Consider the following 287,704-nt stretch of genomic DNA (forward strand, 5'->3'; position numbering starts at 1 on the left):
CAGCAACAAATCTTATTTTGTATTAACAAAAGACAGAGTGGTTCATGTAATGTGCTCAGAAATATTGTCCAGGAATATGTTCCAGGGGAAATGGCCAATGACACAGGGTCAGATTCATGATTCCAAAGAGATCCAGGTTCTCGCACTCTTTCTGCTTTTCCTTCTACTCCAAGAGGACCAGTGAGTTCTTGCTATGGACTCACTCTGAGCAGTTTTCATTCAGTGGCTGATTTGTCTCACCAGCCTAAACAATAACAAATTCCATGTCCAAGCCCAGTGCATTGCTATCCAAAAGCATTGGCCAGACACTGAACAATTTCATGGCCCTGGATGTATCCCAACATCTTTCTGTGATCAGATTTATTCTGCTTGCAAAGCTTTTACACTTTTATACAACCTTCCTGCATTTCGGTCCACATCAGAAAACTCAAGTTCTCTCAGTTGCTACAAAAATTAGGAGTTAGCACTTGTGGAAGTTACTTTTCCCTTTATATTTTATAAAAGGTCTGTGCATAGCTGAGATGATGATGCAGATATTTTGAACAAGTTGCTGTTATCAGGTTTGTAAGTCAGGCTAACAAGAAAGAAGCAGCAATGAAGGAACAAGAATCCACCATCTCAATTTGGCTTTCTTCTCTTAAGAATTCAAGAGCCAAACAACTCAGAGGCCTTGAAACAATGACCTCAAAACACTTCAGCTGAAAATCTTGGCAGTATTAAAATTTTTTATTTTTTAATACATTCCTGAATAAAAGTACTAAACTTTGGAGAGATTATTTTATAAAAATCTCTATAATCATCAGATACATTTCATTTTCAAACTTGCTCTGGTTTTTGCCTTTTTTTTAACATATTTGAGACTGAAGCAAAGGAATGCTTTGTCTCCATTTCGAGTTCCCTTTTCCTTTTCATATTGGCCTGACACGGTGCTTTGTTGTAGAGTGACTTTTCTTGCTTATTCACCGCTCTTCTCCAAACTCCCACTGCCTTTGTCTTGGTTACAAACATAAGGATGTAAGCCTGAAAACTCCTGCTGCTCTCTATTGGGTCATGGTTTTGCTCCAAGTTTCACAGTTCTTGGATTTGGCAGCCTGGAAGTGCAAATATTCCAGGTATTGATTAGCTTCTCGGAAAGTGGTTGTAGAACAAAAAAAAAAAAAAAAAAAAAAAGAAAATGGAAGTGATTATAGATAGAAATGTGTCCTTTTTAACAAGGAACTATGGTGAAAAAGGGCCAGTTAATTTTTTTTTAATGGTAGATAGAAAGGTTTAAAAATAGGAATTAATAATGCAAAGTTATAGAATATTACTATATTCAGTAATATTCTAATTGTGTTTCTTGGGATTAAAAAAAGGTCACCTTGTAATATAGATTTAGTATTAGTTTATATAAATGCACAGGGAATTATGCACTAGAAAAATAGTCCTGTGGCAAATGAGTTTATATTTATAGAAAAAAGGTATAAACATGTTTACAGTCAAGCCTACTTTTTTACTTAAAGAAAAAAAATCCATTCTAGGTCTACATTCTAAGAAAAATATGTTTCTAGCTCTCTAATTCCTGCTACAGTTTTGCAGCTCATTTCTACAGCTCAAATAAAACAGACCATCTAGTTGACTCATGATGTTTTTTAGAGCATGGTCTCGGTGAGAACTGGTTTACAGCCAAGGAAGAGGAAAGTGGAGAATTATTTTAAACACAATTCAGAATCACTAGCCTGATTGCAGGACAGGGAAAAAAAATACCCTCTTTGGGTTGTGTCAGCATCAGCTTAAATTGACACTGCAAAGCTGAGGAGCCATCTGGAAGATGGAAAAATGAGTGTCAGCAGTCCCTTCTGCCTGGACAGGAGCAGGAAGTGCCTGGAGAGGAATGGCTGATCCTGACACACCCATTGCAAGCCCCTTTTAGGAAAGGATGAAAAATCCATCTTTCGTGATTAAATCCTTGATATCTTCTCTGGGTGGAGGGATAGTTACCCCATTATATCCTTGTGATAAGATGGGAAAGTGAAGTAAAAATGCGTTTCCCCTGGCAACAGGCAGAGCTGGCCAGGGCTGATTTACACAGAAAAGATTAAATGAGAGCAGCCCCCACCCCAGCAGAATTTTCTGTATGTGTGGTGGCTGTACAAACAAGCCCTATTTATAATCAGCGGGTCACTGATGAATAGAGGTACTTGGTTTTGCTTACAACTTATAATTAACATTTTATCATCTCCTATCAGCTTCTTATGCTCAAAGGTGCTATCATGGGCATTTAAACGATGATGTTAGTTTGTCATAGTCCCTGCAGCCATGAACCATTTTAATTGTTGATGCATGTGGAGAGATGATTGATGTGAAAAGGAATTCAGAGCAGTAAACTATTGCACCTCAAACATCTCCTTCCCATATATCACTCTACACACAAAAGCTCACCAGATTAGCCTTGTTTAAATATTATTTGCATTTAAATTGCAGGATAGGTTATAGACTGTGTATTTTATGAAGGAGGCTAAGTGATGAAGCCAGCAGTTACATATTCCTCTAAACACTGAGATTCACAGGTGCACTTTGAAGGCTGAGCTCTAAGCAGACTGCAGAGCCAAGGACATGAGAGGAAAATCTCATTTGACTGCTGTAAAGTTGAGGGCTGGGAGATGGAGCAGGAATGCACCCATTCTGTGTTCTGAACTGTGAACAAAGGGAAATATTCCTTGTTCTCAGGAGTGCCTCTGTAAACACATCTTCATTCAAGTATTGTACAGCCTTAATAGATTTTTTTATGCACTGAATTGTTCTGTTCTTTAGCAGTTAACTTCAAAATGCTGTGCAGAAGGGGACTATGCTGATAGACTGCTACCAAGTCACTTCTATGCAGAGTTTCAGTAATGAAGCCTCTAACTGTATATTGATGCTAAATGCCATTGTTAGGAAGCCCAATTATATTTTTTCCATGCTCACTGGGAAGAAGTGCAGTAGGTCACTCATTCTGAATAACAAATCAGCTTCTTAGCCTTCCTCAGAAATAATTCATTATTCAAAAAATCCATTTTTTTATTTTCATTTTTTTCTAAAGGTTGTTGTAAGCTTTCTAAAAGCACGCTTTTCTTTTCCAAGGCCTTGCTAAATTCAGTGCCAAGTGCTTCAAATGTGCATTACCCTTGTAAAAGAAAATAATTTCCATGCAAAAGGCTACAAAATGAAAAACAGAATTTAAATTTCTCTGTGTGAGTTGAAATCTGGAGGGTTTCACTTTGTTGTGCTAACAAAGGACAATGTATCATAAAATGACTCTTGAAATATGTTAGGGAAGGGTATGGGAATGCTCTTGGAAGAATCATAGTATCAAACACCTCCTTTGGAATCATGTCTGCTAATTCAGAGTTTTATTGATGAGACCCTGGAAAACCCTGGCTGACAAAGAATCTGGTCCTAATCCAGAAAATAATGAAAGAATGGAGTATCTGTGGGGGCGCAAAAAGTGCCTACTGGCAAAGGTGATTATTGAAAGACTTCATCAAAAGAATGAGGCTGTGTCACTGGCATGCTGGCTGTGACTTGCAGGGCATCAGGAACAGAGCTTGGGAAATGGTTCATGATGAAGGAAGAGCTCATTTAAGAAAGATGAGATCTTTTTTCCATGAAGTTAGAGAATCACTTATTGGAAACGTTCAGCTACAAAATTGTAATAACTCACAAGCAGCTCAAGGGAACTTCTTCTGCTCCATCAGCCACTAAAGGTGTATGGTGTCTGAGGCAGAGGGTTTGTGGTGTGTTTGCTCAGGCCATGGGGCTGCTGCAGCTGCTCACAGCCTCCTCTCAGGATCTCTGCTGGTCACAGTGACTCTGAGATACATGCAAGCCTCTTTTCCCAGCCCAGCAGCTGAATCAGAACTCTTGTATTCTTGTCCTCAAGGTTGTTTATTGTTTCTTATCTATAAAATTCTTTCTCTGACCCACCAAGGTCTGTCTGGCAGGTTGGGTTGAGGCACACTGCCCATCCTTGGGGCAGTGTTATCTTTGTATACTAAAAAATGCGTGTACACTATTTACCATAACTTCCCAATACCTATCACCTATGTTAGACAGTGAGCTTGTACTCTAAACCAATCTAAAAGTGCCAACATCACCCAGAAGATGGAGGTTAGGAAGAAGAAAGAAGGACAGGGCATGCCCCAATTCCTCCATCTTGCCCCCTGAACCCCCATTCTAAAACCCCAAAAATCCATTTTTCATCCCATGACAAATTCACTATCATTCTGCTTAACCTGTCTTGACTTGTAATTCCTCATATAAAGGTGGTAATTGTTTTTTCATGGGCCAAGATCAAAGGCACAGGAGTCCTGGGTTCTGTTCCAAGGTCTCTGAGCCCCTTGGCAGGGTCTCGAGTCCTCCAGGGTAGCCAGAGGAATTTCCTGGGTTTCCTGCCTCCAAGACAAAGTGCTAAACAAAGAAAACCAGAGCAGCACCAATGACACCTCTCTGTGCAACATGCACAGTAGCTCCAGTGGACTGTGGCATAATTAACAGGGAAATATTTCCATGGTCTCCTATTTTTCCCTTGTCATTCCTCTGTCTGTTACCTTCCAATTTATCTAGGGGCTGAGCCTCTCACTCTTCCCACACCTGATGCTGGTGAGTTTCTGGTCACTGCTGGAATGAATTCTAACCATTCTGGGCACTTTGAGGGTGTGGGGAAGGGCCCAGAGCTGGACTGAAGACATGCTGAGAGATTGAAGGAATCAGCATTCCTACATCTGAGGTTGTTCTCCCCAGCTTCTTCCTTCCCTTCACTCCACGCCCATCCCACTCCTTTTAGCAGCTCAGAATCCCAGGCAGAGTATCTGGAACAGGCTCTGCTCCCCCAAGAAAGCTGCACACACCAAAGTTGGTATGACCTAGCAAATATGATTTGTGATTTCACGTCTGTGTTTACAGAAGGTGGGGGGAATACTTTGAGCAATACATGTGAGATGTTTGTATAACTGTTGAGACTAGTAAATGATCATTCATCCTGGTAGCGTTTCCAAAAAAGCGTCTGCTATTTATTTGCATCTCAGAGTTGCTTCCCAAAATAATAGGCAGCACATAAAGTCAAGGGCACTGGGTTCACTGATGCACCAGCTGCTCTCCCAAGTGGAATTTGTTACAAACAGCCAATAATATGCTCTGTACTGAGAAGTTTAAAGCATTTTTTTATTAAACTAGGAGTGCTAGAATTGTGTATATCTCCTGGTATTTCATTAAGGTTACTGGCCTTGTGTCCAGGGGGATAATAAGATGCCAGAAGGCTGCAAGAAATGCAAATAAAAATGATACGTAGTCCTGGGAGTGTTATTTGCAATACTGCAGTATTTTAATTCTCCAGCACTAGCCTTGGCTTGAGAATAGAAGGCTAAAGCTGAGAGTTCCTGATGTACATCCTCAGCCTCAGGGAGAAGATTTTTTTGTGTGCTCTTTAACCCATTTGCCTAGTGCTCTATACCAGGATGGTTTGGAGTAGAATTTCATGTTGCCAGAACCCAGTTAGGAAAGCCAGCATGTTAAAAGACGCAAGTTAAACCTGCTCTAGTTTACTCTGTGGGGAAACTTGTCTTCTGTTCCCACAAGAAGAAAGCAGTTTCTGGATATTTAAAATTGGGAATAATTTCCTGTTTCTCCCATTAATGGTTTTAAATCTTTGGAACCCTAGACTTTGCCTTTTGTGTGATGTATTTAAGTGGCAGCTTCTGTTTGCCATGAGAGCAAGACTACAATGATTGTTATAAGTCAATTCCAGCACAGCATTTGTTCAAGGACTGGCCCATTTTACAGTACTGGGAACAGAAAACTGATTATTTTAACCCAGAGTAATTGTGAAGTGCTTTTGGGGGCTGTGGCAGAGGGTAAGAACTTGTAAGATTCTAAATGTGCCAAGCATGGAGCCTTCTCCTGACAAATAAATCTGCCAGGTTAAATCTAATCTGCCAGCTCAGACAGCTCTCTGCTGCACAGAGCACTGGCAATCCCTTTGTCAGGCTGCAGAAATCACCTACAAATTTAACTTAATCTCTACTCTCAGTATTGTTTAAAATAATAATTATCATATATAGCTGATTTGGTTATAATACCATCCAGAAGCAAATAAAAATCTTTCAAATGTCTTTTATGGAAACCATGTAGGTTGCAGACTGCAAGGCACATTTCCCCTTCTTTGGCTAAATTTTCATCTTAAGGGAGATGTCGTGGTGTTCAAGTGCTAAGAGTTGTGTTTGTTATAGAAGAGAATTTGAAAATTGTGCCTGGAATCAGTTACAAGGAAGCACAACCATTGTCAGAGAATCCCTCTGGAGGTTTATCAGGTAGACTATTAGGTAGAATATAAGTAATCAAAATTATTTTCATTTTCAAATAGAAGTATTATTTTTGACTGGATAAATAGTCTAGAAAGGCAGCACAGAGGAAAATCTAAAGGAAAATTCCTTAAAATCAGTATATGGTCTGGGAAGGCTTTGCCAGCCTTAATGATTCTATGATTCTCTGAAATCCTATTTCATATTTTCACAGCATCCACTACATATTATTCCCACTTTATTGTGAGGCCTTTGGATCTTACAGGGTTGAAATGTTTACTGATAATAAGTCTTGCAGCAATTGTAAGCAACTATATCTCATAGGGTCCATCCAACAGGAGAATAGTCTTCTGTTTAGCATCATCAGGGAAAAGAGAAAGTTAATTTCATGAGCTACTCAGATATAGTAAAATTAGCAGAAATGAGGGGAAAGTTCAATTTCACTTGTAAGGCCTTGAGAATGACAGAGTCCTGCTGACCAAAAAGGCCATGAGGCCAAGAACAAAGGGCTGCCCCTGTCAGGGAAGGATGTTTTCTTGTGAAGCCTGCCCTACTCACAGGGATTTTTATTTTTTCCCCCAGATTACTGGAAGATATAGGCTGCTGTAGCCAAAGGCCACTTTCAGGCACCTGAGACTGCCCAGCTCTGCTCAGCTGGATCACAGAGTTGGATCCACAGGCAACACCCCAGCCTGCCTTCAGCTCAGCCCCTCTCAGCAGCACCAGTGGGATCTGGGCATAAATCACAGAATCCCAAGCTGCTCTAGGTTGGATGGAACCTTAAATCTCATCCAGTGCCACCCCTGCCATGGGCAGGGACACCTTCCACTATCCCAGGTTGCTCCAAGCCCTGTCCAGCCTGGCCTGGGACACTGCCAGGGATCCAGGGGCGCCACAGCTTCTGTGGGCACCCTGTGCAGGGCCTCCTCACCCTCACAGAGAAGGATTCCCTCCTAATATCCCATCTAACCCTGCTCTCTTTCAGCTTTAAGCCATTCCCCTTGTCCTGTCACTCCAGGCCCTTGTAAAGAGTCTCTCTCCATCTTCCTTGTCTGCTCCTTCACCTGCTGGCTGTCCCACTTCATTTCAATCATCCCAGTTCAGAAGCACCAGTGGGACTGGGACATAAAGTCCCATTCATTTAGAAAGCTGACAGCTCTATTCCATATTTGGGACTGGTAAGGCAAGGTTTAATTGGCAGCTATTCCCATGGCCTCTCTGGCCACCAGCCTGTGTGTCCATGTGTGCTCCACACAAACAGCTGGGAACGTGTCACCACCAACCCTTCAGAGGGCACAGATTTCAATCTCAGCACCTAATTAAAGTCTGTTCACAGGGTTTGATATCAAAGACCAGCACTATTTGATGTAGGCAGTTTTTCCTCTGTGCTGCTCTGATCACCCTCCTCCCAATTGCTTTAGTTGTTAGCTTTTTAATTTTTTTAATAGAGCTACGACCTTGCAAGCTCTTGTGTGAGTTCTGATGACACCACCAGAATCAGCTTTCTCTGGTCATTGCCCACCAGCCCAGATATGCAGCTCAGTCATGTTTAATTCAGGAATATATGAGAATATCTCCTGCCATGAGGCAGTGCAGACCCCCCAAATGTGCCCACCTCTAATTGGTCACTGGGACAAGTGGTCTGCACACACAGACTCAGCAAACATTGCTTATGGCATGAAAATGGGTTATTTTAGCTTTACAGATCAGTGGGGGAATGAAAGGTCACATCAGCTGATATGTAAAATCCTATCTGGTGGTATGCACCAGCTAGTTAAAAAATAAGGGTCACATTAAATATTTATATTAAATGTAAGCCTTAGCATAATGGTTTGTGTTTCTAATTTACATTGAATTAAATGAAGAAAACTTATAAAAGTATTTCTAAATTGCATTTGCAAGAATAGACAGGTAAAAACTTAATATAGTTATGTAATATAATGCATTCATTTTACATATTATTACATATTATTAAATGTTAGAAAAGGGAAAAAAAAAACCTAAAAGAAAAACTGTATTTAACCATCCTGTCCCATAATGGGAAAACTTCTGAAGGACTCCCTGTAGAACCCTTTCTAGGTTTCATTCTTCCACACATTCCCATGAAACTGATGCAATGCAAAATGAAGTAAAAAGGATTAAACTTCATTTTAGGTGCCTAAAGAGATAATCAGCTGAAAAATTGCATTCTGGATTTAGAATTCACAGGCCACAGAGAGATGTGCGAGCATGAAAGTTTCAATAATCTGAATGTGTTATTTTTTTACATTTCCATGTTCAAGCATCACACAGTATTTGTTGCCCTAGAAGAAAACCCATTCCTTCCAAATTTAGCCTGTTTGTTGCTTGCTGGCACTTTTTTAATATAAAACAAGCATGTTGTCACTTTGGTAATATAAAACAAGTTGCACCAAACCCAAATGCCCCATTACATATCACATTCATTAAAACAAGTGACTTATATAGATATATGTGGATTTAATTTATAATCTGCTTAAAAATGAATGCCAAGTCACTCAAAAAATAATTCTGGTTTTTATGAGATCTGTGCCTACTGCTTCATCCTCCCTCTTCAAATAGAGAATTCCCAGGAATTTTGGGGTTCTAACCTTGATCAGACAACTCATTTCCAGGATCTATCTTGACAAAATACATTTGCAGAGCAAGCATGGTTGAAAATGTTTTCTAATTACTGTAGTTTCTGTCCCATTTTTGTGTGACTTTCTTAGATAAGTTTTTTCCCTACTTGTAAATTTTATTTCAGTGCTTCACTGGTGTGTTCTTGGCTTTCTGCTGTTGCTGAGGACCAATATTTTCTCCAGCACAGTTACTGATCCTTCTTTTGGTTTTAGTATTCTTTCTTGAGAAGAAATAAGCTTAGCAGGATATCAGAGCCCTCAGCAAATCCAACTCTCCAGCTACCAGGATGATGACTTTTCTGCCTACACATATCTGAACAACAATATTTCTGCATTTTCCTTGCTCATACAAATCACCAGAAAGTTTTAAGCAGTGTATTTTTTTTCACTGCTTTTGAGAGAGGGATAGAATTGAATCTGCCAAGATTTTAAAAAGTTTTTAAAGGGCCCTACCAGTTCACAATGGGAAATAAGTTGGTTTATTACTGTTGTCATTTCTATAACAGTTTTGGTCTTATTATTTTGGGTGTTTTCCATGCATAGAAGTAAAACCACCATCTGTGTACTCATTACTCTTTGTAGTGTCTACCGTTTTTTTAAAATTCCAGTATTTAAGGAGGTGGGAAAAGCAGAATTAGTGCCTCTCTAACCCCCTAGAAAACCTAGGTACCCTAGGAAAAAGGCATGGGTTTTGTTCCACAATTTTATTCTAAGCTGGTCAATTTTGTTTACAGATCTAATTTTCTTCATTAAGAAATGGAAATTATTTTCCTATTCTTTTTCTAAACTCAGAAGCTGTGTAAGAGGGAATAGATCATCAGAAATTTGGCAAATGGCTCATCAGACAATACAAGATATCAAGTTAAGCAGGACAGGCCTTTCACAGCAAAAGACTGACATTGATAAGGTTAAAAAAGTGTCCTCATCTGCCATGGTCAAGATTGCTGAACCTTTCTTAATATGGACCTGAACATTTTCCTTTATGTCATTAGCTCCATCCTGAACGATATGTTCTGTGTGAGTAACTACCACAGAAAACAGCTCCATGAAATGCCTTGTTTTAATGTGTTTCTTTAATTTGTTAAAATTACCCTTCAATGTCATGTTGCTTTTAAGCTAAAAACACAAAAAGAGTAGGTCATGACCAGCTTTGTCTTAAATAAAATCTATTGAGTATCTTGCAAATTCTTCCAAGCTTCCTTTGTCTCATGTGTGATATTAGAGGAGGCAGATGGGATTAAGGAGTTCCCTGTGTCACTGCAAAGGAAGAGAAGTGGAGGGTTAGTAAAGACACCCAAATCCTTCCTTCCTTCCTTCCTTCCTTCCTTCCTTCCTTCCTTCCTTCCTTCCTTCCTTCCTTCCTTCCTTCCTTCCTTCCTTCCTTCCTTCCTTCCTTCCTTCCTTCCTTCCTTCCTTCCTTCCTTCCTCATTAGGGACAGAAGAAATTTCATTGTTTCTATTTCATCCATAGAGAAATTAAAAATTTGGTTTACATGGATTATGAATATGATTATGGAAGAGACGAGAAATGAATCTAGAAATATTCCTGGTTTTAATGATGGTGTATTTTTTCCCCTTTTCCTGTCAAAGGAAAACCCTATCATACTTTCACATTCCTATTTCCTTCCTGCTTCTTGTTGTGTAAAAAAACATAGAATATTGGTGATTTTAAACCCCCACACTGGGTTGAATGACACAACTCTGGTTCAGCAGCCTCTTCTAGATGTTTATTTCTAGATGTATAGAATAAATCATAAATATCTAAACCCCACTAAAAACATAATAGAAAGCCTAAATAAAGTAATAAATTGCTGACCAACAGCTTTTTGTAAAGCTCCAAACCTTTCCACTGGGACAAATCTTCAGGATCTAAAAAAACCCAGGGGTTATTGCTTACAGAGCTCTGGAATCCTTCTGCTGACGATGTGTTCAGCATTCATTTGAAAAGCAAGCCAAACTACATCATAAATTTTTCAAGAAAACAATGGAAACATGGGATTTATGATCATTGACTCTTGCTGAAGGCTGATCCTGTAGATCTGTATTTGTCATTTCGATTGCACAAAATCATTTTTCAGTTTTTCATGGCTGGCTGAAGGGCTAGAGTGCCAATGGAAACATCACGTTGAAATAACAGATGTCAGAAATATTGCACCAGGAACCAGGAGCTACTTTAACAGACCTTGTAAAATATTGCTCCTTCTTATACTGAACATAGGGGTAAGAGCATTTTTTATTTGCTTTTTAAGTCAATTGGCACTTTGTCTCAACTGGAAGCATAGGCTGAGGTTTTGAGGGAATTTCAGTTTGAGCCAGTGCATGTGAAGTTTTGTTTTCAAGGCAGTGAACTACTGGCACCAGCCTTTGCTGAACAATAAATAAATTGGCTATTTAAAGGTCTTTGAATAGTAGAAAAGTATTGTATAGCTGTTTCACTGAAAAAATATTAAATTCTTGTCCTCTCTTGCATTCATCTAAAGAAAGGTTATTAATTTTCTATCCAGTTGTGCTTTGTTCAGGCAATATTCTCCAGTGCCTTTCTGGCTTGAGCTATATTTGAAGGTTTTCCCAGCATAAGTATGTCAAACAAGAGAGTGAAAAATCATTTCCTTGTCAAGTGCATCTTTGCAAGACAATAATGGTAGGAATAAAGAATGTAGCTTGGAAAGGATGAATTGTTAATGGTTAACCAATTTAATGCAGCTTCTTGGTTTATAGGTGTTCCATTTGATGAAAATATAATTGAATTTTATTTAGGGTAAGAGATCAATATTTGCCTGGTCCTGCATTAGAAAATGCAATTGTACATCTATTTATCAAGGAAAGTGCTATCACTGTTAACAGTGATCCAGGCAAGAACTTTTTTTGTTATTATTTTTTCCCCTATAAGAAAATTTTATTCAGACTTTGTTTGGTATGGTTTTCATGTAGATCCTGATTTTGAAGGGAAAAAAAAAGCAGACTGGTACTACAATGAGAGAAACTGAGAAAGTAAAGTTAAAATTCTGCAAAACAGATTCAAGTTCCTCTTAGCAGAACAAGTATGAAATCAGGAATGGAACTCAAATGCTTAACCTCAAAAACTTCCTGGCATTTTAAACATTTATTTGTTGATCATTTTGAATAAGGCCTGTACACTCTTGTTATATAAATATTAAATATTGTAACAAGCCAAAGGCGTTGCTCCTACAAAAAGAAGCAATATTTCATGTGGTGGTTTAACCTGCAGGGAGCTAAACCCCACAGAGCTGTTCATTCATCTGTTTATTCATTCCCCCAGTGGGGTCAGGGAGAGAATCAGAAAAAAAGGTTAAACTCCTGGGCTGAGATAAAGAAGGTTTAGAGGAAGAGGAAGGGGAAGAGGGGAAGGGGAAGAGGAAGAGGGGAAGGGGAAAAAGGGAAGGGGAAGGGAAAGACAGGAAGGGGAAGGGGGGAATGGGGAAGGGAAAGAGGGGAAGGAAAAGGGAAAGGGAGAAGGAGAAGGAGAAGGAGAAGGAGAAGGAGAAGGAAAAGGAAAAGGAAAAGGAAAAGGAAAAGGAAAAGGAAAAGGAAAAGGAAAAGGAAAAGGAAAAAGGAAAAAAAAGGAAAAGGAAAAAGGAAAAAGGAAAAGGAAAAAAGGAAAAGGAAAAAGGAAAAGGAAAAGGAAAAAGGAAAAGGAAAAGGAAAAAGGAAAAAGGAAAAAAAAGAAAAAGGAAAAAAGGAAAAAAGGAAAAGGAAAAGGAAAAAAGGAAAAAAAAAAAAAAAGGAAAAAAAAAAAAAAGGAAAAAAAGGAAAAAAGGAAAAAGAAAAAAGGAAAAGGAAAAAGGAAAAGGAAAAGGAAAAGGAAAAGGAAAAGGAAAAGGAAAAGGAAAAGGAAAAGGAAAAGGAAAAGGAAAAGGAAAAGGAAAAGGAAAAGGAAAAGGAAAAGGACTTCCTTCACAGCTGACAGAAGTCACCTCCAGAGGCTGTACCTTGTGCTCCTTCCCAATCCCTTGGTCATTGCCCCATTCCCTAGAAAGTGATCCCAGCTCCTTGGTTCCCTACCCTGCAACTGCAGGCTGTTGTCCCACATGGATTACAGATGAAATCTTTTTTCCTGTCCACAGTTCACTGAAGGATGAGGATCAGGTGTACAGAATCAGGAATCACAGCAATAGGAATATGCTGGTTCAACATCCCAAGTATATCCAAAATTTTCAAGAGCCATTGTAGCTGGCTTGGAGCAGAAGGGAAAGGTGAAAGGGTAGAAGGAATTGTCCTCCCTTGACTCCCCCATGGATTGGCTCTGAAGAGAAAAGGTAAAGAGAGAAACTATTAATAGTTTCCAAGAGATATTTCCTGGTGGTAATGCTGAGTACAAATACCAGATTAGCGTCACAACCAGTAAATTTATCATATCATGAGCTAGTGTTACACAGCACAGAAAAATAACAACCTTAATCCAGCCCCCAGAGGTGCCAAACAGCACAACAGGGAACATCACAGGAGGTGCTACGTACCACAACTCTGGGAATGAGCACAGCAAGTCTGAGATCAAATAAATAAAGATTGTGACCAGCAACTATTAAAATGATATAATGAATTATTATAAAAATGTGGTTTTGTGGTCAGATTTATCATTATCTCAACACTTCATCCCCATATTGGGTGTTGTGGTTTAACCTGGCAGGCAGCTAAACATGACAGCCACTCACTCATTCCCACAACAAGGAGGCTGCAAAGAAGCACCATGAGCCAATAGTGGGAGTGTGGGGCATCCCAGCCCACCCCAGATCAATTCCTTGATCACAAATTACTGCTGCTGCTGCTGGTTGAATGTCCCCTTCAACATAAAGACCTAAAAAAAAAAAAGAAAAATAATGTAGAACTTTAAAAATCCTCATATTCCTTACAAGAATAATTTTATATTTTATTCTGCAGTTAATTATTCTGCCATTGGTTTCCTTTCTTAACAAGATAACTTTGCACAGTTAATAAATAATTGCACATCATAGGAATATATTGAATATATTAATAGGTAATAGATAATAGATAATTAATAGATATTATGATATTCATTATTATAAATAGAGAATTAATGACATTCCCAGGTTGGAAATGACAACACTCTCAGGTACAGGGTGGGATTGTTGAGGTGTCTGTGCAGGGGCAGGGGTTAGACCTGATGATCCTGGTGGGTTCCTTAAAACTCAGGATATTCTGTGTTTCTGTGATATTAATTTTCAACATTTTTCAGTTCACAACAAGTTTCTGTTAGCTATTATGCAGCCTCCATTATTCTTTCTTTACCCTTATCAGGCTTCTAAACCAGGAAAGCAAGAGTGTGAAGTTTTCTGTCTTTGAATTACTCATAAATCATAGGACATTATTTATAAAGTGAAGAAAAATAAAAATAATGGAAAAAAAATATACCAGTCATGCATCAGCAAATATCCCAATGAAACCTTGAGGAATGGAAGGCAAACAGTAGAGTTAGGGTGCAATGATGGGACACAGGGAAATGAACAGAAAAATACAGTGAGTGAAAATTATCTAGTAATAAAAAAAAAAAAAACCAAAACAAAAACAATGAGCATATTCAATTCAAGGTCCGTTACTTTTGCCTGGTGGGTGTTACAACCCCACTTACAGTCAATGAAATAACTCCTATTGACTTGGAAGTATTTTCAATCAGGCCTAAAGCATAATACCTGTACCACTTGTTAATCTAGATGTGCACCACTTAATAAAGTTGAAAGGTTCTCTGTTAACCAAGAAACCCAAAAGTTCTGAATGCATTTTCATATATTTGGGGATGTGTCTAACCCAAAACATAGAGCAGCAGCTCTGCAAAACAATGCCCTGAGGCAGACTGAATGCCAGCACACAAAACTCAGCAGCTCCTGTAGATCACTTGTGCATAGGAATTACAGACACTGCTCAGAATGTAATTTCCTCTGAATTCTCACTGGAAAATAAATTACTTCAGATAGGATGAAAGATCTTGCTAAAATAGTCTTTTGCAAAATGAAACTCCCATGGCTAGACAGCTCTGAATAAGTTCTGGTTGAAAATAGGGTATTTTTTATAGTATTCTGTAATTTAACTAATTTTTATTTTTTTTTTTACAGTGAGTGATAATATAGTATCTGTGCATACTGAGACTTAATGACAAAGTATGATACAGAGAGTCAATTTATATATTCTTTAAATAGCAAAAAATTGCTCCTGCACTGACAAGAGCATCTTTTTGTATCTATGTTCATCTGAAATACACAATATATTCAACATGTCACAGTCTGAGCCATTCATTCGAGCACTGTTACTACATTATTCTGATATATCATTTTTACTATCATGCTACTTGCTGAACAATCAGGATGGAACATAAAATGTATATGCAAGTTCACAATACTTTCCTAAACATTTTTCTAAAGCCATTGCTTAAATCAGTTGAAAATGAAATGCCACTTGTTAAAATAATATTTTCCTCCAATGACAGCTTTTGGCAATTTGATGGCGCACGAAAAATTACGTCTTTCAGTTCTGCAGGAATATCTTCTCACAGCACTCAGACATTTTTTCATCAGACTCTTTTTAGAAGAGGAGAGAGATTTCCAGCAAATATACATTTGCTTTCAAAGGGGATTTCAATGGGGATTTTTAACATGAATTTGTTATTTCTTTAGTAAACAGAGAACTTCTGTTCACAAGGAACTGTGGAAGCTCCTGATTAGAACTGGTAGCCACCAACTTTTAGGGAAGTCACGACCTCTGTTAATTTGATGTTTACTTTGACCCAGACCTACAATGTTTTTTAGACAGAAATAATTCAGGAAGAATTTGAACCATCAGGCAGAGATTTACACATTTGTAGAAGGGTTACTAACCCTACTACCTGAATGGCTTTTAGTAGGCTAGTACTGGAGACTGAGAACTTTATTTTTTCATCTGAACTGTTAATAAACACATTTAATGTGCACATTTCTGAAGAGAATTGGCAGGAAAAAAATACCTTATGATTACTGATGTTACTTTTTTAGAAGATGAAATGACTTGTATGAAGGAAAATCACCACCATTTTCCTTGCAGAGAGGAATGGGGTATCAGTGAGGGTTTACTTTTGTGCTGGTAATGTTTCTGCAAACTCGTGCTGATTCACAAAGGTCAGCTCTAGTTGAGCTGGGTAATAAACTAAAATTGGGATTTATTCAGCCAGAACAATGCTCTTGATTAATCTAAATTGTAGCTGTGCCTCACATTTTCAGAAGACTTGGCAAATTTTTTTCAGTATTTTTGGCTCCTTTCCTTCCTTTTCACACCCAATGATGGAAATTCAATCACTACTCTTAGCCTGAATGTTGTCTGTTTTATCCAGCAGAAAATTTAACTCACCTGAAACTGAAGAAGAAATGTAATTCTTTAGCTTCATTACTTTTTTGGTCTCTCTTTAGTCATCTTTTTTCATGTATTAGAGGAAAAGTTGCATAGCTAAAGCAAAAAAAAAAAAAAGAGCTTTTGTCAATTATACAGCACTTAGTACAAGTACTTCAATTAACAGTGAACACAGAATAATTAAAAGTATTATTAGCGTAAATTTCTCCTAAATATTTTTTTTCATGTCAGAAGTATGTACATTTACATAAAAAAGGCAATGCACCCTCTCAATTCAAATACTATAAAATGAATATGCCTATTCTGGCTACTACAAGAAAACCAGCAGCCTGCATTGCTTCCACGTTTATCTGTATATTTAATCTTTTCTCCAAGTTAGAAAAGCCAAATGCAAAATCATTCCACTCCCAGCGCCATGCTGCTCTAGCCTTATTTTAGGTTCCCATTTTTTGGTGCGAGCAGAGCATTCATCCTGCCCATAATTTGAGTAATTACAACTCCAGGGAGTTGCATCACATCACTCCTTCCACAACCTGAATTAAAGAAAAGTTTTAGAATCATAGGACAGAATCACAGAATATTCCAAGCTGGAAGGGACCCACCAGGATGATGGAGATCAACCCCACTCCCTGCCCAGACACCCCAAAAATCCCACCCTGGGCATCCCTGGGAGTGTTTTCCAAACCCTCCTGGAGCTCTGGCAGCCTTGGGGTCACTTCAGCCTCCTCTTTCCCATTCTGCCCCCAATTTTCCTTGCTAAAGCTGACCACACACAAAATGAAGAATTCCTAAAGAAATCAAGCTCAGAACACTGAAACCGGCCATGGGGCTAAGACAAAAAAGGAGTGGTAGCCTGCACTAGGTGCAAATCATTCCAGATCTTGCAGTGTGAGAAAAAAGCACATTTTTAGCCGCAAGTTAAGGAAATCTGCCTCAACTAACTGTGATCAATGAATTATTACACCTGCAGAGCACCTTTGTTTTGGCTTTTGTGAGGCCTTTTAAATGTTCCTCTAGCTATTCTTTGGTGATCAAACACTGAAGGTGCAGGCACAGTTTTTCTCCAGGCGTGTCAAGGTTCCCTTCTGTTGTTGGGAGCCATTTCTTATGAACAATTTTTAATTAGAGAAAATCCAATAATTAATGTAGTGAGAGCTACCTGGATTATTTCAAAGTCCTTCGAGGGACTACAAGATCATTAATTCTCTGTAATTTCTCCTGCATATTTACTCTGGAAGGAAAACCATGGTCTCTGTAACAAACTTCAAAGGGAAAGGAAATTATTCATTTTCCTGTCCATTGTGAAGAAAGAAGAAACCTGTGGCTTAAACCATAATCTTTTTGTGACAGAACTCGATATTAAAACCATGTTTAGTTAATGTAATAGTTGGGAAGCACTGGAATAAATTATACAGGAGGCTTCAGGCCCTGAAGTTCTGTGAGAACAAAGCAGACTGACCAACCTGTGCCAGCAACTGCATTTGGATAGTTAGTGCTGCCTTGCTGGAAGAAAATGGGATAATTGGTGTTCCAGCAGCCCCATTTTCTGTCACTCTGGATGTGCTGGGCTTTATGACCTTCCACAATGCACAAAAATGGACAAGCAGGGAGATAAATCTTTGGAGACAACATACAGCAAGCCAAAAAAAGTATTGTTTACCCCTCCATGCATTTCATTAGAATAGTGCCATGCCCTGCTGGCAATGGCAGGCTCTGTGGGACAGTTAATGCATGTTTGTTGGCAGATTTGGATGAGCCTTATCTCTCCCAAGAGGTCTCAATAATTCATTTATTTGGCAGGGGGGTACATTGCAGTGGGTTTTGTTTAATGTTGCATGAGGTACTGTGTATATTTAGAGAGTGTGAATCACCAAATTATTCTTAAGCTTTCAAATCACCAAATCTTTCCCTTTTACCTGTGATTAAGTATGCTTGGTATTTAACTGTCAATATTTTTATTTAATTCTGCATTTGCGTGTGTACGATGGGATCTGATGGGTTTCTATTGTCATAAAACAGAGACAACTTGAAAGCTTATTGGTTCTTGAAGATTTTTTTCCTTGGTTGATTGAAGTAACCCAAATTTTTAAGTACTGCACTGTCCTGGTTTTATCCTTCTTAATGTTTTTTTGTTTTTCATCCAGCTCTGCTGAAACAGTTCATTTCCTTGTGTTTTAGGGCATCATTTTTGCTTTGGTTATTGCTAAAATTTATTAGCCTTCCCTCATCGAGCAGTGATAATGTTGTTACTTGGAAGAGTTATAATTTATAAGGTGTTTTGGAGGAAACATTTATTGCCTTGTAGGCTGCAAACTACAACAGAGCTACCTCATAACTGAGTTTTCCACAAGTGCCTGTGACCAAATTCTGGCATCAGTGGCAGCAGCAGAAAAGTGAAGAAATTCTGCTGGCCTGATGTGGATTCTGAGTGTGAAGCTGCTGTGCGACTGAGCTGAATTCCAGCCTAGGTTGCACAAATATTGGCATTGGGTGAGGAAGATGCAGATAATTCCTCCTCCCCTCACTGGATTCTGAAAGTTAATAATATGAACTGCAGGTACCAATTGATTGATTTCATCTCAAATCTTCCATGTCCAGCAAGTGCTTTCTGTTAATTATTCATGAGATACTTTCATCAGTTGGATACAAAAAGAGAGAAAAAAAATCTGTCCAGTGAAGACAGGCAGGGGTAGGTGCTGAGTGACTATTTAACACCCTAGGAAGTTCCAGATGTATTTTTAAGACTCTGTAATAAAACTGATGGCTTCCTTTAATTTTTTGGGGGTTTTCTATTGATCATTAGGGTAGGTTTAGGGTTGTGTCTCACCCTGATTGACAGGAGCAACAAAATGTCTTTTAGACATAGCAATGTTGCCAGTCCCAACATTCTGTTTTCTTAGTGATTTGCCAAATTTTGCTAAGGTTAAATTAGAAAAATATATAAGACTACCTCAGAAATGCACAAAATACTCAATCTGGGCCATAAGCAATGATAGACATTTTTTCTATATTTCAAATACTATTCCTTATTGTTAATTAAATATCTGAGGTTGCTCCTAACTCTGCTCAGATTCCCGTTAGGATGAGTCTGAACTCAGGCACTTCATGTACAGAATTCATAAATGAATTCAGAATGTTCATAAACATCAGAGCCTTGAACAGAAGTTGGCACTCCCTCATCCCCAAACCAGCTTTCATGAACTGTTGTTTGTATAAATGTCTCTCTATGTCACCACTTCAAAAATATAGTTGACCATTCTGACAGAGACTCTGAGGTTGTCAGCTGGAAAATGCGATGGCCCAGAGCTGCTCTAGAAGTCCATAGTCCTGAAAGGAAACCTTGGTTTAGTTTTGGTCCTTAGTAAAACTTCCTGTGCCCAGGGAAATGCTTCATGCAAAATAATTCTCTTTACTAATTTCTGAGTGTGTTCTGTATGATCCCCCATCAACCATTGGCATGCAAGGCTTTGCTAGCTACTCCAAAAAGCTGTAGAAGGGAAATTAATCTTAACAAGAATATGCTGCCTATGTGCTATTCTTACAGTGGTGGATTCTGGTACCTTCTGAATGTTTTGTTGGGGTTTTTTCAGATTATATCAAATAATTTCCCTGGATTTTTTTTTTGTTTTTTGGGGTTTTTTTGTTTGTTTGTTTTTGTTGTTGTTGTTGTTGTTGTTGCTTTTTTGTGGTTTTTTTTTGTTTTTTGGAAATGTTTTTGTTTTTGTTTTGGTGGGTTTTTTGTTTTTATTTTGTTTTGTTTTGTTTTTGTTTTTTTAATATAAATATCTGAGAAAACAACCATTTTGTTTGTAATGGTTTTAGGCCCAGAGCAATGAGAGGCTGAGAAACTCTGAGGGATGCTATAGCACTGAAATCACTTGTGACTTCTTCAGAAATACATAAGATCTCAAAAAATGAACTCTGAATACTTTAAAAAATGTACAATGCTCTGATGTTAATGAACAGCCTTCATTATGAATCAATATGAAATTGCAGGGACGTTCTTCCACTCCAGCTCCATTTGCCTCCTTTGTGGTGGCTTTACAATGGCTTGTATTGAATTTCTGAGCCCCAGCAGCTGCCAGGACTGAATTGCACAGTGGCAGGCCCAGTGTGCTGCTTGCAGGCAGCACGTGGAGTGGTTTTGCTGTGACAGGGGGCTGTGCTGGAGCCACGGGGACACTTGTGACACTCAGCCACTCACTCGGACTCCTGCAAGGCTTTGTTACTAAACAGTGAATGAGGTAATGAGGTGCCCTCCTGCTATTTGGCATAACAGGACAGCAGAGAGAATCAAATATGTTTAATAGCACAGGAAAAAAAAAAAGAGTTAATGAGATACTTAGTTGTTAGCAAGTGAGAGCTCTGTATTGACAAAACCACAATCAGGCATCAGGCAAACAATCATTGCATTCCTGTGTTCACAATGGAAGAAATCACCAAGTAATAGCAGTGCTTCCAACAATGCTGGAAGAAAAGCTCCCTCTCCATCCTCTCCAGCCCTTTTATAATCTCCTGACTCCTACAAAAACAACTGCAGGACAGGGAGGCCAGAGCTGGAACGGGCTGGTGGAAGGTGTCCCTGCCCATGGCAGGGGTGGCACTGGATGGGCTTTGAGGTCCCTTCCAACCCAAACCATTCCAGAGTTCCATTATTTCATTATAGCTTTGATTATACAGCTCACAAGGCCCAGGCTTTTGCAGACACCATCATGGACTTGGACATATCCAGAAGTGCTCAACAATTCTCCGTCTCTCCAACTGATTTGGATGCTTGATGCCACTCCAAATATTCCCAACCTTGACAGCAGATCAGCTGGAGAGTTCCAACAAATCCACCATTCACCAAGGGCAGTGACTACTTTTAGGCTGAATTTGCAGCAAATTTTTGTGCTGCTGGTGGTACCACAGTGAAGGCACACAATATTTTCCTTTGCTTTTCTGCCTGGTTGCAAAAGAGAATAAAGAAAGACTGCTCTTTTCACTACTCTTTCCCATCATCAAACTGGCTTAGGGTGGTGCTTGTCCTACCCAAATCCTCCTGCAGTCGTGTAATTCAAATTAGAGAAGCGCAGTTTTTCTCACCCTATTTAAATAGCACAAAATGGGTCCATTACGTACCCCTCTGGACTTCCTGGAAATGAAGCAGGCATTAATTCTGAGAGATTAATTGAAACATTACCTCTGGCACCACTGCAGGTGCTTCAGCTCTTTATTGATTCGAGTTTGGCATTGACACCCAGATTCCATTTCAGGTGATGATGTAGAGCCTGGTGAGAGAATAAGAAATTCTTGTTACTACAAGAACAAGGAGTTACTGAGGGGAATATACATGTGACAGATACACTCTCCTAAATCTCCCCACATAAGAGACCCATCACAGTTGTTATCATTCACCAAGGCTAGTCAGAAAAAAAAAAAGTGGTTTGCAGTAGAAAAATCCATTTCATTGAAAGCTAAATATCTCATGGAGTTCTGTCTGTTTTGACAGCCTTTCTCACTGAAAGTTTTATGAGGTCCTTGTAATAGTACTGGTAAAAACAACTGGTGGTGGAGAAGATGAAATGAAAACCAAACCTCTCCCAGCAAAAGCTAGGTTTCACAAAATTATGTAGGGGGTTAAGACTTTTAAGGTTTAAATTCTTCTCCAAATTAGAATGAAAAAGAATTGAAGACATCCCTAAAAGTTGTTTCTGGTCTCAGTTAACCATCTCTGTTATTCACATAGCTGTCGAATGGCATCTTCCTTCAGTCCTCTGCTAATTGTTCAGATGTGAAAATAAGAATTAGTACAGATGATTTAATCTCATACAGTTGAGAAATAAAAAAATATTAAAAAAAGAAGAGAGAATGAAAAATAGGACATTTATCTAAAGGAAAAAAGTAGAATATTTGTGTGAGACTGAAGTACTCACCGCACCTGAACTCAAGGCTAAGGCAGTCTAACTCCAGGTTTAAGAATAGAATCAGGGAAATGGAAAAGCTCTAGAGGTGTTTGGAAGCTAATGATGCAGCATGGTAGTAAAGCCCAAATTAAATTCTCAGTTTTCTCAATAGAAGCACATTAAAACAAAAGTACTTTCAGAATAACGGTGTCTTATGCTGCTTTGCTGTTGCTCCCTGTGAATGGGTTTTCTTTCTGGTTTTGCTGCCAAGCAATGGCATATGGGGGGTTTCCTGTTCATACTTCTATGTGAAGAATTTTTAGGACAAAAATAAGGGATAGAGTAGCAGAAAATATATAAAGCAAGTACAGAAACTGATAGAAACTTAAATGTGTCAAATGATGTACTCTGGCTGCTGGACATTACTGCCAGCAAAAGGAAAAAGGGTAATTGGTCTCATATAAGTTTCCTTCCTTGTCCCAGTTGCTCTTGACAGTGGGATTGCTCTGTAACTCTCATCTCTGCATCATTCTTTAGGAAGTTAAATGTAGACATCAAAGCAGTTTGGGTCTCTGGAAGTTCTACTGGGTTATCCTTATTGTACAGGATGTTTAGGACAGAGATTTAAGGTCTGAAAATGTAAAAAATGATCCTGTTTTTTTCCCATATCTGTGACTGTACACATGCAGATGAGTAGAGGAGGAGAAAATTAATACGCCCTGTTTGCTTTAAAAGAGCTTTCTTTGATTTCCTTCCTTCCTTCCTTCCTTCCTTCCTTCCTTCCTTCCTTCCTTCCTTCCTTCCTTCCTTCCTTCCTTCCTTCCATTTTCTCTCACTTAATGACTCAGGTTTTATTGTGTAAATGAAGCAATTTACATTAAATTGTGTTTATGGTTGTGGTTTCTACTCTTTAGACTCTGAAACTTTTTACTTCTCTAACAATCTTTGTTTCCTCTTTTTCAGAGGTGTTTGTTCAGGGATTGGGTTTTTTTTCCCCCTCAGGCAATAATTACTCTTCTTCGGTTATATTGATAGAGTTTTGGGTGTTATTATTTGAAAATTGGGAGAGTTTAATATTTTTTTAATGAGAAAGAGATGGTAAAAGACAATTTGTTTTGTAGCTTTCCAAATTCTCTTTTCACAGACTTAGATTACTAAAGAAATAATAAAAAATAACTAAATAATGTCTCCATCAGAAATAATTTTCAGAGGAAGTATGTTGGTAGTTCCAAACAAACCTTTGCAATATTTCTGTAGAGAGGAAAACTACAGACAGCCAGGGAAATTAAGAACATTTTGACAAGTGGATCACAATACCTATCAAGAGGAAAACCAGAGAAGCAGTATAGACCTTCTCTCCTTTGAGCAGCCTAAAATCTGGTATCTATAACTCCACCCTGGCCCCTATTTATAAGGACAGGATTTCCTTGGCAAGGAAATAAGGATGGTGTGTTCAGGATTGAGGAGGGGAGGGAGAGGAGGTTTGTTCTCAGCAGCTGGTCACAGAGAAAGGTTGTTTTCTTGGGAAGGAGAAAAAAAAACTCCATTTGACAGCCGAGCTGAAAAGGTGGTCACAAAATAAACAGGGCTGCCAACAGGAGCTGTCACCATATTTAAGGCTGATGAGTAGTAATTAATGCAGATTCTTTCAAGCAAGACTTGCAGGCTCAAACGGAGCTCAGTGATTCACAGAGGAAGAGGAAAGCGAGAGGCTCTTCCTTGGAATTTGAATTCAGTGCCTGTGAAAGCCTGGAAGTGCTGGTGTGCAGGTCCCCCAGCCTCCAGCTGCAGCAGAGGAGTTCTGTGTGCTTGTTCCAACTGCAGCAGCCTTAAAAACAGCAACATTCACAAGCAGAGGTGTCTCTCGTCCATTCTGACCCTCTCACACACCTTCAGCACAATTTGGAACCTGGTGGAAACTTCCAGTTCATTCCTGGGTGTTCATAGTCCTAAGGTAAAGATCCCAACTGGTTTGGGAGCTCAAAATGTCCATCTAAAAATGCCTGGGAAAAAGTCAACAAGGATGAAGAGGTAATAATTTAATACTTGCTGTTTAGCTCTAGTGTCACCTACTTGGAAATGTGTTCATAACTGTAGGATGTACATGATAGGAGACATATGCATATTTTAGGTATAAAACCCATGTATCTCCTGCCTTATGTAACTTTCAAATTATGTCATTCTTGAATTTTCAGGTGGAGGTGCACTGTGTAAACTGGTTTTTGTGTTTCCAAACAATGCCATGCTGCAGGAATGCTTATGAGCCCAGCAGTACAATGCAAAAGACAACCAAAGTCTGTGTTTCTGATTGTAGGGTTGATCAACTGTGGCTTGTTACATGTAGAAACCAAAAACAAAAAAAATTTAATATGACAAATGGGCTTTGCAGTCTTGATACCCAAATGCATGTGTATCATAAGGGGTTAAATTCAGTCCCTGTGATGTCAGGGGAGGAGGTAAGAGCAGAGCTCTGCCCAGTTTCTTATTTAGCTTCTGTCAAGCCACCCCTACTCCAAGTACAACTTGTTAGCAGTGATGGTTAAGAGCCATGTAAGCAACTGCTTCAGCACAGGGCTCAACAGAATGCCAAGTGCTCATGAGAGTTCTGCCCTGAGGTTCTGTGAACATGTCAGGAAAATTAATCCACAAACACCAGAGGTTTATGTCCAGGAAGGAGACAGAGGAGTCCTTTTACTTCACTGGAATAAAGGGAGAGGCCATGGGGCATTGCCCTGGGGTCTCTCAAATTTTTGGAGGACACAGCCTCCTTTTTATCCTAATTTCCCTCATTTCCCTCTCTCTTTCCCCATTGGCTGAGGTACTTGAGATGTTCAGACTTCCTGCAATGCCTGATACCAAGGATTTCCCTCTAATACATAACCCTCCCTTTTAATTTTTAATTCCTATGGAATTTATGGGTTTTCCCAATTGTTTCTTTCATCTTTCAATGTCCAATTTCATTTATCAGCCAACCTACAGTTTGTTTGTAAAGGCAAATATCTGTTTTCCATTCATGAACCAGTGGAATCCTCCCCATTGCTGGGGAGTTGTTCTGTTTGGTGCAGATTCGGTGCTCAGTTGATACAATAATTAATTCAAATTAAGGTTCTGTTCCAATTAGCACAAAGCACAAATGAACTAAGACAAAAATGGTGGATATGTTGAGTGAAGAGTTTACTCTTTTCCAAAACAGGTGTCTTCTCAAAGAGCCAAGATGTTGTAGCAGATACAGCTTTTTGAGTTCAAAAATTAAAGTTCAGCCAAGGATAGCAGTAGCTCTTTGATTAGTTGTAAGCTTCCAAGTTAAAAAACCACCAGTAATCAGGAATTTATATTAGCATAAATTACACATAATAAGAATGATAAGAAAAACAACAATCTGGCTTGAAACAACAATCTTGGAATCTTAAAAAGCATGAGATTGCATTGTAATTTAGTGTTTGTTTAAGTTAGTGTATTGTTTTTCATTTTTCCAGGCAAGGACTTTCACCCACAGATGTCAGTTTTACCCTGAGCAAGGACAGTGAGAAGATTTTTGATTCTGGAGAAGACAAAAACTGGAGGTTTTATTTATCAGAAACTGAAGGTTTTATTTATCAGAAACTTTTATATATCAGATGGCTTTGGCAGCTTAAAAATCTTTGGATTTTTCTTTCAGCTCAAGCCGGGTATGGGACATGCCACCTGGAAAGCTATTCCCCACAATATTCCCATTATATCACCAATTATTTCTAGCCTTGAGGATATCAGGTTTTTTGTGTGCACATAATGAAGACTCACACCATGACAGCTTTCCAGGACCTGGACTTTAAAACAAATCTGGCATCATCAGCCTTACAGTAAAATCCCTGAGCTGGCAAAACAACAGAACTTTCTAAAGGAGTCAGTGCAGCCTGTCTCTAACAGGGAAAATAGACATTTGCTACAAGGAAATTTTAAAAAATAAAAAAAAAAAAGAGAAAAAATGGCTAATCAAAACAATGATTTATTTTTACTTGTATGATTCATTCCCTTAAATAAACAGCAAGTAAAAATCAGCCTCCCTCTAGCTACAAATTGGCCAAAGCATGCACAGATCAATCTTGATCACTCTTGATAATGGGTTTTTTCCACCGAGTCCATTTCACCCAGTGTGCAAAGTGCAGCTCCTTACTCTCAGCTTAATGCATTTAATAAAACTTAATTAAACATTTGTAAGCCTAATGAAGCACTCTGGAAATGAAAACAAAGGCAAGCCAACATCCTTCTAAATGGAAACTTGGCCATCAGAAAAAAAAAAAACCAACCTGAAACTGTGTGCTGAGCTTTTAATGTGGGGTTAACAGGGTAGATCAGGGTGGCATTGAAAGTCCTGTTAAAGTATCTTATTTATTTATTTTTATTAGCATGTCAGACACATATAGGTGCTTTATGTTGTGCTGTGTGTCCCAAGTGGAGCTGGACAAAATCAATTTAGAGGTAACAAAGAGAACAAATATCAAATATTTAATTTATGCAAAACACACCACATGCAGTGAATTCATTTATGGTGGGTACCTTCACACCAATGAAGGAAGATAAAAGTGGATAAAATTGTTGGAAAACACGTGAAAATACCAAGCCTGTCCCTGGGGGCTGGTGGGGAATGTGTGGGAAATCACATCCCGTTTCTCCAGCAAAGGAAATGGGATGCTGAAGTTTTTTAAGGAAAAACTGTTTAATTAAGAAATGATACTTAAATTGTTTTTATTTCTAACTTAATAATTAACTACTTGTAGTTAATTGTAATGTGGATTTTTTATTTAATTATATAATACTGTATAAACTTATGAAGAGGAAGGTGAAGAAGAAGAATTAGACTTTGTTTTATATTTATTGTAAATATATTATTAATATATTAATATATTATTAATATATTTATATTAATACATTAATATAATATATAAATTATATATTATATAAATTTATATTGCTATATTAATATAATATATAAAATATGTTATTAATAATATATTTTGTTTTATAAATATATTATTATATTTTAAAACTTTACATTTTCTACTATGTGATTTTACACATTTTTATTTAAACTACACACTCATCTTAGTTTTACTATTTGAATTTAACCCGAAACCATAGAGAAAGCTTCCAAATTTAGTGTTCTCTTCGCGGTCAGTGCTTGTCAGAAAGTCTAAAATTTTCAGCAGCCAGGGTTCCAACAGTTGTTGTTGCTATTATCTTTTGTGTAATGGTATTCTACTTTTTATTTTTGTTCTAATAATTTGATCTGAACCAATATTACTTCTCTGATTATTCTGGTAAGATTTTGAGCACGCTGATAAGTAATTCTTTGCTTTGATGTGTGTTTTATCGTTGTTTGATTTTTGAATGATAATGGGCTGTTTTTCCCTGACCCTTTCCTGAGGAGAGGTGTGACACATGAAGTCCTTTGGAGGAACTCCCCTTTAGGCTCTGGGAGGGGTTCTGGGGTCTCTCTGGAGCCCTCTCACAGCCCCAGCTCCCCCAGGCTGTCTCTCACCCTTTAACTCTTGCACAGTCTTACAACTGTGAATTAGTGACATTTTGTACAGAGCAAGAAGGTGTTGTTCTTATCCCAGCAATAAATTTCCCAGGCTGAAGGGGCTTCATCCACAGAAGCACAGAGTCCTTAGGGTTGGGAGGCTCAGGTTTGTTGTGGTTGAAATGGCTCCCGAGGTATTAGAAAGTCTTTTTTCCCAGCCATGTAACTGAAGAAGAAGTTGAGATTCCTCAGCTCTGCTTTTCAAGGTTGTTTATGTTCTCGTATCTATTACATTCTTTCTCTGACCTGCTGAGATCTGTCCAGCAGGTCGGGTTGTGGCACAGTCCCTGCCCTTGGGGTGGTGTTGGCTTTTTATAATATGAACTACATGGACTTTATTGACAATAATTTTCCAATAGCTATCACCTATGTTAGACAGTCTGTCTCTACTCTAAACCAATCCACAAGTGCCACCATCACAGCAGAAGATGGAGACAAGAAGAAGGAGTTCAGAACACACCCAGATTTCTCCATCTTGCCTCTTGAACCCCCATTCTAGTACCTCAAAAATTCCACTTTTTCACCCTGTGACAAATTAACTATCATTCTACTCAAACTCCTGTGGCTTGTAAATCCTCACACAAAGTTGGTAATTGTTTCCATGGGCTAAAATCAAAGGCACAGGTGTTTTTGACTCCATGCCAAGGTCTCTGAGCCCCTGCCAGGGTCTTGAGTCCTCCAGGGCAGCCAGAGAAATGTCCTGGGCTCTAACAGGGAGGGAGCTCTGGAGATCCTCTGTCCCACCCCTTGCCAGGGTCACCTGGAGACACAGGGGCATGCCCAGGTGGGTTTGGGATGTTTCCAGAGTGGGAAACTCCAACCCTTCCCTGGGCAGCTGCTCCAGTGCTCTGTCACCCTCCATGGAAAGAGGTTCCTCATGCTGAATGAGAACTTGTTGGGCTTGGCCAGTTCATGGTCATCTCTTCTTGTCCTGTCTCTGGGCATCTCTGAACAGAGTTTGGCACCATCCCCTTGGCCCCTGCCCTTGGGATTTTTTATAGATTGATTAAATCCCTTCTAAACCTTCTCCAAACTAATGTGACCCATCTCCCACAGTCTCTCCTCATCAGAGAGATGCTCCAAACCCCTTCTCACCTTTGTGATAACCCCACTGCATTCCTGTATAGTTCCCTCCTCCTTCCTGAGAGCACAGACATTGGAGAAGGAGATATGCAAGACTTGACATTCATTTGAATGTTTTCAGATTCAAATTCTCCAAAATTCTCTGAGCAGAAAGCTTTTCATTGCTGTGAATAAGATCCAATGGGGCTGGAGCTATACATGTGGACACTTCATCCAGCATTCTACAAAACCAAGTCTCATTTGTAGTTGTCTAAGAAAGGCATAAAAACTGCCTATTCACAGTTTTATCCAGGCCTAACAGGCTCATTTTATGTCATCAAATTTATTGTCACACTTCCTGACTTGGACGTGCATCACTTGAAGCATTCCTAGTTTAGACAGGTGATTTATGAGGCCAGCTGAGCTCCCTGAGTTTAATTTGATTTAGGGAAATTTCCCAGAACTTACCAGGGGAAACTCAGTTATAAATCCAAACATCATATTTCATAAGGAGATTTTACATTTTTCTCCTAATGTGTTAAAAATATTTCCTTGAGGTGTGACTGTGCTGCAGCTGCTGAATTTCAGTGCGTTCGGGAGCATTTCTGCACAGTTCTGTCCCACAGGCAGTGGGACCAAGGCACCCTCAGCACATTCCCTCTGCTCTGGGAGCCCCTGGAGCTCTGTGCCCAGCCCTGGTGTCTCCAACATAAGGACAAGGAAATGTTGGAGCTGGTCCAGAGGAGGCCATGAAGGGCTCTGGAGCACCTCCCCTGTGGAGCCAGGCTGGCAGAGCTGGGAATGTTCAGCCTGGAGAGGAGAAGGTTGCGTGGAGACCTCACAGAACCTTCCAGGCTCTGCAGGGGCTCCAGGGAACTGGAGAGGGACAACTCATCAGGAACTGGAGGGACAGGGCAAGGGAGAATGGCTTCAAACTGACAGAGGGCAGGGTTAGTTGGGATATTGGGAAGGAATTGTTCCCTGTGAGGGTGGGCAGGCCCTGGCACAGGGTGCCCAGAGAAGCTGTGGCTGCCCTGGATCCCTGTAATTGTCCAAGGCCAGGCTGGATGGGGCTTGGAGCAGCCTGGGACAGTGGAAGGTGTCCCTGCCCATGGCAGGGGTGGCACTGGATGATCTGGAAAGTCCTTCCAACTCAAACCATTGTGGGATTCCAAACCATTTTGGGATTCCACTATTCTATGCAGTGGCTAAATGTGGGCCTTAATCAATCCTTACTTTTGTTTTTTAATTGTTTTTTTAATAACTCCTTTTTTTTATATATCTATGACTGGTGGTATTACTCTTCTTTTCAGTTTTTGTTCTTTCTTGCTCTTTGTCTCTTACATAAATTGCAGTTTGTTCCATAGAAAATGGGCCTAGGCTCAATAGAATTCTCAATAAAGGCCTTAGTAGCTCTGGGCTGATTATTCACATTGCCCATCATTACACATTTAATCTAGGCTAGGAACCTTGGACCTTTGGATTGCTGAGGGACTAATGGACTAATGAGATGTCCAAATTGCCCTTCCGAGCTTTATTGCAAATAGAAGAGGCTCCTGTCTGAAAGCCTTCATCACAGATGCTGCAGGTTTGACCAGCTGGATGCCTCCACGTGGGCAGGGATGGGTTCAGCCCCCAGAAAAATCTGTCACCTTCAGCAGTGTGACAAAAGCTTTGCTTACAGAGCAACTTCACCTGCTCAAGAATTGCCTGCTCCCCCAGGGCTCAGGTGGGAATGACATCTATTAACCTGAAGGTCAAATATCTGCACTTGCAGGGGGATTACTGCCCAGAGTGTCCCAGTTCTTTAGAGAATAGCTTCTCCCAACTCTAGCAATGACATTAAAAGTTGTCTCTTAAGGAAAAAAGTAACCAGGCAGTTCAATGGCTGTGTGTGCATAGAATCCAGCTGCTTTAGTAAATATTCACACCAAAAAATTCATATATATCTGGGCTGAAGTGGAGGAATGTAGTCACTCCAATTTATTTTAAGAGAATATGACAGAATATTGCCTTTCCAATGAAGGGGAAAAAAATTATCCTCAATGTATTCCATTCTACCAAAGGCATATTAGAAATAGCACCAATGTTTTCAATCTCAGTCACTTCATGTGTTCATTTTGCTCTCTGAGTCTGTTAAAGCTGGGAAATAATGTATGAAAATAAATGCTTGGTACTTTTACATGACTAAATCCTGATTGACTCGAGGCTTTAATGTTTGGAGTCCAGATAAAATTCATAGCTAAGAATTTCCATTTTCTATTTTGTGATGACAAGTCAGCATTTTTAAAATGCTTAGCAGCACAGTCCTCATCTTAACTTTATGCATCTAAATATTAAAAAGGCAGCTGTGATGCTCTCTGATGTCCTGCTGTTAAACAAGAACTTTCACATCTCAAGCTGTCAAACTAGTCCCTTCAGAAATACAGATTCTGGGAAGGAAATCTTAGACACTGGACAGCAAGAGAGGAATTAAATTCATAGAAAGAGAGAGGGGTACAAAACCAGTTTAAAAAAATAAAATTAAAAGATTCATAGAGCTGACTCATGGTAGAATTACTGTCTAATCTTGTAGAAATTGTCTATTATTTTGTGGAGGTGGAGTTTGGTTTGGTTTTGTTTGTTTGATGCTGAGGAAGGACTTAGCTGGAAAATTTATAATGATATGCAAGACATAGGATTATTTAAAATTATTTGGAGATCTTACACAGCCATAAAGTTCTCTCATGTTGTGATGCCTTAATTTTGTAGGCAAAGGAGTTATGCCTTAATACACAACTGGTAAACTGAATAACTGAGGGGAACATGCAGGGCCCCAATGAAAAGGGCACATGAAAGAAGCTCTACACATTTATAGCATGAATTATCTTTTGTCATTCCCCTATTCCTGTTTAATGCTTAAAGTTTCTTTTTCATCTTTCCCTCACTCACTTCTGAGAGTGAGGGAAAGATGTAAGAGGAAAATTTGTGTGTTCAAAACCAGTGATGGTTGATTTTCTTCTGTCAGGCTCATGTTCAAGTGATTGTACATGGTCCTTGTATTTTTGGTTTTCTGTTATCCCTGTGGTACCTCAGTGTTTTTGGAGTGACTTACACAGCTGTGATGGGATCTCAAAGCTCTTCAAAGGCTCTTTGTTCTCCCCTCTCTCCCCACCGAAGAATTGTGGCTTGATATGTACACACCTCACTTTGTTTGACTCCTCCTCTTCTCTCTTCCCTGTTAGCTGAGAATTGGCAAAAAGCCCTTTTTTCTGAAAAGAGAAAGCTCTTGGAATGTGCTGAAAGGTGCTCACGCTCTGGATTAGTCCCTCTTAGGGGAGCATTGTTTTCAGAGCAAAGCTATCTCTGCCTCCCAGGTGGTTTTAAGCTCTTTTCTGTCTGCTGTGTGCTGAGAGCAGATCATAGGCAGGCAAACAATGCCTGCTGCAGGTGTGACCAGAGGCTGGGCAATCCTGCAGCACCCATTGCTGCTAACATTGGCATTTCTTGTGTTTCCCTTTCATACCTGCACGTGCCACTGAATGTTCCCTCAGCCAGAGGAATGTGTGAGTGTGTTGACAAGACATGCCGGTATTTTTAGATGCACATTGCCATCCAAGGAGAAATCTGCAGGGAAGGAAAATTTCACTATTTCTGGGAGGTAAAACTGTTTCTTCGGTCGTAATTCACACCTTACTGTTGTTGGCTTGCCAGGGAAAAAAGGAATTTATGGCCCTGCACTCCCACGTGCACTCACTCCCAGAGCAGTGGTATCTCTGGTGTGACCACACTGCCAAATTTGTGAAAATTAATGTCAGAAATCCATACACTGCTCCGCCCTGTGGGTAAGCTGACATTTTATCCCCTGTGAACCCTGTGGGTTGTTTAATTGGTGATCTGTGTATGCAGAAAATGTTGGGTATCTGCTGCTTCTGGAGTAGATTTGGTGCTTAGAGAATGAAGCAGAGTGAATAGAATGAAGCTGAGTGGATAGACCCCAAAGTCAGCCCTGCAGTCCCACAGACTGCCCTTGCTCTGGTGTTGAGATGTCCCAGCATTGACTCTCACTAAAATTCTTCGTTTCCAAACCTCATCCATACCCAGGGAGATCTTGCCCTCTGCTTTTAGCTGCAATGAGGCATACAGGCTCTCTTCCTTGTTTAAAACCCTACTCAAATGAGATCTTGGTTCCTTTCCTCTCTACTTTTCCCTGGATTCCTCCTTGCACTCCAATCACCTTGGCAGGATCCCTGGCTGCAGCACCCAGAGGATGATCCCATTCCCAAGGGTGGCACAGCAGCTCAGATTCTGTCCCCTCCCTGCCAAAAAAACTGTGGCTGATGCACTGTAAAACACTGATCCTTCCCCATATCCCCTTTTCCTTTTCCAGCAGAGAGGAAGGTGTGGATCACTTTTCTTCCCCATGACATTTTTTTGTCCCTGGAAAACGCGCTGCATTTTCAGTGTAAAGACCTTCAGGCAGTTGTAGCCCCTCCTGCATTCTCCATCCTCCTTCCTGCACAAACTGCTTGCTCAGCCTGGGAAAACTGACTTTTTTTGGTTTTTGTCTCTTTGCTGACTTGAGGTGTCTGCCAAATAAGCACTTTCACAAGAAATGCAGTCAGCATATGCATACCTTTGGAAACAAAGGCTCTCCCTCAAATTTTGGGAAGAAACACCCTGAAATGTGACGACACCTCTCTCTACCTTCAGCCACTAGAATATGAATGCATTTTCTTCCTGCCTATATTTTTTCAGCAAGCAATGAGAGAAATGAGAGTTCATTCATGTTCACTATGTTTGAATATGATTCAGTTCAGCCTCTGTATTCCCAAACAAGTGTGGATTTCCATGATTCTGTGATTCTCTATTACCATCTTTTCCATGCTTTGTTGTTTTTGGCGGGTTTTTTTTCCCCATTTATGATGGCAGGAAATAACAGCATTGGTGAATTCCAGCAGAAAGCACCTGGATCTGATCCCTCCAAATATCAGCAATGCCCAGATGGAAATGAGTGCACATGCATGTAGCCACAGCTCTTTCTTCTCCACCCTTGGGTTCATATCTTATTACAAAACATTCTTATGGATCAAGTTGTTTGCTGATTTGACTCATCTAGAGTAATCTTTTTCTAAAAAACATTCTGAAGTTCTTTTTTGAAAACATAGAAAGTTTCCAACTGGAAAAAATGTCAAGAGGGAAATATTATTGTCTCATTTGAGAACCAGATAAACCTGTGCCTTTTTTTCTCACTATATACTTGCAGGGTTTTTTCCCCTACCATATTTATTTTTATAGAATCCAGTTCTGGTAAAATAAAAACTCTCCCTGTTCCATGAGCCTACAGGTTCCAAAATCCAAAATTAGTCCATGAGTAGTGGGCTAGGAAATCTGGCACAAAGCTGGTGAGTAATGACAGGAGTTTTCCACTACTCCAGTCCAACACAATGAATATATTGTGTAATAATTAAATTATGATCCACTTTTGGGGCTTCTTCTGATCTGTATCTCCTATTACAGATATCATTCTGCACAGTGAAGAACTTTAATTCTTGGCAGAGAAAGATATGTAAAAACAAAAAAAAAACCAATTCAGCCAAGAAAGAAAAAATAGTCATGGGGAAAAATCTTAAGGAGGATTCACTTGTTTGAAAAGACTACACAAGGTACTGAGTAGTAAAATCCAACTATCTAATTTTGCAAGTTGTAATAGTTGCCAAAGACATAACAAAAGAGCAAAAGAAAGACTTGAAGATGAAAACAGGAATACTGAAAATTTTAACTGGGGAGATCTTTCTAATGCAAGAGCAAGCCAAAATCTGGACACATAGAAGAGAGGCTCAGATACATTATTTATCAGCAAAAGAAAGCTGTAAGTTGAAGAAAAACAGGAATTCATGCAGAGGTTAATTCCTCCAGCAACAAAGAAAAGAAAACAACAAAAAAAAAAAAAAAAAAAAAAAAAAAAAAAAAAAAAAAAAAAAAATAAACAGGGGGAAAAATAGCTGTGAATTTTAGTTCTGAGTGACTTCTTAGCATAGAAGGTCTGAGAAATTATCCAAATGGGTGGCAATGAAACAGTAAAGCAGATAAATATTCATAGAGGTCAGGAGAGAGAGGAATCACTAAGGAAAAGATTTCCCTTGGCTGTGGGCTTTCTGAAGAGTTTCTGCCCTGGTATTTTAGCTTGTCTACATTCACTTACAAGGTGTTTTCTCCCCTGTGCTGCTGGGATCTTGCTGGAAGTGAGTGTGTCTTAGATTAGGCTAAATTCAAATGACTCTGTAATACAACAAATTGAAATGAATAAAGTGAATTTCATTGGAGTCCTGCTGAATTAAAATTGTGTATGAATGAAATGGCGGTTTTTGCTTTCTGTGCTTGCCCGTTCTTTATGCAATTATTTCCCATTTAAAAAATACAAATTGACTTTTAAATCCGTGACACAGATTCAGAATGAATGCAAGGAGGTACTACTAAACCATTTTGTATCAGTTTCCTTCATTTTACCCTGCATTTACTAATGGGCACTTCTGACAATCCAGCCATTTGTTCTGTTCTCTTGCAAGAGGCAGCAAAAGCTTCAGTTCTAGGTTCTGCTGTCTCAGATGTGCTTTTTATCTGCTAGGATGTGTCAAACAGCAAAGAACCTAATTCTGATCCACAGACATTCACATTTAATTAATTTCAGTAATTGACAATGTTTAATTAATGACTTGCACTGTCAGCTTTATAAACTGGGTTTCTTGTATCTGTAAAAGGGGATATTTTTCAAAAAACTGAAAATTCTTGCATTGAATAGAATGGAAAAAACACCCATCCACTAAACAATTGCATTGGCAGGGAATTTTTTAACTTTAATTAATTTTTTAACTTTAACTAATTTTAACTAATAACAAATTTTAACTTTAATTAATTTTTTAATTAACTTGAATCTAAGCAGCATGGCTGTATTTGGGTGAGCAGTCCAAAATAGAGAATTCTGAACATTACAGTGTGTGCATTTGGGAGGAGGCAATGTATGCATATGCTTGATTATTTTGGTAAATATGCAAAGCAAAGGATCAGGGGCATTGAAAAGCATTTTGGTCATTTGCAGACAGCCTCTCACCCGTCTCCTCTAGAGCTAATGCAGGCTTCCACTGCTGTGCATCCCACAGCTCCAACCTCCTGCCCATCCTAAAACACTCCCTGGGATCACCCTGGTGTCACATTGAGCACCTTGGAAAGGACCAGCCTCAGGTGGAGCATCACTACACTGGCATGAACTCCTAGATCCACATCCTGAAATTAAAATATCCTATGGCTTTGACTTTTTGACAGTTTCTCTTAAAATCTGGAGTCAATCTCTTCTCTTTGCCTACCCCTCCTGAGTTTAACACACACAAAAGTGCATCAAAGTTACTACTTTTGTGTAAGAAAAAAGAATCCCACAGCATTTCTTTGTAATAACTGTTCAGCTACAAAATTTTATTGGTCTCCTTCTATGTTCCCTCTAGAGGATGTAATGCACAAAAGCATTGCCACGGAACATATAAAATTACAAATGAAATTTATTGTAAAAAGTAGAATGTCTTCTAGACTGGTGTCAGTATTTATTTCATTCATAAACCAAAACTGCAGGTATAATATATTCATTGTCAGCAAGTTCATGTGTGTAAATTGCCATCCAACAGTATTGACTGATATAAGACAGATATTGAAAAGACAATTTAAATTTACTCTTCCAAACATAAACTGTTCCACAAAAGCACTGTAAAAACTCCTTCAAAGTTTTGTGTTGTGCTTCACATTTATGGTTAACTACATAATTTGGTTGTGTCATAATCCACTGTGTTTGGCAATTTGGCATTAAAGGCCTGCAAAGCAGATTGGATCCTCACCACTTCACTGGTAGACAGTTTGAGTCTATGACGGAGCAAGCAAGAGAAGAGGTCCAGGCGACGTTGGCCGGGTGGAGAGAGTTTATTTACACGATCCCGAATCTCCAACAGCTGCAAAAGTGCTGAGTCCTGTGAGCCCTGAGTGTAGGGGTAGTCCAGCTGCAAAATCAAGTCTCGAATTGCTTCTGGGTCGAAGTGCATGCTGTAGCCAAACACTTGGATGTTGTTGATTTTCATGTAGCCCAGATTTCTGGAGGGATCAATAAATTCCAGGGGTTCATAGTAGATGCTCTCGTTGCCGTTTGGGCCGTTCGACTTTATTCGACTCCTCAAATAGATGTGCACAGTTTCAAAAAATGTCTTCCACTTGTTGCCCAGAGTCAGCGTCCAGTTATAGCACTGAAGGGGTAAGTCCAGTTTAGTCCGCTCCCAGTCTGGGAAATTATTTTCGTTCACAGGCATAAACCAGCTCTCAGAGTGGCTGCCCCCAAAAGGGTTGATATAAACAGCAAGGACGGGCTCCAAGGTGCTGTTCTTAGTCAGGCAAATCTGCAGAGAGAGGCCCAGTATCATATGCACCAGGCTGGACTTGTACTTGTTGCTCTTGAGGGTGAGGAGCATGCGCTTCCTCCAGGAGGGGTCGAACCAGCTGTTGAGGCGCATGTCGTTGCTGATGAAGATGGCGTGCACCTCGATCCTCCTGTCCGTCTTCTGCAGCAAGTACCTCATCTCCAGGTCCTGCAGGTCCGTCTCGAAGCCGATGTAGTGCTCAGTGGAGTCGGCCACCTCGGGCTTGCAGAGGCCCTGGCTGAGCATGTAGCCGGCGTTGCAGGCGCCGCAGCGCGTGCGGTTGTCGGGCGCGCAGCTGAGGCAGGCGGGGCCGTCGCCCAGCGTGCAGGGCAGCGGCGCCTGGCACGCCACCTGGTCGTTGGGGCACGCGCGCGTGTGTGCGTCTCCTCCGAGAAGCTGCCCAGCAGCCCGTTCTCGTTGCAGTACAGCAGCGACTGGATGCGGTTCAGCCAGTAGTTGGAAGACCTGCAAGCGCAGAAATAAGTTGGTTTTAATGAGGACTTTAGCAAATACGACTTTGTGATATTTTATCAATTTTAAATATAGTATATTTATAAGATATATATAATGTAATGTAATATAACATATAAATAAAATAATAAAAATATGTTATATTTTATAGACCTTTATAGACTTTTATAGACTTTTAATATATAAAAATATATATTTATATGTATTATATATAAATATAATATAGAAATATATATTTTTATATATTATATAAACTTTGTTATATTTAATAAACTTTTTATAGACTTTTTATATTTTATATAATATATATAGTATAATATAATATTACAATATATATAAATACACATAAACTTTGTTATATTTTAAAGACTTTTTATCAATAATATAGTATTATATATGATATATATAATATATATCATATATACAATATATATAATATATATTATAGATAATATATATTATATATATTATATATTATATATTATATATATTATATTATAATATATATAATATAATCTACAAAAATACATAAAAACTTTGCTATATTTTATAGACTTTTTATAGACTTTGTTATATTTTATAGACTTTTTATACACTTTTTATAAATAATATAAGATATAATATAATGTATATATTATATATAATATAATATATAATACATATACAATATAATATATATAAATATATTATATAAACTTTGTTATATTTAATAGACTTTTTATAGACTTTGCTATATTTTATGAATTATATATCTAATAAATATAATATATTATATAATAAATAATATAATATATAACACATAGAAAAATAATATTAAATTACATTTAAATTCTTTATAATTTATCAATTTTATAGAAAGAGGAAAATAAAGCTGGTTTTAGTGTCAGGTTAAGGCACAATAGCATCTGCTGTCAGATAGATACAAGTATTAATTTCCTCTTAACAATGCAAAATCACAAAAGAGAAGTTTCCTTATAAACCCACAGGCATGACAGGAACATATAGTTCAGGTATTTCCTTTCTCTGTGGCTCTGTCAAGGAAGCCTGACAAAGAACCATTTTTGTAACTGTCTTCAGATTAACATCTTGAAATCCTGCGCAGTTGAGATTATTTTTGTGCATTCTATTTGACCAAAGAAGAGCTTAGTGTGTATCTAAGTATCTACAACTCTACTGTCCCTCTATGCTATTATGAAGATTTTTTTTAAACTAGCTGGAGCTGCATTGATTTACAGACAGCGAGCCAAAATTCTTTCCTAGAATAGCAACAGATCCCCACTCCCCACCTAGCGAGATTCTTTAGACAACTTCCAGCACTACAGAATCTCTACAGGAAGCCAAGCATGAGCATGTTGTGTTTACTTTTCATCTTTGGGGACAAAATTAAAAGATCACTTTAATGTTCTTCTTGTCATCTCATTTTGGTTTCACTAGGAGGAACAGTTAATGTCCTACATCACACTGAGAAAACATTCTGAAAGCAACAGTTCAGGCTGATGAGGCACAGCCACTAAGAGAATGACAATGGGAAGAGCAGAGCTACATGGAAAGAGTCAGAAAATTATTTTCTTTGCATTTTTCAAGTCCTATTATTCCCAGCAATGCACAGTTTAAAGAATTTGTTTTGTCTGCTGCAATCAGATCTGTTGTTGCCACATGAATGATGATGGTTGTGCAGTTTCTTCCCCTTTCATTACATTGTTTTGTAGAGAAAATACAAGACCTTCATTTATTCCTGACTGGCTTTTAAGTCACATCTGAATTTGCCTCAAGGAGAAATCCATGGCATCTCAAATTATGGTATTTAAGAAACATGAAAATAAAGTTCAGTAAAAAAATTCTGATGACTTTTAATATCTTTTTTTTTCCTTTTTTAGGGCAGGAATCTTGGTTGTTCAGGGCTGGGGGTTTATATGCCTATAGCTCTAGGTATTTTCTGGAAGGATAAGTAAATATAATCACATGCACAACATGAACATACCTTATCATTATTCTTCCTGGTGCTTATTTGAAAGTCAGCATTAAGCAAAAATATTCTGGGTGAGCCAACCATATTCTGGGTATTCCAACCACATGGTGTATAAAATATTGGTTTTTCCTTTATTAATGATGCAATCTACTATTTCAAGGCTTATGAGAATCAAAATCTCTAAAGTCACTTCTTTTTTGTTCACTTTATTTTTAATGAGCCTACCTTCCTACTTCTATTTTGTTAGGGAATGTAAGCAGCAATTTAAAAATCTGCATGAAGTTACAAGCTGCAAAATAAAATAAGTTTCTTTCTATAACTTAGTAATGTTGTTTGTAATTTAGTATTATCTAGCTTATTTGAGCTGCTATGTCTTTGATGATTAGCAGTTGCAAAGAGGTCAACAGCTTTAGAGGGAAAGAGGTTATCTCCTTATTCCAATGAAGTTCAAAACAATAACATTCTAATATTATTGCCTTCCTTTGATTTCTCTTTACCTGATTTTAAGCAGATTTCAAGAAGAATCTGCTTATACTTGTCTTTGATTATTTAACAAATACAATCTATTTTAAAAAAATAAAATCTACTTCCTTACTTAACTGCTTGTTTTAAAATTAGTCATTAAGGAATACTGTTACTCTTTTTAAATTTATTGCTTTCAGTGGAGCAAATTAAATAAATTATGCAAAAGTACATAAAATGTGGGTGATACCTACTTTATTTAAGCCACTCATCCTTAATTGGGTAAACTCACACTGGCACGTCATTACAAAATCCTTCTTTTTCTCCTAGAAATTCAAGATCAGATAAATTCTGGAGCCTGCAGCCAAGGGACAGGTTTGATTGGGAGCAGATGTGTCCTGCAGGTCACATCTGGCTGAACAGCTGGTGCAGCTGAGGCTGCCACAGCCCCTCTGGGGACGGTGGCACCTGGGGACAGAGGGGTTTCAGAGAAGGTGAGAGGTGACAGCTCAGGTGCCAGACCTGCTAACCCTGTGCCAAGGGCTTCAAGCGTTGCTAGCTTGGGGCTGGAAAATAAAGCATCCAGGGAGAGAGGCTTTCCAGGGCGGTTTGGAACCCCATAATCCAGCTGGAACTGGATGATCTTCAAGGTCCTTTCCAGCCCAAAATGTTCTGTGATTCATTCTGTGCAGAAGGTGGTGCACCCAGGGGATCTTCTCTGTGCCTGGACATGGATGTGTGTGGGAAACAGGCAGATTTGGACATGCTTCCAGTTCTGTGACTTCCCCAACATCACAGAGGTGTGGTGGATGGACAGAGACTCCTTGGAGAAATCGGGTAGAAGGAGAACACTTGCACTCCCCAAAAATATAAGACTACAGAACTAAAACCTCACTAGAGAACAAGGAACGGACTGGTTGGCATCTCCAGGGCAGGGGTGAGAGCAGAGGACAGTGAGAGGGGCACTGTCAGAACCTTTACACACCCCAAGATAAAAGGAAATGGGTGAGGCCTCCCTGAATTCACAGAATCACCAGGTTGGAAGAGACCTTCAGGATCATCAAGTCCAACCCAGCCCCAACACCTCAACTAGACCATGGCACATCCAGTCTTTTCTTAAACACATCCAAAGATGGTGACTCCACCACTTCCTTGGAAAGGCCATTCCAGAACTTTATCACTCAGAACCAACTGGAGAAAGCAACATGACCACAGGTGCCCTGAGCAAGGCTCAAAAAAGCTCTTCAATTATTCTTTTAACAAAAAAAAAATATATTATTATTTGATTTGGGAAATTACACATGCTGGCCTGACGAGTTAGTTTTCCAAACACTGGGATGTAGAACCACCTTCCAAAGTTAATGCAACCAGCAAGAATAGTCCTGGTCACTCCACTGAGCTTCAAATAAAAATGAAGTGCTTGAAATACCTCTGTCTTCCTCATCCTGCAAAGTTATGTGATAATTTATAATCAAAAGCTATTTCTGGCTATTCACACACTTGAAATCACAACTTTACTGTAAAGTTGTAGTAAAGTAAAGTAAATTTTTAGTTTAATTAAATATGACACTTTGTGAGTACAGGATACTTGTCAAATTGTATAATGAATTACATCTTCCTAGAAATTGTTTGGAATTTTTTTAAACTTCTTTTGTTTATTAATGTAAAGTCATTGAAATCAATGTTTAAAAACCAGCACAAAAGTACAAAATAAGTGCTAAATCTGGGCAGAATTTTTATGGAAACATGAATATTGATTGTCCTGTTAGTAGAAAACCTGTTGTCTCTAGAGACAAGAAGAGAATCTAAGAAGAGAATCAGTGCTCTGACTTATGAACATAGAGACAAGCAACCCTTCCAAATCCCAAACTCCTGCCTTTTAGTTAAGACCCCAAAACTGGGTCTCCATTATTCTGGGGTTTGAATCTCACCAGGTTCTGCAAAGCACTCCTGCTCACACAAATCACACCTTTAGGGGAGAATAATTCCTCCCTCATTAATAATAATAAGAAGAATCATTTCTCCCTCCTTATTCCTCCTCGTCTGATCAAATATGTCAATGTGAAAATACCTGGAGGTGCATGACAATATTCCACAAATTTTCTCAGTTCTTAAAATTTACTTGGAAGCAGATTTGTAACTAATTCTGCTTCAATGACAACTTCAGCTCCAAGTTCTACTCATTTCCTACTGTGCTGCAAGCTCAGGCTACTGTTGCAGGATGAAGAGACTCTTGTGGTTAAATCTGCTGCCCCATAAACTGCACCAGCTTTCAGCTGGAATGCTTGCAGGGGAAAGAAAGCCTGCCAGATAATCTCACTTTTACACAAGCATGCTAAAAAATACGATAATCCTAGGGAAGTTAATGCAGCAATTAACACCAGCCAAGTTTCTGATGAGAATCTTAATGGCACACATAAATCATAACTCTGAAGTGCATTTAAAATATTTTGCAATTCTTTTTCTTACTGTGAAAAAAAAAAAAAACTTTGCTTAAAAACAGGATTATTTTTACTTGAGGAATTGCAAGCTTAATCCAAACCACGTGCTATTCCTGTTCAGCACACTGTAACATTAAATGTAAGAACAAAGCACTATGGTCACCCTATAGAATAGCTGGAGCAAGTATTTAATCATGATATGACACTTTTACCTCCTTCTCTGCCTCACTAAGTGCTTAACATCTGTTGTACATCAGATGGCTCAGTAGCAGATGATGAGTACTCAGTGAGGCAGATGCTAAGTAAAAAAATGAAGACAATTTAACAAGAAGAGGAGAGGCAGTAAAATACCCATTACTTACTTTCCCCTTCTTTGGAGGCCAAGTCCTGTATAAATCTGTGAGACAGCAACATCAGCACCAAATGCACTTACAGCCATCTCTACAACACCCTACTCTGGATCAGGTGGATTTACATCTTGGGAAGGACAAAGCAGACTCCAAGTGCTTTGTTTCTGTGCTGTGATTCAAAACAGCAGTAATGGCTGCTTAATTTGATAATGGTCTTTTATGAGAGTGTTGTTTTCTTCTAGGAATCAGGGTAAAAGTGCCAACTGCACAGTGGCCAGGAGAGCAGTGAGTGATTGTAGAATCACAGAACCACAGAATGGTTTGGGTTGGGAGGGACCTCAAAGCCCATGCAGTGCCACCCCTGCCATGGGCAGGGACACCTTCCACCATCCCAGGTTCCTCCAAGCCCTGTCCAGCCTGGCCTTGGACACTGCCAGGGATCCAGAGGCAGCCACAGCTTCTCTGGGCACCCTGTGCCAGGGCCTGCCCACCCTCACAGGAAACAATTCCTTCCTAATATTTAATTTTGCCTGTCCTCTGGCAGTAGGAAACGATTCTCCCTTTTCCTGTCACTCCATCCCTTTTAAACAGTCTCCCTCTTTCTTTCCTGTAGGCTCCCTTCAGGCACAATTTGGTCACCCCAAAGCTTCTCCTGGTGAAAAATCCCAGCTCTGCCAGCCTTTCCTCCCAGCAGAGCTGCTCCATCCCTCTGCCCATCCTGGTGCCTGCCCTGGGCTCTCTGCAGCAGCTCCAGCTCCTCCCTGTGCTGGGGCAGCTCTGCAGGTGGGGTCTCACCTGAGCTCAGGGGCACAATCCCAATCCCTCCCCTGCTGCCCAGGCTGGGGCTCAGCCCAGGGCAGGGGGTTCAGGGTGGGGGCAGCTCCAGCTCTCACCCCCAGCACCCCAAGTCCTTCTCCCAGGGCTGCTCCAGCTGCTCCTCCCAGCCTGGACTGACCCCAGGGGTTGCCCTGAGCAGCCCTGGTTAAACCTCCTGGGGTTGCCATGGGCCACTCCTGGAGCCTGTCCAGGGCCCTCTGGTGTCACCCTGTCCTTCAGGGCTGTCACTGAACCCTCAGCAAACCTGCTGAGGATGGCCTCCATCCCTCTGTCATTAGAAGATTGAACGCTTTTAGTTAATTCAGCCTCACAAAATTACCCACCACTGAAATAAATGTGCCTGAAATCATTTTCCTGTGGCTCAGGTTACAGGTGCGGCAGTGATTCTCTGGGTGACACTGCAAATCCCACTGCCAAGGATGGCACAGAGGAGCAGTGCAGCTGCTCTGCATTCACATCTCACAATTTCACTGCTGCTCTCTCTACCTGAACCAGGAACTTTCAGGCTGACCCAAAGGTCTGGGTGATGTGGGCCATGGTGAACACAAAGAGTGGCGTAAAGTAGGGAAGTGTCACAGACATCTTGTCATGAAAAATCCTTTCCTTAGGATTTTTCCTCCTGGGAAGCTGAGAGGCCTCAGGAGCAAAATGTAAACAATGATTATCTGCTGCTGTGGAATGCAACAGGTGCATCTGTGATTGGTCTCATAGAGTTGTTTCTAATTAATGGGCAATCACAGTCAGCTGGCTCAGACTCTTTGTCCAAGACACAAGCTTTATTATCATTCTTTTAGATTTGATTTTTAGCTTAGCTAGCCTTCTGATGAAACCTTTTCTTCTATTCTTTTAGTATATTTTTAATATAATATATATCATAAAATAATAAATCAAGCCTTCTGAAACATGGAGTCAGATCCTCATCTCTTCCCTCATCCAAGAACCCCTGTGAACACCATCACAGGGAAGGACTACGATGCTTTTCTAAATGTATGTAAAGGAAAGTGAAACCTCTACCTAAGGAATGCCTGCTAGCACACACAGAAAGGATATTAATTAGCTATGGAATTTTAATGGAAATTTTGTCTCCATGTGCTGAAATTGCTTCCAGCATTGAAGGGGATGAAGTATCTAAAGAAGTCTGTCCAGTGTGTGGATGCTCTGTGGTGACTGGATGAACGTGGAGCATGCTGCTGGATTATGTTGCTGGGGCTGTACACAATCTAAACTGAATCTACTTTGAATTATGGAGCCAAAATACCTTGTTTTCCCTGTTAATCACATTTAAGGAGAGTCTTTCCAGATCCCCTAACCCTCGTGCCACCATCCTGCAGCTGTTGCCTGGGCCCCTCAGGGCTGGTACAAAATCAATAATACATGTTCTTCCTTTTAAATTCCACATAGTCTTTATATCATGAGAAGTAGAGGAATTAAATCCCTGCATTAAGTGAAACCTTTTGTATCTCAAAGACAAAACTGCCATGGGTTTAACAATATTTCAAGCTAAACAATATTTTGGGACTAAAGCATGTCATATTTCAGAGGATGTTTCTGCTTGGTCTGTTATGAATTGATTTACAAAGCTTTGTAGTTTTAACTACCTTGATGTTATACCTTTATAATTCTCATAGTAAAATTTTTCTAATAATAAACATTTCTGCCACACACCCCCAAAAGGATAATTATTAAGAAGAAAAAAATTAAGATAGTATATCCAGAACTCTTTTGACACAGCCCTAATCATAATGACCATTGTGGTACTTTTAATTGGGAATCAAACTGCTTTGAAGCACCAAATATTTATGTAAAGGGAGACAAATCAGAGACAAGCTTTGGAAGCTTTTACTAAATAATGATCCAAAGTGCAGCAGGGACAAAGGAAATACACAGGAAATTAATTAATGGAGTCAATTATAGAATGAAAGGAATCAGAGCTGTTAGGAAAATGCAGAGTTTCCATGTAAAGGAGAAAGAAACATGCACAAAATCCAACCAAAACACTCCAGCCAAAAACCTCCACACCACCCAACCATTGTGTGCCTCTTGGAGCCACTCACCTGCTGGGTGTCAATGTCTATCTGTTCTTGTGTTTGTGGTGCTAGGTCTGTGAAAAACTGCCCTTGGCTCACAAATTAACCACTCATTTTGTGGAATTTTTGGTGGAATTTTCCAGATGTGTCTTAAAGTATTAATGTAAAAAAGAATTATGGAGTTATTATAAGGCTTAACTAGATGCCTCTGTGACACTCAGGTTAATAAACCCCTTTAGGGGACTAGAAAAGTAACAGCCAAATTTACTGCAATGTAATAATCTTTTTTTTTTTCCTGTATATGAAGGAAAACTGGGGAAACATCACAATATTGAGCAAACTAAAAGCAAACACTGAAATGTCTTTACTTTTACAGGGAGATGAGGGTGTGATAAAATGCTGTGTGCATTTCTGTACACAATCCTGGAACAGTTTAGGTTGGAAGGGACCTTTCAGATAATCCAATCCAATCCTCCCCCATGGGCAGGGACACCTTCCACTATCCCAGGTTGTTCCAAGCCCTGTCCAGCCTGGACTTGGACATTTCCAGGGATCCAGGGGCAGCCACAGCTTCTCTGGGCACTCTGTGCCAGGGCCTGCCCACCCTCATCCCAAAAGGAATTTTCCTTATGCCCAGTCTAAATCTACCTTCTCTTATTTTAGAACCACTGTCCTTTATCCCCTCACTACAGACCTTCTTTAAAAGTCTCTCTGCATATTTCATATAAATCCATAAAATCTCACTCCATATAAATCTCACTCTGTATTGGTGTTGCCCAGTGTATTTTCCCTGCATTTCTGCCAGACTTTCCCTCCCAGCTGGATTAATTAGCCCCAAAAGATGCTCACATTAATGTAGAGCAAGGGCAGCTCTTTGCTGGTTTCAGCAGACCATAAGATAGAGGTAAAAAAGAAAGAGGTGAAGGAACCCCCCAAGCTGTGAAAAGGAGAAAAATTAAATAGGATTTTGAAATTAAAATTCCTTTCACTGAATAATTTAAGATGGAAGTGTAAATGTAGCTAATTCAGGGGTTTCTTTGAATTTTAATATGTATGTATAAACCTAATTTCAGTATTTAATCTCTAGGAGGAAGGGAGCCAGTAGCAGCTACCAAGACCAACTGGATTCCCTTGTCAAGATCTTGGGGCCAAGTGCACAATAATAGTCTAAGTTGTTTGTGTGAGCTGTACTGGCAACAATAACAAGAGGTACCAGCAGCTCTAGTAGGCAGTAGAAATTCTGGAATTAATAAAAAAAGTAGCCTTGACTGAAAGCTCTTTGTATACAATGCAGAAGATCACAAAAATCTATTGAAGATGAGAACAGAGTGCTGTGTGTTTTAACTTCAGATAGGAGGAAGCAGCATCCACTGTTTTTGGAGTATTTTCTTCAAAACAGGAGTAAAATAGAAAGTTCAGAGACTGGAGATAAATTCTGAGCTAAAGCCTTTCAATATATTGTAGGATAATCAAAAATCAAGCAAAAGGGCAATTGGTAGGGTTACTGAACCATAGCAGACCCACAAAAACCCCACTGCTGACAAAAGCATCCAAAGTTTTAATCATGGTAAGGGGTAAATCTGGATATGATGAAAAGATATTTAGCACCAGAAAAAGCAGCCATCAATTCCAGACTTTCTGGAATTAAACCTCATTATTCCAGGTAAAATCAGAGCCTCATTAACAGCCAGTAGCAGAGAGGCAAGTCCATGATTACATCTGTGAAGCTGATACAAGACCATTCCATCTTCTCATTTTCCTATTGATTTTGAGACAGGACCTTTAGTCCTGTTTTAGGCATCCTTATTCTAGATACAAATAACTGAAACAAAATAAAACAAGCAAGCAAACAAATAAATAAATGAAAATCTGTTTCTGCAAACTTTGTGGCAGCTATAAATGTGGAGCTGGGGAAAATCTGCTTTTATTTCTGTGTGATGATGGCTATGGACCAGTCACTTGCTCTTTCCTTTGATAATGATCCTTATTTTTTCCCTGCTGTTTCCTATTTGGATTATAAATGTAGTTATCCCTAAAAGCTACTGGAATATAAACAGCAACAATCTGTCATTTTCTTCCATTGTGCAGAACCAGAAGGATTACAGCAAAGCAAGAATCTCCCAGACAAGAGTAATGGTCTTAATTAAAGAATACAAAACTCAGCTCTGTGTTCATACCTCGCTTGTCATGTTATTAAACAAAATAAACTAAAAGAAGATTGTGAGATCAGTGTGCTTTTTTTCTCCAATTTTGTAATAACTGAAAATAACTATAATTTTGAGCAAACCCTTAGAATTTTAATACAGGCACAAAACACATTGCAAAAGAGAGGTTTGGTTTTCTGCCATGGTATGTTCAAATAAATTGCAATGACACCCTTAAATTTCTAAAGGAAAATTAAAGGCTGTCCAGAAAAGTTGGATCCTGCTGTTTTAAAAACAACATGTATTTCACTTCACTTAAAATTGTATAACACTTGTAATAATATGTCACTTATGTAACAGTCATAAACAGAGAAATTATTAAAATAAATGGCCAAACATTGCATGTCTACAGTATCAATTAGGAGACAGACTTGCTATAATGCTTATGACAAGTATCAAGTGATTGTATCTCCTAGAACATTTTTGCATTCCTTAAACAATCAAACCCACAGCCTGAAATCGAATCTAGAAGGTGATAGAAAGGGTGAAAAAAGAGCAGTTTTCTACATGTTAATAGAAAAATGAGTGCAGATAACAGAGTGAGAGGCCAAAGTCCCACCTTGGAAAATATGGAATTGTGATGTGCACCATTAGAGGAACTCTGCATCACACCCTGAAGCAGTGACAACTCTTACTGCAAACAAAGACCATGTTGCTCCTGAAATGCTATTTTTCTACATAGGTAATCTCCTTCTGATGAGTTCATCCCCTATTGGTATTGTCTGCCTTTAAATGCCATCATATTCGAGGTGGAAAGAAAATCTCCCCATGCAGAACAGCTTCATTGATACCTTGACATTTGTACTTAAGGGAATATAATTAAAAACACACACACAAGCCCATCCAAAACAACAACAAAAAGCTGACAAAATACCCAACATGTTGGTCCTCTTTAAATTCCTCCTTTTTAAAATTAACCGGCTGGTACAGAAAGAATTAATTTAAGGACCTTGTCTTTCACAAAGAATTCCTAAGTATTCACATCAATAACCAAAAGTGGACTGCAGCAGACAAGATTTCCTTGCAGGAGAAGAAAAAAAAGATCTGTTGGAGAATCTGTTTTTCTGACATGTGATGTATAACATTTCAGAGCCTCCAAAGGCATGGGTTTTAAGGCCTATTTAGCATTCTTAACAGAGGCATTCCAAGAATCTTGAATTTTTATCACAGTGGGACGCTAAAGGCTCTGGAGGAATTCTATCATTAATAAAGTCTCTAGTATGATTTATATAAATACATATATATATATATATAAAATATATATTTTTATATATATTTTATATATTATATATAAAATATATATTATATATATATATGTAATATATAAAAATATATATATGTACACATACACACATATATATATACACAAAGCTTTCCTCCTTAATACCCCAGGCACTCTCAGAAAGGGTTATCTGTCCCTTCCAGGAAAACCAGATGAAAATCAGGGGAAAATCAAAAAGCAAAGCTACAAAAATCCCCTGAAAAAAAAAAAAGTCCTCCTCCCAAACACACACTCAGGGGCTCTAAATGAACCAAGGGAACAAGGGTCATGACGGCATGAGGGGAATGGTGATGATACTAATTAATGGAAATGAATGATGAAGAGATAAAATTGAATTTTTTACTGAGGATAGAGAAATGGCAAAGAGCTCATTTTCTTTACCACTTTGTACAGAATTCTACACCTCCTGCAGTTCAGTATCTTTGCACTTTAAGCTCTTGAAGCTCATGAAGGTTGGTTGAATTTTAGGATTGTGAATGAGGTCATGAAACACGAAGGATATCATAGTGTTAGCTTTTAAATGTTTAATTACAGGGGTAAAAGCACTGCCAAAATGTACCCAAAAGGATTCCACACATTCTTGATATTGCAAATTATCTTGATATTTCACCTTCTATTGTATTTATAGTAGAAGTGACAACAAAAGCCTGGAGACAAGATCCATATTGAAAACACCAACCTGCCTCAAGAGTCTTTGCCTTGAGGAGATCCCAATCTAAGTGCAAACCAGACCAAATAAATAGAAATGAGCTGTAGGATGTTCCCACAGAGGTTTTAGAGCTGCAGTGAGGGATGGGGAGGACTGGAGGAGGAGAACTGCAGAGCCATGAGCTGAAATACAAGTCTGGATCTTTAACAGCCCCTCTGTCATGCAGAAGATTTCCTGCTGTGCACAGTGAGTACCACTGAATAACAAGGAATAGCCACAAAAATAGCACTGATGTCCTCAGGCAAACATATCAGCCATGATTTCTCCTGTTTGTCCCACACATGGGGTTTGGAAATGGATCTTTGACATGGATTCTAGTGGATAAGGTGGTTCAGCATTTATATTACAGGGGAGTTTGCAGATTTTGATGGGGTTTCTTTCAGCCTGCACCTTCTCCAATCGTTGATGACTTTTCCCTCTTCCCAAGCTGTGGTGCTCCTGATGGACAGCAAAGGTAAGAGGGTTTGTCACAGGCAGGTAAACAGGGCTGCAGCACAAACACCCTCACCTTGGTGAGTAATTACACTGCCTCTGCCACACCATCCATCTCCAGGGCCAAAAGGACTGAGGAGCCCAAATCCACGCACAGCCCTGTGGTTTTCACAAGGCTGTTTACAGCCAGGATCAACATGCCCAGCAAGTCAGAGAAAAATTGGCTCTGCTCAAATCCTTTCTTGGATTTTGAAGTTTACTCTTAAAAGCCAAACACTCCTTCTCCAAACCCCACTCTGTCCATGATACAAGGAGAGCAAATTAATATTGGCTCTACATCTGGCAGGAGTTTTACAATCAGTGCTGTTTATTGCAATAAACCAATTACTAGTCAAGCATTACTATTATCTGAATCCCTATTACTCCTTTAATCTATCTAATTCACCTCACTATGGGCTTGTTCCAAAAAAAATTATGGCACTAGTAAAAAGGACCCCTTTAACTTGAGAGCATTCCTGATCAATCACTTACATAGTCCTAATATTTTTAACACCAGCCTGTAGCTCTGTGAGAAACCACAGGAGCTCCTGCTCAGTGATGTAATTTTAAAAGTAATTTTAAGAGTACCACCTGTCCTTGTAACCAGCAGTATATTCCCAGTGATCCTTATTTACTCAAATAAAACTTGACTGAATTCTTTTAAAACTCTACAGCAGTTTGCACTGGCTGTCTTTAGTTTCCTTGGAAACACATTCAATTATTATTTTGTCACACAGGACTGAATTGCTGCACAGACTCCCCACCACAAATGGGCACTTGAACTCTTGAATATCTCTACCCTCAGCTCCAGAAATAAAGGTTTGTTGGGTACTCAACGACCATTTAGCTTCCCAGCATGAAATTATTGTGATGGAGGAGAATATTTGAATTGTCCCAGCATAATCTTTAATGCATCCTACAAAATCCTGCAGCTTGAGGATCTCAATGATTTCCCATCTTCTAGTTGAGGACGATATTAAGGTAAAAATAACCATTATAAAGAGGAAGATAGGGTTGCTGTGGGAGAAAGCCTCATTGTCTTGCTAAAGGAGTCATTGTTTTCTTACTGATCTTCTACTTAAAATATTCTGCTGAAGCTGAGCATGGTTGTTGAGGTTGTTTCACAGACCTTTTAAACTTTGACCTCTTTAATAGAGTTTCTATGTTCCTCTTTTATCGTTGGCAGGTAATGCTGTTTAGCATGTAAAACACAAACCCATACACATGAACATGTTAGATGGAGTGCAAAACATCATCTGTAGTGCCAAAGTATTATCCCCCACCCCCAAATCTTGGTGTTGATCCTCCAGGTAATCCTGAAGTCAAGCCCAGTCCTCACGTACTGTTGCTGTGATATTTTATGAAAATCCCTTTGCTAGGATTTTTCTCCTGAGAAGCCCCAGAAAAGAAATGTAAACAATAATTATCTGATTGCTTGGAATGTGGTTTGGAGGTTGCTTACCAACAGGTGCATCTTTGATTGGTTCCATGTGAATTGTTTTTAATTAATGACCAATCCCAATCCAGCTGTGTCAGGACTCTGGTCAGTCACAGGTTTTTTATTATCATTCTGGTTTAGCCTTCTGATGTCTCCTTTCTCTTTTCTTTATTTTAGTTTTAGTATATCATTTTCTTTTAATATAATATATATCATAATATAATAAATCAGCCTTCTGAGAACTTGGAGTCAATTCTCATCTCTCACCTCATCCTCGGGACCCTCACAACACCACAACAATTAATAACCACAATGTACAGGAACAGAAGGAGGGGAGCTGTAAGATTGGCTGAATTCTACCTGGAGACCCTGCAGAGATAATTCCTGTGGCCTTTCCTAAAGCATGAATCATGACTTGGAGTCAGGACTCAGCTTAGAGACAGAACCAAACAGGACTTCAGATAAAACAGACACAAAGTGAAGAGGAGATGACAAAAGTGCAAAAGCCTGCTGCAGAAACCTGGCTTTAGCATTGTGGCAGTCAAAAGAAAAATAACCTTTCTCAACTCTCATACTGTTTGCAGTGAAATTACATTTATTTTAATGTTGGAAATCATTTTTTAAAATCTTCTTCTTGACTAATTTTCATTTTTGTTTTAGGGGTGGTTTGTTTTGTTTTTTAAAAAATATTCATTGATTCATTTTTCTTTATATAAAATCTCTTTGGAGCACAGAGGGGCAGTATCTTCCATAAACAAACTGCTAATTATGAACACCTTGAACATAACACCGACCAGGTTTTCCTCTAAATATCACAAGGAGATTTATTACTACTACGTGAAAGATGGTCTACACATTTTTTCTAGGCAAACTTAGCAAATATTGAGGAAAATACATAACAACCATTGTGCTGGGAATTGCCTTACTCTGGTTCCAGACACAGAGCAGTTAGGGAGCAGCTCTCTTATTTGGGAGGAGGGTGGAAGCAGCACGTTGTGCCCACATCAGATAGATGGCAATGGATCCTTCTTTTACCAGTGGCTGATTCATAGTGGACATAGCTGCAATTCTGTTCCTCCTTGAGCAGAGATCTTTCTCAGAAGGGATTGATGGATGAGACTTTCTGCTCACAAAGGACACCATGTCAAGGACAAGGAGACCCAAAAGGGTCATATGAGGTCACATTACAGTGAACTCAGAACTTGCACTCCATTACACCTCCTTTCCTTTCCTTTCCTTTCCTTTCCTTTCCTTTCCTTTCCTTTCCTTTCCTTTCCTTTCCTTTCCTTTCCTTTCCTTTCCTTTCCTTTCCTTTCCTTTCCTTTCCTTTCCTTTCCTTTCCTTTCCTTTCCTTTCCTTTCCTTCCCTTCCTTCCCTTCCCTTCCCTTCCCTTCCCTTCCCTTCCCTTCCCTTCCCTTCCCTTCCCATCCTTTCCCAGAATTTATTTCCCTTTCCCTTTCCCTTTCCCTTTCCCTTTCCCTTTTCCCTTTCCCTTTCCCTTTCCCTTTCCCTTTTTTCCTTTTCATTTTCCTTTTTCCTTTCCCTTTTCATTTTCATTTTCCTTCCCCTTTCCTTTATCAAATACCAACCCTAAAACAGCCACAAAACCAAGAAGAGAAATCCTCCAAAGTTACAAGTGCAAATATTTGGGCTCACCCCTAAAACCAGAATATCCCTGTATTCTATGCAGATACCCCCAGTCTCTCATTTATTTGTCCTTTTAATTCTCTTACACTGAAAATGGCTCATGAATTTCCCATGTCTCAGTTCAGTTGCCAGAGACCTGCAGCCCATTCCAGTGTGTTGAAGGCACCAGTCACCTGTGTGTGACATTTTCAGAGCCTTGGAGCAGCAGGGACTGAGCTGAGCTGTGAAAAAAAAAAATCATCTTCTCTCCTCAGGCTCCACTACAAGGTAAAGGATTGGTGGAGATGCTGTTCCAGACACCACTCATGATTCTCCTGGTTTGCTGCTACAGGAGTGGAGTCACTGAGCAGTGAATTTAATTTAGTGCATGAGCAGCACTCATGTTCTGCATGACAATAACTTGCAAATACTTTCTTAGGCACTACATTTTCAGGCTCAGGGAGCCCTCTCCAATTAAAAACAGATTGTCCTTAATAGAATCTATAAATGTGAACTGGAGTGTCTGTCCTATTTTCTTTTGCTTGATTTTTTTCCCTTTGTAACAAGTTTAACCCAACTGTTTTCAGCTTTATTGTCCTGATAAGACAGCAAATTCCATTTCCTGCCATCTGTTGCTAAATTTGCAATTTTCCACAAGATCACTAGGTATGTAGTGGGGGGAATTTCTGTTTGTTACTTTGGAGAACTTATTATAGATAGGCAAAATGATTCTCACATTTTTGACTTGCCAAACCCTACCCTGATGGGTATTTAATACAAATATTAAAGAAAAAGACATTGAAGATTCTGCTCCTACATTCTCTTCTCAGTTTCATCTGTTTCTTCAATTTTACAGTTTATTTTCTTGGATGTGATGGTTTTTTAAGCTTGTTTTTTAAGCTTATTCAAGTGGTCTTTTGCATTTCCTATCAACTGCTTATGTTATCCATCTGATTTTGATGGATCCTTCCTTTCAATACCCAGGAATTTGCAGAGATGAGTAGCTTTGCTGTAGCACTGTTCCAGTTACTCTCACGTGGAGATCAATTTGCTCTTTCTGTTTACTTTCAAATCTACACATAATTGCTTGTCAAACTCACATCTCCTCGGTGTTCTTCAAAAGCTGGAAATGAGAATCCATCCATGAGGATGGTGCTGATAATTAAGAGATATCTTAAAGTAAATGGAAAAAACACCAAATAGATGTTCATAAATTATTTGAAACTGAGGGAATTTTAGGAAAAAATGTGGTCATATATGAACAGAGAGTTCTCAAATGTGTAGGTACAAAGGAGATACTCACTTAGTATCTCCTGGTTTCTGGTTCTGAGACTACCAATAACCTCACTGCCATTTAAGTGTTCTCATTTGGGACCCCAAAGGAACCTTGTTTGGCTTGTTTTGGTTTAATGTTGCATGTGTTCCCACTTGGATTCTGAGGGGAAAAAGGTTTATTTAGCAGTATTGTCTGTCAGTGCTGCCTACCATTCCTCTGCTATTTCTGCCAACAGGATCTGGAAGTGTTCAGGTAATATCTAAAAAATTTGGAAAGGGTCAGAATTATCAAGAGCATTGAGTTTCTCCATGTTTTATGAAAATATTAAGACAGTCCATAGAATGGAGAAACGTTAATTTGTAATGTGAGCCCAAATAATCCATAGATTCAGATGGGAATTCAGCAATGAGAGGCAAATTTATAGGGAAGCAGGACTTGATAATTTCAGCATTTACAGAACTGTTTTCTCCTTGAATAATTTTTCCCCATTTTAATTTTTTTTTAAAAACAAAGATTCCTGAAAAAAACCTCAAACTATTATTTCAACATATTTTTAAAAGCCTAAAGAATCAGATATGCTTTAACCATAGACAACAATATGTTAATATGCATTTACATTATTTATCATTCAAAGTGTTTTGCTAAGGTTGCTATATTTGCATTATTCCTACTTGTTTTGAGGCAAAGCAATGTCACCTGTTATTATTCATTTCTTGCTGACCTCCTAAGTATTCTTTATTAAATTTATGCTTCTCCTAGTGGGATCTATCCTTTTAAGAACTTAAGGAGCACAGAAGTGGCACTGCAGTAATGCATGGAAAATAGTTCAGTGTTTAGCTTTAGTTAAGTACACCATCATTGCCTCGTAAATGTGTGCAATACCATATGCTTGCAAATAAACAGAAGAAAAAATGGAGATTTTCCACAGAAAATTAGGGGGGGTGGTTAAAATACAGTTAATATTTTCTCTTATTCATTCACTAAAAGTGTAACATATCCATGACAAAATAAATATTATTACAGGAAAGATGGTACTGAGGCTATATCAGGAGCTGATCTGCTCCTTAACACACATTCTGAAGAACACAGAGTACAGAAAAGTGGAAATAATGAGTATTTATTCTTCTATTAAAAGTATTTTTTTAAATAGCTAAAATCCTACTCATTAAATTTTATTTGTGAAAAGAAACTTTAGAAAAATTTTAATTATTTATGGTTAATATTCTTTGTACTGTGTCTCTTTGATATCTGCCAGACTGAGAGCAAGATTTTCTGCAGATCAATACAGCTCCTGCTGCAGAATCAACCTGAATCCTTTTAGATATCTATACAGTTACAATTAATGAAATTAAAGTATTAATATTTAATTACTGATACATTTATATTGTCTCACAAATAACAGCAAAAAGGAATGGGGAAAAGCTTAAGCAATAAGAAATTTCTCTTCTTGTGACTCAATTCCTCACAAGTAATAGAATCAAATACAACGAATCAAGGAAAATTTGATTTTTTATAAAAAAGCATTTTAATTTAGAGAGTCACCATAAAGGAGAGCCATGATTCTTTTGCCATGAGATCAGCGGGCATCTTCCAGCTGATGCCAACAGCCCATTAAAAAAATCTTCTTTTATGATAGGGTTTTCACATGACACATGGCAGCAATTCTAATTCCAGCTGGGCTTCACCAGAGTTTAGATGGCTGCAAATTTTAATCTTGTAATTAGTGGGCAATGAGAACCATAAGTCAAATACCCTTTTATGCAGAACTGTTCACAGCTCCATTAATACATTTCTCCTCTGTATCTATATAACCTCTGTACCTCTCACCTCTCTCTGGCTGCTCAGGTCATCCAGGTGCTGGTGTACAGTTTCCAACATGGATGCACTACCAGGACACTCTGGGGCAAATCTTTAGGCTCAAAAACCTAATGCCCTTTTTTGCAGAGCTGTTAACAGCTCTAATATCTATATATAATAATATATTTCTCCTCTTTATATAGTATGTATATATATATATAAATAATATATTTCTCCTCTATATCTATATAACCTCTGTACCTCTAACCTCTTTCTTGCTGCTCAGGTCATCCAGGTGCTTGTGTACAGTTTCCAACATGGATGCACTACCAGGACACTCTGGGGCAAATCTTTAGGCTCAAAAACCTAATGCCCTTTTTTGCAGAGCTGTTCATATCTCTATTAATATACTTCTCCTCTATATCTATATCTAACTTCTGTACCTCTCACCTGTCTCTTGCTGCTCAGGTCATCCAGGTGCTTGTGTACAATTCCCAACACGGATGCACTACCAGGACACCCTGGGGCGAATCTTTAGGCTCAGATGTTCTCCTTGAAACCTTTTTCCCTCTCTCATCCTGGCTTTGGGGCTCAGGGAACAGTGACAGCTGTAACTTTGGTGCTCAGGTCACCTGTGCTCAGCCCCAGCCATGCCCATCACACCTGCACAGCCCACCTGAGCCACAGGAGCTCAGCAAAGATCTCTTCATGCTCAGCCAAGTATTTACACCTCTTCCAATATTTTAATGATGACCCCAATGTCCCCCAAACAGCTTTCCAGGTTTTTTTATGTTCCTCATCCTCCTTGAAGGGTGAATTCCACAGGGGAGGACTGAGCTTCTAGGAGTACATTTCCTTTTGTAAGAACACGGGAGCTGTTAAGGCTCCAGTCATCATGTAGCTATTCACAAGTGCTATGCTACAATAATCCACTTTTATGGGAGTTTGGAAGATGAATATAAAATAACATAATCCCCAGCTGTGCTGTTATGTGCAAAGCCATCCCATTAATCACACTCAGTTTTACTTTACAGCTTAAAGGTATGCAAAGTGTTGCTGCCATTCAGGTGCCTTAGTACTGGCAGTTGCACACCCTAACTGCATTTTAAAAGCTATCTTCTCAAGAAATTAAGCACTCAATCTTTTCCTTTCCTCCAGTGGAAATGGTAATTCAGCACCTTCTGATGTCAACAACATATGCAGAGCAGCCAAAAGCTCTAGGTGAGCAAATGAAACCTCAGCACTGTGACAGCCTCCAGACCTGAATATAACACGTTAAACCCTTAAGAAAAACCCAAAAGTAGTTCAATAATTCTGTGTCTTTATGGGTTATCTGAACTGATTTCAGATCTGCACTTTTCATGAGGCTACCGAGCACAAATGGCAAACCCACATCATTATGGGTACAAGAGAGGAGATCATTTGGGTTTCACAAGCATGAATTCATGCTAGACTGATATTGCCAATAAAGACATTAAATTCTTCTTAGGGCTTGTGGGAGCTTGCAGACCTAAGAGTGAAAACAGGTGATACTTAGAACTGCTCACTTCCTTCCTGAAGGCATTGATGGGATGGTTGGATTTGACTGGTGAGCAAGAAACTGAGTTTAGATCTTAAGAAAAAAAGGATATGAATTAGATTAGGCATTGGGAAAAAAATTCTTCCCTGTGTGGGTGCTGAGGCCCTGGCACAGGGTGCCCAGAGCAGCTGTGGCTGTCCCTGGATCCCTGAAAGTGTCCAAGGCCAGGTTGGACAGGGCTTGGAGCAACCTGGGATAGTGGAAGCTGTCCCTGCCATGGCAGGGGGTGGCATTGGATGGGCTTTGAGGTCCTTTTCAACCCAAACCATTGCATGATTCTATATGACAAGGTCAGGAAGAGAGGAAACAAGTGGCTTCTGGCTTTTATCTGGTTACTACTTTTTTATCTGATAGTTGCATATCCAACTTTCTACTAAATTATCAGGGCAACACCTCAGACCAGACCCTTGGAAATGATGTGAACCAGCCTTTTCTTCCAAAGTGTGGCAAGATTCGTGGCTCAGAGGGATCAACCTGTGATGTACCCCCTTAAATTGAAGATTCTCAGAGAGTAACAGCAGAAATCACAAGTGAGAACAGTTTTATAAAACTCCTGAGAATGGATTTGAGAAAGCCTTTTGTATTTTAAGAGGCAAACTTCGTGCAACATAATTTGTATGCTCAAGAAGTTTTTATTTGACAATTCTGAAGGAAAATTGCATACTTTTGTTAAATAAAGAGTTCTTCAAATGTTCTTTTATCATAGGTAAACATGAATATGATTTTGTGTGTGCAGTGTTGTATATTTTATATCAGTTTTTAAGGATTATGATCTGCAAAGGAATTTCTGGTTGTGTTTACTATTAGGGTTAGGTATTTAAACCAGGAATTGCATACAAATTTTGTGAATTTCATAGACACAGGATATCAGTTCTATTTCAGTTTCACTGTCATACACAGGGTAACAAGAACATAGTGAATACTCTTGCAAACTTCAAAGGTGAAATAGATTAAATAAGTTTTTTGTGAAACAAATTTGAAAGTTCGGGTGAGATGTGTGATCCCCTAGATTGTGAGCCTTGCTATGTCATGGATTTCACAAATGCATGGCACTATTCATCTGAATTTCTCTATAGAGCTCTATAACCAGATGTCTGTCTGCTATTCAGCTAAAAAAGAAGAAACAGGCTCTGGAGTCATTATTAGCCAAGATTCACAGGTGCCTCGTGTAGAAACCCTCTTTATAAAGCTTCACTGCTCTGTGTCAGGACACTAATCTCTATTCAGCGCAGAGAAATTCTGCTTTTCACAGACAGAGGGTCTATTTTTGTCTTTGAAGTTAATCCAACCCTAAGTTGCAGCAACACTTGGAAACCCAGATGCAGAAATTCTGTATGGACTTCCTTTTAAATATTCATGGTTGGAAACCTGTTTCTCTACTTCTGTCATTTCAAGCTGAGGATTCTGGCTCTTATGGACTTTTGCTCATCTCTTAATCCACAAGTAAAACGTTTTCTCTCCCCCACAGTTGATGTTATATCCAAATGTGGATATACGTAGAGGAGTAAGTCAGAATATGCAGCAGATGGTCAGCAGAAGAAATAAAAATCACTTAATGTCCAACAACCAAGTGGGAAGACTCATTTAAACCATGGGCTGGACTCAGCAAGACAGAAACTGCTGCTCAAGGGTTTTGTGAGGTATCGAGGGCTAAACTGATGAAACAGAAAGTCTGCATGCTGCCCTGGGATTTGCTACATTGGTCTCTGCTCAGAGCTTATTTAACTGAAGTTTTGTCAAGGAAGGCTGGGCCAGCCCTGTCAGCAGCTCAGCTTTCCATTTCCCAGTGCCTTGCTCCCATCTTGGCCACATTTGCCAACTGTCTGGTTTATATTTATACTCCTTCTCAGCCATCACTCCAGGAATGATCCAACCCAGTAGTGCTTGCTGCAGATAATGCACTGATGAAGCAATCTACACAGATGGTAAGCTATCAACTTACATTAAAAAAATCATCAGTTATTGTTCCTAATTTTTTCCAAAATTAAGGCAGCTTTGTTCAAAAATCTGTGGAAAAATATATGCACAGTTTCAAGGACACAATGCCTTTGGGCTCTTCTAAGGCCAATTAAAAAATTGTTTAGGATTTCATCTTCACCACCATCAACCAGCGTCTTAAATTTGGAAGATTTTTTAAAAACCCACAACAAATTAATAAAAGTTTAAGGAAATGATCCTAATCAGATCCTGTTATAAATATCACTGTTTAGAATAAGGAATATATAATCAAATATAACAAAGAAATATAACAGAGTCTAACACATGTTGATAGAGATTTCTAATTGCTTTTTAAAAGGAAATGCCTTTCAAAAAGTTAAATTCATTCCAAATTTCTTTCTTAACACAAAGACATACATTAATTTCAATTAATTCAACAAATGCTGAAGTTTGCTGTACTTTTATGTAACAGGAGAGGTTTGGAGGCATGTTGAAGTTTTTCCTGTCATACGGGTAGGGCAGGAACTAATTAGCTAAGAATCTGAATGACTAAAAAGCAACATAGGAAAATAATTTAAAAAATTTAAAACTTCATGATTTTTATAACAAAAACCTGGAGAAAGTAAATTTTGTGGTCGATATGGTGGCAGCTTCACAATGGGGGAAAAAAGCTTGCATTTCTGTAAAAGTTGTAATTACATTTATAATATCTTGAGTTTTAAGCAAATAGATTCATTGCAAAGAGAAGGTGATTCTGGGTGGAATTCAGAGAAGGCTTTAGTTTGGTTTGGGTCATCTCCTTACTTTAATACCTCAACAGTTGAGATAAGGAGGTTATTAAAGACAATACAATATAAATATGTTAGAAAATTAGCAAGTGTCCCCTTTTGTCTGGAGTGCCATTAGTTCTGCTCCTTGGAATAGCTAAGTCCTTTGTTTTATACTCCCCATCACCCATCATTTCAAAGATCAGTTTCTAGAAATCAGATATAATTCTGACTGGGATAAATTCCTTACCAATTAATTGGAATTAATGCCTTCTGCAGCTGTGCTGTGTCATCTGCTGCTTGAGGAGAATTTTGTAGTGGTGTGTGCTTATCCATTTTAAACTATTGCACTAATTGTGTCTTGTTAATGTGTCCCAGAGTCCAAAACCAGGGGTAAACAGACTCTATGCTCTGAGTCAGCATTGCCTGCCTGGGATAGATCCCATGGGATGAGATTTCCATGAGCTCCTCATATGAATTTTGATGCCCTGCGGAAAAAACCCTTCCTGCCATTTCTTGCAGGGTTGAAGCCATGGGACTCAGATGTCTTGGAAATTTGATTTGCTCTTTGTCATTGGTGATTATGCAGATTTAGGATAAGGAGAAAACTGTTTCATTCCAAAACACTGGTCAGGATGTAGTGTTGAGACAGGAACTTGATAGCAAGGCAATTTCATCTTCATTTCAAAAGTTGCTTTAAGGCCCTGATCTCCTTCACTTGCTGGTGCAATAAAATTCATCTGCATCCTCTCAGCCTGAAGCATTTTTGTTTCCTGCCTAAAAATTACTCTAAAATTCAGAGGTGTTTTTTTTTTTTTTTAATTACTGATAACACAGTGCTTTTTGTTCATTTTCTGAAGTATATTCGTGGCACTTTCTCCAAAATGATAAAAACATGGGAAATTTGCATCAGTGTAGGTCTGTGCCTTTTCTACAATAACAAAGGACAGGGAGGATGGAGCTAGAAGGTGCTTGGAGCAACCTGGACTGGTGGAAGACATCCTCTTCCCATGGCAGGGCATGGAACTGGATGAGCTTTAGGTCCTTTCCCAGCCAAACAACCCAGGACTGAGGGATTCCTGTTTGTCAGGATCTCTGGGGGCACTGAGGGGCTACACTGGGTTTGTAAAAAACCTGTCAGGGACATAAATGTTCTGGCAACACAAACATGAGGTGAATGCCTCAAGGGCAAAGCTTGTGTGCACACAGGACATGTCACACAATGAAACAACTCTGGGTTTATTGTTTCTCATGGACTTGCTCTCACCCCTCCAGCTGGGATCCTTCCCAAGGAAAGGTGACATTTGCTGGCAAGGCAGCGCAAGCCTGGACCTGCTGCTGATTCCTGTCCCTCCAGGAGCACAGAGGGCTGCATGCTCCTGGGCTGTCTGCCTGGCTCCTCTCTGGGGGGATAAATTCCTTCCAAAACAGAAGTCTTTGCCAATCAGGATATAGCTACATACATGAGACACCAGTAATGAATTCTTAATTTTAATTTTAATTTTTCAGAGGCTTCTTTATGTGTCTAAAAACAATAACTAGTTTTGTATATGTTTTTTCTAATGTTTTTTCATAAATTACACTTGAAAGTATCCATAGTAATTATTCACAAACTGAATTCTTATCTAACAGCTCAATCAGAAAAAATTGAATATTTCCTGACACTTCACCCTTCCACTTCTTTCTATCCACTTATTTCCCTCTTATCAAGATCATATGAGAGAATAAAGAGAATACATTACACCAAAAATTAACAAAATTTCAGTTTATAGAAGACACAATAGATTGTAAATAAGAAAGAGTTATTAAGTTTTGATAATTATGAAGCTGACATATACAAGTTATTTCTTTCTTTGTGTTGCAAATGGAAAAACAGCCTAACAGGAATCAGTCCTATGAAACTTTGCATAAATCCTTTCATAAACTCATGGAATGGTTTGGGCTGGAAGGAAATTTAAACTATATCCAGTGCCACCCCCTGCTATGGGCAGGGACACCTTCCACTATCCCAGGCTGCTCCAAGCCCCATCCAACCTGGCCTTGGACACTGCCAGGGATCCAGGGGCAGCCACAGCTTCTGTGGGCACCCTGTGCCAGGGCCTGCCCACCCTCAAAGGGAAGAATTTATTTATTTTATCTAATCTTCCTACATACTAGCCAGATAGAGAGCTTGTTCCCAGAAATATGGCTTTTGGAAGTCAAACAATGGGGTTTGTGCATTCTGCATGTTAGAAGCCAAGGATTGATTTATAAATTTATAAGGAATGAAAGAGTAGACACTGCATATTATGAACAAGTCAGATACACATTTACCGTACTTTACAAAATATTTTTAAAAGTCAAAGGCTTGAAATTCCCATCATCTGCAGGACTGAAACTATGCAATCTTCAAACTTATCTATTCAAAGCAACTGTATGTCCTCCTCTAAGATGATGTGGGGCACAACCCTGAAGTTTAAATAATGGTGTTTGATGGCCCCTCGAGGAGCTGGCACCTCACCTTGTGAGCAATCTCACAAAGTAAATTTAGTGTGACTTAAGCCATGTGAGGAATATCAGACACTCACTAGTGTCTGTCCATTTCCATGTCAGTGCATGTCTCACAGTTCTTCCACTTGTTTAAGATTTTTTTTCTGATTCTGATCATGAAAAGCTCATTTTCAATGTTGACAGAGCTGACCTGACACGCAGAGAGCTCATTGTCAAATTGAGGCATCGGAGCTATGAAAGGCTTTGCCTGAAATATGGATATGCCTGCAAATATCCCCCACCCCACAAACCCAGCCTTCATCCCCCCTTTTCCTCTGCACTCGTGTCAAAGCTTTCCAGTGCTGTGCATTAGCACCATCTCCCCACAGAGGAGAGGTATTTTTCCTTCAAACAGCACAGCCCAGAGAAATGTTTGTGTTCCAGCAGCTGATGGCAGCCTGGGCTGGGAGCCCTCTGTGACAAACACCCTGGCTGTCCCCGTGAAGGGACACAAGGGAAATAGAGAATGAGGGGGATCAGATCTAGGCCAGGATGGGAGACTGCGCTGGCTCTGGTGGCTCCACAGAGGATTCCTGACCACAGAATCACAGAAAAAGTTGAGTTGGAAGGGATCCAAAGGGGTCAAGTCCAACCCCTGTCCCTGCCCAGACACCCCAGAAATCCCACCCTGTGCATCCCTGGGAGCTTTGTCCAAACCCTCCTGGAGCTCTGGCAGCCTTGGGGCTGTGCCCATTCCCTGGGGAGCCTGGGCAGTGCCCAGCACCCTCTGGGGAAGAACCTTTCCCTGAGCTCCAGCCTCACCCTGCCCTGGAACAGCTCCAGCCATTCTCTGGGTGCTGTACCTGGTCACAGAGAGCAGAGATCAGTGTCTGTCCCTCCTGTCCCATTCCCAAGGAAGCTGGAACTGCACTGAGGTCTCCCCTCAGTCTCCTCCTCCCCAGGCTGAGCAGACCAAGTGCCCTCAGCTGCTCCTAACATGGCTTCACCTTGAGGCCTTTCACCATCCTTTCTTTGGATGGTTCCTAAAGCTCTGCAACAGCTTTATATCTTTCTTATATTGTAGTGATGCTGAGGACAAAGCTCATTTTCACTTAGTTTCTACATGTCTCTCTTAATAACTCATAAATGATAAAAGATATGCCCTTATGGTAGGTTTTGTAACCTCTCTGTTCAAACATGCTGTTATTATACAGCAAATCTGGACAATACTAAAACTTTCTGGACTTGGGACAGCCTGAAGCCCAGGGTGCTCCAAAATCCACTCTCTCCCTCTGGTGTCCTTCCCTGACTTCCAGCTGCATTTACAGAGTGCATTATCATGCTGAAGGTGCTGGGGCGCTGTCCAGAGAGGCTCATGGCCACCGTGTCACATGTCATGGCTGCAAACACAGATGGTCACCAGGCCAGGGGCAAACAGGAGCTGCCAAGCCCAGAAATGTGTGCCAGGATCCATTCACATGTCAGGTAATTATTTTAAAGCGTAGACTTCCAAGCCTTGTGAGTCACCGCAGTGCTGGCTCTGATGTTGTCTCTGCGAGTGATTCATGTGCACAGGCGATTAAGATGTCTTTAAATCTGGCCTCAGGAAAAGTCCTTTACAGCAGTTTGGCCACAGTTAAAGCCAAAAGGCCAAAAGCAAGATCTTCAGTACTGTGCATCTACACTGGGTATTAAATGTGCTGAATGTTTTATAGCTGAAATTCTTCAGCAGCTTTTTCTTAACCCATGTTTTTCTTTATTAACACCATATATCTATAAAATAAAACATTATTTTAAGCACCTTGTGTTTAATTTTTTTTCAACTTTTCAGGTTGGTTGGATCAATTTAATTACAAAATTTGCCTGGGGGGGAAAAAAAAGAAAGTTTGGACCTTTGGGTTAGAAACAAGAGATGTTTTGTTAGATGGAAGGGACAGAGGCAATTTGAAGTGGTAGCAAATTAGTGTCAGCAGATCTGAAAGAAATGAACATTCTAGAAACTGGTTCATGAGGGAGAAAAGGAAACCAAGCCCAGCTTTCCACTTTCTCAGAACTGGACTGTATAGACTGAATATAATTTCATATTCAGAGTATGTGATTTCTGTTCTTACCACCCTGTCACTCATAGAAGTGAGCCCACAAGGAAGCCACTCTCCTTGAACAAATTATTTCCTTCAGTCATGTTCTGCTGCTGCACCTCTGAATAGTGACTCCTTTGAAATGTTGTCTGAAAATCCAGCAGTCACAGCTAACGTGTGGACTTGTGATAGCAAGCCACATCTGTTATGTCCTTTTAAAGGATGGGCTGTTTGCCATGTGGTCAGTGATTCAGTAATCATATTTTAGTGTTGCAAGTCTCAGAACAAGGTGTAACTCAACACCCTGCAATATTAAATCAGTATCATATCATTTATCATGTCTTCAATATCATTAAATCATGTATCTTCTTGCATTGGTGTAACCAGATGAATCTTTACATTCTCTGACAAAATGTAAACTATGCCAAAACACTGCTTTTAGGGGACAGTAGCACTGGTAAGTTCTTTTTAGTTGAAAAGGACAAAACATTGGTGTGGAAATGTGATTTCATTGCACATATGGTGTTTCCAAAGCAGGAATATTCCTGCCCTGTGATATTAATATAAACCCTCTACTCATTTCACTGTATGACATGGTGAAATTACTTCATTCTGATGTTGCTATTCATCAAAAATACCAAAAGTGGAGCTGAGGGGCAGCTGGAAAAATTTTTCCTGGGTAGCAGGTGGTCAAGAGCAGCCCCTATGAATGTGCAATAAAGAGCTGCTCCATTAGAACCCCAGATCTCCTTGAGAGAAAAGGTGTTCCAAGGACAGGTACCCTGTGTATATAGAGCTCCTATACCATGTGTGAAAACACATCTGTACACAAGAGTTTATCTCTGCTTCTCCTTGTTATCACACCTATTATTTGCAGGGCTCCAGATCATATTTTCATGTCTGTCACGTTTGTTTTAAATAACTCTAATCCCCAATCCAATTAAAGGTATCACCTCCAAGCAGATCATTTTATTTCCTTTGAGAACAGATGCAGACTTAGTATTCGGGTTAGTAAAGCAGCCACTACCAAACTGACCTTCCTTTTATCTCTCACACTTCATCTCATCACCTTCCTTGTCTGTGGCATGTGACTTTCAGATGTGCACTTGGCGTGTCGCATCCAATCTAAATTTCCACTGGACAGGCATTCCTTTACATTAAAATTCGTAAATCCATTTTTGACTCCCATTAGAATTTGTGAAATTAAAACATTAGAATTTGTAAATTGTTTTAAAAACATTGAAATTTGTAAACATTAACATTAAGACTTGTAAATCCATTTTTACATCCATTTGACTAAAATGCAATATCTTAATTGAAGCAGATAAAATGAAAATCTTTTCTTCTTTTCTTTTTTTTTTAATATGCTAATAATGACAACACATTTTTCTTGGAGCCACTTTTGTTTAGAAACATCTCTGAGATCCTTGTCCGCTATTAAAGAAGATGTTCTGAAAGCAGACAAAATACTGTTTATTTAGCACTTCATGTTCAGAAGAATAATTTATGTTAGACCCAGCCCATCCAGAGGAACTTTTGCTGTCTTACATTGCCTTTCTAAGACATCATTTTTCTCTAGACTCACTGCTCACCTTCACTCCAGCAGCCTGTTAAGTGATGGATAATTAGATTTTTTTTCCCCTTACATCTAGTGCCACAAATGCTCTTTGAGATGAAAAGTCTCTGTGTGATGCACAGAGAAACTTTCCTATCTTGAACTCTGTGGCTTCCTTGGTGGAATATTTTATTCCTTAGTAATGTTGTGCCCATGAATCAATTGCACTTACAGCAAAGCAATCTAGAGTAGCTGATAAACAACTTTGGGATGTAAGGAACTAATCCTGCATTACATCCTGAGGGAATTGGATTAACCTGCACTACCCTCTTTATTTCTTATGTATTTCATTCTGGACAGTTCTGAAGGAAACAGATTTCCAGGCCTCAGTGTTCTGATGGTGTAACAAAAAGTTATCTATTTTAAATCTGTTTTCCTGCCTATGGACTGAAGAGAAGACCAAAACAAAAATCCCCTTCTCTGAAGTGTTTTTAGAGTATTCAGACCTTGTTGTGTTTCTAGGCCATGCGGATATTTTGCCAAGTGAAATTAAAAAATAATAGAGAAACAAGAAAATGCAAATTCGTGGCTCTTCCTTCTTTCATAGCTGCATGTGGTGCATTTTGTGGGAAATTCTAGAAAAAAATCTGATTTTTAAAACCACAATTCTTCTGGAAACTCTTCTGTTTGATGTAACTATTCACTGCCTCTAGTGATGAACACCTTCTAAGTCTACATTAGCTTCAGAGTATGCTTCTTTAAAAAAATAACTTTCATGGAGATAAGGATATGCTTCAAACATAAAGCTGCCAGGAATTACTTTCCTTCCAGAAATAGGCAGTTTTATATGTTAAAATATATTTTTTAAGTTATTAGGAAGTTTCATTTGTATTTGTCTTCAGTTTCTGTTACTAGAATAAGATCCTTTTAAAAAGTGTCTGAACTACTGATATAATTATCACCTTCACTTTAAATTATATGGTAATATTAAGCATCCAGTCTTTCCCAAAATTCAAATACTAACATTCTATTCAAAACTCCATGCTTTTGTTTGTACATGCCATACCTTGGTGTTCTAAGATTGAAATTCTTATTTACTTGAGATGCTGATAATCTTCATTTGCAGCTTATTGCACCAGGTTTCCATTTAGTTATTATGCAAGGAAGATGCAATTTTTTCCCACTGACTTATTACTGTATTTACATTACCTCTCTCCTTTTAATATTTTTGTTTATATCTCTATTAAATCACAGATGGTGCTGATTAAATTAGACCTTAAGTGATGCTTTTTCATTATGAAATTATTTAAAGTGCATACAGATAAGGTTCATACCTACAATAATGTCCTGTACTGAGTGTACTCACTTAAAAGGATGATTAGTGAAGGAACCCATTTGAATGTCACAAAAGGAATGAAACCAAGTTATAAACTGGCACTTCTGAAGGAAGAAATGAAAGCTTCCCCTCTCTTCCATCTCTTTCACAAGTGGTTGGATATTAAAGCAAATCAGAGGAAATCATTGCTGTCCTTCTTTGAAAGTATTTGGGAAAGGGAAGATTCTTCTTCTCCACCCAGCCAGTTAATAGTTCTTTTAATGCTCCCAAGCACAGAGGTTCCAGTCCTCGCCTTTTGGTTCCATAATTTGGGTGGATGTGAGTGCCAGCACGCCCCTAGCTCTGGTTCACACCAGGGGTTTCACTGGCAGCAGTTCAAAGGTAGAATCGGGTCTCCTGTTCCTGGGATTTTCAGTTTCTCAGCACAGTCATTGCATTGGAAATTAAGCCTTACTGCTGTGTCCACCACAACAGAAAGAAAACCCATTTTCCCTCCCCAGAACACAACTGTATGACCACACCTTTGCTTGCTCCCTCACCTCTTTTATGTGAGCTGCAGTGGCCATGTGCAGTACAGCTGATATTTACTAATTCCCTCCACTTATTTTTTTCTATGGGAAATTAAAAAGTTCATATGAAGAGGCTCAGCCTGAAGGTGATGTTAGAGTGAGAGATGGCTCACAGGTGTCACCCTCCAGTGGGGGTGTAAGCCAGCAGGCTCAGCCTAAGCCTGTGAGGAAACTTGCTGTCACCCCTAAGTAGGACATCAGTTTCTGTTCTCATCTTGAGGAAGATGCTGCTGGAATCAGAGCTTGAACTAAATGCCCAGTTTAGTCCTTTTCTCAGGGTGGATGCACACCACAACAAATCCTCTCCAAAGATTAACCACTGCTCCTCACAGCTCATGGTCCTAACACAGAAATGCACCAGATGAGCTCAGGGCACACACGTGTTTTACACCTCAGCTTGATTCCTGCAAACCAAATGTGCTGCTCCTTGCGCTGTTCAACCATCCTCCCATCTGTATTTTACACCTCCTGCTGATTCCTGCAAAGCAAAATGTTCTGTGCCATCTCTCAACCACATCCTGGCAAAGCAAAATGTTCTGTGCCATCTCTCAACCACATCCCTGCAAAGCAAAATGTTCTGTGCCATCTCTCAACACATCCCTCCAAAGCAAAATGTACTGTGCCATCTCTCACTGCAAAGTGTCTGTGCCATCCCCCTTCAGGTGCGCAGGAGGCGGGCCTGTAGGATAATAATTGCTGCATGCAGGGGACTCTGCCCAAGAGAACACAAGAATACTCCCTGTTTTTAAGGCTGATGTGTCAATGCAATGAGAACATACTGGAAATAATCACTTCAGCCTCTTGAGGCAGCAGAGCCTGAAATTCATGGAGGCAGAAGCTCACCTGATAGTACCACTCTGCAGAACACATTTCTTTTTGAGAGTGCATTGTTTTTTAATCTTGTTTTTCTCTTTATCTCTTGAAATTGAATGTTTTATTAGCCCATCCTTTATACAGAACATGGGAGCAGATTACCTACACAGAAACTTCTCTGGCTTTGAATTTTGGTTTTTGGTTTTTTTTTTTTTTTTTTTGCTGAACTCAGACAATCAGTAAATACTTCACTGATTACAGACTGATTGATTAATTGAGGTGAATTTTAAAAGTTACACTCAGCAGTGCCACAATCTAAGGATGAAATCTAAGGGTGTTTGATGTACCTTGGCATGATCTGACTTTCAGGAAAAGGACCAAAACTCTGTTTCATGCTAATGAAAGCAAGTTTAAAAGCTGGGCAGAAAATCTGGAACTTGAAAAGATTTGTAGTGAACAGAATAAAATAAAAGTTGTAATCCTGAGCCCACCCCCACTGTATGCAAAAGTGCTGCAGTAAATTGTTCTGACCCTGAGTGCAAACTGAAAGAAAACTATTTGTACTTTATTCTAGCTGAAGAATATAAACCATATCCAAAAAGGAGACATAGAAATTTAGTTTCTTTAACCTGCAAGTTAATTGAGTCTTTTTTTGCTGTGAACAATGACGTCAGAAGAGGATTCAATGGTATTTTGGTTTCAGGATTAGAAAATTAAAATACTAATGTAATTTAGTATTATGATTACTAAGTGGCTTGGTCTTCAAGAAATATGAAAGAAATTGCAAGCAATTCTGTGTAACTCATTAATTAAGTCCCATTTAAAACAATCAGGGAACAATTTGTTTCATGTTCAGGAAAAAAATTTTGTAGCCAGAGAAAAGAGAAGATTTTTTTCAGTAATTAATGATAACCTTGACCGTATGCAGGAGCTCCTTCAGGCGTGACCAAATGATTTCTGGCAGACTGCATAGATAAATCCCTATAAAACTCCAGTCTCAGAGAAAGTTTTCATGAATTACATTAAACTTTGAGGACATACCTCTTTGTTTCATGAAAAACCAACCCTCACTCTTGAGATATCTCTTTAAAAATCTTTATACATATATTCTATTGGTTAGTGAAATTCGTTGTAAAATTAAACATTAGCAGAGCTGGTTTTACTCACTGCCAACACCATGACCTTTATTAAAAGTTGAAGCATTGCCTCTTTAATCTGTACCTGAGAGGACACCTGCCCAAAACCATTAGAAATAGTATTTATATCTTCATTAACTCAATCTAATTTCTCTTTCCAAAGTAAAATTCGCCCAATAGCAGAGCCCAAACACTAACTGAAGGAGGTGTTTAGAAAGCCCTGGAAAAAATGACATTTTGTTCCAATTTTCCTTCTTGTTTGTTTGAAACCTAGACTGTGCATAGCACACGAAGTCATAGACTGGCTTAGGCTGGAAGGGACCTTAAAGATCACAAAGATGTTTTTTCTGCTTTTATTTCTGTCTTCTCCTGAACACAAAAAAAAAGTGTACTGGGGTTTGGTTCTCTTATTTCACTCAGTGTTTGCTGAAATGTTTGATGTTACAGCCTGAGCAACGGTCCCTGTTTCTCCATGGCATTACTCAGCTATTCTTTCTACATTCACTTACCTGTTGGCAGGTATCAAAATTCAGTATTTCATCTGGATTAGATACATTCTCATCATGAGGAATATTGGAAAACTATTCTGTCAAGGTCCTGTTTTCTTTCTCACTATTGGTCTTTTCACCACTGATATTCCTTTATCCAGTACTTTATTTTGATCTATCAGATTTTTTTTTTAATGGGCTTGGACATTAAGCCAGTTTTTTTTTTTTTGACCTTTTTCCCCTTACTTCTTATTTTAAAGCTCTACTTATCAGCCTTAAAAGCCTGGATGTCAGAAGGCAATTTTCCCAGATAGTCAGATGGAATCCAACCTTTAAAAATTGTCTCTTTTAGCAAATGTATCCTACTGGCAAAGTATTCCCAAGCCTGCTTTAACACTGATATTTGAGTCATCTGTTGCTCATCACTACATCATACGCCCTATCTCCCTCTGTAGTGACAAGAAAAAATTTCAGAGTAGTCACTAAAATGAGACATAATTAACTCAAAAGTAAGTGATGGTATTTCTGAGTTTGAGATGCACTGCAAAATCAAACTGCTGTGAAAGTTTGGTGCAACTCCCTGTAGAACAGGCAGACTCATTGCTGATAACATTTACTGTCAAAGAACCATGGAATACCTTCAGGTTGGAGGGGATCTCAAGGATCATTTGGTCCAACATTTTTGGCAAAAGCATGGCCTTGAAAAGATGGCCCAGCACCCTGTCCTGCTGCATCTTAAAATTCTCCAGCACTGGGGACTTCACTGTTTCCCTGAGAGGTCATTCCAGTGACTGACTGCTCTCATTGTGAAACATTTTCCTCTTGTGTCCACTCAGAATCTCCCCAGCAGTACCTTGCACCATTTCCTCTTGTCTTTTCCATGTAAAAAAGGAGTCTCCATCTTCTTTGTGTCACCCTTTAAATATGGAACATGGAAATAAGGGCTCTCCTCAGCCTTCTTTTCTCACAGTCTCTCAGCCTTTCCTAATGGGGCAGCTTCCTGTTTTGGGGTCATCTTTATGGCCCTTGTCTGGACATTACCTGCCTGTCCACATCTCTTTGGCATAGTGTCACATCTTTATATTGAAAAATAAATCATGAAGTTGCAAGTTCTGCACTGAAATAAAAAAAAAATCCTTTATGTGACAAGAGAGCTGTGTTTTGATCAATCCTTGCAAATTTACATATCTCACTTCATCACTGCCATTGTCTATGGCAACCAAACGTTGCTCCAAAGCCCTACCAAGGTTATTTTTGAAGACCTGATTATTTTAAATTATTTGAAATCTATTATATTCAGTTTTGGCGAGGGCAAAAGTGAGTCTGGACTGTTTCTTGTGTTTTAAGAAGCTCTGGGCTCCTGCAGAAGTCACTCATGGTGAATTATCTCTTTGCAGGATGCTCATTCAGGTCATGGCCAAGACACACCCGCGAGGATACGAGGCTCTGCAGTGATTACATAACCTCTCTTGGCAGAATGTTTTCTAATCATGAAATGACCCCACGAGTGAATTTTTGGTTTCAACTAACAGATCACAGCACAAAGCACAATATGTAGAAGAAAGGGAGCATGAAAGCTACAAGCACAGCCTCCTGAAAGAAGGGGGAGGGCTACTGATGGGCAAAGAGGAATTGATGGTGCTCGAGCTTGCAACAGCAGAGTGGAAAGCAGGGGAGTGTAAAGTATCCCTGGCAGTTCTGGAACACTGAACCTAAACTAGATTTCTTTAAAATCAATGGAGAAACGTGCTAAATGCCAGAGTCACTGGACTGTCCCACAATGCTTGTGCTCAGAAGAACAATGTCCTTAAAAGCACATTCATTTCAGATTTACTGTAGTGTCATTCACTAATTTCAACACAGCAATTTTCGACCAGGAATCAAATATACCCATTTTATGCTAATGTAGATTTGATTAGCTGGCTTTCAGGATCTCTCTCTGTTTCTAGGAAGGACTGAAGCTCTTCTATTTCCTTTCCTCAGGCATCCTTTGCAATTTAATTCATATTTGACAAACGAGACGAGAAATCAATTGTGTGTAGTATACATTGTATAATGACCCACAAAGTTCCTAAAACAGTTGTGCCTGCTCCAGAGCAGTTATTCAGGATTCTGTACACAACTCTTTGGCACTGTTACACCTGGCCAAGTGCCACGGAAAACATGGCTCTGTAAAACAGGCAAACCAAATGGGATGATGAATCTGTGCTCGTGTCACATCTAAGTTGCCTCCTATCCTACACAGCCACAAACTAATCAGGATTTATTCTGACCTTTCCCATTGTATTTAGGAAAACAGGAACGGAGAGATACTGCAAGCTGGGACTGTTCAACTCCTACAAAGACAAAGACTATACCCTGTGCCTGTACCATTCTCACATGCACAGTCTTGAGGAGATTTTAGTGCCATGTTTGGATTTCTCAGGATTTCATAGAGTGTTCCTTACTGTCTCAGGTTTAGCTGGGAGTGTATTCTATCCCCATCTGTCAGAGGTGGGGCAGTTCTCCTCTGTTCATTGGGCAGTTTTCTTTATCTCTTCCGCAGCCAATCCTCCCTCCAGGAGATCTCTGCTGTCCATGGGCCATCAATTATTAATTATCTTCTGTCCATGGCCAGTGAGTGTCCCTGCAGGGCTGATCCAATTCCATCACCCCATGGGGAGATGCTCCGCCCAGGGGAGGAGCCAAGCATTCCTACCTGGATACAATCTGAGTTTTGGAACAGCACAGCAGCCTTTGCCCACTGCATTGCCAGAGGAGCAGCTTTCTGCTGCCCTGCATTCCCAGAGGGAGCCCAGGCCCATCTGCAGCAGCCCTGGAGCTGCAGAGGAAAACTCCCCCCTTGTGCAGGATCCCTGCTCCAGCAGCAGCACAGCTGGCACTGCAGGAGGGCTGAGCCACCATGGGATGGGACTTGTGATAGATGAGTAATGCGACAATTGACTCTTACAATTAATGGACAAATATCATGTATATAGATCAAGAAAAGTTTATAGGTTTATAGTTATGTTGGTTATCAAGGGACAAGGGGAGTTGGGACATCTGGGAGTGCTGGCTTGTCACTGTGGTGACATCTGACTGCCAATGAGGATTTGAGGAGGAGATCTCCACCACTGGACAGCAAAGAAGAGGTTGATGGGCAGAACTTTGGGAGGGGTTAAAGGGTTAAAAAGGGGAAAACCTCCATTGTGAGGGGGCTGAGCACATGGCAGGGAGCATCTTTTTGCTCCCAGCTCCATAACCTTTTTTCTTTATTCAGTCTTCTGTTGTATTTTTGATGAGGCTTAATAAACCTTCCTCAACTATGAAAAGTGAGTAGCTGTTTCTCACAGACTGCTGCCACCACCCTGACCCACAGGGTGTCAGGTCCTATTCTGACTCTGCCAGTGGTTTGGTTTTTTGTTTGTACTATTGCATTTTGTTTGTACCATTGCATTTTGTTTGTACTATTGCATTTGTATTTTTAATTTTCCTAGTACAGAACTGCTATTCCCATATCATTGCCTGAGATCCTTTTAATTTCAAAATTATAATAATTCGGAGGGAGTGGGTTTACATTCTCCATTTCAGGGGAGGCTCCTGCCTTCCTTAGCAGTCACCTCTCTTTTCAAACAAGGCACTTACCTCTGCCTTGGCATGCGGATGAGGGGCTGCTTGTGGCACCTCTTGCTGAGGCTGAAGAGTTTGTGCACCGTTCTCTGGGCCTTGAGGAAGAGTTGCTTCATGCTGCTCTCCAGCTGCTCGTAGCGGCGTTGGAAATTAGAATCCATTGTCCACAAATGCATCACAGCAGATGTGTTCAGGAAATAATTCATAGGCAGCCTCTTCATAAATAATTTGAATTCGTCTGAAAAAAAAACATAATAATCAATAGTCTTTAATTATGTGGCTATGGTTATTCTTGCAGCAGAAATTAACTTCTAATTTGTTTTTTTCTCGAAACAGTTTTTATAAACTCAATCTTTTGAAATTCTAAAATTGAGCATTTTAACTATTTCAAACTGGAAAGGTGACTATGTTTTTTTTGTAATATTAGAATAAAGCCAGCAAAATCCAATATTTATGTAATTTTTAAATTAATATTAAAGCAAATACAAGCTTTGTCCTCATTTCTCAACCTGGGTAATATGAAGATTAAATAAGAATCAGAGTTTCTTACCTTCAAATCTGGGATCTGAAAGCAAATGTGCATTTAATGATCAATGTTTATTGACTCATTTGAAGAACATCAGAAACTGTCTTAAAAGAAGTATATTCCAATACTTAGGACGTGCAAGTAAATGTGATTTTACAGGCCATTGCTCTTATATATATGTTATTTCACCCGACACAGGCCATTAAATTAGACTTTCATAAGTATTTACAATTAAAATGGAGCCTTTCAAAGCATTTTATGGTACTTCAAAATTTTATGACACTTCAAAAATGTTCCCATAACTTCTTTTTTGTCTCTAAAGTGGTGGAAAGAAGTTCTTCAATCACAAGGTCACATTGTTACTGTGAACATGCCATGCTTTGTGACTTGTTCTGGTAGCTCAGTCCACACAAGATATGTAGACAGAATCTTATTAACAGAATTTTATGAATCAGGGAGTCTGTTTCCATAAGTAGAATGATGTATAACTCCTGAACCTAAATAAACTACCATTAAAAGGGCTCCAAATACTGGGGAAATATGTGAGAGTGAGTGGCACACTTGAATGCACATGTTTATCCTTTATCTTTCTTGTTTTTGTGTATCAGTACGTTTCCCTGCCTGCCCTTCTGCCTGCTGCTATCCTCCCACCCTTCACAATCCCTTTTTTTCTTTCAGCTTGTTCCTGCAATGAAGTCACTCATCCCACAGTTTGGCTTTCACCCTGCCAGATGCTCCTTTTGGATGGTTTATATTTCAGCAGACTATGTGAAAGCAAAGATCCTGCTGCCTGAAGTACCCTCCCTCTTCAAACAAAAATAATCATAATATTTAACATTGGTGTCCTTTTAGGTTGCTCATGGAAGATTGGGGAAAACGTCCACTCACATCAAAGAATACTTCATTAACATCCCTGTTATTAAGTCTTTTGGTTTACATTTAGTTTAGGCTTTTTAACATTTTTACACAAAGCAGGCAAAAATATTTTCTTTTTTATGGATGGAGAAAAAAAGATCTTTTGTAAATAAGCTGTAGTGACCTTTGACCACATCCTGAAGGACACAGGGCAGTGATGGAATACAACAGTCCCACTTCAGCAGAGTATTTTCGTATTTTCTGTGATGGGTGATGACTCATAACAAAACAAAACACATTGAAAGGTCCTCTTGAAGGTAGAAAATTAAAATCAAGGGAAAATTATGATGATTTTATGTTTAACAAAGTTTTTTAATAATTCCTCTGGGAATGTGTTGTTCATTTTGCCCTCATGCCTTTGTTTTTGCACAGCCCCTGTGCTGTCCTTAGGGCCTGAGGGAAAGGAACTGTTTCTATGTCTTATCAACTATTGGAGCCTTTTATCTTTTGCTTTTTCCCTTCCTTTATTTTGTCTGAGTTGGTTTTTATCCTCTGTCCAGCAAGAATGTCCATTCCTGGGAGTACAGCTAGCAATTTGAATTAACGGGAATATTTAATAAATTCTACATTACCACATGAGCATCTCTGTGAATCCTAGTGTAGTTTTGGGATAGCCAGTTCTGTTTTCTCCTTCCCAAGTGATAATCATTCCTTCCTTAGAATTAGGGAATAATTTGGGTCAGAAAGGACATTTATAGTCCAACCCCCACTGCAATGAGCAGATATCCTCTCTAGATTAGGTTTCTCAGAGCCCAGTCCAACTTTACCAACCTCTGATTCCTTGTTGGAAATGCCATAACTTTCTTTTTATTTTTAAACAACTTTAGTCGTGGGTTTGTTCCCCTTTGCCAAGGGGGAGGGGAGCTGGGCTCTGCTGTTGGTTTAATCTTTAAACCAACAAGGTTTTGAATCAGGCTGGGCGGGGCCTGATAAGCTTCAACGAACAAAAAGGAACTTTTGGAGGTGTGGGATTTTAAAATTTACACTTTGGGAATCTAGAAGGTATGGAGGAGGTAATCAGACATTAATCTGATGATTATCTGCCTGGCAAAGTTGGAGACAGCTTCTCTGAGAGAAGAATGCTAAGAGAACCACAGAGCTGGGCCAAATAAGCACGAAAGGCAAAGGGATCAATATCCAATAGAAGATCACACACTAACTAATGAAAAGAATTGTGCAGAACCAAAGAATTCTTTGTTTTCTATAAGTTTATAGAATGTGCAGAGTCTCATAATGGACATGTGTAGTTGGAATGATTTCCAGTGCACGTCCTGGCCAGAATAGAGGAATGTCTGACTTACTGGAGCTCAAAGACAGTGCCAGGGAGTTTTGTTCCTTCCTGAGCTCAGTGACATCCTCACACTGCCCTTCCCAGCCCTCAGTCCCTCCCAGGGCTGCACAGAAGGTGTGACAGAAGGTTATGTCTGCCTTGTCCCATTGGCTTGGTAAAGCCTTCCAAGTCTAAAGAATTCCAAATATTAAAAATGGTCATTTAAACAAACAAAAAAAAAAGTAATAGAAGGTAAGGTTAACTGAGCTGATACAAAGTCCTTTTGCAGCTTGTAAAAACCAAATGAATTCTACCAGATTTAGAGAACTGAACTATATTTATTTATTTATGTATGTATTTATATACTCTATGTGAAAAAAAAAAATATATGCATATTTATATATACTATATGTATATAAATATATACTCTGACACCTTTTGTGGGGGGATGAGATCCCAAAGCCACATTCCTTATTACCTACTTAATTCCTTAGGTCTCTTTTTCCTTTCTGTTCCTCTGAGGCACTGGTAAAGCTCCTTAACATGAGCTTCATGAAGCCAAAACAAAGGCAACTCCCTCAGGAAACAACAGGCTCAGAGGATGCTTTTCAGCCCTCACATTGCTCTAACCATGTATTTAAGGAACCTTGTCACTTTGCTGTCCTCTGCTCGATGGCACTAATCTCTACAGCTAACAACTGCTCCATGCAGTGTTTAGAAGTGATAAGGAAGGTTTACACTCCTCAACTTGCAATGCAACAGCATTTCCAATCAGAAAATGGGTTTTTTCTCCCTGTAATAAACATCATCTCTGACTACCCTTGTGCCCTGTCTGATCCTGCTAATGAGCTCCATAATGCAGGTGAAGGAGAGAGAGAGATAAAATGAGCATGGTTACACAGTGCCTGCTGCATTAAAAAAAAATAAAAAAATAAAAGAAGATAATGTGCTCATATCTTAAACAGACACATTTCATGATCTGTGAAACTACAACATGAACTCCTAACACTGAGAGATGATTAAACTATTACACTCTAATCAACACATGGTGCCAGCCATTCCTGAGGATTAACAGCCAGTATTACAGCCCCAGGGGACATAGAAATTGATACTTTAATTCATAAAATCAGGGAATATCCTGAGCTGGGAAGGACCCACAAGGATCATTGAGTCCAACCCCTGGCCCTGCACAGGACAACCCAAAAAACCAGACTATGATTCTTGATATCACATAAAATCTGATTACAGCATTTTCTTTTTTATTTTTACATGGGTAGCACATACAATATGATTTTATATATTCTTAACTAACTGCAAGTAAGGTAAAAAAGGTAAAACATTATATGTAGTGGTGGGTCAAACAAGTTCATTTTCTGGCTGTTTCTCTTTTCACTTCTCCTTTCTGCCAGTAAATCTTCCTTGTGTCAACAGTGCCTGGAGATGGAAACAGCATCCCATATTTTAGTGGGAAAGCATAAATGAAAAATATCATAATGGGAGCAAACAGTCCTGCTGAAATCAGGTGAATATCAGACATATTTAGGCTGTGGGAAACACCGAGAGCTGCAGAGATGTAAATTGGATCCTCAGTGTTGTTTGGTGTCAGAGCAGGGCTCAGTGGTTACCACTCTGCAGACAGAGCTGGCAAAGGCCAAAAAAATCCAGGAAACCTCACCCAAGGACCTGACAGTGCTCTGCTACAAGGGAAAAAGGTGCCATGATTTATGCCTGATTTAGTTTTGAAGGAGTTTTGAATGAGTTGGAGATGGGGCTTCTGAGTTGTTTTTGATGATGCAGTTTATTTTCTTATTTTCTACTTTATTAGGAAGGGTAAGTTTGGCTCACATCATTACAGCATGGTTCAGAAGGTCACAAGACTCCTAGTTACAAGACTGTTGACTAATAAAACAGTGCCAGCAAGGATATTTACATTTTTGACTTAATCTTTAAATATTTCCTCTTATGGATTTATGTTACAGTGTAAGCTTTCATAGATAATTATGTTATGACACACAAAGCTACAGTACTGCATTCTAAACTCCTTGTTTACCTTTGTAACTACTTTTATTTCTATATCTTAAACTCTAAAACTCTAAACTTTATTTAGCTTAACATGTCTCTGCTTTAAACTATAAATCCACATTCTCATTTCTAGCACCTCAGTTTGGAAGCCTTTTCCAAGGTCTCATATCAAATCCTGTGTTTAATTCTAAGCTTTGGCTTAAAGGCCCAAAGTTCTGAGAGTTCCTTGCATTTCAGGTTCCAGCACCTGCTCTCTGCTGGAAAAGAACAGGAGCCCTGATCTCTCTGCTGTGAATATTTTGATTTTCCATGGTATTTTGCTACAAGATTGTCCCACCTACACAGCACACTTCTGGTTTGGTTTGTTTGAGTGGCTTGTGGAGCTTCTCCTGGCTGCCAAAATGTCTTGGGTTGCCTTGTTTCCTAAGATCCCTTGTGAAGGGACCCTTGGAAGTCAATGGATTTAGAACACCAGGTTATTAAAGGTGCTGCAGGCTGACATCTGACAGCAATGTCACACTGGAAATACAAAAATACCAAATTTTACCGCTGCAATTTTGTCTCCTTTTCCTTTAGAGCAAAAAGCAAGACCAGGACTGAGCTTTCAAACTGTCATTCCTGAAATTTCCTTTTAAATCATATAGGCACTGTTTCCCCAGCCAGTGTAACAGGGATTAGCTCAGGACTAAGGACCTTCTTATTATGGCTGAAATCGATGACAACACACATGTGACAATAACTGAGGTGAAAACCTACATGCAATTTAGGTGAACATAAAGCACAGTGTGAAAAGAATCTGCATTTGGTGATCTGCTAAGGAAAAAATTCTTTCATTGCAAAATAAGCCACAAGAAATTTCAGCCACCTTCTCTCAGTCTCCAGAAATGGCAGTTTCTGCAGAGATGACATTCCATCAAGCATTATTCTGTTGTTTAATTTAATGTCGTATTTTCTGATGGGCCATTTTACCCCCAAATGAAATAATACAATCTTATGGAAACAAAACTTTTAGCATTGGAAATTACAGCATGGTGCTTCAGTAAATATATAATCTTGTCTAATTGTGGATTACATTGTCTACCCAAAATCAATTTTAATTTTTTTAACAATATTCAGACCCTAAAAAAGTAATTATGTTTTCTGGGCAAAAGCAGCCTGACAATAACTGAAAAAATGTAAGAATCCTTTGTTGACTGAAACATACTATTCACAATTTTATAAAGTCTGTGTATTTTCTAATATTAATAAGGATTTGGATTTTAGAGGTTTTTTCATTTACTAAAATTCAGTAAAAATATGCATCAGAGAAAACCCCTTTTTTGTCATTATCATGCCAAAATCTACCATTAGAGAGCAATTGTAATGGGCTGTTTTGTCATTTCTCTAAATGAGGCTCTAAGGAAATGTTTTTCTCCCTTAAAAGTCTTTACATCAGTTATTTGTACACACATCCTCTTTTTTAATCAAGTTCTTTGACTTGCTCTAGAGGTGTCAAAATTCTGCCATCACAGTCTAGAAGTGAGTAATACCTCATGCAAAAACTGTTCTGCTTTGGCTCGGACAAAATGTTACAGTGGAATTAAGGCAAATTTACAAAAACCAAGTGGTTTTTAGCATGTGAGGGTGTGATGTGTCTGAGCAAGCAATGATATGGACTGATGTGCTGCTCCAAGCCAGAGTGCTTCAGACAGCTTCAAAATTAGCTCAAGTAAATTCTTGTTCTCCACTGAATTTCCTCTTTTCTCACTCTCACGATGAGAATTGCAAATGATCACTCCTCTGCACAAAGCACTGCTTCTTTTGGAAGCCAGTTCCCTTCTTAAACCAGAGTTCTGGGATCAGGTGTTAAGTCAGACTTGTTATTTCCTTGGGCAGTCTGTAGTCCAAGGAGAGATGCTCTTGTGCTTCAAGCATGTCAACTCTGACATCAGATTAACTTGCTCAGAGCCTGGTCCTGTCAGGATTTGGAATCTGCTGCAGTCAAGGCTCAAGTGCCCTCACAGAGAATAAATTTCTCCATATCCCCAGTGTGAATCTCTCTCATTTCACTTGATTCCTGTTGTCTCTGCCCTGATTCCTGTTGTCTCTGCCCACAGAGCCTGGCTCTCTTTCCCCTCCCTGCAGACAGGGTGGCTGCTCTGAGTTCTCTGAGGCCTCCATGCCCAAGGCTGACCAACCCCTCCTGGGCCGCTCCTCTCAGGGCAGCTTCTCCAGCTCCCACCTCTCTGAGGACAACCCAATCTTTCCTATACTGTGGAGCCCCAAACTGGGTGCAGCAACTGAATGTGGTCCTAAAAGCACAGAAACTAATCCCTTCCTTGATCTCCTGGTCCCTCCTCTGTAGTGCCCACAATGTAGCCTTGGTACTGCCAGGCCACTTCATCCTCTGCCCCAGGAACCTTCCTGCAGAGCTGTTCTGGCCAGGCAGATCCAGCCCCAGCTGATGGATGCACTGACTTCCAAAGCAGGATTTTTCTTTGTCTTGTTGAACTTCACCAGGTCCTTGTTGTCCTGATCCACCAGCTTGTCCAGCCCTGACCTTGAAGATTTCTGTCTCACTCCTTCAAACTGGCAACATTTGCAAACCTGATGAGAGGGCCTCTCCTCTCAGGGCAGCTTCTCCAGCCCCCATCTCTCTGAGGACACCCCTGACCACACTCCAGCTTCCTTATGTCTTTCCTGTACTGTAGGCCCCAAACTGGGTGCAGCACCTGAATGTGGTCCGAAAAGCACTGAGGCTAATCCCCTCCTTGATGTCCTGGTCCCTCCTCTGTAGCACCCACAATGTGGCCTTGGTACTGCCAGGTCACTTCATTCTCTGCCCCAGGAACCTTCCTGCAGAGCTGTTCCTGGCCAGGCAGATCCAGTCTCAGCTGATGCTCTGCCTGTCCAGAACAGGATTTTTCTTTTTCTTGTTGAACTTCACCAGGTCCTTGTTGTCCTGATCCACCAGCTTGTCCAGCCCTGATCTTGAAGATTTCTGTCTCACTCCTTCAAACTGGCAACACCTGCAAACTCAATGCAAGTCATTGCTGAAGAAAGTAAAGAGGACAAGTCCTGGGACAGACCCTGGCTGCATTGAACTTGCCACCAGTTTTCAGACAGGATTTTTCTCTTTTCCTCACAGGCTGAACCCTCTGTGACTCCTGATGCATTCCAGCTGTGCCATTCCCCCTCTGAACAAAATCCCATCCATGAGATGATATTCCAGAGGCATGTGCCTTTCCAGATTACTGCCCAGCAGACAAAAATCTACTTAAGGAACTCAAAACTTCACATTAAATTTAAAAAAAAAATCAGCTGCAGTTTTAATTCATTCCTGTGGTGTTTTTCCTTCAAAGTAATCTGTCCCCTTGTCTCTGCTAATCATTCGCCTACACCTGGTTTTAATGGGACTCCAGCCTTCCTTTGGCACAATTCCTTCTAACAGCAAGCCAAAATAAACAGATAATATTGCATGAGGGAAAGCAGTGACAATCAGAACCAACAAGAATATTCAGACCAGAAGCTCTCCTTGAAAAAAAAAAAAACCTTAGGAAATATCTCTAGCTGCTCCAGAAGTTTATTTCCCTACAGAAAAGGTGACACAGAGCAGCAAAGTCAGCCAGCCCTGCTGTGTGTCCATTGCAGGGCTGATTGTCTGCTGGTGCTGTAAACAAGACTATTATTTAATATAAACGGTATAATATATTTATATATATTTATATATATATCAATAACTGGCTGGTTTTTCTTCCAGGTTAAGAGTTGGAAAGGAGACTGCCAGTTCATCACACACAACAGCCAAGGAAAACTGCTAAAGCTACTCATGTCCCCACCAAGAGGGCTCTTAAGTAGAACTGTGCAAAGAAAAGAAAAGGGGAAAGGATTTTTAAAATTCCAAAGTTATCTTAAATTTTTATAAATTTTTATAAATTTTCCAAATGCCTCTAATTTCTCTGAAATCCTGTAAAAGGAATATTGCAAAGTTTTGTCTTTTGCCTTGCTTTGAATTGCCTTGACCTTGATGGAATAGAAATTTTCTTGTTGTTGTCAACTTCATCTTGGTGTTGTTGTTGTTGTTGTTATGTCAAGTTTCAAGTGCTTGTCATTAGGTCAAGTTTCATATTATAACATCAAAGTTATGAAGTAAAACATTTTAAAAATTAATAAACATTTCAAAATGAAGGTTAAGTGCTTTACTGCATTCCTAAATATATACACCAAAACCAAACAAAAAACCCAACAAAAAAGCAAACAAAAACCAAACAAATAAACAAAAACAACAACAAAAACCAAACAAAACCAAAAAAAATCAAAACCAAAGGAAAAAAAACCATAATTTTGCAGTTACTGAAAGATTATTCCTGCTTGGTTTATTCAAAGTAGCTGTCTTTATATTTTGTAGCATCCTATATATAAATATTAAACTCTGCTACACTTCAACATTTTCTGTTTAGACTGCAAGCTCTTCAGAGAGGCCTGGCTCTTATTATATCTTTATAGGGCAGTCAGCACAACAGACCCCAGATTTAATTGTTGCTATTTATTACAAATAATAAAAATAATTTTGCCTATTGCTCCAGACAACTGCATCTTCCTTGGAGTGCTCAGTGGGAGCTGCAATTCATATAAAGGGTTCTGGAAGGAAAGATCTCCTAATTCCCATTTTATCACACATTTTACTGTATTGTTTGTGCAAACCTGTTGCTGCTCCAACAATGTGACCACCATGTTATCAATCCTATTCAATAACAATATTTTTTTTAATTTTAATCAGGGCAATAAATATGATGGCAAGTCAAATACCATTGTCAGCTGTAAATCAGGACCTGAAAGCGCAAAGCTGGAAGTCTGAGAGGATATAAACCATGAGACCCACATTTCAAATGGTTGGATGTGATTGCTGTTCATTAAAGTGCTGCCTCAATATTGTGTAGATGTTATTAAAGAGATTTATAAAAGATAGATGTTTTTTAAAATATCCCACCATGATGCAGAAGCCTGGAGAAAACAAAGTGCTAAAAATGAACATATATTTGTTTTTATGCTGCCATGAATTTTAGTTCTTCGTGATGCATTACTCAATTTGTCAAAGAAGTAGCAGCTGTGTTCCAAGAAATATATGTTTGAAAATAATCCAATTCAAAGAAGCAGAAGACTGCAGCTGGAAACAACCTTATTTCTTCAGAGAAGAGACAGTAAATCTGAATTTTCCTTCCCCTTCTCCCTCCAATTTAGGCTAAATCAGCCAGCTCTCCTGATAATTAAAATATTTCCTTCTCCAAAGCACAAGATTTCTCCTTTAAACTTTCTGAAGGACAAAGGGAAGGGAGGAAATTTGTATTTTCTGCAAGACATGGTGTCTGCTTCTCAAGGAGGAAAGGAGGTCCACACTTCCTTTTGGACAGACTATTTGGAGTGGAACAATCCAGCTGCTACAGAAACCTCAGGAAAGCAAATTTGGATGATTCTGGCAGTGGGGGGGATTTGGAGAGGTGGGGGCAGTGGTTTGGTTGGTTTCTTTTTGAAGTGAGGAATGCTGCAAGGACAGCTCCTCTCATTCCTGTGCTCTGCAAGAAGGAAAGAACTGGGATTAAGTGTCAGTGTGGAGGTGGAATTGGTGAGGAACAGAGATTCTCTGGTCAGTCACTTACACACATAATTCTGAGGAACCTCATGTAAATGTTAGAAGCGATGAGAGGAAATGGCCTCAGGCTGCACCAGAGAAGATTTAGATTGGATATTAAGGAAAATTTCTTCATGGAAAAGGTTGTCAAGTATTGAACAGGCTTCCCAGGGCAGTGGTGGATTCACCAGTCCTGGAGGTGTTTTAAAAATGTTTGGACATTTTGAATGTTTGAACAGGGTGGTGGTGCTGGTTGATGGTTGGGCTTGATCATATTAAAGGTCTTTTCCAACCTTACTAATTCTGTGGTTCTGTGACAGATGTTAGATATATGTATAAATATGCAAATGCACATGTATATATGCATATACATGTGTGTTTGTATATTTGTACACATATCTAACATCTACCATAGAATCACAGAATACATCAGAATCACGTAACATACAACATACATGTATGTTGTGGAGTTAATGCTACTAATGACAGCCAGTCATAGGAAAACAAAACGAAAAATCCTCCTCTCACAAGCCTGGAAAGTCTCCTGATGCCACATAAAGGTGAAATAATTTCAGTCCAAATCAATAGTGGAACCAGAATATCATCCTATAAAATGTGGATTAATTTGGAATTTTTGCTGGGCAGGAGATAACCTTGCCTGGAAGGGCTCACATTTCCTACAATGAAGCAACATGTTTTTTATTGCAATCTAAATATGACCTTGAGAGCAAGTTGCCTTTTCAGAAACCAAAAACCCAGACTCCACAGCTGTCTCTGCAAGTCCCAGCATTTGAAGGGCATTCCCTTCATCCTGTCAGGTTTGATTTTGGTTCATTATTCCTTAAAATGTTTCTATCTCTGCCCTTCAAAGGGATGCTCCTTGGAAGCCACAGTAAGCTTTCAAGAAAAATGTCTCAAAAATTTATCTACAGGTTATTTTGGATTTTTTTTTTTTTTTGGTAGACATTTTTATGACTTCAACGTGGTTTAGAAGTAGTCCTGCAACATGGATGTCCCATAGTCCTTTATTATCTTTCTACAGAGCTATAAATTCATTTAATGCATAAGACATATTCCTTTTGGGCAGATATAGACATAACCTCTGTCAGTCCAAAATTTGTCTCAGTTGAACATGCTGGCAACTCCTGGAGTTTGAAAACTGTGTAGGGTAAATAAACATGTAATGATTCACAGGAGGATAAAGGAGGGAAGAGAATGAGTGAAACTGAAAAATGTTCTTGGAAAACACATTGAAATAAATAAGCAGTGTTAAGCTGTTCCAGAAGAAGATTTAAGAAGCTATGAATCAGAACAGACAACACTGCCCTAGAAGAAAAGAGAGGCCACAGAGTGACATCACTCTTAATAAAGCAAGCCCAAAGCTGCCAAGGCAGATTGGAATTCCACCAAGAACGAGGGGATTTTGTCACTAGCTTTGAAGGGAATTACATTATGTCCTGTACATGGTGGACATAAGTAGAATTATATTAGATCAAGCCTTCTGCTCCTCCTCTTATTACAATGTCATCACAGTGTTTGAAGCATCTCAGAGTGCAGTGCCACAGGAAACTTTAATAAGTTGATTTGCCAGGTGCAGCAGGAGTTGGATAATGCTTTTAGTTTTGGAATGGGGGCAATTATATCAGCTGCACCATCATTTCTGAAGTAGGACAGGAACAATTTAGACACTGACCCTCCAAAGACATTATGCACATCCCACCTGTTCATTTTATTAAAACAGAGACACCTCCACAGGGGTGGAAGAGCTGGGAGGGGAGCCTTGGTCACAGAAGGAACGGCAGCTTGGTGTATCTGCTCGTGTTATTGATTAAACTTCCTGACAACCACAGAGGGAAGTTAATTACTGGGAGGCAAATTAACACCCCTGCAAGATAATGGAGAAAACAATAATTGTATTAAGAACTCAGGGGGCTAAGTTTTCCTGGCCCTGAGCCTGAGGCTGTGAGCAGTGCATGAAAGCAAACCACCGCTCCACTGCTCAGGGGCAAATAGTTTGAACCATATTGATTGAAGTCTTTATTCTCAGTGATTAAAAAGCACCTTCAGCTGCCAGTGAGTCAGTTCAGACTGTTCACAAGGAGTCTTTCAATTAAGGTTTCAAATGGGACTCACTTTGCATGGCAATGGCTCTGTCCTGGTCAGCAGAGAGAGACAGACTGTGCACTGTCACCCAGGCACATCAGGGATGGGCTCTGTGCAAGGACCCTTGCCCCAAACCCACCAAAACAAAGCTTTTCAGACAGCAAGCTTACATTTGTAGCTTCTATAAATTGAAGAAATCCTCCAGCATTCCATTTGTATTCCAAGTTTCATTTTTAGTCTCATTTTACCTGCATTTTAATTGAATCACTGCAGCTGGAAAAGCAGGAATATGTCACTGGACTAAGAGAGGACTTCCAGTGCAAACTGCCTTCACTGCAAATGATGGCGTGAATTTAGAGTCTCTCTGTGAAACCTTGTCATCTTGTGACATTATTTAGGATTTGAAATCTCAACACTCAGTCTGAAAATCAGTCTGGGCATCTTTTTTCCATTATAAATGCAATGAGTTTCTTCTGATCAGAGTGTACAATACAACATCTCTGTTAAAACTGACATTTCCAAATTATGCCTGCAGTTACCTTCTGCCCTTTTATTTCCTTTTAGTAATTTGAAGCAGATATAAATGAGACATTTGGTACATCTGTCTCAGGATGTAGTTTCTCTTTGAGGGATTTTTGCTGGCCTTTTTTGGGGGGCAGCTTTTCTGGGCTTTTTTGGGAGGGCAGGGTGTGGTTGCTTTCTCTCCTCCTGTAGCAGAACCACCATAGCAAACACTACAAATGCCAAGATAATTTTTAGCTAGAGATTAAATGACAGCCTGAATTTTTTTAAGACACCATCACTGTATTTTACACAAGAGTTATTGAGGGCATTTTTTAGCTGTTAGGGTTGTCATTATCACTGCTGGTAAGAAGGGAGAAGTCTGGGACCCAGGTCAGAGTCTCCATGATGTCAATCCACAAGCTTGGCTGCTGGGAAGAATTACCTTTTTTACTTGTCAACCAGGTGACTTTGATTTGGATGCAGAGAGAGGCAATAAAAAAGGAATCCCACAGTGTCCTCTTCTACTAAAGCAGTTTTAAGAAAGGATTTGTGCCACAGGAATAGCAAAAATCTGCACCTTATTGAGGTGGCAAACAAAATTACACTTGATTTTTCTGACTAGATAGAGGGATTTTAAAGATTAAATTTCACAGGCTGAATGCAGAATTGCCGCAGCTTTTCTGGAGTTGTCCATCAGGGAGAACATGACAGCAAAAGCTTAAAATGCTTGTCTGATGGAGAGGAGGAGAAAGACTGTTCCACTGGTTGCATTCCTTAATGCACTGCCAGGAAATATTATATTATTATAATAATATAATATATATAAAATATATTATTAATCCCTAATTGAGATGATTCCAGAACAATGGTGTATGAAGTGGTGAAAAAGCTACTACTTATCTGATGGTGCAGACTTCTTGCCCCCTGTGCCTTTATGTTGTGATTCACATTTCATCTTGAAGATTGGAATTTGTCTTTGGCTCTCCTCACAATGTATTCTGTGCATCACAGAAAGCTTCTGTCTTCAGCACAGGACAATCTATTCAAATTTATTTACATTACTTTTTTTTCTAGCTTGAAATTTGGTCTATTCAAATCTAAGTTAAAGATACAACTTTATGTTTTGTTTAACTGCCTGGCTTTGCACCTGCTTTCTCAAAGCATCAATATATTTTTAGCAAATTAAGTAAGTCCAGCTGTAGCTGTTATTTTTTGATTGCTACCAAAAAATGGATGAAAAAGTAACTCAACAGATGTATCACTCTTTATTGCTATGTGCTCAGCATCTAGGAGCATCTACATGCAAGAATTATGACTATAATTCTCTTTTCTAAGAAGTACTGAGAGATTTGTGTAGATTTTGAGATCAAATATGACCACTTGCTATGGCTGGGTGTATTGATTGACTGTTGGACTGTCTCTGATGTTGGGACAGTCTCTGAATTTCTATTTTGCAGCTTCTTTACAGCCTCAGCAATCACAAAGGCAGTGCTGTCCATCTGTAACAAACACATGAGGCTGGCAGGGAGTGTAAGGGATTCTCCCCTGTGTGGTATTCTTGGGGTCCTCAGGACAAAGGAGGAATTGAGAATCTGACTCTATGTTTTTAGAAGGTTAAATTATTATTATATTATATTATATTATATTATATTATATTATATTATATTATATTATATTATATTATATTATATTATATTATATTATATTATATTATATTATATTATATTATATTATATTATATTATATTATATTATATTATATTATATTATATTATATTATATTATATTATAGAATGCTATACTAAAGCTATACCAAAGAATAGTGAAAAGATACTTACAGAAGGTTTAACAAGATACTCACTAAAAACTCATGGCTGCTTCCAGAGTCTCGACACAACTAGACAGTAATTGGTTATTAAGGAAAAACAATTCACGTGAAACTAATTAAACAACTGCTTGTTGGATAAACAATCTCCAACCACATTCCAAAGCAACAGAACACAAGAGAAGCAATCAGATAATTCTCTGAGGCTTCTCAGCGTCCCAAAAGAAAAAATCCTAGCAAAAGGGTTTTTCAGAAAATATAACAGTAACACCCCCAAGCACCTGCAATGTTCATTTCCAGCTTTGATTTTGCTGTATTTTACAACAGTTTGCAGCCTGGCTGTTGGAAGCAACTTTCAGTGTGAAAACTGGGATCAGAACACTCCACAAATGGAAAGTTTTGAAGCCAGGAGTGAGGACAGGGTCCTGTTTTGTACAGACAAAGGGTTGGTCAATCTTCTGTTGTGCTTGCCTTTCCTAAAGCAGTGCTTTGTGGAAAGAGCCTTTCTTGTTCCCAATTTGGTATTTTACAGCATGGGCTTACTTCATTGGGAAAATATGATCTGAAGGAGAAGTGAGAGTTAGGAAAGTGTATCAGCAAAATATGGTGATTTTCCACATCTTGCAGTTTTGAAAATGGAGATATAAATACCTGGCACTATTAAATGGATAATTCTCTAAATCTCACTGCAGATTATGGAGTGCTGGAGATGATCTTTCCTATTACTTTCTGTAGGTTTTGCATAAAAGTAATTATATAGGATGCAAATGCTACCCCCCAAAAAAATAATGAAATGGTTGGACTTCCCCATCTTCAGTATTACTGATTTTTAATTCAGTAATAAGCTTAGCATCTCCTCTATTAGAATCCACTTTCTCCAGCCCTTTAAATCCAATTCTTTTATACAAGGGATTTTGGGAACATCATTAATTCAATCACTGTAAAGAAAGGGGAAAATATAATTGAACAGAGGAACAGGACTCCAAAGTCTCCAAAGCAATCTCTGCTGAGCAAACAAAAAAACTTTGTTAACATCTATGCAGTGCTATGTATTAACTGAGGTTCAGACCTCATTTTCAGGTGAACCTTTCCAAACTGTGCATTTTTTCAGATGATTTTAAGTCTGTACATGTAAAGGGTAACCAATGCTCAATAGCAAGACATCCCAGAGTTATTAGGGAATTATGGAATGCATTAGACATGAAATCCAAATCCAATGAAGCCAGGGATTTAAGAATAGCTTGCACCAGCAATTCATTTCTGTTAGTACTTTGCAATCAAAGCAGTGATGGTGGATGGATGGACAATGAAAAATAGTTTCAGCAAATATTCATGTGAAAGTTAATATCAATTTACTTTGGCTGCACTTTCATCACTTGCACTTTCTGTGATACTGAAATTTACCTTTTGAATTATCTCTGTAAAGCAGATACAGAAGTGACTGAAAAAAAATCAAACTCGACATTTTGAGAAGTTGTTTGTCATTTGAAGCTGTGGGTGGATGCGCTTCAAAATATTTGCAAGGTGACTTTTGATTAATTCTGTCTGTGTCCGACGTGTCTGTTGGAGTGAGCAGTGTTTGTGTTCTGTGGTCAAACCCTTCAGGGGCCTCCGTGGCTCTGGCTCTGCTCCTCTAAAGCTTCTGCTGGACATTCAAGTCAAATCCTTGAAGTTAATGGACTACAGATTGTTTAAAAAATGTTATCTGCACTTCCTCAAACACTTCAAATGATTCACACAGGCACATATTTCAGTGCTTCACTGAATCACCTTTGAGCCCAGCTGTCCAATTTGTGGTGGGTGTGCTCTTTCCTTCCATCCTAGCTGGTATTTAAACTAAATGTTTAACAGAATGAGTTTGTTGTTTCAAAGCTACTTTGAAATTATGTATCATAATATTTATTATACATCTCCTGATGCCGTGCTTTCCAAGGAAATATTCCAAAAGAGATTTTGTTGCCTTCAAGGAGGGAAAAAATCCACTGCTCAGCATATTGTGAAATATGCAGAGAGAAGGCAACAAGCTGCCATTGCATGTCAGATATGTGAAAAGAAATGCTTGATGGAAGATTTTACTTTCATATTTCCAGGAGATCTCATAAATGCTAGTGATAAAAAAAGAAATTGTGAAAACACAATTTTGCCATTTTCTGTTTTTTGAGCAACAGTATCATCCATGTCCCTATTTATTTTGATAGCCTTTTTAATTCTGAAAGATGAAATTACACTACAGGAACTGCTACAAATTTTTTTCTCAATGTCAACGACCAGATCACCTTAAAAGAAAATTGCTGTCATATAAATTGTTTAAATGGAGTGTTTAGATTTCCAAAGATGCTCAGCAGCCAACCACACCAAGATTATGGCACAGGCAATGTGTGATCATATTCTTATCCTGGTTGTCAGAATCCAGAGCCTGTGGATGGTTCTGGGGATCTTCTTGACTTTTCTGTGTTTTAGAGCAGATCATGATCTCTGGAACATGCTAAATTGCCATTCAGTGTTGTATGTCAGAATTAGTTTCTTTGTATATTAACTCTTTAACACTGTCAAAATCTTCCCAAACCAGTGATGTGTAACACAGCAAATTTTTCATCTGTATCATCCTCAACACTGCTCCAACCATAATCTGTGGAAGTCCCACCTACTTCCAAAATGTGAGAATTTTTCAGAGAATATTTGACACTCTTTATTGAGAGAAAGAAATTACATCCAAGTGCTTAGGTCAAACCTTTTTCCTGCAATAGAAAGGTGGAGTTCACTGAGGTGAAGTAGGAGAAACACCTGGACAAGAAGGTGCTTCTGTATTGGGGCAGAAGGGGAACAAGAAAATTGTCAATATTAAATAACAATTGAACACTGAAAAGGTGAGGAGGGCTGCAGGGACACTCGAAAAGATTGCACAGCTTTAATCTAACATGGATGGACTCCACAGCCTGGAATCTCAGGGAAACTGAGTGACCTGTGAAAGCAGCAGGTCAAACTGCATCACCAGTTTGTTGGTTTTTGTTGTCTTTTCAGGCTACAAAGGCTACCTCCATGCACATCAGGAAAGGAAAATTGAGCCCTGCTTGATTCCATTAGATATTTTTAGTGTTAGTGGTAAGAACACAGCTTCTTGGAATGATGGTCTCAGGGAGCACTTTGCTTACACAGTAATTCAGCCAAACTCCTCAAGAAGCTAATGAAATTTGTTAATAAAGGTTGAACAGCTTTCGTATGGATTTTTGATAAAGAAACAGCTGCTCATTTTCTTGGGTAGTAGTAGAGTCTGGAGGCCACAAGATCTGATAAAGGATAAGCAGATGGTTCAGAGTAAACAATTTGAAGGAAGCTCTTGTAATTTTTTTAAGATCTTGGTACATAATCTGACACTAAGAGGTTATACAAAGCTCATTGAGCTAATAGTGATCAAATATTTATTGCTAGAGGGCAGCTAGAGAAATGAAAAAGGCAGCCAAATTTACTGAGAGATAAATAACATACTGCTGCACATCTTCCAAAATGGGATTTGAGTAGTTAAAAAGTGCCAGAAGAGCCTGAGTGAAATGCAGTCTGCACATGAGGATAAACAGCACTTTCTGAGCTGGGATGTGCTGGGTCGTGTAACCTGCAACAGCCAGAGGGGCTCAAAGAGAATTGTCACTACCAGCAGGCCCAGAGTGCAGACCAGTGTGTGGAAATCAGGACAATTCTTTGATCAAACAATGGCTGAGATGGGGAAGAACCCCTGGTCCAAAGCCCTGCTGAGGCAGGGCCACCTAGACCCAGCTGCCCAGGACCATGGCCAGTCAACCTTCAGAGAAGTCCAAGAATGGAGGCTCCACAACCTCCCTATGCCAGCACTGGGTCACCCTCAGTGAAAAACTCTTTCCTGGTGATCAGAGGGAACCTCCTGTCTTCCACTTTCTGCCCATTTCCCCTTCTCCTGTTGCTGGGCACCACTGAAAAGAGCTTTGCTCTGTCCTCTTGTCACCCTCCCTTCAGGTATTTATATTTTGTCCCTGAGCCTTCTCTTCTCCAGGCTGAACAACCCCAGCCCTCTCATCCTTTCTTCAAAAAAAAAAAAACATTCCTCAGTTGTTTTATCTTGAACAGACAGGAGGAGAGATAACACAGAGAATAAACAAACCCTCTTAAATAGAATATTTACATCTTCCCCTTTAAACTCAATCCTGCCCACAGTGAATGGCCTCAAGTGACCCCAGTAAGTTTTACATGTCGGTATTAGGGGACAAGATTTGTTTCTGGAGACTATTTTGTAACACCTAGGCTGAGAAAGGGTTTGGAAGCAGAAAAGATAAAAAAATTAATTCTCTTGTATTTCCCTTTAGTTGACTCTGGAGTTCACAGTGTCATGGAAGGGAATTCATGAGTTCATTAATTCCTCTGCCATTGATAGTAGCTATTTGGGCCAGCAGTGACTGCTCTGGATTATTTTGCCCCTTGCTGCTCAGACTGAAATTACTACATAATCTGGCCTCCCTTCCAGTAAATTTATTTTTTATTATAAATAGATTAGAATAAAGCAACATACTGTTATCTAAGGAGCTGACTTCCACTGATTTAGACAAAGACTTAGCAGTTTTCTAGCATTCCTTAATAAAGGTCACTTTTGTTGCCAGAACGTGCTGCTAACATGGATCAGATCACACTGATATTTGTTAATAATTTTTCATTATGGAAATATTGCTCAAGCTCCAAATGTTTCAGAATATGTCTCAATGGTTATAAATATATATATATATAGATCAGTGTGGCTGGAAATGCTTACAGATCATGTGTGACAGCCCTGGAAGAGCTGCTCAGTGGTAATATATGATTTATATGAGGTTGGCTGCTCAATGACTAAGTTATCAATCAAAAATTCCCATGCCAACTTTTTTCCAAGTGCAGGCCCATACAAGGTTACCTATCTCATCTTTCCACGACCATCTTTATGCAAAACACTTCATGAGATAAAAGCAGAAATATTAGAAGCTACCTCTGAGTTGTGGAAGTCATGCTTGGTATATTTGTTAGATTAAAAATGATTTAAATATTTCAAGGGCTAAAGAGGGGAGCGTGGCATATGTCTTAATGATGTTAATAACCTAAATTTCACACTTCTTAGTAACCACACCTACTAGCAATTACCAAATTGACAGATATATGTGAAGTTGGCATTTTAGTGATTCACCCAGCAGAGCTAAAGAGTCTTTTAAAAGCCCAGAATTTAACTCTTACCAATTTTCCCCTGACATTCATGTCACAGACCTGAGCATAGGACTAGAAATGTAGCTGACAATGATTCAAACTCATAATTAACTTGATGTCCATTATACAGCTCGCTGTAAGAACCCTCCACAGACCCAGATGTGTGTGTTCTCCCAGCTTGACTAAAATTGCTGTTAAGTAGGTGCCTGCAAAGGACATTTTTCAGGCACTGAACAATGTCACAGCCCATTCAGATAAGACAAAATACGACAAAATATGTGCCCCTCTGAAGAGTCAATATATTTGCCCTAGCTTGAAAAGTAGTAGATGATAGCATGGCTCCAGAAATAATTAAAAGTGTCCAAATAGCCATTGGGAAAATGCACTCAAATGTACACAAAACCATGACATCAATTCATGCTTTTACAGTCAGAGATGTCTGTGGTCCTCCAAGGAGAAATATTGTAAATGCTGATGTCCTCCTGCTAAATGTGAGAATGGGGATAGAAAAAGGGCCTCAGATCTTCTAAACAGACTCAGATAAAAACAGCATCAGGTTAAAAATTGCAACAAATGACATTTTAACTGATACAGGGTCTCTTGAAATTACCAGCTCTCTTGAGCTGAGGAATCAGTCTTTAACAATAAAACAAGAAATATAAAAATGGATGTGTATAAAGTACTGTTCACTCACACTCTTTTACTGATATTTATTCTACCCTTCCTTTGACCACTGTATGACCTTCCTCCTTTCCTCTTCTACTGATTTATTCTCTTTCTCCAACACAACTCATTACAACCTGTGATTTTTGTATTTTTTCTGACTTTTCCTTATCTCCCTCAATTCCGTTTTTTTTCCTCAACAATTTTTCCCAGGTCTGCTGAGCTCTCCTTACTTTTCCCACCATCTGGCCAGACAGCTGTTTGTGATAGCACTGAACTAGTGAGTTGTGAAAACACTTGTACATAAGCTGATTTTACCTGTAGCTCCCATTCTCTGTGGGGCAGGAAGTTCTGATGATCAGGAGAGGTGAAATGATGTATGAAACTGTGAATTTTTGGGTTTTTTTTTTTTTTTTTTTGTTAAGGTTGGGATTCAATTCATGAGATGGTATTTTTGGTTTGGATCTAGATGCTTATTTGTTTTTATTTATATTATAGTTATAGTTTTATTATTATATATATTATAGTTATTTATATAGAACTCAAAAGTTGTGAGTCCTATAGTATTTTATTTTAATAAACTAAAAATGGAGTTGTATTTTTCTTTGTATAAATGGAGAAAAGTTTTTAAGGATAAACTGTTTTTAAGAAATAATACTTAAATTATTTTTACTTTTAACTCAATAACTAATTACTCATGGTTTGTAATGTGGATTCTTTTTATTTAGTTATACAATGCTGCTTAAATTCATGAAGAAGAAGGTGAAGAAGGACCAGTTACTGTTTTAAAAACAGTATATTCTAAAACTTTAAACTCTGATTTTTTTACTATGTGACATTATATACTTCTATTTAAAATATACACTAATTACTGATTTAAACCTTCTATATTGTTATATATATTACTATATTCTAAAACTTTAAGCTCTAATTTTTTTACTATGTGATACTCTATACTTCTGTTTAAACTATACACTTAAAATTTTAGTTCTATTATTTAATTTTGGAAGTTTTCTTTACGGTCTCAGGTTAAATGTAGTGTTTTCTTGGGGTTTTTGTTGTTTTTTTTTTTGTCAGTATAGAAAGTCTAAAATTTTTAGTATTCAGGATTCTAACATGAAACAAACCTTGATGCATTAAGGAAAAACTAATGTGGTGTCACTGTCATATTTTCTGAAAAATCCTCTTTGCCCAGGATTCTTCTCCTGGGAAGCTGAGAAGCCTCAGAGAAAAAGGAAAGCAATATTATCTCATTTGCTTCTCCTGTGTTTTGCTGCTTTGGAATGTGGTTTGGAGATGGTTTATCCAACAGGTGGTTGTTTAATTGGTCATTAAGTAAAAATAATTCACATGTTGGATAAACCGTCTCCAGATCACATTCCAAAGCAGCAAAACACAGGAGAAGCAAATGAGATAATATTGCTTTCCTTTTTCTCTGAGGCTTCTCAGCTTCCCAGGAGAAGAATCCTGGGCAAAGAGGATTTTTCAGAAAATATGACGGGGACAACGTGGCATGAGCGAGTTGTAAAAACATGGATGGGACAAATTGAAACCCAAACCATTCTATGAGATACAGCCAAAGAGGGGGTAAAAATGAATTTGAAAAAAAAAGAAAACCTCACCAGATTCTTCAAATTCACTGTTGTATGCATTCCAGGTCTCACTTATGCGGAGCAGGTTCTCTTCCATGGCTTGAATGTCCATGTAGGGACAGTTGCACTCAGGGAATTTGGGGCCACACTGGCACCAGCAGTCATTGTCCTTGCAGATGAACTCCCCCTCTGAATTGCAGGCAATGTAGCTCAGAGCTGCCTGCACAAAGTGCTCCTGCAGGTACTCAGGAAGGATGACCTGAAGACCTGTAGGAAATGGAGGAAATATTTTGGTGTTAAACACAAAGTTCTGGAGCTGAGCAGCTTCACCAGCTCACACAGCAAACAAACAAACAGTTATGAAAAACAAAAATATATGGGGTTTTTAGGACAATTTGCACATCTGTCCAGCATTTGTACTATGTCATGTATTTCCTTTCTTAATAATTATTTTCAGACATATTCCTCACATTTCCCTCTCAACATGGAACATCCATCCACTAATGAGTAACCTGTATTCCTCAGACAGAGAGTTTATTGTTTTAATTTTCCTAGGGGGCTAGGGTAACATGAACTTCTCCCTGGTGAGTGAACAGCAGCCAGAGCCTTGCAGCAGGAAATCACACAGCTGAATTATAATCCTGGTGCCAGCAATAATGCAGATTCTGAAAATGCTGATGAAGGGAAAGCAGCCCTGAGAGACAGAGTGAAGAGACAGCATAATCAGGAAAAGAGGTGTAAACATTTCCATCCAAAATTGGGCTTGTTTTCCATGCTTCTTTTGGCACAACAAGATGTAGCTTGTCTAAACAACTCATTATCTCCTGTGATTCTGCAGGGGTAAACTAAGAAGGTAGGGCAAAATTAGGTTGGAAGAAATCTTTGAAAAATAAAATTTGGCTGATTATTTTTCTAGCATTGGTAGCAAATTGCTGTGGGACAGTCAATTGGATGTGATGGGTAAGGCTACAAAACCTTGAGTAAGAACATTTATTCTTAAATCTACTTGAGTTTTAGCATGGAAAGTGTGCAAAGCCCAGCACCTGTGGGGCTTCAAAAAACTCCTGCTACACGTGTTCCAAGTAATTTCTTATCATATGAATTGGGTAATTGGTGATATAAGTTTATTCTCCATAGGCACTTGGATGATTTCACAGAGATTTATTCCTTATTTTTAAGTATATACAAAACTATAGCTATAACAAGAATTTCAGAACCCTTCCAACTGCTGAAACCTGGTCTGGCTGTGCTTCCTTCTGTCTCGTGTCAAAATTTGGAAAACTCTGATGCTCTCTTGTGAAAAAAACATTCTTTTTTCAACCATAGAGGCTGTGAAAGGAAAAAAAAAACCCAGTTCAATCCTTCCATTAAAGAATTTACACAGTTCTGATAATACATTTCTCCACAGTCTGAGAGATGCAAAGATTATTTTCCAGATTTTAACTGACAAACATCATGAATATGCTGGAAACCCTCCAAAACTTATGTTTTCTAGAAATATTCATGGCATCCCAGTAGAAATGACAAGTTTTTTGTAAAAAAAATTCTGTCTGGGAAATAATTTTATTTTCTTATGGATTTAACTGATTCTGGAAAGAATGGAAAGAGAGAAAAGACTTATGGATATTTTAAGGGAGAATATCCTGAGACTGAAGGGACCACAGGGATCATCATCCCTGAGAGCTGTTCTTAATATCACCAACACCTCACACTGTTTGAGTGATTTACAAACTCATATAAAAAATGTTAAATCTTGAAAATAATTGTATATCTACCTTCAACTGCAAATTAAGAATTGTATGGCTCTCTCATGGCATAGAGTCAGAGGTGTGCACAAATATACACATTAAAGAGAATTTAGTGGGTGTTTTCATAGTCATAATTTGCTCATGCTTTATTTTTGTAACTGCAAATAAAAATTATTAATGGCCTAATACCATAAAGGATGACTTTTCAAAAATTTTTATGTCTTAATATGCAGGTCAGGAAATGCTTCTGCTGAAATTTTGAAAAGAATGTTATTTAGAAATGATGACTCTCTTCTTCCTTTTGCTTCCTCTTTCTGCTTCTTTCTATTTTTCATTTTTATTTATACACAATTACTACCATTTTCCTAATGAGTGAGATTTTAACCTTCCAAGTTGTTTTTTTTTTGTTTGTCTGTTTGGGGTTTTTTTGGTTTTTTTTTTTTTAATTTCCAAGAGGAGGAGACCTTTAACTCCTCCTGATTTAGAGCATTTGAAAATGTACATCCTGTTTTTCTGGTGACTCTATTAATTCTGGTGCAACAAGTGCAGGGGGTGTCAGCTACTGCTCAGCCTGTGCAAAGCAGGCTGGGCACACCAAATGTCACCCCCAGCTTGGCGGAATCTCTGGGAATTCAGGCTCTTTAAGAAATGTGCCAGTGGATGCTAAACAGGGATGCAAAATGTTAACAGGGCTATTCAAATTATTTTCTGATGGGTGCAGAAATTGTTTCCATTTGAAAGGCACCACGAGGTACTGACATTTCCTCCACTTTGGCCGCAATGCACTCATTGCACACACGCACAAAAAAAAAAAAAAATTAGGAAAATGACCTTTTATGAGGTGGAAGAAAGAAAAAAAAACAAATAGCGTGATAAATGTGACCCCGTTCCAAAAACAAATTAATGAAATTGCACCTACATACCTTGCAACTGAATCTTATTTTCAGGACTCTGAACCAGAACAGAGCTGACAGAATCTAGGTTGTCATAGTTACTGCAGCCGAGGGGACCCGTCCGTGTCTCTGTCACCTGGTGGGAAGGGAGAAGCACTCACTGAAATATCCAAAGCAGACTGAGCAGCTCAGAAGGATTTTTCATAAAGTTTCCCCCTATTTCAGCCAGAAATACATCAGACTTAATTATGGTAACATAAATATGTGAATATACATAATTAATAAATAACAATTTAAGTGCCAAAAGGGTGAGTGCAAATGTTTTAGCAGCAGGGAGTGCTGTTTGTACCACAGAGAACCCTTATAAACACCTCAGCATTACAATACTACACCAATACTACAGTAGTATAATGCTAGAGTGGTGTAATGCCACACCAACAGCCTAAAGACAATTTGTTTTCCATAGCTGTGGGAATTACAATGAGTTTGCTAAATTCACAGTTTATAAAATAAAATAAAAATAAAAAATATCCATAAATAAAATAATAAGAAATATTATAAATATATATAAATATAAAAATACATTTTATATCATATCCTCTAATATAATTTTATACAATTATTAATATAATATATTATCTATATTTCTATATCTTCTTAATTATAATTATATATTATTAATTATAATTATAATTACTTATATAATATATCTTATTATATATTATATATTATATTAATAATTAAATAATTGAGAATATAATATATTATATAATTATTTATATAACATATTATATAATGCATATAATAAAATAACAATAATAAAGTAATAGTAATAAAATAAAATACAAATACTAAGTTTATAAAAATGAGGACTCTGATTTTTCCCTCTTGAAAGCTCTGCACATGAAAAGTTTTGCTTGAAGTAATGGAAAAAGCTCTGACTTTTCCAATAAAGAAGATCAGGATTTGGAATCCAAAACCCCTTATGAGCTGTATTTATAATGGTGGTAATGGTGGGGTGGTTTTTTTCATAAGAGAAGGGCGTAAGGTAAGTTTAGGCACAAAATTCTGGATATTCTCTCTGTTGTAATCACCAAATCCATGGCCACAGAACCAAAATACAGCTAATTTATCAAAGCAGGACCTCCACAAGCAGAGCTCTGGCTTAACAGTAAGGGTTTGAATTTGGGAAGGAACAGTTATTTATATCAAAGAGTCACTAGGGTTGGAAAAGCCCTTTCAGACCTCCAAGTCCAAACATTAACTCATGTCCCAAGCACCACATCATGGTTTTTTAACACTTCCAGGAATGGGGCTTCCACCACTCTCCTGGGGACAACCTGCACCAGTGACTTGCCACCCTTTCAGTGAATAAATTTTTCCTAATATCCATTCTAAATGTGTGTCCCTGGTGCAACTTGGTGAGTAAACACATTTAAATAAATGGAAAAAAAAAAGTTAGTAATTTATATGCTTCCTGGAATATTATATATAATTCTAAAGTGTCAACAATTTCTTTCTAAAATGAGAAGTACAACCAATCCCTCTGTCATGCAGCTCCCAAACTGTTCTCAGGCACTCTCCTGGAATTTCCTACTTCTCTTCCTTTGCTTGTTTCAGAAATTGTGGCCAGATTTACCCTTATTTTGTACCTGTCCCAGTGTTGAATACAACCACTTCTGTTTTCTGTTACATCAGGTACCATATTTAGCTCTGCATCTCCTGGAGAATCAGCCTAAATTACAGGGTGAGGGAGCAGATTTCCAAAATGCAGACATGCACTGAGCAAGTGCCAGCCATGCAACCAGAGAACCAATGTGAATTGTAAAGAACAGAAGGGAGAGGGCTCTTTAAAAAGTCTGATTTGATGGGAATATGAAGGTTTTCTGACATAAACCCTGATTTTTCATGTTTCTGGCTCACCCACAGCCTGTGAGTGGCTGCAGCTGGGCTGTGATGTCCTTGAAACCTTCTGAGTTGATGTTCTTCTGAGATTTCACACTCTTCTTGCCCTTTTGCAAAGAATGTATGAGCTTTCCTGTCATTCCAAACTCCTGGCACCTTTCCATCACTTGGAGGGTGGACAGCCCATGGAGAGGACACAGAACTGGCCCACACCAAACTTGTGAGCAGAGCTTAAGATGCATGAGGTAAAGGGACCAAGCCAGGTTGTGTCCTCTCTGCACATGTTTGACAATTTTTAATATTTATGATAGCAGCAGATTTGCCATGGTTTTTGCTTAATCATCCTGAATCAGCACAAAGACTCTTGCAGGAGGATAAGGTTTGGATTGGACATGGCTGGAATGAAAATTGGGATTCGATCCTTCAGTCCTCTGCCAACAAGTAGTCTAAAATTCCATTCTAAAATATGATTTTTTTTTGGAAGTACCTCCAGTCCATAAATAGAATCCTAATCTCTTTATACAATAAAAAATAGCGTTACCTAGATTAAATAAGAGAAATAGCCAAAAGACAAAAAAAAAGGACAGGAAAATGTTGCAAGGAATTTTATCCTTACTCTGACATATTATGCTCATCATTCACCTATGCAATTCTTTATTTAAAGATCCATTTTTTTTAATGTTGTTTTCGTTTGCACAATATTATTATGGTTTTCAAGCATTTCTCTATAAGGCAATGCAGCTTCATAAAGTTATATGGAATGTATAAACTATAAAGCAAATATTGCAATTCCTATCCATTCCTATTACTCTTTTATGCTCCCTGAAATTACAAAATAAGGAAGGGTGGTAAGTAGCTTTGTAGTTATTGTGCCCCTTTTTGTTCATATTTCTTCACTCTTATCTGAATTACGCCAGACATGGGTAGAGACTGCCACTGTTTTGAGAGATAACATTTATAAATACATTGATTCAGAAGAAAATTATATAGGGCAGTTTTGATATGAATTACAGACAATCATTGCAGTGAGGTAGTTAAAAATTGTAGTAGTAATAATAATAATAATAATAATAATAATAATAATAGACAATGCTCTGTAAATACATCAATAAATAAGGACCTTTTTTAAATGTTCACTTTTCATTCCAATCTATATATTATAGTATTAATTCTTTTACTTTTCCAGGTGCCTTCACACCCTCTGTCAGCTGCCTTGCTCTGGCACTCTTATCTTCTACATAGAAAATACATTGCAACAAGAAATTCAAAATGAATAGTCTCAGTATGTTAAAAAAGAAATGCTAAAGAACATAGAAATCATCCAACCTTCACCTTTTGATAGATGACAATTCTAGTCAGAGGTCAGAGCTATGCAGTTATATATGGTTTTGTATACTCTACACAAATCCTACTCCACAAAGATTGCAAATGAGAAAAAATTGTGAGTGATTGACCAATGAAAGCCTCAAATTTCTATCAGATTTTCAGACCAGATGAAAGGATTTGCTTTTCCTAAATTATACAGGTACAGACTGGTTTGGGTTGGAAGGGGCTTTAAAGAATATCAAGTTCCAACCCCTGCCACAGGGATATTTCCACTAGACTGAGTTAATCCAAGCTCCATCCAACCTGGTCTTGGACATTTTGGGGTAACTTTGGTGATAAAAAGGCAGACTAGAGAAGAAGAAAAAAATCTTTGAAAGGATAAAAATACATTAATTCTGATTTGAGCCAAGTGTTACTGATGATTTTACATTTTTTGTTTCTGCAACAATAGGAATGAAATTAGAAAGGCAATGGCACGTCTTTAATTATCTTCCAAGCAGAGAAGTGTGACTATGTTCAGTCCCAAGATCACAGCTGAAAACTGTTCTATCAGAATGTGTATGAAAAAAAGATGGACCAAAAAGGGGAGAGGGACAGGTAATAAAATAGAAATTCAGATTATTCTGGGATGTAGCATGGTCCAGAAGTGACTGACGTTGTCCAAAAGCATCAGAACCAATATTTGTTTTGCATGACCTGCAACCCACAAAGAACATTAACTCACAAAGCAAAGCATCACAGAACAAAGTTATTCAATGACCAAAACCCTCTAAGAACCAGTAAAAAGCACCTGTGAAATCACCTGACACGAAGCAGGCAGGATGTTCTCCAGTGCCTTGTTTTCAGAGATTATCACAGAGCAGGTGTCCCTGGGCAGCAGAGTTTTCAGTTCCCAGAAATAAACTCTAACATTTGGCATTAATGAGACAAATGCCTACAGTTTTCAGTCAGTTAAATCTCATAACCATGGTGATAATGACCCGATTATGAGTTCACTGAGAACATACCTCCTAGCACTTAAGCAGGGCTGAATTCTTGTGATATCAGTGGGTAGTATTTCCCTGGGAAACAGCCTGCTTTTTTTTTTTGTCCATGATAATTAAGCCAACAGAAGACTTTCCTAATAAAAGGGAAATACATTTTTGCAGAGATTTTGCTCCTGGTGAGTCCTTTTAAGCACATGTAGCTAATATTCCTAACGAAGTGCCCATGCAGAGGTGGTGTGTGCCTTGCATAAAGGACTGTCCTCTTCAGCAGGACTCCTTAAAAACGGGTTTGGCTTCTGAGGATGAGCACTGAGCCAGCACAAAGGAGGATGAGGCAATGCTGGTCACTGCAGAAATAGGCAGCTGTGCTCACATTCACATAAACCTCTTTTATGCTTCAAACATTCAAATAAGGATTTAGAGCACACTCCTCATATCTGCATGAGGGAGTGGGGTCTGTTCTGAGTGGCTGTGCTGACAGAGATGGGGCAAAAGTCTGGAATGGGGAGAAATTGGGATTCTCCTGAATGACACCATGGTGGTGCTGGGCTGATGGCTGTTCCTGGTGTTCTTCAAGGTCTTTTCCAACCGTGATAGTCCTGATTCCATCACCCTCCTACCAACCTCACCTTCAGCCCATGCTCCCACCCCCTGCAGTCCCTGCCCATACTCCAATCTATGCTCATTTCACCTTGAAAAAGAGTTGATCAAATAAACAGGCACTAAATGTACTTTCTATTTAGATGTGCATCTCCTGCCAACTCTTTTCTTTCTTTTCCCCCAGGCTTGACAGTTTTTCACAAAAGCACCTTTATGCCAGCACTTCCCTTTGCCACACAATAGTTGCTGCTCCAGTGCCCTATTTTTTGTCATTGAACATATAAAAAAACTCCTGCTAATGAGTGTGCAATTAAAATAAATCAAATTTTCTGAGTGTTCCAAGCACTGGTACTTCTCATTTAGGGGCTAGATGAACATTTCTGAAGGAGGCACAGACAAAACAGAAGCATTCACAATGTCAGAGGTTGGATTCATGTTTTCAATATGATTTTTTTAATTGCCAGGAATCTAAAACAATACCTCAAAGGCATGACATATTTTGAACAGATTTTCCAGCAGCATAGGGCTGACACTTTAATTTGAAGAGCCCCCTAACTTGGGAGACCTGGAAACACTCCCATCCTATTTTTCTGTCATCTGTAAAATGGAAGAGGAACAGTAAACTTGATCTTTCTGCAAAAGAGATAATTGCAAAATTTCCATTAACTTCATTAGAAGGGAAATAGGGACTTCTTTCAAGTTTCTGGGCAAGGAGACGACTTTAAATTTTACTGAATGCAGCACTAAAGCTTCCCAAGAGATCAGTCTAATCCTTCCATTCTGCACTGCTTTGTTTCTACACTCCCAGGAATTTGCTGTGAACCAGATTGTTACCTTAAAATAACAAGGAAATTGAAATGCATTCTTCTTACATAAAGCACTAAATACCTCAGAAACCAGAATATTTCAGGAACTGGAAATGAGCTCACACTATTTGAATTCTGCTCTATTGCAGCTGCTGAAAATGCTATGATTTTTTTTAAGGTTGCTCTGTCTGATGGGGAACAATCCCCTTTCTGCTCAAGTCTATTCCCCACTATCTCAGGGAGCAATATATTGTCTGTAAATTCCAGGAGAATCCACAATACTGGAACAAGTCTGGCAGCACTGACAGCTCTGGCATCACAGCCACGATTTTCCCTTTTCAAGGACATTTTCAATCCACTGCCTGTCAGGTGCCACATTCCCATGCAGCCTTCTGGATTGCAACGGGGAAGTTTGCAGGAAATGAGGCTGCTGGAAAACCAGGCAGGGCAGCCCTGCCAGAGCCTTTATTTCCTGCACTTTCAGAAATCAAAGGTGCATCAGCCTCATACAGAGAATAAGGATAGGCTTTATCTCCAAAAGAACGGGTTATCTCTTTTAATTAATCTTGAAGAGATGACAGTGAAGTTCTCTTACAGAGAAATAATAGAGTTAGCAAAAATTTAATAAAAACGGAGGATTTTGTTTCAGTCTCCATTTAGCTACTTCTGCTAGCCCATATCTTACTTAAATTAACACTAATATTATTTTTTTTCTCAGCTTTTATTGCCTAAAGAGACAGCTGAGCAACAAACAGCAAATGAAATCTATATATTTGCTTTAAAAGCTAAAATTAGAAACAGAGAGAACAGCGCAGACACAAATTAAAATAATATTTCACGTTCATAAAAATCTCAAGGTGTCTGCAGAAAGCAAGAACAAAGATGCCTGCTTAAGAAAAACCCATTTCCCAACTTTATATCCTTTTCCAAACAAAATTGCATTACTACATGGAGGACAAAAAGCTTCAAAGAATTTTGGGGGCTCACACTGAACAGGTTAAATGTGTTCTTACATTTACCCCAACTGCCAAATCCCATGGAAGGACTTCCCAAGAGTTTTGGGTACAGGATTTGTATCTTCATGGGCCAGCTACAACAGGCAGTGCTGGGATTTTTCACTGTGTCCCCATTAGTTTCAAGAAGACAGAATGATTTGCCTATTTATAAGACTCACAGATATTATTAGTCATAATAATGCTGCAGGTGAATGGAATTTTTTTTATGTTGGGAAAGTATGAATAAAAAAACCAGACCATCCTAAATCAGGACTAAAAGTTAAAATGATCCTTTTCTTTTTGAGGTGTCAGGAAAAAGATCCTCTTAGTAAATATAAAAATTATCTTTGGACCATTTGGCAACATTATGCCTTTAATGTGATCAGTTTTTAAAATCATGTATGAACTATTTTTAAGAGAAAAATAAAACTAAAAAACCTCAAACTTGTGCCAAAGAAACATTGTGATGAGTTAAAATTAAGTCGTAAAAAGAACATGCAAGGCATTTAAAGTCTTGAAGCTTAAAAATTAAAATTATAAGGGCAGGTTAATTAAGAATTTAATTTTCCACAGAGAGAATCTAGAGAATTTTACATTTGATTGTACATTTGATTGTGCAATTCTAGAACTTGGCTGCAATATTCTTTTCAGCAACATCTCTGACAATTCACTAATTTAGGCTGTTTCCAGGTGTTAGATTTGCTGCCCAGAAACTCCTGAGTTATTTGTGCTGCCCGTGACACTCCAGCACACCCTGCCCTCCCTGGCAGTCACATCTGCAGCAGGACATTTCTCATGTCCATTTTATTTTGCCATCAAACTCCCCCTCCTGGGGTTGTCATCCCAAGCTCTCACAAGGAATCACATTAGTGTCCATAACAGGGGTGTCTGCCTGGCTCACAGAGATGTGTGCAGGGATTTATTTTTAGGTTATATCCTCATTACTTCCCACCCATTTATTCCCTCTGGTAAATGATTGTAACACATTTGCCCTTTCTGTCTCATTGGTATGGCCAGCTCTCAATTTAGAGTTTTGCTGAACTCTTGCTTTTATGCAACTTGGTTTTTAGAGTGTTTTCCTGCATCTTTGCAGACCTACTACAGACCAGGCAGCTACAACTGATCTGTAATTTAATCATTAAATCCCTATCAGTTGTTCAAGCTAAATGGAACTTAGCTTTGCTAAATTTGTGTTAGAGAAGAAAAGCAACTTAATACTGAAGCTTTAAACTTCATTTCATATGGCTGCTTCATTCATATGGAAAGTTCTGTCAGAGAACCCAGTGACTCTCAATACTGTTATTTCATGAACAAAACTAGAAGAGATATTTTAATGTACAGAAGGCTGCTCTTAGAATTAGGCTCTGAGGGTAATGTTACCCAGGCTGACTGCTGAGCCCAGCTGGAAAATCCTTCACATCATCCTGATTCATGGGAACAGAAAGACCTATCAAATACCAAGACCTGTTCATTAAAACATACATGAATGTGTCCTACTATGGGTAAAAAAAAAAATTTTAGAATATAGAATATAGGATCATATCCAAGGGGTTTTATTCATTCTTTTCTCGTCCTCACACAGATGAGCCAATGGCAAGGGCAAAGAATGATGTATCATAAGGGCAGGTGCATTTCTTCCATCAAAAAACCAGAAAAAGAGAGACCCAGAGTTCCTATGAGCACAAGAATCTAGGGAAGGAGGGAAGTTCAGAAGGGAAAAGAGGAAACCTATGAAAAAAAAAAGCAGCAGTTATTATCAGGACTGTGGAGCCCTGGGGAAGTGAAAGGAGTTTGTTCTGCTCAGAATTGAAAGCAACCCCACCACCTGCAGGTTTTGCTTTGTTTCTATGCAGATGACCATGTGAGGTGGCACATTCCTGGATATCCAGCTCCTTTCACAGTACTGTAGCTGAAAACCCTTTTGACAAGAGTTGTTTTCTCAATTAAAGGTCTTGCACCTGTAAATATCTGGATTAAAGTCATATATGCCTCTGTTTATTTTCTTTATGACCTTTTGCTATCAGAATGTTTATCTTGTATGTATGCACAGTTATTTCCAAGGCATTGCACAGTGGTATCAGGGTAGAACTCTCAGGTCACACACTACAGCCTTGTCAGTTTGGGATATCAAGGAAGGACAGATCCTCCCCAGTGTAAACCAATACCACAGTAAGAAAAGCAGACCAACACATTTTATTTTTTATGCCTGAAGGAACATTGGCTATTTATTTTATTATGGGCTCAGTATTCTTGTGAATGCTGTGTTTCAAACAGGGAATTGGAGTAAGAGCAAACTCTGCTTAAGTAGACTAAAACATGACAGGAAAAATATTTTAATGGTCCTCTTCAAACCATTTTCTCTATTATCATCAAGATTTTATCATCACCTAATTTTACACATCACCTAATTTTACACATTGAGGATTTCATGAAAAGCTGAAGAGAAAGCATGGAATGATTTTTCATTTACCAGGCTCTAGATACACTTGGAGAAGATAAAATTAGGTTTCCTTGTAAATTTACATATTATTTGTGAGACACCCATATCCTCCATTTGGTGGAATTATTGTAAGTGTTGGAAAACTCTGAACTATTATAACCATGACAAAAAAGGGCCTTTTATTATTTCTTTTTATATTACTTTCAATCAAATTCAAAGGAAGAATGCCCAAAGCCCATGAAATGCAGCAGCTATTCCCTGGGAATTAAAGGGTTAAATTGGGCTGTTGGGGAGAGAGGATGAACACAGTTTAATAAATTGGGAAGATGGTAGTTGAGGCTGGCTTGTGGAAACCCTGATCTCAGTGATACCAACATGAATGAGCAGCAACTTCCTTGACTCACTGCCGTTTATTCCTTGCATAAGGTCAGAACCTCACCATGAAAACATGAAAAATTAGAACCATTTTTTAAATTTTGCTCACTGGATTCTGCTACAAAGCCTGCAGAGCAGCTTCCAACCTTTCAGGCATTAAAGATCTGAAAATAATGATCACTCCACAGCGTAGAAAGTCTCCTGGATGAATAATAAAACCTTTCTTAAACCCAGCTCTGCTTCAGCATGTAGAGGCGTTATGTGCATTATCTTGTAAGGGATTAAATTATAGTTTTGCTGTCAGACATGCAAATTCTGCTGGAGCTCTGTGAGAAGGTTTACAAGGTAAAAATAACAGTGAAGTGCAGAAGACAGCAATGATATAACTCTCAGTGCCAGTTAGCTGTGAAGGATTCCCACACAAGGGGTAATTTTTCACACTAAATGAATAGATCAAAGGGGATGATTGCAGATTGAATCATAAACCATAATAACAAAACATGCAAAAATGTATTATAGCCGAAAAATTCTCATGGAAAAAATAATATGAATAATGAAAACTTTCCACAGCCTTTTATTATCCTCTAAGCTGATTTGTTCTAATGCAGAGTCTCTATTGGTCTGAGATATTCTTCCTAATCTGACCTCTGTGCTCATACAAGCTGTTGAAACATGCTATCTCCTATTTCTGAGAGCTCAGAGGCAGGGAAATGTTCTGTGAATTTTACAGTCCTTGCTTGACATTCTCTGACCTGCTGGCAAGCAGTAGCTGCCAATTAGAGGGTGGAGGACAGGCAGAGTGCTGAGGTTTCCCAACCCATACACAAGCCAGCCAGAATAAAGATCAAATTGAAATCTGTACAAACCTCCAAATTCCTGCTGGAATGCTCTGTCTAACTGCACTGTTCAATATGTTCACTGTGGAGCTCTCAATACCAAAACCCTTCTCCATCTTCTGGGTTTATTTACTTTAGTTTCAGTTTTTTAAGGAGCGGGGGAAAAAGAGAGAGAGTATGGAACATTTAAGGAACTGTAGTGTGAATTGTTTATAGGTTTTTGACAACTGTGATGGCAAGTGTTGTGTGAGTGCTGTTAAGGTTTCTCCTTTACATATGTATATTTATAGCCTGCTCAGGGTTTGGCAGTCTTCATCTCCTTGGGTTTTTTTTACTCCTCTCTCTTGACTAAACTCATAACTGATAGAAGAGCCCTTCAATTTGTTTTGTTCTATCACGTAATCTATTCTATCCTATTCTGTTATTTGGGTATCTTTTCTTAAGTGGAGAACAATTACCCAAAATCTTTCCAAAATGCTTATCCAAGCATCTCTATTATGAGCCATTTTATTGTTCTGAAAGCATCTCATGCTGCATTGCCAACGAGCTGGAGATGCTGTAACTTCTTGCACTCGTGACTCCTCTGCACACTCTGCTGCAAAGGTGACAGAGTACAGCTGCTGCTGGAGGCTGCTCAGGGTCTTAGGATGGATTGGAGGTGTGTGTTCTATCCCCATCTGTCAGAGGTGGGGCAGTTCTCCTCTGTTCATTGGGCAGTTTTCTTTATCTCTTCCACAGCCAATCCTCCCTCCAGGAGATCTCTTCTGTTCATGGGCCATTAATTATTAATTATCTTCTGTCCATGGCCACTGAGGGTCCCTGCAGGGCTGATCCAATTCCATCATCCCATGGGGAGGTGCTGTGCCCAGGGGAGGAGCCAAGCATTCCTACCTGGATACAATCTGAGCTTTGGGACAGCACAGCAGCCTTTGCCCACTGCATTGCCAGAGGAGCAGCTTTCTGCTGCCCTGCAATCCCAGAGGAGCAGCTTTCTGCTGCCCTGCATTCCCAGAGGGAGCCCAGGCCCATCTGCAGCAGCCCTGGAGCTGCAGAGGAAAACTCCCCCCTTGTGCAGGATCCCTGCTCCAGCAGCAGCACAGCTGGCACTGCAGGAGGGCTGAGCCCCCATGGGATGGGAAATGGGGCTGTGCCACCCCCTGACACACAGGGGGGCAGCTCCTGCTCTGACTCTGGCAGTGTTTCTTTGTATTCTTGCATTTTAATATTATTTTTATTTTTTCCCTAATAAAGAACTGTTATTCCTACTCCCATATCTTTGCCTGAGAGCCCTTTAATTTCAAAATTATAACAATTTGGAGGCAGGAGGTTTACATTTTCCACTTCAGGGGAGGCTCCTGTCTTCCTTAGCAGGCATTTTTCAAACCAAGACACTAAGACACATCTCTAATGAGTGTCTGGTGAAATTTATATTTCATTTCTTAAATGAAATCAATGAAAACCTGCTGTCAAAGGACTTCTTCAAAACAATGTTTCCAAATGTGATTTTATACTTTAGAGCTGTTGCTGGGCAAAATTTTTTCCCAGTGTTTGGTCCTTTACAAGGTTTGACAGCTGTATAGTCTTAAATCCTACCCACAAACTGAATGGATAAAGTGAGGGCAAGAAGGGTTCGAGAACTGGATTTCAAAAGCTTCCCAAAAATTGGCTGTTTATACAAAACTGTGCAACCTGTTGAGATTGAGAACTTGCCAGAAATCTGACAAAAGCTAAAGGCTTTATAGTATTTCAGCATTTCTACTTTCGATTACAGCAATTACTTGGATTCACAGAAAAACAGATGCAAATGGGAGGTATAAAGGAAAAAAAATTGAACCAAGCAAGCTTTTTCAGACAAAAAAAAAAAGAAACAGAAAAAATAAAAGTCTGTATTTCAGTCTGAGTTTTGGGGGAGAAATTAATTTCATTACACTTAAGTTTCCTCTCTAACAGCCCACCATGAGTCATTCACAGGTTAATTATAGATAATCAGAGATAGTTACCACCACAACAGAGCCCTGTTCTTTGTAATCTAAACTTCTCAGATAAAACCAAATGCTTAAATCTCTCATAGCAAAAAAAAAAGTGGTTTGGGGAAAGTAAAAAGCAAATTGCACAATAAAATTTAATTGGAATTACAGGGCACGTTCTCAAGGATGTTTATTCTTTCTCACTCAGATGGAATAAATGGGCTGTAAATAGCTGTAAATAGCTGGTGGAAAATTCAATTTATGCATCTGTTCTTCTGTTGCCTCCTGTTCCTTTGTTGCACTGTGGCTGTCCCAGAACTATTTGGACTCTACAATAACACCTCTGCTGTACTCACCTGGCCCAGCTCCCACAGAAGGAGGTGTATTCTGGGATGGAAGACAATATCCTCCAAGAGACACCTATGGAACAGCCTCACTTCATTAATGGCAATGCTCTAACATAACTGTGTTTATAATTTTGCGGAATGCAGTGAGACTATTCAGTAATATTTAATTTACCGTGCAGGCAAGGTGGTTTTTGTGCTTTAATATTTTTGTGTTTTTATGTTTAGGTTCTGCACAACTGTTTGGACTCATCGCAGAAGTTTGTTAGGGACAGTGCTGGAATTACAGTCTGTAGCAAACTGGAATTTGGGTCATCAGGAAGCAGGGTGAAATCTAGATGTGCAGAAATCCAGATGTTGGTGGCACAGCCCTCTGCCACCCACCCACAACCACAAAATCTCAAATGTGATGGTAGGAATGCGGCCACACCACCCAGGCCAGGGTCGTTCTGCCAGCAGGCAGTGACAGGACATGGGGGAAAATGCTGCCTTTATCATCGGTAAAACAACCCCTTTATCTGTATTCTGCTGCCTTTATCATCTGCATTCGGCTGCCTTTATTTGCATTCTGCTCCCACAGCTGGGCAGGGTTTTATTAGACAAGGGCCCCATCACCCTAATAGGTTGTTAATAAGGAGAACCAACAGCCATCCGTGCAGCTGAAGAGAGGTTTTGGTAGGAAAATGCCTCCAAAATTAGCGTGCCAAGGAAGCGATGTTGGACGTGTCATATTTCAAACACAACAGGCTGTATGTTCATGTAAATGTTATGCAAATGAGACGCAGCCCTCAGGCACCTGGTGAGCTTCCAGAGAGGCCCTGGAGGCTCCAAACTGTTGATTTAGCACATGAGCCTTAGCACTTGCACTGAAATGCATGTGCTAAAATCATATTGAAAGAATGTATGTGTCAGGGACTTTGGAATATATTAAATATTGATACAAGCTATGGGTTCTTCCCATGGACATTTTGACTTCCAGTCAGAAAATGTTGCCATGGGATGATGTTACCTCTTGTAATGTGGAATAAACAGTGGATTGTCTGCATGATTAATGCAAAGCCTCCATCAGCAGCAGCCTCAATCCTACTTTTAAGGATAATTATTTCACAAGTAGCAGGAGAAACAAAAGAAAAATACAAGAAAGGACACAGAATTAATGTAGTCATTTGTTAAGAAGATACATCACATGTAGATAAAAATGATCACTTTTTTAGGAGAAAATATGCAAAATTTTTTCATAGAAATAGAAAGAAAAAGAAGTGTGAGAATGATGTGGTCTAACCTCAAAAGGGATGCTTATACCAATCTGGGGGAGAAAAGAAGGATCACATATTGGCTTTGTTTGTGGGGGGTTGTGTGGTTTTGGAGGAAAGAAATTGTATTTGTAATTTCTCTTCTCAAATAATATTTTAGAGGTGTCCCAGCCATCAAGAGAGCAGTCTCTGACCATTACAATCAGAAAACATGTAGGTATGCAAGCAGCTGTGCTATTTTTTCCTAACTCCTGCTGCAGTTTCAGATTGCCCATCATCACAGGAAATGTGACAAACAATAAGTCAAATAGCAAAGCAAATTATTTCTGTTCCTTTAGAAGCCCCAAATTCCAGGAATTTGAGTGGCAGATTTCATTTGTGCACCAGAGTGCTCTGATTTAACTGCAAATGTCAGGGCTTCTGATTTATGTTTCAAGTCTTTTCTGTTCCAGATAATATTTTTGTTTGGTTGGTTTATTCAGATATGCATTCCCAACAGGGTAGTTATGTTCTTCCTAGTAAGACCATGAGTTATATGAAACATTTTTGATACTCTGAGCTCTCTCTTCCTAAAATATAAACAACTCTTGTTAGTATGGTAGAGTCTAGAATACTGCATATGAAAAAGCCACCCAAAATGAACAAAAAATTACAGTATCAAACACTAACTAGGTCCTGAACGTGATTTTTTGTGGTTGTTGTTGCTAACTAGCCAGTAATCAAAAATGATTCCTGGGAAAACTTCTAATATTACTTCAGAACTTTAGGGATTTCTCAACCTGTTGCAATACCTTTATCTTGGATTTCTTTGATGCTGGTGAAAGGGAATCATGCCAAGCTGTGAGACCTTTCCTTGGGCTCCTTTGGCAAATGCATCCAAAAGAGGGAGGTTTTGAGCAGAGCTGTGGTGAGCACACCAGACAGAGGAAGTGCTGGTGTTGGAAATAATACAACTTTTAAAATTTTTAACTAATTCTGGTCCACAGGGTTGTTTGTCTTTGCCCAGGGGAATGGAATTAAAGTTTATTTTCAAAAGACTCTGTTTCCTGGGCGAGTCCTGATGATTTTACATCTACAGCCTGGGAGCAACACATGAGGATCTAATTAGTATTGAAGGCGATGGGATCAATACCCACAGGAACCCAAATATTGAGAATTGTGTAATCTGGGACCAATGAACATCAAATCAATGAATTTCCCTGGGTTTTGTGTGTATAAGTGTGTGAAAAGTCTAGCAAAGAGCCATGTGTGATGGAATGATTTACTCTGCAACACGTGGATGCAATTATTTCTGTTCCACATCCCGTCCAGAATAAAGTAATGCCTTGATTCTCTAACACTAAAACTGATGCTGGAGAGTTTTTGTTTTTCCCACAGTTTTGGTGACACTGGGATTTTAAAAGCTGCTCAGGAATCTGTGGTGTAACAAGCACTGGGGTCGCTCCTCCCTGCAGCAGCACAGGAGGAGAGGCTCTGATGGTCACCCTGGTCCCCAGGTCCTTCAGGGTGTCACTTCTCCCAAACCAACCCTCAAGCTGGGACAGAGATCTGTATGTAGTACAGAGAACTCGATGTCAGGATATATCTGATTGAAGATTAATGAATAATCTTGAAATGTGCTACTTACACCCTGGATCTAAAACTTTACTTGATGGTTTTCCAATTTAAAAACAGCAGTCTTTCAAAAACCTGTGCATATAGAACAAAAAAAAAATCCTTCCTTGGCTGTTTTTGTGCTCCTGCATTTCAATAGAAACAGGTTTTTTGTTCAATTAAGTGTTCTGACAGTAGAAATTTGTCATGCAAATGTTCCCAGCCTCTCAATGAAAGTGGTGAGAGAAGCCAGGGTTTCATTTATCAGCACTGGTGCATCTGATGTGAGAACCATTTCCTGGAGGCTCCTGCTGCCAATTAACCAAATCAGATTTGCTGGTGGACTAACGCTTGGTTTGCATCCACCTCAGCAGGAGGCTGGAGAGAAATCTTTCATTTGTAGTGGTTGTAGAAATCCTGGGACATGCAGAAGGTTACTCTGTAAATTGTAGGTGGGCAGGGTTGAATTTTGCATTGTGACACAAATTTTCTTAAAAATATTTCAGTGGCCAGAAAGGGCAGATATCTTTCAGGCAGCGTCTTATCTCTATATTTCTATGTTCTGTCACTTGAGCTACCACTGGTTGCAGTCACCAATTATCTTCACATAGAAGGAATTTTTTTTCATGTGGAGGGGGCCTGGTTTTAAGGGTTGCCGTGGATCTACATAAAAAACAGTCAGGTTATAAAGGTAAGTCACATCTGAGGGATGGGTGATACCATGGTCTGCAACAAGGATCATAAAATCCAACCATTAAGGTTGAAAAGACCTCCAAGAACATCAACCTTCAAACCACTCTGTCAATTAATCCACATTTCATCCACTCACTTCTTGAACACCTCCAAGGATGGGGACTCCACCACTGCCCTGGAGAGCCCCTCACCATGCTTTAAGGGAAGGAAGTGTTCCTAAAATCCATCCTGAACCTACCCTGGAACAACCTGAGGCCATTTCCCCTTGTCCATCAGCAGCTGCCTGGGAGAAGACTCCAATCCCACCTTGCCACAAGCTCCCAATCCAGTCCTTCCTCCAAGACCAGGTGATGAGATGGGCAGCCTCAACCAAACCTGGGTTTGTTCTGCTGCACTCTCAGCTCAACTCTGGCACCAGCAGATGACCAGCCCTGAGCTGGGCTGAGCTGAGCTGAGCTGCCATGGCACCATTCCAGGATGGATGGGACTTTGGGAATATCCTCCAGAGACCAGGAGCCAAACTGAACATGCGCCCTGGAGCCACAAATTCTGGTTGTGTCCTTCTCCCAGTAAAGGCACTTCCAAGGAAGTAAATTTATATTTGCTTGAGTAACAGCTAAGGCAGTTGGGAATTGCATCTGGTTTCAGGTGTCTTTAATGAAGATCTTGGTTACCAGTGGAAGGATCTAATGAGCAGAAAGGATCCTAAATCACATCTTACATCAAGAGCTTCATAATTACCGCACATTCAACTGCAAGTTACAATTTAGTTTGCCCTTCAAAGCTAGAAATAAACTGGGAGAGGATATTTCAAATGAGTAACAAGACTAGAGATCTCCTCAGGAGGATGGTTGTTGCTTTATGTCCTACCTGGGACACTGATCTTGGGCAAACATCCTCCAGTGCTAGGAGTGACCTGCAGCAGTCAGCACAGAGGGTGCTTTGACTGACAAACTGTGCTAAAACTCCTTCCTAACAGAAAATGATACATCTCCATAAAACTCTAGGGCCAAGAGCTCCAAGCTGTTCCAAAGGGCATTTTAAAGGAAAAGGAATTCAAGCACAGGAGTACAAGAACTATATCTAAAATAAATAAATAAATAAATAAAATAATAAAAAGAAAGATGTATGAGAAATATAAATCTGCCTGTAAATGGAGTTACTGATCACACATGTTCATGAGGTTGTCCCAAACACTTCTATAAATACTTCTGTACCAATTATTCATCACTAATATCTTTAGCACATCTTTAGACCCTCTTTCATGCTAGCACCTCCCTTATAAATCGAACACTTTGATTTGGGCAAAAAAGAGAATAAAACTGGTTATTTTGCTAACAATTACCATTCAAACCACACTTCCTGAGGAGCTGGTGAAGCTGGGATCTCCCCTGGAGGTGTGCCCTGGAGCTGTCCTGTGGTGGTGTTTGTGAGGGTCCCCAGGATGAGGTGAGAGATGGGAATTTGACTCCATATTCTCAGAAGGCTGATTTATTATTATATTATATTATATTAAAAGAAATTATATACTAAAACTATACTGAAGAAAGAGGAAGGCTACATCAGAAGGTTAAACAAGAATGATAATGAAAGCTCGTGACTGACTCCTCAGAGTCCAACACAGCTGGCTGTGATTGGTCATTAATTAAAAACAATTCACATGGAACCAATCAAAGATGCACCTGTTGATAAACAGCCTCCAGACAACATTCCCAAGCAATCAGATAATACTGTTTTCATTCTTTTCTGAGGCCTCTCAGCTTCCCAGGAGAAAACCCTGTGCAGAGAGGATTTATTTTTCAGAAACCATCAGGGCGCCACTGTCCCTACCTTGATGGCGGTGGAGGCGATCTGGATGTGGTGCAGCCGGCGCAGGGTGCTGTCCCTGTCGATGAAGTAGGAGGCTGCCAGCTGGTGCAGGGTCTCCAGGGTCACCACAGAGCTGTTGGCACTGGCGTCACTCCCTTCTGACCTCTTGCTCAGCTTCCGTTTGTCCACAAAAATTGTGAGCGACTCCTCTCCTGGGCAGGGAGAGAGAAGCCCCAGCAGGCATCAGCAACGTGCAACAGTACAGGGAGATTTTGTAAACATTCAACTTGAAGAACATACTAAATATGTTTATTTCCAAGGTCACTTAGTGCAGTCATTCTGTAGTGTTCTGTCTTGGCATAAAAGAAAATGAAACCAGTGTAATACTTGAGATGCTTGCTTGTTTCCTTCTCTCATAGCCGATTTTAGAAGAAAGGCACCTTGTTACACCTTGTTATGAGCAACCATGTGCTTTCTAATCAATTCAGCAGTGCCTGAAATCTGATAGAACAGTTGCTTTGAACCAAGTTTTTGTAACTGAAAAATGTGGAGGTTTCAGAAAGTTGGTGTTCTTCCAAAAGAAAATAGAAGCTCCGGCATCTTGTGTTGTGGATTTCTCACTTCCTATCTCTTTGTAGAGACGTGGATAAATACTGTTGAATTCAGAAATTTTAATTTCTGTAAGATTATTGAAACCCAAAAATCTGACTTGCTTAACTGAGTTCTTAGGAACATTTTCAGAACACACCTACTGATACTGTCAAATTTTCCATGTTTATCATCTAGTTCATGGATATATTTTTGTATGTTTCAGGTTAAGCAAGAATTGATTCATTTAGAAAAGTGTTTAGGCAAAACTCTTTACCTCACAAAACAAACTGGAAAAGTAATTTCTGGACCCAGTACTTTCTTCTGTGCAATTTATGTCCAAAATAAATTGGACAGAAGTAAATTTCCTCACTCTCTGAGCATGTGTTTGGTAACCTGCATCCTTCAGCATTTAGCTCAACAATTGATTAATAACGTCATTATACCTGGATTTTAGGTGCTGAACAACTCCACTGAGTGCCTTTTCCTAGTTCCTGGAAAGGAAGTTACCCTGCTGAGGTCTGACTTGCCACTTGTGCTACTTTCACTGCTCACCCATCTGCTGCAGTGGCACCGTGCCCGTGCAGAGGATGCCAACTTCAGATGGGATTATGTGCCAAAAAGTAATAGCTGTAGGATAAAAATCTCGGATGAAAACATGACATCATCTTCAAAGGGAGCTAATCTTGGTGGTGAGCAATGCTAAGTGAGGAACGTGTGCCCCTGTGCAGGAGATCACCTCTGCTGGCCAATTCTGACTCACAAAATTTGCCTTTGGTTAACACAAGCACAGTCCCTGCTCCCCAATGCACACTATGTGTTTCCCAGTCTCTCAGAAATTCAGAGGACAGACAAGCCCTTCAGACCTTACACAGGCAAAACTTGCATTATACAGGAGCTTTTTATCTAATTAGACTTGCAGGGCTTGTCCAGAATATTCCTTTTGTCCTGGGAGGGACAGGTGGCTGTTCCAGCTGGAGCTTACCTCAGTTTCCACCACTACATTTATGCTTCTCCTCCTACAGTTTCCTAATGGGTCATTATTTTGTGCATGAAGTCATCAATGCAGGGATTAATTGCCTGAAGCTCCAAAGAACCAGAAATTAGCACAGCCTCCTTAAGTACCAGGATTTCCCCACCCAATTATTTAATCTTTCTGCTGTAATATGTGGACAAAGGTTCACAACTGCCGTGAGGAGGGAACTGGGAAAGCACAGCAAACTCTAATGACCTGTCCCCTGAGAGAAATCTGCCATCAGAACCTGCTCTGGGTTCCAGCTTTGCTGGCATGCAATATGCAATAAAACCCATGCAATAAAACCTGGCTTGTCACAACCTGCCATGTGACTCCAGCCACAACAAAAGTTGTTTCTGGGATCAAAAGCAATGGAGTGGGCTGAGGTTTGAGCCAGGGGTCATGGGCTTTGTGCAGCTGTTTGTGGAGCTGCAAAGACAGGGTTTAGAACTGATTTTAGGAAGGAATTGCTCCCTAAAAGGATGGGGAGGCCCTGGCACAGGGTGCCCAGAGAAGCTGTGGCTGCCCCTGGATCCCTGGAAGTGTCCAAGGCCAGGATGGATGGGGCTTGGAGCAACCCAGTCCAAGGATGCCTTCCAGCCCAGACCATGCCATGGTTCTGTGGTATGAGAGAAGACAACAGCAGAACTCAGAGGGTGAATATTGTGCCAGCAACCAGTTCAGGCTGCACAGATTGGGTGCAAAATTTTCTTAGGAGCTTTCTCATTGTGTTTTCCCCTTTTCCAGAAGTCTGAGGTAGTTTGTTTAGATTAAATTGGCTTTTGCGAGGTCAACCACTTTTCCACTGAAAATATAATGAATTGTAAGGGCAAAGAAAACAAGGACTTAAAGCTGCAGAAAATCTCTGGAAAACATTAAAAAAAAAAAGTTGAGGTTCTTTGTATTTCATTATGACAGAATCATAGATTCATAGACTGGTTTGGATAGAAAGGAACTATTAAATATCATCCAGTTCTATCCATGCCATGGGCAGACCTTCCACTAGCCCAGGTTGCTCCATGCCCTGTCCAACCTGGCCTTGGACACTCTTTTTCATTTTATAAGACCTCTTAATTCCTGACATGTCCCAGTAAGGTCTCCCTGGAGCCTTCTCTTCTCCAGGCTGAACAGCACCAGCTCTCCCAGCCTGTCACTGTAGGAAACCTTCTCTAGCCCACAGATCACCCACCACATCTTGTTCTCATGTAAGCACTTTTGACTGATCTGTATTCGTCTTCAATAGAGATTGTGAGGCTCCTTATACTTCAACAGAATTCTGCTAAGTTTTATTATTAAAACAGCTTGTTGAGTTTTGTTCCCATTAAAAAAAATCTCAGGCATTTTCCCGTACCCTGCTCTCTAGGAGCAGAGAGCAAAACTGCAACAAAAACTCCCATTTCAAAAACAAACATACAAGCCTTGAAAAATAACAGGGTTGTGTGTTGTGATGTTTTACTTTGATTAGAACATCTCAGGAAAGGAATGTTTGGACCATGTCAGAGTTATCACATCATCCTATTCACGTCGTCCTGCTTGCCCCTACACTTTCTATGGCAGTGGCTGCTGGGTGTGCTCTGGCAGGATCCCCTGGCACCCCAGCCCTGCAGGCTCTATCCCTGATGTCTCAAGTTTTAGTTTTTATATTTTTCAGATTCTGTGCTGCTTTAGTGTGTAGTTCTGAGCTTCACATGAGGGGATGGTGAGCTCTCTGCACAGAGCAGGGAGACAAAACAATTCCTGCTCCAGCTGGGGACCAAGGACAAATGATCCAAATCTCAGGCCCAAGAGCACAAACAACGAGGGCTGGAGAGAGAAAAACAAGAAGGGTGGGACTGCATGGGCTAAAGCTAGAATTGGACAATAAACTCCAATATGCAAATGGAGCAGAACTTATAAAAGTGTCAGACCCCATGACCAGTTGTGTATTTTGGGGCCATTTTGGTTCATCTTGGGTGCAGCCCTGGCTGGGCTCTTGTGCTGCCCAAGATGGATCTGTGGAGGCCTTTTAATAAATCCCTGCTTTATTCTTTAACTCTGTCCAGCCTCTGTTCTAGGTCAGCCTTCTCAAGGCATCATCCCCACACCCTGACAGATATATTTGGGTTTTCATTCTCTGTAACCAGACTGAAATTACTTTGAATGCTTTCATGGCATCTCACACAAGAGATGTCTATATCACACATCCTGGCTCATCACTGGCGTTCCCAGCCACTGTGCTACCAGCAGGTGCCATCAGGGGCAGATCAAGAATATTTGCTGCCCAAAAGACTTTTCATGGAGTTTTTCATCTGTCAGAGCTGATTGAGCTCTCATTAGAAAAAGTGGATTCCCCCCTACATTGGTGCTTAGACACCCCTGTCCCTGCAGAGCTGTGAAAGGGCTCCCTTCAGAGCCCAGAACTCCAGGGCTTGGGAAGTAACACTGCTAACTTAGATTTAGGGATGACAATTTGAGTTGTTAGTTCATTTGGGAGAATGGGAGAAAATTAAACCCATGCCAAAAGAGATTCTTGTGTCACATTGAAAACATGGAGCAATCTTGTTTTTCACTGGTTCCTGTCTGCCACCATAAAACAGGCCAAGACATCCAAGCATCAGCTAAAAACAAGTGTGATTTAGAAAACAAGGTTATGAATTTTAAGAGTTGAAAAGGAGTAATGACAGTGAACATTCATAAAACATGATTATTCAGCATCAAACCCTCCCAGCTGTGCTTTTCACAAGCTCTGAAAGCAGCGTTTGCTCTCCTTCCCAAAATTCAAGAGACGCTAAACTTCACTTTCTCAGGTTTAAAGGAAGTAGCATGAAAACACTCAGTTATGCTCACAAAACAATTCCACATATCCCAGCTGGATGGTTCAAGAAGTTCTCAGTCACTACAGGGATGTTTTATTGCCATGTGGGGGTGTCCCTGACAGATTGTCACTGCAGGGGCAGGGGACTGATGCTCACGTTCTTCACTGATCTTGCCACAGTGGCCAGTCCTGTCCCCACCAGCCCTGGAATATGCAAACTTATAACTTACCTTCAATTTTTAATTCTTGCTAAGTTTATAGGAACATATTGTCCATTATATATATATATATATGTGTGTGTATATATATATATATATATATATATATATATATATATATATATATATATATTCTACTAGGTCCCAACGACACATGCTGTTAAAATAAAATAAAATAAAATAAAGTAAAGTAAAATAAAATAAAATAAAATAAGTATATAGAAATTTACCCAGATATACAACTTGTCTGTGGCCATTTAGATGTAACACTCCTGAATAACAGTTGGTAAGTGGCATTCAGAAATTAGAAATTCATTTTGCTTTTGTCTTAAAAACATATTCAGGAATTATTTAAATATTTATATTCTGGAATTATTTAAATTATTAATTATTTAAATTTAAAATGTAAATCTCCATCAACATGGTGGAATTGGAATAATGCTGTAACGACTGTAACTAAATATAACCACCTATTGAAGGAGTCAGTATATTTTTTTAATACACAACAATACATATTCATATGATTTAAATGCTTAGTGCCATTTTCTCCCTTAGTTGTTGAGAGACTGTTTGCCTGTACCCACATCTTTAGAATAATAAAGGGATTATAGGCCTTGATGTTTCATATTTTCATCTGCAGGCTGGGAAGTGGTAGGAAAAGGCAGTGAGCCAAGCAGTTCCCATCACTTCATGTCAGAAAGAGAAGAAACAGGAATAAAAAGACAGCACTCTAAGGTACCTACAGATGAGCATAACCCACAGATGCCTACTCAGAGCCCTCTCTTCATGCACAGAAATGTATCTTACACAAGACTAAAGGTCTTTGGCCTATGAACTCCTCAAAGGCTTCTGATTAAATAAAACACCTCAATAAATAAAATAATAACTAAATAATAAATAAAACAATAATAATATTTAAACTATATATTATTATAATATAAAATATATAAAATAGTAATATAATAATATAATATAATAATATATAATATATATTATATTATATACAAAATAAATATAAAAATAATAATAAATAAAACACCTGATTAAATAAAAGACCTAAATAACTACACCTAAATAAATACACCAGCTACTACCAGCTAGTGGAAAATCTATTCCTGTCTGGATCTCCAAAGGTACCACTAGGGTTTTATCAGGTCATTTTCCCAAACTAAAGCAGATGCTGATGGAAATGCACAGGCTCAGAAACGATATAAATTAATGTCAGGCCAGATGTGGTATCATTTCCATGGTTCAAGTGAATAACAGTGCACGTTAATTCTATACAGACCATCTGTTTAAGGATTTAAATTTTTTCTTCATTAAGTAAACGGGAGAGGAAAGAAAGTTAATGTGTTTTGTGCTTTTTTTTTTCCCTCCCCTTAGCTTCCATAATCTTAAATTCTGGGGAATTTACATACCCAGACGGGGGGGTGTGACTGGTGTATGCAAATCAGATGCAAAATTTTCAAGTTTCTTTCTCACATCAGTCATTTGAGGCTGTGCCCTTCTTCCCTTATTTGCCAATAGTTTGTACTTTACCTTGAGAGAGTGCTATGGAAAGCAAAGGTCGCATCAGCAGTTAGTGCAAGTGCTAATAAATCCTTCGGAACCCATTGAGATTCACTGTTTTACACCACCTGACAATTTCCCCCGTCTCTGCAGGCAGAATAATTCGCAGCTCCGGGGGAATATTAATGAGGGGCAGAGAAAAGTAAAGAAAACTAAAGGTGTAACCATCACTCTCGCAGGGCTGTAATCAGAGCAGAGAGGTTGGGGTCGAGCTTATCTGCCCACTCCCGTTAAGACTGTCTGTTTTAAAGACAAAATTACCTCTTTTCCTTCCGATTCACCAAGCCTTAACAACATCAAGGGCTATTTCCTGACCCGGAGAGCTGAATGGATTGATGGTCTGGTAATGAACACCTTGAGCAAAGATGACTGACAATAGCAGTAAAAATAAATTGACCTGGAACGTTTCAGGTGACCACTTAGGCAGTTGCCTAACGAGGTTCTGGTTTCACAAGAAGCTTTGGGATTGTCCTAAAAATTGGTTTATTCAGAGCAGTTTCCAGGTGCAAGGAGCTCTTTCTTCCTTGCAAAACCTGCTGTCTTCATCTTGCAAAGCACCCAAATCAGCCTCACTTCACCCAAATGATTGGAATAAGAGCCAATCATTGTGGTGCGCTAATTATCCTCATCACCAACTCTATTGCTTTGCTAAATGGCCTTTTCTGCAGGAACGGCATTAAAGGGAATGTCTTTAAAGAGGGAGGGATTCAGTTTTGTCCTCCTATATCCATCCCACAGCTTCCCAACATCCTACAGCTCAGAAGCTCACATCTGGTTTTTTGCAACCCTTTAAAGTGTAGCTCCAGCAAACTGCACTATCATTGCGTGATGCTGTGGACAGGCAGAAGAGGAAAGTATAAAAGCAAAACAAAAAAGCATAAAAGAAAAGTATAAATGCTAAAAGGAGGGAAAGTCATACTGAGTGCTCAGTCCACTGGGTCACACAAGGTCCTTCTATCATGCAGCTCGTTATGGACTTTGGGCTTATGGCACAAGGAGATAAAATTTCCATAAGAAATAAAAGCAGTGAGAAATGTCACTTTCCACATTATCTGGTGGCAGCAAGAAATATAGAACTTTTTTCCCTTGGTTCTCATTTCTGGATGCCCTTGAGGAGTGTATTTCTGTGTTTGTGAATAAAGACTAGGGAATGTTTCACAAACAACCATGTGCAAGAGTTCCCTTTATGCTCAAAAAGGGATCTTTATGGAAACCAAATGGTCACAGAGGCACACAAATCTTATCACAGCCTCGTTCATTTGCCAAGTTTTCCTTTCTGTCCGTGAATACAGATGATTGGGGATTCATTAAATAAAAGTACTGTGCACACTCCGTTTGGTCTTCTGCTTTTAACAAGCTACATAAGTGACAAGCTTTCACAATAAAACAACTTGTAATTAAAGGGAAAGTACTAATACATTATTAAAATAATAAAAAAAAAATCTAATTATGTGTTAATCAAATGTGGCCCAGCATCTGTGGGAATCCCCATTCAATCCAGGCTGAAAATGAGAACTAACACATCCAGGAAAGTATGGGTTTATTAGCTACCTCATGAAAGCTTTCTTAGAAATTACTAATTCCCTGTAATTATTGTAATTGAACCAATTTTTCAAAGTATTCAGCACCCATCCAGTGATAATGGAAGGCAGCAGGTGTGCCTCAAATCATGCCTAAAAATTGAGACTAGGGACCTAAATCAAACCCCAAGTTAATATGAAAACTCCCTTTGACTTCATTAAACAGTGACAGAGCCCAGAAGCCAACACTGGCTCCCTCTGAGTGGAAATCTGGGCCAGGCTGGGGCAGCTACTGCATTTTAGAGCCTTTCTGAGGTGAGAAAATGGTGCCCTACCTCAGCTCCCCTGCAGCAAATCCTGAGACTTTGGGGAGAATACTGAAGGTCTAAGTTAAAATTTTCGTGTGTCCTCAAAGGAAATACCATTAAGTTTTAGTTTTCCTTAGGTCTAGACTTCCTGAAGGTTGTCAGCTCAGTGGCTCTGTGGTGATCAGTGTGATGCTGCTGCTTTGAATGTAAAGATCAGCTGTGGTCATGTCAGACTGTTTTCCTAGAGCTGCTAGATCCAGCTTCACCTTGACAATGAATTTCATCACATGGCTGAGGAGCTACTGCTATGTGCATTAGTTAATAATTAGCAGATAGGTAGCAATACTGAAAAATAATTTTTGTCATTGGATAATCCTTGAAGTGGGATGCATGCTGCAGCCAAACCTTTAGTTCTTATGCTTTTTATTTTAAGGAACATTTTCTTTCTCTTCTGCATTTAGTTTTCCTATTCAAATGTGCCATGTGTTCTATACTCAAGAAATCAGTAATTTATAAAATGTGCATATTTGCACGGAAAAATATTCAAAGTAATTAAAAGAAATTCAGGGATTTTTGTTACCAATTACTGCTCAACACACAAAAATTGTTCTCCAAATTCTAGTGCTAATGCTGTAGAGGTACTAGTTCCCAAAATAATGATAGAAATTAGCTCTTAATTTTTTAAAATAACTAAAGCAAGACGAATTCTTCTTGTTTCTAGGATGGTCTCCTTCAAAAGGAAGCCTCTGTGAGCCATTTGGGTTGTTACAGATCTCAGCTATCAGCCAAGAGAGACTAGGAGGGCCCTCATTTCCTTTACAAATGGCTAGGATTCAGTTATGAAATGTATTAAAAAGAACCATTCCTCAGGTGAATAAAGGATTTCGACAAGCCTGTCCTGCTGGGAGGACACTCAATCACCAGAATTATCTTTAATATTATCACCCACGATGGGATAGAGCTGCATTTCTAAAATGTCAGTTCATTGTGTAATGCCTGGATGGGTAATCACAGGTAGTAATTATCTTTCATTCGGAACAATTTATGCTCTCCTTTGAACATTAGGCCTCTTCACTGGATTTCTTCAATCCATCTGGTGACTGGATCCCAATTATCCATGGGGCTACCCTTTCCAGATTAGTCTGGGGGGACTGAAAGATGCAGATTCCATTAAGTTAATGGGAATGACATGGCAAAGCCTCATCATCCCATTTTGAAAATGCAGTCCCACTGGTTAAGCGAAGACTAATTCTAAAAAGGGCAGAGTGACAATATAGGGATTTTCCAACGGACAAAGTAGTTTAAAAGTCTCATAAATTAAAAGATTTGTTGGAAATACTTTCTACTGGTTTTCTGGCTCCATTTCTGCAGGACTGCAATGGATCCAGCTATTTCTGTAAGCTGTTATTATGTTAATTGTTACAAGGACCACTTACAGAAGAAAAAAAGTCACTCTCCTTAATTACCTCAGTGTAGAGAAAGACCCCCAAAAGACATGGGGCTAAATGGAGCTCAAGTAAGGTATGTCCATCTTAGCAACTGGATTTCTTCTCTTTTTCTGCACAAAATTCTACACCCAGCACCAATAAAGAGAAGTCCCAAGAGCGGGCAAAATCTGCTTCCACAGCGAGCATTGCCCATCCTGGAGGCTTGGAGGAGGAACAGATGTGACCAGCACTTTTAGTCTACTCCCACCAAGCTCGCCCCCAACATTCCCAAGAAATTAACCCTACCTCCCAGGGTAGCTGAGAGCAGGAAATGTGTCCCATATTTCTTGATCAGGTTTTCTGTGATCTGCTGAAGGGTCGGGCGCCGTCCCAGCAGCCTTATGTTACGGAAGAACTCGGGGGCCAGTGGCAGTGGGGAGCCAAGGAAATTTCTTCTTTCCACAGCAAGATTGTTTACTTTCCAGCGGCCAAACTCTCTGCAAAAACAAAGCAGTTCTCATTCAGAAATGTGTCATTCAGACAAATGTCCTTCATTTGCAAACGACTCTGCTCTGCCGGGTAGCTGGGGGCTACTCGCTGGGAATTACAACGGGCCTTGACAGAGATACTCTGTCATGTGTTATAGACAGGACAAGCAACGAGGGTTATTTATTAGAAGTGGGGAAAGTACTCCATAATAAAATAATTGTTGGGAAAGAAATAAATAAAAACGAAGCCACTTAGGTCGCTGCTGCTCCCGTTGGTTTTGTGTGGCCTCTGATGTGAATATAGCTCTAAAACAACCAAATTTGGTAGAAACTGAAATTACAGCAATGATTTCCCCAATTGTGGACCTGATGCAACAAGTATTTTTGTTAGAACAAGGTAAATTTTTAAATCATAACAAGAAAGAGCCCATCTTCTTTGCCTTTTGATGTTAAGTCACTTAGGTACATAAATTGGATAACCTAAAGAAACACTGTCACACCACATTTGACCTTTCTGTCATAATTCCAGTTTTCTATACTTCTGGCCTCAATTTCGAGAAAATATACAGAAAGAAAGACTGATTCCTAAAAAGTGATGATGTTTCAATTGCAAGAGGGATACAAGTGAATTCAAAGACTTGCCTCCTTCCCCCCTCCAAAGTAAATCAATGACAGCAGGGAAAACAAACAAGCTCATTGCACAGCAATAAACACATCTTTTATTAATTTACTTGCCAATTAAGATACCAGATAGAGCTATTAGTAAGAAGGACTCATTGTCCTCAAATCTAGACAGGACAGGCAGCCTTGGCAGTAACTTGGCTTCTCCCAGATACAGGAATAGCAGTTTTGGTTGCAGGCTCTGGGAATTAAGTGCAAGGCACCTGAGGACTCAGCCACCACTTTGTTGAGTCTTTTGCACAGTCACATCAATTAGGATTCCTCTTAAGACAGGATTGTGGAAAAGCAGAGGGCTTAGTGACCTTGCAAGATCCTGCTGAAGATCCCAGGTAAATAGAGAGAAACACCCAGGTACAAAATTAACACAGAAGCAGGAATCAAAGATGCAGCAAAAAAAAATATATATATTTGAGGGAAGCCAGAAACCAAGGGCTGCCCACAGCTGAATGTCCTGAGCTGTAATACATACTCAACACTGGGATTTTTAAATATTTTTAAATCCACAGTTAGCAGCAGAACCCAGATAAATGCATTTTTGTGTAGCCCTTCTGCTTTCCAGCACCTTCTTCTTTCTCTCCTGGATCCAAACTGCCTTTCCTCTCAACACATTCTGGCAGATGCCATTTTTTAATCAAAAACAAATGTGAAGAATGATGGTAGGGAGAGATTTCTGTGACATAACTGAAATTTAATGTGATTTACCAGTCAAGGGCATGAGATTAAACAAGACCCCATAGTTCTTAAAGACTCTACACATCACCAGTGGGCTAAATTGGTATTTGAGAATTGCTTTCTGATAGGGGATTTTCCATCTTAGTTTTCAGGTACTTTCCTTTCCTTTTAAGAAACTAGAAAACCTGTAACTTCTATTTGCAGCTTTTATGGAACTACTGTATGTGAGTAGAGAGAAATGAAAAAAATTGCACACAAATATTTTTTGCCTGTAAAGTGAAAAAATCCTCATTGTGTATATTGATCACCTTCATGCAGACACTAAAAACAGTGAATTACCCTGCACTGTAAATGTAATTTTCAACTGAAAAACAAACCAAACCACCAAAAAATAAATCAATTTCCAAAAAATCTTCCATGTTTTTCTGTTGTTTAAATTCTCTGCTTTCTGGTCATATTTTTCATTCGAATATGTGAGAAAATATTGGTTAACTGTAGCTCCAAAACAGACTTGCTTTGACATCAAGAAAATACTACAAGTTTTATGTTGTAAAATATTTATTTTATGCCTTGAGGAAGCCTTTTGTTCTAAGCTCTCTATATGAGCTGAGGTTCAAACATAATATAAACAGAAAAGATACAATTCTTATAAAAGACAGTTTGCTGCCACCCTTGATCTGATTTTCATTGTGAGTATTTAAGGACAGAGAAGATCACCCTAATCCCCTCAACCTGTCCCTTTTTTTAGTGAACCTCACCAAATGCCTCTTGCTGTCATACCTTTGGGACTGGGAAGAAATTGTCCCACAAAAAAACATCTCATCTTGACTTAAATTCTGAGGATTTCTCAGAAATCCTCTGCAATCTGTTGAAGCATTCAGCTACAGAGGGTGCATTCTATTTTCAGTTTGAACATTGCCAGTTCCAGTGTCCAATTTTTAGAGCTCTTAATGCATGCTGGGCAACTGAAAAATTTTCTAAATATTAGATACATTCTGTGCAAGTAATTACAGCTCTTGTCTGAATCCTCTCTTAACCTTGGGCTGAGCCCACTGCCATCCTTTGTGTCTCTCTGTCAACAGTGGGCTCAGAAATTATGTCTCACAGCCCTTCTCCACAAGCAGCAAATCCTTTCTTGGAAGAGTTAAACTGGAATCAATAGCCACATCCATGACAAATTCAGAAGAATTTCCAAGTTGGGGTTGCCCTGACCTACTACAAATCATTTATTTCCTGAATCCAGGGACTGTATTAGTCTGACACTGAGAGAAACTTGCTTGGCTTAAACAAATTTGAGTTCCTTCCACAGTTTTTTGCTACAGAATGTTGTTTTTTTTTGGTTTTTTGGGTTTTTTTCCTGTAGGTTTAGAGAGGAAGTAGGCAAATGCTCTTATAAAAGTTTTGTCTTTAGGTTTTTTTTTCTTTTGGTTTAGAACATATCAATGGGGACATTTATTAGCGCAGCAAGTAATCATCCTTTGAAATTCACTGCTGAGCAATCTGGGGGAGTAGAATATGGAAGATGGAGCCCTTTTAAAAAGATGACAGTTTTATAATTGTGCCCCAGACAGAGCTGAAGCTTTTAGAGATTTTAGAAAACATCTTTTCTGTTTTGCTGGGGTATTTCTTAAATAAAGTATTTTGGAATATGGAGAGATGAAGTCCTAAACTCTCTGGGAGAGACAAGAATAAGTTTCATCTCTGAAGATAAAATAGGGATGCAGGACACTAAAAGTGTCTGCCTGTCTGCAGGAGCAGAGATACCTGGATTTGGGCAAGAGAGAAGTGATGAGCAGCTTCCAGAGCTGAGGAAATATTTCAGACTTCAGAAGGAGCTGGGTTTATGAGAGGAAAGTGTAGGAGCAGGGTAAAAGCTGGGATGAAGTTCAGGGTGAGGGGTTATGGTGCATTATTTCTAGCACTTTGAGTGAGGAGGTTTTCACAAATGCTTTCTGGGTCACTAGCAGCTGCTAAAATTAGAGCTGATTTCTCTTTTTAGCAATGTCACTTTGAGTAAAATAATATCCTTATCTTCCTTTTCATATGACACATAAATATGTCTATCTATATACCTGTCCATATATAATTTCTGGTTTGAATCTTAATTTCACTTTGCAACCCTCTCTTGTCACCCCTTTCTTCACCTGTTTGTCTTGCAGTCTCTCTGACACAAACTCTCCAGCCCCACACATTTTGTTTTGTGCCCAGTGTGCATTATTCCCCTTTGGAAATCAAGCTCCTGCCCATTGCCAAAAGCAGACCAGCAGGTCTGATGGAGTTCATAACCTTACTCTGAGCAGAGAAAATGCTGCTTTCCAGAGCCACTGAGTTCCATCCATCAGGAGAAACCTCCCATGGAATAACAGGGCACATTCACCCTTGGATGGTGAGAACATGACTGCTTTTGAAGGGGCTGGAATGACAGTGACAGCCTGAATCCAATGTTTTCCCATGCCGCTGCAAGTTCTGTTGTTGGCAGAACAGTTGATTGACAGAATATATGGTGTTTCTCTCCTCCTACCTTCTTTAAAAGCCTGAGGATTTCAGAGTTAATATTCTTGCTCTGAGCAGAGAAAATTCTGCTTTCCAGAGCCACTGAGTTCCATCCATCAGGAGAAACTTCCCATGGAACAACACGGCATCAATGCTGGCTGCTGCTCAAGAAAACTGACTTTCCACAGAGAACAAACAGCTATGATAAGCTTGCCCTTTCATACTCTTCCTCTTCCTCTGCTCTGTAAGAGCCCAGCCCAGCAGCTCCCATGGTTTTCTCAAGGAGAGAATGGCAGGTGGATGTGCTGCCCATCCATTTCCAGGGTGGTTCACTGCATGGAGCTCTCCAGTGCTCCAGGCAAAGCCTGTTGTGGAGAAGGATGATGGCTCAGAGATCCCAGGCTTGCACAAGAGAGAGGAAATCAGTCAGGCTGGCTCCTGGGATGAAGCTATAATGGAATCATGTTATTATCATAAGTAGTGCCCCAGGCCATGGGCAGCATTCTCTCCATCTTCCCAGATATCAGAGCCATGGATTTGCATGTGCTGCCCCAAATCTGATCCCTGGCTGCTCCAGGGGGCTCCCATGAAGAATGACCAGCCAGAGAGTCAATGTGGGATGAGAAGAAGCACACTCTAAAATGCAGTTGTTATTTCAACACTATTTGTTTTATTAATGACATTGAGAGAGATGTTTAATCTCAGGAAACCATTAGTGTTCTGACAGGAAAGACCTGTTAGTAAAGCATCACGCAAGTTTTGGACAAGTTTTTCTCTTCAAAGAAGCTTAAATTGCAGGTGGATCTGAAAGGAATCCTAGGGCTGTCAATGTCTCTTTTGAATTTCAGGCTACAGCATTTTTTCCAAATGTGTACATTAATTATACACTTGCTTCTATCATTGTATTCATTTCAATACATTTTAAATCTTATGGCATGGGGAGCTATGGAAAGCTCTCTATAAAACAAGTAGATAAAGGAAATTTTTAAAATGCCATTGTACTCTAAAATGGTAGTGTGAGGAGATTTGAAATGGGCATGTAATCTCCTCCATTGCAGTAACTGAATCAGCCTGTAAAGAGATTTACCGTGAGTGTGATGGATCCTTCCCAACTACCTAAGGTCAACCACTCACAAAACAGAGCCCAGGCCAAATTAACAATGTTAGGCCTCATGTGAAGTAATTTGTTGTGTTTTATAAATCAATATTATTACTGGTGAGCATAAATGCTATTGAATAATATTGTGGCATAATGTGGAGAACACTCTTGGGAAATGAACTTCATACAATTTCTAATACAAAAGAACTCTTTCTGTGTTCCTTTCTCTTAATGTCTTCTAAATGAGGCACCTTCACTCTTGGATGGTGAGAACATGACAGCTTTGAAGGGGCTGGAATGACAGTGGCAGCCTGAATCCAATGTTTTCCCATGCAGCTGCAAATTCTGCTGCTGGCAGAACAGCTCATTGAGGGGAATAGATGGTGTTTTTCTCCTCCTACCTTCTTTAAAAGCCTCAGGATTTCTAATGCCTGAGGCCATGGTTTGAATAAGGCCAAGATGAGATGGAGGCAGTTTCATTTTATATTTAAGCTTCTACCTGCTAGCAGCTCCAAAACAGGAAGTAGATAAAATATTTGCTATGAAAAAAAAACAATTAGCTTTTAAAGAGAGGATTCGCCCAGATCTAAAATCAGGTAATATCCAAGACTGTGTTATTCATAGATTGGCAAGTGAAAAAAAATTCTCCTTACAAGCACAGGTCATGGAACTTTCAATGCTTATTACAACCAGTTAAACAATGAACAATCTGCCAAAATCTTTACTAAGTGCTTGTTATGGTTGATTTTTCTATCCAAGGTGAAAAACAAGGGAATTAGTTACATTGTGGTTGAGCAGCCTCCTGAAAATCTCTACTTTTGTATAAAGACATGACAACAGAGAAAAACACTGCAATATGAGCAAAGTAAACAGAACAACCTCCCTGGAGGAAAAGAAGCAGATAGTACAGAACACATCTCATCTGTGTCCCTTAACATTTTCAATTATCTACATGTGGTGATCAGAAAAAAAAAGCATTCAGGAAATATTAAGCTCCTTTTAAACATATTTGCCCTCGATGAAATGGAAAGTATTTCTACATCAACTTTATGCTTGTAATTGTCTGACATTTTGCCAAGGTCAAAACAGAAAGGTTTACTGATCATATGTATTGTTTTTTTCATATTATTGCTTTTACCTGGCAGTGAATAAGCACTATCAGTAGGATTTTTTTTATCCTAGTAATTTTTTTCCTTTCTATGCCTTTTTTTCCTTATCTGCTTCCTAGCATTTGAAATTCTTCTTCCAGAACTAGAATCCATCAATATCAGCTTCACTATCTTCTTGCATTATGCATATGAAATACGTGGACATGTATTAATGAATTTTAATAAAAAAGTACATGCATTATACCTAGAATGTACTCAGATATATTTCTTTTTTATGACTCCTGATAGTCAGATTACTGAGTCAGCTACTGGGACATCAATGATTTCCAACTTCTCACCTGTCATGAACACCGCAAGGGACACAAGAGGGAGGGATGTGGCTTTCATTTTGTGCATGTCTCATTGATATTTAGCCTCTATAACATCTGTACTGAAAAATTTCCTCCCCTGATGAAATCCAAGGCAGAATTATTTCTGTATCTTGTCCTGTGGTGTTGTTTGCCTTTTACCCAGAGTTTGTGGTTAACTTCCCAACACCTTTGTGAACATTCGTTCAGGAACTCACCATCCACATGTTTAGCTGGACCTATATTCATACAAAGATATTTTGTAGCTCCTGATGACTAAATCTAATTTACCTCCTCCCTCAGAAGCAGCTCAATCACCAAGCAGTGCAGAATAAAGCCGAAATGCTCTCACCAGGAGCATGTTGCAAATGACACAAAGGATAAACAGCAAGTACAGGAGGAGTGAAAACACTTCAGAACTGAAATGTGTTTGCATGAACCATCTAAGAGTGAGGAACAGGTGAATTACCCTCTAAGATCTCATCAGTTTGCACAGGCTTGTAAGACAAGGGTTAAATCACAAGTAAATGATTCATAAGCTCTGCATGTCAGGGAGCAGAGGGGAAAGGGAGAATTCCCAGTAAAACCCACCCTTGCCTTTTCTACATCTGAAAAGGAAAATGAGTGGGATGCTTGGGAAGTGTTTCCTGCAGGCTGAGTAAGCAGGAAACAGATTTTGCACCTCTTTTCTATTTCTGGGGTGTGTTTTCTCAGATGTGCTCTGCCCTGTAGGTATTTGTAAGTGCATCTAACGTGTGGATATACACAGGGCGCCTGATCCAGAAGTAAAAGTCTCTCCCAATAACCAGAAATCTGGATTTAGTCCAAAGAGCAGACCTGTTGAGCAAAACCAGTACATTTTACACTGGTGCTTTTAAGCATGGACGTGCCCTCTACTCAGAGGTGAATGCCAAGAGGATGGGGCCAGACCCTTCAGTGGTGCCCAGAGACAGCACAAGGGGCAACGAGCACAAGTGAAACACAGAAAATTCCATCCAAGTCTGAGGAAAATCTTCTTTTCAGGCTGCCCAGAGGGGCTGTGGGTTCTCCTTCTCTGCAGACACCCCGAACCTGCCTGGGTGTGACCCTGTGAACCTGCTCTGGTGACCCTGCAGGGCTTGGACTGGGTGATCTCCAGAGGCCCCTTCCAACCCCAGCCAGTCTGGGATCCTGTAAAAATTATAATCACAGCTTGGGTTTCCAGCCTGCAGGTAAGATGGTGACATATTTGGAGTCAAAAGTAGTTGTCCATCCAAATAACTACAATAATCTGTTCTCACTGGTTTATATATTTATTTTTCCCTGCAAAAAGTATTGATTTCATGGTTTGTCATATGTCCTAGAGGGATTGGAACACTGCTCCTTCTCCCCTTGGCAGTATCAAGAGAGTTTCCAACACCTTGTACTGGCAAGCTCAAAGCATCCTTCTCTCCCAGTTCACATCTGCTCATAGGAATAATTTATTATCTAAACAGGTAACAGATTTGATAAAATGGTGCACTTGTTTAGAATGACAGAAGACAAATGAAATCCAAAAAAATCCTCTGACTGGAAAATTCTTGCTTTTTTTTTTCCCATTTTATTTGTGACTGTTGTGAAAGCCAATATTGCCTGAAATTCAATGTGAGGAAAAGGCATGGATTTATACTTTGTAAATGGGGTAAAAGACAGTTTCATTTTCAGAGAAGAAGGTATCTTACCTATAGCTAAAACAGCAGTTAACCTCTGAAATGGAGAAGACTGCCCTGGAAAAGAGTTTTTTGACACCATAAGGAGAAGAGTTATTAGAAAGAGAAGCAAAAAGTCTGTTTGCAGTCTTTTTGTCTAACCTTAAGAGCCAATTGATGTTATGGTCCTGTCTCTGTAGTTAATTGTACAGGAAAAAACCCTAATTATTCTGGATCCTAAGAAAATGAAAGTCAAAAGTCTCTGGAACTCTCATTGGGGCTGGACTTTGGGGATTTGGCTACACCTTATATTGCTTCAAAACCAGCATGAAAATCATGTTCTTCTTCAGTCTTTTTTTTGTCCTGACTGAAAACAAAAATAATTGAACCATGTTTCTTGTAAAGATAAGGAAGAAATTTGAATCTGTGGAAGTGTTTTAGCGCATAAATCAACCCATGAAAATACAGTTTATGAAGAATGAATCAGCATAAAGATCTGCTGGAGAAAATAAAACAGAGCAGAGGATTCATAGATTCAGTGTTGATGGATACTCGCAGATGAATCACAGGGGAAACACAAACTGCTAAAATTCTTCATCATTATGTGATACAACTCATAGTCTCAAAGTCTTTGAAATGCCTTTTATTACCATTTTTACAACTTCTGTTTCAAAACTTCAAATTGATCTGCAGTACTGGGCAATGGAGAGGCCTACAGACAAACCCACGCCGTGATAAATGATTTAAAGTTCCAAGGGAGTGCTCTTGCTCACCTTAGCTCTCACTTGAAAAATGAGGCACAGCCAGGCTAAGAATTCTGGCAGTGCTGTGAGCAGCCATGACCTCCTTCTACCTCATACCCAGAGCCAAATAAAAAAAAAAAACTTCATAACCTGGGTAGTGTGGCAGGGAATATGAGTCCTTAAAGCCTTTGGAAGGCGTTTTCTTGCTTGTTTTTGGGATGTTACTGATGCTCAGGATTGGCTTGTGCCTGGTGCCACAGAGACCAAATTGCCTTCTATCCAAAACAAAAGCTGATGTTACTCCTGACTGCCTGCAAGAGGGAAAAGGTACCCAAATTGTTGGCTTCAAACAAAAATATATAGTCTCTAATATTTTCTCAAAGAAATACTGATCCAAAGCCTTATTTATGAAGCTGTATATAAAATCCAGAATTGTTCCTTTTCCAGGAGGAATGTTGCATAAACTTAACCTTCCACAGTATGCATTATTTGGCTCATTTTCTATTCAATTTATAAGTTTATCCTTCCAAAGTGGAGGCTTTTTGTCTCCAGTTTGATGCCAGCAGTGCTATTTACAGCACTGATGGATGACAGTTACTTAACCTGCACTTGAATTTATAAAGGCAGTTGTTTCTACCAACCCTCTGGGATGATTCTGGCTTCACACAAGTGTAAATCTCACAAACACATGCATAAATGCTGCCTTGATATTGTGAAATATAACATCTGCACTATTGCTGTCTGTAGCAATTCAAATTATTGAAAGGAGTAGGAGGTAAACCCAAATATTTCCTGAAAATACTTTGGTGTTTTATTTGTTTGTTTTGGCTTAGCTCTTGGGGGAATGTGCAGATGATCTTCTTTGCATCTAAATGTTCTCTTCCTCTGCAAGTGTTGTTTCACTGGTAGCAGGAAATGCTCAGATCTCTACATGCACACAAAAAAATTAAGTCAAGAATTCTTATTCAGCGTATGAAAATGTTTCTACCCGAGCAAAGGATGCTTCTCCTTAAGGAAAAACTGTTTGTATTAATTCCAAACTAAATTTGGAATGTTAGTTTATTAAAAACGGTCTTGGAGTTCTTCTTTATTCCAGTGGACTAAATGGCACCTATCTCTAAAGAAGCAGTTTGGTGAGCTAAACAGAGAATCAGGGCAAGAAAATTGTCAACATAATTCCAGATTATATTCCTAATGCTCTTAACTGAATCAAAGCATTGGATGGGAGTTCATTTATTAATTTCTGCAACAGGAACAGTGAAGTCTTAAATGTGTTCTGTGAAAGAATAAAGAATAAAGCCTGTATTTATCTTGCTTTATAGAATCACAGAATCATGGAAAGGTTTGGGTTGGAAGGGGCCTTAAAGCCCATCCAGTGCCACCCCTGCCATGGGCAGGGACACCTTCCAGGTGGCTCCCAGCCTGATCCAACCTGGCCTTGGACACTTCCAGGGAATCAGGGGCAGCCACAGCTTCTCTGGGCAACCCATTCCAGTGCTTCACCACACTCACAGGAAAGGATTTCTTCTTAATATCCCAGCTAACCCTGCCCTCTGTCAGTTTGAAGCCATTCCCCCTTGTTCTGTCCCTCCAGTTCCTGATGAGTTGTCCCTTTCCAGTTGCCTGGAACCCCTGGAAGGTTCTGTGATGTCTCCACACAACCTTCTCTGCTCCAGGCTGAACATTCCCAGCTCTGCCAGCCTGGCTCCATTGGGGAGATGCTCCAGAGCCCTTCATGGCCTCCTCTGGACTTGCTCCAACATTTCCTTGTCCTTCTTATGCTGAGAATTTCAGGACTGGACACAGAGCTCCAGGTGGGGTTTCACAAGAGCGGAGCAGAGGAGGAGAATCCCCTTCCTTGACCTGGTGGTTGCAGTGCTCTGGATGAGCCCTGGGCTCATCTGGGCTGGGAGCACTCAGGAACAGCTCATAGGGAGTTTTTCCTCACCCAGCACCTCCAAGTCCTTCTCCCAGGGCTGCTCTCAGTCCCTCTCTGTTGGTAATTTGGGATTGCCCTGACCCAGGTGCAGGACCTTGCACTCCACTTTGTGGAATCCATGAGGTTCACAGAGCCCCAACCTGTGCAGGCCCTCTGGTCCATCTTTCAGTTCTTCCTGAATGGTAGGGATGTGGAAATTACACAAGGTGGGGAAACAAACAGGGAAAAAAACCCTTCAGGTCTCTGGCAATCATACAAAACTGTGTACATCAGCTGGTAATATAAACTGTAATACATCCATTAGAGAGTTAACATTCTGTATGCAACTAGACCTATTCTGAAGCTCAACCTACATTAAAAATTCTGAGAAAATTACTTAACCCCTCTACAGAGTCCAAATATGAGCTTTTTAAAGAAGCTGTAAATAGAATGAAGCTGTACATATTTACTATTGTAAAAAATATGTATTGAAAATGCATTACTATGCAATTTCTGTGCCTCTGAATTCATTTCATTATCACTCCCAGCACCTTTGTAGAAGATGTCTTAGAGAGAAAAATAAAGGTGATTTTGGAAAATTTCAAATGGGATATAAACACCAGAGGGAGATAAAATAGTATTAACAATGGCATGTAATTATCATTTACACTGTAGATTTTAGTTATAAAACCACAAGTCCTGACACAGAGTGGGAGGGATTGAGACTTTGGGCACCCAGCAGAGGCTGGGACAAGAACTGCAGACCAGGGACATCTTTTCCAGCCAAGAGGAGCAGTACATGACATATCCTCCTAAACATTTAGCTATGGGCAGGGTTACTCTGCCTTTCTCTTCATTTTTTTTCATGGAACATGAGTGTTAACATATTTGGGAGCAGTATAAGATATGCAGGCTGGTTGAAATTAAGAGGCATAATCATTTAACTAAAATCAGCATAAAGATTATTGCTTATCTTTTAGGTATATTTCAGTTTGAGGTTGATTAGCCAATAATTTCAGATTATTAGTCACAGTATAGCAACTGTGCCTTGGACCACGTTGTCCTGGCTGCTGTTCTGCCTCAGGCTCAGGATTAGGAAGACCTACATGAACATTGCAGGTTTTTCCTAGGAAATTTTCTTAGGAAGAAACAGAATGAAACATGGCTCTACAGATCTAGAAATAAACCCCAGATTAACTGATTTCCCAATCCATATGCCCAACAGACATGATGGTGATTATTCTCCAATTTTTTTGGGTAAGGAACAATGCTGAGCAATTACCAGGGATTCAGTTTTGGCTGGAATAAATTTAACATTTGCTTTTAATATCTCGGCCAAGATGATTTTTGTTTTGTTGTAGCAATCACCAGCTCTGCAATGCTGCCAGGAAAGAACACCAGTGTACCTCTGCAGTGTGTCTTGCTTTCCCTGAATGGAGATTAAGTGTTAAATATAGTCCAGTATTTTATGGGTAATAAGAATCTGTTCCATTCAATGAAAGGTGTGAGAATAAATGAGGTCATTTATACTTATGGGCAATTGTAGTGCACAAGACAAATCTGCTGATTGGAACAGTTATGAAATCTTGCCCTTTGAACTGCCAGCTTGAACACAGTTCAAGGTGCAACAAAACAGGAATTTTTGCCATCTGATACTTGGCAGTGACCAGAGTGAAAGAACCCCCCAACTTCACTTTATGGGGGAAATATATCAAAATATTGCAGGAGCAAGCTAATCAGCATATTCATAAGCAGTCTCACTGAAAACAAGGCAGAAACTGCATAGCACCAAGGTCTGCTCTTCCTGCCTCACTGCATGTAAGCAGTGGGAAAAAGAGACAGGATGGTTGGAAATTTCCTTTTACAGAGAGAAATGCTCACTTTGTGCTGCTGGTGACTTGAGTTGTCCTGTATGAGAGAAATAGTGGATTTACCTTTACAAACAAGCTGTGGGTCTGCTGGTAGATAAAACTAGCACTGGGAGATAAAAGAAACAATGGGAAGAATTCCACTGATTGATGAATGGAAAAAGAGATTTTCTTTTACAAATAAACTTTAGGTTTGCTGATAAAATGAAATTAGACATTGAAAGATGAAAGAAACAATGGGGAAGAAAAACCCCCAAATTCTGTAACAATTAAAAATGAAAAAGGAGGGGTTTACATTAGAGGGAAATCTTTGGTATCAGGCATTCCGGGAAGTCTGTACCTCTCAAGTACCTCATCCAATGGGGAAAGAGAGAAGGGAAATGCGGCTGGGAAATTGGGATAGAAAGGAGGCTGTGTCCTCCAAAAACTTGAGAGACCCCAGGGGAATGCCCCATGGCGTCTCTCTTTATTCAAATAAAGTAAAAGGACTCCTGTGTCTCCTATTTGGACATAAACCTCTGGTGTTTGTAGATTAATTTTCCTAACATGTATGAGTGAGAACCCCACAGCCACCAAGGTGTGTAGGGACATTCATGTGCTCTGAGCTGGACCAAGGGTGGCCCAGCCTCTGCTGATTCTTGATGTGCTTCACTCCAGGTCAGAGCTGCTGCGCCACAGGTGCTGAACAACTTCCCTTCCCCTTGAACCTAGGACCAGGTGACACCAGATCAAAGGGCAGAAATTTAGTGACTATCCAAACGTCCCAGAAATAGAAATCTCCCTGACATCAGACTCCTTGCTATACTTTTCTTGTAAGAAGTAGTTCACACACAAACAAAGCCACAAGCCCACAACCTCCCTATGCCCCATACCATCTCAGTCAGGCAGAGGTAAATATTCCTATGATTTGAGGAATATCCTGATTTTGATATCTCAAATATCTCAAATTTGAGGAACATCTCTCCTTTTGGTTTTCTGGCAGGAGCTCAAACACTCTGTCATAAGCTTCAAAGGCATACAGAACGGAACTACCCTCTTCATCACTCTGCTTTCTGCTCATCCTAAACCTGACACTGGTGTGTGGTTGAGGTTGGACTCCCCTTGCCATGGGGTCACCTTGATGCCTTAAGTTTTGGCTTTCCTATTTCCCAGATTCTATACTGCAGTAATATATAATTCTGGACTTCACATAAAGTGTTAGCAAGTTCTCCTCACAGTTCAGTCAGACAAAACAATCCTTTTCCAGTCCCAGAGCCAAGGACACCACTGCAGCTTCAGGCCCAAAAAATATAAACAGCAAATTGAGGAGAGCAAACTGGGAGCATGGGACTGCATAAACTGGAGGTGTAATTGGACAATTAACCCCTATATGGAAATGTGCCAAAAATAAAAGAGTTTAAGATATAAACTTATAAAAATTAAAAAATTTATTTTAAAAAAATAAACTTATAAACTTGTGACCAGTCATCCATCTTGGGTGTAGCCACAGCCAAGCTCTTGTGCTGCCCAAGGTGTATCCTGTGAATGCCTTTTAGTAAATCCCTACTTTATTCTTTAATTCTGTCTAGCCTCTGTTCCAGGTCAGCCTCTTTAAGCATCAACCCCAGAGTGGTGATAATTCCATAATTCTTCCTCTCCCACAAGGCCCATCCATGCCCAGGGGTGGTCTGCAGCAACAGTGGTCTCACCCCAGGGAAACCACAGCAGAAAAAGTAGAAAAGCATGTTTCCAGAAGAAATTAATTCTCACAAGAGAATTTGGCTTCATCTGATCTGCTCTTGGAACTGAGGTGTGTTATGTAAAGCCCTGTTTTATATATATATATAAAACAATATACTCTTGCCTCTCTGGGAGCAATCCTGACCCTTTTTCTTTTTTTTTTCTTTTTTTTTTTTTACTTTTTTCCCCAAGGAAATTAAAGCAAAAGAAAAACACAGGGATATCCTGCTCTGAATCTGGCTAACACCAAAAATGCCCTTGATATGAAGAATTAGGAAGTGGTCTTGGATCCAACAATTCTGACACAGCCATGAATCGCTGCACCCTTTCAAGAGAAAACTTGACCCAGCAACAGCTGCATAGATAAGAACAAACACTTTCTTCACCCCTTTAACTTAAATAAGCACACGAAATTCGCTGCCAAATAGGGACTATTTAAATGCTAATTGGGACAGCAGGTGATTTCATTTCCTCTCTGATTTTTCCTTGAAACGAAATAAAAAGAGTTGCGGCAATCCAAGCCTTTTTTGTTAGTAAAACCGTTGATTTTGTTGTAAGCTGTTCTATGTGGTATTGCTGCATCTTGTGATAAGTAATGAAATTTTTGAAATTGAAGGAAATTACAGGAAAAAATATCCTCCACATCTTCTATCCGTGTCACATTAAAATTAATTTACTGAACGAAAGAAAAGTTAAAAGTTGTTATAAATCAAATACTTCCCACTTGCACTGTAATTTTTAATCTGCTTTCTGCTTAATAGTTTAGTACACCTCTTCTTATGTGAAAATAACGTAAAAATATAAAATATTAACCATGCAATTTTTGGTTTTCTAGTGGAATTTTTGCAGCATTCTGCATACACAAATTGTACATTTCCAAAAAGTCCACCTAATTATTTTTGGAAATCCAAATCTCTAAAAATTCAAACATAAAACAAGAAGGTCTTACAATAAAAAAACAAGGTGTGACAATAAAAAAAATTAGCTGTATCACTTTCCAGAGGGCTGCTAAGAACCCAATCATAGCCCCCAAAGAAATAAAATTAAAATATAATGAAAGAAAAAGTAAAATAAAATATAAAATAAATTATAAACTAAACTAAAATAAAATAAAATAAAATAAAATAACTCTTTAAATAATTTTCAAAATAACAAGCAGATAAAAAAGGTGTAAAAATTCCTTAGTAGGAAAGGTTGCACAGTTGGATCTTCTTGGAGAACACAAGGCTTCCCATGACATATGGAATGTTATTCAGAAACAGGAGGTGAACAATTGCTCACTTAGGGAAAACAAACTTTATTTGGAGCAAAGAAGGCTGAACAAGAGCTGTGTGCTGGTGCCTGTACATGCTTTAGCATAGGAAAGTCTTGGTCTGTTGGGGAGTCCCAATCCACAAATTATTAATATTCACAGTTATTGTGCTCTCTCAACTCAATAGCTCCTGAAAAGTAGAGGAACATAGAAAAATAAAGGATTGTCAGCAAAAGAATTGGGTTTAATTATATCTTATGCAAGGCGGATTTGCTACATGTTGATACAAGAACATGAAATAAAAGAAATTATTAAGTGCTGATTATAATTGCTATGTTTCATAAAGGATCAGTCATGTCGTGGATGGCACAGGATGCAAAGGGAATTATTCTGAAATGCCAGAGTGGAGCTGTAGTCAGGAATGTTATTTTCACTGAAAATGTCAAATATGCAGTAGAAGCTGCCTGTTTCAACATTTCAGTGGATTTACCGTGCTTAGATAAAATGTTTTGTTTCAGTGATTTTTAAATTGTTTCAAGATTATCTTTTAATCAATTCTAATTTTATTTAGGCTGGTATTTTTCTAAAGCTGACACATTTTGACTCAGAGACACCAAGGAGATGTCATTTTAATTACAGAGAAGTTGGGCAATTGCAAGTTTTATAATGTGAAATTTTATCCTCATGGGATTAAAAATAGGAAAAAGCACAGATATGTATAACTTCTTATTACTATTAAGTTCTAGGCTTATTTGAACCATTTCAATTATTATTAAGATCCTGATTTATCATTGCATCTCACACCCAAGAAGAGGAGGGGAAGAAATTACGTATATCCATACAAATAGCAGTGCTTGTAAAGAAATTGCTGCTCATCCCTGAAACCCTGGGATTCTTTGTATTTGAGGTTGCAGGAAGAGGAACAGTCAATCCATGACAGCCAACAGGTATTTTTGTGAGATTTGAGGGAAAACTTAATTTTGTAATGAAAACATGAAGTGTTTTTCTCCTTCAGCTCCTACTTGCATTATGTTTCTTGCATCTTCTACTACATTGTTCAGTGACTGCTTGACCATGCAAAGTGCTAATTTTGTTTACATCACTGCTGCAGACTAAAGTGCTCTCTGGCAGCCCACAGCAATCATGCAATTCTTGAAAATAAAGCCTTATTATAAAACCCATAAGGATTAATCCTTATAGAGGATTATTTCGGGTGAACGAGCTGAGAACAGGTGACTCTTTAGAAGCTGGTGTCCTCAGAGGGAAGGAAAAGAGAAGGAAAAATGTCTCTTTCAAACTGGAGAGCTGTTTATCAGGAAACAGCATTTCCAGGCTTTCCATGGGTCTGTTTTAAACTGCATTTTGTAGCATTTTCGGCTGTGCCTGAGCTCAGGGATGGTCACAGCTGGACAGGGGGACAAGCAGCTCTTCCAGGGGGGACACTGGCACAGCTGGAATTGTTCTGCCAGGAGAGAGCACAGGTGGGGAATGGAAAAGCAGCAGCAGCCCCCAGGTGAGGGGTAGAGCCTTCCCAGAGCTCTGCTGTCATTTGGGGAGTGCTGTGATCCCCAGCAGGATTCCCACCACGCTGGAAGCACAGGGGATTGATCTCCCATTAAACATTTACAAGTGAGCTGTACAAGAGGAAATGTGAAACCTCCAGGAGATTCCAGGAACACCCTGCCTTTGATGATAACATCTTGGGAAAGTGGAGGTGAAATGCTGGTTTAAGCTTCTATTCACCTTAAATAATCTTCAGGCTCTTAAAATCAAAATTTTTTTTTCTACTATATCTGTTCAGCCAACAACTGGAATGCAGATGGTTTGTCCAAATATGTAGTGGACAAGAGCTGGCATCTCTGTTTGAGCTCTGATCTCATTTTTATGGGGAGCTAAACCTACCCTCTGTAGGTACATTACGTCCTTACACATTTACACTGCATCAGAATAAATATTTTCTTTTTTCTAGCAGGTGTTCCAGGATACAAGCTAGGTGAGTGATCAGTATGTACCTGACCTTATGTTGTTTGGGAAGCAGCTTTAGGGATTTTAAGAACCAAATGTGTTTTAAGAGTCTCATATGGCCATTGACAATTGCACTTGTTTAAACACAGAGAACAGCCCCTTCCAGCCTCAGTTTTCCCAGCTGGAAAAAGGTAAGTATTGAGACATTTATGGGAGTCATAATACCTGTGTCTGTAAAATATTATTGAAAGCACATTGGGATGGGATTTTAAATGGGTTTTCTGTCACAGGCGTATTTTCTGAAAAATCCTCTTGCCAGGATTTTTTTCTCCTGAGAAGCCGAGAAGCCTCAGAGGAAAAGAAAAACAATGATTATCTGCTGCTGTGGAATGCAGCAGGTGCATCTTTGATTGGCCCATGTGAGTTGTTTCTACTTGATGACCAATCAGAGGTCCAGCTGTGTTGGGACTCTGGTCAGTCACAAGATTTTATTATCATTCCATTCCTTTCCTTTATAACCTTCTGATTAAATCATTTCTTCTATTCTTTAGTCTAGTTTTAATACATAATTTTCTTTTAATATAATATATATCATAAAATAATAAATCAGCCTTCTAAAACATGGAGTCATGATTCTCATCTCTTCCCTCATCCTGGGACCCCCGTGAACACCACTACAGGTTTTCCAGCATTACATTCTTTCTGCAAAAATAATTTTAGTGGTGATGCCCTTTGGTCTGCGTAGCGTAGAGGTTCATTTTCCCTTGTGATTTTAAAGGACCTTATTTCACTTCCATGCAGCAATGGAGCCCTCCTAGCTCCCAGCAATCACTGCTGCTCCTAAAAGGCATTTTTCCTGTTCTCCCTGGGATGCTCCAGTGGTAATTATTTGTTTCTCTGTGCAGATGTACTTGAGCCTCTGAGCTGCACTCTGAAAACAAGACAGGAATATTGCCCTGCCAGCACAATTTCTTAGCAAATAACCATGGCACCTGAGGATGATCTATGCTATGTATCAATAACTGCTCCAAAATGTGCCAATAACCAAAGCTGACAAGGTTCAAGTATATTTAGTTTCACAGGCATAAGACATATCACTTACACATGCCTTGGACATTTTTGGGAAGGTGCAGATGGGGATGGATGGATGGATGGATGGATGATGGATGGATGGATGGATGGATGGATGGATGGATGGATGGATGGACGGATGGATGATGGATGGATGATGGATGGATGGATGGACGTATGGATGATGGATGGACGGATGGATGATGGATGGATGGATGGATGGATGGATGGATGGATGGATGGATGGATGGATGGATGGATGATGGATGGATGATGGATGGATGGATGGACGTATGGATGATGGATGGACGGATGGATGATGGATGGATGGATGGATGGATGGATGGATGGATGGATGGATGGATGGATGGATGGATGATGGGGGATGGATGGATGGATGGATGGATGGATGGATGGATGGATGGATGGATGGATGGATGAGTTGGTTTTTAATTTCTCTTTCTATATAACACAAAGACAAGTAATGGAAGAATAGGAAGCACGGCAGACCTGTGCAAAGGATCATAAAACAACAAACTTGCTATTACCTAAGGGGGATTGGTTTGCCCATATCCCACCTTAATCAAGATAAAACAATGAGTGGAAGCATTCTATAGAAATTCACCCCTCTGGAAATTCTAAGCATTGAAAATGTGCCAAAGAGAACTATTAAAATTAAAGATAGAGTAGTTTTAATTTAAGGTATAATCTGGTCTTCTAAATTCAGCATCTGCTTCAGTAAGGAGTAAATATGCAAAGTGTCAGTAATTCTCTTTCACCTTTCCATCTCCGACCTGGCTTCTGACTTAATTGATTAAAGACAATCAAAAATAGGTTTAAAAAATTTGTAAATGCTCACCTTTGTTTTAATCTATACCCAGACATTTGAATATCTAATTTCTCCCCAAGGCATCTTTACAGGGATGAGCCTTCAAAATCCTCTCAACAGCTCCTATAAAGCAGTATTCTTCTAAATAAAAGTTTGAAGGCACGACTAATGAGGTAAACAATGATTAGTTCAGAAGTGGCAGGGGAATGAGGAGTGAAGAACGTTTGTTCTGCACCTGCTGGAGTTATGCAAATTTGCCATGAGCCACTGGAGGCCTCGCCCTGGGAGATGTCCTCAATAATGAGGCAGAAGTTGGTGTTTATACCAATATCAAAGAAAAGCAACTTTCTGGGTTTATCAAGTGTCTAATAAACATACTCAGGACACTGATGTTGTGATGTTGTGCAAGAAGATTTTGAGCCTTAGGATTCCAGCCCCTCTGATACTGATGAAAAACCAGCAGCTGGAATGTTCTTATCCTGAATGGACACAGTCACTAAAACAAAATATCTAAAAGGACCTATTTATTAATTTGTAGTAGGTCGAAATAAGTGTATATCCATATTTGGGGTTTATGTAGCATGTGTAAGAGATGTAATTTAATGATACACTAAAATACCTTCACTTAGGAAAAATAATGCCATTAGTGAGCTCTGCTGACAATCCTAGTGCCCTGTAAGTAAATTAAAACCAAGGCCTGTCAGAAAAGCTAAAAGTCTCAAGGGGTTAGAACATCATGTTTACTCTGTTTAGAGATTCTAACAGAGAAAAGAAGTTAGTGGATGCAAATTATTTTTCATATCAAATGCTAGCACTATAATTACCATTATTAAAAATGGAAAAGTGGACCCTAAGCTTTGTGACATCTAATGTAAATCTGCTCTGTGAGAGCTCAATACAAAGCCCACTGAAGTAAATGAAGAGACAGAAAATAAATCCACAAGCCACCAAAATTTTAACTGGTTTTTTTTAGCCTTCTGGTCTTGAAACTGATTTAGAGCTATGTGTTTGAGTAAATTATTCACAATCAATGTCTGATCAATTTGAATTCTTTTTGTTCACAGCATGCCCAGTAGCAGATTATTTGTGTAGTTTATTCAGTGTTTCAATGCAGAGAGAATATTTCCCTTGTATTTTGTACTGGGGATAATTCATTGTATCTACTTGACACCACACCCAGAGTGCCAGTTAATTGGGATCACTGCATGAATCTCCTCTGATTGGATTAACATAAGTGAGATAAGCAAGCAGATGTATAGATGAGCTGAACCACATGGGAAACGTGCTCATCTGTCCACTTCAAACTGTTTCTGTGGCTTCAGAGAGAAAACAATTTGAATTGACATACTTATTTTCTGGAATTGTGCAAAGAGATGGATACTAATGTTTACCTGCTATTCACACAAAAATAAGGTTGTTCAATTAAAAAAAAAAAAGAAAACAAACCAAAAAATAAAGTTACAGCATCTGAAACTGTCAAAAGGGATGATACCAGAATCTTCCCATTGCACACCATGAACCTGGAAAGCTTCCTTATGCATTTGGCATCCAATCATTCTGGACGGATTGGATCAATAGAAAGTTACCAAAGCCAGAAGTCCAGATGGTGCTGGTTTCAGCCAGCTAAAATTAGCTTCATTGGGTTTGGCTCACTTGTCTATTGCTGTTGATCCATGAGAATTTATGGATAACTGGACAAGAGCCAAAGCCATACCCCATTCATTACTGGATGTGCCTCCAGTTTTTCCTGTTAGAGTATAGTAGATGATCTTTTTTATAATCTGAAGTACATAAGAAATTCTATTTTAACCAACAGCTTGATTTTCTGTGATGAAAATTGTGTATCCATTTGTTAATCAATTTTCAGTACACAAATGTTAAATTTTTACTTTGTCAACCAAAACCACAGATGACTTTAACTAATGACTTTTTAATTACCCTCTAGATACGTCAGCCTTGTTGGTTTCAGATACAATTTGTTCTTCTTTGCTATTTATTTTTTAGCAGTGTCCCAGTACTTTTTATTAGACTGGTTTATTATATAAAATTAGACACCACAGCGAGTTGCTGCTGAAATTTATGCTATTAATAAGTAAAATAAGTACTGACAGGTGAAAGTACAATATTTTTCTGTCTTTATAATTCTAATAATATAATATTTTACAAACATCGTACCATAAAGTGATAAAATATGCATCTACAAGATATGTGAATGATAGGAAATGGTCTCTCAAAAAGAAGGGTGATGGTGTTAAATAAAAGACATTCCCAAATGAAAATGTCCTTATCACAAATTAATCCCAGGAGAGGTGATTATTGTCCACTGACTACTGGTGTACGACACAATTTGTAAGGCCCCTAGCAAGCAAGTTGAAAGGCACATTTGAAGTGCAGTGATCATGGGTTTTACCTTTCACATCTATATTTAGTTCCAGCTGTACCAGGTCAGAATCAAAGGCAAAAAGGCAGAACTAGAAATGCTCGGATTTCAAAGTGCAGGAATGTTGACTCAGAAAGGTCATTGCCAGTTAATCTGGATGTTTCTTCATTGTAATCTGAACTGTGGGTGGTTGGAAAGATTTCTCAGTGCTACTCACACCTCTTCTTAAGCTGTACCATAAGTAGATAAAAGTGAGAAGGGTTTGGTCAAAACCTCCTCTGGAACTCCCTGACAATGAGAAAATCTATCAGCCAGAAAAAGTTGCCTTTCTCTATTTCCATTTTGTATGGAACAACCAATTTTTATATACACAGAGCATCACAAGAGTTTTGTTTTGAAGGAAGGACTTACAAAGTTGTTAACTCGTAATTTCTGAGTTAAAATGTCCAACAACTTCTGAATGGTAAAGGAGAGGCACATCCAAATTCATGTAAAATGGGTAAAATTATACTGGGCATATTTCGACATTGAGAAAGAGAAAAAGAAAACCCTTCAAACTGCCATTAGTCTAAATGTAACAGTCACATTACCCCCAAATTGCAACGCTGAGGTAACTTGCAGGCCATGGAATTTTCACTCAGTTTGGTCCACCTCACATCACAATTACATTGCCAGCATGTTCTGTGTGTACATCTATGTCCTTGTTCTGTAAATTCAACTTAGGGAGTGAATAAAAAAATTCAGGATGACTTTAATGTACCAAAAATCCATTGGTGTAGGCAATTCTTTCAGTAGGTATCTGATATGACCAATTACCTTCATGTCTGTTATTAAAATTAGAAATTCAAACCCTGTTCTTTGTCAGTAGATCTGTCCACAAAAATATTTTAAATTTACTCAGTCTTCCAGACCTTGTGCAGAGGCTACAGAGAGGAATGAAGAGGAAGATACACAACTAGGTTTGTTTGAAGCTGAAACGAGAGAGACATCATTCTTTGTCTTCAACATTTTCTTATTTATTATTATTTTGCTCTGTGGGAGAAAGTGGCTGCAGATAAATTTCTAAAACTGATGCCTCTTGCAGTTCATCCCCCTGCATTCCCTGAGTGCAGTGGTGACACATGGTGGCAAACGTCACCCTCTGTCACACTTCAGTGGAACTTCTGTCCTTTCTCCCCAGCGCCCAATTCACAGCAGAAAGCAGCGGAGAGCATTCGCCTTCCTCCAAGTGCTCCGAGTGTCATTCCCCTGTTTCTATGCTTGATAGCTTCCCTGTGAGGAGGCACAGGATATTTCCATCTTCTTTCATGTACATTTGCCTGCTATTTCATTATCATCTGCTAAATAGCATTGCAGCAAATACTTAAATGCATTGTCTGGGATAACAACGGCTGAGAATGTGCTGAGATTGCTGCATGTGCAGCAACTGTGTCATTGCTTCAATGTGAGCTCGTCCTCCCCCAGGTTTGTTTTGCTCTCGTTGTCTATCTTGTCACCATACTTCTGGTTTGGCAGAGAACTTGAGTTTTATTTATTGCATTTCTGAAATAACTTGTGCATTCATGGAGGCATTGAAGAGTTTCTTGCTCGAGTGTTATTGCCTCGGTTCCCACCTGGCTCGGCACCGAGGCAATTACACACATACTTCTGACAAAAATTATCTCTTCTCCTCAGGTAAAAGGCTTGGATTTATCAAGCAAGGAAATTTGCTTTAAATCCTCCTGCCTTTTATCACCCCACAAGCGCTGGCACAAAGATTACTCACAATAGCCAATTCTCAGCCCTTCCCAGGAGCTGATCTCAGGAGGTAAGAGGAAGGTCTCATCTCCAAAGCAATTCCACCTTTTTCATGTAGGGTGATAATTCTACTCAGGTTTTCTTTACTTGAAAGTCCTACTTTTCTCCATTTGCTCTCAGTCAGCTTTCATGGTGAGGAATTACTTTTCTCATTATAATCATGAGCTTTTCTTCATAAGATATTGCAGAGCTCAGAGATGACTTTGAGAGTGTCCTTCCCCCCGTTTCCCCATCAGTTGGCATGGAGACACAACAGCTGCTACAAATCACAGGAAAGATGCTTAACGGGAACATTTGAGAGAAAAGTTCCTGCTAAAGAAACCACTAAATTTGCAATCATAGCCCTTGTTCTTGGGTGGCTGTAGCAAAGGGAAAATATATTTTGGAAGTGCATACCTAAGGTATGAGCAAGCTCGTGCTGAGAAACAAGCTGGGATGGGTCTGAAGCATTTACATTCTGTGCAGGAGGTGATTCTTGGCTTCATGTCCAGAGATGGAGCCCTCAGAGGTCAGGATCACCCAGACCCAGGGACACCAAGGTGCAGTGGAGATGCTGCCTCAGCTCTGAACTCCTTTGGCCTTCCATGCCATCATGGCTCTCAGCACTCAAATATGTGAGAGTTCAGAGCTCAGGCCATCATGTACAACCGTAATATTCACATTTTCTAGGGCAGCCACACACTGGAAATCATGAGGTGACGGTGCAATGAATTAATGTGTGCTGTCTGTACAGTCCTGCATGCCAGAATCAGACCCAAGCCCCGTCTCCTCCTCCCATCCTGCTTAGGAGCGCATGGAGATGGGCCAAAGCACACTGCCAATTCTGCCTGTGAGTGTCTTTCTGGATTGCTTTGGATTTAAGGATGGTGTTTTTCCAGATAATTGCCTTATCAGACCGTGTAACTTCCTTATCAGACCTTACATAATTTGTAACAGCCCTGTGTGCACTTCCTTTGAAGATCAGTGTTCCTCTATCCCCTGGGACCTGTTTGGAAATTCCCAGTGGCATCTTAGGATCAGAGCCAATTATCTTCATTCTTTTTACTAGGTTGTATTTTGGGGATTTTTGTCTCCCCCTCCAGAAATCCTGCATTTTCAGACTGCCACTATTTCCTGATTTGTGTTAACAACATTGAACAGGTGAAATAAATCTTTTCCCCAAGCCCATTCCTTCCCCTGCTAGCAGATATTTATCCAAAAAAGAGGTTTATGGACTGTCTGGAATTCCAGCCAAGATTTAACAAATCTTCAAAAATTAAACTTGAAATTGTGGATGGTTGTGTTTTCAAAAAGAGGCAAGTGACTCTCTTTAAAATCATTAATGCCCTTCAAGTGGTGGTGTGCTCATATTTGATCCTGGAAGTTCCTTTTTTCTGCTTAGAATACACTTTTTGCAGATGAGCAGCATTCCCATTAAAATGAGGGTTTCAATGGAAATGCTGACATATTGAAACAGAAAAGCTGGTGCTTTTAAAATGATGCAGGATACATCAGGTGGGATACATTCTTTCATAAAAATTATGTTCTTATAATTACATCACTCCCCTTTTGCAGTGTTCAGGCGCTGACAAGTTTAACCTATGCTTTTTGGGAATGTTGTACCAGATACCAGCTCCTGAGAAATCAGTGAGGATTGAAAGAGACAACCCCTCAGCACAAATGTGAGCATCAATCCTGACCTTCCTCCTGCATCCTTAACTGCTTCTATTTTTATTTGGCAAATCAATTTAGGATTTGTGACACCAGCACCTCACTTTTTATTAAAGATGTAAGGAATATTTTATTATTCACTAATAAGGGAAGTGACCATGACTATTCAGAGGACCACTGGCAGACACAGATGTGGACCCAGGTGTCCTGTATCTGTCTGAAAATTTCTCCTAGCAAGGGCTTATTTTTTCCTTCAGGTCACCTTTAGGATGGTGAAAGTGCCACTATCAAGAGAGTTCAAATTGACTTTCACTCCTAGAATTATGCACATGGAGTGTACATACACATATAATAGTCATAGATAGTGATGGAGGACAGAGTCAATTAAATAACTCTCTCCAAAAAGGGTTTTCTTCTCTCATTCTCCTTTCTTTCCTTCTTCTCAACACCACTATGGCTGGGAAGAGCATCTGAAAATTCCACCATTGCTAATGTTGATTTGAAAACTAAAAATGAAACAGGAAAAGTGTGTTCTAAGGTTAGAGAACACAAATATGCCCTGCATGTTTGGAGAGCATGTTTGGTGAGCTGTTGAGGGGCTATTATACTTGTAACTCTGAGGTTTCCACAATGTATGTGGGAAAAAAAAGAATGAGTGTTTTTGTGACATTGAACCCAAATAGTTCAACTTCAGTGTGGAAACCCTGATCAAACCAGACAGCTGAATCCATCAGATCCTAATCCCCCCTATATCCCAGAGAAGGGAGGTTTCTAGCCTCACTAGACTCAATACCAATGCTAACAAGCTTTGCAGTAAGCTAAAAAAGGCTCAAAGTAGCAAAAGTGTTCAGAAAAGCACTTTCAAGTAGTTGTGCTGAGAGATGAAGGCTCCTGCGCAGCAGGCTCTGTGACACAGGTGCTGTGTGTGCACATGTATGCCCAGCTCATGTTCAGCCAGGGCTGTGGCACAGCCATCACAAAGGGAAAAATCATCCCAGCATCATTCCTGTGCAGGTTTTTATTTTATAGAAGAATGGCTGCTTTCAGAGTCTCCTTCAAAGGTTTGAAATGTTTGGAATAAGAGCTCAAGTCTCTGTAACTCTTCAGAGGAACAGAAATCTTTTAGATGTCTGCTATGATCCCAAAAAAATTTTATTTTTGGTAGCACTGTTGTGCTTATGTGAAGTGTATGGTTCAGAGATACTCAAGGTTGTGACCTGTTTTTATGTTTGTTGCTGATCAATCAGAGCTTGAATAACTTCTGCTACTCTGAAAAAGCTTAAACTGAACTTGTGGGAGTAGCAGGGAGAGGAGGTGAGTTGAGGAGCTTGTTAATGAAGGCTAAGAAATTACAGGAACTCACTGTTTGCGTGCATTGCTTTTTTTTTTGTTTTTTTGCAGTGCATTTTTTCCCCATCTAATTGGTCATTTCCTTTTCTATTCTGTCAGTTTGCATTTCCAGATAAGGTTATGAGAGAAAGAGAAATAATCCTACTGAATAAAAACACTGATTTATATTTATACACACAACTTCCTAGAATATTTATTAATATAATTCTAATAATTGATAAGCAGATTTTTTCCTCTTCAACATCTTCTGCATGTTGCATACTAATCCTCATGGTGTTTCAATGACTTGCTTTAGAAAGCAGCATACAATTGGTATTCTCAGAAGTTATATACATTTCCTCACAAGTCTTGCTTACTGTTCATGTATGGAAGGAGTGAAAAAATCATCAAAAAATGGAATTTATAAGGCAACTCATCCCACAGAGTTTGTTGCCCTGAATCAGCAGAACCTGTTTGCTCCCACCTTGCCCTCTTAAGGACCAGTTAGGTAAAAGAAATCCCAATGAATGCTTATTTTGTGCTTAGAAGAGTGTTTTGATCCTGATTTTCTTGAAGCATGGAGGTTCTTCATGTACAGGGGTAAAACAAACCCTGCTGGCAAGGGTGGAACAGCTGGAATGATGGAACAGCTCTCCCATGAGAAAAGGCTGGGAGAGTTGTGACTGTGCAGCTTGGATTTTGGGGTAAAGCTCTTGAGTCCTTCCAAGGACTTGGAGTGACAGCACAAGAGGGAATGGCTTTGAGCTGGGAGAGGCAGTTTTAGGCTGGATATTAGGAAAAAATCCTTCCCTGTGAGGGTGGGGAGGCCCTGGCACAGGGTGCCCAGAGAAGCTGTGGCTGCCCCTGGGTCCCTGGCAGTGTCCAAGGCCAGGCTGGACAGGGTTTGGAGCACCCTGGGACAGTGGAAGGTGTCCTTGCCCATGGCAGGGGTGGCACTGGATGGGTTTTAAGGTCCCTTCCAACCCAAACCATTCCATGACTCTGTGCTGTTGCAGGGTACATACTTGCAGTGATGAGGGCAGTATTCCAGCAATGGCCAAAAACAGCTACAAGATTTAGTCAAATGCCCAAATCTGCCACTCTCCCATCTGTATTCCTTTAGCTCTGGCCCAGACTTTGGTGCCATTTTCATATTCCCAGGCTCCAGAGGACACATGGGCAGTGATAGCTCAGCACCTCCTCTCCGATTCTCCCCTTCCAGCTCCTGGGCCTCCCCAGGGGGAGCTGAGTGATTTGTGCTGTGACTTCCCAGCCAGCCCCGAGGGGGTGGAAGTGGGTGATTGCTGCTGGGTGGCAGCATTGAACCGCTGCCACTGTGATCACCCCAATCAGTTATTTTGTTCAGCTTCTTCAGCACTCCCTTCCCCAGCTGTGCTGTGGCTGAATGGCTCTGTGATGCTTTGGAGAATTATGAATTCTGTTCAGTTTTGTGAACACTGTTTGTAATTGCAATAACTGCTGTGGATTAAATCACTTTTTTTTTTTTAACTTTTTTTTTTTTCTGTGCAAAATTGCTACACATTGTGGGGATAGAGTCTGAAAGACTGCGACAAAGAAATCCAATTTTATCAGCGTGGAATGACTCTTCCCAGATTGAATAATGGTGCTACTGTCAGCAAGGCTTTTAATTGAAATGGATTTTATATAGAAGACTAAACCAAGCCTGGCCTGGCCTGAGAGACTCAAAGTCCTCCAAGTGCCAGCTCACCCAGTGACTCAGAGAACTGATTTACACCACTTGGCCAAGAAATCTGGGGAGCTTTGCCTGTTAGCCTGCAATATACTGTAATGCTTTGAACCAGGATATGCTGTGCACAAGCATTACAAATAAAATAATTTATGTTATTTTATTTTTAAAAAAATTATAGGAGAGGTTGGAGTGCTTCTGCTATGGAGACAGGCTGAGTTGTGGCTGTTCAGCTTGGACAAGAGAAAGCTCCAAGGTAGAAATTCTTCCCTGTGAGGGTGCTGGGATCGTGGAAAGTGTCCCTGCCATGGCAGGAGGTGGCACTGGATGGGCTTTAAAGTCCCTTCCCATCCAAACCAGTCTGTGATTATATGATTCTGTGACTCTATATTTCAACCTGATAACACAAAAAATGCTGTAAATGATTGTGAGCAGCCTTTATTGGCTCCCGGGGCTGTGCAAACAGAGATTTTGCAGTATTGGGCACCTTTTAAAAGCGCAATCCTGGTTATGAGGAGCAGTATAGCTGCACTGCATTAATTACTCCACATCAAGGAAGCAAAAGTGCTGCCTGTCAGCTGAGGCCCTGGAGTACAGAAAGACTGGAAATGTGGTTGTTCTCCATTTACAAAGGTGTTTATTTACACAGTATATTGATGTTCAACTGCCTGCTGTGATGAGCTGTCTGAACCAGGCTTTCCTACCAGAATCCCTTCCACCTCACATTCAATCATGTTTAGTCCCAACAAACAAAGACAATAAATGGAGAAGAATCACACACATGGCAATGCAGTTCTGCCCATGTCATCCCTTTCAACACTCTACTACATTTATTAAAGAGTGTGATGCCAGCTGTAGAAAAGTTTCTGTCACTAATTACTAGTTCCAAGATGTAGTCAGGCTGTGATTTTTTTTTTCTACTCAGTTCAGTGCGTTTTGGACTCCATCCCACATCAGCAATTTGGGTCTCTTAGTATGAAAATTAAATACATTCCAAAACCTGTGTTAAAACTAAGAGAACTTAATAGCTGTCAAAGCTGTATACACAGATACAAATTGGCTAAAGCACAGGTAGAGGGATGGTCACCATCTGGACAGCATTCACGTGGTAACCACATATTTCTCACATTAGGGATTTGGCATTTCATTCCTGCTGAGCTTGCTGCCAGGCTGAAGGCACCTGAGCAGAACCCAGATTTGGAGCTTTTCAGAAGTCCAGACCTCCTTTCTATGGTGTCGAGTTCAACAGCTTTTATTTGTTGAAATAGTGTTAAAACCAGCTCTTGTGAGACTTTTTTTGCCATTTGTACATCAAGGTGCAGGGCCCCAGAGGCACACCAGCCAAATCCCAAGTTTTGTCTGTGCAGCTCATGCCTGTTGATCTGATAGCCTAAGAAAAGAAGAGACCAATATTCCAAACAAGAGACCAACATTTCCACAGCTTGCTGGGGAAAATTCAAGGCAAAACCTTCCATGGAGGTTGAAGATTTCCAGTGTTCACTTTTGTACCAGGCATTTGTTCCTGGTTAGGAGCTCTGTAGCATTCACATTCTCTAAAAAAATCCCTTCGCCCAGGATTTTTCTCCTGGGAAGCTGAGAAGCCTCAGAGAAAAGGAAAACAGTTCTTCTCTCATTTGCTTCTCCTGTGTTGTGCTCCTTTGGAATGTGTTTGGAGATTGTTTACCCACAGGTGATTGTTTCATTGGTTTCTGCTGTGAGTTGTTTTCACTCTTTGGCCAATCAAGGCCAAGCTGTGTCAAGATTCTGGAAAGAGTCATGAGTTTTCATTGTTATCTTTTTAGCATGGAGTATTTCTGTATTCTTTAGTATAGTATTCTTTAATATAACATAGCATAATAAAGGAATAAATTAGCCTACTGAGAACATGGAGTCATGTGCTTCATTCCTGCCCAGCAAATACAACAGAGCTCACTGCCAAACCTCCAGTGCTGGGTGTGTGGGGTGTCTCAGGGACACTTTAACACCTGTGATTCTGTGATTCTCTATATTTCTATATTTCAACTTTATAATGCAAAAAAAATGTTGTATATGACTGTGGGCAGCCTTTATTGGCTCCTGGGGCTGTGCAAACAGAGATTCTGCAGTATTGGGCACCTTTTAAAAGCACCATCCTGGTTATGAGGAGCAGTATAGCTGCACTGCATTAATTACTCCACATCAAGGAAGGCCAAGGGAGACTGATGTGCATCCTGGCAGCGTGCACCAAGGTGAGGGGATGCCTCTCTCTGCAGGGTGGAGGTGAGTGCATTAAACTCCTGGCTCAGCACCTGTTCCTGGTGGGCTGATCAGCACACACAGGTTTCTGTGAGGTCAAAGGACAGCATCTATAGATTGCTGCCGTGACAGGGAACGTTTTGCAAGCTAATGGCTCAGCCACTGCTGCTGGGAGGTGACAAGGCACGAGGCATGGGGTGCTCATTAATCCAGCACTGTCCTTGTGGGAATTCAGTGTCAAGAAGCTCAAAGACTGGGTTCATCTTGAAGGTTAGATATGTGGGTTTCAAATTATTGATTGTGCAGCGCCTGTGAAGTTGCGGCTGGTACATTTGAGACTTTTTGATCAGGTTTTTGGTCACGTTGAGGTCGCTGGCTCCTCGGCATTGATGTGAGAGAACAATTGGGGAGCCATGTGTCCAGTTTGTTCTCTTGTGCCAAAGTGTGTGGCTTTTGTAGAACCACTAGAATATTATGTTTAGCTGCAGGGTCTAATAATGTACTTTGGTATTATTGCTGTGTCAGCTGGGATACAGAGCACACGTGGAGGGCTTTTTCCATTTTTAAATCGGTTTGTCATGTATGCATTGCATATGATGGCAATTACATATAATATGGTCAATATTTTACTGGATTAATTAATTTTTTTGATAACTTTAACTTATAGGGTTATATCCTTAGGAGAGATGTTTTTCCCAGCCTCCTGGTGTCGTACTTTGTTCTGAGGTTTTGTAAAGCATGAGGAAATAACAAGGATGAAAATCAAACTGGACTTATCAAAGCATTTTCAGGTAACTTTGTTATCAAATTACACTTATTAAGTATTTTTGGTAAGTGTAATACTACACAATAAAGGAAAAAGAATATTAAATTTTAATAATAATTTTAAGTTTCAATTTTTCTTCTGATTTTATGGCTTTTTTAACTTGAGATTTTCAAAGAATCTAGAGAATTGGGCACACAGGTAAAGGACTAATCCCTGACCTGAGAAGTGAACAGACCTTGGGAAACCACCAGGAATGACATGAGAAATTGATGGATGTAACAAAGAGCACAGTGATAAGAAAATAAAATTACAGACACTGTTGTCAGGAATGGCCAGATTTCCAGGAGTTTAATGGGATTTATGGGAGAGAAAGGGACTTCTTAGAAATATTTGGAAGGGAGCACTGGGGACTTTTTGTGGTGACAGCCTGAAAGGCCAGCAGCACCCAGGGAACTATGTCAGCAATGCCAGGATTACCCTGGAAACGCTGTCAAACATTCTAAATTTGTGTGCTGATATAGGAAAAATGACTTCTTTGGGGAAAAAGAAACCAGGGACAAGTGATTTATTTAGGGGGAGGCCAAGACAGAGAAGGAGAGAATATGGAACTGGGGGTGAAACCAACATGGGGGATGGGTGGGAAGGGGCTCAAAAAGAATTCTGGGAGGTTTTGTGGCCACTTGTGCAAGTGCTCCTGCACCCCTGGCATACGTGCTAAACCAGCAGGGTGGCCACTCATGGGGGAAGGGGACCTCCCCTGCATCCTGAAGCCCAATACTCCTAAAGAATTCCAACAGATTGGGATTTCATGGGCAAAAAGTCTCAGCCTAAGAAACCACATTCATTTACAATGTTAATGGCAATGTAGGAAAATGGCACCTCCTGATATTTTTCAAGGGATTTTTCACAAAGAAACTAAAAACATATGTTTTATGATATTTAGAGAAGATCATCATTCATCCCTGCTTTTTTAGAGTAAAACACTGAAATCCCTTTATAACCCATGCAGACTGCATATAAAGTCACTTTTCTCTGATTACCACTCCATTTCCCTAGGTGCATAAATACTTATTTTTCAGCCCTTTTACAAGCTTTATGGGAGCTTAAACATGCAAATAATTGCTCAGTCACCTGTGTGCAAGGTGCATCAGGTTTTATAAACTGAAAAAATCTAGGGAGATTAACAGTATCAAACAGATATAGGTTTAAAAAGGTTTTCATTTGGGTTTTTTTTGGAGTTTGAGGAGTAGGGACTATTTTTTCAATATGTGTAACAAATAGGACATGTAAACTTTGATTGATCTGTGTTTGCCATAGCCACAATACAAAATTTGTCTATACATGCATTATTTTACCATTGTTTTTAAAGAAGAACAACCCCCCACACCCTTGTAAGTCTGATATTAAAGGATGATTTAAATTATTTAAAGGATGATTTAAATAATGCTATTTCTCTGCCTCTTCATACATATAACCCTGAAGGGATCTCCTTTCATTTGCTCAATTTTTCCTTGAAGTTTTAGATATTTTCTATCTTAAGATTTTTTTTTTTAATTTTATGTAAAAATTCAGGATAAACTCCTAAAATCTGTTTTTTGATTTGGTCTCTTGAATATGTTTTTTATTACAGGGGCTTATTTTTATTCTCCAGATCCTGCAATCACAATGTTACTATTTATTACTTTGGCTGCACTTTCCTCCCGAGAACTCATTCCTTTCTCTAGGTGCTATTTCACTTTTTGCTGTGGGACAGCAGCATATTTCTGTCTGTTTGTGCCAGATTAAAGCTCCTTGGATCAGTTGTAGAAGAGCAGCAGGAAATTAGGGGTGTACTTTTACTTCTTATTTATTTATTGGTAATGCAGAGTACATTACCGATACATTACTGTTGTTTATCCATTGCATTACCAATATTGACCCTGAATGTGTCCTGACAGTCAACTGTTTAGCATTAACACACTTTTTCAGTTCCAAATTGATTTAAATCTCCTGAAACCACTTTTGGTTTACAGGAGATATCTGTGTCACTGCTGCACCAGGTGCTCTGAAGCTCGTGGTGTTGGTAACATGGGGTAAAAAAAAATAAAATCAGTATGACAACTAGTGGAGAATCTTTCTCCCAGGATCTTTTATTCCTTTCCTCATCCTAGTAAATTTTTTTAATTCTTAATGCTGTATATTGTTTTATAAGACTGGTAGTTCTTATGGTGGGACTGGGCATGGATTTTTGTCAAAGGTTTTCTTTCAGGTTTACTATAGGAAAGTTGAAGCAAGTCCTGCTCAACTGTTGCCTTTTCTCAGTGTCCTTTAATCCTGTTTTGGGTGTGCCTCACCCTTCTCCTAACATTGGAGGAAATGTCAAATTCAGCTCAGAAGATAGAACCAATCCTACTTCAGGTATTTATTTAGGATGTTGATGTTATTCAGGGTTTTTCCACCCCCACAAGCCTTTTCCTTGCTTTGCTTTGTAACCTCACAACGTAGAAAAGGTTCATTAATCCCCTGCTCAAGCAGTACATAAACCAGCAGCTACAACTCCACTCACCACATTCATTTTTACTATTGTCATTTGAAAATGTCAGGAGCCAGAGAGCTCAACAGTCTGAGGAACTAAATGAACAATTTGTCTGAGCTACAAATAAATGCTTCCAGAATTCTGGACAGCTCCCAGCACCTGCATTTTGTACTTCCCAGTGTGTGACCTTGACAGATGAAATCAGCTTCCCAAAAGGAGAAAAGCAAGGGCAGGAGGAAAGGGAGGGAGGGTCAAATTGCATCTTTATTTATCTGAAAGCATTATTTCCATTCTTTTCAGCCAGCTGAATGGAGGATGGTGCAGTGAAGTGTCCACAACAGCAAGAAAATGAAAAGCAATCCTTAGGTCACGCTGTATGTGCTTTAAGACAACTTTCTAGGAATGCTTATGCATAATTAAATGCAGGGGAAATAATTTGCTCAATTTGTTGGATGTGTTTTTTAGGTGGCAGTTGAAACTACTGCACTTCCAAGAAGTTCAAAATGCAGGATGAAAGGCGGTTTCTGTCCATCAGATGCAGAGCTGCAGCCCCACGAGGCAGGAGCACACCCAGCTGGCTCCAGGGCACCCTTTGCCTTTGGATCTCTGACTGCAGGGAGTGCAAACTGTGCTTGTGCTAACCCTGGTGATTTAAGAGGCTCCAGTGCCATAATTCCTGTCCCTGGGATTACAGAAGGAGAACAAGCACAACAAGAAAGACAGCAGTGTTAAGCAGCTGCATAATTCAGCGACCACAGAAACTGCTGTGGCTACAATTTTTGAGCGCATGAAAAGGAGTAAAGAATCTTCTAGCAGGATCAAATGAAAGCCTGCATGAATAAGAATGCACAGGGAGAAAATGCATCCCACAAGCAAGAAATAAGATCAGAAATTTATAACTCCACATACAAATAAATATGAAGAAGAAGCTCATAACTCCTGGAGGAGCAGAATGCATTGCAAGCTACACGAGCATCACTGAGCCAGGCACCTGGACTAAAAGTTGCTCATGAAATCTTTACATGACCTCCCATATTTTATCTCCTCACCTAAATTGCCTGTCTTGGGCTAACTGAAGGCCCAAGTTGGCCATTTGGGACACCCACCCTAGGGAAGCCAAGGCTGATTCCAAGTACAGCCACCAAAGGCAATTCAGATTTTTCTGGACTTCCAGATTTTCTTGCTTTAAGCTGAGGGGTCATAACTCTTAGGATCCCTCAAAGGGAAAGGCCAACAACTATGGTTACTCAAGAATTTTCAAGAGCTGTAAAGAAAGGAACTGTTTGAGGGTTGTTTTTTTTTATGGTGGAGTAGTTTGACAGAGAGAAAAGAAAGAAGGAATGGAGCAGACCACACACAAGAATTATTAACTTTTTTTTAAAGTAAAATATTCTCAGAAAACTGTCTCAGAGTTCTTGTCTCTGGTTTTCACTTTCCTACTCTATTTTCATTGGCAATTAACTAAATTAATTTTCCTTATTTAGCCTGGTAGCTGGTTTGTGGTGTCCCTGTCTGTATGTTAACGCATGAGCTTTTTCATCTCATTCTCACGTCCTGCTGAGGAGGGAGTGGCCAGCAAAGGTCCAACAGCCACAATGCTAAAAAATCCCCAAATTTAGAATGAGAATTCAACATGGAGTGTTTAAGAGACCCGCAAATTTCCTGGCTTTCCTAATCCTTTCTGGTTTTTTTATACGCCACGTTCTTACCTGGAAAAAGTTTTAGTTCCCCTAATTCCCATTTTCTTGTATTTTAATAACCTGTATCAAGCTGCCTGGTTCTCAGACAATGTAACCAAAAAATATCTCTGCTGTGCTCAACTTTTTATTTCTGTTGTCATTTATTTGTGTCTTTTTCCTTGTACAGTCTGCTGCAGTTTTAAATTCACATTTTACTCATCTCTATTACCTGCCTTGATACCACAAATTAAAATGCACAATAATAACAATGCAGAATAAACAATAATAATTTGGTTTTGTATAGAAAATTATTTTTACACTCAGATTTTATAATGTATTTCTTAAGTGCATTATAATTTCTAATTGTGAAAGAGAAATGACACAGCAGGTATTATAAAATATTACTACAGCGTACACCACTCACAGAAAAAAAAAAAAAACACAAAAACAACTATGTAAGCTTCTAAAAAAACCTTACTATTTAAAAGAATAAGAAGTTTGCATTCTAATACATGACTTCTCCTGCTGAGTACAAGGAACTGCTCTGTTCCTGTGAACTGCTACTTGAAATAATAATATTTTACAGGCTGTTTTTGTGAGGAGGTTTGTAAAAACAACAATACCTGCTGGTGATTTAGTAAAGGCGAAGAGCTCTTAGGAAATAGGGGCAGTATTTTCAGCTGGAAGTTATTAAAAAGGTGCATTAGAGGGTAAAGAAGAAAAGTATTATACCCATGGAAGTGCTGCTAAAGAACCACTTTTTATTGTGTTCTGTGAGCTATTAGCCTTCAGAAAGCTCAGCACAATAACATCTAGAGACAATTCAGTAAAGAAAATACAGCAGTAAAGAAATCCTTTTGTGTATACATCACCTCTGCAAATACCAGTCAAGAAGCCACAAGGTCTAAAGAGAAGCTTTGTAATTTCTCACTGCTTAAGCTGTAAATAATTGCTTTCTGTATGCTGAAATGTTTACTACAGGCATTAAATGTCAGCATCTCCACTGACCTTGTATCCTTGCTGTCAGGGTTGCACAGAGTTTTGCTGCAGGGAAAATAAGGCAACAAACGGAAAATCTGATCTAGAGCATTTTTTTGAAGCTCTTTGTTTTCTGTGAGGTCCAATTTATCAATTTTTTAGTCAATCACACATGTGGGTATGCAATTAAAGTATAAAGATACAGTTTAGTGGCCCTGATGCTGTACTTGATCATGGCACACGCACAAAAAAGATTGAGCAAAGCACTTTAGCAAGTGCAACTACTCATTAAATTGATAGTTCCTATCATTTTCAAGGCACAAGCTGCACAAAATTTATCTCAATCACTAAAAGAGCCTAGAAAGCATCAAACTCCACTGCCCCAGGAGGAAAAGGCAAATTCACACTCAGCCTTACTTTTAAGTTTCAAGTTCAGAGTTCTCCAGCTTGTACATGAGCTATAGGGAATTTTGGGAAAAGGTGACTCTGGGGATAGGAAATTCTTGGCAAGCAGAAGGTCCTGAAAATGATTAAATTTGTGGCTGTAAATGCTTTTCTCTCCATCACTATGGAAAAAGCTAGAAGACCTAAAAGCCAGCAACTAGGTTAAAATAAATCATTCTCAATGGTCATAACCTTTGTACTTCAAGGTCAGAGCAAATTGGGTATCTGAGTCTATTCTTGCTTCTTTCTGCTCTACAGAATGAACCATTTGACACTTCCATGGCATTTGTGTTTCACCCAAGCACTTATCAATGCTCATCAGAATGGCATCTGCTGGTCTCTCCTTCTCTAAATGGTGATGAAGGAACAAAGTCCTGTAAAAAGGTGTGGGTGGGGTTTGCTCTTCACTGGTGGCACCACAGCAGCTTTAATCTAGCTGGGCTTTGAGTAAGTGCTGCCAGTTGTTGGCAGAGTACCGTTAATGGTTTATAAAATATTCTTTTAATTGGTGAAATGGACCCAGAGGCCTCTTAGGGAAAATAAGCCAGGGTGTATTTATATGCAAGGAAGCCTAAAATGGATACTGTTGAAAAGCAGAATGTCAGCCAAAATATCCCAGTCACTTATAGCAAAGCACTTTTCAAACACTTTACTGACCCTAAACATCCTCCCTTGAGTAGGATAAGGGACTACATAAATGACATTATTTTTATTTTTATTCTGTGGGCTGAGGTTGATATGATTGCTCCCTAGGTCAGCTACATCCTCATAGACAATCATGTTTAAGCATTTGGAAGTATTAATTCCTCCAAAGGATCATAGTCAAGCCAAGATAGATTATTTTCATGAATAATTCTTGTGAACTATGATATCAAATTCTTTACTAAGTTCAGATATTAATCTAATGCATTCTACTGTTCTCCCCAGAATATGGAAATTAGAGTCAGTGGTTCAGAAAATTCCTCAGCAAAGCTGGAGGTCCTTGTGGCTGAAGCCATGAAATATAATATCTTTTGCTTCCAGAATGGATGGATCAATGAATAAAAATGGGATAAGTATCCCTCATATTTTCAAAGCTCCTGGAGGGATATGAAGCCTTACTACAGTGCATGTGAATGAATTTGCTTGCACACACTCTGCTTAGACAGATCTGCATCAAGGCATGATGTGAATGAGATGTGTTGGATTTGAACATCCCATAAATCATCTGGGATGATTGCTGAGGCCGTTTCCTTTGGCAGCACCTTCTCAAATGTAACTGTAGGGATCAACCCAGTGGAAAGCCCCTGGGTTTAAAAGAAAATCAGCTGTGAGACAGCCCAATTCTTACACCAAGCAAGGCCAGGTTATGCCTGAGATTTACATCTAAGTGTGCAGAAGGGGAAGGGCTTTTTTTTAAAGTTCTGTGTTGTCTGAGGAGTAAAGTTGGGTTCTCTCTTTGCAAATTGTAAATTCCCAAAAATACAGAGATCGAGCAGGGATGCAGGTGAGGTTTCTGCTCCCTGATGTGTGGGTCAGGGTTTGCTATCAGCAAAGCATTACTCCAGCCAGTAGTACCATCATCAGAACAATGCTTGCAAACTCCACCAGCAGGACCAGACCCCACTCTGCTAACTGTTCTCTAAAAAGAGACTGAAAACCACAAGGATCATCCAGGGAATGCAACTAGTTCCAAAACAAACTTTCTCAGGATTAATTGGAAATCTGACTGCAGGGTCTCTAAACCTCTTGCCCCTCCCTCTCCCATCCAAGAGCTTCCACTAGGATTCCACAATGAAATATCTTGGTCAGAATTTGAAAGTTCTTAGAAAACAAATAAGGGTTGTTTGTTTGGTTTATTTTTAATATGGTAGGATTTATTTCAAATTGCATCACTGAAAGTCATTTTACACATGAAACTCTCTTGCTTTAGTTGCAGGAAGTTTTTTCTCCCTTTTGAACTTCAGTTTGGATATAAATCTATAAAATCAACAGGGGCTCATTTCCCTCTTTTCCAGCACGGATTACATAGAACTGTATCAAACCTCTCTCCACGAATTAAAAAAATAAGTTCCAGTTTCTCTTCCTAATGAAGATCAGCTTGTGTCCCCCACTGCCAAGAACATTTTCATGAATATGACCTCAAATCTTCTGTTATGAGAAACAAAGGCAGAGGCAAAGTTCAAAGAAAGCCCCAATCTAAGACAAGCCACTGGAGATGAAGGCTCTGATGATAAGACCCAAAGCAGATTAAAATGAGAAAGAAGGACAAGAGAAGAATAGGTAGCAAATTTTTGTACTGAGAAATATAATGAGATGTGGGCAGTGAGGAAGGAAGGCAGTGGAATTTAATTAATAAGAGTGGTGTCATAGAATCACAGAAGGGTTTGGGATGGGAGGGACCTCAAAGCCCATCCAGTGCCACCCTGCCATGGGCAGGGACACCTTCCACTATCCCAGGCTGCTCCAAGCCCCGTCCAACCTGGCCTTGGACACTGCCAGGGATCCAGGGGCAGCCGCAGCTTCTCTGGGCACCCTGTGCCAGGGCCTGCCCACCCTCACAGGGAAGGATTTCTTCCCAATATTTAAATTAAACCTTCTCTGTCTCAGTTAGTAGAGGAAAAGAAAAGAAAAAGGACAAAATCCATAGCAGAAATTTGGCATCATAAAAGCCTCTCGTTTCACTCCTCTCTTATCACATTAAATTAAATGAACTGTTGGGGAATTTTCATGGTATCCCTTGAGGTAAATAAAGTACATGTTTGTGCTTAAAGATTAGCAAAAATGAAAATCAAAACCAAACACTTGATTTAACAAACAACACACTGGGCAGAGTCCTACTGCCTTAAGCAAGGAGACCACAAAGCTATGTCACCAGCCAATTCCACATAGGCTATGCTCAACAGCTACAATTTTAATTTTCTTTCACTGTAAAATAACAACAACTTATAAATTCTGCGATATAATTCAACCCTGTCTCATTTGTACACACCTGGGAATTTGCTAGGAAGCAAGCAGAACTTCCCCTTGCTCAAAAAACCTGAAAAGCTCACGTGGGATTCTTCAGCAGCTGAAAATTAGAGTGCTAATACTCTCATGCATGCATATTTCTGGTGGTATTTCCACAGTGTTTGCATTCCATGAGCGCTTTCAGCACTGATATAACACCTTCTGTTTCACAGATGAGCAGAACCAGCTCTGGCCAGTTACTCAAGATCAAGCTGAAAGTAAATTATCTCAGACAACAAGGGAATACTGTGAAAGTTCTGTGCAAGTGTGACTTGAATAAAACATGGCACACAGCAATGAGGAAAAGAAAGCTCTTCTTGGTTCAGCCAGCTGGACAAAGCTTTGAACTTATGGAATTCTCCCTTTGGAGGAATGCTGTCTGCTTGTATCTTAAACTATGGATTTGTATCTCTGTGCTCTTAGGCACGTGGTGATCAATTTTAAATGAATTTAAAGGTGAAATGCTTTTATCCTGTCAAAAGCAGCAGCTCAGTCTGTGTTCATGACATTGTCATTTTGAAAATGCACACTCAGTAGTGCCGCACCCCACAGGAGGGAAGAAATATTCTATGGTGGCAGTAAAAATACTGCCACCATATTTTAATTTTTGACTCCAAGAAACAACTGCTTCATTGCCATACTTCATAGATTCCTTAAGGCCAGAAAAGACCTCCTTGAAAGGTGTTCAAGTCCTACCTTCATCTGAGCCCCACCATGCACATTAAACCTTATAATGAAGATTCCTGTAAATGTGGTTGTAGTCCTGCATCAAAAAGCAGCCACACATATTTACAACACCTACATTGAAACAGCTGAGGGCCTGTTTTATCTTTTGGAAGCCTACAGTTTTGATCTGGTTGTTTCTTGTAGAAAAATGTTTGCAGCGAGAACATTTCTATACACCAGATTTTTCCATAAGCATTCCAGGGTGGTGCTGCTTGTCTGTGTAAGTGAAAACAGCTTTTCAACTCAACTAGGTCAAGTCTCTAACAAACAAACTGATAATTATGATGTGCATCACTTGTAAATAATAAAAAAAGTGGTTTGGACTGGGGGTGTGGGGCGGGTGTGTGCTGTAGGGAGAATGAAACCAAACTGAAGCTTTCTGTCTCTTTCAATCAACCACAATAATAAAATAAACCACCATATTCAGCATCAGCTTCTTTTCTATTCTGTTTCAATTCCCTTCTACCATTTCTGGCAGGAGAAGAAAGTCAGCTGTGAAAGAATTTAGTTAAGCAGAATAAACTGGCAAGGAGCCACTGCTCGAAGCCCCTCAGCTGAGTGCAGCCCTGGGCTGGTGTGTGTTGGAAAAGGAGCTGGGGGAGACACTGTGGCCTGACCCTGCTCTGAACCCACCCCTAAGGCTCAGCTGCACCTTCCACCTTCATGCCAAATTTCTGTGCTGTGCCCACAGGTGTAGGAATGCCCAGAACTGCAGATTTTTCTTTGGACTGCAAGGGAATGCTCAACAATATCATTTCTCAGGAATATGGATTGTGCTTTAGCCAGCTTTAATACTCAGTTGAATTTTTCCCATTCCTGTGACCGACCTTTATTATGGACACGATATCTCAACATATAAATTGATTTTTTTCAAAAGTAACCTTCAGCTGCAAGAAGTGAGTTGTGTGTTTTGGAGACAGACCAAATACTGGAATAGAGGTGCCCAGGTCAAGAAAAAGATGTGATAAATGCTATTGACTCACTGTAGGAATTCAAGGATGACAAAATACAGAGAAAAAGAGGTTGTTGCTGCATGTGTCATCACCTGAGCACATCACAGGGCATGAAAAGCTGTAATCCTTCCTTTCTGATTCAGAGCTCTGCAAATATTTCCTTAGCTGGAGCAGTCAATATTGGGATCACTTTGTTAGACATCTGCTCAGAAAAGGCCCAAAACTGTAAGACATCCATTCCCCAGGAGACATGATAGCACTTCTGACACCTTGTGATGGTCTTTTAATTCTACACAGCTGATATTTAATCATAGTGTAGCAGCAACAGCAAACTTGGGTATTGAAATGTTCTTTCAGAGGAAACTTGTTTTAAATTTGTGTTTTCAGTACCCTTCAGTCTCTGTGAATAATGGGACTTAATTAATTAATTAATTAACTGTGTGTCCCCTTTGCATGTAGGCAGAAATTTTCTTTCTAGCTGGCAATTTACAGAGAAGTATTACATACATTTTTCTTTATTTCAATAGCCTTGCATCAGATTTCAAAATCTATGGTGCTCCAGGAAAAACTATGACGAAAATATTAATACAAGGGGGAAAATTTTCAAATTATTTGCCTCTGTGCTGCCTTACATAGAGTTGGTTCTTGTCAGGGATCTTATCTCTTCTGCCAGAGTTCCTCTCTTGTTTTCCCTCTCTTCTGAGCAATGAATGATAATATTTAGCTCCATAGTTGAAAAACCAAAGCTCTAGCTTAGCTTTTGTTCAGCCCAATTTTTGGGACTTAGTGACCCATCACATTAGTGGCACTTAGTGTTGGAGTTCCTGTTTCACAGTGGAAGGGAAATTGGAATGAAAAACTGATAGAAATCAAAGTGATGAGATTCCAAAGTTGTCAGCTCTGTCAAAGAGTTCCTGCCATTGCAAACTTCAAATATTAATTTAAAAGAAAAAAAAATGTGACTTATCTGTGTTTTCTCAACCATCTCAAGAACCAGATCTTCTACATTTGTTGCCTCATGAGATGGAGTTATTTTGTCTTTTTATTTTGGGGGGTTTTAGCTAGTTTTAGCAATAAACAATTTCATATATAACAAGTCTAATAGTGCCAATCTCTTTGTAAGTCCTTCCTAGTAGTACCCTATTTTCAAAGTAACACAAGGCTGTCTGCATTAAAGACTGAGAGATGCTGCAGTAATGGGCACACTTTTAATTTCTATCATCAACAGAACACTCAGATTTAAACTATTCAGAGGTTTAGCTGAATATTTCAGACTACTTAAGTTGGAGTAGTAGCAGTAACTGCAGAGAGAATTCTTGAGAGCACAAAGAGAATTTTGGGGGCTAATTCTTCATTTTAGTACCCCTTCACAAGGCAAAAATATAAGAACAAGACTAGTAGTTAAGGTAACTCTAAGTGTCAGTCAATATAGACTCAGCCTGAAACAGGAGGCTTCTGCTAATGTGAGAACAACCTATTTTCCAGGACAGCTGAAAAATCAGTTGGTTTCAGCATGGAACAATGACAGGATTCACAACTATGAAGCTCAGTATTTTTACAATGTACTTTTCCCTTCCTTTGAAAGAAAGAAAGGAAGAGAGCTTCATTCAGACAAGTAATTCTCTGAAGACATATGACATCTTTAGAGTTTTACCTTCAAGATCTTAACAACTTTTTGATTCTGAGATCATACTGTGTATAGAAGGTTAATTCAGTGACACTAGAACAAGAATGGAAAGTGGCAAACTCAGAAATACACTTGAGATAAGACTTGACATGCTTTAATGGAGAAAGATATGCTATTCTTGAAAACCCTGCTGCTTTTACAGGATTTCCCTTTGCTTTTCAGAAGAATTTGTTGTTAAAGTCCCACCTTCAGAGCTTGAACAAGAATACAAAATAGCCACATCTCTATGCATACCTGAACTAATATTTCTCCCTCTTCATAAGGTGCTTGTACTCGAGATGCTGAATAACAAATACAAAATTATTTGTTAAACATCACTCTCTAAAATCATCAAACCTGTAAGGAAATCAGAAAAAACCCAAAGAGACTATAAAATTAATGAGATGGTAAGTTGGAAAATCATGATGGATACTTTTTAGAAGCAGAGCATGATGAATTTTTTTGGATTTCAAGGTACATCTATTTCCAAAATGGTGCACTCATGTAGCACAGACTTTGTATCATGGATGTTCAGTTGTTGATATAGGAACATGAGGCAAAGGTGTGGAAATTCCTAACCAAAACCTCCCATAGTTCTCACAATCAAACCCAGCAGTTTAAACTGATGTTTGCCAGCCCTGAAGCACACAAACTGGGCTGAATTACCTGTAAAAATGGAATGGATATGGAATCATATCACTGTCTTTGGACCTAACCCTGACTCAGTGGACCAGTCTCACCAGTAATTGTGCAAAAAATTATTACAATAATTGGGTTCTGATCTTGCAGTAGTATAATCTTTACTGGATTGTCACCAGTACAGCACACACCAGCTCTGTGTCTGAGCAGAGTCACAAACCTACTAAAAACTCATTCACTAATAAGTACAATCAAAACCTGGGGAGACCCCTGAACTTGATCTGTTTCTCAAGTTTTCAGGCAAGTTTTCTCTAGCAAAGAAGCCAAGAAAGGATTATTTCATGAAAGTAATCCTTGTCCTTCCCATCAGTTACATTTTTTTTTTCCTTCTTGGAATGAATGAAACCTGCTGCCTCCAATTCATTACCATTTGGACTATTTTCAATCTGGAAATGTCCTTCTGGCACAAACAATATAAATCCTGATGACACCAACATATTGATGTACCCAGCCTTGTGACATCAGCAGCAGCTTTCAAGATATGCCCAATTTTACATCTTTCCTAAGTTACAGCTGGGTCAGCCATTAATTAGGAACTCATTGCCAATGATTTTCCAAAGCATGATTAGGTACTTCAGACACACCAGCAGCACCCGTCAGCCCTCAAGGCAAGAGAACAGAGTTGGTTGTACCAAAAAGTGCAACGTCATCAAGTTTTCACGGCCCCAGCCTCAGTTTGAAGCCTGGCTCTGCTGGAATCAGGTGCACTGCTAAAAGCAAATTTGGAGAATAGGACAAAACTATCTAGGAGAACATTTATCAGCATGGTCTCACTGGAGAGCTTCTCCCAGCTACTTTTCTCCCACAAGTAAAATCTGTGAAGAGGTTATAAAAACCCCGGAGTGAATCACTTCTGAGAACAAACAGACTCCAGATAATTCAGCAGAGTATTCCACACTGGTTCTTTCCCTGTCCAGAGGATGACAATGACAATCAAAACTAAACACACTTTATTAGCTGACCCCAAGGACCCACTCCTACACCCCAGCCCCTAACAGGGGCTGTTAAACCCTGCAAGAGGACAGTTGTCTTCTACAGCCAATCCTAAAATGCTGAGGAATGCACCTACAATCAAATGTTTCCCTTCCAGAGAGAAAACAACTCCAAATGAATGTAATTTGAGCAAGTCTGGAATTCATATAGATTCTAGGAAGCTCAGTCTTGGAAAGCAAATGGTGTCCAGTCTATACCATATTTACTTTTTATATGTTGTCAATACCTTCAGCTTGCTTGTAATCCAAACCAGGCCAGTTTTCCCACACAAATCCATGTATTGATCTTCCTCACTTCTCCTGGACCCTTATGCAACCATGAGCACACTCAATATATGTCTGTTTAACAGATGCCAGTCTGTACTACATATATTTTGAATTAGATGGACTTTAATGCAGAAACAGATGCTGGTCTATACTACATATATTTTGAATCAGATGGTCTTCATAAACCATCAATTTCAAAGAGAAAATACAAGTTTTCCATCACTCTTTCATCATTTTAAGAGACACACATCTCTCTGTACTGAGTTTGGCTGGCAAGGAGTTAATTTTCTTTGTTGTAGCTTTTATGGGGTTGTGTTAGGATATGTGATAAAAACAGTGTTGATATCACAGGCTTAAGTTTTTGTAGAAAGCCGGTAGACACTTCCTGATGCTTTTTCTTCACTGCCATCAAATATATAACACACTACTTGTCTCAGTAGAGTTTTGATTTCAATGACATATGTATTTGTAGGTGGGAGAGACACCTATGAAATATATATTAATTGTTCATTATAAACTTGGGTATCAGAATCTAGCTCTTAGCAAAAATTTTTGGGGTGTTACACAGAAAAAAGGAGAATTATGGACGTGTGCTGCTGATGGGAAGTAGAGAATAAAATCTTGTTGTTTCGTTGCTTGCATGCACAACCTTTGGTTTTTTTGTGAGTAAACTGACTTGTCTTGACCTGTGAGGGTTTTCCTTAACTTCCCCAGGGCATAAAGGAAGACTGATGGATGTGCAATTTCCTCAATCCTCCTTTAAGCCCTTCTTGTAGATAGGGGTGACATTAACTTCCTTCTGGGACATCCCCTGACCTCCACAACTCCTCAAAGATCATGGGGTGCAGCCTCACAATTACACCAGCCAACTCTTTTAACATCCTCAGGATTTATAAGGGTCAAGCCCCTCTAATACCTCACACACAACTCTTCCTTCACTGGTGGTGGGTCAGTTTGCATGGACCTGGATTGGTGTTCCCCAAAACTCGGGTCCAACAGTGAAGACAAGTGAGGGATGTGCTGAGAACCTCCATCTTTTCAGCTTTGTTGGTGACATTTCTCCTGTTGAACTATGGGTTTGTATTTTTCTTTTGTTTCTCATTGTTTCAATACCTGATGGACTTTTTCTCGTAGTTTTTTAACATCCAATGCCAGGTTGAGCTGAGATTTTTGCTTTTCTAACTGCTTGGTCTGCACATCCTGCCAATGCCCTTGGAGTTCTCTACTGCCACTTGTTCAGAAATATTTTTATTTGCATATTAATGCTAGAGCACACAATACTTCCAAGCCATCATACCCTCTGGAAGCTCATGATTTACTTCTGAATTACTACAGCCCTTATCATGACCTCTAACAGAAAGTTAAAGCAAACAGTGGCTTGTCTAAAACTGGTTTATTTTACAAATTTTTTAATAAGCAAATACTAAAATACAAGCAGTGCTGAAATGAAAATCATTATTCATTTTGGGAAGATTTCTGTGAAAATTATAGCTTTTCTGTGTTGTTCTTGAAGGTATCATTAGTGGTTTGGAAATTTGGATGCATCAATAATTTTGTTTTTAAGGTAACTTTTGTCCCAAAGGGCTGTGTATGAATATTTTATCCCAGATTATTTTACGACTCTGTGAATTCACCATTTAAGCTCCAGTTGTCTGACAAAGCAGTGTGACTCGTTTTCTGCTTGCCTTTTCAGGTGTTTAATTCAGAACTATTAGGAGAGCATGTCCATCCCTCCTTATCCTTGGAAAATGGCAAATCTGATGAAACAGAAATGACACCAAAAAGAATGATTTCTCTCCTTCATCTTTAATTGCAGACTTGTGTGGACTCATGCAACTCTAACTTACCTAAGGGCTTGGATTGCTGATTTTGTTGTTATTTTAGCTCAGATTTTTTTAATTCTTCTCATGGAAAGAAGAAAAAAGAATTCTTAATCTCTGTACTAGTAATGAACCATTTGTGCGCCACTTGCACTGTCTGAATTTAATTTAGGTATTCTTACTGAGCTAAAGCTTGGTCAGCATTCCTACACACACGAGTTTATTTCCATTTCTGTTATCCTACTGCTCTAAACTAACCATTTTCCTCAAGCATATAATGATGTAGAAGCGCCCAGATATTCAGGTAAGAATTATTCCTAGCAAGCAATGATGCAAAACTATCCTTAAATAAAACTGTTTTTATGGCCTGCAAAAACTACAGAGCATTTTTTTGAATTCAAATAGGCTGTTTGCATACTCTTCAAATGAACATATTGAAATCAGGTGATTGCCTGCAAGGCACAGTGCACCATTTAAAACAGGGATATGCATCTTACTTGGAGAGGTTCATGGGATTCCCTGTCCAGTGAGTGTTCCTGACACTGCTTTAAAGGCTCTAAATATTGAATTGAAGAAAAGGTGTCATGGTAAAAAAAAAAAAAAGTTCAATGTATGGCCTATGATAGCTCAGTATTTTAATCCCCAGAGAGTTTTTATGTGACCTTTGTGCTTCATTGCAGCCATCTAAGAAACAGGGATGATAAATGTGTCTTTTTCCAATTTCCTTTTAACTTCCTGTTTTATTACTTAAATATACATGTTTTTATATATAAAAGTAAGTATCCACATGCTTTCTCTGCACAGGTCAATGTTCCTTCTCAACATAGGTGAAGTTTTTTGGCTCTCACAGCTGTGCTGTGTGTACAAAACCCTCACTTCATCTGATGAGAAATGCTGTGGGTCAATCAAAATGCTTTCCATATATTTTTTTCTATTATTGTAGACTCACATGATTTTCTCCCCCTTTTCCTCTTGGCTGCCTAGGTGAGCTATCCCTCCTTTCCCCACTCTGAAGAATTTTCTCTTCCCTGAGCACAGGGAGAGCCTCTGGTGTAGAGCAAAAGACCTTTTAGAAGGTTAAACTATAGGAAACATCTAAAAGGAAAGAAGAAGGAAAAAACCAGAGTATGTTGATTCAAGGGACATTACCAGATGGATTGAAATGCTCCTCTTCTGCTCTGCTAAAATGACATCTTTAAGGAAACCACCTTGATCTCTCATGAGCTGTAAAGGAGCAGACACCACGGGAACACACATTCCCAGGAAATACAGGAAATGGTTCAAGTGCCTTCCTTTAGCTAGGAGCTCACACAGCCTTTTGATCACTGGTTAGGATCTTGTTTCATCTGTTCAGCTCACTGATCTTGCCTGGATTTGTCAAGCTTTTCATGACTTTCCCCCTCTGCAGGCTGTCCATGGGTTGCATTTCCCCACGGAACTCTGCCAATGCAGTCCGGCTAACTAACTGCTGGTACTACAAGCTAATAAATCTTTCCAGGAGTACAGGCAGCCCGAAGAATGCTCTGAATTTAAACTCTGCTTCATGTCCTTGGCTCAGCAGAAAAATCCCCTCTCTGAGAACAAAAGCTGCGGCTCTTAAGTAGAGCTGGAAATTCTTGAAGTGGCAAAATGTTCCCTAAGTCTGGGCTGAAGTTTAACTCTGGATAACCAATCAGAGTTGGGCACTGTCTGAGAAGCTAAAACTTACCTGGGCTGGCTTTTACTTCAGACTTGGGAAACTGATCTAATTGCCTATTCTATTTCCCTTTCCTGGGTAAAACTCATTGCTGTTTCCAGAGAGATTCCATATCAGATCACTGCAAAATTCATTCAAATTGCTTGAAGGTTAGAAATCAATAAAATAAAGTATCAGAGAATAAAAACCCATCAAGAAAGGAGAAAGCCATTTCTTAACTCATTTTTCCCCCCACGATCTCTTTGATAGAAAAGTGGTTTTGGTAGATTTGGAAAGATTTTGTTGTGTCTTTCCTCCTGTAGATGTGGATCATGCTGGAACATCAAATAAAGGATGTATTTTTCCCTCCCAGTAAACACTGCTGGTTTTTCTTGCTTTTTGGGAGAATTTACAACACAGTAGAGAAAGAAGTCCTGAAATTTATCACAAGGAGACTTCTTCAATGTACTGAAAAGTCATGGCTCAAATGAAATAAAATCATCATGCCCATATTATATGTATTACTTTAACATTCAAATGGATTTAATGTGTTTTGTCTGTATGAGGATTTCAGATAGCTATGAAATATGATTTCTTTCTGTGCTAGGCTTTCTAAAGCCCAGAGTTCTTGCACTCTCTGACACACATTATCCTTTCTGTTGATGAAATATGAGATTTACAATAAGCTCTATGTCTAACATTGTTCTTTACACTTTGATGAATGTTACACTTATCCCTAAATTTATGAGCAAATGAAAAACTTTTACAGCTATGGAATAGAAAACAGAAAATAGTTTTCTCATTTTAATAACTTTAATTAAATTTTTTCTATGTACTGTAATTTTAACACTCACAAACAGGAATAGATACACCAGCAAGTAATAAATCAACTTTGCCATTCCTCTGTTATTTCCCACCATGAGTGAATGCTACAGATTTATGTTCTGGTAATTCATCACTCTCCATCCATTATCCTGCAAATAATTTGGTGTATTTATAATAAGAGATTCTAAAACTCATTATATTTAAATCCTCAGAAAGTAGAAAGTGCATAAATTTGACTGTAAAAAAAAAAAAAAGTCCTGAATATGCTGAATATTAAATCAGCTTTGGTAAAATACAGGTCCAAATTTACAGTTTTTTAATTTAAGGGATAATAAAACAGCATTTACCTGCTGCAGCTGAGCAGGGGATGGTGGGTAAAGCCTCTGTCATGACAACTGTAGAAGTATGTTAAGAAGCAAAGATCAGCTCAAAACTACGAGCCCAGACTCCTAATGGTTGTAGCCTCACTTTCATTAAATTAAATACATTACTTCATTTAGTGTATTTTTGTTATGTGAAAACCTAATCAGCTTTGCTATCCAAGATCTTTACAATCTTTTATCTGTCTCTTATTGAGTTTTATTTAATCTATCTCATAGCACGACTCTGGTGATCAGCCAAATGTTGGACTAGATGACCTTAGAGCTCTTTTCCAACCTTAATGATCCTGTGATTCATGTCTCATGTTACACTGAATGGTTGGATTTTGTCATAATCTAATTTTTATAACATCACAACTCTGAAATCATTGAAATGGGAAAAGTGTGCTGGAATAAATACCCAAATGGAAAACTTTAAAACTCTGCACAAGGGCTTGGAGCTGTGTCAGGGGAGGTTTACGTGGATTTTGGGAAAAGTCCCTTCTCCTAGAGGGTGGCCAGGCACTGGAATGGTGACTTTTCTCAAGTTTAGACCTTTCATACCTTACATCTGAGTTCCACTTTTCTTTCAGCTACGTGTAAATAAATTGTAGTTTTCCTCCCTATTGCAGTTGTGAAAAGAATCAATCAAACATAAAACTGAAGCAGTCTAATCAAACCACGTGCTGGGAGGCAAATCATCACCTGGTGGAGCTTGCTTTGTGACCCAAAATTCCACACTGGGCTTGCTTTGAGCATTGAGGATGGGGGAGACACTTGAGAACCAACAATTTTCCCCAGAGATGTGTTTCCTTTTGATGAAAACCTTGAAATGGCAGCGTCACAGCTGCAAATGCGTTTTACTAAAGATAGATTCCTTTAAATTTCATGCAGATAAATATCATGTAATGGCACCATTCCAAACCAGGGATTCTGAGAGTGGGGCACCACACTGCTGCCATGTGCTCAGACCCTTCACATCCACTCCTGAGATGGGAATTGAGAGAGAATGAAAAAACAGACACTCAGAATTTCAGATAAAATGGGATATGGCCAAAATAATGAGCATAACGTAAAAGACATAAATTTGAAAAATAAATTCTATTAAAGGAGAGGGAAAATTGGTTGCCACAGTACAAAATTCATGAATCTTGTAAAGCAGAAACTGTTTTACACATTAATTCTGAGTCCTACTTCCAAAGGACCAGTGGTGGGTGGAGAAGTCACAGAAGGAGAGATCCTGAAGCTCACCCAGGCCACCTGAGAGTTCCCTGAGACACCTGAGGACACAACCTCTGAGCAAACACAGGTCCAGCAAATGCCAACACTGGCTTTACACTGATTTTCCAATATTTTTTTTTTATTTTTGCCATAAGGTCAATTGACATTTCATTGTGCAATATAAAACTTTTTAAATGGGAGGATTTTGCAAGACTTGGGAACAATTTTGTGTATGAAAACCTAAGGGGAGGTCACCAAGACATTACACATTTGCCACCACATTTATAATGAAAGCTTAATGCTAAATCCATCACACCTTCCTTTACAGGTATGACTGGCACTGTGGATAATCCATGAATGAAAGACTGAAGAAAAGACCTGAGGAAAATTAAGCAATATGCAATCTACAAAAAGTGGGGGAAAAATATATTCCTACCAAAAAAAAAAAAAAAGTGAAAATAATTAAATAACTCAAATGTTAAACTCTTGCAGAGCATTTGTGGCTTCATTTTTCTTTCCTGAAAAAAAAATAAGAAAACAAAAACCAAAACCACAACATTTTGTTCTGAGCAGGTGCTGATTGTGCCAGTAGGATCACAGGAATCTCAGGACATCTCTAGTCCAACTCCTGCCCAAATCTGAGGTCAGAGCAGATTGCTCAGAACTTTATTCAGCTGGGTGATGAAAACCACCAAGGGTGGGGATAACAGATTTATCTGCTTTGATTCTTGAATTATTGTAGAGCTATGAAAGAAAGCAATTTTTCCGGACAGATTTCCAATCATGAGATGTATAAAATTAAAACATAATATAAAAATAATACTTTATATATATATACTTATATTATATATTATTGTATTATATTATATTAGTTATATTATATTACATTATATTTATTATATTATATTACATTATATTTATTATATTATATTATATTACATTATATTATATTATATTACATTACATTACATTATATTATATTACATTACATTATATTGTATTACATTACATTATATTTTACATATGAGTGTGTAAAATAATTCAGTGAGCCATGCCTAAGCATTCCACTGTGTTTCAGGGTATGAAATCTGGCTCTCAAGGAGATCCAGAGACATCATCAAAATAATTTCAATTATATCAAGAGAAAAGTGTATATAAAGCAAGAAATCCTTTCTAGATGAGTCCATAAAACAGAATAATTATTTGCAACAGAGAGTGGTCAAAAAAACCCTTGCAGTGTTTGGAACTAGACACCTATGAGCTGAATTTACGAAAATAATGATGTTGTAAGAGCAGATCAGCTGCTCTAGGAAATAAAATATATTTAGGGGAAAAAAGGGATTGTGAGAACTTCAGCTCTACTAAGGATATTTACTGTTCATGCAGGCTGAAAGAAAAATGATGGGAATGTCCTCTAAAAATTGTTTAACAGCAGTAAATGTCCAGAGAACATATATTGCTAGAAATAATTAAAACTGCTCATGAAAAGTACTGGAAATAGTACAGAAAGGAGAGACAGGGTGAACCTGCAATGCCTCCCTCAAACAGATGGAAGTTACCTACTGAGGATAAACACTTTAGTGTTTATTCATTTATCAAAACAGAGATTATCTTAAGAAGTGATAAGGAGCTAGCACAGGACCCACTCTTGAAATAAAACCCTGCCATCAATGCTGCCTGCGAAAAACTCCTTTGCTTTCTGGAGCACAGGTAAAGTATGTGCAGAAACAGAAAATGGATATAAATTACATGAGACTAATGTCAGCTTACTGAAAATCACCCTTTTCATCACTTTATGATACAAGTAGATTGGGTGCTGCTTTAAACCCTGAAAGTAGCTAAATTCTTCTCTTTCTTATGCTTGCATTTCACAGAATTGCAGAATCGTTAAGGTTGGAAAATCAAGCCAGCACCACCACCATATTCACCACTAAACCATGTCCTGAAGTGCCACAAACACACAATTTTTGAACCCTTCAAGGCACCCCTGCCCTGGGCAGCCCATGACAAAGCCTGGCCATCCTGTCTGTGAGGAAATGTTACCTAATGTCTGATCTAAACCTCCTTTGACACAACTTAAGGCCATTTCCTCTTGTCCTGACAGTTTGCTGCAGGATGACTTTTCATTGTTTATTATTTCACCATTAAGAATACCCTGTCAGTCCAGCCTGTGCAAGCACACACTGTGATATTGTTCAGATTTAGAAAGGGATGTTAGTTGCACTTGCCAAAAAAGCCAGAATCCCTGCAATGTTCCAATTCATCCTGAAAATTAATGATATCTTTCAGCAGGAGCCTGAGCAGTTCCTTGAGCCCAAGCCTGCCTGAGACTGAGCTCTGTTGATCTCTTCTTCCTCTGAAAGACCCCAAGGGACCAAACTCCTGCTCCTAATGACCAGCTAAAGGTTTAATTATTTCTTAATAAATAATAAATAATATCAGGCCCTCCAACTTTTAAAATACACAAAACTCAAAGCAAATGGAAAAGGTAAGACAGAAATTAAAAATTAATTTATGCATTGTTTTCTGTCTGTCACTTCCTGACTTGAATTTTACTGGTTCAACAGTTATCAATACACTGAGTCCTAGCTCTTTTTAGGAAACTTATTTAATAAAAATCTTTCAAAAAATAACAGTTTTAATTTTCCTTGACTAGAATCATTACATGGCTGTAAGAACTCTGGACCTTCAAAATAAAACATGGCATACTCTAATAAAAGCAAAAATTTGAATCTATTTCAAAAATAATGGGAAAAAATCTTTAGAATTAACTCATAATTAATATTTAGAATCTTTAGAATCTTTAAAGAAAATATCCAAAATGTGCCAAACATATCTAAAGGCCGACCAAACAAATTTGTAACCAACCACTATGCAGAGAAGTTTATAAGAAAGTTCTCTGTTTCCAAATATAAAAAAATTAGTCAAGAAATGTTGGAGTTTATTGGAGCCAATCACAAATTATGGAAATAAAGCCATGTCACTGTATATGGGATGGTAAGTACTATGTTTGTGTCATGGACAATTTAAGTGCATTTAAGAAGGATTTCTGCATTAATGAGCGCCCCTGTAAAGTTTGCGTTTCCACCTCAGTGCACAGAGATGAGCTGCAGAGGCAGAAATCTCAGTGCCAGAGCTGATCACCACTCTGGAGGCTTCAGTCAGCAATCCAGAAACAGGAGGGAAGAAAACCTTCCAAAATTAATCACTTGGCTCTCCCTGACCAAGGCACAGCATTTTAGAAGAAAAGAATAAACATTTTAGAAGAAAAGAATAAACATTTTAGAATGAAAGAAAATTTGTCACTGAAGGTTTTACTGGTAAAAGCATTTCTGAGTTTATTCTGTTCCCTGAAAAACCCTGCAGACACAATTCACTCAAGCAAAATGCCAGACTCTGAGGCACTCAGGTGCTGCTGCAATGCAGGTTCCAGAAGCTGAGCCCAGCCCTAATGAGTCCATCAAAATCACCTGAATGCAGAGTGCTACAGGATGAGCTAACAGCTTGGGACAGGAGACTTTCTGCTACAGAGCACCTCTTTTCACATCTTTTCACCACACAACCAGGCATGGCTCTATGATGGGGCAGCAAAGACTGAGCAGGATTCAGATTTCTGCCAGGAGGGCTTGATGTGTCACCACCTCCCACCCTTCTTCCCCCAAAACCACACTGCATTTCCAAACATATTTCCATTTTTGATGTGTTCTACTGTACCTGAAAGGCCATGAACAGAAATACAGAACCACAGACCCACAAAATGGTTTGGGTAGGAAGGACCCCAAAGCCCATCCAGTGCCACCCCTGCCATGGCAGGGACACCTCCCACTGTCCCAGCTGGCTCCAGAACCCCAGACTGGTTTGGGTTGGAAGGGATTTTAAGTTCATTTTAAGGCCATTCTAAGGTCAACCATGGACATTTCCACAATCCCAGGGTACTCAAAGCCCCATCCAACCTGACCTTGGGCACTTCCAGGGATCCAGGGGCAGCCATAGCTTCTCTGGGCACCCTGTGCCAGGGTCTGCCCACCCTCATGGCAAAGATTTCTGAACTATCTAATCTAAATCTAAATATATTACTGTAATTAGTCCAAAAAATACCAGCACAGGCTCTTCACTTCCAAAGGTGTAACTCAGGAAATTTTCAAAGCTTTTCAGCACCAAAACAAGGAGATGTCCTTCATTCTGGATAAGTTTCAGGCTACATTTCATGATGTATAATGTAGCATACATTATATATATGTAGAGGAAGGTATAGGAAGGTATCTGCTATGATTTCAGAATATCCTTATATTTCAGGAGTTTATTATTAAGGTCATGCAAACTGTGGAAAGACATTTGTATCCAAAGACGTAGCCCCAAAACTTATCACGCATTCAAAACTTGCTTTGCAATATTGTTGATATTGGATAGCAAAGGTTATTTTTTGAAGAACATAATTTCTTTTCTGAAAAGGAAAATTGCTTCATTAAAGAGAATACAATTAAAATATAATTTTCAATAACATCGACTTTTGCTGACTTTTTTCACGTTTTTTTTCTAAATGGTAATTCTCTTTCCAAGTGAGAAAATCTGTATAACAACAAACACCAAAACAAGAATCCTTTGAACTTTTATTGTCACTAAACAAATTGTTTTCTCTTATCTGCATATTTAAAATAATATTAAACCTTTGCTTTTTCTTGTTAAATACTCCAGTTCTGTAATATCACTCATTAGTTACTAAAGGGAGAAAAACTAAACCATAAAAATAACAAAGATCTAACAGAGGATGAAGAAATTAAATACATAATGCAACTAAATTAAAAAAAAGAAACATGAAACAGCCCTTCCAGGGCTGCATTTCATATCCCTATCATCCACTCTTCAATAATCTCTTTGTTTTATACTACCTGCAACACATTTTGGATATTATATTTGGTATATTATATTTAGCATATTATAGCTGTATATTGACTCTTTTCTGTAACCTCCTCATACCTAAAGAAATTTCCACTATAAACAGCTGTCCCTGCAATCATATGGTTTTGTCACAGCTATGACTTGTCCTACAGCAGAATACAATGTCATTTATGCTGTCCAATAGAATATCTGGTGATTTTACTGGAATTGTAGAGAGGAAAAAGATGTGTTTCCTATCTTTTTTTCGATGCAAGTAAATAAAAATCAGTTTTAAAATAAAATCCACATGCACAGATATATAGGCATTATCTTCTTAAAATAAAACAACATTGCAAGACTGAACTTACAAAAGCTATACACTTCATTAAAGGACATTGCTGTGCACATTTCTTCAATATTTCAATTCATTCAGTCTCATCAAAATAATTTTAGCCAATAAGTCAAAGTTAATCATTTGCCTGAAGATAAATCCCATGTTAATGGAAATATTTTAGGATCCCAAAACTTAATTCTGAGAATCCCCTCAGGAAGGTGACTAGTCCAAAATACTGTCACAAGCACAGCCCAGGTTTCAGAACAGATTATTGGCTGCCATGCAGGCATTCCTTGCTTTCTGTAGTCCTCTTTAACCTGAATTGTGAGTTGTGCTGCGCAGACTGGAAATGCTAAAGTGACACCCAAGATACTACATGTATCCATGTACTTCTTGGATCTATGTCCTTTGATATCTGTGTTGATATGAAAAGGAAAAGGAAATCCAAATCTTCCGCTCTGTTAATATGAAATATCAAAAGACTTCTTTTCCCATTCACTACTAGGTACAATTTAACCTTATAACCTTCTAATGTATTATTTTTTCAATTAATCTATACTATAAAGTAAAATAACTTTTATTATTTCTTAACATAAGCAGCACTTTTTTTCTAATTCTCTAGTTACTAGAGGCAGAGGGAACCATCCTTTACTTATTGCCTGGTCTTGGCTCAAGCTAATTTAATAACTAACACAGACAGTGATGATGTTATTATGGGATGGTACACTGAAATGTGAGGAAAAGATCCTACAAGAAAAACAGAACATCTTGATAAAGACACCATGTTTTTGGTTCAGGAAGGATACTATTTAAAATTTGCACTGTTTGTGTTTTCTCACCAGACAATAAAGCAACTAAAATATTTTGACTTTGATTAATATAGAAAAATAATTTTCATTTTTGTAGCAGCTTTTAAAATACAAAATAGCATTAAGGCTCAGAAAAACTTTGAGGTGTATATAGGCCCTGAAGCTGAATCACTTCATCCACCACTGGAGTGAAACTGCTGCTGAAATGAAATATGGAAATGTTTCAGTTCATGGCAGCCCAGTCAGGCACGAGAAAAGAACCAAAGAGCAGCTTCTCAGTGTAGAGCTGAAGGGAAAATAAACTTCATGAATGGAAAGGGAGCCAGGCTTTGGGGCTCCCATCCCTTTCCTTTAACATTTCTGTGCCTTTTGGGTCGAGCGGTGTTAAAGGAACCCTTTGGCCAAGACACTCAGACAGATTATGGGTCATACATCTTCCAGTCATGTGTGATTATTTCTATAGATAGATCTTTTCCAACTATAGAAACACGTTTTTTCTCTCTCAGTTATAAGAAATATCTGTAGAGTTGACAACTATTACAGCATTACTATTAGTGCCACTGATTTTTACCCCATCTCCTGCAATTTGGCTTATTGGTAGCTTTATTCATAAACCCACATTGAATGACTTGCTGAATTATTTTCAATTCCTGGTGTCTCAGATATCAGTTCTCTTCAGAGCCTCTAGTCCACTGGAGAACAGCATTTTCTCACCAAGAGAAGCAGTAAGTCCTTTCTCTGCATTCCCAGGAGAATCCATGTGGAAGGAATGGGTTGTCCACACTGGTCACTCTTCCCAGAGCAGCAGCTGGGACTGCCCAGGTGCTCAAATATTTCCTCCATCCCTTATATTCCAGATTCTTGCATCCCAGCAGGCACACTGGAGTCTTTTGCACTCAAGTCCAGCGTGTCAGCTTATATATATATATATATATATATTTTTTTTTTTTTTTCAGTCTGGACACAGAGGTAACCCATTAAAACACATTTTGTTTAAAGCCTTAAACGTGCTGGAGTGGTGGTACTTTAAAGAAATGGCAGCTGCATGGCCCCAGGACTTTTTTCATCGGTCCTGCCACTGTGATGCAAATAGCATAAGTGCCTATAAAGACATGGCCCAGCTGGGCATGTTAAGAGGCATGAGCACTCATAAAGACCCAGTTCTATTACTGGCACCAAAGGCGAGGTCAATTTAGGAAACGCTGCCGCTGATTCACAACCTACTTCTTGCTCCTTGTTTTAATGAGAAAACACAGTATGGCTAAAACTGGAAGTGAGACCTTGCCGTGCAGCTCACATTGCTTTTTCTAACAGTATTTATATGGTTCCTGGCCATACTTGCTGAAAACAGGCTTTGACTTTTTATTATGTCCACTGTTCATTACCTATTTCCTAAACAAATATCTGCTTTGACATCTGAAAGCTAAAGAAATATTTTTAAAAGTCTAATCTGACATATTTCTATCCTGCAATCTAATCCCACAAAGGCGCAGGGAAATGCATAAATATTTCTGAAAGACACAAAATCCAAGTGGCTTGGAGGACACTTCCAAAGTAGAGAGCATTTAATGAAGAATGCCCTGCTTTGAACTGTCAGGATGCCCTGAAACATACAAGATTTTATACAGAAAAGCAGCAACTAAAGCTCTACCTGCCTAGAAAATAAAATCATTCTATAATTGTGGAGACTTTTCAGCAGTGTACATAGGAAAAGCTGGTTAAATCTGCCAAGGCTGATTTAGAGGCAGCTGAGTTACAGTCAGCTGAATTCTACATCTCATACAGATTATTACTGTGGTTACACATCTCTCTATTTATATATTTATTGGATTTCATTTCCTTGCTTTAATTACTGGTGATGAACAAGCCCTCAAACCAGAGGGACCCAGGTGATGAGAACAGTTGGTAGGGAAGGTGTTAGGCCAGGTCAGGTCTAAGGAGATGACTGAAAAGGAGACTCACAAAACCAGCCTCTGCATAAGACACCTGAAGCACATGTAATTACCCCAGCTAAAGCAATTTGAGTAACAAAGAATAAAAAACCCCAATTTATTTGCAGTGTAATAATATTTGGATGAGGAGAAGGGTTATGCTTCTATGGGCAAAGTCCTTGAATATTGCAGGCTGACATCATCTCCCGAGAACTGCAAAACAGGTGCCTTTACATGGATGTGAGAGGTTCTTTATGTTGGATGTGCCTGGCTAACCTGAGACATGCTCATGGGATTTTGGAAAAGGCAATATGGTGCAGAAGATTCAGAGAATTGGACATTCATGGAATCATAGAGGCAAGGAGTTGTCATAGTTGAGATGGACAGAAATGACACACTGACCAATGTATCAAAGGCTTTTTTTATTGCTGCTTCTTCTCCTCTTTTATACATCCCTTAACCAAGCATGTTTCCTGACAAATCCTGCAATTAAATCATTGGTCCCAATAAAAAGCTGATCCTATTTATTGGTGCAGGGCAATCTGCATGAACAGATTTGGAAAGCATTTACAAAAATCCTGAAGGCACGTATTAGTTTTGTTTCTCTACCTGCAAATATCCCTTGCTTATCTCTGTGCTCTTGGTTCCCACGCAAATGACCTTGTCTTCTTCATTTCCTTCCTTCCTTCCTTCCTTCCTTCCTTCCTTCCTTCCTTCCTTCCTTCCTTCCTTCCTTCCTTCCTTCCTTCCTTCCTTCCTTCCTTCCTTCCTTCCTTCCTTCCTTCTTCAATTTCTTCCCCTGCTGGCTCAAACCTTTGGCTCACAGACCAGCTGTCAGCCCCCTCCAGAAGGAATCACTGAAGTTGGAAAAATCCTTTAACGCCTTACAACCCTTTCTGTGGTATTTTTTCCCCCCTAACAGCTAATCTAAACCTTTCCTGGTGCAGCTTGAGGCCATTCAAAGAACTGCTGCTGCTTGCAAGCAAATCAAAAGCCTCTGCCATGGTACCAAGCTTCATCATTCCTTGCACAATAGAGAGGACTTGAAAACAGAAAGAAAATAAAAAACAAGCTAATGAAAACGTACTGTAGCAAGAGTCATTAACTGCTTGAATAAATGCACTTTCTAAGCTTATTACATTAGAACTAGTGTCACTTTTACTGACTTGAAAATGTGTGGAGCTGCTGCAAACTACTGCTGCATCCACATTACAGATAAAGAGAGGGATTTTATAGGCTCACAATCGTGTTTACTAGGGGCTAGAAAAAGGAAAAAGAGCTGGTCAGATTAAATTTAAAAAAAAAAGTATGCATGTTTAGGGTAAAGAAAAGGAATCATCTGCCATGAAGATAAGAAATTTAAACCCTTCCCAATTCCTCTACTGCAAATGTCCTTATTCATCAGTTTGTTTATTTCCATTTTTCATGGAAAGATACTGATAATTACCCAAAGGCTCTCCAGCCTATCAAAAACACATAGAGCTTGTTTTCACTTATGAGACTGATATTTTTATGCAAGAAGGTTGTACACAACTTTTCTTCCCTTCCCTGTGAGGAAGAACTGCAACTATGGGGTCAGTTCTGCAAGATGAGAGATCTTTCCTTTGGCCCAGCATTGTTTGAAAGGAAATCAAAGCAATGAGATTTTCTAGTTATGGCTCTGCTCAGGGCTAAGGCTCCTATTTCTCTTTACTGTGTCCCACATGTGAACATTCCAGGAATGTTTCCCTCCTGCAGTCTCCCAAAGGGCTTGGCTCAGAGCTCTCAGATAGAAAGGGTAGAGCAGCAACTTCACCTGATATCTGATAAGAATTCAACAAACTCCTGGAGGCACATGTGCGTTGTGTAATTCTCAGAAGGGGCGATAAATGGAATGGAAAAGTAACGGAAAAACAATGAATTTATTTACAGTGGTGATGAGCTGCAAGACTTACAGACATTAAAGTATATAACCTGTTATACCATTTCTCAATTTCCACTGGAAAAAAAAAAAAAAGGAAAACATCCTATGAATTTCCTTGCTTGACTAGGAACAATTATTAGTGAGCTGTGACAGTCCTCTGTAAAAGGCAATTTGAATATGCTTTTAATCATGACCTCATTGACAGGTGCAAAACTATTTTAAATGGAGGTGAGATGTCCAAGGCAAATGGTGTTTTATACTTTGAGTAAGCTTCATTGCTTTTGGCAGCACAGATTGGAAAACAAGGGAAATCTAACGCCTGTAAACAGCTTTTCTTCTATTTAAAATCTGTACATTTTCATCTCAACACTCAGATAAAACATTAAGTTTAGCTAGAGGAGGACAGATAAAAAATTCTAAAGCTTTAAAGGAAAAGAGAGAGTGAAAGGAAAGATGAAAAATATCTTAAAAGCTGGTTTCTGCAGAAAATGTGAATATTACCAGTTGAACAGTGGAATTCATATGCCTTAGTGATATAATAATTCCTCCCAGGTCAAGGGCTCCTTTAACATACCTGCTGATGTGTCATAAGGTAGTCTGAGTGAAGTTCAATGCTTATGAAAGGTTAGAAGTTGATGATGATTCAAAATCAAAATATTTTATCTGTGAAATATTCTACTGAACATTGGCAGCTGATCAGACCCTTGATTTGCTTTTCTCCTGCTGGAGCTAAACTTTAAACCCAGGCTGCAACTTGAAACCCAACACAAGCTGGCTAAGAAGTAAAATCCCTTTTTGTTTCTGACTCTTTGGTTTCTGTTTTTCAGTAAGAGCCCTGTATTACATCTGGCTGGGATTCTTACCAGGGCAAAAAGCCCTTTAGGCATTGAGGCTGACTTTTATACTCTTCCCTTGTACTCTCTTCTCCCATTCCCCACAGCACCTCTCTCAGCAACGCCCTTGAAACACAGCAACTGGATCTAGAGGACAAAGTCTGCATGTGTTGCCAAGCTTGCTCTTTTGATGATTTAGAATGATTTTTTAAGTAGTCTGTCACTTTCAGAAGTTCTAAATGAGCTAAATAAAATCGATAAATAGACAGTAAATTTATAATATTAATATTAGGAGGAAAAAAAATAGAAATTAATTACATGTTTCTCTCTTAAATGCATTTCCTTGATCTGTCCTGCCACACATTTCAGTGCAAGTGTAGGAAATGGCCGTGGTTTAACAGGCTATTTTCCCTGTGCTTTCTGTATCCCACCTCCAGCTGGGGTAGAGTGGCTGGTTCACAGATGGGTGGATTAACATCTACAAAGCAGCTGGCAGGGAACACAAGCCTGTGAGGTATTCAGCTTCCCTGGAAGCTGAAGGCATTCAGCACTCAACTGAGAAGGTTTAATTGTGCAGTGCTTTACCATGGAAGCAAATTTCTTCATTGCCCCGCTGGTTATCAGCTCAAAAATCAGAATATGAACAGTCAAAGCCTTGTCAAGTTCATGTTAGAAAACAGCTGTCATGGTTTCTCATAGAAATATTCACATAGAGATTTCTCCTTCTACTACCTTGTCACAGCATATTCTATGGATCTAGTTGTGCATTATCTCTTGTACTTTTAGATATCCTGCCTTCTCTTCTTAGTGAAGGACTTGGAATCCTGGAAGTGTTCAAGGATGGGGCTTAGAGCAAGAAGTAAGCAAGTAAGCAATTAAACAAGAAGTAAGCAAGTTCTTGCAGATCAAAGAAAAAGAATGATTTATAAACTGTTTGTAACAACTTTGAAATTGGATTTTATTAAAGAAATGTATTGCTAAGTATAGTTGGAAAACACTTACTTAGACAGCAATGAAATAAAATGTAAACATTGCCTAAGAAGTCCCTAAAATAAAAGATAAAGTGTGATGGGTTGGTCTAGTGGAAGGTGTAAGGGAGTTAGAACAGGATGGGCTTAAGGTCCCTTCCAACCCAAACCATTCTATGATTCTGCAAGAGGATTCTGTGATTCTGCAAGAGGATTCTGTGACTCACACCAGAAGCATGTGGAATGATCCCATGAATTTGGCATTGCCTCCCCATTGAAGCAAGAAGAGCAGAAGGCTGATGGGCAGGTGGAGCTGCACCTTGATGTGTGTGGGAAGTTTAGGCAGCATTTTCCTTGTTCATTTTCCTGTCTTCCTTATGGTTTTTGTCATTGATTCTGTGCCCCACAGCCATGCAAACATATTATTGTACAGAATCATAATGCAGAATCTCAGCAGCAATGGTTTGGGGTGGAAGAAACCTTAAAGACCATCCAGTTCCACCCCCTGCCATGGGTGGGGACACCTTCCACCAGCCCAGCTTGTTGGGGTCCCGTCCAATATGCCCTTGAACACTTCAAGAATAATTTAATCAGCTTTGGCAAGCTAACAGATAACAGAAAATATCAAAAGGCCACTCCCAGTGGACATATCACATTCTTCAACATGGGAGAGCAATGCTGCTTTTCAGATGAAATAATAATTTCCCAAGAAATTGCTGGCTCACACTTTCTTAACCCTTCTTTACCCTTGTCTTCTCTCCTGCCTCTATGATATCTTAAATACAGGACTAACTTAATGCCACAGTTACCCCCTTGGAGGCAGAGAAAGGCACAAGACAGCCACAACACGAGTTTTGGCACGGCTTGCGCCAAACTACAGCTTTCATTTACAAATCCAAGAGATAGAACACACTTCTATCCAGTGAGATCATTGTGTACCACATGAATGATATTCTGACTGAGAATAACATGCAAAATAAAAACTAACTGACATTTTGATATAACACAAGCAAATGCTTTGCTTTGGAAAAAATGCATGACCACTCTAGGATAAATTTCACATCAAAATTGGGGTTTAGTTGACTCATTTTAAAAACACATTTCTAAATCTATCACATAAAAACATGAGAATAACTCAGCCTGTATAAACTCTCATAATGCAATTTTTTTTTCACAATATTGTGGGAAACCCATATACCAGCTTTTAACCAGGATCAAGGGGCACATGAAAATATTTAGGTGTTTTTCACTATACCTTCTTGTAGTTGTTCAGTGTAGTTTCTTTGTATTATCCAGGACTACTAACAGGAAATTTCCTGGGGAAGAAAGACACCCCACCTTCCACGTAAGCATTTTTGATTTCTTTCTCTGTTCACAGTTGGTACCACAGTCAGCATTCCAAGGGTCATGTGGATTTCTGTGCACCATAAATGGCACTGGAAAGGTACTGAGGCCTCTTTTACTACACATCTGCTACCAAGCCCACAGGCAACCTGGCCTGCCTACTGAGTAACAGTAGAAATTCAATTTTCACTTTTCATTTACAGGTTAAATCTTACACAGCTACAAATTAAATGAGACAGATGCGATCAGAGGGGGCTGTGAGGACACGTGCTCACCTAGCTCTGACTCCTCAGTTTGGTTCAGGATTTAAACCCAGGAATTTGCGTTGTGTAGGTTCAGGGAGTGAAGGTTTATTACTGCTTAGGGTGTGAGCTGTCATGAAAGGCGCTGGGAAAATAGGAGCAGGGTCTGATCAAGAGCACAAGGGAGTGTTAGGCAAAATGTCTCTGGTGAGGCACAAAAAGTTGCTCTGCCTGTGGCAGGATTTGTCCCAGGATACCACGGCAGTATGGAGGGAAAAATGGGCAGGCTTTGATGATTTTGCTGTACTAATGACACTGGCTGTGCTTGGTCCCATTACAGCTCTTCTGGAGGGGATTACCAGGGGGAGAGTGTTCCTTCCTCTATCCAAACAGAAACAGCTTCACTTTCATCTTAGAGCACTCAGCTTTCTAAAGGCATTAGAGAAGTTTCCTAGCCAAAATCTCCTAAAGAAGCTGTGGTGCAATGGGACAAGAGAGAAGATCCTCTAGTGGATTGCTAAAAGACAGGGAACAAATATAGGGTGGAAAAATGATGGGTTGTGCACAAGGGAGAAGATTCTTGTGTCCCACATGGATCTCTCTTGTTCAGCATATTCCTAAATCATCTGGAAAATGGTGCGAGTAATGAGGTGAAAATGTCAAAATTCAACACTTTAAAAATGCAGTAAAGGCCTTCAGCTGAACTGAATAATCCCTCAATGGATTTTTCATTCACAAACAGTTTCATATTTAATCTGTTCACTCCAGTATTTGAAGTCTATTTTTAACATGGGAGAATATTTCTTCCCCAGATCCATTTCTTCCCATTTACTAGGTTTGCTGAAGAAATAGTCAAATTTTGATGGCGATTACAAAAGCCACTTGCCAATCTTCTCCACCTTCCTGAAGAACTACATTTGTGTCTTACCTCTTATTCACATTTCTTCTCTTTCACTGACTGTCTCCAAGATTGTTAAGAGCTCATGCTGCAAAATCCTGATCCTTGTTGTTTGTCCAAGCAGATCAATGAGAGAAACCTTCCTGGGGTGACTTTATTACAGCTGTCATCCCCTTGTCTGGGTCAAACAAGCAGATTTTCAAAAGGTGAACACAGTGAAAGAACTGGATGTGAATTGCTAAAATTTGTCTTGCCTGTAGTGTTTTATACATATTTGTTGACTCTCATGTTTTAACACACCAAAATAAAAATAAAACCATGATGACAACCCCCAGTTGTCTCAAATGATTCATGGGGGGAAAGTGAGAATCAGATAATCCCTGGGTGGCGCTTTCAGTGAGGAATGCAGTGTAAATAGTGGAGGGAAGGTAAGTGCAGCATTAAGATGCTCCATTGTAGGATGTGGAAAGCACAGCAGCTGCTCTCATTGCACAGACTGTCCCCTCATTTCCAGTGACAGGGTGATGATCTGTGGGCAAGCAGCACCACTGTTTCAGAGATTCTTATATCCATATGTTTTAAGGTCAAGAGGGACTGTGGAATGCATCTGATCTGACCCAGTACAGTGCAGGGCAATGAGTGGTGCCCCACAATTTGTGTATCAAAGATTCCTCCTTGTCCTGTGAGTGAATGATGTTATCCCAGGAACCATGGCTGAACAGCTGGCTCTCTCTTGAAGTACATCCAATCATAAATTAAGCACTCTGAATCTAAATCTTGTTTGCAGCTAAAAGGCATTGAATATAGTGAGGGAGTCCAAGAAATGCCTACAAATTCTTCTGTGGCCAGGTGACATTGAAAACTAATATTTATTGGATAATCCATAGTAATCCTTTGTTCCTTAAAGCTTCCAGTTTTTGGGATAAACCTTCCTTCTCCCTTTTAGTCCAGAGCAAACTTTAATCAGGCTTGTTTTACTTTCTGACCCTGTACTTCACCATGGTCTGCTCCAAGAGCTTGATCAAGAGATCTGTGTGGAGCTGTTTTAGAAACACATCTGCAGCTCACATCTCACAAAGCCATCACATGAAAACCAGATCCTGCTTCTTGGTGGGTGAAAGGATTGGACAATTTGTCCTTAAATCTTTCATCCATCACTTTGCTTTTCCTTCTAGAAAGAGCAAAGAACACCTTTAGTGGAAATCACACCTGCAAGACACATAAGACACTATAGTACACTGATAATCCCAACAGTGCTGTAAAAACAAGGACTAAATCATGCAAGATTGTGGTTTTGAAAAAGAGAAATTCATCCCTCTGTGCTAACAAAAGTGCAACTTGTTCATCATAAGCTCAATTTATAATCACAGTTACTGCCTCCTACTATGTTTTTCATTTCTAGATGATTCAGATGAGAAGACACACATGCACACATGCATGAAAACAATCCCCTTAAATCTATACATAAAGTTAAATTTTAAATGAGAAAGGTCAAACAAGTTCAGATTGAGCAAAAGTGGTGCTCAGTTAATTTCCACACCCCCTACCCTTGCCACAGTACCTGGGCACATTTACATTTATTCCCTCTGACAGATTCCTGTGAGGCAGGAAATTGGTTTTATCTGTGGCAAAGCAGGCTAAAGGATTTGTGCATGGTCACACAATGAATCTATAAGGAAAAAGGGATTTGGGCAGAAGTTTTCTCAGTTGCAAAAAGCACTCCAAGCCCTGGACTCTGAATCTATTTCAAACAAAGGTATATAAGCTTAGTCACCCATATTTTCTCAGTTAGAAGTTAGTTCTGAGACCCTTAATGAGCTGTATAAATCAGCATTTTTCTAGAACTTAATGCAGAAAGACCTGAGCCTACTCTTTTAAACCCACAGAGCTGAATCTCCCAGAATACATACATACACCACTGACTATTTTTTCATCTCATAAAGCAGATATGTTTGAGCCATACATAAAGAAAACACAATGGAACATCCTGAAGATAATACAGTGGAGAATCCTTTCTCTGCACGAAATGAACAATGTAGCTGGACAAGGATTTTTCTGCCTTTAAACTCTTTTCAATAGGAAAATGCTTTTCATCAGTTAGAAGTATGGACAGAATGTGTGTCTTCCTCGCAGAGTTTCATTTTTCCCTCTCTCATGAAAAGTTGTGTTTTTGTGAAGACAGAAGGGGTGTTCACTGTGGTTTGGGAGAGGTTAGGGGAGAAGTTCCTCTATGTTTACCCGAAATGGAAAGTGTTTTCTTTTGAAAGTGTTAGAGAGTGCCAAATAGAAGGATATGGAGATGGTGAAGAGTCTGTAAGGGAACCCACTCAAGGAACAGCTGAGGTTTTCAGTCTACTGAGAGAAGAATATTCTCTGAACACTTGTAATGGCAGTCAGTGCCATCTCACTAGCTCAGCAACGTTACAAGGGTCACAGAATCACAGGCTTAAGGGACCTCAGAAGGTCACTGGTCCAACCTCCTGCTGAAATCAGACAAAGATGGACACTGCACCATCTCTTTGGGCAACCTCTTCAGTTTTTAACTGTCCTCATGGAGAAAAAATTCCTCCCCACAACCACTGTTGTTTCAGTTTATAGGAGGAACACTGTGAGCCCATTAATAAGCAGACTGTAACAGGATGAGGCCCCTCACCCCAGACCTTCTGAAAGCAGTCCAGCTGTGTTTGTTGTCCCTCTGATTGTCCTCCCATCGGGGCTGCAACATCAAAAGTTGAACTCGAGCACATTGTGAGACTGTCCAAAGCTTCACTACAGTGGAGGTATGGGGCAGTCAGTGCCCTCAGGGTGATCAGGTGGGCCACACATGATTTAAGATCAGCCATTCCCAAAATGTGCTCCTAGAGGTCTCGCTCCATGATTTTCCCATTGATCCCAACCAAGGTGATCAGTTTCTTAGGTGATCAGATTCTTCAAATCATTCTTTGAGAAATTGTCATGTGGTTTCAGAATTAAATCTTGAGAATGGTTTAGATTGGAAGGCATCTCAAAGCTCATCCAGTTCCACCTCCTGCCCCTTCCACCAGAACCAGGTTTCTTCAAGCCCCATCCAACCTGGCTTTGGACACTTCCAGGGATGAGGCAGCTGCCCCAGAATTTCTGGGCAACCTCTTCCATCCAGTCTACACAAGAGACAAGTTGTAGGGATGCTGTAATGATTTAGTAAAGCCTGGCAATGTTCTTTCCCTTACAAGAGCAGCATTCGCTTCTGTTGGATTTACTCTCTCCACTAAAAGCTGGTTTTCTTAAGTAAACCAAAGTGATAGGAAGCAGATAGGGAAAAAGATTGCCTTAGAAGGGAAGATAGATGGAAAACCCAAAGGCTGCCTTAGGTCTAACCTGGCCTTTCAACTGTTGTTCCTAAGAGGTTTGTGAATAGATGGAAAACCCAAAGGCTGCCTTGGGTCTAACCTGGCCTTTCACCTGTTGTTCCTAAGAGGTTTGTGAAATCTGGAGGCCAGATGGGCAAGCACACCTATGAGCCTTGCTCAGAGGAGTCCCTCTGCTCAAAACACTCTCTCTTCATCCACGTTTGCAGTTGAAAAGAGCTGCTCACTAATTGCAGGAATCATCTCAAACGCTTTTAAATTACAAATGCCAGCGCACCAGAAATTTTGAGTAATTTTTTCTTTGCCCTCCAAGGACGCATTGTGACCACTCCAAAAGTGTCAAATTCAGATATAAATACCAGAAAGGAGCCCCGAAGCACTGCAGAAACTCTGCAGTTTATCTTAGAGACATGCAGCAGCTTCCTGACAGCTTGGCTTCTACTTCAATTTTCTTTTTCCCTGCGCCAGGCGCCATATGCTGACTGTTACACTGAAATGACACTTAACCCTCCAGCCTGCAACAGAGAGGCTATATTTAAATTCAACTGTTAGGTGAAAGTGTGTTTTAGAAAAACCTCCAGGAAGCTGCATCCAGATGGTGACAGGGAAGAATCTATATCTAGGGATTTGGGGGAGGATAACAGGTTACAGCAGCATCACTTCTGAAGTTGTGGCTATATAGTGATATTCCCTTTCCTTTCAGGTAGCACTAAAACCATTGCATAATGCAGTGTTTGGCATTCATCAGCTTGACTGTTGGGAAGAAAGAAAATTTTAATAAACTTGGTTTCTCTGGGCTTTTCTGCAACTATTTCTCTGTGTTATCTGTCTCAACTTCTTACTTGAAGGTAACCTAACAAAGTAAACAGAGATGTTAATACTTTTATTCCAGCATTTTGTCAGTATTACTTTCTTTTTAAATGGCAGAAAGACATGGAGGAAAGCTCCATAACTGTTGGAATTACCAGCACTGAATATTTGACATTCTGAATTAAATCATCCCCAGCATTTCAACTTGTTTCATAAAGGGAGAGATGGCAGTCAGGGAGCTGATTCTGTTTTCCAGATTTCCAAAGGAAATGTCCGTCCTGAGAGTACCTAAAGCAGTTCAACAAAGCTGTGACATTGCCACAATTTTTGACTTCAGTTTTTTGGAGGAAATGCTTTAGAGTACCTGAGAGTATTTATGAGTTAATGTTGAAGAGTTCTTTACTCTGGCTAATGACCCACTACAATTTTCAAATCAGTTTTCAAATCAGTTTTGGAGGTTGAGAACAGATGAACATGCAAATATCCACAGGTTGATCATGCACTCTTTAGATAAGAGGAACATCTGAGCTCCAGCTTCTAATATGACACCATACATTTCCATTCTACACGTCTTTTTTGAATCAAACAGATGAAACAGATGAGTAAGCTTGCATTTCATTGTTTGGACTCAGATGTTTATTAGTTCTTATCTATATTACAGTCTCACAAACCCTGAGTTCTGCAGCACTTCACTCTAACAAACTAAAAATGGAGCCATCTCTCTCTCAACAAGGCCCTTAAGGATAAACTGTCCAATTAAGAAATAACATCAAAATTATTTTTACTTTTAACTCAATAACCAATCACCCATGGCCCTCAGTGTGGACTTTTTTATCCAATTACACAAAACCACCCAAACCCATGGAGAAGAAGTAGAAGGTGGTAGAGAAAGGACCAGCCTCTGCCCTAAAACCTCCATCTTGCTTTTTATATATTACTGTATTCTAAAACCTTAAACTCTAAGTTTTCCACCATGTGATATTACACTCTTCGATTCAAACTCCACGCCCATAATCCCAATTGTCATTCAATAGTAATCCCAAATTATCATTCAATTAGAATCCCAAATAGCATTCAATTTTGGAAGCCTTCTCCATGACCTCAGGTCAAATGCAGTGTTCTCTTGTGGGTCAGTGCCTGTCAGCACAGAAAGTCTAAAATTCTGAGCAGCCAGGGTTCCAACATTTCATCTGGCTGTTATGTTATCATAGTGATTGCATGAAGCCATTAGTTTAAATTTATGTAAAACATCTCTCAAAATTGGTTCTCTTCAAACCCCTCTGCACACGAAACATGATGTTAATAGTTGCATACATGATTACTACAAAGGATATTCAGGAATATTTCAGGTATTCAGCTAATTTCAGAGAAGTCCAGAACTTTCTTACATATTCCCAAGGACACTGTAACAGTAAATATGGAGGCAGGATGCTCTCAAAGCCCACCTAAAGCATCCTGTGCAGGAAGGATGATGGAAAATTGTATCTATGTGTGTGCAGATACACACACACGTAGACATTCAAACTAGCAAATTAATTTTGTAACAAGTACATTTTAGAATATTGTGATTAGGAAGCTGTCAGTATGCTTCTCACAGAGAAAACCATGAAAGCCTGTCAATAAACAGTGAAAAAACACTGCAAAAACATCTTTTTCAAGGTAAATTTTACCTTGAAAAAATAAATTTACACCTCTAAAGCTTGATTGAATTGACCAACATTTCTGTTTGACTTGGTTAGTCCCCAGCACAGGACCAATCTCACACAAATCAAACAAACCTACTGTTTGTCCTCACACTTTCTTAGCTGAAGTCTGGGACACATCTGCTCTTCCCAAAAGATCTGACCTGCAGAATGCAGTTTAAGAAAGCTCAAGATCGATCTTTGAAGATTGGCCTCAGCTAATGAGGCATGGCTTGTTGGCAGAGCGCTTTGTGTATGGCCCACATTGGCCTTACAAGCCACATCCTGTGCAGAGGAGGATGGGTTTCCTTGGATCTGCTCATGCTCCAGTGTCAGGAACCCACAAATTTGCCATTTTTGCACCCAGTTACTTAGCTGTGCTACAAATTCATCTCTAATCTAATTTACAAATGAGTATCCAAGTAAGAAATAGCCCAGCTCATTTTCACTCAGTATTATAATAGAGATTTACTTTTTAGTGACAATTACAGCCAATCAGAAGAAGAAAAATATACCATGTGAGGGAATTTCACTGTGAGACCTCCAATCAGGCTACCCACAGTGCCCTCTACAACCAACACATCTGAATCCAGCTCTAGAACCCATTCTGGCAAAACTCAAAACTTAAACAATCCCCATCTGAGCACACATTCACTAACATGTATAGGCAAGATAGGTACACGGCCTTTTAGCTGACATTTTTCTTGGGGGGTTTTAATCCCTCTTTTCCATGTGGGGATTTCTTCTAAAAAATAGAAAGTAAAGTAGAACAAGAGGTGCATGACTTTGTCCTGCCTCTGCTCTGCTGCACTGTAAATGCAGAATGCTCCTTACCCCCTTGGAATGGGATGCATTACAGAGCACAGCTTCTAAAATATAGAATCATAGAATCATGGAAGAATTAAGGTTGGAAAAGCCCTCTAAAATCATTGAGTCCAAGCATTAATATAACACTGACAGGCCCAGCACTAAACCATGTCTCTAAGTACCACATCTAATGTTTTGTGAACACTTCCAGGAATGGTGACTCCATCACTTCCCTGGGCAGCCTGTTCCAATGCTTTACAACCCTTCCAGTGAAGGAATTTTTCATGAGCTCCACCTATAACATGCAAGTAAAGGAAACACAGGCTGGATAAGTAGATAACAGTAAAATTTCAGCCAAAATGTTTTTCTCCTCTCCAAAATATTTCTTGACTGGTTCAGAATGTTTGAGAAGAAGAACAGTTCCCAAAAGAAAGGAAACAAACACATCACCACACAACTGAAGTGCTTTTGTTGTTGGATTGGGGTTTTTTTAAATAAAATAGGTACAAACTGTAATTCCTATAATAGGTAGTATGTAATATAATAACAAAATCTAGAGATATAAACTTATAATCAGTTTATATATTTGAAGAACAGGTAATTTGCAATTCCAGCTGCTCAGAGGTAGGTTATGCCATTAGAGGCCAGAATGAGTAGGAATTCTGCTTTCTTCCACATCTGACATGGGGTGAAGAAATCTCTTGGCAAATAAGCCAAGTGTATCACTGTCAGTGCCACTGTCAGTAGCCACCACCAAGGGTTCAGAGCCCTAGGAAGGCTGGAGGGGAATGGGATGTCCCAATTCTATAGCAAAAATTGGTTAATGGCAACAGAGAAAGTAACGTTTTAGTAAATTATACAAGAAAATATGAGAGATATACAAGAAAATATGAGATATAGCGTCATCCAGTGCCACAAACCGGTGGCAAAATTTAATTAAGGCGAGAAGAAACTATATAAAATTAAGTTGAACCAATATACTTCATATTATGAAAAAAAATACAGCAAGAAACCTTTTGAATTCAATTAGATCTATTATCTGAACTTATCACCTGTAAACTTTCCCTCACTTCTTTTTAAGAGCCTCAGAATTTCACTGCCCTGTATCAATGCTGTTGCTCTGAAACTCCTTTCCTGCTCCCTAATCATCAAATCCACAGTAATTTGACACTTCCTGTAAGTAATTCAGTCCCATGTACTAAACTCCTCTAATTCACAAAATCCTCAAGGATTCCTCCTGTCAGACTGAGATTTTTTTCTTTTATTGTTACACCCTCACATCATTATTTATTTTGTTCCTCTTTCATTCTCTGTCCCAAAGTTTTTGCAATCGGGATCTGAACCTACTAAACAAAACCAGGAGGTAAAATTTTGTTAAACATGTCAGCTATTCACAATTTTCCACTAATGACAGTGGAACCATCCTAGTTAATGTGAAACTTGTAAGCCATCTTTTCAGCACAGCAATTACCCTCCTTAGGTACCTAAATAAACAAATGTCACGCTGAGGTCTGAAGTCTTTTGAAAATCTGAGGTTCTTTTGAAAATCTGTTTCTGAGTGCTAATGCTAAGCTGTATAGAAAATGTCAGTGATTGACTAGTGGGGGAAAAAAAATAGCACTCAAACAGCATATTTAATTGATATGGCATTAGCCTCAATGACATTTAGAGAACATCAAAGACAGAACATATCTGTATCATGAGGAATATGAAGCAAAAATGGAACTTCAGCAGAATGATCAAATTTAATTCAATGAGCAACAATAGTTAGGATAACAAAATATGCTATGCAGTAAGTTTACTCATCCTCTTAACTTTATTTGTGCAGCCTGAAATTGGATTCCATAGAAATGCAAAGTTTTACAGATTGCTGAGATCTGAACCTTTATCTTCCCTTGCAGGCTATTTGTATTAATCTACTTTTCTTTGAAGCACAGAGCTATTAAACTGTTAAAGCTCATTTAAAATGTGGCTGTATTTCTATCAATGGACCCAGATAGTTGAATTATAGATTTTAATTATGCTTTTTATACTTTGGACATGCTTGCTTAGAAATATTTGCAACAAAAATATGCAATTAAAGAGCTTTTATTGCTGCTGATTGGTGAATTGTGTCTATATTGACAGCAAGAGGTGTCTTTGCATATAGGAGGAATTACATGGGCCACTTTCTATTAGTGACTAATACAAAAACCAGAGCCAGCTTTGTTCCCCTACCTTTATTAGTACTTTACCAGGAAATCAAAGCATGTGCAAATGTAAAATGCCATGTGCTTTAGCAGGGATATACAAGAATATTTCACATTTGAGTAGCACCCATCCTACAAGATCAGTTAAATACATAACTGGAAAATCAGAATTTATGCTATTCATCTGACACATCTGACTAATTTCTCCAGTTCAGCAAAAGCACAACTGGACAGTTTCCATCCTGTAATATTCAATCACTTTTCCCATTGCAAACTGCAACTGTGGGATGGCCATAACACAGGGGAAAATTAAAATAAAACATAATTTAAAGAGAAAAGTAGGAACAAGCACTGCAGTAAAATGGCAAAGGTGAACTCCATATGCTTTACAGATGACAAGCAGTGTTACTCTGTGCTTTGCCAGATTTTAAATTTAAAAAATCATCTTGTACCATCAAATACACCTAGCACCAGAGTGGAAAGAGATACAGACTAAACCTAATCCTTTCACAAAAACCACCACCCTGACAAAACTTATACAGCATGACATGAGTACATTAGGAAAAAATGACAAAAAGTAGGTGTTTATAATGGACAATTGTTTTCTTCCAGAAATTTAATTTGTTCATTTCAGCTTATCAGTATTTTTTAAATGGCTGAAAGCAGAAATTACTACAAACTACTTCAGAGGGAGCACAGTGTGTGTATCTAACATCCTCTCTGGCTCAAGGTTGGTTCCAAAATCTGCATGCACATATTCACACATATTCTCAAAGTTGTATTTCTTTTTAGTAAACCATTATCTAACTGACTTCAGTGAAAACGATGCTTTAAAATTTTATTTGGTACAAAAAAGGTGTTCAACCAACTTGGAAATACCCAAGAGAAATCATATAATCATAAAATTGCTAATGGTGGAAAAGACTTCTCAGGCTGTCAAGTCCATCAACTCAGCACCATGTTCACCTCTGAACCATGTCCTCAAGTGCCACATTTACACCCTCTGAGCACCTCTCAGAGGGTGGGCACTGCACTATTGCCTTGAGCAGCCATTTCAGGGGAGAAATTTTCCCTAATATCCACCCTGAGCCTGCCCTGGCCCAGCCTGAGGCCGTTCCCTCTCCTCCTGTCCCTGTTCCTGGGAGCAGAGCCCGACCCCCCCGGCTGTCCCCTCCTGTCAGGAGCTGTGCAGAGCCACAAGATCCCCCCTGAGCCTCCTTTGCTCCAGGCTGAGCCCCTTCCCAGCTCCCTCAGCCCCTCCTGGTGCTCCAGACCCTTCCCCAGCCCCGTTCCCTTCCCTGGACACGCTCCAGCCCCTCAAGGTCTCTCTGGCCACGAGGGCCAGAACTGGACACAGCACTGGAGTCCCTCAGCAGTGCCAGCACAGGGCACAGCCACGGCCCTGGGCCTGTGCCCACACCAGGGCTGGCACAGCCCAGGGGCCACTGGCCTCTGCTCCACCTGGGCACGCCTGGGCTCATTTTTAAGTTCTGTCCCCAACACCCCCAGGGCCTTTTCCAACAGGGACTTTCAGTCACTCTGCCCCAGCCTGGAGCTGCAGGGGGTTATTGTGCACAAAGTGCAGGCATCTGGCACTTGGCCTTGTTCACCCTCACACCGCTGGGTGTTGGCCCATCAATCCAGCCTGTTTGGGTCCCTCTGCAAGGCCTTCCCACTCTCCAGCACTGTCAGAACCCAGGACATTCCTCTGGCTGCCCTGGAGGACTCAAAACCCTGGTAAGGGGCTCAGAGACCTTGGCACGGAGTCAAAAACACCTGTGCCTTTGATTTTAGCCCATAGAAAGAATTACCAACTTTGTGTGAAGATTTACAAGCCACAAGAGTTTGAGTAGAATGATAGTTAATTTGTCACAGGGTGAAAAAGTAGAATTTCGGGGATTTACAATGGGGGTTCAAGAGGCAAGATGGAGGAATCTGGGTGTGTCCTGTCCTTCTTCTTGTCCTCCATCTTCTGCTGTGATGGTGACACTGTTTGATTGGTTTCGAGTAGAGACAGACTGTCTAACATAGGTGATAGGTATTGGAAAATTATTGTCAATAAAGTATACGTAGTTCATAATGTAAAAAGTTAATACCAACCCAAGGGTGGTCAGTGTGTGCCTCAACCCGACCTGCTGGACAGATCTCAGCAGGTCAGAGAAAGAATGTCATAGATAAGAGAAAATAAACCTTGAAAAGCAGAACTGACGAATCTCGACTTCTTCTTCGGTCACGGGGCTTGGAAAAAAGACTCTCTAATACCTTGGGAGCCATTTCAACCACAGAAACCCAAGACCCAACATTTTTCTACTGCACTTAGTAATAGCTGAGCTCATAAAAAGTAAATGTACAGTCTTTGAACAGCCTGGTTGTGAAGGCGTCTGCCTTCTGCCCATGAGGAGCATGACTGTTCCTCATTTCACAGCATGGGAATTAAATCTCCATAGTACTGTTCCAAACTCCACCATTTGCTATCAGTGAGAAAAACATCATCACTCTTTATATTAGAAAGGAGTTAAATAAATCCCAAATCCTAATCCTTTTGCTGGATTAGTTTCAGCATCAAGTCCACAGTGGACACATTTATACTTTTATATATTTCCCTCTGTATGCCTGTCAACTTACAATGAAGATCAACATACCATTTCATGCTAGTCTAGACGCAGAAATTTCTGTAGTTTGTCAGTTCAGCCCCCCTGCTTTAACTAGAAGTGGATTACTTCATCTGAGACAGAGAGTTTAATACCCCACAAGACTAATTCACAGGTCATGTCATTTTTGCATAATGTTATTATGGAGATAGAATGATTCCTGATTTTCAAGACCTGGTTAGTGCCAAAGGGCAAATAACACAAGTGTCTTTGCCTGGGGCATTTGTAATGTGAAGTCATACATTTCACTCCTTTCTTCCTTTTCAGCATTGACTAAAAGGGATTACCAAACCTTGTGACAGGATAATTTAATTCAGAGAGCAGAAAACATAGGGACTGTTTTGATTCTGAGTTATATGTTGTAGAGCACCTTCCAGATCATTTTGCTAAGACTGAACTTTTCTTTCCTTTTAATGTCCTACTTTGCAACTTTTGAAGTTTAAAAGTTCTTGTTAATTATCTCTAAATTCCAATGAATTACTATAGTTAAAATTCCTTTTTAAGTGATTCACATTTTACCAATTTCATAGAGTGGGAAAATGACCATCACTCTTAAAAAAAAAATTGAACAGTTTGGTTGTTTATTTAGTGTTTTTGATTGTTTTTGTCTCTCTGAAAGAACAACTGTCAGGGAGTTTGACGTATTACATTGATTTCTAAGACTCCTCCATGGTTTGGGTGCCAAGGAAACACATACCCAAGTCACACAGAGCTGCTACTTCAGAACGTGTAAACAAGCACACATTTGTGCTCACCCAGGCCAAGGAGTCAGCAGCAAAAATAGATATAACCATTAGTTCATCAGGCAGAATCTTAAATAAACAAATGTGCCTTTGAAGTCAACCACACGAGAAATAGTTCTACTTAAAGGAATACCAAATTTCAAAGGCAACTACAATAAAAATATCTTCCAGACACTACACAAGGCCTGAAACAAAACAACAAAAACAAAAACATATCTTTTTTTTTTAAGTGTAAAGGCAAAAGTATCTAAGGAAAAAAGCAGTCCTAGGCACAGAGCTCAACAAAAACTCCTTTCAGATTATTTGACAGCTTGGAGTTGTGCACCACCTCTAATATTTACCAAACATATTGATAGCTCTTAGCACCATCAACACATGAGCACATGGTGGACCTAGAAAAGAAGGTACAGGTGGAAAATCTACAGCATATGAATTCCCCCTGACATTATCACAGAAGGAATCTCTAGAAAGCTGAGATTTAAATGAAGAGCCTCTGTAGTCACATACATACCTAATTTTTTCTGTACCTTCTTAAGGCTAATTTCATTAACTGTATCTAGAATCATATGCAAAGACAGATAAAAGAAATGGAGCAAAGTCATGGTAGCCCCGGTATGAAAAATAAGTTTCCTAGTAATGAAAAGGAAAAAGAAGTTTCATGGTAATGTCTTTCAGATTCTCAGAAGTCTTCTATTACAGCCACAGTTAAAATTTAATGGATAAGTTTAAGGCATAATCTAGAGTTGACCAAAAGCATGAGAAAATGCAGCAAGATGTGACAGAATATTTCTGCCATAGGCATTTTAATACAAGGATCTAATCAGGAAAGATCTTTTGGCATTGCCAGGGTTACAAAGATTTTCTGGGTGTCTGATTCATGAGCAAATGTCCATAGCAAACTTCATTAATGCCTTGGCCAAAGGCTCCTATTCAGACACCAGACTGCAGAGGATATAAGCTTTTCTTTCTAATCAACAGTATTCTCTCTACAAAACGGTGAATTGTTAAACTAATTTATTTTACTAATCCTTATCTATCTTTATGCATGTATATATCCACATATCTTTGTATTCAGACACGTGCACACACATACATATATGTGTACAGAAATGTATACTCATGAATATATATAAACACATGAATTCATATTCACACTGATTCATTCTCACAGTAATCACCAATATTTGGGCTCTAGACATCAGTAGATGGACAAGCACCACATTTTCCACTTATTCTAACTTATCAAGCCTGGTGATTTGCTACCAAAAGCATCATTACAGAAACACAGAATATGCCAGTTTGGAAGAGACCCACAAGGATCTTTGAGTCCAGCTCTGGGCCCTGCACAGGACGCCCCAACAATTCCACCCTGTCCCTGAGAAAGTTGTCCTGGAGCTCTGGCAGCCTTGGGGCTGCACCCGTTTGCTGAGGAGACTGCTCAGTGCCCACCACATTCTGGAGAGAGGAACTATTTCCTAATATCCAACCTAAGCCTCCCCTGACACACCTTCAGGCCACTTCCATGAGTCTTGTCCCTGGCCATGAGGGACAAGAGATCAACTTGTCCATCTCTCCTCTTCCCCCTCACAAGGAAATTATAACTGAAGTGAGGTCTCCCTCAGTCTCCTCCAGGTGAACAGACCAGCTGCCCTCAGAGATCCTCATAAGGCTTCCCCTGAAGGAAAGCCCTCCTTTGGGTGCTCTCTAACAGTTCAGTGTCTTTTTTATATTGTGGCACCCAAAACTGCCCCCAGCGCTCGAGGTGAGGCCACCCAAGACCAGAGGGGGACAATCCCCTGTGCTGGGCCTGGTGTCCCCAGGACAGGGATGTCCCTCCTGGCTGCCAGGGCTCTCTCCTGACTCAGATCCACCTGGCCATGGAGCAGGACCCCCAGGGCTCTACAGCCTCTTGCTCCCCACTCCATACACAGAGCCAGTGTTGCCCTGTCCCAGGGCAGCACATTCCTTTTCCACATGTTTGGTGATTGCCCATCTCTCTAATTTGTTGAGGACTTTCTGCAGTGCCTTTCTGAGGGAATCAAACAGCTCCTCCCAGTTTTGTATCATCTGCTGAGCATTCCTTCCAGTCCTAGGTCCAGTTGGTTAATGGAGACATTGGAGGGCACAGGGCTGAGGATGGAGCCCTGTGGAACCCCACTAGTGGCAGGTTGCCAGTCTGGTGTCATCCCAGCCACTAGAGCCTTTTGTGCCTGACCTGTGAGCCAGATGCTCACCCACTTCATGATATGTTTATCCAGCTGTGGGATGGACATTTTGTCCAGAAGGATTCTTGAAAAGACAGTCTGGAAACCTTTACTGAAATCCAAAAAGGTTACACCAACAGGCTTCCCTTGATCAGCCAGGTGGGTTACCTTGTCATAAAATGAAATCAGGTTTGATAAGCAGGACTTTGCCCTCAGGAAGCCATGCTGGCTGTGACCAATGACTGTGTTGTCCACCAGGTGGTTTCCAATACCTCCCAGAATAACCTTCTCCATAATTTTACCAGGCCCTGAAGAGAGGCTGACAGACCTGTAGTTTCCAGAGTCCCACTTCTTGAATATCAGAAGAACACTTGCCAGATTTCAGGCAGCTGGGACCTCTCTGGATTCCCAAGACTGCTCAAAAATCATCATGAGAGATTTTGCAATGACATCAGCAGCTCTTTGAGGATTCTTGGATGAAGCCCACCAGGCCCCATAGATTTGTAGGGATTCAACTGGAGCAGGAGATCCCTCACAAGTTCAGGATAGACTGGAGTTGATCATTCTCATGGACAGAGTTCTCCAGCTCACAGCAGTGAAACTCTGTGGGTCCATTACCCGTGTTGAAGACAGAGGGAAAGAAGACATTAAACACATCCACCTTGTCTCTGTCTCAGTTTGTGAGGTGACCATGCTCATCCTGGCATATGCCAATGTTATTTTTACTCTGCCATTTGCCATTACTGTCTTTGAAAAAACTCTTTTAATTTTCCTCCACAGTTCTGGCAGCCTCAACTTCAACTGAGCTTTGGCTGCACAGATTTTCTCCCCACAATGGGAAGAAGCATCTCTGTATTCTCCCCACATCATCTGATGGCTTCCACACCTTTCTTTTTAGCCTTATTTCCAAGAGCAGATCCCTGTTCAGCAAGCAGGTCTTCTGATTTCCAGCATTTGGGAATTGCTGACCAGCAAAACTCATCAGTGCTGATGAGCCCCAGTCCATCATATAAATGTGATGTGTCACATTTAAAACATTTTCCCAGGGACCTTTTTCACTTGATCAGGCTGAGGTTGCTGTCCTCATGGCCAGAGCTGACGTTTTGCTGACATTTTTCCTCCTGCCACCAGAGATTTTAAACTCAACAACTCCGTGCTTGCTGTGGCCAAGCCAGCCCCAACCTCCACTCTGCTCACAAAATCCCAGCTGCAGACAAGCAGCAGATCCAGGAGGGTGTCTTTGCAAGCTGGCTCCCACAGCACCAGTTCCAAAAAGCTGTCATCCAGGTGTTTTTAGGGTACAGATGGTGGTAGCCCCACAGGAGGTTTTAGGTTTTTAGGTTTTAGGGGGTCCCACAACAACAGGACTTTTGCCCACCTCATCAGCTGTCTGGCCTTCTAGTTCCAGAGCCTCGTGCCTGGTGCACCCCTGCTTGTCAGATTCTGAGGAGGTGAGGAGGAGGAAGAGGATCTTTCTTCCTGTTACGTGCAGGCACTTGTCTCCAGCCTTCATCTTCAATACACCCTTGGCTAGCAGGCCTTGACTAATTGCCCTGCAGGGCTGTGAGCCCACCTGCTTCTCTACTACAAGGGAGGCCTGAGATTCCTGAGAGTCTTGAAACTGAAGCATCTCTGAAAATGATCAGTCTCCTGCTTGAATCCTATGTATTCTGTTTTAATCACTTGAACTTATGAATTATTTTTAAAAATTATAATTATTTATTTCGCATGGGTAAATACAAGAAATGTAGACAAAAGGCCACATTCTGCTTGTTAACGCAGGTTGTCAGATTGCTTATGCTGTGTAAAGTTTAGCCTTCATCATCGTCATCATTATTATTATTATTATTATTATCTGTAGCCAGTATTTTTTGTAAATAGCTAAAGATGTAGTTTAAATAAAATACAATTAGATGTGACTTGATAATGAACCAATGTCTATTATTAGAGCATATATATATCAGGAAGAAAAGATGATATTGTATTTGAGTTACTAGTAAAGCATCCAATCCAATCTATATTAGCTATAGTTCAAGAACTGTAAGGATTCTGTAGTTCAGAATTAGCTGAAACCCAAATATTTAGTTTAGATTAATCAATTACATTTCCTCAGTACTCAGATTCTGCTTTCTTTCTGAATATTTGGTAGTGTCTCTTCTGTTTTGATTTTAAACTATGTTACACATATAAGTCAAAACCTCTCCATGTGCTTTTCCCTGAAGAAATTAGCATTCACTCCTCAAAGCCAGTTTCTATCTCTTGGATAGAATAGATGCATGTGAGACCTGCATACACAACTTCTAAATTGCTGGTGGGCTCTGTGTGTGCATTTTTCAGAGCTCTGTATATATCAAATTGTCTGGTCAGTAACAATATCTTCTCTTTTCAAGCTGCATAAATAAAGTAGAAATTGAGAGTATCAGAAGATGAATTGAGATACAGAGCCATTAATGACCTTAAGAACACTGTTATCCATAACAATCATATTGGGATTCTAGGCAGAATCGAGCAACAAGACATTATTTTGAAGTATTGCTTTTCTTCACAAGGGTCTCTGCTGGAATGGACCTGTAGCTACAAAAAAAAATAAAAAATTTCACAACCAGCATAATGACTGTGAAAGCCTGTAGAATCAATCAATCCAAGCTAGAAGACAAGTAAGATTTGGATTCAGAGATATTGACCACAACCTTAACTTAATGATAGTAAAAGAAAATGGCAAAAATTCTTGAGTGAGCACATTCGGTGTCAGTTGTTCTTTTTCCTGCATGGAAAAGGCACAAATGCCCTTCTATACAAAGAATCACACACTCCAATCAATATCACTGGCTTTTTATACAGGGAAGGTTTATGTGCCACTCAGTCATTTTTCTCTGCATAAGGTACAATGTGCCACCCATATAGACTTAACATATAGTCAAAAAGAAAAACCTAAGAGCCATTCTGTTTGGAGACAGCTACTGCCCTAGCAGTAAGAGAAAACAGCAACATGGGGGTTCAAACAAAAGCACAGAGAATTTGCTGCAAGTAACAAAAAAAAATTTTAAAATCCTTTTTTCTTCAGTAACTGAAAGAAATCTTGGTAATTTTCTCCTTTATGAAAGTCATCAGTGTTTGATATCCTCTACGTCTTGAACATCACTGATAGTACCAGCAGGGATACTGAAACAAAAATGAAAAGGAAGGGCAATGAAAGAACAAAGACCAAACTAACGAAATGTCTTCAAAGAATTAATGAAAATGACCTGATTTCATGTGCAAAATCCTGTCAGACTACCCTGCTGACTGAAGAATGTATCTGTTATTAGTGTTAAACAGCTTTTACACTACTTCAGTGATTGCATGAAACCATTAAGTTACAGCCTCTATTATACTAATTTTTTAGGGCAACTTAAATGATTCATGAACTCACTAACTGAAATGATGACACACCATATTCTCTAAATAAATGTTCTTTGTTCTTGGGAAACAGATCAGTAGGAGGTTTGATCTAATAATTATCCTTAAATATTAGATTTTGAAAGAGAGTATATTCTAGAAGTAGATTATAATAATGTTTACAAAAAATAAGATTTGCTCTTCTCCTTGCCATTTGAGTTTCTTTAGGATCTTTGATTAAATACACAGAAAAAATAGGGAGAAATACAAAGAGAGATTGTCAAAACACAGACTCCTGCAGTGTATTATGAAAAGAAGATATACAGAAGGCAACCTTGGCATCAATAGTCTCCTTTGTTGCCAAGCTGAAACACGCTCGTGTTCTTGTCAAGCTGACTCCTGAGAACACTCCTAATCCTGCTGGCACAGCCAGCACTGCTCCCCAGCACCCTGCCCAGTGCTGCTCCAGCTCACCAAGAGGAACTCCACCCTTCCTCTGAAACCCAGGAGGCTGATACTGAGTGGAGTGAGGGGATATGGGGTGGGTCTGAGTCTGGTCCCTGGCAAAAACACCCTCGAGGCCTTTGGGTTCTGTAGAATTGGGCTCTCTGATCAATAATGTGTTCAATAACTGAATGACTCTCAATAACTCTCTTGATAAATAACTGAATGTTCTGCAAATCCTGTAGGAAGCCAGAATCACTTAAAAATACACTGTGCCTTCAGGGGCTGTCATGCTTTTCAGAGACTCACAAAATGGTTTGTGTTGGAGGGGACCTTAAAGCCCATCTTATTCCAACCCCTGCCATGGGCAGGGACACCTTCCACTAGACCAGGCTGCTCCAAACCCTGTCCAACCTGGCCTTGGACACTTCCAGGGATAGGGCCTTTTTTCCAAGATCTTCAAATATGGGCCAATATTGTGTATCAATCTCAAAAATGAACTTGATTTCTTCTTTGTTCTTGAGTAAAAAGTGCTTTCTTTTCCTTTTGTTCTTCAGTAAAAAGTGCACATGACTTTTCTGCCACGCTGGCTCATAGATGTCAGAGAGCTGGAAAAACAGGGTCATTTTGGGAATCAGAACTGCCTGCCTGCCTTCCTGTCCATCTCTGAGCCCTCATTTCTGTCTGCCCTTTTCCTGGGACACAAGTACCCACAAGATCTCAGGCTCTTTCATTATTGCCCATTGGAATGCCACTTATCCTTGCATGGCAGACCCCTCACACAACTGGGATTGTGAGCACAGACCTCAACAAGTGTCCAGTCTTTCTCTTCTGCACCTTTCATGTCTCTGATACGCATCTTTGGAGACCCCTGATTGTCCCAGTGATACTGGAGATAGCCAAACCCTCCTTCACCTTTGTGAAACTCCAGTCTAGGGACTCATCAATCCTTTAATATTCTGGCTAAACTAAACTAGGCTCTGGTTATAACTCATCTGGAAACATGTTCTAAACTTTTCTGTTATGTATTCATGGCTTCTCAGTTTAAATTTTCTCATCCTTTATTTCCACCTTTTCACAAGCACATACCCTCCAGAGAATCCCCCTGAATCAAGAAACTAATATAATATTGATGTTATATAACATTGATAACAGGAATTGCTAATTGTAAAGCATCATGACCTGATACGTTTTTAGGCTCTAAAATTAAATGAAAAATCCTTTCCTATGAAAGGAATTTGTATTTAGAACAGTAATGGAAATTCAATGATTTTGGAGGACATTATCCAGGTGTTTCTAGACCTGGAAATATGGTCATCTGAAGTTTTAATTTTGCTCAGGTATGTCCTTATTCAAGCAGTTTCACCACACCTAATTATTTAACTGGTGCCATGTTTTTCTGTGCCCAGCTACCTAGAATAAGAGAGGCTGTTGTATCACAATCCAAAATTAAACTCATTGATGTTTTTAATATCCAGACATTCTTAAAAATGTCTGGATATGTACTGGGCTACAAATATTATTTTTCTAGTGGGAATGTATCAACTCACAACCCAAAAATTCTCTTCAAGCTCTTCCCTCTTACCAGCCTGTGAGCCCCTGAAATTCTAAAGAGGATTTAGTGCATTCCCCAATCTAGCCTTTTGCAAACATTCTGGAATGATGATTCATCTGATTTCTGTACATTTTATCCACCACATTGGATGGAATATTCCCTAAAGGAACCAATTACAACACAGACCAGAAGCTATTTACTGATAGAGCCAATTGCTGGAAAAGGCAGAGATTTCTGTTATTTCTGTTATTCCCATTAAAACACCTGTATTGAAAACCACTGTTGAAAGACCTTTCTTCCCCATACTTTGAAATTCCAGATTAATCAGGTCAAATCAGCCTCAGGAAGAGCACAAGGAAATGTTATTTCAGACTGTAACTGGAGTGAAAATTGTGATTCAGGGCATAGTGTGCACCTGCACAACTGAAGCCCCATGGATTTTGTTAACATTGTCTGTCACATATGTCAAGTCTAGTGAGAACTGTGGGCTAAAATATTTTGATAGGGAGTAAAAAAATGACAAAACCAACTAATGTTGGCCCTACTTAGGTTCACACACAGGAGTTGAAACATATTAGTGAGTGTCCTGTTGCAGTCTTGAGTCTTGCTCACTTTGCCCTCTGGGTTCAGAGGATTCAGAACACAGGAGAGGAACCCAATGTGTTCTTATCTTTAACTTGATAGTATTATTTTCAAATGCTTCTATTTTTGTAGCTGTTCATGAACACAATCACTTTTAAAACAGCCTCTAAGGGAATCTTCTCAAGCTACATGAATACCAGGCTGCCAAGGGCAACTCACTGCTTCAAGAGATTCCTTTTTCTATACCTTTTGCAGAGCAGTACTGGACACTTATTGGTGTAGTTGCTCCAAAGGATGTCAATGGTCACTAAAATTTCATCCACCTTTTATCTGCATCACACCACAAAACCCTTTCCTCCTATTTGTATGATTGGGAAGGTTCTGTAACTTTGTATGTCCCAGAATTTCTTCTTTTCTAAGAACCAACCTAAATTTATTCGTAGCCAGTTTATACCAATTTGGTTTTGAGACAGTGATGGCTTTTGGTTTAGATAGCTCATCTAACTTTATAGTATGTATTCTGTTGGCAGGAATTTTATCCTCTTTCAACTCTTCCCCCCCCCCCCAAATATTGTCAAGTATTTCCACCTTAAAAGAGTGAGGCTCTTTCTTCCCCTGATTTTTCACATCTGTTTCAGGTTTTAAATCATTTTGCTTCAACAAAACTCCACAGTATCCCTGAGGAGATTTCCTCAAGACCTTATTTGATAGGTTGAATACTTCCCTATCTCTGTAGAAATTACCTCTTCTGATACAATGTAAGTTCTTTGCATAATTTCACAATCACTCTTTCCATCCTGGTAACCTCTCTGTCTCATTCTGTTTGGATTTAAATTCCTTTGTCTGGGTAGCTGATTTACATAAGAGGCACAGCACTCCTTTTGTGTATTAAATAACAAATTATAAACTTGGTTTCCCTTGCCAAAATACTTATTGATGCTAACTGCAGGAGCCACCTTCCATGAAATATTGACACAGCATTCCCATGCCTCTAGAGGTTTTCAGCAGCCATCCAGGTGCTTTCTCGGTGGTTTTCTTCATAGATCAGTGATGAAGAATACCACCAAAAACTGTGGCAATTATTAAATTTCCTGCAGGAGGGTATTTCCTTTGAAGCATTAGAAGGAATAGAGCACTGCCATAATAATCACAAAATCAGCACAACCAGCCCACAATTTCCAACTTTTAACAATGTTGAGCACACCAGTTGTATATTATTTAGTGTTCTTCAATATCAGATTAAAACTTATTTCATATTTATTTGTCTCTTTCAGCTCTGTCCTGTAACAATGACTACTCCTGGCCTTGGAGAGAGCCAGCTTGTTTGCCCATGAACATAACTGAACCTTAATGTATAGAATAAAACATGGGTAGCAGATGATTTTTCTGCTTGTGCATTCCCACAATTGGTGCACTAGTTGGTTTTATCACGATTGTTTGATGCTACAAAAGCCAGACGTGGAGATAAGAAAAAGTGTAACTTTTATATTTAAAAAAAATATGCTGAGGTTAAGACCTCCTATTAGAAATTGGGCTCAGTTAATCAGTGTGTTCCTTGGTGCAAATCCTTGGCTTCATCCCAATAATTTATAACAGATTCATGGGCAGATGAACACTTGTTTACAGCGACCACAGGGTGTGGATACAAAGCAGTTGCTTTTTGCCTTATTGGCACGCAAACAGGGAGCTTAGCTTTAAGCTGAAAAAGGGTCAATTTAGATTGGATATTTTTCCCTGTGAGGGTGGGGAGGCCCTGGCACAGGGTGCCCAGAGAAGCTGTGGCTGCCCCTGGATCCCTGGCAGTGCCCAAGGCCAGGCTGGACAGGGCTTGGAGCACCCTGGGATTGTGGAAGGTGTCCCTGAATGATCTTTAAGGTCCCTTCCAACACAAACCAGCCTGTGGTCCCATGAAAACAGAAATGCTAGCACACAGTCCACAGAGTGATCAATTTTCTTATTTTAGCCTAAAAGTTTGACTGCATGAATTTTTAAATGGAAACAGGTTATGTAAAACAAGAACTGAAAAAAGTAATCCTACTGAGAATCATTAAAAACAGTTGCCATATGTGAAATTAAACTTTAAAATCAGTCTGTCTCCTGCCACGCGAGTGACAGAAATAAAAGAATTAGCACAACATTGTTTTACTCAATAGCTGAAAAATAATGACAATGTATCCTTCAAGTAAATTCCACTTTAATATTCTTTTGTTATTCTCTCTACTGGGTGCTTTTGCAATTTCTCTGTCCTATTATCTGATTTTAATCATTCTGTAACTTTCATGGGCCTGCAGTGCATGACCTTGACCCCATTCAAACCAGTGTCAAACAATGGTTCAAGACCAAGGTCTTTGCACCTGTAACTTTGGCATTTACAGAAAAATGCATTACTTGATATAACCAAGAGCAGAATAACATCCTTTTTAATATAATTTTGATTAAAATAGAGAATGTTTTTAATGAGGGAATGAAATAAAATCTTGTGATATTACAGATTCCATCAAGATTTAATTTTTTTCCACACCATTACTGCCTCTCCTGAGACTGCAAATGGAGGGGAAATGAAAACATCATTCTCGTCACTGAATAATTGTTCCACTGTTGGAAAACAAAAATCAGACAGCAGTCTCATGCTGAAATCTCCTGCTACACACCTTGAACTATGACATGGAATATGTGCAACTCACTGCTGGCTTTGTGTTATTTTTATTAAGGCTGTTTCATTTCTGCTAGTTGTAGACAAACAGTCCCAGTGTGAGGTTGCTCTTTCCAAGCTGGTTCCCATGGGCAGCAGGACTTGATGGGTTTTGGCAGAGAGATACAATTGGTCATCTCTTGCGTCAGCCTGGAGACACAGGAGGTGAGCTGCTACTGCTCAAAGCCCTGTTGGCTTTTCTGGAGCTGATATCTTGTTCCTTATAGAAGAGAGGCATTCCTTCAGGCAGCCTGAAGCCTCTTGCCACATTTGTGCCATTGGAAAAGAAAAGGGGTCTTCAGTCATTTTCTGTCTGACCCCACTGTGCTACCAACATCCTGCCAGGAAGGGCTCAGATGGGACACAACCCCCTGGAGTCCCTCACCCTACACATCTCACTCATCCTTCACCACATAGATTTTGAGCTGGCATGGATTTAAAATGAAGGAAGAAGACTTCCCTTCATCCTTAACCTTTACATTTCAGGTCTCAGGTATGTGGTTCAAGGGGTGAAGAGCTCAGGGACTGGAGGGGCTCTCTTAGCACCTTTCTCCCTGGTTAATTCAGCTGAGTCCCTGCAGGCAGGGGCTCTCCTCCTCCTCACCTCTCCCTTCAAATAAGGACCTGTCCCTGAGGGATCCTTTCCATTCGGTAAAAGACAGGTGAGGGAATGAACAGACAATTAGGCTCCAAGTCCTAGAGCCTGGGAAAGCTCATAGAAAAGCAACAGAGAATAAATTTAAGTGTGTGGCTTCTAACAAGGTCACGGTGTTCTGCACTACTCACTAATGGGACCATATTTCACAAGGAAACTTTACAGTAAGATTTGTTTTCGGAGGGCTGAATCAAAAAAGTACAGCTTGTGGCTCTTTTGACTTCCTGGAATAGGCAGAGAATGGAACTAAAGCTGAGAAACATTTTCTGTGGGATTGTGTAAATTAAAGTCAATTGAAACCTATGCACAAACCCAAATAAATATTAGCAGTGTGATTACAGATCTGTGAAACTTAACAGTGTTGCTGTAATGATGGCTGAGAGGAGGAAAATTCTCAAGGACCTGATTGTAAGAGCTCAAATGAAATACAATTCCATCTTTCATGTTTTAGCAAGATAATTTTGGTTCAGTTTTGACTAATACAGAATAATGGGAATAAAATATGCTGCCTCAGTCTCTGCATTATTGGCTTTACATTATTGGTCCTGACAGCTGGCTTTTAAAACGCAGTAAATATTGGGCAATGCTGTTCTGTTAAGACAAGCCACTTCATCAAGCATATTTCCAAATCACACTTTATTTGCAAAATGGGTTTAATTTCTCTGTAGATCGCAAAGGAGCCCACTGCAAAATTGACCTGCGACAGAGTGCCCTCTGCTGCATGTATTTGGGAAAGGAAAATAAAGCCAACTCCTTAAAAGTAAAATCTTTACATGCTGAGGCCAGCACTTTTGTCACAGGCTACTGGACGCTGAATTAAATATAATATACATATAGGCATATATCACTCTAACCTTCTTCTAAAGGACTGGGGAATAGTATCCAAAAATAGGTATGACATTTGCACAATCTCTTCTGTGCTTTTCAGTGAAACCAGTGTGTGTCTTCCCATACCAGTATGGTCTGTGTTTGTAGGATGGACAGTTATTAGGGGAGCTGAAAATCTGCCCTGTATTGCCCTGCTGCCCCACTTGCTTTTGGCTGTTGGAAGGAATCCTTCACATTTTGAAGTAAAAAGTCTGTCTGCTTATAGATTTATTTTCCCAGTCTTTAATCTCTCCTGGTCTCTCATTTGTCCTTCTGTCTATTTGCCATTAGGTCACTCATATTAGACTGAGCTCCCCTTTTCCTGCCCATGTCCTTGACAATATTGGATGGCACTGAGTTACACCCATTGCACATGATTGAGGAGATATTTCACCAGTGCTGTCTCAAAATAGAGACTTACAAGTTACAAACATTTCATTGAAGCAATTCCACAGCAAAGCCCAAATCCTCAAGCAGACCTATACTTTTGAAGTCTTCCCTTTTATTTTTCTTTTCTTTGGTCCAGCCTAATGCTGAGATTTGTGATGGACCAAACACCTGCAACCTCTGTTAAAATTCAGTGGCTCTTATCACTTGATTCCTCAGGGAAGCAAACACCCCTTTTCAAAGCAATGGCATAGATAAACATTAAATGGAATAAACTAACATTAAACATTTTTGAGTCACTTTTGAAATGCCCTCCTTTGTACCATGAAGTCTCTTCTGTCAGCAGTATATGCAGAGCCACAATTTCATTCTTAAAACCTCAGCTTAAGTCCTGATGAGCCACACAGAAAGCAATTCATGCATGATCAAAGGTGATCTCTCTGCAACCAAAGGTGGTGTTTGAATCCCTAGCAGATTTTTGACCATATCACTAGGACAGAGCAGAGGTAGGTAGTAAACAACAAAGTTTTCCAGAACAACATAATCAATTATCAAAAGTTCTTCAAACAAAACAGAAACAACACAAGTAGCATTCCCATAATACACAGTGGCCTTGCATATATTTCAGCAATGAATTTGGTGTCTGGATTAATTCCCACAACTGAACTTCTCCCTTAAAGGAAACCCTTATTGATAACTTACAACTTCTAAGGATGGCATCTGTGTAATTGCTTTCCCTTTGCTTCATACCTGTAAATCTTGTATCTTGTGCTAAATCCCTGTCGACTTCTGTCCACAAAATCAGTGTATTCCTGTGAGCGATGGAAGGGTCCCTTATCAGAGAGGAGCCAGTCGAAGGGGCTTGTGGCATGCTGATCCGAGACAGCAGCAACTGCTAAAACCCAGCAATGAAGACTCAGTGCTATCCACTCCCATAGAGCCATCAGAGAGAACAATTCAGCACCAGCACTGCATCGCCATATCATGCTTCCACTGGGGACTTAGAGCCTTCATTCTCTTAGCTTTCCCTCAACACCTAGACAAAATACACAGTCAATTAGATAAGCACACACTAGGCATCCCTTGGAAGTAGAAACAAGTTTCCTTTCTTTCAGCTTAAAGAGATAGTGGCCTCTACTTTATTATATTTTACATTAGCATAAACCCCACTAGGCTAGTTAACAGTGGAGTGTTTCAGTACTTCAAATGCTGTGAAACTAATGTCTTCATTAACATCATCAGTGATAATATTTACTGTTGAAGGGAAACCTTCACCAATCATCAGGGGAGGGATTGTTGGGGTTTTTTTCCCATTCATGCCAGTCATTAATGAAAAATATGCAACATCAGAATCTTGTCTGTTAGCAGCAGTACAAAATCATTCAGCAGTGTCTGTACATAATCATGATGTACAGCAGTACAAAATCATTCAGCAGTGTCTGTACATAAGCTCACAGTTCACACATTGGACAGAAAATAGGTGGGATTCAGAAGACCCAGGCTGCTTTCTCTTGGGAAAATTGCTTTGTGGTTTGTCTTCACTGCAAAGTGTGGTTAATAGAGGCAGTTCCTCTGTCCACACCAGCATTGCTGGACAGAGTGACTGCCCTGATCAAGAGCTCTGGAGCTGCCCACAGTGATGAGCTCAAGTGACTTACACCAACTCCAGATGCTGAAATTTTGGGTATCCCTAAGAGCAGCATTTTACTTTCAGTCCAAATCACTCCAGCTCAGTAGATCAGCCTAGAAATACTTTTTAAAAGGTGCCTAAAGCATTTTTTTGTGTGCCCTATCACAGATCAATTATTGATTGCATCATGTAGGAGCTCAGTGAAGACAAGCCACAGCTTCCCTCTGTACCTCAGACCCATACCTGTGGAATGGGCTGATGTTTCTAATATCCTGCAGAGATTTCATTAAAACATCTATGCAAGATCATGAGGTTTTCAGAGATGACAAAGGTCATATAGATTCCTAAATATATTGAAGCAATCAGTTCCAGTTTTCAGTCTAAGTTGAAACAGCACAGAATGAATTCAAATACATGAATGTGAGAGCTTTACTTTTGCTAGCTGATGACTTTACAGGCAATAAAATGCTGGATTCACATTCACTCAAATCAGCACTCATCATGACATTTTCACCTTTGCTATGTTTTTTGGAACTTGGTGGGAAATTTTTCCTTCCCATCAGTAATTTGGTCTGTAAGTGAACCCTAAAAGATGGATATTTCCAACAGAACAGTCCTGCAACTGAACACTCAGCACCCCCATCCATTATAATGGAAATTGTGTCACTGAATAAATATGCTCTGTGCATGTATGTGAGATATTAATATTCTCAAGAGCCTGCAGGAAGCTGACTGCCTCCAGGAGAGCACAGAGGTTCTTGTGAACCAACAGGAATTTACAGCCTAAGAATAAAATAATCTGTCTATACAACCAGATAAATACTTGAGCTTTATGTGGTGTAATTGTTTGTAACATGATTTGGACATGATCCTGCAAACAATAAATGTATAAGGAAAGACCCAGCTCGTATTTCATGCTGAGCATGTACCAAGACACTGAATTATAACCATAAACAGTTACAGCCATGCAGTTGTTTCTGACCATAAAACACAGATTGCATTAATTTTATAAATCCTTTTGAAATTAAATTTCAGGAGTCTACAACAGAGACCTCTCAAACTTTTATTTATGCTCCCAAGCCATCACTTCCATGCAAAAAGAGTCTGCATATTGAGGTTTGAGTATCATATTCCTAGACTGGTGGTGGCTTTTTTCCCCTTCAAATTCATGTATTTGAGGTTACACCACTGCATAACCTTGCTCCCACTGTATGACAAAGTCTGCACAGATTTGAAGCAAAACTGAAATGCAATAGATTGCTCTACTGGCCCATAAAAGCCTTGAGGATCATTTGGTTGCCATTTCCTGTTAAAAATAGATCAGTATAAATAAAGAAAACATTCCAGTCACTTTCAGACAGGCCAGACCAGCCTTTGCATCACAACAGAGTGAAAATCCTCAAATGCTTTTGTCTCTTATCATTAATCAGGGAAAAATATATTGCACAGCATATTCATTCCCTTCCATCATCCTTAGCATAGACAGGGAAGATGCTGGGCATAGTTTTTTGACATTATATGAAGCTACAGAAAGTGAGTGTCATGAGAATTTCAATTTTCATACCTAGTGCTGTATTAAAATTTCTAACTTTTCTATTGAAAAATTCCCATACTTGATTAAATGAGAAGAGATAGGAGTTTACTTTTTCAGTTACTTATTAACACTAAAGTGTTTCAGGCTGTTAAACTGTAATGATGACTAATTGAGTCCCTTTTGAATTCAAAATGATAATATTAGGATTGGAAAATTAATTACTGTGTATATGTAGCATCTTCCTCACACTAGACTAAACCAGCACTTGGAAAGGAATAGTGGAAGAGCCAGGAGTTTATTTTTGGCTTAATGCTGCACCTCTTGGTGTGTCATAAATTAAATACTGGCAAAACAACTGCAGAGAACCTGTGCAGGCACTGAAGAAAATAATCTTGGTTTAAAGATCTCCTTGTTTTAAATATCTATGAAAGTATATTCCAAAGGAGCATAAATATACAGGAGAGAAATGAGGAGAGAAAAATCACATGTGCATCTGTAACTGGTATTTATGCACTGGTGTCTGTTGTCCAGCCATTGTAAAATCATTCTGCATTGCATTAATCCTCATAACACTCCTGAGAAGGAGACTTTTAACAAACAAGGACCAGAAGCCTGAAAAGATGACTGCTAAGGGAGGGGTTAAGCTGTTAGAGGGATCTAAATGCCTGTTTCCTATTAAAAGATAATTTAGAAAATTCTAGCCAAAGGATTTTTGCAAAGCTTACAGTATCAGAAATATCCTAAAATTTCGAATATTCAAATTCTCTAATTAATGCAAATGCCCTGAAAACATTTTCTAAAGACTGTGCAGGCATATGGAACATACAAATTGTGCAGTTCCAAAGCCACAATAGAACTCCAGGGAAGAACAATCTGTATTAAATTTGTGGTAGATAGAGGGTGGGGCATGGCAAATAAAAACACCTGTTAAGTAACAGAGCTGGGAGATTTTCAAGTAGAGAAGACATTATACAGAGAGCAAATCACGCAATATTTATTCTGTGATAAAAACTGTCATGTCAACAATGGTCTCTTTGAAGTGCTGGCTTAAAGGACAATTCTTAGGTATAGATGCTCTGCACATTTATTTTCTGTTATCCCCATGGTTTCACCCAGCTGCCACTTGTAAATGCTGCTAAGCTTTTGGTCCTTCTTCTAAATTCTGAGGTTAAGGTGAGTTCAAGAAGCAAAACAGGCTAAATTCTTCTTTGCTAGAAATCTATTGTCTCCTCACTGGCATTAGTGCAGCAGGAATTTGACTCAGCATCTTCTGGGAATACCATAACTAAGTCTTAATTCTCTTGAACATGTAAAAGTTCTGGAGACTGGCAAAATCCATGTATTTACACCACGTGTGGATGTAGAGCTGGCAAGTGCAATGCAAACATTTTGGCCACTGGGACAAGCTTCAGCTGTGAACAAGAGAACAGGACATCTGTGGTCATTTTGTTGTCATCATGTTGTAGGGCAAGCCCCACCAAAGTCAACCTTTTTTAGGTAATTAAAAAAAAAATATTAAAGTTGTATATAATTACATGTGGTATTTTATGAGCTCACTAAGACACTGAGCTAAAATAGTGCAGATTGAAGTGTCTGCTTGATTTGTGGGTTGAGCTTTCTTGCTTACAGAACATTAATTAATGAACCATGTATACTAAGGTACACAGAATAATAGAGAGACAGCCCAGATGTGTGCACAGCAATGCTCAAGAAAAGAAAAAAAAAAATCACTAAGTTTAAATCCTTTCTAAAATGGAAATTGTGGAAAATTTTATGAGGGGAAAAAAAAAACTAATCTATTGCTACCTCAGTGCATGTAACCTTTTACTTCCCAAGAGGTGAGAGTCAAGTATAATACAGATGTGTTAATTTACAGTAGAGATACAGCTACTAAATTGGTCATTATTGGTTCACTAGTGGAGCAACCTTTCATGTAAGAGTCAATAAAGCTGATGTTAAGCATCACCAGTAACTTTTCTGGGCCACATCTACCTGCAGTTCTCAAGGATCAAAATAAAATAACTGAACAATTTTGATAAGATCAGGTTTGGGGTTTTTTTTTCAATATTTCTCTCTACTCTGGAATCAGAGAGATGTATCTAAGACCTTGGTCTGAGATGCCCTTGTGTCAGTGGAAATGCAGAAGACCAGGGTCTCTCTGAAGTTCTCTGGTTTGTAGGTTCACTTGAATTCCAAGAAAATGCTGATTTATCCCAGCTCTCCATGGAAAATTGAGAATCCTCTGTGCCAAAGTGGGATTCTCCTGGCTGTAACTTCCCATAATGATGAAATAAAAATTTAAGACTGTTTTTCTCAGACATGCCCTTTCAAAGGAAAGTAAAAAAATAACTTCCCATAACATTTAGAAAATTAACACATCTAAGATGGTGCTTTTTTATGCAAAACACAAAGCTTGGCTTTCCTTGAACTAATCAAAATATTAAATACGACTTGTATATCCTTTAAAAATAAACATACAAAGAAAAAATATGATAACAGATGGTGGGGAATACATCCAATTCTGTTTGTAGGCAGTTGGATTTCAGAAAGGTCATAATTTTACCATTTATGAGGGTTTTGGTACTCTATCCCTCCATTACTTACAAGCCTTAGGGATTTCAAAGGTACTGCTTTTGATCAAGTGCAATACATGGTGTAGCAGAATACCCTTCATATTTCTTTTAGATTGCACATCATGGAAAACAGGAATGGAGCAAACCTTTTGTTTTCTAGGTATTACACAAAATTCTCAGGAATGCTACAACTTTGAATCAACAGCAAGAAGCAACATTTTATTTTCCGCAGGTGGATGGGAAACAGTGAAACTCAGAGAAGGAAAGATAAGTCCAGACCTTTTTTTTCAAAGGCATTTTGACACTGAAAAATGGAAAGACATTTTACATAAAGAATAAAGCAATAGTCTGTGTCTCAGAGATTGCTCTTATCTGCTCTAAGTCCTTGGGTTTATCACTTCATGTGTCTCTGCTTTCCCTTCCCTGTCTGAAGTGTGATGATCACATTGCCCACCTTTGCAAAGCACCACAGGACCTCCTGTGTTATCATCAGGGATTCTTATTCTTCCTTCAAGAAGCTATTTTTCTCATGCTAACAATTTTTAGTGACTGAGACCTGAGGAGGCACCTGCCCATGGAATTCTCTCACAGCTCAGTGTAAATGAAACAGGTGTGAAGATGATGGTGTGATGTGGGAGAAAAGAGCAGAAAGGGCAGAGAGGAGAGCAAAAAGTATCGCAGTTGTGCTCTGCTCTGGGCTTAGCCACCACACTGGTTCTGTTCTCCAAAGGAAGATACTCAAATCTCTTGGGGAAGATGAAACAGGAAAGCTTTATAGATATGATTGCTTGGCAATAGATTTTGAAAATATAGAAACTATAAGCAAGATTTTTACAGTTACTTGGTGTGAGTATATGTCTTTTTAGGGTATTTTTTAGCAGTTGCTTAAAATATGGGGAGCAGATACCACTGTCTTTTATTGGTTTTCACAATTCTTTTATCTCATGAGGTGGGATAGCTACTTATGTTTTAGGACTACTGGTTTCTTGGCTGAAACGCACAGGCATAGCTAAAGGATTTAGACTTTCTTCTTTGCAAATTTGGCATCTGACTTTATGTTAGTTTGTTAGCTGAAAATTATCAAAACATTTCTGGGAGTTTTCTAATTTTGGGATTAATGCTCGGTATCAGCTAGAGAGGAGAGCAAAAAGGATCTCAGCTGTGCTCTGCTCTGGGCTTAGCCACCACACAGGTTCTGTTCTCCAAAGGAAGGTACTCAAATCCACAGGGAAAAAAAAAACATCTCCCAAGCTGAATTTCCTGAAGGACAGAAAAGGACTTGTGAACTGAGGTGAGCTGCTCGGTCCTGTGGTCACAGTCAGCTGTTGGACAGAGATGAGCTCTGCTTGAATTCCCCCCAGATGTCTGGGACAGGAGCGAGACCCAGAACAGAGAAACAGAGCAGCTTTTTGGGGCATTGGAATCACTGAATCACACAGTCACAGTGCTTTGGGTTGGAAGGGATCTCAAAGCTCAGCTCCTCCCAATGCCAAGTGGCCCAGGTTGCTCGGAAGGACCAGGGTAGAGGATGGTGAGGCCTCCCTGCCGCCAGATCTGACCTCATGAGCTGCAGGGGACAGTGTGTGACACTACAGAAAAATTAGAAGGCACCTAGATAGACAAGTCATACTTGTCAACATGGTTTTCCAGAGGGGGATTGAATCAACTTGCTCTCTGGTGCTCATTCTGAGCTACAATTATCTAGAAAAAAATCTGAAAGGAGACATTAAATCTATGTCTAACAAGCTTAGAAGAGAGTTTTACATTCCAGGCTTAAGAATAAGTCTTCATATCAGTTTCTGATAGCAGTTTTGATTATAGGCACACTAAATCAGCATCTTTCCTTTATTCAAACAGAGCTTCATGCACTGCCAGATTTTAGCTTTCTTCTCCCCTCTCAAAAGGGAGACATGAGCCCTGTAACTATGTCCTCAACAGCCAAAATAAAGAACAAGTAAGGTGTCTGATTTTTAACTTCTTTTTTTAAACAATCCTGCTGGTTTTTCCTCCTCTCTCCTTTCAAAGAAAAGGAGAAAACATCAAATGCATCCAGGGAAAGAGAGAATTTATGTCAGCCCAACCTCTGCAGCTGCACTAGGGTCTGTCTGGAATGGGAGGACTGGTTGCTGAGTGTTACGGCCCTTGCCCACAGAGCCTGCCTTGGTATTTGCTCTGTCTCTGCAGAATTTCACCCCTCCAAGTGCCTGTGAGCCTTCAGCTGGTGTCCCCATGCGCTTTTTGTCACTTCCCAGTGCAGCAAGTGCCAGTCTCCTCAGCCCATGAGTATCTGCTGGCTGCCAGGTGTGCTGAGGTAATTGCTTCAATGTCTGATATTTGTAAAAGACCTGATTTTTTCCTTTGCTGCCCAAATCATGATGTATAAAATCCCTCAGGCGCTGTTTAAATCTGTTAATCTAAGTTCATCCTCCTGTGCAAATGGATCCTTACGTGTTTTAGCTGATGATTTCAAGCAGCATCCCCAAAATGCCATTGCAGTCTTTCTGCCTAAATGAGTGAATCTGTTTCTACAAGGAGCTCGTTGAGGGAAAGATATTACCTGTCAAGGCACAAAAAGGCCTCAATAGCCTTGACCAGCCTTATCTGGGTCCTCAACCCACCTCAGGCTGACCAGGGGCTCCAGGGCCTCCAGTCCCAGCTTGGGTGGTGCTGGTGGGACTGTGTAAGTGAATAACTGAAAGGGAGAAATCATTGAGACACAGAATGATTTGGGTTGGAAGGGGCCTTAAAGATCACCCAGTGCCACCCCTGCCACGACAGGGACACCTTCCACTAGCCCAGCTGGCCCCAAGCCCCATCCAACCTGGCCTTGGACACTTCCAAGAGCAGCCACAGCTTCTCTGGGCACCCTGTGCCACCCTCACAGGGAAGAATTTCTTCTCAATGTCCAATCTAAATCCTAAATCTACTTTCTTTCAGTGTAAAGCCATTCTCCATTTTCCTTTCAATACGTGACCTTGTGAAATCCACTCAATTCCTCATCGTGTCCCCGTTCCTCATCTTTAAAGGGGGGGCTAGCACCAAAATTCTTGATAGACAACAGGTACCTGTCACACAAGGAGTTAAATGAAGCTGATTTCTGGAAGCCCTGGGTTTCTGGCCAGCACCCAGGGTGCCAAGAAGACACAGAAAACCTGCTGCTTCGAGCTTGAAGTCTGCTCCAGGCTGGATGACTGCACTTCTGCAATCATAAAAATCGATAGGGGTTGAAGTCTGTAGGGATGAAACCTTAATCTTTGCAAGTCCACAAGTGCACACAGGCTATCCTATGTGCAAAATCCCTCTGCATGAAAACTCTGCATGGCATTTCAGTCTTAAAGCACTCTTCCATTACACAAGTTACGCTAAACTTTCTCCCAAATTGTCCAAAAATTTTCAGCTAAAGTATCTGATGTAGGAAAAGTGTTAGAATGGAAAGAGAACAAGCTCTCTTGGAATAAGTTTGGGAGCAGCTCTACAGAAAAACAAAAACTTTGGGAGAGAGTCTGGTCCAGCATTTCCTCAGGCACAGACTGACATGTATTGCTGTGACATACAGTTTTGCATACTGGAGCTTTCAAGTTTGAAGAAAATTCCAACAGGAGACATATATTTAGAAGTCTTGACTCCATCTTGGATTTTTTTTTTTTTATGAATGCCTAATTTATCATCATCCAGCATTCTCCACTCTGAAGATCTCGTTGGGTGTGTTTTAATGGCAGTTGAGCTGCTTCTCAGGATTTGTAAAAACTACCTCCTGAAATTAAGTAACAAATGACCATTGAAAAGTCATGACATACTAGTTCCAGCAGCATATCTCCTTTTCACTCATAACTCTCACTCCTCAGACAAGTTTTCTGACCCAATTTGACAGCTAAGTGTCAGTAGGATACAAAGATACTAAGACACATGTAAATTAGGTGTATCCAGTAAACCATTCTGGAGTAACAAACAGCCTTTTCCTCTTTTAATCCATCCTGGTACTAATTTTTAAACCCAGGTGTGGCACTCACATTCTCTGAAAAAATCCCTTCACCCAGGATTTTTCTCCTGGGAAGCTGAGAAGCCTCAGAGAAAAAGGAAAACAATTCTTATCTCATTTGCTTCTCCCGTGTTTTGCTCACACGTGGAATGTGTTTGGAGATTGTTTACCCACAGGTGATTGTTTCATTGGATTCTGGTGTGAGTTGTTTTCACCCTTTGGTCAGTCAGGGCCAAGCTGTGTCGGGACTCTGGAAAGAGTCACGAGTTCTCATTATTTTAGCATTTTAGTAAGAATCTTTTCTGTATTCTTTAGTATAGCATAATATAGTATTCTTTAATATAATATAGTATCATAAAATAATAAATTAGCCTTCTGAGAACATGGAGTCAGATTCATCATTCCTGCCTTCATCAGGCATTCCCAGCAAATACAATACCCAGGGCTCTTACAGCTGCTACCATCTAGAGCAGGAGCAAGCAGCTATTTACACACTGTACACTCAAGCTTTGCTTCCAGAGGCTTTCAAGCCCGAGGAAAAATCCAAATATAACTGATTAGTAGTACAGAATGGGATGGAGTGGGAGGAAACTTTGCTCGCCAACAGATTGTGGAGCTGAAGAAGATTCAGGTTGCAGAGAGGAAGGAGAGTACTTGGAGCTGAGCTACCTCAAAGTACAACTTTGATTGTGCTGTATAAACCTTGCCAAGTGCCTTAACCTTCTTTAATGACAGCTTCTATCAAGAAGCCTAAACAAGCAATGCTCATAGAATGTTTTCAAATTATTGGATGGCAAAAATGTTATAAAATAAAAAGGAAGTTGATTTTTCCATGAACAGAGTGGCTGGCTATTTTTGTTGCTGATTAAAATTTCTGTTCCTGGAGATTTTGCAAGAAATGCTCAGAAAAAGGATAGAGAGGAAAGGATTTGTCAGTCTCAGGCAAAAATAGAAGTTTCTTTGAAGTTATTGCTAATATTGTTTGTACAATAATGAAGGAAAAAAATAATGGTGTATAGCTGTTCTCTGGACTTAAGAGAGCCAAAATAGCAATGTACTGTACTGATTGCAGTGGGGACATATTCACAAAATCCAGCCTAGTTTCATGTACTTCCATCCCCTCAGATATTACCTGACCTAATCCACAAATGATGTGGCTGGGGGTTCTTTTATTTCTAAGAACGGTTTTCTCAGTTTAGAGGCTCTGACTCAGGCATGGACAGAGCCCTCTAATTTTAGCTAAGGCTGTATCTGGTCAAGAATTTACACTCTTCCTGATTTTATTCTCCATGTGAAAATTAGTGGTTACAACTTAGATCAGTAGTTAAGAATAACATCCATAAAGATCTAATGGCATGAAATTTTTCTTTCAGTGCACTTCTCTGGATGCCTTGCAAGAAGAATGGATTATTTTATATATTTTATTTCTTAACAATGATATCTAATAGAGGGGTAATGTTTTTATTTTGCCCTTTTATTATGTCTTTCAGACAAAAGTGCTCCAGATCTCACAGCATATTTTACAGCTGATTTCACAGATGGCATACATGGTGTTCAGCTGATATAAATGGATGGTTAAAGCTCCTTTCAGGTTCCTCATCTTCAACCTATTTATTCTAACAGGAAAGAAACAACAAACTCACACCACTTGTTGTGCCAGCTCTCAAGGCAGGACCCACAGAAGCTTCAAGAGACCATTTTTCTAGAGCTGATGCTACTGAAAACTGTTGCAGGATTTTTCCACACTCCCTTTGCTGCAGCATTCCAGGCCTGTAGCCACTGCGTGGGCAGTAGCCAGATCCCCTTAAATGTTCATGTTATAGCTATTAATGTTTTATAGCAAGAGTAGGGACTTTATGGCTGACTGAGCAAAGATTCAAGCTCCAGCAAACCAGTCTGGGGCTAATTGCAGCTCGGGATGGATAAAGCTTGATTGTACAAGTAATAATTGTGTTATGTGTACTGGGCAGCCTGCTATCTCACATAAATCTAGCACCAAAGCTAGATTTTTGACAAGACTCAAAGCTTGAATAAATAAATAAAGCTTAAATAAATCTAGCTCAAAGACTTGATTTTTGACAAGATTAGAAGAAATTGCAAAATTAGAGAGAGGGGAAAAAAGTCTGTCTGCTAAAAGATGTGTTTCTTATGAACATCGTGCTACAGGGAGTGAAAGTCTGAGTTTGCATCTGGAATTGCAATCTCCCTACTGTTTTAATTTAGATATGACCCAGTCTGAAACTGCCTAAGTATGAAATTGTCACTATTTCTTGTTGTAGCTCATAGAAAAACACATTCTCATTTAGTAGAAATTTGTTAAGCTAATATTGAGGAGCTTTAAACTTTCAGGAATACCTGCACAGTGCTGAATGAGTGACACAAGTCTATTTATGAGGAATTACAAATCACTGCAGTCTCTCTGAATATGAGGACCATCAGTTTTCTTTATTATACCCTATTTTTTCCAGAAAGACAGAGAAAATGCTCTAGGCTTTGCCTGGCCAAGACAAGCAAGCATGAAGAAGTTAAGCTGGTTTATAAATAAGAGTACTTTAATAAAAAAAAAGCCACTACCATGTCTTCAACTAATGTGAATCAATCTAATAAACTCAAGCTAGCAGAGAGCTTAAAGGCTACTTAGGTAGTAACTAAAGCTTTTACTTTTTAAGCCAATGAGTCAGATTCACATCCCACAGGAGCAGTGACTTAAAAAGAGAACATCACCAACTAATGGCTCTCTGTGAAATAAATCCACAGTCTCCAGAGACTGGCAGCAGGATGAGTCTTGACCTGCATAAACAGTGCTGCTTTCCCTAAACAAGCATCTTCCTTAGAAATGCTGCTACAGACCTAAAGGAATTAGGGGATTCATCCAAGGAATGCTGAGCAGCTACATGTTCTGGAGAAAAAGAGGTGGGTATCATCTGTGCCCTCAACTACAGCAGTTTTAACCTTTAGGGTGGCTCATTAAGTACAAACCATGCTGAATTATTCAATATTAAAATTGTTGTAACATATATGTGCTCTCTCTGTCCAAAAAATTGTTAATGAATAGGGATCAGTAATGTTTTAGGTGAAATAAAAATGTACACTTGGGCTGCCACATTTAGCAGTGTTTTTCACCAGTGATGCTAAGCCTCCTCAGAAACAGATTTCAAATAAAGGAAAAAAAGAAAATACTGAGAAGTAACATTTATAATGGATTTTAATAATCCCATTTGACTCCAGTGTGGTTGTCCATGTTCAATTAACCAAGTGTTTTTGTTATTTCTAGTAGGTTTATAAGTACTGAAAGAGCTAAATTAGCCCTACAGAATTCTCAGGAGTCATGAACAATATGGGATTAAGGGCATAGAGCAGTGCTCTGACTCCCCAGATTTACATCCCATACTTGCCAATGTATAATAAGTGCCTTACAAACCACTTTTCTCATTAATCAGAGCTGGTGGATGTGGCAATGAAGGTGTTACTGCAAATCAGCAGAATTTTCCCCCATTAATGTAACTGTTACAGTAAAGGTATGTGACACAGAGCCTTACGATCTCACCTCATTACAAGAGAAACCACTACAGTTTAATGGTGTTAATTTAGCTAACAATATATATTGCTTGGTCAATCTTCTTCTGAAGGTGGAACAAAATCTGTGGCCTTTGTGAGAGGCTCATTAGTTAAAGTTGAAAAGCTCTGATGTGGCAGAGTGTCCTTCTTGCCTCTCCTCAGCGCATTATTTTGTGGCACACAGCGCAGGTGAAGACTTTCAGTGGGAGATAGCAAAGAGACTGAGCTAAAAAATCATTCCCATGGTATGGGCAAGGGCAAAAAAGTGATTATACAGACCATGGGTGTGGAAGGATGTGTAGTGCATATCATGCATATTTATGTCTATATATAAACCATATTTGTGTATGCACACAAACTGTGGTTCATATAAATTAGTAACTTCAAAGCTGCAAGACCAAATTTATTCACACTACGGTTTTCAGCAGGGTGATGACTCCAGTCACAAGGTGCTGATTACCTGCAGCTCAGCGGGGCTTCCTCAGCTTCATACAGAAAATGTTGATTTATCAATGATGAAAAAGTACTGAGGCCTAGACCAATGAAAGATCAGGTCACAAATTCTTAGTTCTTTATTATTTTAATAATATTTGACTCAAGATATGCAAAGCCTCCCACTGTTCAGTACGCAGCATGTAACTTCACGATGCTCACTTTTTTCCCCTTCTAAATCTGAAGTTCATTTGGGTTCCAAAAGATTGTTTTGGAAATTGATCTTGCTTTTATTGAAGTTAATAGGGATGTTCTGATCTCCTTGAATTGTCCTAGATCAGGCCCTCACTGAACACACACATATACTGAGCAAAAGGAAAACAACGGTATGAAGAGAATGTAGTTGCAAATTTGTTTTTAAAAAATGTTCTCTTATGCTGATATAGGATGAGATTAGGAAGATGTTAGATTATCTCCTCATGAAATGACTGGCTGTAGTCTACTAACAGGACAGTGGCTTCAGTGCAACCTTTCTCAAAGAGCCCTTGGGCTCTGTTAGTCAAAGTGTATTTCTGCTGATTTTGTTCCCATATGAGGTTACTAGTGTTTCAGGAAAGTAAAAAAATGTCTACTTCTGGTTTTGAGGAGAGGTGAAGCTTTGGGAGGATTAAGAAAGAGCTGCACTAGGTATGCCTGAGAGCTAGAAAATAATGTTTCCAGAAACTATCACCTAATACCTTCCACCACTCTTTTTCTTCTAAGGAAAACTTAGGTGAGTAGTTTGATCATCCAATTTTCCATTCAGATTCTCAAAAACTGCTGAAGAAGCAAGCTTGATGGTAAAAAGATCTTCCTTTTGTTTTCAGCAGGTGTTGCATCTCAAGCAAGAAATTACTTAGACTGATCCCAATCAGATATGGTTGTGAATTAATACAAATGAAGTAAAAATATTTGAGTCCCATAAATCATTGTCTGGGACTGCGAGGAGTGACAAGTCACTGCAATCTCTGTGACTAAAAAGTAAATTTTTGGACACGTTGGTGTAAACAATGACTTGACTTCTGTAATTAATTCTTCACAAAGGCATTCAGAGAGGAGTAGAAAAAATAGGAAAGGATAAGATGGGAGGATTGCATCACTTGAATATTCTCAGGTTGTTTTGTTGGCTTGTTGTACAAATGCTGCCTCCTGCACTGAGCTCTGTAAAAACATTCAGCTGCTTGTTTTCATGTTTCTTAGTTCTCATTTTCACTCACAGGGTTTCAGCATTTCATGAGCAAGCACCCCAAACACAACTCCTGTGAACTCAGCATCTGTTGGGGAGGTTTGCTCTCGCTGGAGGAGGATCAGCTTACAGAAAACATCACAGATCTTTTTTTTTATTCCTCCCCTGCTTAAATTATACACGTCTTAGAGAGAAAAAATGCTCGGAGGCAAGAATTTGTAGGTAGTTTCTGGATGGAACTCTGCTGATTAGCACTGCAACAGCATCTGAGACTGAGGGTCTGTTGCTATGCTTAGATACAGAGAGGAAGAGATCCAGTCAAATGTTTCTGTTCCCAAAGCTGGTCCTGTGGTAAAGCTGATAGAGCACCTATTTAAAATGAGTAACTCCTTGTAGGGATGGGGTTGAGCAATGACAGCAGTCTGTGAAGTCTGATATCTAAATGGATTGCTCCTCTGAAGTTATTCCTTATATCCTGTAAATGTTAGCAGGGCCACTCTAGCTTTATCTCTGTACACTTAATGTGTCAGAGTCACTCATCTCTGCACATACAGACTCTGTAAGGTTCTGACTTCGCTCCTTTTTATAGCATTCTTTTGTGATGTTGTATTTAATAAACATGGAGTTTTTTTCTCTAGGAATGAAGTTATTTTTGGTTTTATCTGACAGACTTACTTGTCAGATACATGAATCTGAATTACTCTACATTTTCTCAAAATCAGGTCTATCTCCCACTAGCCTTCATTTCAGTGGATCCATAACTGATTTTGCTGCTACAACAGAACATTCTTCTCTTATCACATGCATTACATTTTTCTGCCAGTCATGAATTCACTTCACTTCACATGCATTCACTTGCTCCATCTCTACATGAAATCATTACAACTCGAAGCTGACGTAGCCTTTCCAAACGGCTCCCGAGCAGTAAATCATGCCACATTCCACTTTCTCCCCACTCTGCGCTACACAATTTATCACTAAATGAAAGCCACACGGAAAACGCACTTGAATCCGGCAGTGAATCACGATACAGAGTGTCGGCAACAAAGCCCTTACCTTTTTAAATGCATGATGCTCTCTAAGTCTCTAAGAAATCGCAGCCCAAGAAGCGGGTCCGCCTCGCGGTGTGCGCTGACAGTTTACACCCTATTTTCTTCACCTCCCTCCTTCCAGCATGCTACATCTAGTTCACGCTGCTGTCTCCAGGATTGGCTGGTGCATCTCAGAGGCGCACACAGGACTCCAGCCCGGAGCACCCCGCAGCCCCGCGTTAACCCTTTGCGGTGAAGCCTCTGCTCCCTCTGCCGCACGGGCTGGCGGCACCGCTCCCTGGAGAGGGGGGTGTTTTCTCTTTTCCCCACAAAACGAGCTGCCTTCAGCTGCTGAGGATGAGGAGGGGCGAGCCGGGGGTCCCACAGCCACGACAGGCGCTGCCACCCCCGGCTCCGGAGCCGGAGCATCCCCTCCTGCTGCCGGCGTGGTCCCCCCGACCTCCGCCTTGTCACCGACCCTTCCTTCCCCCGGGACCTGCCCCAGGAGTGGGGCAGATGAAGCCCGGGAGGATGAGGAGGCAGGCTGGACGTTTAAAGGTGTTCCCTGTGCCAGGGCCACCTCCCTGGATGTCCGTCTGCCACCGCCGGTATGGGAAATGGGGACATGAACTCCCGGCCAAAAGGGAGTCCCAGATCCACGCAGCTTCAGGGGAGAGGGAGGTAATCCTTGGCAGTGAAGCCAGACACGGGCAAGCAGGGAGTCTGGGCATCTAAATGCAGGGAAGAGAGATGTTTGGGAGCGTTCTGTCGGGAATGGGCCGCGGGGCTCGGGAGGTGCTTCCACACCACCAGTGTATTGTACAAAAAGCAAAAGAACCAAATACGGCAAAGCAAAACCCGCCTGGCCGCTGCCCATTATTCCTGTGTTTTTTTCTGAGTCATCCAGCCCCGTGTGAGAAGGAGATTTCCCTGGGCTGGGGGTGCGGAATGCTGGAAATCAAGGGTAGTGGGAATATTCTCCATTTAGCACGCCTGACTGTCGCTTGTTGCAATCACCCATTAAGCCCATGTTACTTGCATTAATTTGGTGTTGTATGCGAAGGGGCTGATGTGCATCCCCTCGCCTTCTGCTGAGTATGGAAATGCCACCCGGTCCAACCTGTGTCACTTTTGCTGCCCAGACACCGTTTTACTGCCACCCGTCATAGTGCCTGTGAGCCAAACAACTCCACTGCCCTCATCCTGCGCCTGGCCGTCTCCCATCCCCGTCAGCAGAGGGAAAATCGAGCGCTCTTAAACCCGGGAAATATTCTGCTGATGGGCACATAAATCTCTTCTGCAGAGCGGTAACATTTAAGCAGCACGGCAAGGCGATGCTCACTGGCTGAGCTATTCCCACTATAACAGAAATCCCTCAGGACTTGCTGGTTTGTTTTGGGGTTTTTTTCTTTATTAAAGGTTTAGGGGGCTGGGGGAAGATTAAAAAGAGGTTTAGAAACACACTCCCTACCTAAGGAGGGAAGGGGGGTATGACTGCACGGAAACTTTCTGAGCAGCCTGGTGCGGGAGGATCCCGGCAGCAGCAGCACCAGAAGCGGGTGATTCAGGGGAAATGTCTGGGATTTGGTTAATCACCTCAGTCATGGAAAGGTCCGAGGCAAGAGGAGGAGGTGGGGGCAGAGGGGCAAGTCAGCAGGAATGGGAAAACCTGCTGGAGTCTCCGGGAGAGGGATGCTGAGCTGGAAGGAGATAAGTAGGCATGGGAGCTTCGAGCTGGTGGAAGGGTGGATTTTGGATCCCATGCTTGAAGGGCTTTTTCACTACTCCTTTCCAGACAGCAGCCAGCAATCTGGCGGCCGAGGGGGGAGGAAGCAGGGCGGGGAGGGGGAAGGTGGAGGGAAGAACAAGGGGGGAGCACACTCTGGCATTGAATTGGTCTTTCCCGTCTTCTGCATGCCACCAGGCAATAAATTCGGATCTTGTTAGTTCTCCATGGCATCTCTACCTGCCTGCAAGCCTCGAGCACCTTCCTGGTGATCTCTGCAGGTTCTGCTTCGGAGATATGACCGCTCACACACAGACACACACACACAGACACACACACACACACTCTCTTATCCTGCACCCAAATGACAGAGTTACACGGAGCCCAGTCAGACATAGCATGTTTCCTCCCTGCCTTCTGCTATTGACCGCGGGAGGATCTCTGCCGCTAATTAGAGACACTAAAATCCTGGAAGTATCAACCACAAATAGCACTCTGAAGGCACTTGTCCTTTTTTTAAATGTAATGCGTTTATTTCCCTTGCTTCTTGTCTCTTTTTCTTTCTAAGTAGCCCCTACTTGATGCAAGAGCCCTGCCATGTACCTCTACCTCAGGTACACGTATAGATGGGCGTACGTTTTCCTGTGCTGCTCTGGAGCCAATTTTTGGCCAGCAAAAAATACATGTATGCATGAAAATAGTGATAAATGAAATCGGGTGCGATGGGATTGAGAAGTGAGGAAAGGGCGAGCTGTGAGCGGCTGCAGAGGCTGGACAGAAGCCCTGGCAGCAGCAGGACAGAAGCCCCGGCCGTCGACCCCGCTGCTGCCCGGCCCCCCCGCCTGGTCACAGCCCCCTCCCAGCACATGCGGCAGGGCTTGAGGTCTGGAAATCCTTTCCTATCCCTTCTGGAGAATCCTTCCCCACCCCCAATCCTGTGCAAGTTCTTCAGGGGATGGGGAAGAGCAGTGAACTTTTCCAGCTGATCTCCCCCCGCAGGTTCCCAGACATTCACCAGGATGCTCCCGGCTGTCTCAGCCAGCAGCAATCCCGTCCTGTCCTTGCCTCGGCACACTGAGCCCTTCCAGCGCCCACGTCGGCAGGGGTTAACCGGGGAATGGAGCAGGTGCCGTGCCTGATGGAAGCATGAATAAAATGTGATGAATAAGCAGCGGAACGGCGGCTCTGGAAGCGGTGCTGCGGTGCGCGCTGCAATCAGCGCCCAGCGCGGCGGCTGGGAATGAACGTGAGCAGAAAACTGGTGCTTCCTAATTCCTTCGAGTTTAGAAAGTGGAGCCAGCCCGTGGGGGAACAAGGGGAAGCAAAACTTTTTTTTTTTAATTTATCTTTTCTTTTTATTTCTCCCTGCTGTTTTTAGTGTCTTTCCTGTTGGAGGCACGCCACCTGAACGCGAAATCAAACCTTACTCACCGGGTGAAATTGCGGGAGGCGAAGCGGCTGTGAATAAAACGCATCCCGGCTCCAAGCATATAGTCCATGATCTGCGGCTTCAAGCTAGAGGAAGGCTGAGCAGGCTGGGGGGACTTTGGGAACCAGCAGCGGTTCTGCGTGTGTGACAACCCATTTACACCGTGCGTGCCTGTCTGTGTGTGTGTGTAGGGCAGAGAGAGGCTCCAAACCCGAAACGGGGGGAAGAGGGAGGGGAGAAGGAGGAGGAGAGAGGGAAGCAAACCCGAATAGCAAGAGGAGTTGCGAAGAGGGATGGGATTCGCTGGGGTAGATGTGGGGTTGGTTTTGTTGTGGTTTTTTTTTTTTTTTTTGGTGGTTTTTTTTTTTTGGTGGTGATGGAAGCGGTTCTCGAGGAAAGAATAACAAATTTTGGGATCTCAGCCGCAGGTAGGAGGAGAGAGGCTTTGCCCACGCAGGTGGAGCCCACACAAGACCGCACCGAGGATCGGAAAGCCGGAACCAGCCGGGAGTGTTGGAGAGCGCCGGGGGCTCATCCCGGCAGCCGCGGCCGGGGGGTGACGCTCCCCTCGGGGCCGAGGGGGCGCAGGGAGCCGGCACCGAGCCGGCACCGAGCCGGGACCGAGCTGCGGGAGCGCTGGGGCCGGGGGCAGCTCCCGGGGCACGGCGGGGACAGGGCTCGGCACCGGGGACAGATCCTGGGGCCGGGGCTCGGCTCGGGGGCAGCTCCCGGTGTACAATGGGGACAGGGCTCGGCCCAGGGGCAGCTCCCGGTGCGGGGCACGGCGGGGACAGGGCTCGGCGCGGGGCAGCTCCCGGTGTACAGTGGGGACGGGGCTCGGCGCGGGGGCAGCTCCTGCAGGCTGCGGGTGGCGCAGCACCAGCCTCTCCTCCTCTTCCTCCGCCTCCTTCTCCCCCTGCGCCCGCAATCCAGCGAGCCACGGCGGCGATCCCGAGCGGGTAAGAACATACCTGGCCGCCACCCTCGGCCAGCCCTTTGTTTCTCATCTATTTCATCTTTCCCGCAGCCCTGCAGCCCGGCCGGCGCCGCTCTCGCTCGGAAGGGATGCGGAGATCCCTGAGCGGGGAAGTGGATTTGGGGAGCGACCCTGCTGCGGGGAGAGGGCATGGGCGGAAATTCCCCTGCTCATCACTCGAGTCCCTCTCCTGCCCTGGGTAAGCGGAGCTTCTCCATTCCATTTCCCCCGCTTCTCGATGCTTCCAGGCTCTGGGCATGGAAATAATAACCTGGCTCGGTGGAAAACTCAGCTTTCCCCTCGCATAGCGGCTCCGGAATGCGTGCGGAATTTGAAGGTGTGTGGGGTCCAGCATTTATGGAGCTTGATGTATGTGTCCCCCTCCCCTCTCCCGCTCCCTCTTCTACACCCGTGCTGTGAACAGACACGCGTTCGTGGCTAATAAAAATGCTTTTCCCTGGGTGTAGTCGGGCTGAGAGCTGAGCACGGGTAAAGTGAAAGGCGGTCCGTGTCAGGAGCAGCGTGCACGGAGCTCTGGCATCCCTGCAGGGTAGCAAGGGATGGGTGCAGCTCACGCTCAGCAGGATCAATGAGCGCAGCAACCATGAGACTATGTGATGGATGTGCCAGGCAATATGGAGAGTTACAGCAGCACTCATCTGCTGCGCTCTGTGCTGTCTTTAAATGAGATGGCAATTCTGGGGTTTTATTAAGAAGCTTTTTGTCTTCTTTCTATTGTCTCTGTAAGCACCAGCGTGAAGCTTTCGTGTCTGTTTGCCAGCCTGGCAGGTTTATGTTTCCAGAATCTGCTGGGGAAAAATCGGAAAGCGCAGGAACCCAAGATTCTTCCGGCATCGCATTGGTTTGTTCCTGTCAGCATATCTAATCATTCTTATGCTAAAGAATCGTGGAGTGAGCTGATCTTAGCAATGATTTACGCTGCTTGGGGCTTTATTGATTTTTTTCTTTAGCGAGGATGTAAGAAAAGGAGTGAAGGAAGGATGATATGGTTTGTAAAGAAAATAATTCCGTGTACATTTCAAGTGTAGTGGGTTAAATATGTAGATAAAGATACGACACTTTATGCAGTTATAAAAACAAAAGGTGTATTTGCCTCAGGATATGATTTCTCTTACAGCAACAGGTAGCAAAGTCTCCTCTGCCCCCTTCTCTCCCCTCATCGCCTCCCCTTCAGCTCCTCCTGACAAAATGAGGTTTAAAAGGTCAGCCTGTTTATGTAAATATTGTGCTTTCCTTAACAAAGACCGCTGCACATCAAGCCTGCAGTGACTGTCAAATAGACTTGGGATTCAAGGCATTCAGTAAGAGTACTGTCCGTTTTCTAAGTCTGATAAAATCTGCCAGAAAACAAAGGACAGCCGTAGTGTGTGCCTGGGATGGATCAACAGCGCCAGGGAGCCCATGGGCAGCAGCACCAGCACGGCAGAGTTCGGTACTGCAGCGTCCATCGGACCTTTCCACCACTTGTGTGTGACAGAGAGACCCAGAAAATGCATAAAAAGATATTTACTGCTATGCTAATGCCTTTCTGCTCTTTTCTTCAGGTTTCTTCTTCTCTCTAGTGCTGTCCTAGGCTGAACTCGCTTTGCAGCTCCTTCACACCAAAAGGAGCTTAAATCAGCCAAGGAGGATTTTGAGTCTGACCTACCTGACCCTCCCAATGAAAGTGATTGACTTCATTAGTCCCTGGCTCAGAAACTTCACAATAAGGTGGAGTTTCTATTCCATAGCATCCAGAGGTGCAGTGGACATGGTCTGGTTTTTATTTCACTGTGCTCTCTTTCCCTCCCTGCCACCTTCTTTCACCTACAGAGCAGGACAACTTGGTTTCCTCAGGTAGCATCAACTCTTCAAGTTCTTTTCCACTTTAAATTGAATAAGAATATTCTGATATTATTCACTTCGTAGAATCACAGAATTACAGGAAGAGACCTTAAAGATTATTTAATTCCAGTCCCTTTCCCCATTCCACTAGAACAGGCTGCTCAGAAAATATTATGTCCATTACCAAAAGGTTAAAAAAGTTACTTTGGAGTTACAACACAGATCTTTCCCTGCGGTCAACTCCAAGAGCTAATTGCCACCCCAGTTTGATTTGAGCCCTTAAAATCATTCTGAAGCAGAGTTAAAGGGTTGTAGAGGATTATGATGCCTATTGTTCAGTGGTGTTAATAATCTGTGGCCTTAAAATATGATATTATAAAATCTCATTTTAGGGCAGAGTACTGAAGTCACAAACAATGGAACAAACTGTACTTAAACAAGACAGAAACTTAGATCCCCACCGAAAATGCTAAATCCAGATTGGGAACTGTCTGCAGCAGAATCGTGTGAGGGAGGAGTGGCACATCAAATTCTCTCTTCCCAAAAGCCTTGTGGCCCTGAATTAGAGGTCATTAGAGTCCTTTGTCCTGTAAATCTGCATTTAACAGCAGTGTATATCTGTGATGGTAAACACATTTTAACAGCTTATCCCATAACATTTTTTTTCTACTTCATATGATCAACTTTTTGGTCCTCTTTCTTCCAGAACCTTCTCTTTATCTACTGAAAAATGCAATTTATTAAGGCAGTTCAGTAGCTAGTCTTAGTTTGCAACAGGCAAACCTATTATGCAAACAATACTGTCACCTTCTTGCAGTGACTTCCTTCCCCCAGCTTTAATGAATTCCCTGCATGCTACTCTGCTGTAAATTCTCCATCTAAAAATTCCATCCACTATGTGATGTGTCAGGGGAAACCACACTTGACTTTTGAAACAGTTGGGAGGAGCAGAATGATAACCTACTAAAGTGCCTTGCCCTTAACAGAAATTATGGCAAGCAATTAAAGTTGGAGCAAAAAGACTTAAGCTTTGGACTGCTTATGTTCTTAGTGCTTTAACTTGGGTGAAATTTTTTTTAGAAGTCTGATTTGAATGTCAAATTTGCATATTTATCCAGAAAACATAGGGAGTGCTTAATTGCCTGTGTCCAGCATTCATATTTTGCTTGGGAAGCAATGCTTCACATATTCATGAGTTTCATTTCTAGCTCCTGTTTGCACCCATCAATTGCCCTACGTACCTAAACAAGCCCTGTAGTTGCTCATTACAGAAAAAAATGTGCCATATTTAGAATATCTCAGAGACACCTGGTCACAGAGGAGATGCTTCTGCTCCCCTGGTGCAGTGGGTCTGGCTGGGCTGTGAAATAAACACAGGCAGGAGACCTTTCTCCTTTCTTAGGCCTTTATTAAAAGTGATCAGCTCGGGTGAGGAGAACTGCTGGGTCAGCGCTCACGCCGCCACTGTTCCCAGGAGTAACTCCCACAAGTGACTCGGAGGAGGAGGAGTGCAGCTTCATCCACTGGTCTGTGCAACCCCAAGCTGGGAAGAGCTTGGGGTTCCATCCTCATGAGAGTATCACGACATTCCCCAACTTTTCAGTTTAGCATTTGAGGTCTTCTGTCCTCTAGCCAACATCTTTTGAGGTTAGGGTGAGGAGTAAAAAGGGTCTTGGTGGATACTAGATTCTGTTCCTCACGTCTAAACATCACTTTGATTTGACAATTTTGTGTTGGCTCATTGTTTTTATGGGTTTTTTGCTACGTTGGGTGAGGGGCTTCTCCCATTGCATGCTGGTTCCAATGTCATTTGCATGCCAACGCCGATGTCCCCTCCTCTTCACAGTTTGGGTGCCATCCTCCAGGAAGCAGCAGGGTGTCACTCGACAAAAGGGGGAATTCTTGACCATCAAGGACAGGTAGTTAACAAAAACGACAGGTGATTACAACAACAAACAGTTAGAACTCCACCCTGGCAGCAACTAGCCCAACCTGTTAACTCTGCAACCTTTTTAAAAAATGGGCAGCTTTTCTACTCATAATAGGCTGGGTTCATGCTCCCAGAGCATCCCTCAGTGCTGTGCTTTGCCCTGGGAGCTGGAAGGAGCAGATAACACACCAGCCTTGGCTGCTGCTGGGCAGGGCTGGCACAGCTCCACTCTGTCTCTCAACATTCCCTGCCATGGAGGGGCAGGGAGAGGGCACAGCCAGGCCAGCATTGCCAGACTGACCAAATGGGCATTCCAGAGCATTCAGAGACAAAAGCTAAGTGGGGATAGAGGATTAGGGAGGAGGATGTGTTATCTACAACATTTACCTTCCAGAGCAGCAGCTCCATGGGCTGCAGTCCTGCTTCCCAGGAAGAAGCCAGACCTTGCAAGCTGATGGGAAGTAGAGAATAAAAGGCTTTTTCATTGCTTGAGAGGACACAAAATTCCCTTTTGTTTTAGTAAACTGCCTTATCTCAACCTGTGAGTTGTTTTCCATCTTATTTTCTCTGCACTGTCCAGCAGGAAGGGGGAGTGGGTAGAGCAGCTTGGTGGGCACCTTCCATTAACAAAGATATGATTCACTTGAATAAAATTATGCCCACTGAGTTTTTCCTCCCTTGCAGAGGTGTCACATGGACATTTTCTGAAAAATCCCTTCACCCAGGATTTTTCTCCTGGGAAGCTGAGAAGCCTCAGAGAAAAAGGAAAACAAATTCTTATCTCATTTGCTTCTCCTGTGTTGTGCTCACATGCGGAATGTGTTTGGAGATTGTTTACCCACAGGTGATTGTTTCATTGGTTTCTGCTGTGAATTGTTTTTACTCTTTGGCCAACCAGTGCCAAGCTGTGTTGAGACTCTGGAAAGAGTCACGATTTCATTATTGTCTTTTTAGCATTCAGTAAGTATCCTTTCGGTATTCTTTAGTATAGTTTAGCATAGTATTCTTTAATATAATATAAAGTAATAAATTAGCCTTCTGAGAACATGGAATCAGATTCATTATTCCTGCCTTCCGTCATCTGGGGAGGACACAAATACAATAGAGAGGAGATTTTTTTAGGATCTCCCAACATTTCACCTACAGAAAAATGAACCAATACTGTATATCTTTTTAATTTTCCCCCCAAAATATCAAAGATATAAAACATGTTTCCTTATTCACTTGCCCTGTCCTTTTGGCAGCAAGGGACAAATTTAAAGGCTGGGTTTTTTTTCAGGCTCTTGCTGTCATCGAAGCAGTTTTCTTAGAGAGAATAACCTCTTTGAAGAGGTGCTATTTCTCCACTATAAGGTGTTAATTGCAAGACCTGTAATCTGAACTCAGCAGACATAGCCAGACACATGGAGGGACACCAAAGCACCTGAGATGTGGAGGCACAAACTTCTCCAGGGCCTGCCAGCTTCCTGAGCCCTTTTCTTGAAAGATTAAGCTTTAAGATTTAAGATTTATTCTCTTGAACCTTCCCAGCTGCTGTCATCTGTGGCATGTGAGGTTCTCTTCATGCCTGTCCTGGGACAGGCTTGGTTTACACTTTTTAATTCATAAGGGATATAAGGCAAAGGATGTCTGCTGTCACACAGTGTGAGAGGGAAAATCAGCACTTTAAAGTGCTCCCAACCTTGATATTAAAGCTGAAAAGGTCAGCAGGAAATTAGTTGTCTTCAAATCCATGGGACAATGACAACAGCAATGTGCTGCAATACATTACTGACTCTCTTACTAATTTTTTAAGTTCAGGTAAATCTTGGCCATGTTTCAATGACCAAGAGCCATGCAGGGTTTGCCATTTTTAAAATATCTGCTGATGTATTCAGGTATTTCTTCCACCTAACTGGACTTTACAAAATCACACAAAAGTCTCTGTTAATTTCAATAAATATTTGTAGAAAAAAAGGTAAAGGAGGAGATGCATTTGAAATCATGTTGAAATGTTGTGGTGGAGATTCCTGTGCACCAAATGCCTGATTTTCTTTAGAAAAATGTATTCAGTTACTGAGAAAGCCTATGAAAGTAGTATAATCTGTATTTCTGTAGTTGATATGATGGTCAGAGGATTGAGGCCCCTCTGCCATAAGCACTGACTTTACAAGCAGCGTGAGAAGCACTGACCTCTGCAGATTTGTAGAGGAACTGAGGAGTAATTTTAGTGTGCTTGTGTTTAAATAACGGAGTCATGCACCTCCTGTTGGGTTTTAGCCCCATGTGACCTCAGTGTTGACACACAGAGCTAGAAAAAAATCCTACCATTGGTGCTGGTAGTCAGAAAGGAGCCCCTTCCAGACTAGGCAAGGTATTAACACAAAATTAACATTTCCTATGCAGTTTGGATCTGAAATACATTTGAATTCATGGTGTAGGACAGTAAAAGAGCTGAAATTAATAGAAGACCCCTCAATGAATTTTCTGTGGCATGTGTAAAAGAACAAGACCCACATTCAGAAAAAAATGAATGTTTGGAAGGGTTGTGGAGTCAAGTAAAGCTCAGATGATGCTTTGCAGAGTCAAGGAATTGCACAATAGAAAGGCAGAGTTTTGCAAAGTGGCTGTGCCGTGAAGAAAAACTTGTAGAGAATGCAACTTACATTTAGAAAATAGATTATTTTACAGATATTGGTTCCATTTGATAGTCATTCCCTGAATAACATCTGCTGCATTATCTCAATAAATCTGGTTATCTCCCACAGAAACGAGCTGAGCAAAAGATCCACAGTAAGTTTTGAAAATAACCTTTGTTATTATGTGTCATTAACTCATAAGGATCAAACTACATGGCCACTAATGACACTGAACAAGAACAATACAGTTTCTTGAACATTCTGTTCCATGCATTTCCAGTCTCTAGCCTGCACTTAAAATACAGCAATTCTGCAAGCATTTCCCATTTGCCTAGGCTATGGAGTTAATGAGATAGAGAGTGCATGAAGAATTTGTATGGATGAACTCCATTTACCTAATTTCCAACCCAAACATAACAATATGAAAAATAAGTGATACGTGTATAAAATTGTGGTTTGTTGGGGTTTTTTGTTTGGTTGGGGTTTTTTTTGTTTGTTTGTTTGTTTGTTTTTTCCTTTTCTCAGTTCTTGTCTTGCAGCAGTCTGGGTTAACTCATTGTGGCACACAACAGGTATGTGTCTTGTCCATCACCCTCTTGACATTTCTTCTAGTTGCTGGGGGGTGAGAGCAGGGAGATACCAGCTTCTCTTCTCAGTCACAATGGAAAGAAAGCAGTAAAAAACCCCAAAATTCCTCTTCCATCATTTATTCGATTACAGTCTCCATTTGTCAGAGCAGCAGAGCACAAAGCCCACATGGATTTTGTGAAGCACCCTGGCTTGTAAGCATACATTTAAAACTTCAGCAGATGAGGATGGCTTCATGTCTTTAGCATGTGTTTTGCTGAATCACATGCCAGCAGGAATTTATTCTTTTGAAGTGCTGCAAAATGCCTTTACCAGAGCCATGCTTCAGCTTCATTTCTTCAAATGAGGTTGGAGAGCAAGTAAATGAAATCTCAGAACTTGGTTCAAAAACACATAAGCTCAACTTCAAGTTAGCTGTGTTGATTTTGCTCAACCCTAGAAATAACATTCACTTTTTGGCATAACTCTGACACAGCAGAACACTGCCTTGCTCCTAGTAGGACATCAAGAAACCAGACATCCATTCTCTTGCTTGGTTTTTTATCAAATAAAGACATGAAAAGTAACACTGCCAAAGTGTATTAACATAGGATAATGTCAATGTCCCTATTAGCTGTGCACTATAAATGACAGAGTAAAAAAACCCTACAGGATAACAACAAAACAACCCTAGGGAAACATTCTCACACTGAGCACTACTTGGGCTGCCTAGAGGAAATGGAAGGTCTTCTCAACCTGGAAGTTATTGGCCAATTAATTGTATATAATTATAAAATTGGCAATATGTATATATATATAATATCTAATATATATAAATATATATAATATATTATATATAATAGATATTATATATAAAATTATATATAACATATATTAAATAGATATAGAATACATAATAATATACGTGTATAGTTATATACATATATAAAAATTATATATTACATATAATATATAAAATGGATATATAATATATAAGTATATAGTTATCTAATTATATAATTGTCAGTATATAATTTGCATTGTGTCTATGTTATATGGTGAGCAGATATGTTGACATTTGCTCTTTTTAGACAATTGAGCATTATTAGAATCTGAATTGAGTTTGGAGCTAGAAGATGGTATGTGTATTAATCCAAATGTTACTGCTATGGTTTAACCAGTCTGTACCCTAAAACTCGACCCTACAGTTAGTGCTCCAATCATTTTCTACTCTTAAGAAATAACCCTAGTCTGATTCTTTTCCCAAATTCAATAGTCAGCACTCTTGTGTTTTTAATGCAAAGACTTGCATAAATAGCAAACAAAAAATGCTGCTACAAATAAATGAAGAAAACAATTGCAGTTTCTCTGATTTGTGAATTAGTAAATTTTTTTTCTGTATCATTAAAATAAGAAAACCAAAGGTAAGACTATTTTTCATTCTAAAACAATAACAAAAAAGAATTCTCAGAAATTAATTTTCCTTTCACAGTATGAGGAAAAAAGATCAGTGAAGTATTAAAAAAAACCTCTACTGCCACACCTTCAAACCAAGTCACTCCTAATAAAAAGAGACATCACCAATTTTCCAAAGCAGCCATTGCTCACAGCCTGGCTTGGCACCAGTCTGACAGTGGGAGGTGGTCAGGGATTGCCTTGGCATCAGCTGGGGGTTCTGGTTTGTTTTGTTGTTATTGTTTAGGGGTGGTTTTTACAGTCATTGAACATTTTTTGTCTCAATCCATGAGTTTTTCTCACTTTAGCCTTTCCTGTTCTCCTCTCCCATCCTGCTTTGGGGTGGGAGGAGGAGTGAAGAAGCAGCTGGGTGAGTTGTTAGCCAAGGTAGTTAACTCTCCATAGGCTCCAGAATCAGGTTTGGAGATGGAGAAGTTGTTCTGCCTTGGCATTTGTGGAATTTGATCAGCCATGCAGGGACACTCCCTGGCCATGAACAGAAGATAATTAATAATTAATGGCCCATGAACAGAAGAGATCTCCTGGAGGGAGGATTGGTCGTGGAAGAGATAAAGAAAACTGCCCAACAAACAGCAGAGAACTGCCCTACCTCTAACGGGGATAGAATACACATATATCTTATAAACCAGGACAATAAGCATCACTGGGTGATCCTATCACTGCCTTAATCCTCCACCACACTGCCTCCTGTTTTATCTTATACTTGCCTTTTATGCTCTGGCCCTGCTGAGGCAGGGATTTTTTGTTTAAGGAGTTTTGGCTCATTATGAGTTTGCTCACCCAGCCCCTGCAGGGCTCCAATGCTGCCTTGTAGCATCACAGCAGGAGAGGAGATCCTGCTGCTCCATGGAATGCCACCACACAGTGATCACTTCTACCCACACCTGTCTGTAACTAAGACATTATTTTATGTTTTCTATTTAAAAAAATATTTTTAAAACACATGAAAATCCAAGATGACATGGAAATACGCATTTTTCACAATGTTGGCAAAATAGGATTGTAAAATTGTTCCTGATTTGACTGCGAGTTAGAAGTAACTCGAAATACACACATTTTTATTCAGAACATTAGCTAATAGTCTCAGTTGTCAATGAATATTTGGGTTTCTGAAGATTTCTTTTATAGAACCACATTGGGTAGACAGACACTTGTTGCTGAAGTGAGCCTGGCAGGTTGCTGAATTAAGCCTGATAACCAAAAACTTAACTCTAGCTTGGAAAATTTCCTTACATTCATGTTCTATTGGCCAATTTCTGACAGACTTTACCAGGCATTTCACTGCCAACTTGAAATCAACTTCAATTGTAAATACATTCAAGGATTTCTTTTAAACTGTACTTAAGATAAACCTGCTATTAAATTGAAATATAATAATAATAATAATAAAAATACAACGAAGAACTCAAATCTTCCACTTCTTCCAAACTGCAGAATTCTTAAAATAAAAAGTTCCTTTCATTTTTAGAAGTCTGTGAAGAAAATAACTTGATGGCCACCAGGTATTATGGTTTTTTTTAATGTTAACTATTTCTATAGAATACAAGATAAATGTCTTCCAGACAGTTTTTTTTTTTTTAATTTCATTCAGGTCATGTTTGCATGTAGATGGTCAGCAAGGTACCACATGCAACTTTTTAATTTAAAAGTATTTAATTATCCTGGTTTCAGCTGTGATAGAGTTAATTTTCTTCTCAGGAGTGGCAGAGTGCTGTGTTTTGTCTTTAGAATGAGAACAATGTGAATCACACACTGAGGGTTTGGTTGTTGCTCAGCAACCCTTACCCTAAATAAAGAATTTTCCTTATATTATTACTTAATTTCTTTCAGTTATTAAACTGTTCTCAACCCATGGGTTTTACCTTTCTCCAACTCTCCTCCCTGTCCCACTGGAGGGGTTGGGGATGAGTGAGCAGCTGAGTGGTTCTTAGTTGCTGGCTGAGGTTAAACCACAACACTCATAAATAAAGGAATATTTTATGCTTGTCACAGGTAATTGTGATGCACTTTACAGTGGATTAGTCAATGTCTCTTCCTGTAGGGCTGTAAAGTTGGCAAGTGGCGAAGAAGAAACCTTCTGCACAGCCTGCCAGTGAGTTTGTTTATAACAACACTGGGAGTATTTTCCATTGGCAAATCAGCAACTGGAACAATGAAGTAATTTTAAGTGATGCTGTTTCTGAATGTGTTTATTGCTCAGTGATTACTGCATCATCACCTGCAACATCTTGCAGTGCTGGAAAATGAAAATCATTATCCTAACAAGTTTTCTGCAGGATTTTTCATTCAAGTTAGCTAAAGGACATGCAGATTGCTTCTGCTAGCTTCTCTATGAAAATCTACTTCTGCATCCAAAATTATTCTCATCCTGCTCAAATATGGTCCACTTTAAAGACTCCTCTCCCAAAACACTTCATTGTGATGACTGATGTCTCTGGCCAGCATCAAACACAAACTTTTTTGGTCACAGAAGGCTTTTCCTGGAGACAAGCTCTCCCTGGTCTCAAAAAATATTAAACTTAATTTGCAAGTAGCTTGAGAAAAAATTCTTTGAAATATCTTTTGGTAATCCATCATCATAAAGGTAAGATCCCTACCTACATTCACAGTGACCTAACCCTTCAGCACTGCAGCTGGCAGTAATTACACACAAACCACACAGAAATTGCTCCATGTGCCTCCTGTCACAGAAATAATTTATACCAGTGCTGGGTTGACTTTGGCCACCTGCCAGATGTTCACCCTGCCACTTCCACTCACAGAATATCCTGAGTGGGAAGGGACCTACAGGAGCATCCAGTCCAACCCCTGTCCCTGCCCAGATCCCCCAGCAAATTCTCCTTGGCACTACAATTATAAATTTGACACACACCACTATGTATTAACCCAACTCTCCTTTCATGGTAGTTGCTTGAGCATTAATAAGGTCTCTTCATGGTAAAAAGCTCCAATATATTTGTGTCATGACCTTAGAGTGGAGAAAAAGAACACAGCTACTACCAGGGAGACCTTTTAAATCAGTACAAGGTCACATAAGCTCATATCTCTGTCATCAACCACTCCATGGGAAAAACAGCTGTTTATTTATTTTAAACCCCCAATTTATCAAAAGAAAATGATAAAGAGTCCAAATTGTCAATGCTAATGAAGAGTTTGGTAAGGAACATAGGTAAACAGATTCTCTATCAGATGTTAACTTTAAGGTCATGCAGTAATTGTTAAAGAGTTTGAAAATTAACATATAGCACATACATACTAAAGGAATTGTAGAAAAAGAAAAGAAAAAGGAATTGAAAAAGCATAACAATCAAACTCACTATATCTGTTATCTATGTACTTACATACACTATTTTATATATTCAGCTATCTCAAAAAATTAACAGAGATTGTTGCAGAAATTTGTCATTTCAGCTGACAGATCCAGCATCTCACAAAATTCATCCATGAAGAGGGAAGAAAACAAGGGAGCCACAGCTAAAAATAGAAAGCCTTTGAAATAAATGTCTTATCTCCATCCTCAGCAAAAATAGTTGAGGGGTTTTTTGCTGACCACAGGTTGATAAATTTGTAGTGGATAAAATCCCACATTGGTATTGTATCAGAATAATTGATTTTGTCAGAAGTAGATGGATTAAAGCAACTAAGCACCTGGCCCACTTTAGGTACTGAAATTAAAATCTTGAAAGACACACTAATTTACATTCACCAAGATGTTTAGATTAGCACGTGATCATTGTGCTGAGCACCATGGGGAAAAATCAACTTCTTGCAGGAAAGTTATACACTGAAACCTGACAAACCTATTTACCAGCTGGTCACCCAAGGTATATGATTTTTACAATTACTAGTAAAAAACCCCAAAAATTAATATTAGTAAAAGTCTCAGGCAGGCTTCAAGACTGAGAACAAATTCTTCCCCACCTCTCGACATTCCCAGGAAATGTCTAGGGTGGTAACTGCACATGGTTAATCCCCCCTTCCCAAAACCTTGAAGAAGGCCAAAGCTGCCACCCTTGGGATACAGAGGAGCACTGGGAGGGAAGGCCTAGTGCTAAAGAAAACAGGATGTACTAGAATGTTCTTTTTTTAATAACAATTTCCACTGGATCACTAATGAGGGTTTTCTGTAGCAAGCACAAAGCTCGAGCTATTGCACAGTTCCAAGATTAATGTGACTAAACCCAGAAGCCATTGCTGGGTCTTTGTGTGTGCAACAGCTTTTTGACAAGGTTCCATGTGCTTGGCACATTGTGGGATTGTACCTTTTACTGTTAACATGCTAAATAAGTGCCAAAATTCTTAACACCACAAGATTAACCTCTGCTTGAGTGGGAAATGCCCTCTAATTATAATTGTAGCCACCCCCCAGATTTATGGCAGTGCTTCACATCCTCAAGTTCAGCAGCTTTTCAGGATGGTTCAAGGCAGAGATGTGGCTGTATGGCAAAATAAATAAGAGCCACCTGCTCACCATTTTTATTAAAACAGCATTTTTACAGCAGTGGCATATTGTGGGTGTCAGAGACATATTTTACGAAAAATACTTTTGCTAGGACTTTTCTCATGAGAAGCTGAGAGGCCTCAGAAAATAAATGTACACAATAATTATCTGCTGCTGTGGAATGCAACAGGTGCATCTGTGATTGGTCCATGTGAGTTGTTTTTATTTGATGACCAATGACAGCCACCTGTGTGTCGAGGCTGTGCTGTCACAAGATTTTATTATCATTCCATTCTTTTCTTTGCTAGCATTCTGATGAAATCCTTTCTTCTATTCTTTTAGTATAATTTTAATATATCGCTTTCTTTTAATATAATATATATCATAAAATAATAAATCAGCCTTCTGAAACATGGAGTCAAGATTCTCATCTCTTCCCTCATCCTGGGACTCCTGTGAACACCACCACATGTGGGATTGTACCTTTTACTGTGAAGATGCTAAATAAGTACCAAAATTCTTAACACCACAGGATTAACCTCTTGCTTGCAGGTGAAGTGTGCCCTGTAATTACAATTACAATTTTAGCCTTCCTCCCAGATTTATGGCAGTGCTTCTCATCCTGAAGTGCAGCAGTTTTCAGGATGGTTCAAGACAGAGATATGGCTGTATGGCAAAATAAATAAGAGCCACCTGCTCACCATTTTTATTAAAACAGCATTTTTACAGCAGTGGCTGAGAACTCTACATCTTGCAGTAGTGCTGCTGTAATGCTCCAGGTCACTACTGCAGAACAGCAGCATTTTTATAAGCTTGATGGAAAGATTAGGTGTCAAATTTAATAAACCCTTTGGCTCTTTTTCTATTATTCTATGCCATGGGTTCTCTCTCTGCTTTGAAGTAGCATATTTTTTCATTTGGTGGTGGCAATGATTCAAATATATAAACCACCACATATCATTTAATATCATTTGCATTGACTGGCAGGTTTAAAGCTAACCTGTACTAATGAATTTTTGCATATGTAATATATGTGATACAGACAGTTCAGGGCAAAAAAATCTTATTAGTAAAGTATAGGGAAAGCTGCATTTGGATGAAAAAAATTTCATTTCTTCTGTGCTGGAAGATTCTAAAAATTGGGTATGACTGCACATTTAAAGAAAACAATTCAAATATTCTTACAAATAATCAAAAGTAGTTATTAAGCTGACTAGCCAGAGCCTGTACAGGGTCTCTGGGAGCAGTCTCTTCCCTTGGCTTACACAAACCCTGCAGATTTGATTACAGTCAAGTAGAGCTGCACAGGAATCCTGTGTCCTGATGGTGATGCTGGCTCCTATATAATGTTTATTTATCCAAGACTAAAACACTTAACTGGGATTGTACTGTCTCTGACTAAACTACCAAAGAGAAAGATCTGGGAGATGTTTCTGTATGACCTTATGATCAGAGGATAATTAATTATTTGGCAGCTGGAGAGTCACCAGGGCCTGGTCACTCTCATATATATGAAATTATATATATATATATATTTTTTTTAAGATTTGGAAGAAAACATGATAAGGCACTGAAAAACCTTTCAGAAAAATAACACTTCAGCCTAGCAGGGTGTAGGTACTGTTCTGAACCTTTCAACAAAGGACTAAAACACTCCAGTTGGGCTGGTGAGAGGACAAATATCCCAAGGATAAGAAAAAAAGTGGAAAATTGCAAGATAAGAACACTCTCCAGGTAGAACATTGAAACAGTGGTGAGGGTCTGAAGAGCTGACTGGAAGAAAATCTGGTTGGAAAGAATCTAATGGGAGGACAAGGCACAAGTGAAAATGCTTCAGCCTCTTAAGCATCTCTACAAGTGTTTGCAAAATGAGGTGGAGTAAGAGGAAAGTTTACAGTACTTGCTAAACAATTGTTTGTTAAAATTGAAAATATCAACTTTTTATCTTTCAAAACTTCTAGGATAAATATGACTTGCTCAAAGAGGGAATCATGCTCACCCCTTGGGCTTCCTGTCTTTATCTTCAGTGACCCCTTTCACTGTCCTCAGGGGTTTTTTTTAATGAATCAAAGGAAATTAATCAGTTTCTCATGAAACAAGAGACAAAGTATTTTTGTTTCCTGGCAAAACATTGAATAATACATTGAGCTTACAAAAATCTCTGCAGCATAAGAGCTGAGCAAGGTCAGAAGACACTTGACAGCAGAAGTGCCTCTGACCCTATTACTTATAATGATGCAGTATTTCATGTACAGCATCATTTTCACTCCTGTTACATGCTTCATCCACCCAGCTAAACCTTAATTTAAACTGGCTCATCCAACATCATTGCCTTCAGTTTCACAGATTTGATTCTAGATAAGTGAAATTTTGCTATACATTAAAAAACAGAAGAATGAGGCTGCTATAATGGAGTGCAGGTGGAGCTCATTTGGGGTAATGAGGTTCTAAATGGATGTTTTGCAAACAAAACACTCATTGTGACCTGACAGCTCACCAATTCACATGCTGTTCCTAAATGGTTTGTTTTGTTCTGTCGGAACTCAAGTGGAAATGAAGATTTCTGCTGGTGGTGGTGCTTGGGGACTCAAGAGGAAATGAAGATTGCTGGTGGTGGTGCTTTGGCAAGGGAGGTACAAATTAAATTAATCAGCTGCTATTCAAACAGGAAGATTCACTCGTTTCCCCTTTTCTGTGCTTGAGCTGCTTCCTGCCTACCCCTTTAATCAGAGGAATAAGCAAATGGGTTAGGGACCTGGAATTCTGGAAAATTTTTTAGGAACAAAAATTCTGCCATGGTGGCTGCTCACAGGTCTTAATCACAGGATTCAGGGAGCTGAAGTTCAGAGTTCACCTGGTTACTTAAATTCATCATTTATATCCTTCTGGGTAAGAAATGTGTTGTGGGGGGGGAACACAGATGTTGTGACAGCTCCTGGGTGTAGAAATTTAACATTAAACCACCCAGGACACAGAGTGCTCTACACAGGCACTCCAGAGGAGCAAATCCTGCAGACTACTTTTTGGGCTGGTAAATATATCATGGACTTCTGGCCCCTGGCACTACTTGGCGTAATGAGGCCTTCTTTGAGCTATAAATTCTGTATTTTATATCACTGGATGGAGAACAGATTCCCAAACATCTCCAGCCATTTGAGTTCCAAGGCATCAGCTGGAGTGACTCACTGTATTTACCTGAATGGAAAAAAAAGAGGGGGGGGAAGAATGGGGAGATGATAGAAGTGCAGAAACAGCTGCAAGGAAACAATTATCCTGCAAAGCATCCCTAGGCCATGGTCCTAAATTCCAGAGTGATCCAATGGGGTGTGCTTATTCCCCCTGGAAGGAAAAACGGAGATGGAGATATCCACATCTTCCCCATGCTGGGCCCCAGGGCTGGGGCATCTCTGCAGGTGGGGTCTCATCTGAGCACAGGGGCAGAATCCCCCTTTTTAAATTCCTGCACAAAGAAATTCCAAGTGCAGTCTCTTCAGGGTGCAGGTTTTAGACAACACAAAAATAAACTTGTAGATTTAGAAATGAGAAAACGCTGCTGTTGTGGTTTAAAGTCTACTGTCTTAGCAAGGTTATGGAGGAAGGAAAACACAACTTCATGAATGTACATGCTGCAGTTTGGACAGACAAAATGGAATTCTGCTATAACTTTCAGGATTGATTCTTTCTCTGGATACTGATACTATGAGAGAGTCAGAGACAGGACAGAAAAAGCACCTCTGTACAAAACAGTGTAAAATTTCAGTAGAAGATCCAGCATCTCTAGAAGTCCAGAATTAGCTGAGATCAATCCAGAAATCTCTAAATTTCCAGTTGCTCTCAGTATGTCAGACAGATAACATAAATTACATCTGGATAAAAACTGCAGCTACTGCTTTCTTTGTACTTTTAAGCATATTTTATTTTTGTAGAGCAGCAGAACACGGCAGAGCACTGATGGAGAGGATAAAATAGAAACTCAAGGTTATGATTTGTACACAGTGTGGTAAAAGATCTAGTCCTAAGGGACAATATTAAGCCCTGCCAGTGATACTGGTAACCTAATTAACCATGAATGCTATTCAAATGCAGAAATGTCAAATTGCATTTTCCTCCTTGTATACTGATAGGCCTGGGAATGCTGGAAATAAATATCATCTTTAAGGCTGCATTCCAATATCTCATATTTGATCTGCAAGCTGTTAAACTTTATTAGTTTTCTTTGCCCAAAAAAGGATTTTAAAGGACACATGTAGCAGTTTTTTTGGTTGTTTACATATTGGAAAAGAACAATATACTTTTTTTTACTTTCTCCAAGAAGATTTAAAAAGTCATTGACATTAGTAAACAAATAAAAGAGAGCCATAAAGATTCTTCATAGTTGTCCTGTGTAGAAATTGTATAGAAGAAAAATACTTAGGATTCTTTGCCAAATTATGTAAGTTGTGATTTGTTTCTCTTACAGAAAAAAGTGGCTGTGAAGAAATGGATATTATGTTTTCTTAAGTTCTTTTTAAGGCTATTATCCCTTCCATTTTTGAGAACTTTGGTTCTCTCTTTTCATTTATTACGTTATCCATTAGGTCCTCATTTCTTGCACCTTCTCTGTTGAGGTTTGTAAGAATTCTCAGATTTCTGTGTGGACTAAAAGCCTTTTTTTCATGTGAATGTTTCAAATGAAGACTTTTTCCTTTTCTGTGGCACCTAATTTTCTGAGTTTCTTTTTTCTGAAGATTTAAGGTAGCTATGAGGATGGGGTAGGGTCCATTCAGCCTGGAGAAGAGATTGAGGTCAGATATCACCGAGTTCTTCAATATCCTGATGAGGGGAAGAGGAGGGGGAAAAATTGATCTCCTCTCTGCTGTGACCACTGGACAGGATCAAAGGGACCATCTGGAGCTGTGTCAGGGGAAGGTTTAGGATGGATATCAGGGAAAGGTTCTTCCCCAGAGGGTGCTGGGCACTGCCCAGGCTCCCCAGGGAATGGGCACAGCCCCAAGGCTGCCAGAGCTCCAGGAGGGTTTGGTCAATGCCCTCAAGGATGCTCAGGGTGGGATTATTGGGGTGTCTGGGCAGGCACAGGGGTTCAACTGAATGATGCTTTTGGCCCCCTTCTAGCTCAGGATATTCTGTGGTTCTAAGCTTCTATGATACTACTACAAATCCCTGCTGCTACAGAGCTAACTACTTTTCTTACTACTGTCAAAAAAAGATGGGCCCCACTTGAAGGGTTAAAAAAAAATGGACATGTCAAAGATGAGGTGGTCAGCATTAAGTTAAAATACGTGCTCGGGGATTCCCAGCTGCCAGCTCTGGGTCATGTGCAGGTTCTCTGCTGCTGGGGGCTGAAACAGCAGCCCATGAGAGGGACCTTGAAGCACAAGGCTGGAAGGTTTCATTGTCTGTACAATCACCCAACAAACAAGGCTGGAAAGGCCCACAGTGCTCATCTGACCCCACCTTTCTGCTCCAGCAGGGCCATCCCAGAGCAGCACAGGATTGTCCAGATGGTTCTGGAATATCCCCGGTGAGGAAGACTTCACCCCCTACCTGGTCTCTTTCAGTGCTCTCTCACTGCACTGGAAAATTCTTCCTCATGTCCAGGGGAAACTTCCTGGGTATAAACGTTGTCATTATAATGCAAGGGTTCCATATTGCTAATTTCATAACTCCCTTGATGTTTCTCGTAGGCAGCTCCTCTAGGCACTGACTCCTCCTTGTCCTCACAGTAGCCAACTGACCCCAGTTCCCCTCAACCAACCAATCCACTCTTTTATAACGCTCTTCTTATTGGCTGCAGCTGCGGCCTGTTAACATCAGGCCTGCTCCTAACCCTGTCTCAGCTGCAACTCTTTAGGGGATAAGATTACATTCTATGTTCTATCCCCTACGCATAAATTCCTGCCTGTTCCCCTTGTTGTGCTATTGCTGGGCCCCAGGGAGCAGAGCCTGGTCCATCTTCTTAATGGTGACACCAAAGACCCTCAACTCTTCTTCTCAGTATGTGCACCTTGGATCTCTCCTGTGCTCCAGCAGATTTGTCAATTAGTGCCTTCTGCAGGGAAGGTGATGCTGAGTGAAGCACCTCAGAGCTGAGTGGTTTGAGGGATGTGTGAATGCCTGCAAATTTATTTCTCAGGTTTCTCAGTGTAATGGGCTATAACTCAGTGCAGGTATGGGATCAAAGCCTGTTTCTCTTGGAGAAAGCGAGAATAAAACCCAGGAGACTAATGGAACATAAAATGCTTGTTTATATCCCTGACAGAGCTGCCTGTGCTGCTCTCCATGTCTGAAGTACATGCAGATATACATTACCCACCTGACCTGCACTAGCTGGGGCAGCCATTTGCTGCTCCATGAGGAAATAAGGAGCTTTTAGTCAGGTATTAGTAAGCTCTCTGTTCTTTGCTTAGCTACTTATGCAAGACAGGAAACAGGAACAACAAATTCTTACAGCCTCAGCACATTCGCTGGACTGGTTTTGCATGTTTTTATGGGCTGAGTACAGGGCAGGTGGCTGGTAAAAACAACAATAATACTGTTCTGAGCTGAAATTTGGATTGAAAATTCTTCATTTAATTTGAAATTAAAATTTTGTCTTTTTTTTCCTCAGAGAAGAAAAACATGGTATTTCATAGCAGTTTATATTTTCAAACTTTTACAGGCCTCTTTGCAGTTAAGAAAAATTATGCATGAAATTTGCAATGTAACTTTATGTAATTCCATAAAGAAGTCCAGAGTGGCTTGTCTTTCTTTTGTAGCTTTTTCATGGCATGAGAATTGAGCAAAGGAGACACCTTATTTTGGAAATAACCACGAAGCATACTTATTTTTTTCTCACAGCATGACTTAATCTGCTGATCATGCTCTCCAAATTTACACGTTATCAAAAAAATAATGAAGTCCGTGCAGTTTTTCTCAGTGGCATCTCTTAATGAGACTGCTTTAAAACAGGCAGAAGTGCCATCTGCTGCTACTCACAAGAATCCCCCTCTCTCTCACCCCTGGGTAAAAGGGACTCATGATGAAGCACCAGCATCTGTGTTTGTAGCAAAACAGCAAATTTGGTTTTCAGTTACTAAACCAGTTAAGTGTGGCCCACTGGTTGGGTTTGCCTTTGTTAGAAATTCAGCCACACAGAGGATTCTCCTGTGCTTCTATTAGCATCCAATTTGCTGACAAGAACATAACATAAATTGAAAGCTCTACCATGGTACTACCAGGCTCTCCTGCAGAGAAGCTGTTTTCATATAACATGTTTAGATGATAAAGAGAATTAACCCAACAAAGGTCCTTTATAGTCTTCTGTGAAGGCATCTAAGAACCAAAGGGAATGAATGGGAAGTACAGAAGAAAAGAAAAATGCACACTACATACAGCAGATTTGCACCACAGTACTTCCAGCAGCTCCAAAGGAAGAGGAGTATAACTTTCTATTTTCTCTTGAGTAACTTGCTGATTTTGGTAAAGACTTTACTTAGCCATTTTCCTAAATATACCATGATAAACCCAAAACATCAGTTATCAGACAAAACTAGGGGAAAATCCAACTAGCCAGCTAAAATAATTTCAGTGAGACATCCATGGAATCAATCTTGCACTGAGAGAATGACAACATGGAGTACCTAAGCCCAGCTGCTCAGCTCCTTCCTCTGTTGCTGCTGCTTCTGTTTTATTCATGGGAACTCCTACACCTGCTGCCATCTCATCTGTTATCTCACTGGAGTTTCTTCTCAGAGCACAGCCATGAAATCCCAGCCTTCACTGGCACAGAAAGTGTTTGCCTACACACTCTACAGTAACCGCCCAGTTAGGAGAGCTCCTGTCTTCTGGTGCCTTTTCATTTGCAAAAGACAGACTGTTCAGAGCTGTTGGATGAACTCACAGAAAAATGTTGTATTGCCTTTTCCTTAGTTAAAATTTCCCTACTGAATAAAAAGCTTTCCAGTACCAGAAACAGTAAAAAACTATGTCAATTTTACTTAGCCTTGGTCAGACAATAGCATTGATTCAAGAGTTTGGTATAAGGACAAGTGGTTCACCTGTAAGAAGTTGTTTTTCACTAGCAAATTAATTGATTTTGTAACTGAAAAGCAGAATATATATTTTGCTGAACACATGAAAATTTCATATATCAACTACATACCACAAGAAAAAGCAAAATTGCTGATAAAGAACTAGATTGAGTTAGATGCTTTAAAGACACAGTTTAAAGACACAGCGCTATTAATCTAGGCCTATATTCAGAAGAGATTTTGGGAAGGCACACACCTTGATGAAGATAAAGATGCCACCTGCACCTTTTAACTCTGCTAAGTGAACCCTGTGGTCCTTGGTCACTCACATGCAAATCAAAACTAAGGACAAGGAAACAGAATGCAGAGGCACATAGCAATATTGGGAGCAGGAAAGATCAACACAACAAAAATGATCTTGGAAAATGTCAAGTTAATACACCTAAGGAAGAATTATTTCAAAACTTGTGTGATGTGGGAGATTTGAGAGAAAAGTAGAACTCATAAAAGGCCACAAATAAAACCTGCATCAGGCAGAATGACAGGTGAAAGAAAAAGTGAGTAGGGTATCTGTGCTGCATTTGTTAAAGTCATATCATGATATATATGCAGAAATAACACCAGGTAGCATCATGGTAGCACAACCCACCTGCAACATCATATTTGACTTAATGGCTGTAGGAGGGTGCCAGAAATAATAAGATACACCACACAAATAAAGGGAAGTTGATCGAGCTCTGCCAGACCAAGAACTCTAAGCTCTCTTCATTCAGGTGAATAACATTTTGAAAATATGTTCTCATCAATTTTTGTGAAGTTAAAAAGGTCTTTAATAAAATCTCTACTTTTTGCCTTATGTCTCTGTTTTCTGGTTTTTAGTAATCTGCATGAGTTGGACTGACCTTGGCTGGATTTCTGGTGCCCACCAAGATGCTTTATCATTCCCCCTTTCTCCGTGTGACAGTGGAGAAAAACAATGATTAAAGGCTGGTGGGCGAGGTAAGGACAAAAATATCCCTCACACATCACCAGCCTGGACAAGATAGACAGCTCTGGAGAATTCATTTATCACCAAATAACAAGGGAGTAGGATAATGAGAAATAACAACAAACTTAAACCAAACTTCTTCCTTTCTTCCTGAGCTTGGCTTCGCTCCCAGCTTGTATAGCCCCTAAAGCAAGGGACATGAAAAGGGGTTGTGGTCTGTGTGTCCCATGGTTTTTCTGCTGCTCCTTCCTCAGCAGCTGCTTCCCCTGCTCCAGTGTGGGGTCATCCCCATGGGAGAAAACCCTTCATGAATTTCTACAGACTGAGCTCTTCCCATGGGCTGCAGCTCTTCACAAACTGCTCCAGCATGGGTCCCTTCCACAGGGTTAACCCTGCAGGAGAAGCTGCTCCAGCCTCGGTCACAAGTCCTACCAGAGGACTTGTTCCACTTCATCCTCCTCTCCAGATGACAGCTGTGGAGGTTCTGCCAAGGGTAGGTGGGGATCAACTTCTTCCACTCAGGCGTGGCTAACAGTAGATTCATTCCAGAGCTGCCTGGAACTGTGTTGAGCATGAGGGAGCTTCTGGAATTTTCTCCTGAAGCCACCCCTAAGAGCCCCTCTGCATCAAGGCCTGGCCACAAACACCCAGCCCACCTCTGGGTAACTCAGGGAGTGTGAATACAACAGGGTGTGGCCAAAACACCCAAAACTCTCTCCTCTGAGCCCAAACACTGATGGTCATGATCAAGAGCAAATTTAAAATAACAAGGTTTCCTTTTATGGTGATGATCAGCCAAATTGAGATCTATGCAGAGCATGATCAAGAGACTTTGGATAGAAGAAGGAGCCAGCTTGAAAAGGTATAAAATTAAGGATGGGAAAGATTTGATGCAGGGATTGAGAGGGCTCCCCTGAGAGCCCCCCTGCATCAAGGCCTTGCCACAAACACCCAGCCCACCTCTGGGGACTGTGACCTGGGTAACTCAGGGAGTGTGAATACAACAGGGTATGGCCAGAATATCCAAAACTCTCTCCTCTGAGAGGTCTCTTGCCCAAACACTGGTTATGATCGAGAGCAAATTGAAAATAACAAGGTTTTTTTTATGGTGATGAACATCCAAATGAAGATCTATGCAGAGCATGATCAAGAGACTTTGGATGAAAGAAGGAGTCAGCTTGAAAAGGTATAAAATTAAGGATGGGAAATATATGGTGCAGGGATTGAGAGGAAAGTAACAGACAGCAGAAAACATGGGTTTGACACCCAGGAGTCAACTTTCCAAAACCCTCCCATGTCATGGACATATTTTCTAAAAAATATTTTTGCCAGGATTTTTCTCCTGAGAAGCTGAGAGGCCTCAGAAACTAAATGTAAACAATAATTATCTGATTGCTTGGAATGTGGTTTGGAGGTTGCTTACCAACAGGCGCATCTTTGATTGGTTCCATGTGGATTGTTTTTACTTGATGACCAGTCATGGTCCAGCTGTGTCAGGACTCTGGTCAGTCACAGGTTTTTTATTATTATTCCTTTCTGGCTTTCTGATGTCTCCTTTCTCTTTCTTAAGTATAGTTTTAGTATAGCATTTTTAATATAATATAATATCATAAAATAATAAATCAGCCTTCTGAAACATGGAGTCAAGATTCTCATCTCTTCCCTCGTCCTGGGGACCCTCAAACACCCCCACACTCCCAGGGCAGTGTTTATGCCTCAAAAACCAGACTGGGAAGACACAGGGCCCCAGCCTGGCAGGGCAGCTCTGGCTCTCCAGGGTGTTGGTGTCTCCGTGGGTGTGAGGAGCAGCAGGAGGACGCTGAGTCTTGGAATCTCTGCTTGTCAGGGTGACTCTGAGATATATACAAGTCTCTTTTCCCAGCCCAGCAGTCAAAGAAGGAATCAGAACTCTTCTGTTCTCATTCTCAAGGTTGTTTATTATCTCTTATCTATAAAATTCTTTCTCTGACCCAACGAGGTCTGTCTGGCAGGTTGGGTTGAGGCACACTGGCCATCCTTGGGGCAGTGTTATCTTTTATACTAAAAACTACATGTACACTATTTACAGTAATTTCCCAATACCTATCACCTATGTTAGACAGTGAGCTTCTGCCTTAAACCAATCTAAAATTGTCAACATCACCCTGAAGATGGAGGCTAGGAAGAAGAAGGAAAAAGGACAGGGCACGCCTAAATTCTTCTATCTTGGGACCCCAAGCCTCCATTTTAAAAACCTCAAAAATCTACTTTTCACTCTGTGACAAACTATTATTCTACTTAAACTCTCTTGACTTGTAATTCTTCATATAAAGGTTGGTAATTGTTTTTTCCAAGGGCTAAATCTAAAGCACAGGGGTCTTGGGCTCTCTGCCAGGGTCTCGAGACCTCCAGGGCAGCCAGAGGAATTTCTTGGGTTCTGACATCAGAGCTGGACCACCTCTCTCCCAGTGAGGGTGTGCAGGGAGGAGAACCCAGAGCCAGGAGAGGGGATGTGTGATGGCAGCACACACGGTGTGGGGGAGGACCAGCAGGAGTGTGTGAACGACACCCTGTGGGAGTGCGTGCTCAGAACACTTTGCAAAAAGGTATTAAAGGGCTCTAGAAATTTATAAGGTTTTATTAACAGCTGTTGAGTGTGTAGTAATGCCATTTAGGTGTCATATTGCTGCTGTTGATTATGAATGTATAGCTCTGGGATTGCCATTTCATTGCTTGTTGTTCAAATAAAAATCCATAAACAATTTTGGTCCTGACTTGAGTTAAAATACATAACCAGAGCAGTCTTTTCTTGTGTCATTCCCTAAGTCTCATATCATGTCTGCCTATGTGGCTGGCATGGTCACCAATTCCATCCTGGTAGCATCCCAGAAAGCTCAGTGAGGGATCATTTTCTTTATTTCTTGTCACTTCTGATTATATATGCACATTATTCCTGTCTTTGATTTCATTTCTTCATTATGAAGGAGTGATGACAATACACCCAAATTCCCCAAAATTGGTTTGAAGGATTTACCACTGGACTGCTGCCTGTTGGAGAAAAATATTTGAAAAATCCACATTTTCTTTTTCTCCCAGTGCAGAGAGTGAGTTTGATTGAGCTCTTCTCCAGGCCAGAAGTGGCTCCATTCTTTCTGTAAGGATATATAATTCAACTTACTTATTTAATAACTATGACTTTGTGATGTTTTTTATCACTTCACACTTGAGTGTGGGCACAGACACAAACATATCAAGCTACACTGTGCTGGTAACTATGACACAAATGTGAATTTCAACATTGGACTTACAAAACAAATTCCTTAGGTCTCAGCAATCAATTCCTGCCCAAATGTTGGGTATGTTCATGCCTCTGGTTCCTTCACAGGAGTGACTGAGCTTGTGGCCATGACACATCAGAGAATCATGGAATTCCAGACTTTGGCTTGGAAGGGACCTCAATGATCACCCAGTTCCATCCCTCATCATGGGCAGGGTCACCTTCCACTATCCCAGGTTGCTTCAAGCCCATCCAGCCTGGCCTTGGACACTGCCAGAGATCCAGGGAATCTTCTCTGGACACCCTGTGTCAGGGCATCCCCACCCTCACAGGGAAAAATTCCTTCCTAATATCCCATCTAAACATACCCTCTCTCAGAGTTCTGTGGCTCAAGAACAGGATGAGAAAGTATGTCAGACAAAATTAATTATCTGGACCAGGGGTTTCTGCTGAACCATCATGGCCCTGAAGACAGAAACTAAAGTATCCCCAGATACTTTTACCTCTGGAAGCTTGCAGAATTTTTTTTGCATAAGCAATGGGCTGCATGGATGCTGCCTGTGTTTTGTTCTATGTATCTACATCTAGAGAAGAATAAACCACTTAAATTTAAAGCCATGGGCTCTTTAATTCAGATCAGTTCTTTCTAAATAATTTTTTTCCTTTTTTGTTCGCCATTAAGAAATATATTAACATTAAAACACCCACCAAACACACAATCAGAGCTCCCATCAAAAACACACATCGTAGGATGATTTTCTGTTTGCCTGGATTCAGCTCCACGTGTCCCACAGTCATTCCTCAGATGATGGAAAACATCATCAGATGATGTTTTCCATCATCTGAGCCCCTTGGAGACCTGGGTAAAGGCAGGATTAACAATTTCCTGCCAACTGCCTTTTTCAGAGCAGGGAGCACGGGAGGATGAGCTCAAGTGCAAGAAGAGAGATTTTTAGGGCCATTAAGAAGGAGACCACTTGTTCCTCTGGGAACAGATCTGCCTCTTCTAAACTTCTTCAGAGTGGGGGTAATTTACCTGCAGAATGAAGGGAAAAGGGAAGGAGATAAAAAACTAAACCAAGCTCACTTAACACACTGAGCAATCAGCAGATTTGCCTTTTGTTTCCTTGTTTTCCCATGAATTCTTTGATTACCAGGAGCAGGTCTTCTATGTTAATTTAAAATGGATAAATAACAGAGGTTATATATTCTGTGCTGGGTGTATTTCTTTTTTTTTTGCTTCAGAAGTGAGTAAATAGAGACCAGTTAATTGCTTCAGTTGTTTTTTTATGAAAATATACTGTTTTTTCAAATGTATCATATTAGTGAAGCATAAGAAATGGTGATAAAAGATTGTTGGGGTTTATTTCTAATTAGGGCCACTGAGAATAAGATTGTATTTATTACTGCATTGAATTAATATTTCATATTTAGCTGCAGGTGTCCATTTCAGTGATTTATTCTGGTTTAACCACTGAAAAAATATAAAAAGGAAATCCCTCCTTCTCACAGATGCACCACAACATTTTTTGCCAAAAATCCTTTTCCTGCAGAATAAGAAATTATATGCACTGATTTTCATAACTAATTAGAATGAAAAAAATACCAAAAATATCTTTTAAAAATAGTCTAATTTTTTAAACATTTTTTTTGTTCAAAGTTATTGAGAAATGCAGAGTTTCTCTCCAGCCTGGGAATCCAAAGATGAAAAGGATAAATTAGGCAGGCAATTTTTAAGAATAATTTAAAATTCAGTGGAGATTATCAACTTCATGAAAGTCGATTTCAAGAGATTTTATGCTGTAAATAATACATTTTTGGAAGCGTTTTGCCTTAAATTGAGTGCCTTAGGCTGGAGAAATGCTTATCTCTGAGGTGTTTTTCAGAGATCCTGGATCCTTGCATGACACAAGTAGGATTTAGGCAGTTGCCCTTTTCCTATGCACATGGTTTTGCTCTTTATTTCCCACTCTTGTTCTTGTCCACAGCTCTCACTTTCTCCTTGCTCCTCCTTCCTTCCTCCTCACAATACTCAGATCAGCAAACAGCAGGTCACACACCTAGGAAAATATTTCGTATTTAAACCAATGAAAAATATACATAATCCAGTCCCAAGTGACATTTTTACACTTATTAATCATGGAATCATGGAGTCCCAGACTCTTTTGGGTGGGAAGAGACCTTAAAGCCCATCCAGTGTCACCCCTGCCATGGGCAGGGTCACCTTCCACTGTCCCAGGTTCCCCCAGCCCTGTCCAGCCTGGCCTTGGACACTGCCAGGGATTCTGGAGCAGCCACAGGGAACAATTCCTTCCCAACATCCCATTTAACCCTGCCATCCCTAAATCTAAAGCCATTCCCCTTTATCCTGTCACTCTGTGCCTTCTTAAAAAGTCTCTTAAAAAGTTGCCTCCTTCATCAGCCATTGGGTTGGGTACTCTCAACCTTATATTTTCTGTGGGTCAGGAGGATTAATTCACAGCCAGAAGTAGTATTTTGGTGGTGTGGTTTGCTTTGTTTTAAAGAAAAATAAGCAACTGTCATGTGATCTCTTTCTAGATAGCAAAGTATTTATTTTAGGGTGAATATTTACAGCGTTTTCAAACCCAATACTGTTCAGATGAAAGCTGATTTCAATTAAATTTTCTGATAAAATTTTGAGACTTGATAATAAAAGCATTGGTAATATTCAAATCTAATAAATATACTACACTTACTTGAAGATAATAGTAATGTTTTTTACTTTGGTCCATGGTGCAAAAATGAGCTTACAGTCACGCAGGACTAGGCAGAAACTGACTGGGGTGGATGGATGGATGGATGGATGGATGGATGGATGGATGGATGGATGGATGGATGGATGGATGGATGGATGGATGGGGATGGATGGACGGACGGACGGATGTCTTGAAAAGCTGGAATAATTTTCTGAAAAGATGCAAAACAGGATCTTTTCTTTCCAGCCATGAAAATTATATTCATATTATCTGTGGGGAAGCTTTTATTTTTTTAATGAAGTTCACATTGTTTGTTTTTAAATGCTGTGTCACTACCTCATATTTCACCACTTGCCTTACTCCTTTCTCATTCCAGATATCAAAAGATTTGAGTTAAATCTAAAATCTGGCTTTAAACATGCAAGAATAACTTGTTTTCCATCTTTGTGCTCCTGAAGCAGTCTAAACAGAAATTGAAAACCTAGAAAAGCTCCATGCACATGTACCCATTTTGATCTGAGTGTGTTGTTTGATGTAGTTTTCCCCTTGTTCTCTGCTTGTTTTGAGGCAATATGAGGCAATATCACCCTCATTTAAATAAGTCCAAGAACTAGCGAAATGCATTCTGAAATTAAACAATATATATTACATATATTAAACAATATCTAAATTATAAAAGAATAAAAATAATATAAAAGGAATATATAAATATATAAACTATATATATATACACTAAAGAATATATATTAAAGAATATATGGATATCCTACTATAATGAGTTCTGAAAAACAAGCAATCTGAGCTCCAGATTTTGTTCTGAGAAAACACTGTGAAAATTTCATTTTTCACTGGAAAAAACCAACCTTAACCAAAAAATTGTCACATTTCACTGTCACATTACAGAAGTATTGTGCTATTTTCATAAAACTGGATTTTCTAGTTTATTTTATCGTCATGGATAATTTTTAAAAATTCTTTGTGTCCTGGTTCTGGCCAGGACAAGGTTAATTTCTGCAGCAGCTGGGAGGGGCATGGCCAGGACCCAGACATTCTATACCCACTAACAGCTCTGCTAGAGATGCAGAGATCTAGGAAATGTGGCTTCAAGAATTGAAATTCTTCTTTTGCAATTGCTGTGTAACTCAGGATATATGGATTGATAAATCTGCACATTTCTCACCAAAGAATTATTCTATCAATCACAATTCAGATCCTCAGCAGGCAAAAACCAAAACAGTTTCTGATCAGATCATCTTGAATTTCATGTCTCATAAAAACATGAAATGTGGCCTTTTTCTTATAAGGAGTCAGTGCTGTGTGTTACCCTCAATGAATTTTAGTGATTGTTAAAAACCCTCAGCAAATGCATTTATTTCAAGAGTTTAAAATCAAGCTAAACATTCAGCATTAAAATGGAACATTTCTGATGAAATTCAGATTACTGCCTCTTAAAGATTGGGAGCCTTCTATCATATGATAGGAATCTTAAGTCAGGAGGAACATGCAACAGTCTTCACTCATCTGTGTAAATACACCCTGTTAATAGCTGTAAAATGTTCTATCTGTGTTATTCACACGTCTTTTCCTCTATGTGCTTTGCACCATAAATCAACTTGTTGGTGTGGTAGCTCTGTACCAGACTGGCACAAAACAATTCTGCATGTGCCTGCACAGTTTCCTTCAGTTAAGATCTGTGTTACAAATATTAAAACTGGCACGAAGACACGTTGAATGAGGTTTATGTGTGTGAAAAGACCAGTTCCTTCTAGCAAGGACAAGACATACACGGACACCAGATGTTGGTGGTACCTAATCAGCAGGTTATCAAGATTAGAGCATGCTATTGGACATCCTCAAGGGACTTAGACAGTGAAGGCCTTGGACATCTTGAAAAACAGATTAGACTTGACTAAAACTATTGCTTTGGAAATATTCTGCCAGAACAGCAGCACTTTTAGGTAAGAAAACTTTAAGTATTATGCAGGGTGATTTCAAAATATAATACAGCATTGGGTTATTTACTTAATTTAAGATTAACTGAGGTCAGATGAGGACAGGACACGAGTAGATTCTTGTATACCAGTATGCAATTCTTATCTTTTTTGTGTAATTCCTGTCTGGTCCCTTTATGCACAACAATATTCTTGCGCTTTGCATCTTGCATTTTTACTAAGAAATAAACTCAGCTGATAGAAAGGAGCATGGTTTCCCTGCACTATGACAGCTCTGTGAGATCTGATGGTCTGGTCTATGTAGGATGTAAAATGGATTAGGGTTTGGGGTATTTGATCCCATGTGGTTTCAGCCTGGCATGCCTCCAGGGCCAGCATTGTGTAGTGGGTGTGTGGGGGCTTGCAAATGAATGTTTCCCCAAACTGGACAAATTTAACTCCCCTACTTCAATTGCTGCTCTCAGTAGAACTTGACTGATTGTCACTTTTTGAGTAACAGGAGAATAACGGCAAGGTCATCCCCTGGTGCCCTGGAGGCTGTGGATGCACCACCCCTGGAAGTGTCCAAGGCCAGGTTGGATGGGGTTTGGAGCAACCTGGGCTGGTGGAAGGTGTCCTGCCCATGGCAGGGGATGGACCTGGATGAGCTTTGAGGTCTCTACCAACCCAAACCATACTGTTTGGTTCTTTTATTCCTGATATGTTCCTATGATCCTTGATAAAACAGTAGTTGTCTTCATAGAACAAATGGAATCAGAGCTGTTCTGTGTGTGACAGTCACACACAAACCCTGAATCAACAACACCACTCTAGTCACAAAGACCATATATAGTATGAAATAATAAAGTCAGTCTCTTCTGAGTGTACTTCCTTTTGTTCAGACACCTCCATCTAACTTCCTAGCATGACACAAAGAGTCAAATACTAAGATATTTTTATTGAAATTATAAACAAAGGCAGTGGGAAGGTAGAGAAAGCAACAAAGTCTCGCTCCGTTTTTCTTAAAACATTTCCCTTGATTGCCTAGATCAGCTTAAATTTTCCTCAGAAATCAACAATGACTTCCCTTGTCTTCCTCAGGAACTCTCAAAGTCTGCTGTCCCCTTGTGACCTGACTCCCATCAGCCCCAGCCAGAGGTGGGGCACATTCCTCCCACACATGGCCCCCTCCAGAAAATTGAGATGCTCCAAAAATCTCAGTGCTTTCCCTAGGCCTGAAGGGCTACAATAAGCTAAATCAAGTTGTCTGTCACTAAATTACACTCCTTAAATGCAGAATCATAAAATCACAGCCCAGTTCAGCCTGGTTGCTCTACTGGTCAAATCCCCTGCTAGAAGCAAGTCTGAGCCTTTAGCTCATGTTGGTTGCTCAGATCCTTGTTCTGTTGAATAACCAATATCTAAAAACATGGGGATTCCACAGTGATTTCTAATGTCTCTTGACATTTTATATTTAAAAAAACAAAAAGCTTTGGAAGGATGTTTGCAGGGTATCTTCCTAGGTTTCTGCAGGGGGATTGATGTTTTATCTGCATATGGTATATTATAGAGACATTTCAAAAAATTAAGAATAAAGGAGAATCTTCAGACACCTTTTCTTTGAATGTTTTGCTTGATCAGTCTTGTGTTTTTTGGAAAGAGACAGCTCCCTCACTCTAAAGAAAGTTCCTTTCCCAGTCTGTCCTAAGCAGGATTGCACTTGGTGCTAAAATCTGTCAGTGGCTTAGAGAACCCAGTGACAGGAGTAATTAGTGCCAGCAGGATGGAGCTTCCAAGGTGGGAAAAATCAAGTAAAAGAGATCTGCATGAGAGCTCATTTCTTTCTTCAGAAGTGGAAATTGGTGAGAAAGGAACACTGGGCTGCACTGCACATTTGGCATTGAACTGCTCAGCCTACAGAGACCTCAAAATAATAAGGGAAGGACTAGTTCAGCCTGAAATATTTAATAGGATTGACTGAATTATTTTGTTCAGAATTATTTCACCACCAAATGGATTTAACTTTCCTTTCTTGCTGAACATATGAGACAGAATCATTGCCATCCCTGCAGAAAAAACAGTGTACTTATAATTTTTCCACATCATGAAGCACCAGTGTTTCCTTCTTGCCTCTCATAATCTTTGCAACTAAAAAGGGAAAATAATTTTTAAGTACTTGACCAGTGTTGTTGGAATGGCTCCATATAAGTGTATATGTGGAGTGTGTGACTGAAGGATCCCACAGGTCTCCTGTCAGGCACCATTTATTTGATTTGAACGAGTTAACATCTAATTTCTTTAAATTGCTCTTAAACTCTAGTTTCCTAACTCCCTTTTCCCTTGAGTAAGGAGAAATCTTAAAAGAGTGGACAATTACACTATAATTATGTACTCATAAAATTGCATCACTATATAAGCATGTATAATTATATGAGCATCTAATTTTAAAATATTAGAGACCTGGTAAAATTGAGGAAGTCATTTCACAGTGGCTTTGCAGTGCCCATCTGCAATGGAAGAGTCCTTTAGAGGACATGATTTAGGATAGAAGATTTTGGGGGAAGGAGAAAGAAGGAGTGAAAAAGGAGGAGTGTCAATGCACTGAGAGCCTGTGTAGCCCTCCCTGTTTAGGTAGGGTGGTGGGGATGGGCTTTCTGCATCCTCATTTGTCCCTCCTTTAAGTTAAAAATTGAATTTTGACATCAAGAATTTTCTGATAGCTTAAGGCAAGTCTTTCCAAGGTTACCTTTTACCAGTATTAGAATATTGGGGGTTACAGGTTAAAAGAGGACTATCTCATCCTTATTCATTTAATTACTTTTTTCAAATTACATTTTTTTTAATTTCTTCTCCATTGCACACTAAAACAACACAATGTTTTTGTTTACTTTTGAACTCAATGGTTATGTGGTTTTCCGAATTCCATCTTCCAGTGATTGATGGGAAGCATGTAAAAGAAGTGTTTAACTACATAGTAGAATGAAATCTTTCAACAACACATCTAATACCGACAGCATTTAATGTATAAATAAATAAAGACATCTTTGAATATGGTTCTACTTGTCATTTTGCAAGGCAATTTTGGCTTTTTCTTATTTCCTTGCAATTACCCATTAATAAACTGTATTATGCAGTATTTTACATAGATAAAGGTTTTATATCTTAAAATTAGCCAGTAGTTACTCATTTTTCCACCATTTAATAGACATCAGTGCTCTTTCCCAGGCAAAAGTAAATTTAAAAACAGAAGAGCCTGATCCTGTTCCATCTGAGGCATTGGGAGATTTTCAATTGCCTCTTGTGGGATTTGGATCAAAACTGAAAGAATAATTGCAGCATTGGTATACTTTTATTAACAAATCTAATATTATTTTTAAAAAATCTGTTTAGTGAATAAAGTAAGTGTAGTATATTTATTATATTTGAATATTAGCAATGCTTTTATTACCAAGTCTCACACTCTTAACTGAAAAATTTATTTAAATTAGCTGTCATCTGAATGACTGGCTAGAGATTTGAAAATGTACTAAATAACTATCTCCATTTTTATATTTTGCTTTTTCTCAGAAAGCTCCATCAGTGTTTGGAGTACACTAGAAACCCATATGAAGTGCATTGTACTGAGCTGTGCCATGAAAGTATCGTATCATCAGGGACTTGCCACTTAGTTGCACATAATTGTGCAGCAAATTCATTTATTTTCACTTGTCTGCAAGCACATGTGTCACTTTTCCATAAACTTCATTAGTTTTCATGACACAGAGGTCTGATAAAACCTGATGGCCATTCTTACCTCTGTATTGATCAGTAATGCTACATCATTCTGAAGCACTAACAATTAAGGGTCTTGCTGTGAGAGCTCATGAGTGTATTGAGTTAGAATGTTTCCCATTAATTTTTTTTTCCAGTAATAACCTTGGTCCATTTGAGACATTGTTTAATAGCCCATAACTCCTACTTTAATAGGAAACAATAATTGATTTCTACTTGTACTTGAATACTGTAGGCTATAAATTTTAACACATTTAATACCCAGTTAACGATACACATTTGGATATAGTGATGGAAGCAAAGTCTGGGCCTTCATTGTTTGCATATGCAACCTCAAAGATTTACAGGGTGTTTATTCAAATCATGCAGAGTACAAAGGAACTAATCACTTTCCTACAGGGGGAAAAAAACCCCAAAGACAACAAAACAAAACCCAAGAATACAGTTTAACAACAACAGTGCATCGTGATTTGCTAACATTTATATCATCAAGTGCTTTGTAACACATCCAGCCACAAATGTGTAAATAATATGTACCTGTAAGAGATCAAATTGCACAAATGGGATTTAGGAAGTCACCTGCAAGGAATAAAACCAGCAAGATGCAAAGTGTGTTGACTGGCCAATAACATCATCCCCATTGCTTTTGCAGAGCAAGGCAGGAAGACAACCTGGTATCACCCATTGTTTAAGCAGGTCACTGCTAAGCAAGAGCCAGCCCTTGGCTGTGTGTATTGATAATAATCACCCATCAGCTAGAATCCTTGCTTTTGGAGTTGGCTTATCAATATTTTCAGCATTTTTGCCCCACTGATCTCTGATTCCCTAGGTGAGGTACAGGTGTACATACATTCATGAGCCACAGTAAGTTTGAGGTGAGAAAGGACCTTTTCAGGATGTTGCCCATCCCCTCTACTCAAGGTGCCTATCTAGAGTATTGATTGCAGGGAATGCCCCAACAAAGGCAGGAATGATGAATCTGACTCCATGTTCTCAGAAGGCTAATTTATTACTTTATGATACTATATTATATTGAAGAATACTATACTATACTAAAGAATACAGAAAAAATACTCAGTGCTAAAAAGATAATAATGAAAACTCGTGACTCTTTCCAGAGTCTCGACACAGCTTGGCCCTGATTGGCCAAAGATTCAAAACAACTCACAGCAGAATCCAATCAAACAATCACTTATAGGTAAACAATCTCCAAACACATTCCAAAGGAAGAAAACACAGGAGAAGCAAATGAGATAAGAATTGTTTTCCTTTTCTCTGAGGCTTCTCAGCTTCCCAGGAGAAAAATCCTGGGTGAAGGGATTTTTTCAGAGAATGTGAATGCCACACTAGAGCATCTTGCTAAGGACAGAACATTGTTCCAGTTGTGTTCTTCTGCAACAAATATATGTGCAAGCAAAATATGGGAAATCATATAGAAATTTCAGTATTTGTTTGCTTGGAACATCTTGATTTTTTCTTGCATACTTCACTGCTCTACAGGAGGAATTCACTGGGATGTGTAAGAAGCTGCTACTCCAGATGATTTAAATGAGTGGAGAATTGAGCTCCAAATACACTGATTCTGTATCTTTCTGCTGATTGACTAATGACATGTAAGTGTAAAAGTTCTCTTTCTTAGGGATCCAAGGGATAGATTTGAATGCCACAGAACTCAAGCTTCACTCTTTCTTAATTGAAAGAAAATTTACTGCAACATAATCTTGTAATTCTGCTTCTTCTGTGGCACGCAAAGAGAAGAAATTAAAAATATTGCATGACTAGGGTTAATTTGAAAAGTCATCCTTTCCCTGGGAGACAGCCACTTGTCTGAGTTTTCTGGTCTAAATACCTGACAGAAGAAACAATTCCACTATTTTCTGAAACTTATTTACTTTTTATTTTATCAATATCACTCTCAGGAACAAAGGGGAAGGAGGGCAAAGAAGCCGGGGAGGAAAAAAAAAAGAAAGAATGAACAATCTTCCCTAATAGTTTGCAATTTAGTAATTATATATAATTGAGCATCCAGTGTCATAGAAATTACTGATTGCATATGAATCTGCAGGTCAGTGCTTGTTTTTAAATAAGATTTGAGGAAGCACCAGGGCAGCAGGCAGAAGGAAAATGATCCACCTTCTCTGCTAGTACTCCAGATCAATAGGCTGAGCTCAAGATACAACAGTCAATCCAGTGCTCTGGTGAGGGGTGGGTGATGGGACACACAGAAGACATTGTTTATGTGGTTTTTCCTTAGATTTATAAACGTTTCAGATTTGGAAAGCAGCCACTTTCAGTGTGCATTGACATTCTGGTCACAATGTAAACAGAATGAATGGCATGGTGGCTCTGCCCCTAAACATTTTAGGTGAATGGAACAGGCTGCAGTGGGAGAAGCAGAGATAGCTGATAAATTTGTAATAAAAACAGCATCTAGTGCCTGCAGAACTCTCAAGATTTCAACTTTGCACCCTAACAATTCACATATATCTGAACTGGATATTTTATCCAAGTTTAGGCAAGCCCATGGCATTAGAGCTATATAAATGAATCTTTACAGAAGTGGTGTCCGTTGTTATATAAGATTTTTGGAACTGGCATTCTGTTCAGGTTTTGATAGGATCATGCTCAAATCCCCAGAAAACTCATGGGAAAATTAATAGTTTAGTGGTTTTGTCATTATATTTGTTTTAAGATTGGGTTTTCTACTTTTTGTAATATATTATAGCACTGAATTATTAAATAGATAAAAAATTATGTGCTATACTATGGTGGCAGATTTTATTGATTAGGCCTTTTTACTGCTTAAAATTTTTTTGATAGAATCTTTGGTCTTTTTTTGTAATAAATAGGGACAAAAAATATTCACTGCATTTTATATACAAATCCTACTTTGGGACAAGGATGCAGCATGATGGTTTTTTCGAGATTTCTCCCTAGTTAATTTCATATCTCTTTTTCTTTCAGCCAAGTTTAGTTACATCAGTATCTCTGGACATCTATAGAATCAGACTTATCATTTGATTTTTTAATTGTGTTTTTCTGTTGAATTTAAATTGTGCTCTTTAGTGATGCTTGACATATTGGTGCTGACAATGGCAGCTTAAAGAACCTGTAGCACATCTCCAGTCACAAGGTGCTTTTGCTGACATCACCTTGGAACATGGTATAAGTGCCAGAATTTTTTAATAATCACTCATTTATGTAACTGAGGAAATAAATAGCTGTAATCCTGAGAATCTGCTGTTTGTTTCACAGTTGCATTTTAGTTTTCTTCAGAAGTTTACAAGGGAAAAGTACATTATCTTTACACTAGGAGTTAATGGCTAATTAATAGGTTTTGTGTCACACGTGATGTTTGCAACCCCTGAAGTCTTGAGAGATTTGTTGCTTGTAAAAAAATGCATACCAAACATTTGTGGAGATTCACCTTCCAAGGATAGAATTTCCTCTCCTTTTGAGTATGATTTACCTTTATTTTTTTCAACTAAACTGAAAAGCTAAAGCCATCCAAACAATTAGCTGAGACGTGGTTTGGCCTTATTTCCTTTCAAATTTGATACCATTCAATTAAAACCATTGTTTATTTCAATTCTAAAGTGTAAAAAAATGTCATTATGGGATCACAGAGGGTTAAAGTTAAAATTAAGCAAAACAACCAGAAATGCTTGGAGAAAAAAAAGTTATGAAACATAATGAATGGACTGTGTGTTATGAGATGCAAATTCAACTTTATTAGATTTTATTTTCATTTTTATTTTAGTTTTTCAGTTTTTTATTTAAAACTTTTTCTTTTTTTTATTAGACTTGTTTTTTAAGATGTTCTGAGATAAGGCAGAAATGATGGTAATTAAAAGGGAAGGGGGAATAGGAAAGGTAAGAAATTATAGATACTGAAAAAAAAGTCACTCTATTGTCTTGCTGTTTCTCTCTGAAATAACATATAAATACTACATAGAATAAAGCTGGACTCTGCTAAGAACACTGTATTTGATAACAAAGGCATTATTACTCTTCCTCAGTAACCAAGAAAAAATCTGAAACACTTGATTCCCTATGCTCAGGGACCTCTCCTCTATGGACAGCATTGATCTGCTTCTGAATTATTGTATGAAATATCTTTCTTTTGGACAAGAACAAACAAACATGTTGCTCTGGAGCGGGTGGAATAATTTGTTGGCTTTAACAGTACATTTTTTATTTCTTGGCTGGCCTGAAAACTGCAGTGGAAAACCTGCAACATGGTAGTTGCAGGCAGATAGGCTTGAAGGAGCCCTTTGTACACATTTCAGTCTTACTAAGAGGGAAGACAAAGTTCAGGTGTGTTAGCAGTTTAGCTTTATATAGCTTAGCTTGTTTATTCACTCCTAAAAAGACTTAAAATAAAAGCAAAGGAAATTGAGTTCTGTAGAGATATCTTTGCCAACTGTTGTTACAATGGCTTTTTAAAAGAATGAAATAGGAAAATCTAGAGATAATATGTGCTGAAATATGGATAGATTTCACATTATTTACCATCTCTTGTTTTCAGTATCTTCTCCCAAAAGGGAAGGGGGAAGAGGGTGAGAATTTAGAATAATTCCTGCGATTTTGTAGGTCAAATTTCCTTTAATTTTTTTTCAGGACAAGGCCCTGAGTAGCTTGCTTAATGGAAGACATAGAACTGGATGATCTCCAAAAAAGGTTTCTTCCATTCTCAAATATTCCATGATTTTGTTTCTAAGATAAGAATGGACAAAGTTGCAAACTGAGTGAGAGGAAGAAAGGAAACTGACACACCTGGAACCAAAATGTGGTGTTAACCAAAGGCAGCTATACACCATTCCATCCTTTGAAAGTAGCATACAATTGAAACAGAAAAGAACTCAAACAGGCTAAAAATCAGTTGGTTTTTATGCAGATTTAGCACTTAAGCCTCTGGACAGTTTTCAGTTTGTTAGAACATGTTTGTTAATAGCTAATAGTGTTCCAAGCAAAAGTAATGCATTTATAATACTTGCCTCTAAGTTTTCCTATTTACTTGGCACTCATGATTCTTTCTGTGAATAAATAGATTTACTACTCTAATTGTGTATTGCATGTGGGAGCTGTAAATAATGTCCTTTATATGGAAACAGGAAATAGCTTTCCTGGAAGCTGTCCATGTTTGACTTGGTCTCTAGTTAGAGCTAACATTAATCCTTAACGTACAGACTGAGAACAGATTTGTCCAAGGGATGCAGTGAGGATGGTTAGGCTGATATCATAATACCAATGGCACAGAAACACCAAGAAACTGATCAGCCTGAGAGGGTAGAACTTCCACCAGCTTCTCCAACACTTCAATACCTGGGAAACACACCATGTAATGACAAAAAGCTCTGATTCTTGTGGTTTAGATCTCTAGTAAACTAATCAATTAAGCCATTTCTCTAAGGTGAAGTACTTGCAGATACTGGAGGAGAAAAACTGGACACGAGCTGGCAATGGGAGCTCTCACAGCCCTGAACCCCTCATGTGAGACCCCACCTGCAGAGCTGCTCCAGCTCAGGGGATCTGGGTCAAGGAAGATATGGATCTGCTGGAATGGGACTAAGAGGAGGGCTGTAAACATGATTTCAGGGCTGTGTGCCTGCATACAACAGTCAGGGGATCCTGACTTCCTTCACAAATATTGCAGGCACTTTGGAAAACTTCATGGGCTTCTTGGATCATGAAGAATTCTTTGAAATTTATTGGCCAGAACTTTCTCAGTCTGAGATGTACTTAAGTAAATATATGTTTTTAAAATCATACTCAGACATTCTTCAAAGGTCTACATTTTCTATCTAAATTGAATGGAAGAAAGAGCTTTCAATAGATACAATTCCCACAATGTAATGGTGAAGAGAAATATTCCTAAACCAGTTCAATATCTTTGTTGTCATTTCCTTTGAGAAAAGTCCTGAGACAAAAGCATGCAGTGGTCATGAGACTGATGCAATCCCAAAAATCCATCAGGAAGCTGCAGCAAAGATATTAATCTTGTTCTAAACAGAAATAATTTACTGCATCCCCAAATGCGGCTCAGCAACATATGTTTATAAAATAATAGATACAACTATTGAAAAAAACCAAAACCTGGAATTAGATTAGACTAGCAGGATTGTGAAATTGTAAGGCAAATCAGGTTAATTTTCTCAAGACGATCACTATGCTAGCTATGAGATCAGTGTCATAGGCAACTTTGTGATAATTTATATTATGGACATACACTTTTGAAAATATTTAGCTTTTGTTTATTGTTGTGTTTTGAGTAGAAGCCACTCAAAATGAGAGCTGGATGTTGCTGGATTAAATTTTGAACTCAGTTAAGAAAGAAAAGGCTCAAGACCAAAGGTCTCTAATGTTTTCTAAAGCTGAGATAATGCTTTTAATCTGAAGTTAGACTAATGAATAGCTAATTTTTTATTACAATTCAGTTTACTGGTGGCCCCATTAAAGTTACAAGAATATTCATAATTTTCAGTTTAGATGTGCCTGCACAATTTATATCACTGGGGCCCTTGTAGCTGACTTTTATTTCAGAAATAAAAGTAAAAGCAGCAAAGGTTTTAAGACCTGCATGAAAGCCCCAATGTAGATGTTGGTTTTAATAGCAGAGGCCCTCATGCACTTTAAAGATATATTCTATTATCTATTCAGCTTCTAAATTTTTAAATAAATTATTCTTTCCTTTGGCTATATTAAAGATTATGGAAATTGACAGATATTTGAATAGTGATTTATTTTTAAATGCCTTTTTTATTGTAGCTTTAAAGAACTCCAAATCACAAGGCATCCAGTAATTATATTAAAAACTTTATGATGTCTCTCTATTCCACTGCTTGAAATATAAATTTTCCTTTGAGCAATCCATAGCTGCTTTTTAATAAGAATATATCAACCTATGGTGCAATATATCAGTGCTTTCAGACCTGTTTGGGTCACTTTACTTTATATATAATCTATAGATCAGCCTGAGAGGTTTTATAAGGGAATTTTAAAATTTGAACTTGTTAATCTAATGATATATCTGAGACGGAAAGTTTAGATCTAGATTCGACTTTTTAAAAATTCATCTGGTGTTCTCTTTTACGATTATAAACTGAAATATTCATGTTAAAAGTGTTGAAAAAGGAAAACTTCTGATTCTATGTATGTGTCCATGCAAGAAGGACTAAATGGTCAAATGGTCAAAACTTCACCATCGCTGTTAATTTTGGCCTCTCCCTCCCAGTGCAAGAGCTGCATCAGCCTTTTACTCACCCACTGGGTACCAAATTTAAATATTTGTGGCTAAAAACATCTAAAATGGAACCATACCCCTCTAGGATGTCCCTTGATGCTCCTTTCTTTGACAGAGAGTTCTTTCCTTTTGGAGAGTGACCACAATATGACTCGAAGATAAAGTATTAGCACTACCATTTTAATTTCCTTTTTTATATTGTGTAGAAAAGGGATTTTTCTAAAAAACACATGGCCCAGCTAAAGGAATGTGAGTGTTGTACGTTGAGTAGATGGCTTATTTTCTGCTTTTCATAGGGTGAATTTATAAATTGTTACTTCTTCCATGCAGAAATAAGGCCCTGATATTTTTCTAGACCAGTACATGGCAGTGCTGCTCATCATTGGCATCTTTGATTGATAGTGTAGAGATGGGATTCTAACAACCCTTGTATTTATTTATATGAACTGTAGAATTCTTATTCTACCCTCATCTCCAACTTTCATGTCCTGTGTTGCCACCTTATAGAATACATGAAACCACATGAAAATATACCTGCAAGAGCTAAAACTGCTAATTCTTTTCTATTGCAACTGACACATTGAAGGCTGAATAGTACATTTTTAAAGTTATACATTTGGAATTGATTTCTCTATCCACCTTCCATTTAAGGTGCTTTTTCCTTTATCCAAAACAGTGAACAAAAGTAAATCAGGCAGTATATTAAATGGCTGGAGACTGAATATCATCTACTGTGCAGAACTGAAGAATTATAGGCAGAATTTGGCATAAGGCTTACCTCTAATTCCCGTATACAATATTTTGTTAACATATATATATATACACTACTCTCAGCATAATTCATTCTGAATTAGAAAAGTGAAGGAAACTTATCCAAACCTAAATGGGAAGAGTAGCAAGTCAGAAGGGAATCATCTGGATTGCTGACAAACTGGGACAAGTAATGACTGTGGCATGGTCACTAATGCAAGCTGAAATAAGGTGCTTGTCCTCTCTTTATGGGAGAGGGACAATTAATGATAAGATCTGGAGCCAGGACAGTCTGTGCATCTGTTCTGTGCTTCAAATGCAGAAGAAACTGATTAGAGAACAATATATTCTTAAAAGGAGAAAAGGCCCTGAGGCAACCCAGCAAGTCTTCAAAACAAGCTTGCAACAGATGACCCTGCACCTCCAATTTAAACCAGAGGGTCCAGAGAACCATTATCTGGTGGGTTTCTAGTCCAGTTCAGCCTGTCATGTCCTCCCTGAAATCCTTTAGAAAAGCACCCAAGAGCCAAATTCCTGTCTAATAGTCATACCTACACCTTTTCCAGTGGTCATCTGCTCATCTGTGTCCAGGGCCTGCTGTTGACCTCAGGTTGCTTTTTTTGCTTCCCAAAGTTCAACCTGATTTAGTGACAACAGGAAGAGAAAAGTGAATGCTAAGGATAATTGGATGATGTGACTTGTGCTGTATCCAAGATCTCAGGAAAGAGTGGAGATTTGGGGTTGATATTCCCAAAGCAAATCTCTAGAGATTCAAGCAGAGCCAGACATCCACCTCAGGGTATAAACTACTTGTGCTGGATGGAGTCAGAACTCACAGATTATCCTGTTGCATCAAAGCCTATGTAAACTTTCTACTAGACCAGGTTACTCCAAGCCCCATCCAAACCTGGCCTTGAACACTTCTGGGGAAAAGGCAGCCAGTTTCTCTGGAAAGAATTGGTTCTCAAATGAAATTTCTGGGTGGCACTGACTACTACAAAAAAATGCCATAAACAAACATACAACACCATCAATAACCACTATTTTCCTAATCACAAAACTTTATTTCAGCTCCTTTTGATTGCTATCATTATAAATTATTCAGAGCTTGAAAGCATCAATTAATTGTGAAAAACTAGAAATCTAAAAATGCTTATTTTTAAACTTTGGATTTTTGCAAGCTCTCATCGTCTCCATGAACTTCAGAGTTTGCCTTTCAAAAAAAGGAAGTTGAAAAATATCTGAAACATTAGGGCCTTCCAAGTATTCTCGATCACATTTAGACATGCTGTAAATTAAAATTCACCCATGGCTTACTGGAATTAGGCAGTGTTGTAGCTGATTTAGTCATGTAGACTCTTATTTCTTGTGATTTATAAAGAGGTCAGACTAGTCTGTTTGCATTGCATATCTAATGTCTTGGGATTTTCCTAGTACTTTCTTTTGTTTCTGGTACTGGATTATCATTATCAATTTGAAGGATTAAAGGCATCAAAGATGTAGTTCTCCATTTTTGTGTTTTGCTTATACTTTCCCTTATCTACCTTTTCTATGCCGCAGAGAAGATCTCTATAGCTCAAAACTGAAGTATTTAAACTACTTTTCCCTTTAAAAATATAACAACATTTGTATATTTAATGAAAGGTTTTGAGAGGTGCCTGACTGTTGCATTTCAGTGACATGGAGACATAAGTACAATGTGCAGAAGGCTGGGAGGAGGCAAAGCACTATTTCCAGGCAAAGTGCTGAAAAATTGTTAGCTGCCAAACATCAAGAGATTTTTGAAGTGCATTTTAAAAGTTATCTCTTACTTTTCACTGTGCCTGTGCGTGTAAGTTTATGGTGGCACTCCCAGGCTCACCTTGACAAACCTGCCTTCATTCTCAATAAAAGTTTGCTAACATCTTCTTTATTACTTTTGTAGGCTGCAACTGACATCTGTAGGACTGTGGTGAACTGTTTCTCCTCCTTCCATCCAGATCCTGGGCTAATTCTCTTTCTGCTCTTGGATCTGGCAAGAAAATGGAAGACAATATCCATCTCTAGATGGTGAAGAATCCACGTGTTGGTCATGCAAGGTAGGAACTGTTTCTTTACTATGGATGGAACTGGTTTTCTGTGGACTATTGAAGATGTTGCTGCTTCTATCTACAGCCACTGGTCACATGTAAAATGGACAAGTGGGCTGCTGACTGCAGGCAGAGATTTCTGTTTCAAAGAAGGTTGAAACTACATGGGAATGTGCAAGATAGGTTTGTGTTAGCCAACACCACTTGCCAAAGAATTGGCAGGATAAACAAAGCAATCAAAACAAGAAAACATCATTACAGATAGGTCAGCATGCTCATGTCTTACCCAATAGCTCTATAACCTTTAGGGAGGCTTCTTTCTCCTCTTAATTATTCTTCACTTTACAGTCCCATGGCCACCACAGACAATAATACCTTTGACCTTCACAAGAAGGTCCTCATTGTTGGTGTGTGTGAGGTACCACAAAGTATATCTCCATGTTGTCTACTCTGCCATTTGGGTGAGGAAATTTTCCTTGCTGGTTTACGGGAATCTTCTGGATTGCTCATGCCCTGCTGTGCTGTCTCTCCAGAGGATATCAGGGTGATTGAAGAACCCCATGAGGACCAGAACTGCTCCTATCTCTCTATAGAAGTCCTCATCCAGTCAGGCAGCCTGGAGCAGACCTTTACCTTTCTCCTCTAACCCGTAAACTCTCACTTGTCTCCTCATCCAACCTCTGGCACAGCTTCATGCACCCTCAATGTTTTCCCACATGAAGGGCAAGGCCCATTTCCCCTCTTTGCATCCTCTCATTCCTACAGAGCTGGGATCTCTCCATTGCAATGCTCTGACCATGGCAGCCTTTCCACCTTATCTCCATGATCCCAAGACCAGATCCCTACAGTTGCACAGGTTGAGAAAATAGGGAGGGTAGCTTACCTGGGTTTGTTTCTGTACGCTCATCTGGCCTCCAATCACACATATAAAATAATTCTGGGTTTTTTAAAATTTCATCCCATTACATTTTAACACAAATCATCTCAGTACAGTCATTGAGGCTTATAACACACTTTTGATTTAATCTCACTCTGCTCTCTCCTTTTTAGTACTTTTTTCTATTAGTGGGTCACTCCAGCTCAGGATAGGCTGTGATTGAATGGTTTCTTTTTCTATGTTACTGAATTGTTACACTTGTAAAAGCATGTTTCACAAAGATTCAGTTTCCTGCACTTGAATTGAGGGAAAACCTATTGAATACACCTAAATTTGTGTCCTTGCTATTGATCTAAGGTACACAGCTTCACAACAAACAGCTGAAAAAAACCTCACATTAATCTCTTCAGGGGTAAAGAAACTCATCAGCTTCTTAACGCCACAAAGCAGTGACAGATTTGGGTTGTTTGGCTCATCTTCTCTGTTTACCATACAGTTTAAGATATTGAACTATGTAATTAATGATTTGCTAAAATATAATCTCCTTGGATTACCTTTCATTGTCAGTGCAGCAGAAAACATGATCATTCCTCTTAAGGGCTTAGTAAGAGAATTATCTGTACTTTAAAGAGAGTTAAATTCATAGCTTCCTGAAAAGAATTTTATTTTCCCAATTACCTTTTATCTTTCTGCAGTTTTCCATTAGAAGGTAAAATAACATCATCTATCTCTGTTAGGCACCACAGTCCAGAAAAATATTGCTGAACCTTGGATGTCATTAGGATTAAATATTTTTTCTCTTCTTGTTTCGGGAAAACTGATACTTACTTTTGAAAAGATAGATACAAGCTGGGTGTCACTTTGATTAATTAGACCCTGACCTCTTCTCTTTCCTGCCTTATAAAGAAATTTGAATTACATTTCAAACAAGGATTACCAAAATTAATCCAATGCACATTTCAGAGAGAGAAAGCTGAGATGATAGTTAATAACATAACAATGCAGAAATCAAATGATAACACAAGTTTTCCCTCCTAGTTTTAGTGTAAACTCTAGCCAGCCAAGGATTTGAGTTTTTTTAAAGATGAGATAAGTTATTTGTCCTGTTTTCTCTTCTGGCACAAGCCTATGTACACTAAATGGTATAGCTGAAAGCACCAACCCAGAGGCACCCTTACAAATCATTTGGCTCAACAAAGAGGTTTAAAAGGATTCTTTCAGGATGTAGAATTCCATAGCAACAAGTCCCCATTGCTTTCAGTAGATTCTGGCTGCATGACAAGCTGAGTTTTATGTCTGTTTGTATACTGTATGACTGTAGATGATACAATGTTGTGTATATATATGTGTGTGTGCAAAGGATTTGCAGAAAAACTTTAAAAAAATGTCTGCTCTCTTCCTCACTGTGGTGCAACCATAGCTTTGAAGCTCCAATATTGCAAATGCAGGCAACCCCGACGAGGGGAGAGAATGATGCATCTGATTTTATCTTATCAGAAGGCTAATTTATTACTTTCTTATCCTATAATATGTTAAAGAATACTATACTATACTAAAGAATACAAAAATGATAATTACACAATGCTAAAAAGATAATAATGAAAACTCGTGACTGTCTCCAGAATCCCAAAACAGCTTGGCCCTGATTGGCCAAAGAGTCAAAAAAAATCACACCAAAGTCCAATCAAGCAATCACCTGTGGGTAAACAATCTCCAAACACATTCCACAGGAGCACAACACAGGAAAAGCAAATGAGATAAGAATTGTTTTCTTTTTCTCTGAGGCTTCTCGCTGCCTTTCAGCCTCCCAGGAGAAAAATCCCGGGCAAAGAAATCATGACCACAGAATGTGAATGCCACACTCCAAAACATCAGAAGATGTTGTTATAATACCTGACAGAATTTTGCATCCCTAGCATAATGCCAGAGTAGTTCTGTTGGTCAGAGCAGGGTGCTGACAACACCAAGGTTTTGGAATCAATCCTCGCATGGGCCATTCACTTCAGAGTTAGACTTGAAGGTCCTTGTGGGTCCCTCCCAGCCCAGAATATTCTGTCATTCTTCAGAGGTTTCAAATTCTCACCTCTGTCCAAAAGAGAAGTCCCTTTCCCTCAGCTAATGCCAGTAAATTGTGTGCTGTCTATCCACTGAGTGCAGTTATTTAACAGAACACCTGGGGATCCCTCGAGAGCTGGTGTAGCACTCTTCCTTAAATTATGTGTGCCAGGATTTCATCATGGCTGGTTTCCAGTAGCTTTAGTACCAGACTTTTGTTACTTCCCTTGGGAAATGCTTCAGCAGTTAAAATCTCTCTATTAGGAAAACTTTCTTTGATAACTTCAGTCTGGATTCACTAAACTCAGGGAGAGAAAGAGAAGTGTCTAAGCCGTGAAGTCTTCATTTCAGGATATGAAGGTTAGAGTTCAGCAAATGTTCCCAGCCTTTTTGAAAAGTTTCCCTAAAATCTATGTACATGGCACAGTTTTTGTGCTCTTCTGAATGTAGGTGGCCTTGAAAGTGTGAGCCTGAACAGAGATTTCTTTTTTGGCTGGGGAAAGGAAACCTATATTCTTTTAAAAACAGACCTTTGTGTGATGAACAGAATTTTTTTGTCTGGTGCATAAAAATATATCCACACATTCTTGCTCATGTTCTCAGTGAGGGTTTATACATCTTATATAACATACAAAATTAGGGATGCAGTGCACCAAGAGCTTAGAGCTACCCTACACAAACTATACATCAACTGGTACTAATTAATTAATTCTGCTCTCTCAGGTCATCAAGTTCAAGCTCTGTCTAGCATATTTCTCAGTATTTCTAAATTTGATATGCTTTCACATAACTATCGACATTCTTAGCAGGCAAGTCAAAACAGTTCTCCAGTCACACTCAATTTTGCATTTTTCAAGGCTGTAATGGTTTTTAGAAATATTTATTAAAAAGGAAAAACACAGTTAATGTGAAATTTACAGCAAGCAGTTATTTAGTTGTTTTCAAAACCCAAGCTGTCTCTGTTAATCTTGCAGAAAGTAAACAGCTTGAGATATATGTATATTTATCATAATATGCTACTATATTTGGTAGAAATATATATATAAAAATTTAAAGGCATGTATATAAAAGATTCTTTGAGGTTCCTTTTCAAATTGCCTCCAGTTCATTTTCTCCCACTGCAAAAGTACACAGCTTATAGATTGTGTACTTTTAAAGCATCAAAAAGTCAGATTCAGAATTTCTAAGTTAAATAAAACTGAAATTCTTCTAAGACTCATTACCAAGCAACATTAATTCTTTTTTTAGTTATTAACTTACTTCTTTAAAAGTATTTCTATGATAGCAAAAAACATTAATGCTTCTGTATCTGTAGTACTAACTACTGTAACATTTATGCCAAATCCCAGTAATACATAGAGCTTATCCTGGATAGAAAAGCCACTGAGTTAAATAGCAGCACCACATGACTAAATATTTTTCCAGCACAAAGATGTCATATAATTAAATATCTCTGGTCCAGCATGCAAGTTTTGTGGCATCTTGTTGTGAAATTCCTACATGTTAAATCAGTGCTGATTCATTTTCCAATGTATGAATGAGCAAGCAGACACAGGAAGCTTAGTCAACTTTAATCAATTTTTAAAAACCATTTAGCATCTCTAGTAAAGCACATTGCACAGTGGAGTAATGGCAAACAAAATGCAAACAGGGAATATGTTAGGAGGCAGTAATTAGAGGTTGTCTTGGCCACAGAATTTTTGAAATTGCCACGAGATGTGTTTTAAAATAGTTGGAGGGGTTCCATTAAAGCCATGCCTTGACTTATGTAACTCTGAGGGGTGTTTCTTGTTGTTCTGTACTCAAAATGTGTTATGAAAATGTAAATTGTTAGAAAGGGCAGGAAAAACAGGCATTGAAAGAAATTCTCTTTCCATCTCTAATAATTTTCAACAAAGCCCCTAATTTTCAACAAATTCCCTGCCTATTTCTGGGAATTGTATGCCTGACTACTTTTGCCTTTAAATTCTTCCACTGCTGCTTTGTTACCATTTCTGTGCATCCTGCAAGCAGCAGCTTTGGGTTTTTTCAGAGGCACAGTGCTTGAAAATAGGACAGGCATAAAGCAGAACAGATTGCACAGAGTCTGTGCTGGCTCTATCCTTGGAGGTTTTTGAGCCCTGACTGGACAAAACCTTGAGCAACCTCATCTGAACTGCAGCAGAGACCTTCTGTGGCCCCTTCCAAGCTCAGTGATTGTATGATTGATCTGAAAACAGGGGAGAGAGGTGATGGGGGAAGGGTGGTCTAATGAAATGGGATAACCACCACATCAAATTTGGCTGTCAGGAGCAGAGGAATTTTGGGTGGTTTGTGTCATAATGTCTCTCAGCTGGCATGTTTTCCCCTAATATGTAAGAGTGATACACCAGAATGACTGAAATCAGATGACAGAAGGCAAAAACAGGTGGCAGAGAATGATTCCCCAATGGAATGAATACAAAAAGATCATTAAAAATACTTCTGGCTTGAGACCTGATGTTTTGGAAACGTTTATAACAAATCATTCTAAAGATCTGGGATTTGATGCCCAAAGGGACCTTTGGAGATACTTGTCAAAGCTTGGCAGTGAGTAGAGGATGAGTAGTTGATGTTGCAGCTGAGCTTGAGACAAGCTCAACTTTGAGACAAGCTCAGTGACTTCGAGACAAGGAAAGTGCCTCAAGAGTTCTGCTCCTCCCACCCCAGAGATCAAGGGCATTGGGCCAACAACAGGTTAATAAACCTTGTCAGGAAAGATAAAAATTTAGGGAAAATATGCAGAAACCACTTTTTTTTCCAGCACATTTCCTTAGCTCATTTTGTGCCTTTTTGAATTAAATAATAAAAATAATCCAGTTTGTAGAAAATGACTGTTAATCACTTTAAGCAGCTCACTGTCTACCAACTCTGAAAAAATAATTCATGTAGTGTTAAGCTTGCAGAGCCTGTTGCATTGTGATATTTGGAGACAGGGAGCTTGTACTCAGGAAAGTCCAAGCCTGATTGTAAGTCTATGTCTGCTCTTGAGGAAAGTGAGACCAGTTACCCAAGTAGCTCATTGAGACAATGGAGAGTTTTATCTTGTGGTAGTGTAAGTTATTACCATTCCAGCCTAGACTGATTTTACTGAGACACTCTTTAAGAGCTGTGGTTGTAGCTCTTCTAGTATTGTGTCTTATTGAAC

General features: G+C 39.6%; 1 protein-coding gene across 1 annotated transcript; it reads right to left on the reverse strand.

Annotated features, from left to right (window-relative positions):
• Nucleotides 1-36,244: 36,244 nt before the first annotated feature.
• LOC115906374 (BMP/retinoic acid-inducible neural-specific protein 3-like) lies at nt 36,245-237,220 on the reverse strand. The gene is given in 9 exon segments (XM_030953521.1): nt 36,245-37,626; nt 37,629-37,713; nt 74,961-75,183; nt 97,199-97,435; nt 99,840-99,945; nt 117,759-117,949; nt 127,483-127,673; nt 218,653-218,938; nt 237,022-237,220. Coding segments are annotated over 8 exon segments (2,301 nt in total). The 5' UTR covers nt 218,889-218,938; nt 237,022-237,220; the 3' UTR covers nt 36,245-36,594.
• Nucleotides 237,221-287,704: the final 50,484 nt, after the last annotated feature.

The sequence above is a fragment of the Camarhynchus parvulus genome, chromosome 8 (genome assembly GCF_901933205.1).
Source record: "Camarhynchus parvulus chromosome 8, STF_HiC, whole genome shotgun sequence".
Taxonomy (NCBI): Eukaryota; Metazoa; Chordata; class Aves; order Passeriformes; family Thraupidae; genus Camarhynchus; species Camarhynchus parvulus.